At 44.0% G+C, this 275,694-nt stretch overlaps 7 protein-coding genes and 1 pseudogene across 29 annotated transcripts; 7 read left to right on the plus strand and 1 right to left on the minus strand.

Annotated features, from left to right (window-relative positions):
• The first annotated feature begins 331 nt into the window (after nt 1-331).
• Nucleotides 332-153,177, plus strand: DNAAF9 (dynein axonemal assembly factor 9). Of its 3 annotated transcripts, none has more exons than XM_036924631.2 (37): nt 333-527; nt 16,487-16,566; nt 19,783-19,902; nt 29,027-29,151; nt 30,302-30,398; nt 31,282-31,388; nt 38,592-38,669; nt 43,844-43,942; nt 47,977-48,032; nt 51,862-51,997; nt 61,773-61,854; nt 62,836-62,872; nt 66,246-66,333; nt 67,520-67,593; nt 70,815-70,859; nt 71,241-71,286; nt 73,239-73,350; nt 74,046-74,116; nt 74,685-74,735; nt 75,302-75,389; nt 84,860-84,963; nt 88,336-88,482; nt 89,531-89,619; nt 90,034-90,135; nt 90,408-90,525; nt 92,166-92,254; nt 93,577-93,735; nt 110,891-111,016; nt 131,281-131,318; nt 139,262-139,397; nt 141,432-141,518; nt 144,594-144,700; nt 145,031-145,105; nt 146,811-147,016; nt 148,080-148,145; nt 149,168-149,261; nt 149,837-153,177. In XM_036924631.2, the coding sequence occupies exons 1-37, from the start codon at nt 445-447 to the stop codon at nt 149,947-149,949; spliced, it is 3,531 nt and encodes a 1,176-aa protein (XP_036780526.1). In that variant the 5' UTR covers nt 333-444; the 3' UTR covers nt 149,950-153,177. The 3 variants fall into 3 exon arrangements, with proteins under 3 accessions (XP_036780528.1, XP_036780526.1, XP_036780527.1); XM_036924632.2 differs by having other exon boundaries at nt 66,249-66,333; XM_036924633.2 differs by lacking the exons at nt 149,168-149,261; nt 149,837-153,177 and having other exon boundaries at nt 332-527; nt 148,041-148,142.
• On the plus strand, nt 57,061-59,299 carry LOC130683870 (ferritin heavy chain-like; annotated as a pseudogene).
• Nucleotides 153,178-160,492: 7,315 nt separating the features above from the next.
• SLC4A11 (solute carrier family 4 member 11) lies at nt 160,493-171,627 on the plus strand. 9 transcript variants are annotated; one of them, XR_005032500.2, is made up of 21 exons: nt 160,493-161,402; nt 162,139-162,247; nt 162,903-162,944; nt 164,875-165,027; nt 165,151-165,200; nt 165,492-165,723; nt 165,808-165,889; nt 166,130-166,253; nt 167,648-167,863; nt 167,942-168,035; nt 168,148-168,273; nt 168,352-168,465; nt 168,554-168,686; nt 168,959-169,032; nt 169,455-169,707; nt 169,786-169,892; nt 169,975-170,143; nt 170,237-170,410; nt 170,713-170,817; nt 170,901-171,070; nt 171,195-171,627. XR_005032500.2 is itself a non-coding variant. In XM_036924634.2 (21 exons), exons 3-21 carry the CDS (start codon nt 162,914-162,916, stop codon nt 171,256-171,258), a joined length of 2,562 nt encoding a protein of 853 aa, XP_036780529.1. In that variant the 5' UTR covers nt 160,493-161,402; nt 162,139-162,247; nt 162,903-162,913; the 3' UTR covers nt 171,259-171,627. The 9 variants fall into 9 exon arrangements, 8 of the variants coding, with proteins under 8 accessions (XP_036780529.1, XP_036780534.1, XP_036780533.1 ...); XM_036924634.2 differs by having other exon boundaries at nt 170,622-170,817; XM_036924639.2 differs by having other exon boundaries at nt 170,044-170,143; nt 170,622-170,817.
• A 1,647-nt stretch (nt 171,628-173,274) lies between these two features.
• Nucleotides 173,275-184,853, minus strand: ITPA (inosine triphosphatase). 4 transcript variants are annotated; one of them, XM_057502811.1, is made up of 9 exons: nt 184,698-184,848; nt 183,827-183,861; nt 182,648-182,705; nt 182,494-182,558; nt 179,064-179,137; nt 178,201-178,232; nt 177,584-177,699; nt 174,928-175,004; nt 173,275-173,735 (listed from the first exon to the last, which is right to left on the minus strand). In XM_057502811.1, the coding sequence occupies exons 2-9, from the start codon at nt 183,836-183,838 to the stop codon at nt 173,594-173,596; spliced, it is 576 nt and encodes a 191-aa protein (XP_057358794.1). In that variant the 5' UTR covers nt 183,839-183,861; nt 184,698-184,848; the 3' UTR covers nt 173,275-173,593. The 4 variants fall into 4 exon arrangements, with proteins under 4 accessions (XP_057358794.1, XP_057358793.1, XP_057358792.1 ...); XM_057502810.1 differs by having other exon boundaries at nt 183,827-183,909; XM_057502809.1 differs by having other exon boundaries at nt 183,827-183,914; nt 184,666-184,834.
• A 3,422-nt stretch (nt 184,854-188,275) lies between these two features.
• DDRGK1 (DDRGK domain containing 1) lies at nt 188,276-198,639 on the plus strand. The gene is made up of 9 exons (XM_036924642.2): nt 188,276-188,439; nt 189,955-190,161; nt 191,380-191,492; nt 191,742-191,843; nt 194,417-194,539; nt 194,831-194,869; nt 197,354-197,410; nt 197,929-197,977; nt 198,344-198,639. Exons 1-9 carry the CDS (start codon nt 188,349-188,351, stop codon nt 198,508-198,510), a joined length of 948 nt encoding a protein of 315 aa, XP_036780537.1. The 5' UTR covers nt 188,276-188,348; the 3' UTR covers nt 198,511-198,639.
• Nucleotides 198,640-214,409: 15,770 nt separating this feature from the next.
• LZTS3 (leucine zipper tumor suppressor family member 3) lies at nt 214,410-219,873 on the plus strand. 3 transcript variants are annotated; one of them, XM_036924650.2, is made up of 4 exons: nt 214,410-214,841; nt 215,393-215,866; nt 216,194-216,985; nt 217,385-219,873. In XM_036924650.2, exons 1-4 carry the CDS (start codon nt 214,737-214,739, stop codon nt 218,081-218,083), a joined length of 2,070 nt encoding a protein of 689 aa, XP_036780545.2. In that variant the 5' UTR covers nt 214,410-214,736; the 3' UTR covers nt 218,084-219,873. The 3 variants fall into 3 exon arrangements, with proteins under 3 accessions (XP_036780545.2, XP_036780543.2, XP_036780544.2); XM_036924648.2 differs by having other exon boundaries at nt 214,412-214,841; nt 216,194-217,048; nt 217,385-219,872; XM_036924649.2 differs by having other exon boundaries at nt 214,413-214,838; nt 216,194-217,048; nt 217,385-219,872.
• Nucleotides 219,874-221,601: 1,728 nt separating this feature from the next.
• On the plus strand, nt 221,602-268,617 carry UBOX5 (U-box domain containing 5). 6 transcript variants are annotated; one of them, XM_057502812.1, is made up of 6 exons: nt 223,907-223,944; nt 224,349-224,443; nt 260,590-260,684; nt 262,071-263,271; nt 265,398-265,562; nt 267,903-268,617. In XM_057502812.1, exons 3-6 carry the CDS (start codon nt 260,631-260,633, stop codon nt 268,109-268,111), a joined length of 1,629 nt encoding a protein of 542 aa, XP_057358795.1. In that variant the 5' UTR covers nt 223,907-223,944; nt 224,349-224,443; nt 260,590-260,630; the 3' UTR covers nt 268,112-268,617. The 6 variants fall into 6 exon arrangements, with proteins under 6 accessions (XP_036780552.1, XP_036780551.1, XP_036780555.2 ...); XM_036924657.2 differs by lacking the exons at nt 223,907-223,944; nt 224,349-224,443 and adding an exon at nt 221,602-221,717; XM_036924656.2 differs by lacking the exon at nt 224,349-224,443 and having other exon boundaries at nt 223,838-223,944.
• On the plus strand, nt 221,612-231,069 carry FASTKD5 (FAST kinase domains 5). 3 transcript variants are annotated; one of them, XM_036924654.2, is made up of 3 exons: nt 223,906-223,944; nt 224,349-224,443; nt 228,335-231,069. In XM_036924654.2, exon 3 carries the CDS (start codon nt 228,372-228,374, stop codon nt 230,832-230,834), a length of 2,463 nt encoding a protein of 820 aa, XP_036780549.2. In that variant the 5' UTR covers nt 223,906-223,944; nt 224,349-224,443; nt 228,335-228,371; the 3' UTR covers nt 230,835-231,069. The 3 variants fall into 3 exon arrangements, with proteins under 3 accessions (XP_036780550.2, XP_036780547.2, XP_036780549.2); XM_036924655.2 differs by lacking the exons at nt 223,906-223,944; nt 224,349-224,443 and adding an exon at nt 221,612-221,717; XM_036924652.2 differs by lacking the exon at nt 224,349-224,443 and having other exon boundaries at nt 223,833-223,944.
• Nucleotides 268,618-275,694: the final 7,077 nt, after the last annotated feature.

Genomic DNA, 275,694 nt, shown 5'->3' on the forward strand with positions numbered 1-275,694 from the left:
GAAGGATTTGCTGGGAGCGCAAGGCGGCTGAGAGGGGCGGGGCGAGCTAGCTCCCGCCCCTGGCCGCGTCCTTGAGCGTGGCTCAGGGCGCCGCAGAGAGCCCCACTCCACGATGCGGAGCCTGAGGACGGGACAGAGTGGCGGCGTGGTAGCCCGCCCCCTGCGGACCCGAGCTCCTAACGTGCCGCCCAACCGCCTAGCGGCTTAAGGAGGGCCCCACCCTACGGCCGTGCGCCCGCCCCCCAACCCAGCCCCTCCCGACGCCCCCTTCCGAGATCCTTGCGCCGCTCCGACTCCGCCCCCGCCCCAACGTGCCCCCGCGCGCCGCGCCCCCCGCCCACCCGGCACGCCCAGTCGCCCCGCCTGGCCGCAGCGGGCCTGCAGCTGGCCGGCGGGCCTGAGCGACCCTAGCAGCGGCGCTGTCCTCCTCCTCCGCCCGCCGCCATGGATGTGTACCCCCCGCACCGGCTGGGGCTGCCCCGCGCGCGGTTCCCTGGCGGCCCGGGCCGTGGGTCGCCCTCCGTCAGGTACGCGGGGCCGAAGCCGCAGAGGGGCGGCTGGGCCCGGGGTTACGGGTTGTTGGGGTCCCGCGACGCCTTTCGCCCCAGGGCGTGGTCCGACATGGCTTCCTTGCGGATGGTTTTTCCCTAAACGGCTCCCTGAGGAACGTTTCCCCAGGAACAGTGCTCTGTGTAGAGGCTCTCTCAATGGCTCCTTTATAGACAGCCCCACAACGGCTTACCCGTGAAGACCCCTTACTGTGACATCCCCACCCCTATGGTACGTTTCCCCCTGGAAAGATTCCGCTATAAAGAACTTCCACGGTGGCTTTTCTGTGGATAACTCACTTGCCTCTTCCTCATTATGCTTATCCCAGAAATGGCTATCTATTGAGACCCACACACACAATAGCCAGCCCCCTGTAAAGAACCCTCAAATGGATGTCCCTAGAAACGGCTTACCTATAATGCCCCACCACAGTAGGTCTCTAGAGCCTTTCCCCTTGACAGCGGCTTCCCTAAAGAGTACCCCTCCTCCCGCACCCTACATTACACACACTGACAGCATCTTCTCTCTTGCGCGTTTCCCCACCTCCTCCCGCCCCAGCTTCGCGTCGCTCCTTTACTCCGCAATGGGGAGCTCACTGGGGGGCAGTGGAGGTCATTAGGGACGCGGGAGAGAAAACTTACAGGATGGATAGGGAAAAGAGGCCCACCCCATGCCCTCCAAAGCGGCGCACCCCAACCCCCAGAGCCTAGAGACAGAGCCCCCCCCCCCCGGGTGCCTCGGTATGGGAAACTGATATTGGGGAGGGTCACCGCCCCTTTTCGACTTGGGAAGATCCGTATCTGGTTTCTGTTCCCTGTGCCTTTGGGGCTGACCTTGATAGTCTGGGCATTGTTTGTGATTGTTATCGGGCCGCCACCGGAGTGTGGAGGTTGCAGTGTTGGAGGGGTTGCAGCAGAGACCGTTGAGAGAGAGAAAATGGGCCCTGGTACTGCGAAACTGTTATTATACCAGAAGAGGGGGTTTTTGTGTACTGTTTCTTTATTCTAGCTACTTGGCAAAGCAAGTATGGTATTGTTCCCTTGAAAGGAGGCTGTTAAGTTATATGTTAAAACGGCTTTTCCTATATCTTTGTTAATGGCACTTAGGACATTGTGTTTTAACTTTTTGCTCGCTAATTTTTTTTTTTTTAACTAGACCAAATTCTTGAAGAACTAGATCTTAGAATCCTGTTCCTCTCTCAACTCCCTGGCATTTCTTCCCCTACCCCAGCAACTAATGCATGTTTGTTGAATAAATAAAGGATGGGAGTTGGTGAGGCTAGATATCCTTGGTTGCATTTGGAAGTCCTAATTTGCTTTTAAGCTGGCAGGTGATATTGTTTGAACTCCTGCTTTGCCCTTCAATGGAATTCCTTGTAGGCTTTACAGTTCCAAGTGTTTAGCTGCTTATGGTAACCATCTCCAGGCTGTCCTAATGTTTCAAGCCACCAGTTTCCCAGAAAGTATTTGAACTTTGTATAGAATAGAAACTGCACAAAATATTCTAGAACTTCGAGCAGCCATCCATTAAATCCAAGCTCTTTGTAGACTTGGGGTTCATCCCAGATCATCTTGAGCTTTGGAAACTTGGGTCTTTGAGACTTTTAGGGAAAATGAACTTGCCAGTAAAATCCATGTCTAAAATTACTGCTGCCTTCCTTGTTTCTAGTAGCATGGCAGTGTGCAGTTGTTTTCTGTTTTAAGTAGTGTTTCTACGTTAAAAAGATGAATGTTGGCTAACTTTACTAATCATAAATTCTGACTCTTCCGTCAAGTGATTTGAGTGAAATTTGATAGTCTTCAGACAAGGAGTAGTGCAGTGCAAGGACCCCAAGCAAGGCCTGGCTGCTCTTTATCTTCGGTTAAAGAAATTTAGTGCAGGTTCCCCTCCTTTTCTCATCTCTACATATGTGAACTTGCTTTTCTTGCCCATTCAAGCCTTTCCCAGACTTTTGACATTGAACTTTTCTAGCAAGTTTGGGCTCAGCACTTCCAGTCACCCATATTTGGCTTCTTTGCTGCACTCTGACTCCTGAGTGATGAAAGAGGCAGGCCTAACTGGTGAAGTTACATTCCTGAAGACCCATAGATAGTACTTTGCGAGTGTGTGATTCTCTTCCCATAGTGGAGTTCATTTTCACAGATAGGAAATAGAGATCAGGAGTTACAATACTGTTGCTTTGAACTGGAAGCTTCTTTTGAAGGATGTGGTGGTAGTCATCAGTGCTGTCCATCAAGGATTTTTGGTTTCTTCTTTCTGGGCATGTGGTACAGTCATATTTGCCTGCCATTTTTAAAGTTGGGAATAACCTTGTGAGTTGCTTTTGGTCAGTAAAATGTGTGTAGGAATGATGTGTATCCTTTCAGGGTAAAAGCTTCTGGTGTGTAATTTTCTCTTTTTATTTCCCGGGGTGTGGGTGAAACTGTAACATTTCCAGAGTTATCTAGCCTGGCTTTAGTGCATTTGCATATCCTCAGGGGTGGAGAGAAGTTCATCTTCATGTCAGTAGGTAATTTACCTGGGCAACCGGGGGTGTGTCTGAACCTGAGAACTTAAAGGGAGGGGCTGGCTTGCTTGCTGGCTTGCTTGCTGGCTTGCTTCTTCAGGAGCAGAGGAGAGAGCCGGCTCTGGACTGCAGTTTGTAAGCAATAAACGAGTTTTAAACTTTATTACTCCCTTTGACTGATTTTGGTTTTTAGAGGTATTTTGCTCCGGAATTTCCTCTCCCCGGACTTACACTGGGTTATGATGACTCATGGTGCTGTGACTCATGGTGCTCTAGATGATGGCTAAATCCATTAGTCTGGGATCAACCCAGATAACCTATGTTTGACAGAATGAGCAAGAAGTAAACCTGTCTTGTTTTAAGGCACTAAGATTTTGGATTTATTACCAAGTAACCATTCTTGAGTTGTATTAAGGAACCAGTGGAAATAGCTTAAATATGCTTCCTTACTTAAAAATCTTTTCCTGCAGAGAGATCTGATTCTGCTCAGGAGTTATGTATCGGTTAAATATCACTGCCTCTTTATACAAATAATCCAGCATACACTGTGCTGAGTGTTGTGGATTCAGACAAATAAGGCAGGTTCCTGCCCTCAGAGAGCCCCTTTGTATGTGGAAAGTCACAAAAACAGTAAAAATCATAATACAGAGGGAAGAGAAGTAAGTAACTAAGGAAGAAATAGGGCTAAAGGAATAATAATGGGGAAGGCAAGTAAATTGATTTGGGGCTCACCTGTTGGAAGAGTGGAGTTACCATTTACTGATATTAGGAATACTGGAATAAGAGCAGGTTTGTGGAGAAAATTTGGAGTTGCCTAATAGATATCCAAGTGGAGATGTTGATTTGTGGTTGGGTATATTAATCTGGAGTTCGGAGAGAGATTGGACTGGAGATACCACCCATACACTGATGACTCCCAGGTTTTTATTTAAACTATGAGACTAGGTAGGAATCGAAGTACTAATGTAGATACAGAAGAGGACCAATATCAAAGCCCTGTGGTATCCCATGTGAAAAAGACAGCGTAGTAATATCTTTCAAATTCTGAGGGAAGATGATTTCCCACCTCTGAGATAGAAGAATCAAGGACAGTCATGGAAGGGCAAGTGATAAGTACTGTTGATAGGCTGATGAGGACTAAGAATAGACCATTAGATTTGGTACTGTGGAGGTCATTGGTGGCCTTAACAAGAACAGGTTTTTTAGTGCAGTGGATTCAAGAGAAAATAGGAGAGCACTTGAAAATGATAATAGAGATAGTTATAATCATGTTGTTGCAGAGATTTTTTAAGGGAGAGCAGAGTAATAGGGCTGTGGCTGGAAGAGTGTGAAGTGTTTGAAGTATTTTTGTTTTTAGTTGGGTGGATATATAACCTGTTTGAAGTCGATGGGAATTATGGAGTACAGATTAAAACAAGAGAAGGGACAGTTGCAGGTATGAAGTCTTTTGAGTAGGTGAAAGGGCATGGGATCTGGCCATAAATACGGATTATAAATGGATATATTGGCCTCATCTTGGGTAGGTGTTTGGGCAGTTTATCTGTGGCAATTATATGGACCCAAATACTGGTGTGTTGGTAAATAGGAGAAAGTGGAAGTTCTTTTCTGATTATTCACTTAATAAGAAGAAACGTCTGCAGCAAAAAATGAAGGGTGGGGAAGGTGTTGGTAGTTGAGGAGAAAGAAGATTCATCAAGGAGAATGGAGAAAAATAAGTGGAATGAGGAAATGTTTGAGGAGTGCTAAGCAGCACCAGTGCCCATGTGGTATTTGTTGTCATAAATTTAAGTTATAACAGTTACAGTTACAACCAGTTAGCATAGTTGTGTGCTTTTCCTGTAGCTCTGTTGAGCTGCTTGGTTGTGGGCACTGCCAAAGGGCATGGCTGGGGTAAACAGAGGACCTTAGTGGAAGACAGGAATAAAGGAGCTGAGAGGTAAGGAAAGGGAAGGATTATCTCACTGCATATTGCGATTATTATGAGTTAAGTTTGGAGTTGTAACAGCAAAAGAGACAGTGATCCAGAAGCTAAAATCTTTAGGGAATGTGGAAGACTGAGTGACGTAGAGGTACAGAGATGTCTGTAACAAGGAGGAATAGTGGGTGGTTATTGTTTGAGGGTATCCAAAATGAAATTAAATATCTAAAAACCAAAGAACATGAGTTTCCAGCTTAAAGGACTCTCCAAGAATCCAGCACAATTAATTAAAAAATATCCATGTTAAGGCACAGCATCATGAAATTTTTGAGAACTATAAGACAAAAGAATATCTACAGATCACATAGATTGGGTCAGAAATCATAGGATTGTAGCCAGACTGGAAATGAGAAGATAATGGAACAACCATTTCCTTCTGAAGGAAAATGGATTCCCACCCAGAATTCTGTATCCAGCCAAACTCTCAAGCAGGCATGAGGGAAAAATAAAGACATTTCACACATACAAGATCTCAAAGCTTGACCTTCCATGTACTTTTTATTAAAAGCCACTGGAGGATGTGCTGTAACAGAAAAGTCTGATTAAGGAGCTCCTTTACTAGGGCTCCTCTATATCATGTACTGGTGGGATTCTTCCTTGTTAAGAGACTCATGAGGAAGGACGTCCTTTGTTGCTTCTGGCAATTACCAAAGGGCTGGGACCATTTTTCATTGCCATGTCCCACATTTCTTGCCCCAGTGCTTAGATCAGTGTCTGGCACATAGCATTCGCTAAGTATGAACTGCTGTTGTTAGCTATTATGAAACATTGCTTGCATTAATTAATTATTAAATGAATAGAGAATAAGTACAGGGTAAGCTGTGAACTGTGTTAGATTTCATGGGTGTTCAGAGAATGAAGAATCACAGTTGTGAGCTAGATGGTAAGAAGGTAGTTCGGGATAATGATGTTCAGTAAAGCACTTCAGTAAAGCCTCACAGGAGCCGGTTATCTTATCAGGTGATGTTTATTGGCCAACTGCCAAAACCCATGGTTCTCTTTTGGATTTATAGATCTACAGAAGTAGTAATTACTTTTGTAGTGCAGATGGTCCCTGCCTTATATGTAAAGTTAAAACGCAAAGCCAGACTATAACTTTGTATATCTGAAAATGTGAAGTTTCACCTCCAGTGTACTTGCTTAGATGCTGGCCAGAAAGGCTTGGTGTGGTGTAGAAGCAAAAAAAGTTTTGCTTAGTAGACTGTATGGCTTTATTTCTGGGCCAGGGTAAAGGTCTAAGTATCTGTCTTTTCCCTTGTATATGGAATGACCATGTACTGAGTACTCTTACAGTGAGCACTGTGGCATTAATAGTGCACAATATCTTGACAGTGTTTCCTAGCTCTTGGGCTCTTCTGTGATGCTTTAATTTTTGGAGAGGGGGAAATGAATTACACACCTCAATTTATTTGATGTTTTTGCCTTGAAATTTAGAAAAAGAAAGAGTCTACAACTTGGGTATTTAATTAAAACTGTTAGCTGTGATTTTGAGCCTTGGTTTGAGGTAAAGTCAGCCATTTGGCATGCTTTTTGTTTTTCACATCTTCTTTTGAAATAATTTTAGGGTTGGAAATACGGCACAGAGTATATGTGTGCATATATATAGCCTTCACCCAGCTTTTCTAAAATTAGTATCTTACACAACCATGGTGCATTTATCAAAACTAAGAAACTAATATTGGCACAATACATTATTTAGTTAACTTTTATTTCCTTAGAAAATTTTTGTTTACTTGGAGTTTAGTACTTCATACATTATTTGGATTTCTTGTTTTACACTAATGTTGTTCTTCTATTCCAATATCTAATCCAGAATTCCACATTGCATTTAGATTTGACATGCTTTTAGTAGTCAGAGAAGTGAGGGAAAGTAATTGTGGATGCTTTTTGAATAAAGACTTGTGAAGCTCACTTTACAAAAAGTGGATTGTGTGAAGAAGTTCTCAAAGAAAGCTGGAGAAAAGGAACAAAATGGAAAATAAGATGTTAACATAGAATATAACTAGACTTCCAGATAATATTTTCCATTTGTGGTAAATTTTATTTTCCAAAGTTCTTGAATTTAGTTTGTACAATGTCTTAAATACTCCAGTTTTAAAATATGTGTAGACATGGATTGCAGTTGGGATTTTTAACCATTTTAGATAAGGTGGCCTATCAGCTACTAACTGCATTTGACAGCTGGTATATGACACTTAACAATAATAACTTCACTTTGGGGTTTATTTTCTTTTGCAAAAGATGTCTGCCTAGAGGGGAGGGTAGGCTAGTCTTGGTATAAGGTCATAAGCGAACCAGGCCTCTTCTGTGTCTGTATTTTGCTATCCTTAGCAAGTGGATTCCATTTTCTCCATAGCTTCATGGTTACAGAATGGCTGCAGGAACTCTATCATGTCTGCCAGGCAAGAAGGGAAAAGGAAAGGGACAGCTCTTCCTAGTTGAGTCAATCCCTTCCCTTCAGGGAGCTTCCCAAGAAACTTCCATTTGATGGCATCTGCATGTTTCATTGGTCAGCTATAGAAGCAAAAGAGCTGGGCCTATTGCTCCCTGAAATAAAATTGGTGTACTATTTAGTAAAAAGGAGAGTGGATATGGATTAGAAAATATTTCTATAAAAATAGTCCATATACTAGAAAGTTCAAGTAATAACATACCTTAAAGCTCTGATTATTTTTTTAAGTGTACTATTTCTGTGAGAATAGATAAATGGATCAAATAAAAATAAAAAAAATGGTTCCAGATATATATGGCAATTTAGTATATGCTAAAAGTGGCATTCCATATCAGAGGATTAAAAGGATATGGTCTTGGGACAATCACTTACACTTTGGGGAAGAAAAGCAATTAGATTCTTGCTTTATGAGAGTAAATTCCAGAGGAGTAAAGAGCTAAATGTTTAACACGCATGTGTAATTAAAATGAAATAATTGGTGTTTTACTGTTTTTTAAAATAATAGTTGGGAAGACACAAAAGGAAGCCATAAAACCCCTAAGTTTAAAGATAAAGATAGATTTACTTACATAAAACTTTGAAACTTCTGTATGAAAAAGATACCATAAACAAACTCTAAGTTTGAAGGCAATACTTGCAAATGGCCAAAACACAACTTTTAAAATATGATAGAATGTATAAATTTTTAAGAGAAAAAAATCCCAAGGGACTGAATAGAAAATGGGCAAAGAGCATGACTATGCATTCATTGAAAACGAAATACAGATGATCAGTAAACATTTGACAACCTGCCTAGTGATGAAGGAAAATATAAATTTAACAATAAAAATTCTAACCATTAGGTTAACATTAGTTGAACATGGCTTAGAAAGTTGTGTGGAAACAGGTACTCTGATATATGATAGGTAAATGTTTTAAGAAAACAATTTGGCAAGATCTGTCATCATTTTAAATGCAGATATCTTTTACCCTGGCAGTGCCACATTTAGGTCTCTACCTTGCAGAAACTTTTGCACTTGTATCAAAGATGGATGTATAAGGTTGCTCATTGAAGCATTGTTTGCTATTGCAAAAATAATAAAAATTCTGAATGTTAATCATAGTGGCTGGTTAAATAAAAACAAAAGAATACAGTGCAACAGTTTAAAAAATGAGGTTGAGTCCTGTGTACTAACTTGGAAAGATTTTAAGGTATAATGTTAAGTGAAAACATGTTGCAGAGCACCTACGTATCTCATGATTAGAACTTTATTGAACCCCTCCCCCTTCCCAAAAACCCCTTAAAGTATATATTACTGAGAGATTCACACCACATTGTTTACAGCAGTTTTCTATAATGAAGCAAATCAGATTGGTATGGGGATTCACTTTGTAAAATATTCAAAACAAAGTATACAGAATATAAAAATATATTCATGTTTTGTTTAATTTTTAAAATCGGAAGATTAGCATAAATTATGGAGGAAAATGGGCAAAAATAGCATTCTTAATTTTTTTTCTTTATTTTAGGGAACCAGAATACTGAAATACAAACAAGCAAGAAAATATACCTGGTTGGGTATACAGTAATTGTATACGATTAAAATTACAATTTATATGTAATCACTAATTACATGTAAAATGGAAGATGGGAAGAATGTAGAGATGACTGCCTAGAATTCAAAAATACTATATCTGTGGCTAACTTTTTTATCAGGAAACCAGTGAGGTATAGCAGAAAGGAAGAGTTCAGAGTCAGGGTATCTGGTCACTCAGGTTCTGGTGCAGTTAATCTTTACTCAGCCCTGTAATCTTGGGCAAACTGCTTCTGTTCAGGTCTTAATTTCTTCATCCTATCATTCTTTCATGTCCAGATTCTGAGTCTGAATCCAAGGAAAGTAAAAAATACAGTGTACATGTAGCATATTTGACATAAACTGCATTATTGGGTCTGCTGAGTCTGCAGGTATTCTAAAGGAGGAACTTCGTAAAGTTGTCGAGTGACCACAGGCAGGATGTGCCAGCTGTGCTCAGGCAGACCTAGAAGCTGTAGGGAAGCACTATTGCTGGGCTTGGTACATGTTTGAAGATATCTATTAGGGAAGAAAATAAAGATTGGATGGATATACAATAAATTCATTGGTGACCTCTGGGGATGAATAACAGTGAAGACTTTAGTTTTATGTAATATTCCTTTTTTTTCATTAAAAAACTAAAATTCATATTTTACATTCATAATTAAAAAGGCACTAATGAAGATAAAAGCAAGTCTGCCAAAATGCTAATAGTTGTTAATTCTGGGTGTTAGGAATACGGGTGATTGTGGTTTTCTAATTATACTTACTAGATTTTTTTTTAATAGGTAAATATTTCAGTTAGTGACAAGTTTAATGCTTCAGTGACAAGTGAAAGGCTATGTTCTGGTTAAAAATTAAATTACGGGAAGGGAGTGGGGGAATGGGTGAAATAGATAAAGGGAGAAGAATTAGTGAGCGTATTTGCTATCTTGATCTAGGCAATGGTTACACGAGTGTATACACACGTCAAAATTCATCAAGCTGTACACTGAGATTTGTGCATTTGATTGTATGTACCTCAATATAAAAATTCTTTTAAAAAACTGAATTTGGGAAGCAAGAAAATTTACAAAGGGAAAAAGGAGTGAATTTACTTTTACCCATTTGACAAAATAAGAGCTCCTACTAATTTAGGATAATTGTTTTACTCTGGGAAGAGGAAGATCTTCCTGCGTTTTATGTGCTTCCATTTATTTGGCCAAGATATTTGTGGAAAAGAAACTCTGCTCCTGTTCTCAAGACAACCACTAAACTTGTCTTGCCTTTCCATAGAAGTAGTCGGGGAGCTGTTTGTTTCTTAGTCACATGACCTATTCATACTTTTGTCACTGACTGGTTTTAAGTTTGAAAAACAAAGAGCTCTTAGTAACTTTGGCAGTCAGACAGCCTATGCCCAGATGGTTTGGGAAATAGGCCAAAGGAGTAACTTGATAAATTATTTCTGGTATAGAATTTAATATTTCTATTATATCTAGTATCTCTAGTATAGCGTAGAGAATGATTACAAGACCAATCATCTGGTAAACTGGAAAAAATAGGGAGGGGCAGGCTACCATTTCCCTGGGGAAAGAAGTTTTCTTACTTCAAGCTTGATCATCTTGCAGTTTCTTCTGTTTTGCCATTTCTAAAACCCTACATTATCCCATGCCCCCCCATACCTCCAGCCCCAGATTTTATGAAAATGTTCAAACAATACAGAAAAGGTGAAGGACTAGTACAATGAATACTTGTTATACCCACCACTTGGATTCAGCAGTTTTTAACATTTTGCCATATGAACAGTTATCTTTGTTTTTTCTTTTCTTTTCCTCATTCTTCTTTTGTGTTAAAACTTTTTGAAGTGACTTGTAGACATCATGGTGCTTCACTTCTAAATACTTCCTTCCTCTTGCATCTGCTAACAAAAAGGACATTGTATGACCACAACATTATCTCACCTAAGAAAATTAACAGTGATTCCCTACTATCATCAAATACTCAAATCCAGTCCATAATCAAGTTTTCCCAGATGTCTTATGAATTCCTTTTCTTAAAAATCAAATTCAGGTCTGTACATTGCATTGTATTATTATTCTTTAATCTCTTTTGTGTTAGAAGAGTTCTCCCTCTCTGTTATTTTTGTTTTACATGACACTGACTCTTTTTAACTTAATAAAAAAAATTCTGGTAAAATACACAACAAAATTTACCATCTTAACCACTTTTAAGTGTATGGTTTAGTGGCATTAAATACATTCACATTGTTTTGCAGCCATTACCACTATACTATTCATCCACAGAACTGTTTTCATCATCTAAAACTGTACCTATTAATAACTCTCCATTCCTTTTCCCCAGCCCCTGGCAACCACCATTCTATTTTCTGTCTCTTAGGAATTTGACTAATATAGATACCTCATAAAATGGAATCATACAGTATTTGTCCTTTTGTGACTGGCTTATTTCACTTACTATAATGTCCTCAAGGTTCATCCATGTTTTAGCATGTGTCAGAATTTCTTTCCTTAAGATTGAATACCATTCCATTCTATGTATACAGCCCAGTTTCTTTACTCCTCTGGTGATAGACGCTTGGGTTGCTTCTACCTTTTTAAAAAAATTATAGTTGATGTACAGTATTGTATTAGTTTCAGATATACAACATAGTGATTGGACATTTTATACATATGAAATGATCACCCCGATTGGTCCAGTTATCATCTGTCACCATACAAAGTTATTACAATATTATTGACTATATTCCCTATGCTGTACTTTTTATGTCATGACTTAAATTTATAACTGGACATTTGTACCTCTTAATCCCCTTCCCCTAGTTTGCTGATACCCACTTCACCCCCGGCAACCACCAGGTTGTTTTCTGTATGAGTCTGTTTCTGTTTTGTTTCTTTGTGAGGTTTGTTTTTTAGATTCCACATGTAAGTGAAATCATATGGTATTTGTCTTTCTCTGACTGACTTCCTTTAGGATTGCTTTTAAAACCTTTTGACTAGTGTGAATAATGTTATGAACATGGGTATACAAATATCTCTTCAAGTTCTTGCTTTCAGTTATTTTGGGTGTATACCCAGAAGTGAAATTGCTAGATTATATATGGTCATTCTCTTTTTAATTTTTAGAGACATTGCCATTCTGTTTTCCACAGTAGCTATACTATTTTACATTCCCATTAACAGTGCACACAGGTCCCAATTTCTACCCATCATTTTTCATTTTTGTTTCTTTTTATAGTAGTGGTCTTGATTTGTGTGGGCATAGTATTTCTGTGGTTTTGATTTTCATTTCCCTAATGGCTAATGAGGTTGTGCATCTTTTCATGTGCTTATTGGCCATTCATATATCTTTTCTGGAGAATTATTCAAATCCTTTGCCCACTCTGAATTGCTTTTTTGTTGTTGTTGAATTGTAGGAGTTCCTTGTATATACTGGGTAGTAGCCTTTTGTCAGATACATGATTTGCAAATATTTTCTCCCATTCTGAGTGTTGCCTTTTCACTCTGTTAATCACTGTTATAATAAGTAATATAATTAATTTCACTCTGTACATGTCCTTTGATGAAATAAGTTTTAAAATTTGATGAAGTCTCATTTATATATTTTTCTTTTGTTGTCTGTGCTTTTGTTGTCATAGCAAGAAATCCTTGCCAAATCCAATGTCATGAAGCTTTCCCATATATTTTCTTCTAAAAGTTTTATAGTTTTAGGCTTATATTTAGGTCTTTATTATATTGAGTTAAATTTTGTGTATGATGTAATGTAAGGTAAAGGTCTGAATTCATTCTTTTGCATGTGGATATAGTTTCCTCAAAACCATTTGTTGAAAAAAAATCTTTCTCATTGAATGGTCTCAGTAGCATTGTCAAAAATAATTTGACCATGAGGACGTAATAAATGACATAAGCCAGTCACAGAGGAGTTTATTTCTAGGCTCTCTATTCTGTTCTGTTGTTCTGTTTGTCTTTCTTTATGCCAGTACCACAGTGTTTTGATTACCATAGCTTTGTAGTAACTTTTGAAATCAGGCAGTGTATCCTCCAGCTTTGTCCTTTTTCAATAATGTTATGGTTATTCTAGGTCTCTTGAGATTTCATATGAATTTTAGGTTGGATTTTATTATTTTTGCAAAAAAATATCATTGGAATTTTGGTGTGGAATTGCATTGAATCTGTAGATCATTTTGTGTGATGTGACAGCTTAGCAGTATTAAATCTTCCAATGCATGAACAAATGTATTTCCATTATTGGTGGCTTTAATTTCTTTTAGAAATTGTTTCTCTGAATCCCCACCAGCATTTTGGTATTGTCATTTTTTTATTTTAGCTTTTCTAATAGATTTGTAGTAATATCTCATTGTGGTTTTAATTTGCATTTCCCTAGTGGATAATGATTTTGAGCATGTTTTCATGTGCTTATCTGTATCCTTTTTGAGGAAATGTTTCATTATGCCTTTTGCTTGTTTTCTAATTGTTTTTTACTGTTGAGTTTTGAGAGTTCCTTATGTATTCTTCTTTGCAAATATGTTATCCCAATCTGTAGCTTGTCTTTTCATTCCCTTTACAAAGTCTTTCACAAAGCAAAAATTTTTTATTTTGATTAAGTCCCATTTATCAGTTTTTTTATATGGATCATACTTTTGGTATCAAGTCCAAGAACTTCATCAAATCTTAAGTCCAGAATATTTTCTTCTAGGATTTATAGTTTCACATTTGAATATTTAAATCTGTGATCTATTTTGAGCTAATTTTTGCATAAGGTATAGGGTTTAGGGTGAGGTTCATGGTTTTGTCTATGGGTATTCAGTTGCTCTAACATTATTTATCGAAAAGACTATCCTTCCTCCATTGAATTGCTTTTGAACCTTTATCAAAAATAAATTAGCTATATTAGTGTGGGTCTATTACTTACTACTCTTTTCTGTTCCATTGACCTATTGTCTTTCTCTCAGCCAACACCACTCAGTCTTGATTACTTTAGCTATATAAGTCTTGGCATTAGGTAGAATAATTCCTCCCACTTTATTCTTTTTTTCAAAACATTTTTTATTCTAGTTCCTTTGCATTTCCATATAAGTTTTAGAGTAATCTACAAAAAATCTTGATGAGATTGTGTTAAACCTGTACATTAACTTGGGGAGAATTGACATCAACATTATGTTGAGTCTTCCAATCCATGAACACACAATGTCCATTTACTTAGATCTTCTTTGATCTCCTTTATCAGTGTTTTGTGGTTTTTAGCTTTTAAGTCCTATGCATGCTTTGTTAGATTTCTATTTAAATTTAGATTTTGTTTACCAGGCGTTTGTTGCCTTTATACAGAAGTACCATTGATTTCTTTTTTTCTGTTAGTCTTTTTTTTTTTTTATCATTAATCTACAATTACATGAAGAACATTATGTTTACTAGGAGTACCATTGATTTTTATCTGTTGATCTTATGACCTTGTTAAACTCATTTATTAGTTCTATGATTTTTTGGTAGATTCTGTGAGATTCCCTACATAGGCCTTATGTCATCTGCAAATAGGGATAGTTTTATTTCTCCCTTTTTAATCTCTGTGTCTTTTATTTCCTTTTCTTGCCTTATTGCATAGGATAGAACTTCCAGTATTATGTCAAATAAAGTGGTAAAAGCAGACATCCTTTCCTTACTCCTCCTTTTAAAAGAAAAACATTTAGTCTTTCATCATTAAGTACAATCCCAAACTTTGCTTTGAAGGCTTTTTGTAGATACTCTCTATCAAGTTGAGGAAACTCATTTATTTCTAATTTTCTGAGTTTTTAAAAATTGTGAATGGGTGTTGAATTTTGTCAGGTGATTTTTTTCTGTATTAATATGATTGTATGATTTTTTTTTCTTAGCCTGTTAATGTGATAGATTACTTTGATTTACCAATAATGAAACAACCTTGCATTCCAGGGATAAACCCCTCTTGGTCATGCTGTATAATTCTTTTGATATGTTGTTGAATTCTATTTGCTAATTTTGTTGACCCTTGAACAACACAAGGGTAGGGGTGCCAACCCCCTGTGCAGTCAAAAATCCACAATGACTTTTGACTCCCCGAAACCTTAACTACTAATAGCCTGCTGTTAACTGCAAGCCTTATTGGTAATGTAAACAGTTGATTAACACATATTTTGTATATTACATGTGTTATATACCCTATTCTTACAATAAAGAAAGGTAAAGAAAAGAAAATGCCTTTTCAACTTGTTACAATTCTCAAAAAAATGTTTCCAATATGTTTATTGAAAAAAAGCCATGTATATTTAGACCCATATAGTTCAAACCTGTTTTGCCCAAAAGTGAACTGTATTTTATTAGGGATTTTTACATTTATATTCATGACAAATGGTTATTGGTCTGTAGGTTTCTTTTCCTTTTCTTTCTTTTTTTGGTACTGTCTTTGTCTGGTTTTGGTATTAGGTGGAAGATTGTGAACATCTTGAAGGAAAAAGTGGTGATGACCACTAAGTCATGGAGTGGATGACTTGGGGCATGGGGACATCAGAAAGAATCCAGGGGGAAAAAAGAAATCCAAGGAAGGGAAATAGTGTTGTTTGGCTGGAAATACTATTGCTTGGGTGAGTACAGGGAATGTACCAGAGCAGATTCAGTGAGGGGTGGGGATGAAGTCTGATTGTCAAGGATGCAGCAGTTAGTGTAGTTGGTTTGTGGAGGATTTTAGTTAATGATGGAGTAGGGCAGGGAATATGTTGACTTTAGAGAAAAACTGAAATATTAAAGTGTTAGGGAGCGAATAGTGGAGGCAGATCCTGGACCTGGAGGTGACAGGGAGAAACCCAGTGGAAGGATCAGTCTTGAGCAGGAAATTGAGCACCTTGCTGTGAGACTGCCAGGAAGGAGAACGGGTTCTTATAGAAAGCATGGGGTCCTTAGAAGTGATACTAATGTCTGGGAGTACCTTTCCTTGTGCTTTGTTGGGGAGGAGGGGGCTATCCCTAAGACCAAAGGAATAATCTGTACGAAATGGGAGCAAGTACCCTTCGCTGACAATCTGTCGGGGTAGTTGTGATGACGAGTCAGTCTCATGTAGGTCCTTAGATCAGTTTTTGGTTTTTATCTGTTTTTTTTTTTTTGCTTTGCTTTTAACAGATTGATGAGTACCACAAGGCAAACCAATGTGTAAACTCTTTAATAATCCTCAAAAATGAGAAGTCACTGGAGGTCCTTCTGGTCAGCTGCTGGGTCTCAGTCCTGCCCAGCATTGACATGAGAGGGCCTTTAGCTCTATCCCTCTGTTGAGCCAAGAGAGCCACTGACCATCCCATTTGTAAGCAGCAGTTCTGCCTTAGTCTTCAGATCAGTTTTGTATAATCTCTTCCAGAAAATAGCAGCATAGTATCCATCCTAGCAGTCATTCCTTTTCCTCACGTGTTCATGTGCTGGCACTCGGGGAGCTGATTTCTGTTCTTCTTGCAGTTGCAGCCGACTCCGCCAGGTTCAGAGCATCCTGACGCAGTGCAGCAAGTCTCAACCTGATGGAATTCTCTGCATCCTAGGTCAGTCTTTTGATAAGGTGGGACTCAGGGTTGGGGCAACCTTATTAAAGTTCACAGGAAGATATTAATAGTTTCATTGTGAGATAAACTGTGAAACAAATGGACTCAGGGCCATTGAGAGGCAGAATTGAGCATTTATTTCTTCTTTAGATTTTTTTTATTATGAAGATACATCATATAATTTAAAAATTAAAACAATATATAGATAATAATGAACAGAGCTTCCTAACCATCCCAGATTTCCAGTCCCACTCCCCAGAAATAACACTGTCGAATGGGAACATTTTACACATATTGTTGTTAACCTGACTTAAAAATTTTCATTTGATAATATATCGTGGAGATTTTTCTCTATCAGATTGATCTCCTTCCTTATCTCATTTTCATTTATATCCATAGTATTGAGTCATAGAAGTGAAATCGTTAGGTCAGGTGGTTTGTTCATAAACCACACTTTCCTTTCCAGAAGCAAACTGCAGCAGTTTGTGGTTTGTCCTTCCTTAGATATTCTATGCATAATTTTGTTTTTTCTCTTAACAGCACTTTTGTTTAACCTTATGAGAGGCAGTGTGCAGAGTGGTTAAAAACATGCACCCTGGGGCCAGGCATGTTTTGGGTTTGAATCCTGGATCCACCACTCAGTCCCAGTGTGGTGGACCTGGAATTCCAGCCAGTTTCAAATGCTTAAGCAACAGTTACTGGATTCTCTTCCCAGCTGCATCCATCAGGAGTATGGGGGCTTTCTTTGCCATGAATTTACCTATAAATAAAGCCACCTATTTGTTACTGTACTTATGCTGTTATTTCTATTATACTCAACCTAGTGAAAATAGGCAGCATAAAATTGATTCCGTGGGCTATTTGAATATAGAATACTGAAGGATTGAGAAAAGGCTCAATTATAAGAATATCCTGAGACAGATAAGTATCTGTTTTAATAAAAACCAAGTGTTGTGGAAATTGGTGTGTTTAAGGTTATATGTGAAGATGAAGGTAAAACATTAATAAACCTCCAGGACAAAGAACTTTATGTGAAAGTCAAGCAAGAAATCAGTGAGGGACTTTGTATACTTTGAAACAGATTCTGAGGTTTAGTGAATTCTACTTTTCTGCATAATTAGAATTGTCATAGCATCTCATTGTTTGTTGGTTAATTGGTTTAACTGGCCTTCTAACTGCTGGAACACCCTTCCAAGCAACTCTGATTCAACTCATCTTCATTTTAGCATTTGTCATTTAGTTATTATGGTGTAGGAAATGTTCTTAATTTCTGCTAACCTTTTTTTTTTAACAGCTCTATGGTGGTATAATTGACATATAGTAAACCACACATAAAGTGTACAATATGGTAAGTTTTGACATATGTACACATATGTGAAACTACCACCGCAGTCAAGATGGTGCAAGTATCTATTACCTCCAAGTTCCCTTGTGCCCTTTTGTAAGGACTCTGTTCTGCCCCTTCCCCACTCCCAGACAACTACTGATATGCCTTCTGTCACTATACATTAGTGTATATTTCCTAGAGTTTTATATAAATGGAACCATACAGTATACACTCTTTTTGTTTGACTTCTTTCACTTAGCATATATATTTTGAGATTCATCCATATTGTAGCATGTATCGCTAGTTCATCCTTTCTTATCGGTGGTGAGTATTTTACTGTGTATATTGTATATGCCCATTTGCTTATCTGTTCAACTGTCAATGGATATTTGGGTTTCTGTTTTTTTCCTATTACAAATAAAACTGGTATAAACGTTTGCATACAAAGTGATTATACCATTTTATTTTCTTACCAGCAGCTTCCAAGAGTTCCATTTCTCACCAACACTTGGTATGGCCAATCTTGTTTTTTTTCCTTTTTAATAAATTTTATTTAAAAAAAACAATTTTGGGTTTACAGGAAAATAGCAAAGGTTGTACAGAGTTCCCATGTACCCATTACCCAGTTTCTGCTATTATTTGCATTTTAAATTAATAATGGTACATTTGTCACAATTAATGAATCAATATTAATACATTATTAACTAAAGCACACCTTCATCAGATTTCCTTAGTTCTTACCTGATGTCCTTTTCCTGTTCCAGGATCCCATCCTGGATACCACATTACATTTATATTAGTTGTTGTGTCTCCTGAGGCTCCTCTTGATTATGGTAGTTTGTCAAACTTCCCTTGTTTTTGATGATGACCTTGACAGTTTTGAGTAGTAGTAGTCAAGTATTTTGTAGAATGTCCCTCTTTTGGGATTTGTCTTATGTTCTTCTCATGATTAGACCTGGGTTATGGGTATTGGGTAGACAGAAGACTGGTGAAGTAACATGCCATTTTCATCATATGATTTAAAGGATACATACTATCAGTATGACTTTTCACTGTTTATATTGCCCTTGATCACCTGGCTGAAATAGTGTTTGTCAGGTTCTTCACTGTAAGGTTATTTTGCCCACCCCTCTTCTGTATTCCCCTCTTTGGAAGGAAGTCACTATGCCCTCCACACTTAAGGAGTGGGGAGTTATGCTCTTTGAGGAAGGGAATATCTACATAAATTATTTGAAATTCTGAATTCTCTCCCATTTATTTATGTATTCAGTCATTTATTTGTCTCAGTCTGGACTCATGAATATTTATTTTATACTTTGAGTTAAAACCCAGTATACTTTATTTACATGTTGGGTTATGTTCTGCTACTTCAAATTGTTCCAGCTTTGCCCACTTAGAGCTCTTTCAGTTGACTCCTATGTCCCTCCCTTTGATGTACTCCACATCAGTTTTTGTTTGTTTAACACTTCTGTACTTTCTAGAACTGTAAGATACTCCAGGCTTTTGTATATTTTCTGCTCCAGTCCTAGAATCAGCTATTTTTCCAAGGAACCTTGGTCCTTTTTATGGGAGAATATTAGAAACCAAGATCTGGGCACTTGGACCATATTTTCTGGTTCCTTCTATCCTCAAGAATTGCTTTTTGGAAATCAATAGCTTTAGTAATCTATGCTATTTGTCTCAATTACATAAATCTTGAATCCTAGTAAGGATACTTAATGCTGAGGCCTGTTTCTTTCACAGAGTTGCTTAGCTTCGTTTCAGGCTCAGGTGTGATCTGCTGCCATTAACCTAACCATCAGGATTTTACTGAGCAGGGGCAAATTTTGGGGGCTTATTGGCTCCCCATTGTACAGTACAGCTGATCAGAGCCTCCTTTTGCCTTTCAGGAATCGATAGCAGGTACAATGAAGGCTGCAGAGAGCTGGCAAATTATCTTCTGTTTGGTTTGTACAATCAGAATACCAGTGATTTTGAGAAAACAGGGTTTTCAGAAGAAGTTCTAGATGGTAAGTATATATTGGTAAATTCTGTGTGAAAGAGGAGTAGGAATTTATTTCTTTTGATCTGTATTTCATGGTCTTTTTATGGGAAAGTACCAAATTTAAAGTGAACCTGAAGCCCCAGCAAATGTTTGCCTTTTTATTAATGAACAGCATTTCTACTTTGCTGACATCTTAAATACTGCACTGCAGTTGGTTACCTGCTGGATGGTAAGAGACTAGATACAAGCACTTTTCGGAATATGCCTACTGGATAAATCAGCTTTAGGGAAAAAAAGTAAACATCAGCATTTGGCTTTGCATCTTCTTGGCAAGATTCTTATTTTCCTCTGAATTGCCCACTGCCTCTACATGCTGGGAGGTTGAGATTATGTGTGTAGTACTGTGAAAGCACTTTTCGGTTTTGAGTCAAGGATGAGCCTGCCGGCTCCTCCTACAAGGAAGACTTCATGTGGCTCTTCAGCTTAGGAGCAAAGGCTCTTTGTCCTGCTTTATCTTTGGGAATTGTTTTTTGTGTGACTTTCATTTGTGATGATGCCCATAATTACAATGCAGGCTTTCTGCTTGCATTCCCTCTCTCAGCTCTGAGACACTCATCCTGTGTTTCTGCTGCTGTGGGCTGATGACCAGAAGCTCTCTCTGATATCATGTACTTAGCATCATGACTTATCTGCCAGATGGGTCAGGAGACACAGGAATAGACAAATCAAACTGGATAAAAGACAGACAGCTCTCGTGAAGCAGCTAGGTGACGCATGAAAGCAAATATCTGATGTGAAGTAATCTTGCTGTGGACCCAGGTGCAGTGGTTTTTAACTGGGGGCACTTTTATTCCCCAAGGGACATTTGGCACTATCTGAAGATGTTTTTGATTGTCACAACTGGGCAGAATGGATAGAGGCTAGAGATGATACTAAATAAACATCTTATAATACCTAGGACAGCTCCCCACAACAAAGAATGATCTGGTCTAAACTGTCATAGTGCTGAGGCTGAAGTGCCTGGTCCAGTGTGTGAAAATCCTTCTAGGGTAACGCTCTTAATAACGTTTATCCTTAAAGATTGGTTAAAGGTTTCCTTTTTATTAATAAGTACAGAAAGAGCAAGCTGAAATTATTCCTTCATTAAATTTCTTTCAGTTCAAATTTAATTTCAGAGTTTGAATTAAAAACATGTTTCCTTATACTGCACTATATCTACTTGTTTGGAAAGAATTCATCTTGGCAGCTCATTTATAGAGTTTTAAAAAGACAGATGCTTGTACCAGCCACACATTTCACTGCAGCCAAGTCTGATAAGGATATCACAGTACTGAAATTAAGGAAGTAGTTTAAATCCTCAAAGGTATGCTTTTTTTGCTTATTTTTCTCTTTATCCTGTCACCTGGCACAGTGCTTGCTTATGAAATGAACATTTTCTTCCAAATTAATACATTCATTTTTTAAATCCAAGTAGTTGGAGAGCTGAGATCACCAGTTTTATGTTTCTGCATTTCAGTCTCTAATTGTATCAGAGGAAAAGAGGCCAACAAGAGGATGAGGATTTATTTATTTTTATTTTGTTATTATTAATCTACAACTACATGAAGAACATTATGTTTACTAGGCTTCCCCCTTCACCATGTCCCCCCCACCACACCCCATTAGTCACTGTCCATCAGCGTAGTAAGATGCTGTAGAATCACTACTTGTCTTTTCTGTGTTGTAGAGCCCTCCCTGTGCGCCCCCCCCACATTATACATGCTAATTGTAATGCCCCCTTTCTTTTTCCCCGCCCTTATCCCTCCCTTCCCACCCATCCTCCCCAGTCCCTTTCCCTTTCGTAACTGTTAGTCCTTTCTTGGGTTCTGTGATTCTACTGCTGTTTTGTTCCTACAGTTTTTCTTTGGTCTTATACTTCACATATGAGTGAAATCATTTGGTACTTGTCTTTCTCCACTTGGCTTATTTCACTGAGCTAATACCCTCTAGCTCCATCCATGTTGTTTCTTCTTATGGCTGAATAATATTCCATTGTGTATATGTACCACATCTTCTTTATCCATTCAACTTAGGTTGCTTCCATTTCTTGGCTATTGTAAATAGCGCTGTGATAAACATAGGGGTGCATCTGTCTTTTTCAAACTGGGCTGCTGCATTCTTAGGGTAAATTCCTAGAAGTGGAATTCCTGGGTCAAATGGTATTTCTATTTTGAACATTCTGAGGAACCTCCATACTGCTTTCCACAATGGTTGAACTAGTTTACATTCCCACCAGCAGTGTAGGAGGGTTCCCCTTTCTCCACAACCTTGCCAACATCTGTTGTTGTTTGTCTTTTGTATGGTGGCGATCCTTACTGGTGTGAGGTGATATTTCATTGTGGTTTTAATTTGCATTTCTCTGATGACTAGCGATGTGGAGCATCTTTTCATGTGTCTGTTGGCCATCTGAATTTCTTCTTTGGAGAAGTGTCTGTTCAGCTCCTCTGCCCATTTTTTAATTGGATTATTTGCTTTTTGTTTGTTGAGGTACGTGAGCTCTTTATATATTTTGGATGTCAGCTCTTTATCGGATCTGTCATTTATGAATATATTCTCCCATACTGTAGGGTACCTTTTTGTTCTATTGATGGTGTCCTTTGCTGTACAGAAGCTTTTCAGCGTGATATAGTCCCACTTGTTCATTTTTGCTTTTGTTTCCCTTGCCTGGGGAGATATGTCCATGAAGAAGTCGCTCATGTTTATGTCCAAGAGGTTTTTGCCTATGTTTTTTTCTAAGAGTTTTATGGTTTCATGACTTACATTCAGGTCTTTGATCCATTTCGAATTTACTCTTGTGTATGGGGTTAGACAGTAATCCAGTTTCATTCTCTTACATGTAGCTGTCCAGTTTTGCCAGCACCATCTGTTGAAGAGACTGTCATTTCCCCATTGTATGTCCATGGCTCCTTTATCATATATTAATTGACCATATATGTTTGGGTTAATGTCTGGAGTCTCTATTCTGTTCCACTGGTCTGTGGCTCTGTTCTTGTGCCAGTACCAAACTGTCTTGATTACTATGGCTTTGTAGTAGAGCTCGAAGTTGGGGAGCGAGATCACCCCCACTTTATTCTTTCTTCTTAGGATTGCTTTGGCTATTCGGGGTCTTTGGTGTTTCCATATGAATTTTTGAACTATTTGTTCCAGTTTGTTGAAGAATGTTATTGGTAATTTGGTAGGGATTGCATCAAATCTGTATATTGCCTTGGGCAGGATGGCCATTTTGACAATATTAATTCTTCCTAGCCAAGAGCATGGGATGAGTTTCCATTTGCTAGTGTCCTCTTTAAATTCTCTTAAGAGTGTCTTACAGTTTTCAGGGTATAGATCTTTCACTTCCTTGGTTAGGTTTATTTCTAGGTATTTTATTCTTTTTGATGCAATTGGGAATGGAATTGTTTTCCTGATTTCTCTTTCTATTGGCTCATTGTTAGTGTATAGGAAAGCCTCAGATTTCAGTGTATTAGTTTTGTATCCTGCAATTTTGCTGTATTCCGATATCGTTCTGGTAGTTTTGGAGTGGAGTCTTTAGGGTTTTTTATGTACAATATCATATCATCTGCAAATAGTGACAGTTTAACTTTTTCCTTGCCAATAGGATGCCTTTTATTTCTTTGTGTTGTCTGATTGCCATGGCTAGGACCTCCAGTACTGTGTTGAATAGAAGTGGGGAAAGTGGGCATCCTTGTCTTGTTCCCTATCTTAAAGGAAAAGCTTTCAGCTTCTCACTGTTAAGTATAATGTTGGCTGTGGGTTTGTCATATATGGCCTTTATTATGTTGAGGTACTTGCCCTCTATACCCATTTTGTTCAGAGTTTTTATTATGAATGGATGTTGAATTTTGTTGAATGCTTTTTCAGCATCTATGGAGACGATCATGTGATTTTTGTCCTTCTATTTTGTTGATGTGGTGGATGATGTTGATGGATTTTCGAATGTTGTACCATCCTTGCATCCCTGGGATGAGTCCCACTTGGTCATAGTGTATGATCCATTTGATGTATTTTTGAATTCAGTTTGCTAATATTTTGTTGAGTATTTTTGCATCTATGTTCATCAGGGATTTTGGTGTGTAATTTTCTTTTTTGGTGGGGTCTTTGCCTGGTTTTGGTATTAGGATGATGTTGGCTTTGTAGAATGAGTTTGGGTGTATTCCCTCCTCTTCTATTTTTTGGAAAACTTTAAGGAGAATGGGTATTATGTCTTCTCTATACGTCTGATAAAATTCTGAGGTAAATCCATCTGGCCCGGAGGTTTTGTTCCTGGGTAGTTTTTTGATTAGCACTTCAATTTCTTTGCTGGTAATTGGTTTGTTTAGATTTTGTGTCTCTTCCTTGGTCAGTCTTGGAAGGTTGTATTTTTCTAGGACGTTGTCCATTTCTTCTAGGTTTTTCAGCTTGTTAGCATGTAGGTTTTCATAGTATTCTCTGATAATTCTTTGTATTTCTGTGGGGTCCGTCGTGATTTTTTCTTTCTTGTTTCTGATTCTGTTGATGTGTGTTGATTCTCTTTTTCTCTTAATAAGTCTGGCTAGAGGCTTATCTATTTTGTTTATTTTCTCAAAGAACCAGCTCTTGATTTCATTGATTTTTTTCAATTGTTTTATTCTTCTCAATTTTATTTATTTCTTCTCTGATCTTTATTATGTCCCTCCTTCTGCTGACTTGAGGCCTCATTTGTTCTTCTTTTTCCAATTTCGATAATTGTGACGTTAGACTATTCATTTGGGATTGTTCTTCCTTCTTTAAATATGCCTGGATTGCTATATACTTTCCTCTTAGAACTGCTTTTGCTGCATCCCACAGAAGTTGGGGCTTTGTGTTGTTGTTGTCATTTGTTTCCATATGTTGCTTGATCTCTTTTAATTTGGTCGTTGATCCATTGATTATTTAGGAGCATGTTGTTAAGCCTCCATGTATTTGTGGGCCTTTTGCTTTCTTTGTAGAATTTAGTTCTAGTTTTATACATTTGTGATCTGAAAAGTTGGTTGGTAGAATTTCAATCTTTTGAAATTTACTGAGGCTCTTTTTGTGGCCTAGTATGTGGTCTATTCTGGAGAATGTTCCATGTGCACTTGAGAAGAATGTGTATGCTGTTGCTTTTGGATTTAGAGTTCTATAGATGTCTATTAGGTCCATCTATTCTAGTGGGTTGTTCAGTGCCTCTGTGCCTTGCTTATTTTCTGTCTGGTGGATCTGTCCTTTGGAGTGAGTGGCGTGTTGAAGTCTCCTAAAATGAATGCATTGCATTCTATTTCCTCCTTTAGTTCTGTTAGTATTTGTTTCACATATGCTGGTGCTCCTCTGTTGGGTGCATATATATTTTAATGGTTATATCCTCTTGTTGGACTGAGCCCTGTATCATTATGTAATGTCCTTCTTTATCTCTTGTGACTTTCTTTGTTTTGAAGTCTATTTTGTCTGATACTAGTACTGCCACACCTGCTTTTTTCTCCCTGTTGTTTGCATGAAATATCTTTTTCCATCCCTTGACTTTTAGTGTGTGTATGTCATTGGGTTTGAGGTGAGTCTCTTGTATGCAGCATATAGATGGGTCTTGCTTTTTTATCCATTTCTTACTCTGTGTCTTTTGATTGGTGCATTCAGTCCATTTACATTTAGGGTGATTATTGAAAGATATGTACTTATTGCCATTGTAGGCTTTAGATTCGTGGTTACCAAAGGTTCAAGGTTAACTTCTTTAGTATGTTACTGTCTAACTTAACTCGCTTATTGAGCTATTATAAATACTGTCTGGTGATTCTTTATTTCTCTCCCTTCTTATTCCTCCTCCTCCATTCTTTATATGTTGGATGTTTTATTCTGTGCTCTTTTGTGTTTCCTTATCTGCTTTTGTGGGTAGTTGATTTTATTTTTTGCCTTTAGTTAGTATTTGGTTGGTCTGCTTTCTTTGCTGTGATTTTATTTTCTCTCGTGACATCTATTTAGTCTTAGGAGTGCTTCCATCTAGAGCAGTCCCTCTTAAATACCCTGTAGAGGCGGTTTGTGGGAGACAAATTCCTTTAACTTTTGCTTGTCAGGAAATTGTTTAATCCCTCCTTCATATTTAAATGATAATTGTGCTGGATACAGTATTCTTGGTTCAAGGCCCTTCTGTTTCAGTGCATTAAATATATCATGCCATTCTCTTCTGGCCTGTAAGGTTTCTGTTGAGAAGTCTGATGATAGTCTGATGGGTTTTCCTTCGTAGGTGACCTTTTTTTTCTCTCTCGCTGCCTTTAAAACTCTGTCCTTGTTCTTGATCTTTGCCATTTTAATTGTTATGTGTCTTGGTGTTGTCCTCCTTGGGTCCCTTCTGTTCGGAGTTCTGTGTACTTCCGTGGTCTGAGCTATTATTTCCTCCCCCTGTTTGGGGAAGTTTTCAGCAAGTATTTCTTCAAATACACTTTCTATTCCTTTTTCTCTCTCTTCTTCTGGTACCCCTATAATGTGGATATTGTTCCTTTTGGATTGGTCACACAGTTCTCTTAATATTGTTTCATTGTTGGAGATCCTTTTATCTCACTCTGCATCAGCTTCTATGCATTCTTGTTCTCTGGTTTCTATTCCATCAATGGCCTCTTGCATCTCATCCATTCTGCTTTTAAATCGTTCTGGAGATTGTTTTATTTCTGTAGTCTCCCTCCCTACTTTGTTCATAATGTCTTGTGTTTTTCTCTGAAGCTCCATCCACATGGTTATGACCTTTATTTTGAATTCTTTTTCAGGGAGATTGGTTCGGTCTATCTCTCCAAGCTCCTTTTCAGAGGTTGTCTCTGTGATTTTGTTCTGGATCAAATTCTTCTGCCTTTTCATGGTGATAGAGGTAGTTGTGGGGACTGGCACATGTGTCAGCTGAGAGAACATCCCTTCTGGCTAGTTTGTGGCCTTCCTCTTCTGGGAGAACAGCAACCCCTAGTGGCTTGTGCTGGGCAGCTGCACGCAGACCGGATCTCTGTTTCTTGCCCAGCCACTGTGAAAGAAGCTCTGCCCTACTGCTGTGGGCGTGGCCACTGCCACTGTGGCAGAGCCATGCCGGAGAGGGAATGGGCGGGAAGCTGTTTATCGCCGTGAGGGGCCTCAGAGCTGCACTGCTGCCCAGGGCGTTAGGGAGCCGGGAGTTTCCCGGCATTTCCAGCTGGTGAGCTTAGTGTGCAGTGGCGCTTCTGTCCAGCTGTGGGGTCCCTGTCCCTTTAAGACTTTCAAAGGATACTCGCTTTTCTTTTGTCCCAGGGGCGCCGGCTGCGGGGACCTGCTCGCAGGTTTTACTGTCCCGTTTCCCTAGTATCCAGTACCCCATGCACTGTGTGTCTGCACTTCCAGTGCAGATGGCTGGGGCTGGTATTTAGCAGTCCTGGGCTCCCTCTCTGTCCCCGCTCCAACACTTCTCCTCCCACCTGGAGCTGGGATGAGGGCCGCGACACGGGCAGCAGCTTGTATCTTACCCCTTTGGGAGGCGCTGTGTTCTCACAGGTGTAGATGTAGTCTGGCTGTTGTCCTGTGTCTTCTGTTCTCTCTTTTAGGAATAGTTGTATTTGTTGTATTTTCAAAAATATATATGGTTTTGGGAGATTTCCGCTGCTCAACTCACGCCGCCATCTTGGCTCCTCCTCGAGGATTTATTTTTAAAAGAAACATTTAAAATAGTTTTCATTTCCCCTATTTGTCTTATGCTTTCTTCTTTTACTATTAAAGAAGAAAAGAATCTCTTGTGCTTTTCTTTCTTGTGCAGTCTGTTAAACTTCACTCAGTGGTGACATCAGAATCCCATGAGATCCAGAGAATGCTTAATTAGGTTTAGTAGCTTTTGTGTTGTTTCTTGTATTGGATCCTATGTCTTTGTCATGTGTTACATGTTAGTGTAGAGTACCATCTGCATAGGAAGCCCTCAGACTCTCCAAGTGACATCAAATTCTCCTCAGCAGGTGATCTGCAGGTGATTCAGATCAAGGCTCTTCAAGGGCCTGTGTGAAGACCAGCGGTATGAGAGGGGACCCCTTTCCCACCCCTTGCCACCTTTTCACTCTGGTGCTTACTGAGAGTCAGCAGTGAAGAGGTTGCTCCATATTGTGTTCCCTTGAACACCTTGTGTCTGACCGTGAGTGGAGCACAGAGTGGCTTAAAAGGCCAGCATTATGGATCTTTATTTCAAGAGGCCACCCAGCTGTATGGTCAGTTGCAGTCAGTATTCATGGGGCTTATGTTTTCACAGAGTAGGATCTGTTAAAGTGTATTACTGTACTGGCATTGCGCTAAACCTGCATCAGAGGCTCCCTGCCCTGTGCTGCTCTCTCACCTCCAGCAGCTTCCCCCATGTCATCTTGTTCAAGAGAGGCCTGATAGCTGGTTTCTGAGGAGCTGTGGAATGAAACCTCTGTCTTTTTGAAGTATGGCTGTATTCCATGACTAGTTTCTTAGTTTACCTAGGTTTATTTGCTCCCTTGGGACTGCTTTATTTATTTGACTCGCCATCAATGGTTATTCCTTAAGTCTGTGAGCTGCTATCTATTTATAGAAGCCTTGTTGACTTGCCTCTGCTTCCTTCCTCCAAGCCTTTCCTGTATACAAGTTGACCCCCATACACAGTAACCCTTCCCAAAGCTGAAAGGTGACATTCTCAGGCCCATGATGGCCTTGAGCCAGATGAGCCAACAGCCAAGAGTTTGAGACACTGATGTCTGTGGTAGAACCAGTCACTAGCTGTATTCTGTACTGTTTTCCTGCCTCAGTGGCTTTAGGCAGTGGTGTTTCCATTTGGCATTTATCTCTGCAGAGAAGTACATAGCTGAGTTTGGCATCACAAATTTGTCCCTGTTAAACTTTGCAAAACACCCTGAAGGCTGTTGTTTTGATTATTCTGTGCCTGCATTGTCATAACTAGAAGGCCACAGTGGTGGGAGGATTGCATGGGGACTAAAAAATCCTTGCTGTTCACACTTGAATGTTCTACAAGTCATTTTGAGGCACATTGCTTAATTAAAGAATTTCCAGTTTATAGTTTTATTACTTTGTCTCTGAAGTAGTTTTAATGGTTTTACTAATGAGGTGAGCAGAAAATGTCCAAAGGAAATGCCTTTGATAACCTTGTTTTAATTTTGTTTTTCTTACAGATATAATTATATTGATTAAATCAGATAGTATCCATCTGTACTGTAATCCCATAAACTATCGCTATCTCTTACCCTATGTGGCATATTGGAGAAATCTTCATTTCCACTGCATGACCGAAAATGAGGTGAGGAGAAAAGATAGAATAAGCACTTAGAGACACTCTAAGGGTGCTCTCTCAGGAAGGTGTAGGTCTGGAACAGGAGGACCCTAAAAAAATCAAATTGCCTAATGTGGTTCACACAGAAGGTTGTTTGTTTTAGTGGAACTTTTCATATTTATTATGAGGCTATCTTATATATAAATTATAGGGACAAAATGGACTCCTTATAAGAAAGACAAATGCCAAATGATTTCCCTCATTTGTGGAGTATAACAATGAAGCAAAACTGAAGGAACAAAATGGCAGTAGACTCAGAGACTCCAAGAATGAACTAGTGGTTACCAAAGGGGAGGGGTGTGGGAGGGCAGGTGGGGAGGGAGGGAGAAGGGGTCTGAGGGGTATTATGTTTAGTACACATGGTGTGGGGGGGATCACGGGGAGAACAGTGTAGCACAGAGAAGGCACATAGTGAATCTGTGGCATCTTGCTGCACTGATGGACAGTGACTGCATTGGGGTATGGGTGGGGACTTGATAATTTGGGTAAATGTAGTAACCACATTGTTTTTTCATGTGAAACCTTCGTAAGAGTGTATATCAATTATACCTTAATAAAAAAAATTTTTTTAAATGGATTCCTTATATTGGAACCTAGTAGGGGACTTGTGAACCTGCCCTCCTGCCCTGCTTCTTGATCACCAGCCTATACCCGTTGTCTCAGGGGACTAGTGCCTAGGAGACTATCTCAGGAGTATTTGATAAGCTTTGTGACATTTCCATGTTTGGATTTCTTGGCATCTATTTCTATCTGCCTTTGGGCCCTTTTCAACAGCTGGCTGGAAATCAAATTAGGATTTCATGGAAAGTGTGACCTGATAGGGATCAAGAACCCTTCTTTCTATGTGAGCACTTGGGAGAGTTTTTGAGAACAGGTTTTCTCTTTCATTTAGGTTTCTGATCCATTTTGACTTAATTTTTGTGTGTGCTGTTAGATAAGGGAATGACAAGTATTTTTGACTAGAAAACATAAAAAGTTGGCTTTGGAAACACCCTCTTGGGTGCAGTCCTCTATAAATATAATTTGGAGCAATTCTGTATGATGAAATACAGAGGAAATATGGAATTCTGTGTGATATTTCATCAGAGCCTGTTTTCTTTTCAATTTCCCTCTTTAGTATGAAGATGAGGAAGCTGCAGAAGAATTTAAAATTGCCAGCTTTGTGGACATGGTTCGAGACTGTAGTAGAATTGGCATTCCTTACAGCTCCCAGGGTGAGTATGCTACAGCAAGCCATATTAGAACCTTGCTTGGATGCTATGTGAATGCAGTGGCTCTACTTCTCCTTTTTCAGTGGAGGCATTCAGCTGGGAAACCCACTGATCTATTTTCACTAAAGACAGAGGATCAAGCAGAATGAAATTTGGGGACTTCCCTATCCAAGCTTATGTTCATAACTGAAGTTTTTGCAGCAATGCAGCAGGTCACTGACAGTCGGATAGAAGAACTGATAAGAGATTTACCACAAGTTGCTATCTAGTCTGTACCAATTTTTATGTAGAGAATGTAGATGGGGGGGCCTCTTGGTAAGAAGAAGTAATAAGAAATAGTAATTCAGGTAGCTGTGAAAAATGTGCTAGCAGCAAGGCTCGAAAATGATGTGTAAAGCTACAGGAAGAAATCAGCAAGTTTAGCAGTGCTTGTATCTTTTTTTAAAAAACCTCGCACATTGAAGCTATTGTTATAAGAAAGGAAAGTTTTTGATTTGGTAATGTTCCCTTGAGGAAGTTAGTTGGCTATGTTTCTTAAGGGAGAGGAGCCAAATTTGGGTCTGTTAATAATTATATCCACTAAGTGATGCAAGTCAGATGTAACAGGCCACTATTTATTTGCTTACTTAGGAAATCAAAATGTGAAAAATACAGTATAGAGAAAAATGAATTTATGTAACTTGCTTATGGTTTGAATTTTCTTTGGCTTTTATTTTGTATTTCTAGTTTTAATATCTAATAATTTTATCTGTTTCAGTTTTATTTTACTAAGTGAGGCCATCGTGAACTTGTGAGAAATGTTGCCTGTCCAACCACATTAGATCAGGTTTACACTGCTATATCCAGGACGGTACTTGATACATGTTGTTGTACTTGATTCTTCTAGGTCACTTGCAGATATTTGATATGTTTGTAGTGGAGAAATGGCCAATTGTACAGGCCTTTGCACTTGAGGGCATCGGAGGAGATGGATTTTTTACCATGAAATATGAGGTATGTATGAAAAGCAGTGTGTCTGGTTTTTGCCTGCTGCTGAGCTGTTTGTACAGAGGGCCCAGTGTAAGTGTGCATCCTTATAACACTCTTAAAAGCTGGCTGTCACATGATGCTTTTGTGATTAAAATCCAAGTTGTCCTGTGCATGAAGAGCATGCTCTGTTTTATCCATTCCATCATAGGGCTGCACTAGTTTGCTTTAGCCATTCGCCTGTTGAAGGACATTTGAGTTGTTGTCTGAGTTTTGAGGGTCTTGTATTTGTTGTGGTTCATTTTGTTTTTGTTTTTTGCAAATTAAAAAAAATTGTGATAAAATACACATAACATAAAATGTACCATTTTGAAGTTAAAAAAAAAAAAAAAAAGCTGGCTGTCAGTGACCTCCCAAGAATATGGAACAAGTTAAAAGACTTGAAATGGAAAATAATTGCTGTTTAAAGCTAGTCCCTAAACAGAGCTCCTGTGTCCTTTCTTCTTGGAGTTCTTCTCTGTCCTCCTTCCTTTCATTTCCCCATTTAGCACTGTTCTTCCAGTCTACTCCTGTAGCTCCCTAGGCTGACTCCTCTTATAGATTTTATCATCTTGTGTTGCTATACATATGTCACCCATTCATTGTGGTCTCTGGACTATAAGCTCCTTGAGAACCAAAACAGAGTCTTCTTGTTGTCGTCATCATTAGTCTCAGAATTCATCTAATGTGAGAACTATTCAAGAGCAATGAAAAGGACTGCAGAATTTTGTATAAGTACAGCATACTAGAGGAATAAAAGGGTTAATTTTTGTGGTAAGAACAGTATCATGGATTTCAGTATTCCTTGCATCTAGGAGATGACCCATAAATATTTGTTAAGTGAATTAATGAATGAGTCTGGGAGAGGGGAATCATACAGAGCATTTGTTAGGGAGGTTGGCCTTGCAGGTTAGCACCACCCCAGGCTCCCCACTGAGATGACTGCCCCCAGCACAGGAAACCAGGGAGAGTGTGCACTGACATGCTCGAAATGGGGTCACACTATTAGGGATAGAATAAGTAGGACCTTTGGAAGAAGACCCAAGGATAATTCCTGCTCTCCCTCTGAGAATTAGCAGCATTCACAGGAAATGAGCACAGGCTTGGCTGGCAGGCCCTGTGATGATGAACATAGCTGTAGGCCGGTGAAGAGAAACACACCACTTGGACTTTGAGTATTCTCACACTGACTACAGGTAGCAGAATGGAAGCATCAAAAAGGCTGTGGGAGCTGTCCCTGCTATGAAGTAATGCTTACTAATTTAGAAGAGCAGGGGCCTGAAGAGAGGAAGCCTAAGAAGGTTAAGAGGAGCTTAAAAGTTTTTAGCAATAATGGTAATATTTATTTTAATTAATTATATCAACTAAGCATTTATAGAGTGCCTCCTACATGCCAGACACCATTCTAAGTGCTTTATATGAACTGACTTTAATTCTTACAGTAACCCTCTGAAGTAGGTACTTTTACTGCCTACCCCCACCCCCCACCCTCCACATTTTACAGAGGTTAAATGAGTTCCCCAAAGTCACAGAGCTGGCATCTACTAAGGGGCAGGATCGGGGCCAAGTCCAGATCCTCCGGCTTCAGAGCCTGTGCTCCTAAACCCCTGGGCTACAGTGAGATTAACTTTGGAAAGCAGTATGCCAGGAGGCTGCGCAATTCATGCAGCCCAGATGACACAGGCCTTTTTGGCTCCTGCCTTAAGATGCATCACACTGTGAAGTCACATCCAAAAGGAACAAAGTCCCTTTTGAAAAAACCTTTGTAAGGTCATGTAGATCTTTACTGTGTGGTGGTGGTTTATGGGATGAGATGGGCAGTGAGGAAGAAACATCACATACCATAAAGTGAGAGTTACTGTAAGTCTCTCTCAAGACCCTTTTCTCCAGATCCTGCCCTTCTCTGTAACTGCTAATTTTCATTCTCTTAAACACTTTCTTTTTGTGTCTGTTCCATTCTCCCCCACATCAGTTTTCTTCCCTACCTTGGCCTTCCCAGTCCTTTAAAGGTATGGAGCAGTATTCCACCCTGATTCACATATCAAAGGCCTGATAACTACCTGAGCTTGAGACTCTTGCCTCCTTTGAGGACTGAGAGAACTACAGATACTTATGACTTAATTTTTTAAACTTCTGTTTTATTTCATGACCATACCCAGAAGAAAGTCATTAATGATAATGACTCTCTGATGTAGTAGGTGCCAGCATGAGAACGGAAGCCAGAGCCACATAGCTTTTACTTGGCACTTATAGGCTAGGCCAAACTGAGTTAAGGATATAAAGACCTACTTCCTCCTGGGAAGCAGTACAGGGCAGTTCCTGTGCTAGGGCTTTCCCTGCCTCTAGCTTCCTTCCCCTTAACTTGCCAGCTGCTGAAACTGTGACCTAGTAATGTAAATTTACATCAACTCATTCCCCAAGGGGAGGATTCTAAACTTCTGAATAGTGACAGTAACCGTAGGGTGAGCAATCATTCACCTTTAATGGACAAACTTAAGATCTTCATACTGCAGGCAGAGAAAGGCAAGTGCCAAATGATTTCCCTCATTTATGGAGTATAACAGTGAAGAAAAACTGAAGGAATAAAATAGCAGCAGACTCAGAGACTCCAAGAAGGAACTAGTGGTTACCAAAGGGGAGGGGTGTGGGAGGGCGGGTGGGGAGGGAGGGAGAAGGGGACTGAGGAGCATTATGTTTAGTACACATGGTGTAGGGGGATCACGGGGAGAACAGTGTAGCACAGAGAAGCGACATAGTGGATCTCTGGCATCTTGCTGCCCTGATGGACAGTAACTGCATTGGGGTATGGGTGGGGGCTTGACAAGATGGGTAAATGTAGTAACATTGTTTTTTCATGTGAAACCTTCGTAAGGGTGTATATCAATAATACCTTAATAAAAAAAAGATATTCATATTGAAAGAATAAGACTTAGGAAAAGATTCAACAGACTATAAAGAAGGAGGCCATATTAGATACAGAGATAGATTAGTGTGCTTGTAAAAAAGATTTTCACCAGGAAATAAAGTAAAAATTGGGGAAAATTCTTACTTTGTACTTTTTAAGAATAGAGTTTGTAGAAAGAGAAATGAGATGTAGAAGGTAGAGCAAGCAGAGGGGAGATGGATTACATAAGGAAAGATTGTAATAAGTCTCAAAATTTATAAGTGGAATTAAGACTTGCATTTAAAAATAGAAATCAAATTCAGTACCAAAAAGTGTAATCAGTAGACATGCTTGAAAAGCTGTTGCAGAATATAGAGGAAGGGGCCAAACAGATTATATCAATAAAGGGAAAGAAGATAAAATGGAGGAAAAATAATAGAAATTGGTGATATTAAAAATGAAGGAATTAATTGAAGGTTGTTATGTAATAGTTTGTGTCTCCACCCACATCCCCGAGTGACAGGCAACCAGGCATTTACCATCTGCTACCCCCACCCTGGGAAAAACAAGGAACATGGGTGAGTGGGTGGGAGTTCTCTAAAGAAATTGCAAAACAAGACAAAGATAATTCATTGACTGGTATAGCTTTTGTTGCCTGGAAGCACAGCTATCTCCACATTTTTGCATTTAGAGTATAAGGGGTTAGGAATTTGGAATAACTGCCTCCTGTCTGTCCACCCTAAAAAAACTTCCTGGTAGTTGACAAGCTCTGCTGAGAGCATAAAATTTCCAGTCAGCCTTTGCACTTGAAAATATAAACAGACAATCAAAGATCACCAGACATTTGATTAAATACATATTACTTGAAAGAAAAAGATAAAGATTTTTTAAAAAGATTGAATAAGAGCCGAAGATAATATACAGAGGAAAACTTAAGACCCAACTCTCCTTAGGGGGCCCAGACAGATGTAAGATTTGGCAACAATGGAACAAGTGTTATGCTGTGGTAAATGAGTGTGAGGAAAATAAGAGCTCTGGAAGATTATGACTGACAAACTAAATAGAGGAGTTAGGAGATAAAGTTAGGAAAATCTCTACAAATGTAAAATTTTTAAATCAAGGAGATAGAAAATATATGAGAAAAAAGTTACAGGAAATAAAGAACTGATCCAAGAAATCTGATATCTAACAAGTAGGAGTTCCAGAAAGATAGAGATAACAGGAAGGAGGGAATTAAAAATAAACATGTCCAGTGATAAAAAGAAATAAAAGCTTTTAAACTAAATCACTTAGCCAGTGTGAATGGGAAGAAAAAACCTTAAACTATCTATGCCTTTTTTGAATGGTAAAGATAAAAGAATATTATAAAAAGCTTCCAGGAAGAAAAAAAAAATCACATACAATAAGAGAACAGGAACTAGATTTCTCTCCTTCCAAACAACCAAAATAAAGAAAACAGAAAATATCAAGCAAAATGTATGAAGCAAGGGTTTTCAAGATACGAGACATTAGACAGCGAGGAATATTGATTCCCTGAGAAACAGAAATAAGGTGAGCCCCATGATTTTACTACCTTGAGAAGAGTTCGAGGCTGTGGTACAGGGAGGGGGTACCCAGGTGAATCCCAGTGCATTTCCGAGTTAAAGAGATACAGCTGAGAGTCTGATGACATCAAGGCAGCTAGAGTACTAGAGAGGAAAGAACTGCCCAGAGAGCGAACTCCCAAGATATGCCAAGATTCCCCTACCCTCCCTCAATCCCAACTGTTTAACAAAGTATTGATCAGTGCATTCCCATGTGAGGTAACTGCCAGAGGTGGAAGAAAAAAGAAATCTGAAAGTATTTGAGAATAGTGTGTGATGCATCCTTAGGACTGGGAACTGTACTTGTTCCCACCAGTTAGACTGGGAAAACACACATAATTCACAGAACATTGGATAGGGTTCTCAGGAAGGTTCTGTCTCTGTAGCAGGGAATAGTTAGCTCTAGACTGAGCACAACAATTCATAAAAGCAAGACCTAAAAGGATCAAACTGTTTCTAAGTAACTGCATTATAGAATAAAGCACAGGAATGCTTATAAGGACACAAAAGTATTTTGCACCCAAAAAAAAAATTAACAATGTCTGACATCCAGAGATGATCAGGTTTACCTGTAAGCAGGAAAACATGACTGATAATGAGATACTCAATCAAAAATGACCTAGAACTGCATTACGATTAGCAGACATAATGTAGGGGGTCACATAGGGAGGGCTGTACAACACAGAGAAGACAAGTAGTGATTCTATAGCATCTTACTATGCTGATGGACAGTGGCTGTAATGGGGTATGTGGAGGGGACTTGATGATGGGGGGAGTCTAGTAACCATAATGTTGCTCATGTAATTATAGATTAACGATACCAAATAATAATAATAATAATTATGCACTGAAGAAAAACCACTCAAAAATGATACATACATTTTAAACTTTAATTCACCCTAGAGAATATTCACCTTCTATGTGCAATAAACTATAAAGAAGATGGTATGAAAGGTTAAGATATGGTTCCTTCTCTTGTATACTAACATTTGTGCATTTTATTACATGTACCTCAATAAAATAAAAATAAAAAAGATATGAAAAAAAAATTGACCTAGAACTGACAGAAATGTTAGAATTAACAGACAAGGACATTAAAACAGTTACTCTAGCTGTATTACATATGTTAAAGAAGCTAAAGGAAAATTTGAACATGTTAAACAGAGACAAAAAATATTTTAAAAGACCCAAATTGAACTCCTAGAGATGAAAAATACACTGGATGGGATTAAAGCAGATAAAAACTGCAAAAGAAAAGATTAGTGAATTTGAAGCCATATCTGTAGAAACTAAGATGAAGCACAGAGAGAATAAAAAATCCAAAAAAATGGAAAGTGCATCAGTGAGTGAGCTGTCAGGCATGAGAACAGAATTAAGACATTTTAAAACTCAAAAAATGTTTGCTTCCCATTAATCCTTTCTTAGAAAGCTATTGGAGGATGTGCTCCATTAAACAAGTGAGTTAACCAAGAAAGAGGAGGCAAGTAAACTGTGGAACCATATCAATCATCTGAGAGCTTCAGGATGATAGCAAAGAAAAGTCTAAAAGTCAGAGTTGTAGCTGTGCAGCAAGCTTACCTAACAGCCAGACCAGAATGAAGCAAGAAGACAAAGAATTGATAAATTATCTGATATGTTTAAGTTAATCGTTCTCAATCCAGATGATTATGCTGCCACCTCCCCAACCCAAAGGCATTTGTCCATGTTTGGAAATACTTTTGGATTGCATGGACAATGGGCAAAATGGGGGAATTTATAAGCATCTAATGAGTAGAGGTCAGGGATATTGCTAAGCCTCCTAAAATGCACAGGGCAGTCCCTCACAGCAAAGAAATATCTAACCCAAAATGACAATAGTTGTTGCCTTTGAGAAACCCAAGTGTAAGCCTACTAGAAAACTGGGTGGGGCAGCTAGAAAAAACGTTAGGATGATTTTTTAAAATTACATGAGTGAAAAAATGAAGTTGTTAGTAGCTGTAGGTAGAATGAACTTTAAGAAAGCAAATAGGAATATGGTATATACTTAGGCTGTAATAAATAATATGTATATATGGTCTTAATATTATAAACAGTAATTACTGGTATAATAAAAGTCATTTTATGATGTTAGATGATGTTAGGGTGTATACATAGAAAAAGTGTGGGAATGGGAATGGATATAGAAGACCTACATTTTTCCGTAAGTCAAGATTTAATTTCTAAATTGATAGGTCAAAAAATAGTGTTATACTCATAGTATATCAAAATATGGAAGTAACTACCAGAACAAAAATATTAAAGACTTCTAAGTGGTTGTCTCTGAGAAATGAGACTAGTGAAATTTTGTGAAAGTTTTGGGGAATTAAACATTTTTTTAATAAGTCCTTAGTACCATTTCATTTTTTTAAAACCACGGACATGTATTATTTAAATTTAAATTTTATTTCAAACAAAGGCAAATTGTGTGTGTGTATGTGTGTGTGTGTGTGTGTGTGTGTGTGTATAAATAAATATATGTGCCCTTCATTCAGGATATCAAGATGTACGAAAGGTTCTGAAAAGATTGTTTCCTGAATGGGACAGCATTTATTCATATGTATAGGTTCAAATATAATTGATAAAAATTTTATTTATTATTCTAATTACTGAGTTTTCACCAAGATAGTAATTTCTGAATGTCTGAAAATAATTCTGTCTTAGTGATACTGACTCAGTTATTTCAGTGTTTTTGCCCTTGTTTTGCAGTTGCAGGATGTGAGTTTAAGTCTATGGAATGTCTACAGCAAGATGGATCCTATGTCTCTGGAGAGTTTGCTTTCAGAAGTAAGGAACCATCCTGTTTAACTTATAAATATTACAGCCAGCTCAATTATCCAGTAATGGTATTTAACTTGAAGAAATGCAAGATATATTTTAGTTTGAGTAATTTCTTCTCTGATTGTTGTTTTGAACTCCTCAGAGGTGGAAGGGGGCCTAGAAAAGTGATGCTACCCCTTCCACTCTGAGGAAACCTCACCTGAGACCAGAGCAAGGCCTTCTGCCTGGCTCAGGGTTTAGGTTTTCACCTACAGACATTCTTTATGCTGGTCTTAACTTTAGAAAAACAATACAGAGGGTGTCTTTTTGCATTCTTTCTTTGGCATAAAAAGATAAAAAAAGATGAAGTATGGCTTAAAGGAATCGAGGATTAGAACAAGGGTCAGCAAACTTTTCTGTAAAAAGCTAGATAGTAATACTTTAGGCTTTGTGTGTCCTGTGTCTTTTGGAAATAAACAATGCCATTGTAGCCTGAGAGCAGCTGTGGACAATGCTTAAATGATTGGGTGTGTCTGTGTCCAAGGAAACTTTATTTACAAAAATATGTGTCCATATGTCCTGCCCATAGACCATAATTTGCTGATCCTGGATTAAAGGGTCTGCATTAATTGTACATCTGAACTTTGAAGAAAAATTAAGGTAGGTGAAGCAATTTGCAATAAGGAGCAACAAACAAAACTAAAACTACAGGAATAGTTACTTTCATTAGGCAGCTCAGCAGTGTCTCTCAGTGGTCATGGATAGATATGCACAGGAAAAGAACAGCTTGTAGCCTTTTAATGAATTTAGTTATATCAAAACCCAACAAAAATAACTCAAAAAAAGAAAAACTACAGACCAGTCTCACTTGTAAATGTTAATGCCTGTGTTTTAAGCAAAATATTAGCAACCTAGTATCATGTTAAAAGAATATTCTCTAATGAAATAGAGCTTACTAAAGGTTCAGTATTTAGTTTAATATCAGGAAATCTGATGTAATCACTATAGTGATTTTTCTCCTTTGAACCATTTATGATGCTTCCATAGATGCCTAAAAGGCATTTGATAAAATTGAACATCCATGGTTAAATTTATCCCTTTCTCCATGTTTTGATGAGTGGGAGTTGGGAGGAAAGAAAGAGAAGAACAAGGATGTAGTACAGGGAAATAAAAAAAAAAAAAGAACATCCATTCTGTTTAAACATTTCTAATTAAATATGAATATAAAAGAAAAATAAAACCTGAACTTTTTGTTCTTTGAAAAGACCTAATCATCATCATTCCCATGGCTAGCCTAATTATGGGGAAAAAAATGAAAATGCAAAAATTTACAATATGAAAACACAAGAATGACAAAGAAAGTTTAACCACAGATAAAGAAGATAAGTAATTCAGGAGTTTCTCCAAGTGTCTTGAGACCCAAGCCCTACTAGCATGAAATCTCAGTGTGAGGATGCAACAGGTCACACATGCAGGCTGGGCAAAGCAGTGTAGTTTTGAGAACATTGCAAACATTTCTGCAGTCAGTAGAGAGGAACCACTCAAGAGAGCATCTTTAATTGCACCTGGACCAACAATGTTATCATGCAGCTGAAAGAGTAACAGTGGTAATCACCATGGGTGTGTAATAGGCCCTTTCCTGGTTTCCGACTTCCCATGCATTGGTATTCCTAGGTGATATCATGAGGAAGAGGAAGTGTTACTGGACTTCTCATCTATCCTGAAGAATGAAAGCTTAGAGCCAGATATAATTTACTTAGAAATAATAAATTAATAAGGTATTTCTTATATCAAAATGTGGTTGAGCACATTTATACCCACTACACTATGGAGAGCTCTTTCAAATCAGTAAGAAAAATAACAACAGTGGAGAATTGAGGGACAGCAGAAATTGTTCACAAAATAAGAAATAAAATGACCATAGATTTCCTTTCCTAGTTAGAGATATACAAAGTTGAAAAAGATCATTCCTTTCACCATAACAACCAAAACAATCTGGATAAGCAACAAAATGATAGTTTAAATTGAAAAAAGGAAAACATCAGGAGCTGCAGATGGAAAGAAACTAGAAGAACTCAGTTCCAGAAAAATAGTGCCCTTTGTAGGATGGTGCTCTCATTTCTGGTGGAGGGTGAGGAATCAGGAATAAGAGGAATTCAGCTGACCTTTTGAAAGTTGTGTGAGGATGAGTCAGCACCTTCCTATCAACTCTGTCTCCTAGGTCTTCGTAAGTGCTCAGAGTGTAGTACTCCAAAGGCTAAGAGCTAGGCAGGAAAGCTAAGAACTGTTCGCCTCTTTTCTCTCCTGAGGAAATTAACCACTCAGCCATCTCCTGGATTAGAGCGGAAAAGCTGAGTACAACCCTTTGGAGGCATTCCAGGTTTGTACAGACTGTAAGCAGCTGCCTCTTAAGGCTGAGGACAAGACAGCAGAACAGATCACTCCCTATGAAGGCAGAGCTAAGGGTGCTAGAAAGCAAAGAGAATGTCTTAGCAACCTATAAGGCTGGTAGTCCGCTTGTAATGCAGGGAGAGCTCATCCATGATCCAGAAAGCTAGTGGCTCAGCTGTAAAACACAGAGATTTCAAGAACCTTGCCAGTGCTCTGAGCAAAATCTCTACTGAAGTTCAGACTGTATCCAAAATATTTTATTGATGAACTAAATCAACTCCAAATGTAATAAGACCCAGACCCAGATCAATTATAGATCAAATTGACTAAGATCCCTATGTTAGCCTGACAAAAGAAAGAATGTACCTTTCTAGAGGTAAAAATATCAGTTTTTACTGTTCTTTTATACAGAATGTCTGGCATATGGTTTTAAAAAATTGCAAGACATGAAGCAAGAAAATTTGATCTGTGGTAAAGGAAACAGTCAACGGAAGTCTCCCAGATAGTGGAATTAACCAATGAGGAATTTAAAATAACTAATAAAAATGCTAAAGAATCTGGTAGAAAATGGGACATCATGCAAAAAAGATGAGAAAATTCAACAAGAGACCTGAAGACTATAAAAAGAACCACATGGAAATGCTAGACATGAAAAATACTCTTTACCAGAAATTAAGAATTCATTAGATTGGCTTAACAGCCACCTAAACACAAATGAAGAAGAATTTGCTGAACTTGAAAATAGGTCAATAGTTTCTAAACTGAAGGACAAAGAGGAAAAGAACAAGGGAGTAGAACAGAGCACCCGGTATCTGTCAAACGGTGTCAAATGATTTAACGGTATAATTGGAGTCCTAGGAGGGTAGAGAAAATGGAAACAGGAAGTTTCAGTTGCTAATGTCCAAGAACTTTCCAAATTAATGAAATACATCAATCCACAGATCCATGAAGCTTAGTAAACTCCAAGTAGGATAAAAATTACTTTAAGTATATATAAAAACGACCATAAATTTGTTCAAGGATCTCTTGTGATGAGTCTACAAATGTTCTTAATTACCTTTGAATCCAATAATCAAAAGTAATTAAAATACAATTCCAGTCATTTACTTGTGTCTCTAGAAAATTATTAAAAAGGAAGCAATACAAAACCATATGACTTCTTAAAATCTACTGTATTTTCTTTTGGCTTCACTCACACAGGTACTTCATAATCTCTAAACGTTTCTAAACCCCCCTTTTCCCTCTACTGTCCAGATATTTTTTCTGCATACTTCTATTTCCCCTTTGCCCAGACTTGAATCTTGCAGCCAGAATTGGTGTCTAGGCTTTAATTCCTACAGGGAACTGCTGGCAGCTCTTTGATGTCCAAAGAACCTATAGCTCCATACTTCCTGGTCAGATCCTACAGTGGGAAATGCATACTCCTCTGAGAAATATATTTTTTCTTTTATTAACTACTTTTCCTTCTTTACAGATAAACTGTACCAGTACTCATAGACATACTAATTAAACTACAGTGAGGTGCTAGTTTTCCATCTATTAAAGTGTTAGACATTTTTTAAAGGATAGAAGGAGTGTTGTCAGTTGCCTGAGAGTAAAAGTAAGGCCTTCTATGGAATACATAAATGCCTGTTGGGAGTGAACATTTGGATCCCTAACCAGCAATTTCAATCTAATAATATATCTCAAGAAAATAATTAAAGATGCCAGTGAAGGTTGTTAAGTGAAGCATTGTTTATAAAAACTGAAAAACTGAAGATAAAGTCAATGTCCAACAATAGGAATTTGATTAAATAAATCCAGTCAGTGTGCCATTGTACTGTCATTGAAGATATGTTAGAATTGGATTTGATTTAGAAAGTTGTTTAAAGTATGTTTGTTGGGAAAAGTAAAGCAAAGTATATTTCCAACTTTGTAAAAACAGTTTGTATTTCTGTGTCTTAGATACCTCAGGTGGTAGTCTTAATTGGTTTTATTATTTTCATTTTCTCATTTTTGTTACATTATATAGTTACTTTTAAATATTGAAATTTATCTTCTTTTCCCCTTGGACCAGTCAGTGTCATGCCTTTGGGTTTTTTTGTGGGATTTTTTGCTTATTGGCTTATTAAACAAATGCCATTTTTGAATCCCTGCCATTTCTCAGGTACAGTGCTTACACTAAAGTCACAAAAATAGGTAGACCTTGCCCCCACTTATACTCTTTAATGGGCTTTTAGACCAGTAACTGCTGTAACTGCAGTGGGAGCATAGAGGATAAGGAAAGTAACTGTCTGGAATTGCCCAAGATGGCTTCCCAAAGGAGTTACTTGTGGTGATCAGGAATTTTCCAGACAGCAGAGAAGGTGGTATGAGCATTCTAGGCATGGGGATGGAACCTGTCTGAAAGTCCCAGAATCGTCTCCTTTTGAACATTGAGAGAAGCTGTTCAAACATGGCTGCTTTTCCCTTGCCTTGTCCTTAAGCCAGCCCTTCCTTGGCTTCGGCGTGGTGCTGTGGATATGGATGTTGAGCCACTAGAGAGCAGCCTCTGGCGGGTGCCAGCCTAGGACCAAGAGTTCTGTCTGGCTATTTCACATAGACCTATTTCAAAAGACCACTATACACCAGGTGGTCTTTTATATCTGGCCTGTTTCACTTGGCATAATATTTTTGAGGTTCATCCATGTGATAATATAGCAGTAGTGTGCTATTACCTTTTAAAACAATGTATTTAAATGGTCTGGTATGTTGAGATAAGATACAATTTCATGATTCTGGTTTTTAAAAGTACCTCCTTTACGTATATATGTTTTTTATTTTATTCCTAGGATTTGGTGGCTTTTGAACATCAGTGGACTAGCTTCTTTGCTAATTTTGACACAGAAATTCCTTTCCTGATGGAACTTTCTGAGTCTCAGGCGGGCGAGGTATGTAAGAGAAGGGTCAAAAAGAAAGAAAGAAGAAATTGGCTAATGTATTTATTGTTTCAATTTTTCTTTTTTTAAGAATACCATGCTACCATTCCTAATTTGTTTCAGTTACCAGCTCCTTAAGCTTTGCTGCACACTGTAAAGAAGTTTTTAAACCCTGTGCCAACCTGCCAACCCATTGTATAAGAAGTTGGGTTTTTTATAAGAAGAATACTCATTTTTCTGTGGGGTGATGCCTCTGTCAGCCAGGAATTCCACTGGGCACTAGTTAATAAGCCTGGGACTAATTTGCCACATGTGAGTAGCACACTTCCTCAGTTGAACCTCTAGGAAATGCCAAGCTTTCTTTCCAGGCAAACAATAGTGAAGGTTCAGGCATAAGACTCACTCCATGAGTAAACTAAGATATCTAAACCAAAACCAAGGCACAGGACAGTTCCCAAAACTAGTCAACAGGAAAGATCAGAAGAGCCATCTTGAGCTTGCACTTGAGTCTACATTGGGCTTGTACCATCAGCCAGCCCTCAGTTCTTCTGGGCTCCACTGTGGCGCAGAACAAGCCCTACTCCTGGTCTTTTGAGCTGGAGTTGATCTTTGTACGTATTTTACTTTCACAAGCCCTACTCCTGTCATGCATTTTACTTCTGCATATATGATAAATCCCACAGTGCATTGCTGTTATTTAAACAGTCCATTCTCTTTTTTAATTTTTTAAATTTTGTTTTATCTTTTAAAAAATATTTTTAAAAGATTTAAATAATAAAAAGTCTTATATACTTGCCCCTGTAGTTACTGTTTCTGGTGTTCTTCATTTCTTTGTGTAGATCCAGACTTCCATTTGGTGTAATTTCCTTCTTCCTGAAGGAAATTTTTAAAATATTTTTTTGTGGTGCAAATCTGATGATGAATTCTTCCAGCTTTTGTATGTCTGAAAAACAATATTTCACCTTCATTTTTGAAAGACATTTTTGCCATGTATAGAATTCTGGATTGACAGTTTTTTCCAGTTCTTGAAAGATGTACTGTTTTCTCATTTGCATAATTTCTGATGAGAAGTCTTTCATCTTTATCTTTATTACTCTATACATAACAGGTCTTTTTACCACTAACAACTTTTAATATTTTTTATTACTGGTTTTGAATAATTTAATTATAATGTCTCTTGCTATAATTGTCTTAATATTTCTTTGCTTGGGTTTTATTGAGCTGTGAATTTATAGTTTTCATCATTTTGGAAAGTTTTTGGCTATTATTTGTTAAAATATTTTTTCTGTCTTCCTTTCCTTCAGAGACTCTAATTACCTCTATATTAGGCCACTTGAAGTTGTATCACATCTCATTGATGCTCTTTTCATTTTCTGGATTTTTTCTTCTCTCATTACTATGGTTGTAAGAGGGAAAGATATTCAAAAAAGTATACTCAGTGATGTGTCACTTCTTGTTTCCCCCCCTTCTCTCCACCATTTTCCCACCCACTCCTCTACTAATAGGTAACAAATCTCTTCAATTTCTGTTTTATCTATTCTTTTCCACAAATGAGCAGATACATGTGTCTTTTCTTTTGTCTTTTTTCTTTAATTGAATGGCGGCATACTATTTGTAGTCATTTCCACTTTGCCTTTTTCTCTTCCTATACCCTGAAACTCTGTCTAAGGAAGTTCACTGAGATCTTCCTCATTCTTTGATATAATTCATAGTACTCCATTATGTGGACTTACCTTATGCAACCACTCCCTTAGTATGAATATTTAGGTTGTTTTCAGTATTTTGCCATCATAAATAGTGCCATAGTAAATAACTGTGTGTTTATGTATTCTCATATCAGAGGTTTGTTTACCTAGTAATGGGATTGCTGGGTCAAAAGGTAAGTGCATATCTAGTTGTGTTAGCCATCACCAAATTTCCCTTCAGCAGGGTTTACCAATTTGCATTCCCCCTGCAAACAGTATATGAGAGTGCCTTTTTCACCAGTCTCACCCACAGAATGTGTTGTCATACTTTTTAATTTTTGATAGTCTCATAGATGAAAACTGGTGTCTTGGTATTATTTAATTTCTGTTTTTTAAATTATGAGATAACTGAACATTTTTTCATGTTGAAGTTCATTTAAAATTTTATTTTCATGTCTTTTTCTTATTTTAATATTGGTACAATATTATTAATTGAACTATAGAGCATAGGTTTTAGGTCTTTTGTCCTTTAGTTTTAAGAGCTCTTTATATACTTAGGCTATTATCTTTTTGTCTGTGGTATACATTCTGAATATTTCTACTGTGTTTGTCAGGTTTTTTTTTTTTACCATGCAAACTTCTTTTTATCTTTATGTAAATTTATCAACATTTCTTTTATTGCCTCTGAAGTAAGTCATTGTATAGGGAAAGTATATAAGATTAAAGAGAAACTTACCCTTTTGGTACTTGTATGGTTTAATTTTTTAATTTTGGATTCCCGATTCGTTTGAGGTCTTTTTGTGTGTCTGATATGAGACAGAGATATAAATTTATCTTTTTTACCCAAATAACTACCCAATTAGAATCCCAGCTATGAGTTTACTAGCTCTGTGAACTGGCACAAGTTAGTTAACTTTTGTGTCTTAGCCAACTCATTTGTAGAACGTGGATAATGATAGAACCACATAGGTTGTTACTAGGATTACTTGAGATAATACATATAAGTGCCTATGGCACTTCACATGGTAAACACTCAGTAAATTTTAGCTAGTATCATTTTAATAAACAGTTTTTACAAATCAGGAAGATAAACACCAGAACTCTGATTGCTAAACATCCAGAAGATATAAATATAGTTATTTACCAAAGGGAAGTCCAAATGGCCACTAAACATACCTAAAATATGCTACTTCATAAAAATCAAAGGGATATAAGATAAAACAAAAGTGAGGTACCATTTTTCATTTGCAAACTTGGCAGATACATCCTTAAATGGACATTTAATGGAAAGTGTTTATGATAAACTGAGATAGTACACTCATATATTAGAAGTGAAAGAGTACATTGATAAAACTTCTTTGAAAAACAATTTGGCAATGCAGTTCTGCCTTTTAACCCCTCTAGTTTAATTTCCAGATCTGCCTTAAGGAAATAATCAGAGCTACAGATAAAATTTATGAAAACTTGTTGATTACAGTATTATTTGTGATAGAGGAGAGTAGCAATATAAATTTCCAAGAATAGAGAACTATTTAATGAACTTCGCTGCAATCATATGTATTCTATGGGTGTACCATAGAAAAAACATTTGAAGAAAATGTACCAGAACGTTTAACAGTTCTTAGAGATTGTATGTAGTTTTTATTGTATTCTAAAATAAACATATATTACATATATAATCAGGAAAAACAGTAGATGTTGCTTAAAATTAAAGTATTATTAAATTATCTTTTGAAATTATCTTTTGAAAATTTTGAACCCTTTTGGCATAGACCCTGTCTATCAATTTTTGGTTAGTGTTTGTCCAAGCACTGTGCATAACAAAGGTGAGAAATACTTCTGTGGTTTCCTGGGAAACTTCTGTCAGTGTACTTCTAAGTTCTTTGGATTCTTTCTGGTTGCTGATTTTTAATTAGTATATTAGAATAATATGTATTCCTTTATTGGAAATGTAGAAAAAAAATGTTTAATACAAGAAAATATTCCCACATGGTTAGTGACTTGTACCATAGATGGTGGTTGGTCCATTTTCCTTTTAGTAGTTTAAACTCTATAAAATTTGACAAGAATTTCTTTTCCCACCTTTCTTTTCTACTAGATAAGTCCTTCCATGTTCTTATAATAATCTGTAAATATACATATCTCTCTCACTCTCACTCACTTTCACTCTCTTGAACACACACACACACACTCTCTCTCTCTCTCTCTGTCTCTCTCTCTCTATATATATACATACATACCTACACATTTACATATATATATATATATATATATATATATATATATATATAAATGAGGGTTTCTGTGATTGGTTTATAAAATTGTGGATCTTAATATATACAATGTTGGCTTCATTTTTAGCCATTCAGAAGTTACTTCAGTCATGGCATGATCTCCAGCCACATAACTGAAAACAGGTAAAGTTCTTAGGGGGAAAAGCTGAATGGTAATAGAGAAAATACTGTGGACAAGGTACATGGATGTGGGGGAGCATCTAAGTCAAGAAGCTAGACTCAGGAAAATATGGGTGGGCTTCAGTCATCACAGGGTAAGACATCCATACTCTGTAAAATTTACTGTTTCACTGCTTTTATATTTTTGTATTTTTAAATACAGCTTTATAGTAAACTAACTTTTAAACCTTTTGGTTGCTGAAATCTAAACAAGGGAATTTTTTATTCCATCCCTAGGCCAGGAAAGTGAGAGGAAGCAGTGTGTCCAAGGGCTGGGCAGGGATCAACAGTGGTGGCTTGTGGGAAGTAAAAAGGTTGGGGCATAAAGATTCAGCCCCAGGAAGAGGGAACAGTGAGGTTTGCTACATTTGTGCCTCCTCACGTCGTGTTGATCAGGAGGGCCCAGCAGGGGAGAGTTCCTCTTGTAGCCAGATGAGAAGAGATACTTCGTCTCTCTTCCCCAGTCCCAGTCCCTTCTGACCCGGAGACAAACTACCGTGTCTGGGACTCAGAATCATCTTTTTCTGCCCAAAGTGTTACTCAGCTTAAATTAAACTTAAGAAGATAAATCAGTCATGTTTACTTGTAAGAACACTTGTTTGCCTGAAGCTTAATGAGTATTTTTTAGAAGTAATGAAAAGAAATGCAAAGGATTTTCCACATACACACACTAAAGGCAATTTAAGGAAAGGATTGGGGGGTAAAGGAAACTATCTTAGTCTCTTTTAGTTGCTGTGACAAAAATCCGTAAACTGAGTGGCTTGTAAATAAAAACATTTATTTCTCACAGTTCTGGAGGCTGGGAATCCAAGATCATAGTGCTGCTAGATTCTGGGTCTGGTGAGGGCCTGCTTCCTCATAGATGGCTGTTACTTTGTTGTCCAGCAGCTGCATCTGGGGAGGTCTCTCCCTGTGCACTAGGTGAAACCTCAGCCTGGACGGGGGAGGGTTCTTGGCTCTGATCAAGAATTCTTGAACAGGTTGGATGAGTATAGGTTAGAAAGGAATTCATTAAAGCGAGAGTAGCATGAAATGGCAGCAGCTGTCAAGGCAGTAGAGAGCAAGGGGGACTAGAGGGAGGAAAGGGAAGTTCATTGAACTCCTGCTCGGCATAGGCAGATCCCTTGCCAATTCCTGAAGCCAGAGTCACCTGGCATCTAGTGTCCACTTGATCTGCAGGGCATGGGAGCTAAGCCCCTACCACCCCAGGATTTGGGGGAGCCACAGAGTACTGGATGGAGTGAGATTATGTTCTGAGAACTTCCCAAAGGCAAATAAAGGAGATTTTTGGGCAGGCTACTAAAGGGCATGATTGTATAGCTGCAATATCATCCAGGTCATCCAGGCATCAGGAACTTACAAGCCCAAATCAGAGATCTTAGTAGCCCTTCCCTATTTGTCTGGAGGAGAACAGGGGGGAGAGAAGACTAGTGCTTAAGTCAAGAAAATTGAATGAAATAGTGAAGTAATAAAGACACCACTGGAAGAGTACAGAGACAAAATTCAATTAAGTTGAGCAGCAAGAAGTCCTTAAGGCAAAGTACACATTCAAAGAAAGGAGCACGGGCAGCCTCAGAGAGGAGGTGCACTTAAAAGGCTTAGGATTCGTGTCTTCTAACGATTTCAAGAATGGGGTAAAGGGCCTGGGGAACATAGGCTTGACATGTGGTCTCATGGTGTCTATCTCCAGTGAGAGGCATTATGTTATCATCCATAGTCCTCTACATATTCCGTAAGATAAACTTGAGGAATTTATTTATCTGCTCTTCTCCAAGATAATGGTTACCCTCAAGCAGTGGGAACATTCCATTTAGGACTGCTTGCTCTGCCTTAAGACAGGGTCAGTTGTTGGCTAATCACCATAAAGTATGTTAGGAATATTACCTCCTAACTCCCTGGCTTTTAAAATGGAATCTTAGCTTTAAGATGGAGTCCTTCCTGTTCTTACTATACTATTTATATCTTAGCATTTTTCATCATAAGCAGGAAAAATTAATCATGATGCTTGTCCCATGTCCCTGCTCTACCTCAATTTCAATATAACTTCACATGGCAGAAGTGGGGAGGGATCTCTCTGGAGTCCTTTCATGAGGGAATCACCCTTATGTCCCCAATCACCACCCAAAGCCCTATTTCCTAATACCATCACTTTGGGGGTTAGAATTTTAACATGGATTTTGTGGGGACACAACATTCAGTCCCTAGCAGAAGGTATCTTTTAAAAATATCCTTTAGTCTTTGTTGAGAACATATGACATGCTAAACAAAGATACATGGTTAAAAAAATAAACCAGAGGCTGAGTATATAGTACAACAGGGAAATAAGGCATTAATCAAGCAACTTCACTAAAGAAAAATAATTACAAATTGATTGGTGCTATGAAGGAAAAAAGAACATTGTACTGTGAAGACCAAACTGAAAGGCATGACCTCCTCTGAGGGAATATTTGAATGATGAGTAAAGATAATTAAGAAAAGGGAGAAAGCAACAGTCCCGAGATGAGTACACAGGGAACATAAATTGAACTTGGCTGTAGATGGGAGTTGGGGGAGAGGGACCTTGCATGGAGCTGAAGAAGTTGGCCAGGCCAGACTGTGCAAGTCTTTGTTTGCCATATGAAAGGTTTTGGCCTTTCTCCTGAAAACAGCATAAAGGCTTTAAAGGCTTCGCATATTTGATTGTCTCTGCACTGTAGAGAATAGAAAATAGAAGAGCAAGAGTGAAAGCAGGGAAACCACAAGGAAACATTGCCATTGTTCAGGGAAGAAATGATAGCAGCGTGGACTAGGCTAGTGACCATGTGGGTGGAGGGAACGGACAAATAGGAGTGAAATTTGGGTGGCTGGTTAGATTTAGAGAGTGAGGGAGCTGAGAAGTCAAGGAGGCGTCTCAGGTCTGGTTTAGTCCCTGGATGGTTGGTGATACCATATATTTATTGGAAGAACTTGGAGGGGAACAGGTTTAAGGGATAGATCACGGGAGGGGAGAGTAGTGAATAGGCAGATGAAAGTAAAACCCTACGACTCTTCAGAGGCCAGGTAGGGAGAAGCCTCCAGGCCCAGTGAGACTGAGAAGCAACAGCTCTTGCAGGGGGAGGGTGTCAGGTGCTTCTGAGAGACCAAGGAAGGGCGGGCCAAAGACTGCCCGTTGGATTTGCTGAATGTATGCTACATGAAAGGCACTTGGTTTTGCAAGAGCAGTTTGAGTGAAATGACTTAGGGAGAGGGGCCAATTGAAGCAGGCTGAGGAGTGAGCAGAAATAAAAACAAAAAAGTAAAAAGACAAGTCCAGTCAAGAAAGGAGAGGGAAAGGGGAACAGTTGCAGAGGCCGGTAGATGTGGTGAGAACATTTGCAACCCGACTGCCCTCCTTGCCTCACGAAAACTAGTCAGGAGTGGTAATGGCTATGTTGTCTGTCTGCAGTCTGAGTATCACAACTGTTGTCTTCCTTTAAAATTTATGTTTCTATAAAGATGGTATTGTATAAAACTGCAGTTGCTCCGTCTTTGCATCATGGGCAACAAACTTATGAAATGTTCTCCTTAACAAGCTGAAAATATAAACCTGACATGGGTTTAGTTATGTCCCTAAATGATGATCCCTATGGGTCAGTAAGAGAAGTCAGAGACATCTGGCATCCCTTCCCAGTAGGCAAAGAGCATTAGGTGGACTATACTGATCACTTTGTTCAGACTGCAGGATGCCATCAGAAAAGCCCAAGAACTCCCTCACTGGGAAGCTGCCCTGTCCAGGAATCTCTTTTCTAATCACGTTTTTGCTTTGCCACTCTAGCCCTAATAGGCAGCCATTTGTTCTCTTTGGTAATCACTCCACACGAGAAAACATGAATGCTGGGAATTTTAACTTCCCTTCTGAAGGGCACCTGGTACGCAACACTGGTCCCAATGGGAGCTTTGCAAAACACATGGTAAGTGATTTGACTGGTGCTTTACCATCAGTTAGTGTATTGATTTAACTTAGAATTTGAAATTGTTTTGGAGTAAAGAGAAATGATTGGAAAGTGAATGTATTTTTATGTAGTAGGTATGATTTGAAAACATATTTTTAACTTTTAAATATTTGAAAGAAAAAGGTTAAAAAATACTTTCACAAACCAAACTCTTCAAGTTATCAGAGTATTATTGTCAGTAGAATAAGAATTTTAAATTAACTTGAAAATACAGTCATTCCAAATCTAAGTTTGCTGTGTCTTGAATGTTACATTTTTAGAGCACCAACCTTAAGGATCACTGTTCTTTTATTGAAGGTGCCAGGGGGAAGATCTTTGCATTTGATGGTAGATTATCTGCTACATTCTTGTAAGGGAAATGTTAGACTGAAATATAAGACTCTAAAAATTTTAAGAGTCTATGGAATTATAATTATTTTCAAAACATTTTGACAATCAGGAAAGCTGGGGATATAGATACTATTATTTTGTGGTTTGGATCTGGAGAACACGAGACCCAAGTCTCTCTAGACTGAGACTCCAAATCTGCCTCTAAGCCAATTGGGGATAAAAGGCTACTTGAATGGACATGCTGTCAGCATCTTGCTGTCCTGAAAAGAGAGGGCTCAGGCCCAATTTTAACCCCCCAGAGCACTTTTGGAATACATAGATAATACTAAATGGCATAGGCTTCTCTGTGTAATCTTACTTGTTGACCATACATATTAAATCAGAATTAAAGGAGACAATCTGATTGTTGTGCTTCTGGAAAGATGGAGTAGGCATCCTTTTCCCTATTTCTCCCACAGAGTACAACTAAAACCCTGCACATTATATAGAAAGACTGAAAGATAGAAGACATACTAGCTATGGACCTCAGAACCAAAGGAACAAAATGACATCGAGTTTTCTGGGATTTCTTCTTTTCTTTTTCCAAGAACATTTAAAATATGGTAGAATCTTTGCTATAGTTTTATTATTATTATTAAGGTATCATTGATATACACTCTTAGAAAGTTTTCACATGAAAAACAATGTGGTTACTACATTCACTCATATTATCAAGTTCCCTCCACACCCCATTGCAGTCACTGTCCATCAGTGTAGTAAGGTGCCACAGAGTCACTACTTGCCTTCTCTGTGCTGCACTGTCTTCTGGGGTTTCTTCTTGCCTATATATCCCAGACGGGATACTAGAGAAGCTGGACAACCTGAAAATGCCAACAGGCACAGACATAAAAAGCCACAGAAAAGCCTGCTTTTTCTGTCAAAGGACCAGGAAGGGGGTAACCTAGCAAGACTGAAAATTTTTAGATAGCATCAGAGAACTCCCGCCACACCAGAAAAAACTGCATCTCCACCCCTACACCTGCCAACAAGGGCTGAGTTTTGAGAGCCTAGGTGTCCACGCTTGTTGGGCTAATGGGGTGCCATTCCCTCACACCCACCCATGTCAAGATAGTGTCAGAGAAGGCCCAGTGAGGGGCTACAACCCATCACCATCAGATAGTCATAATCCCTCCCCCTCCACAGCATCAGTGGAGATAATAAGAAAGCCTGGACTTCTACCCCTACCCAACATGATGAGGTGTCCCTCCTTGGAGTAGTATCACCGGAGGCCAGTGGAGAGTGAGGACTTTAACCACCAGTCAGCGATAACAAGGCCACCCTTTACCCATGCTGTCTGTCACACCTGGTTGGTGTCAGCAGAGGCATACTGGGGAACCTGAACTCCCACACACATTTCACATTCATACATTCGCACTCACACACATACTCACCCCAGGTGTTGATGAAATCTTAATGGAAAACCTGGATTCTCCTGTGGCAGTAATACAGCAGCAGACTTTATTGAAACACTATCAGAAGAGGTCTACTAGGACACAAGATTTAAATAAGATCCAAAGAAGACTTCTGATTTCAACTCTAACATGTAAAGAGTTTGGAAGCTATCCCACCCATCCTTAAAAAAGCTAAAAAACTGGAAACCAACAATGAGTTGTTGGACTCATCAGAGAATTGAAGCCTCAAGGCAGATCACCACTCTGAAATCTGTAAAGCTAGGTGAATCCAGAGAGTCATAGCTAATATCTGCTTACCTGGAGCAGAAGCCACAGTTAAATAAGTCTGATGAATTCCTGGAGTCTGAATATGGACTAGGGTGGGAGTGAGAAACTCCTGGTCGACACTGTCCCCACACATCTGTGGGTTTAACTTCCAAGAACCACATCAGGTTCTCATGGTGAAAAGCCAAGAAAAATCCCCTCATGACTGTCAAGGGAAGGAGAATAGTAACCATTTTGAAATATTACAAAGGCCTTCATAATAAAGACCTACTCTCCATGAGAAGGATTTTACCCAAGCCTTACCTTATCTGGGAGAAAAACCTTTACCTGACTTAGCAGCACACTCTAGCCTTCCTATCACCTAAGGGAGTGGGGGGGAAAAGCTAAGAAATACTCATGTGGGTCATAGCCAGGGATACAGGCCCACTGAGAGTCTAACATTTAGTTGTAAGATTGTAGAACATTCCCCCCCCCATTACCTTACCACCCCAGCAGCAGGTCTCCAATATAATAAGAGAGGATTACTGCTAAAAAAGCTTCAAGGTACAGACAATCTAAGAAAGAGTTCTTAGAGAAAGCCAAAGACAACAGGGGACAAATACAAAGACATTAGAGGAATTTGAAGCCCCTGGCACCTGCAGCTACGGAAAGCATTAAACACATCCCAACTCCCTGCCAGATTAACATAAACCTCACATGAAAGCCTGTTTATTTCGGTTCCTAATACCTGATACATCATGTCTGGCTTTCAACAAAAATTGTAAGGCATACTAAAAAACAAACAAAAAAAAGTTTGAAGACACAACACAACCATCAGAACTAGACTCAGATATGACTCATATTGGGATCTTCAAACAGTGAATTTAATAATTATGATTAATATGTTACAAGCTCTAATGGAAGAAATAGACAACGTGTAAGAACAGATGGATAGTTGTAAGCACAGAGGTGGAAACTCTTAAAAAAAAAAAAAAAGAATCCAAAGGAAATCCTTGAAGTCAAAAATGAAGAGAACATCTTAAAAACAGACAGTTTCAAAGAATGAAACATGCATAATGGAAATACCAGAAGGAGAAGAAAGAGCGAAAGGAACACAAGAAATATCTGAAGTAATAATAGCTGATAATTTTCCAAAATTAATGACAGACACAAACCACAGATGTAGGAATCTCAGAGAACACTAAGCTGAATAAACACTTAAATATCTATGTCAAGGCCTATCATATTCAAGTTTCAGAAGACCAAAGCCAAAGAGAAGATCTTGAAAGAAGCCAGAGGAAAAAACACCTTACCTGTAAGGGAGCAAGAATAAAAATTACAGTGGACTTCTTATCAAAAACCCTGCAAACAATAAGAGTGGAATCATATATTTAAAGTGTTGAAAAAATAAAACCCCCATCAACCTGAATTCTATATCCAGCAAAATTAGCATTCAAAACAAAAGGGGAGAAACTAAGGAAGAAAATAAAGACTTCCTCAGACAAACAAAAAACAGAGAATTCCTCACCAACAGACCTGTCCTGAAAGAAATGTTAAAATAAGTTCCTCAAGCATTAAAAAAAATATGTAGATCAGAAACTTGGATCTGCATAAAGAAAGGAAGAGCATGAAAGCGAAATAAAAGAAGGTAAATAATAGTCTTTCATTTTATTTTTAATTTATTTAAAAGATAACTTTTACTAATTGTGACAATGTATTAGGTGATTATAACATGAATAAGTGAAATGAATGACAGCAATTTCATAAGGGATGAGAGGGAAGAGAAGGTATTCTTTTAATACAAGGTACCCACAGTATGCATGAAGTGATACTGTATAATTTAGAAGTGGATTTATATTAGTTATAAATGTATATTGCAAATTCTAGGGAAACTACTAAATACCTGTGTTTCAGTTAAAAAATCACTACAGATCTAAAACTGAATGAGGAAAGACAGTCATACGCCAACACTGAGGTAACACAGATGCGAGAATTAAGTGACAGGAACTTAGAGCAGCCATAATGAAATGCTTCATTGAACAGTTACAAAAACCCTGAAATAAATGTGAAAATTGTGAGTTTCAGCCAAGAAATAGATAGTAAGAACTATCATACGGAAATTTTAGAACTAAAGATACAATAATCAAAATTTTAAATTTAATGAATGGACTCAACAACAAAATGGAAAAGAGAGAGTAAAGAAATCAGAGAACTTAAAGATAGAACAATAGAAATTACCCAATCTGAACAACAGAAAAATGGACTGAAAAAATTGAACAGAGCCTCAGAGTTCCGTGGGACTATCTGCTTGGGAACTTCTTGAGAAGATGTGATCAGCAGTTGACCTGTGAGTAGACCCAAGCAATCGGAGTCTCCTCACCCCCTCCTCTCCCCTTAGAATGTGGGTTTTGCCAGTCTTCCCCAAACCCACAGGCTGCCTCAGAGACATAGCCTTGAGATAGTGAAGAGGTGTTGAGACCATCTGAACAGTATATGTGATCCAACCAGTTAAGGCCTCTGTATAACTTTTTAAGAGTTTGGTGGGCAGATGCGGATATCTAGTTCTCTTGCAGCTGCCCAAGACAAGCTTCTTATGTACACGTTTATTTATGTAAGCTTGCTTATTAAACTTGCCACCTACCAATGTGGAGTGTCTGCCTCTTTCTTTAGTCTCTCCCTGTCCATCACTTATGGGGGACAATTTCGTGTTACACCTGGGAAGCTCCCAAAGACCCTGTACCAACACTATCAGGAAAGATCTTAACATTCCTGTTAATTGGGATATCAGGAAAAAAGAAAGAGGATGGGGCTGAAAAAATATTTTTTAAAAAAGGCTGAAAATTTCCCAAGTTTGGCAAAAAGCAAACAAATAAATAACCCATGAGCTGAGTCTTCACCCAGAGTTGCCACAGATTCCTGCATCAGCAGTGCCTGGATGGAACCCAGTGCTAGTCTCCCAAGCCAGCCCTCTACCACCTCTTCACAGTGCCCTCAGATCACCCCCTAGGCCCCCCCAACTCCAGTGCTACGCAGCCTCCACCTCTGCCTGTCCTCAGCCAGCTGCCATGACGACCGCATCCCCCGAGCAGGTGCTCCAGAACAACCACCGGGATGCGGGGGCTACTACCAACCACCTCAACCTGGACCTTGGTCCTCCTACATCTATCTACCTGTCCATGTCTTACTACTTTGACTATGATGATATGGCTTTGAAGAACTTTGCCAAATATTTCCTTCACCAATCTCAGGAGAGTGAACATGCAGAGAAACTGATGAACCTGTAGAACCAGTGAGGGGGTTGAATGTTCATTCAGGATATGAAGAAACCAGACCATGACAAGTGGGAGAATAGGCTGAATGCAATGGAATGTGCATTACATTTGGAAAAAAGCATGAAAACAGTCATTATTGGAACTACACAAACTGTCCACTGATAAAAATGACCCTCATTTTTGTGACCTCATTGAGACTCATTGCCTAAATGAGCAGGTGAAATCTGTCAAAGAATTGGGTGACCACATAACCAACTTAGCAAGACAGGGGTCCCCAAATCTGGGATGGCAGAGTATCTCTTTGAAAAGCACACTCTGGGAGACAGTGATAACAAGAGCTAAACCTTAGCCTGGCTTCCCAGAGCCAGAGGTGACTTCCCTGGTCACCAGGGTAGTGCGTGCATGCTGGGTTTACCTGTACTTTTTCTGTCAGTTGTACCAAAGCATCTATATAAGTCCTTTCATTTGTACCATTCCTTCAAATTAAAAAATTTGGTACCCAGTTAAAAAAACAAAAAGAAAAACATGAGCCTATAAATTCTAGAAGCCTAAGAATTCCAAAGTTCTTTGGATTAAACATAAAGATATCCACATCAGTACACATCAGGTTCAAACTTCTGAAAAGTACAGAAGTATAGACAAAGGAAAAATTTTGAAAGCAGCAGAAACACCTTACCCATAGGGGAAAAAGTGATCCTGATGAAAGTACATTTCTCTTCAGAAACCATGAAAAACAAGGAAGTCGCACATTTTTCAAGTGCTAAAAAAAGAACTGTCACCTAGAAATCTGTATCCAGCAAAAATCTCTTTCAGGAATGAAGGGGGCATCAGATGAAGGAAAAAAAGAATTTGTTGCCAGCAAACCTACCTTTAAGAAGGGCTAAAGGAAGTTTGGTTCAAACAGAGGAAATGATAAAATGAGGAATTTTGGAACATTAAGAAAGACAGTAGAACACTGATAAAACCAGTACACCACTAAACTGTCGGCTTTAAAATAGTGAATTTTACCTCACGATAATTGAGAAAAAAACCCAACCTTAGTGCACATCTACATTGTGGACAGCATATCCAGTTTCTGTTCTTAGATCTGTATTACTCCAAAGCCAGAGGGCTTTCACCCATTAATTCAGTAAACCTTATTAAGTGTCTGCTACACAATAGTCAGCCATGCTCAGTGTAGGGCATGTACAGTCGTGGTCTTTGCTATTACAAATCTCACAGACTGGCAGAAGAGTCAGTGAGGATGGTGCTCTGAAGTGTCTGGAGCAATAATTTAGTCATCTATTTATTACACATCTACTAGAATGGTAAAAATCCACAATACTGACAGTAACAAATGCTGGAGAGAATGTAGAACAACAGGGGCTCTCATTCATTTCTGGTGAGAATGAAAAATGTTACAGCCACTTTGGAAGACAGTTTGGCAGTTTCTTGCAAAACTAAACATACTCTTAGCACATGATCTGTTAATCTTGTTCCTTGGTATTTAACCCAAGTGAGTTGAAAACTTATATCTACACAAAAACCTACACAAGGAATTTTTTGTAACAGCTTTATTCATAATTGCCAAAACTTGGAAGCAACCAAGATGTGCTTTATTAGGTAAATGGATAAACTGTGGTACATCCATATGATGGAATATTTCACAGTGATAAAAAGAAAAGAGCTGTCAAGCCACAAAAAGACATGGAGGAACCCTAAGAATGCAGCAGCCCAGTTTGAAAAAGACAGATGCACCCCTATGTTTATAGCAGCACTGTTTACAATAGCCAAGAAATGGAAGCAACCTAAGTATCCATCAGTAGATGACTGGATAAAGAAGATGTGGTACATATACACAATGGAATATTATTTGGCTGAAGTGTCTGGAGCAATAATTTAGTCATCTATTTATTACACATCTATTAGAATGGTAAAAATCCACAATACTGACAGTAACAAATGCTGGAGAAAATGTAGAACAACAGGGGCTCTCATTCATTTCTGGGGAGATATGAATGATGTTACATATCTCATTCTCACCATGAAATGCTACAGCCACTTTGGAAGAGAGTTTGGCAGTTTCTTGCAAAACTAAACATACTCTTAGCACATGATTTGTTAATCTTGTTCCTTGGTATTTACACAAGTGAGTTGAAAACTTATATCTACACAAAAACCTACATAAGAAGAAGACAAATCCTATCATTTGCAACAACATGGATGGAGCTAGAGGGTATTATGCTCAGTGAAATAAGCCAGGCGGAGAGAGACAAGTACCAAATGATTTCACTCATATGTGGAGTATAAGAAAGAAGAAAAACTGAAGGAACAAAACAGCAGCAGAATCACAGAACCCAAGAATGGACTAACAGTTACCAAAGGGAAAGAGACTGAGATGGGTGGGTGGGAAGGGAGGAATAAGGGCGGGAAAAAGAAAGGGGGTATTATGATTAGCATGTGTAGTGGAGGGGGGGCACGGGGAGGGCTGTGCAACACAGAGAAGACGAGTAGGGATTCTGCAGCATCTTACTACGCTGATGGACAGTGACTGTAATGAGGTTTGTGGGGGGATCTTGGTGAAGGGGGGAGCCTAGTAAACATAATGTTCTTCATGTAATTGTAGATTATTGATACCAAAATAAAATAAAAATAAAAATAAAAAAGACATGGAGGAACCTAAAGTGCACATTGCTCAGTGAAAGAAGCCAACTTGAAAAGGCAACATACTGCATGGTTCCAGTTACATGACGTTCTGGAAAAGGCACAGCAGTGTAGACAGGTAGAAGTTTTTATAAGTGGTTGCCAGGAATTGAGGAGGGAAGGAGAATAGGTGGAGCAGAAGGGATTTTTAGGGCAGTGAAACTATTCTGTATCATATAGTCATGATGGACATGTGTCATTATACATTTGCCAAAGCCCATAAAATGTGCACGAGGAGTGAGTCCTAATGTAAACAATGGACTTTAGTTAATAATAATGGATTAATATTGTCTCATCAATGTAACAGTATTATAAGACATAAATAATAGGGGGGTTAGGAGATATGAGAACTCTGTACTTTTGATCAATCTATCTGTAAACCTAAAATTGCTAAAATAGTCTATTAAATAGTCTATAAATAATAAACCAAAAAAAATAGTCTATAAATAAAAAACATTAAGCAGGTTCTTTACATAACTTTTGTAATAATTGGGGGTCTTTATTTTATAAATATGGAAACCTAATAAAGCCAAGGAACTTACTTGAGAACAGGTCCTGGGGTTGGCGAGCCCCTAGATTATGACCTTTCATCTTAATTGAGCTCTATTTCAATGTAACATACTTACCCTTTCCATTTCTGTGCCATTTGTGAATACTTTACAGACTAATAGGTGACATCTAAAACATGCAAATCCAGATGATCTGAGCAGTTTTACATTGCATACACTGATTCTGTTGTACCAATTTCTTTTTTAATGTAAATGTCAATAAATTTGATGTTCATGTGTGCTTACAGATTTATATGATCTAAGGAAGCAGGTTTGAAACACATGGAACCTTTAAAAAAAACTTCAGGGAAAATTTGGAAATCTAAGGAACATGTTTTAATTGGGGAAATATGCCTATTAACTAACAATTGGAAATATGTACTTGTGTTTTTATTTAGGGTCATAGCAATATTGATCATATTCACTATGGTGATTATAGGTTAGTCAGAATAAGTCCTTATTTAAACCTCTAACTTGGATTTACAATGTTCACAATCTTACAGAAAATGCCACATGTTCTTTTGACTTCCTTAAACAATGGAGTAAAATAGAATGAATATTTGTGTCACATTTATTATTTTTCAATTTATTATGCTAATTTCCTTTCCTTTAGTTCTTGTGGTAGCATTTTTGCATTTTATACCTGCTATCCTAGGAAACCTGGTGAGGTGTTGGATTTTCAAAAGAAAAAAAGACATCCATTTTCATCTTTCTATAAATGAACAACTAAACAGGGAAGAAAAAGAATTTTAAAATCTAGAGAACTTATTTTGTCTTCTTCAAGTCCTGTGTATGGAGGTGAAATACAGATGAAGGTGGGACCTGGGCAGCACTCTCCTATCTTGACTTTGTAGCTGCCCTCCCCACATCTGCCTGTTGTCAACCAAGGTCCACAGTGTGACATTTCTGGACTGAGTATTAATGACAATCTAAACCCAAGCACATTTCCTTCTAAGTTATAAATTCATTAGCCTCCTGGGCTGACCCAGCAGCAACCTTACAATGTAGCCAAGGTTAAAAACACATACACAAGACACCTTTGGAAAAACAGCTAAAGGTGCTCTTTTTCCCCTGTGCCTTTAAAAAATAATAAAGTAGCTGTTGTAAAATAAAATTGATTCCTATTAATTGTACTTTTTGTTTCTCTAATAGTACACACCTAAGTCCCTGCTCCTTTTCTACTTTTATTTTTTCTGACATTGTCCAGGTAGTACAGTGCATCTCACCAAAGGGACCCCTTGCTTGTTCAAGAACATACTTTTTTGGAGCTACTCATGTTCCTTACTTGGGTAAGTCCCTATAAGTCATCATCTCATCATCTTGCCTAATGAACAGTTTCTCCCATGAACTAGAAATGAACTCACGTTTACTACTTTCCTCACAAGCTCTTGATACACAATTTGTAGGCCTCTAACTCCCTCTTTGGTTCCAGATGGAGAGTTCATGTGCCTAACACATTCTGTGTTATTTCAGGAGGAATAATCATCAGCTCAACATGTATTAAGGCTAACCATGTGTGTGCTTAGTGTCAGAGGGAAAGTAAAGATGAACAGATCCTAGTTGAAGATGGCAGGACATACATGTGGGCTACAGTGCGAGTGTGGTTGACTCAGCCAGGTTCCTGCTGTTCTTGGGAGAAAGGTGAACAGAGGCCATGGCAGAAGGGAACCCATGAGCTGGGAACATTCACAGGAGCGAGTGCTCTATCCCACAGGGCCATCAGAAAGGTTAGACTGCCCAGGACTGCCCTTGTGGGATAGCCAGAAGCTGCAGGCATCCAAAGAGGCATAGGGAGGGACCTCTAGAATGAACAAGGATCTCAGTACTGCTCCCCAGAGGAGGGTACATTGGAAACCAGTTTCTCCTCAATACTGTTACATAGGCCAGGAAACTAAAAGAAGCGTGACTTGGGAGGATAGTTAAGGAAATGAAAAAAGAGGCAGAACTGAGCCTGGTTACTTATACCTCATAATTTAAAAATTTTTTGAGAAGGCAAAAACATTCCAGAGTCTGAGATTCCATGTCTTCTCTGGTGCTCAGTGGTGATCCTAAGTGAGTTACCAAAGTCCATGTTGGGGTGAAGGCCCAGGAGGTACTGGGAGAAGCAAGGTTTCACTGTTGCTTGTGTTTGTACTGTCTTTAACTCAAAGGGGGAAAAATGGGGTTCCCGACATCTCCTTCAAATTAAATTAGGAAATTTAGCTGCCTTACAAAATGTTTACATCTCCTGTGATCTTGTCACATTCAAAATCCATGGTCCTCTTTCCCAGGTGATGACAATAAGCTGCCTAAGAAAACTGAACAAATGTAAGTCTTCATTTTTATTTTGCTTTTTCAAAGTTGAGTTACTCAGAGTTGTTGCTATCCCATCTACCTCTTTTTGAGATCAACTGTGGGTAGGATATCAGATTTAAGAGGAAGGCAGAGCAATGTAGTTTCCCAGGAGGTCTCAGCCCCTGTATCAGCTTGGAGTTGAGGCCAAAGACCCTGCCAGCCATGCCATCTAGTCTTCTCTCCAAACTTCAGAGACTTCCTACCTGCATACCCATGCATTTAAAGGACACAAATCTTAATATGTTTTCTACATGGTGCATTTTTTATTAGGTGCTTTCCTAGAATTAAAATGTCCTAAAGCCCATTGGGAGAATCTGTGTGAAAGCCCATCTGGTCAGAGGAGTATTTACTCTGGATCTGACATGGCAGGCTTATGGAACAGAGCTAAGATCTGGACTTACACTGTGTAAGTTTACAAGGGTCCTAGTATTGACTTCTTTCCCCTCACATATATCAGGAAACCACAAAGACAGGAAATGAACTCATTACTGCTGTATTAATGAGGTTGGACTGCCATAAAAAATAGTAGAGTGGATGGCTTAAAGAACAGAAATTAATTTTCTCAGAATTCTGGAGGCTCCAAGTCCAAGATTTAGTTTCTGGTGAGACCTTTCTCCTTGAGTGGCAGACCACCGCCTTCTCTCTGTCCTCACATGGCCTTTCCTCTGTGGTCACATGGAAAGAGAAAGGAATCTCTGGTGTCTCTTCCTCTTCCTATAAGGACACCAATCCTATTGGATTAGGGCCCCACCCTTAATGACCGACCACATTTAACTTTAATTAGCCTTCCTTAAAGGCCCTCCAAATACAGTCACCACTGGGGTTTAGAGCTTCAAAATGAATTTTGAGAGGATATAATTCAGTCCATAACAATGGCAGACCTAGTGAATTCCAAAAAGGAATTTTCTTTCAGAAATATGAACATAATAAAGTTCTGTTATTACCTACTTAAAATCCCAGCATAAACTAGTGGGGTCTAGGCCCCACTAGTATTCCCAAGGCCATTGATGACAAACCACGAAGAATCATCCAAGGATCTTTTAAAAAAATGTATGTTCCCCAGGCTGTAGTACTTCCCAGAACTACTGAGTCATTATCTCTAGGGTAGGGCCCACAAGCTATCTTGGAACAAATATACTGTAGGTAATATAATCGCACTCCAGAAAATTTGGAAAATAGAGAAAAGAAGTAAGGTCAGCCATAATTCCTTCTCTTTGACACACTACCCATCACTGTCTTAATTAGTGTATCCTTCCAGATGTTGTTTTTTTTTCATTATACATTTAGGTTTTGTGTAGCTGTAATTATAGTGTGTGTACAGTTTTTTTAGCGGATTTTCTTTATGGCTGTTTTCTTTGGCAATAAGTCAGCATATTCTCGCATGTTGGTGGGGACATGTACTTGCTTGTGCTTCCCATGCCAGCTGTGCTTAGCCGTTGCCCTGGATCCTCGTCTGGAGCCTTAGACACTTTACATAAGCCAGACTCATTTGTGCTCTGCTTCAGGGGTTGGTTCTGAGGGGTGCTTGTGCCCCCATGAGGAGACTTGATGCACCACAGAGTTTGTGCAACTTGGGCCTTGTAGGGTCCTCATGAAGGCAGCAGCAGTGTCATCCAGGCAAAGAGCAGGCCCTTCCCTTGTCGTGGGTCTCAGGCTTCCCTTCCAGGCCATTTTAAGTGGCCAGATAGCTCTTATTTGAGAGTCTGTATAGGGGAAGGCCTGACCAGTGTTGCTACTGAATGATGTTTGGATCAAGCTGGGTGGATATCTTTACGTGTCTCTGGAGTTGGCCTCTATAAGCTTCACCCTTATTGTCATGGGATGGATTCTGATCTTACCTGGACATGGCCAAGCTCATTGGCAGTGTCCCTGCCAGGCCTCTTCCTCACCAGGACATACTCCTCTGCCATAGCCTGGGCCAAAACCATCAGGATATTTTGATCCTTGGAGCTGTCATTTTGTTGTATGTACTTTTTCTGTGCCTTTTTGTCCTACCCAAGTCAAATTCCTTACTAAAGATGTGGATGTGTGGTGCAGGAGCCAAGGAGGAAATCAAAGGAATTCAACAGTGTGATGTGGCATGATGGAAAAGCATCAGGCTGAGAGCAGACCTGAATTCAAGTCTTCCGTTAATTTTGTGTGTCCTCAGACAACTTATTCCACCTCCAGAGGCCCTGCTTGCTTTTTCTGTGAGATAAAAGGGTTAGACCAGATCATTTATGTGTACCTTTTTGCTTTCAAACTCCTGTCATCTTCTTTTACCCAGGTTTAAAAACAGACATACTCTTCCTTAGGTGAGGCTGTATCTGTTCCTTGCTAGCACCTCCCTTGTCTTTCAGGGCCTTGTGGATGAGGCTTTTCTCTCTATAATCATCTTAAAATCTTGGGTCTCCTTCCTCTAAAACAGTGACACTCAACCAGGGTAATTGTACCACACCATTTCCACCAGTCCCCCACCTCAGGACATTGCAAATATCTGGAGACATTTTTGGTTGTCACAACTGGGCATGCTACTGGCATGCAGTGGGTTCCGGTCAGGGGTGCTGAACATCCTGTAATGCCCAGGACAGACTCACAACAAGCAATTAAATTATCTGGCCCAAAATGCTGAGACCAAGAAACTCTGTCCTAAAGGGAAGCAGACTTGAATTTTCTAGGGACCTTTGTAGCAGCCTCAGTCTGGCAAAGGAAAAAAACCCTTCTTATAATGACTTTGAGAAGTGAGAAGTCAGAAAGAAAGAAGAAGGTTGGTGAGGCAGGGGGCATAGGAGGGGAATGTTTCCCCTTAGAAGCATTCTTTATTCTCTAGATCAGGTAAGCTGCTTAGAAAGCCCTCTGCAGCTGGTAATTTGAATTTAAGCAGAGGCCTTCTTTTCAGAGCAATCTCTTTTGCCCCTGAGGTCTACCACCCTGTGATTCCAGTAGCAGCCAGTCTTTATTTAGCAAGTCTGGGGAGGAGAAAGGTGAAGGTATGGTGTACTTGGTCCCTGGAAAAGCAGCAAGTTTGGATCATGACACAGAAGGGACTCGAGGTCCTTGGGTAGCTGCTCCTGCACATAGAGGGGTCAGGGAGCCCACATTGTTTTCTTCTGTTGCATCAAAAATAGAAGGTTGGTCTTTTGAGCAGAATTAAGAGCTGGCTTTTCTTACCATGGTTAAACAAGAGCAAAGTATAAATCAGATGGGGCACATGGCTTTTAAAAGTTCCAGAAATCAAAGAGTTTCATTTTTGTACTTCTCTCATTCTGTTTAAAAATCAGTTCCTTAGAGAATGTCATTTGTGTGCATGCAGCTTTTCATGAAACCTTGTAATGCAGTAGTTAATGCGTATCTTTGGTTTTTGAAGTAGGCTCTTGTCCCAGGTATATGCTGCTGTTGTTGAGGCTGTTTTGGCTGGCATCGCATGTTACACTAAAACTTCCAGTCTAACAAAGGTAACTTAAATACACGTTTCTCTTTCCTTAGTAGTTATTTTAATGTAAAACTTCCTATCCATTTGTTTTTCCTCTGGACACCTTGTAGCACTCAGTTTTGTGGGAGCTTGGGCTTCAGTGGTGCTGGCACCAGACAAAGTGATGTCTTCCAAATGCTAAGCCTGCTGCTGGTGACCCAGCCGCTGTTGTCTTATGAATGACAGCTCATCAGCACTCTTTTGTAGATCTGGTTGTGTTAAAGAAAATCCATTCTGTAGCATATTGTTTTACCAAATAGTTTTTTTTAAAGACTTTTAAATGTTAAAAAATAAAAAGATTATTCTGCTGTGGGTTTTAGTAAATTTAGGTAAGTTTGTTTTGAGCTTCATAATGTGATTTCATATAATTCAGTGTTTAGAAAAAGCAGCTAAAGATTAGAAAATCTGACTTGCCTTTCCTAGACAAGCACATGTGTTCTCGCTCTCTGACTGGTATCTTCCTTGCTGTTTTGCGGTTAACCTGCCCTGCTGAGTTGGATTCCTATATCTGACCCAGTAAGGAGATGAGAAGAGTCGGCTTGATGCCCCCCAATGCCAATAGGATCTTTCCTGAAGGAAGCCATTTGACATTGGAAAGGTTGTGTATGATGTAGATATCAAAGACACTGTAGTGGTAGTCACCAGCTCCTTGCCATCTTCCCTCCTCACTGAATTTGAATTCCTGGTACTGACTTGGGGTTTCTCAGCCCTTCAGTTGAAAGCATATACAGAATAAAGGTTCAATCAGTTCTTGCACCTTTGTTTTTTGACTTACCTTTTATAACTCTAGGTATTTGAATATTCATAGCATCGGGCAAAAACTGTGAGGCCAGTAGTCCCTCCCACAGGGCCAGGGGGAGGGGGATGAGAAAACAATTTCCTAGACCTGGCAATAGCACCATCCCAGCTGGTCATAGCTCAGATCAGGTTCCAGTGCCCACCTGCCTGATTGAAGTGTTTCATGTGAACCCAGCCTGAAGAAAGCAGGCACCTGTTTCCCTTAACAATGTTTTTTCATTTTAACCCATTGATGTATACAAACTAGTCACATAGAGGGGTGGGTCACAGTGTTCTCCTGGCCACATGTTAGAAGGGCTCTTCCAATCTGTGATGTGTACTCTTTCCTGCTGAGAAGGCTAACTGTCTCTGTTTTATCATTGGTTTTACAGGCCAGGGAGGTAGCTGGGCAGACCCTAGGATCTGGGTTAGATTCCTTTGAGTTGCAGTTTAAGGCAGTCCTACGGTAAGCAATGCCTAATATTTTCTATACGGAATTTTTTCTTATTTGTTTTTTACAGACCCTTTTCTCCCTTGTATTTGCTATTACTTCATCCCCCTTTTGAGAAATGTTCCAGTAAAATAATGGGATGTGTGACAGGGAATCATTCACAATCAGGGCTTTGAAAGGCTAAGAAGCCAAAGATGGAGGAAATGTGTGAGAAAAAGTCAGACACATGTCCTGATGCAGGAATGAGAGGCAGATCAGGATCAGAACGGTTGGAGACCTGACAAACCCAGGCTCAGAGGTTAGGAAGATGATGCTGGAGAAGTGTGGTGAGGTTTGTCATGGTCAGGGCCCTGGGCACGTGAAGGTGGTCACTGCTTCGAAGAGATTTGCTGTGTGCCTCCTCTGCTTCTCAGGTGTTAGAGACCCTGAGCCTAGCTGTGTCTCATGGGCTAGATGCTCTGGGAATTTGGCTTGCTGGTAGTTTAGCCACCACACAGCTCCTGGCCCAACATAGTGGATTTCTGTGTGGTGTTGATCCCTGGCTAAACCACCATGAACTCATTCCACTTAACCCACTGTCCCATATGCAGACCACCAGATGCATTTTTTTGCAAAGGATAACAGAAGACACTAATAATGGGAAGTTTCTTTAAGAACACTTCTGGGATGTGCCCTGTGGTGCCTCAGCTCCATGCACCACATTTTTCTTATATTTACAGCCTTGAGTGGTGAGAAGGAGCAATTAGAAAGATAACTCAGTCAATGGATTTAACAAGAATTCTATTGCTGCAGCTCTAAGACTGGAGGAAAGAGCCAGATCTCTTTGGTGTAAGGCTTTAGGCTTGCTTCAGGTCTCCTTTCCTCTAGGTCTTCTGGATCTTGTAGCTCTGGCTATGAGAGGGGAGGGATAGAGGAAATTTGTTCCTTTAAGGCCTTGCATTGGCCTAGCCTGTTGCTGGCAGACCTGAGTTCGAGGAATCTGCTTTATTCCAACTGTGTGACCTTGGGCAAGATAGCTCTCTCTAGTATGGTACTGGCACATGAACAGACACATCAGAATAAAGAGCCCAGATTCAAACCCACGCATGTGTGTCAATTAATAAGGGAACCATGGATATACAATGGGGAAAAGACAGCCTCTTCAACAACTGGTATTCAGAAACTGGACAAATACATTCAAGAGAATGAAACTCAAAATAGATCAAAGACTTAAATGTAAGACATGAAACCATAAAACTCTTAGAAAAAAACAGCCAAAAATCTCTTGAACGTAAGCATGAGCAGCTCTTTCTTGGACACATCTCTTTGGGCAAGGGCAACAAAATAATAAATGTTCCAAGTGGGACTACATCAAAATGAAAAGATTCTGTACAACAAAGGACACCATCCACAGAACACAAAGGTAAACTATAGTATGGGAGAATATATTCATAAACAGGTTATGTGATAAGGTGTTAACATCAAAAATATATAAAAAACTCATGTACCTCAACACCAGATAAACTAAATAACCCAATTAAAAAATGGGCAGAGGACCTGAACAGACAATTCTCTAAAGAAGAGATACAATTGGCCAACAGGCACATGAAAAGATGCTTCACATCACCGATCATCAGGAACATGCCATACCAGTTAGAATGGCCACTATCCAAAAGACAAGAAATAACACGTGTTGGCAAGGATGTTGAGAAAAGGGAACCTTTCCTCTGTTGGTGGAAAGGTAAATTGGCAGCAACTATGGAAAGCAGTATGGAGGTTCCTCAAAAAACTAAAAAAATAAATATTTGACCTAGTAATTTCACTCCTAGGAATTTACCCAAAGAAACAAAATCCCTGATTCGAAAAGATATATGCACCCCTAAGTATATTGCCACAGTATTTACAATAGCCAATATGGAAGCAACCTAAGTTGTCCATCAGTAAATGAATGGATAAAGAAGAGGTGGTACACTAGAATTATCATGTATATAAATGTTGAATCACTGTGTTGTACACCTGAAACTAATGTAATACTGTGTGTCAACTACCCTTCAGTAAAAAATAATTATCTAACAAAAAAAAAAAAAGAGGTGGTACATATACACAATAGAATACTACTAAGCCATAAAAAGAAAATAAATCCTGCCATTTGCAACAACATGGATGAATCTAGAGGGTATTATGCTTGGTGAAATAAACAGGGCAGAGAAAGACAAGTACCATATGATTTCACTTATTTGTGAAATGTAAAAACAAAGCAAAACAGAAGGAACAAAACAGCAGTAGACTCAGACACTGAGAAGTGACTAGTGGTTACCAAGGGGGAGGAGTTGGGATGGGTGCAGGTGGGAGAGTGAGGGAGATAAAGGGACACACTAATTCACAATCACAGTATAAGTTGATCACGGGGACTGTTGAATCACTGTGATATACATTTGAAAGCAACATAAGATTGTATATTAACAATACTTTAATAAGAAAGAAAAGATTATATATCAAAGATACTTCAGTAAAAAAAAGAGAGCTCTCTGTACATCCCTTTCCTCATCTTCCCACCTTGTAGAGTGATTGGGCATGTAAATGTTAGCTACTGTGCAGTGGGGTCTCTTCTGTTACCATTGACACAGCTGACATTCATTCCATTCCTCCTTTCATCAAGGCCTTGCCTAGGCCATTCAGCTTTTTCCAAGGCAGCCTCTCAATCCCAAGACCTCCTAGGCCTGGACACACCACCCCAGCAGGAGAAGGAACAAGGAGAGAACACCGGGGAGGAATCTCCCAGCGCTGGTCCTCCATCTAGAGCTCCACTTCCTTCTCTCCACAAGGTCACTTTGCTGACTACTCTTGAACTGCATCAGATTAGCAAATCAGATTAGAGTAACATGTAATCTGGCCTCTGTGCAAGCAGCATACAGGGATGGCAGCTTGATCCTGAGGTGGTGAAGTGGAGGAGGATCAGGACCATATGTCAAGGCTTTGGTGTAGGAGGCTGCAGGCCAGGAGAGGGTTGCTTCTGGTCTGCAGTGGACAGTCCTGTCACATGGTTTTCTCTTGTTGTGACCCAGAGTCAAGACAGCCCTGTGAATCTGGAGGGACAGGGCCATGCCTGGTATCAGATGCTGGCCTCACACTTGGCAAGTGTGCTGAGGGCATAGCACAGACACGCCTGCAGCAGCAGGTGTCTGGGGCGGGCACAAACCCTGTGGTCAGCAGAGCAAACTGACTTTTGTTCTGCTTTGTTTTATTTTGGGTCTTAGCTCCAAGATGACTTTTCATATACACTCTGTGAATAATCAGGGAAGGTAAGTGTATGTTTGTGGTACATCCTCATTTCGGGCATTTTTTTAGGAGCCGAAACAGAAGAGAGGCTACCTTGTTGCCACTAATATGGCTATTTTCACAGTTCCCACCTGGCAGGGGTACCACTCCAGGGTTAAGCCCTGGGCTGGCTGCGCTCAGCTGAGACCCTGTACCCTGAATGCTTCCCACTGTAAATATGAGGGGTGGGCGGAGGGGGCAGTCCTAATTCCCTTCAGGTGGTCTGCATGCCAATTCTACATATGTTTAACTAAAGGGTTTTAAAAAATCCCTGAGAGAAATCTGGGTCTTTGGGTTGCTGCCAACTTGAATAAGAGAACATTGTAAATGCAACATAGGTCTCTCCCATCTCTTTCCTCTTGTAGAATCGTGCCTCTGGACAGTGAAGATAGTTTATACTTTGTGAAGACGGTAAGCAGAGCTGTTACAGGTCAGATGTCAGGGAATGACCTGTAGAGGAACTTCTACAAGAGGCAAGGTGGGAGTGGGTGGGAGCCCTGGCAGCCCACTCATTCTCTGGAGAAACTGGTCTCAGGACTGTTCCAGCTGCAGCCGTGGTGAGCCTGGGTTTCCGAGGGTGCCCAGGCAGCTGCACCAGTCCTGCCACGTCACACTCCTGTGCCTGGGCTCCCCCAGGCCCAGAGTCTTCGTTGGGTCCTGGAGGAGAAACACCTCTTCCTAAGCTTAGGAAGGCTTCTTCCAAGTGGCTGAGATTGCTCTGACCTCATGTGGAAATGTGAGCTGAGGCCAAGCCTGTCACTACACAGACTGTTGAGCTTTCAGTGGCTTCTGTGTGTTCCAGGGCCGGATGGGAGCCTGTGAATGCCACACGGGTTTATACCCTCGCCATGTGGTAGGAAGTACATAATAAGTAGCTAACAAATGTATTCCTTCTAAGCTAACATGTATTCCTTCTAATGTTCTCTCTCCCCTTCCTCAACATCAGAAGCCAAACATGAAGGTAACAGGTTAGGAACCCACAGGATCGTCTTCCTGATTGATCGGGAGCCAAAGAAGTGAGGTTCCCACAGTCACACAAGAAGGACCATGTAGTCAGGGAAAATTCTGTGTCTTCAGATGTTCAAAATTCTTTGTAACAGATTGAGATTGAAACAGATCAAAACATTGAGACGTCCTTCCAGTTGTCAAGCCTAATTGAAAAGTTAAATAGAAAAGCCTCCTTGTCACTTTTGTGCATTCTTTTATCATGACAACATGGAAAACTAAGGACTTTGGCTTTAACTGTGGTTTTTTCTTTTCAACTCTTCTCCCGTCTTTCCTATTTGATAATCTAGCGGGAGCCCAAGGTCTTTTTCTCTGTCCTGAGGGTGAAACAGGTGTCCCGGGCTAGGACAGCAGTACATGAACATGGCCTCCAGCTGTGGGAGCTCTGCACTTGGCCACTGTGCAGCACTTGGGCAGGGGGCACTCGTCATGCTGCTCATCTGCGTCCCTCACCAGAGCTGCTTTAATTCCAGACCCTGGCTCTGGCTCATGCCATTTTCTACATTTCTTCTGCAGATTTGCTCCATTTTTCACTAGTTTTAACTGATAAATTAGGACTTTTTTTTTTTTTTTAACCAGCCATTTAGGGGCTGTCTCTGAGTTGCTACAATTTTTTTTCTAGCCTACTGAATCCTCTATTTTTATTTGCCTCACCGTAAATGCTTGAATAGCTTTCTTTTAATTTTCTTGGTACTGAAAGGAGACTGACAGCTGGCCTGTGTTTTCTCATTTGATACAGGCTTGTATGATTGTTTATGACATTCCTGACTTACTGGGAGGAAGGGAATGCCTAGGATCTGTGGTCTTCTCCAAGTCCTTTTTGACATCTCAGATATTGGTTTGCAGATTTTGACATGTAACCAGAAATATCCATGAGAACATGTGTACGAAATGAATACCCACATTTCCAGACTGGTTCAGAACTCAAGCCCAAATGAAACAAGGACTTGGTGAGAGTGTGGATATGCCAGGATGTGAAGAGTACATGAGTGTATGCAAGGCTAGGAAAAACACCTCCAACCCTAAGAGACTGAGAGTTGGTCACAGTTTAGGAGGAAGGCTGTTGCATTGCCTGTCAGGGAGGATAGCAATTTATAAGGGAATTTATAGAAATAAGATAGTCTTCTTGTAGTCCAGCTGTGTCTCTGATCAATAAGCAAATTTTAGGGAAGCCTGAGTGATCCTGAAGTCTTGTACCAGTTCTGAGATGTATTTCAATATAAAGTGAATTTCCCTTAGAAATTCTTCAGTGTTCTTCTGACATGTGCCTTAAGCAGTATTTTGTGGTCTGCTTTTTACGGGTCTCTCCCTGAAGATTTAAGACTGACAGCTGGCCTGTGTTTTCTCATGTGATACAGGCTTGTATGACTGTTTATGACATTCCTGACTTGCTGGGAGGAAGGGGATGCCTGGGATCTGTGGTCTTCTCCGAGTCCTTTTTGACATCTCAGATATTGGTTAAAGAAAAGGGTAAGCATATACACTTTATGGTCTTTGGAAAGCAAAACGGTAACTTTTCTTTTTTTGCAAAATAAACCATAAACTAAATCAAAAGACTGGCAATAAACCAGTAAAATATTAGAACACTTATGATAAACAAAGGGTATATATCCGTAAAAGACAAGCTACCCAATAATGGCAAAAAAAAAATGAACATACAGTGCACAGAAGTGGAAAACAAAACATTTATATACATGATATGTATATATAAATATGTACAGCCTTACTTGCAGTCAGGAAGAAGCAATTTGAAACAATAACTAGGCCCATTTTTACTCATTATGTTGGCAGAAAACTTCTAGAGTATTCAAATGTCCAGTGCTAATAGGATGAGCCTACTTACATTCTGTTTGGTTTTTAATATGTATGCCTGTACTACCTTGATAAAATTTAAATTATTAGAGACTAATTTCCAGGATGCTTTATATAAATGTGTTTCTCTTTTCTGTGAAAAATAATAGAATTAAGCACATAGGCAGACCTTTCTCCATCCCCTCATTATTCTCCCTGTCACCAGATGAAGAAGGTTTCATTTTCTGAGGACATCAGATCCCCTGAGAAGAGGAGCCTTTGCTCCTGAGAAGGGGAAAGGCGCTAGCCGCCTGGGGCCTGCGTGGTGGGCACAGGTGGTGGGCAGTAACTGGATGCCTGTGTTCTTCCTGCAGATGGCGCTGTTACCACAGAAACCAGCTCCATCGTCCTCACAGCTGCCATACCTAGATACAGCTCTTGGCTGGTTAGTGTCATTTATCAGGGGGGAGTTGATGTAAACATGGGGAAATTGGGGAGAGCATTTGAGGAAGAACCTCTTCATTAGTTCCCCGGTGGGATGTCAGATCCTGAACTAGCTGCTGTTCAGGAATGAAGTTTTTATCTCAGCTCTTTCTCTTTATACAAATGAATCTTCTTTTACTCTCATAATCTTGGAAAACTTCCAAAAGAAAGGGACTAAGTGTTATCTGGGTCTCTGTTAAACTGTGAAGGGAAGAAATTAACACCCTCATTTTACAGATGAGGAGACTGATGCTTGGAAATTGACTAACCTATCCAAGGTCGCATAGATAGTGAGAAGTGGACGGTGTAGCTCGTTTTGCTGGACCTCAGGTCCCAGTGAAAGAACCCACCGTGTTCCTGGGTCTGAGCCTTAATAACCAGTGACACCTGCCAGCCATCAGGGTCTAAGAGTACTGAATTTGGTGGAGGGACTGCCTAGTTAGTCTCCTGGAAATATTTGAACATGGGGAGACCCAGCAGTTTTGCCCTTGAAGCAGTAAACTGAAAATCTGTACTCCTTTTGGATATAGGTAGAAGATAATGAAGTAAAACTGTCTGAGAAAACCCAGCAAGTGGTGAAGGTAAGTAAGCAGCCTTCTTATTCATAATGTTATATCTTAATGAAATATAAACAGTTTATAAAGATAATTTAAAATATGTCATCTAAAAGATCTGTACCTTTTTGTCTCAGTTCTTGTTTGCATTATTCTCCTTTCTGGAGACTCTAGAAATAACCATTTATGGGTATTATTATTAACACAATTAGAGGAGTTTTTTCTGCCACATAGACATTTTGGTGTTTTCTTTTAAAATCTCCCAGTAATACTAAAAGCAGATCAGATTGGCTTAGGCATATAGAGCTGCAAAATCAAGGCTTTAGGCCAAGGAGAGATGCCTCCAGCTGGAACATGAACAAGCACTGTAGGCTTTGGTGCCTGGATTGCAGAGGGCCTTGCATTCTTTTTCTCAGCACAAGTCAGGGATGCCAGTAACATGGCAAAGAGCCAGACAGTGCCAGAGGTCATGGAAGAAGTTGGGCATATTTGGGGCTGATTCAGCAGCTGCTATAGACAAACTTGGTCAGGACTTTTGGTTTTGTGAATGTTCATGCTGTAAATAACCTGCTCATTGTGTTTGTTCTATAAAGGGAGATGAGTGTTTCCTAGGCACTTTCCTAACAGGAGGAGAAGGAGCATATCTTTACTCCAGCAACCCACAGTCCTGGCCTGAGGAAGGTAAACAGCTTTTACTTTTCTATTCTTGACTGTGTCTGGCTCCCTCCTTTGCAGGTATTGGCATGGGTGTTATGATTAGTAATGCATCCAATATTTGAAAAGACTTGTTGGTGTAGAAGTGTTTTCTTATTAGCTTTTCTCCTTTGATCCACCCATTTTGCAGATGGAGGAGCTTGTGGTAGGAAGGGAGACCCCAGGACTGCACCTGGTCCTCTTGTTGCTGCCTGAGAATTACTCTCAGAATAGACTAGAGCAGCAACATGTCCAGAAACAGATCTGTGGACCTTGACAAAATCTGGACTCATTTTCTATTGCTATGTAACAAATTACCACAAATATAGTAGCTTAAAACAACATTCATGTATTATCTGACAGGTCTGTAGGTCAGAAATTCAAGCCCGAATTCTCGTAAGGCCTCATAACGCCTAGAATCTCATAAGGCCAAAGTCAGGGCATCAGCCAGACTTAAAAGAAGGCTCTGGGGAATAACCTGCTCCTAAGCTCATCCAGATTATTAGCAGAGTTCCATTCCTTTGGGTTGTAGGACTGAGGTCCCCGTTTTGCTGCTGGCTATCAGTGGGACCACTCTTAACATCTCCTCCCGGAGGCCCTTGCCCTGTGACTCCTCTACCTCAGCAACAGAGAACCTCCCTTGTGTTGTTGAATGTCTCTGAATTCCTCTTCTGCTACCAGCCAGAGAAAACTGCTAATAAAGGGCTCCTATGATTCAAGGAGGCCCACCCAGATAATCCCCCTTTTGCCATAAAACATTACATGAACACAGGAGTAACTTCAGGGGATAGGTCATGGGGCCCATCTTAAGTTTCTGCCTACCACAGTCTACCTCTGACCACCACAATTCATGCCCCTCCCACATGCAAAATACAGTCACCCCTCTCAGGGGCCACAGCCCATTATGATAACAGTTCAAAGTACTACATCTCATCAGCCCAAAAATCTACAATGTCATCATCAGGATCATCTAAATCAGGTATAGATGAGGCTCTGGAGTGTAATCCATTCAGTAGAGCTCCTGAACACAGTTCCTCTCCATCTGTGGAGCTGTGAAACAAAGTGACAAGTTATCTGCCCCAGCCCTTCCAATACAGAAGGTGGGACGCGTGGGATACTAGTTATAGACATTCAGGTTCCAAAAGGGGGAAAATGGAAGATAAAAAGGAGTTACCAGCCAAGGTAACTTTAAAATCCAGCTGTGCAAAACTCCAATTGCTGGATTAAGTTTGAGGCCTGGAGTAGTGCTCCCTGGCTCTTTGCTCTGCCCCCTGGGCTCTTGGTTCCACCTTGTAAACCCATTAGTTTTGCCCTTCCTCTGGGCTTTTGACTATACCTCTGCCCTTCCTCCTTTTTCGTGAAGGTAGAGCTGTGTGGTTGAGTGTTTTTATCAGCCTGTTTCTTGTGAGTAGGATTTTGGGGTCTAACAGTCACCTTTCATTTCATACTCTCTGTCCTTTTCAGTCCAAGTTGGCAGTATTTCTGCTGATATAAAATTGTCAAGAACCTTGTTGGTCTTGCATGGATTTTATGGGGGTTCAATCCATGCTATTTTTCCTGAAAATAACATTTTATGAGTCTTATTCTTTCCCATTGGATAGAGCCATTTTGCAGAGAAGGAGTTGTGACTCACTCCACAAAATCTTCTACCTCTACTTAGCAAACCCCCTCTCTGGATAATTTGTTCTTCTTGAAAATACTCTGTCCAGTGGCGAACTCCTCTCCCAGTTCTCACATCACTAGTTCAGCCTCTGCCCTGCCATTTACATAGGAGACAAAGCACAGGAGTTCTGGTGCTCCACAAAATGCTGGGGTAGTAACAGCATTTGTCATCATGCCTCTTCTGCAGCACCTGCCTGCATTTTGGCCTTTCCAGATCCTGGTTCAGAAGACCAGAGAGTTAGGAACATTTGTTAAAGGCAGGGAGCATGTGATAGTGCTACCAGCCTTGGAGCAAGATTGCAGTGTTTTAAAAACAGGTTGAAGACACAACACAGAGGTAGTTGTACTCTTTCATAGCTGAGCCAGTTTACAATATTTAGCAAGGATGTTTGCCAAAAGTAGTTTGCACCTTCTTAGCAAAGGGTCTTGTTAAAAAATAATCTTACCTTGTACTGCATTATCCAGCAAGAATCAGCGTATCCTGAGGTCTCTACCCAAGAATGAAGGGCACAGCCAGAGATTTCTGGAGCCTCATTAGTCATACTCTTTTGAGAGCTTAGATTTCAGACTGAGTTCCTGAGGGAAATGTAGTTTGAATTAGGAGATGGTTTTCTGAGGCAGGAAAATTTAGCAGGAGCAGAGAATTTAAATAGGGGTTTCCTCTGGCTGTGTGCTAAGCACTTTACCATTTTGGAGCTCAGATCAATTTTGTGGAGCTTGAAGTTTACACAATTTGGGGGCTCTCTTAAGGAAAAAGAATGCAAAATGGTTAGGGCTCTTCTCAGAGGACTTGGGTGGTTGAGGGGTCCTGAAGCTTAAACATCATTAGTGTTTTGGTAAATCTGCCTCTACTCGAGACTGTGACAGGCTTGAAATTTTCTGTTCCCATCCCCCAAAGGCATTTAAAAGGCTCTTCAGCATGCATTTTCTTAATTGATCTTCATATCCTAAGCCCCACAAAAGGTGAAAACTTGCTTAAGGTTATAGTGTAAGTTAATGGTAGCATCTGGAGGGTGGTCCAGGTCTTCTGATTTTCAGTCCAGAGGCGGCCCAGCAAATGTATGGATAAGAATAGTATTTCCTTTACCTTGAAATGCTTCTATCTCTGGAATCTTTTCCCTTCCCCAGTAAGTGACTTCTGCTATCATGAGACTTACTGTTGTGCAGCTTCCTGTTCGTTCATGTCCTTCTTGTGCCCTTCTCTTCCCCACCCTGCTGACCTTGGTCAGGCAGGTTGCCCAGTGCCTAATCCTCAGGAGTCTGCTTCAGAGTTTTACTGCATATGCCTATATCCCTAAACAATGTCTTGTTTTTGAATGTAATACAGAGTTATGCTCTCTGTGTTCTTCTGGGACTTGCATTATTGCTTAATACTCTGTTCTAGGATTTGTTCAGATTGTTGTGTGTAGCCATATAGTTCGTTCACTTTCATGGCTCTGTAGGATTCCTTTGTATGAAAATGTGCTATTTATCCTTTTGACTTTTGATGGACATTTGGGTTGTTCAGATTTGTTTGCTATGATAGACAGCACTGTCATGGATTCTAGTATGTCTCCTTGCACACATGGCACCAGGAAGCTGCCTTACAACATATCTTTCTTACTGCATGTAAAAATCTAATTGCCATCTGTGGTCTTTGTGCCCAGATTTTCCTGTTAGATTTCTGGTTAGTTGCACCAACCAGCATTGAGGTGTCTGCTTGGTATGTTGGCCTTTGCTGAATATTTGCCATTTTGCTGTTATTTTTTGGCATTCCTAGGTATAGAATTCTCTGTTCTTTGCCCCACATAAAGTCAGCCCCTCCAGCAGTCTTGCCTGTCCCTGGTAAGACTTCTTCTGCACCACAGAGCTGGAGGGGAGGTCATGTGAATAGCCCTGGACTAAAACACCACAGATTTCTACTGTTCTTACCAAGCCTCGGTAGACTTTCTCAAATAAAATGCTTCTCAGTGTTGTTGTACAACTTTGGTCCATTTCCAGAGTCTTTAGATAGTTGTTTTTGACATGTAGTCCAATTTTTTGCTGCTTTCTGGGGGGAGGATTTGCCAGAGTCCACAGACATTTCAGAAGTCCCACCCCTCAGGACTTTTGTAAGATATTTCCACTCAGTACCAAATTCTAGGTTGACAGTTTCTTTCTTTCTGTACTGTAAAGATGTTCTGTATTGTAAAGATGTTCTTGTACTCTAATGCAGTCTTCTCACTACATTATTTCTGAGTAGAAATCCACTGACATCCTTATCTTTGTTCCTTTCTGTGTAAGGTATCTTTTTTTCACTCCAGCTACTTTTAAGATTTTCTTTTTTTAATACAGATTTCAAGCAATTTACTTTTTGTGTGACTTGGTATGGTTTTCTTCTTGTTGCTTGTGCTTGGGATTCATTTAGCTTTGTGGATTGATGGATTTATAGTTTCCTCAAATTTCAAAAATTTTTGGCTATTATTTCTTTAGTTTTTCCCTCCCTTTCAGGGGTTCTAGTTACATATATTTGGCTGCCTGAAGTTGTCCCACAGCTCCCTGATGCTCTATACAATTACTTTCAGTCTTTTTTCTCTGTGTTTTATTTTGCATAGTTTGTATTTTTATGCATTCTTATTTACTAACCTTTTCTTCTGCGTTGTTATGAGTTTATTAAATTAACATTTTTCAAGTGGAACACAAGGTGCTGGATGGTGAGTCAAGTACAACAAAAGAAATAGAAATAGAGAAGTTTATTACTCACAGGTCCTGGACAGAGTACACAGCATGCCTTGAGGGGCAGCACTGGGAGGTCAAGGCAGGGTGCACCCAGAGTGGCAGAACCTGGGGCACATGCCTTTCTTAGGGTTCATGGGTGGAATGCTTGGGGATTCCCAGGCTAAGACTAGATTGATCAATTCAAGCCAAAGAGTGGATTTTTAGTAAGCTCTATGGGGTCTTACTGAGGGGCCTTTAAGGGAAGGCCCTAGGAGGCAGGGGAGACTGTTGATCACAAGAGCTGTTCACAAAGTTGTATCAGAAACTTACATTTGCTTGTGACTCTACAGGCTGTTATCTAGGGCATGTGCATTTTGAGAGGACTTGTGTTGGTCTAAGGCCCCTGCAGGCCACTTGGACTGGATGTACCATGGACTAGTTTAGCTAAACTCTCAACAATTGTCTAATGTCATTAATATCATGCAACATATTTTTTTTTACTTTTTAAAAAAATTTTGTTATCATTAATCTACAATTACATGAAGAACATTATGTTTTCTAGGCTCTCCCCTAACCCAAGTCCCCCCCACAAACCCCATTACAGTCACTGTCCATCAGCATAGTAAGATGTTGTAGAATCACTATTTGTCTTCTCTGTGTTTCATGCAACATATTTTTCTTCTTGCACATTATATTTTTCATCTCTGGAAGTTTGACTTAGGTATTTTTTCCATCTTTCATGTCAAGTCAACGTGGTTCAGTCTTTCTTCTAGCTTCTTGAACATATGGGATACAGTTCTAATAATTGATTCAATATATTTTTCTTTTAGTCCTATCACCAGGCCCTTGTTTTAAGCTTTGTTAGGCAAGAGGCAGAGCAGCATTTAATTTAGGGCTAATTTATTGAGGCAGAATGTTTCTGAGTACTGTGCTTGATGTCCTGTGAAGTAAGAGGCCTTCCACTGTGGCTAGTGGGAATGGGCAGCAAGTCTGATAGAAGGTATAGGTTGACATTCATTGTTTTACATAGGAATATCCAGTTTTTCCAGCGCCATTTGTTGAAGACTCTCCTTTCTCCTTTGAATTGTCTTTGCACTTTTGTTGAATATCAATTGGCTGTATATTTATTATTTCCTACAGGTCTCAATGAATGGTTGGGATTCAGGCAGCTCCTTCATTCTGCCTGTAGTGATATCAAATTCCAAAGTGGTTTTTTCCATCGGGCACTGGTCCTGTTGACACATGGGGCAGTGGACACATCCTGAGAACTCTGGTGACCAACCAGAGCTTCACCTTCCTGTGATGGGAAGGCCCAGGCAGTGGTTACCTGCTGTCTGCTGCCTTCATTCTGCATCCTCTCATGCGTTCCCATGTGCCCACACAAAGGCACTGAGGGACACTGTAACAGAGAAAGTTCTCTGCAGCACTGAACATGAGTGAATTATATGGTTGCATATTACCTACAGCCCAGCCGACTCAAGATCAGGATGTTGAGAAAAGTAAGCCAGTCACAGGACACATGTATTAAGATTACATTTTTATGAAAGCAAAACAGACAAGACTAAATAATAGTTTATAGATATACTGAAGTATGGTAAAACTATGTGGAATTCAGGATATTCGTTCCCTTTGGGTAGAAGAGAGGGCCATTGAGGGAAGACATTCAGGAGACTTCAAAGGTGCTAGTAATGCTTGATTTCTGGGGCTAAGCGGTGAGTGTACAGGCTTCAGTGTTTTGTTGTTTTAGCGATTTTCTTTAAACCATATGTGTATATTTCAAACACACACACAGTAAAAATTATCCAACCACTGCATTATATTGCCCCAGCAGTGATAAATGTTTCTTCTTCCTACCTTCGCACAGACTGGACCATTGGAGAATTTTTATTTGTACAGCCAATTGTCTGGAGGAGGAAAAGCCAAGTATTTCATTAGCACTTGGTGTCTTATTTTGCCCTGAGGGCTCACCCCTCTCCTGTTGGAACTCCCAGGGATGCAGAGGCCAGTCTAAGACAGAACCATGCTGCAGTCCCTGCTGCTTCCTGAGTAGTGAAAGAGAATGTCCTCTTGCCTTGGGTGTTCAGACTCTGCATGAAGAAGAAATGACAGAGCCCATTCAGTAAGGCCTCCAGGGATGAGGCCAACAGCTAGGGAGACCTCATCAGGAGTCAGCTACCCTGGTCACTAAGGAACCTCCACAAAGGCATGGACCACCATCTATCAGTCATGAGTGTCCAGAGCAGATACCAAAAGTGTTACCCCTTCTAGCAGATTAGGATCTAAGAGACCAGGGTTATGGCACTAAGCCACCCAGTGAGTCACTTCAATTATTTCATGTGTGCTCTGAGAATAATGACAAACTTACTGCCCCTGGAGCCAAGCTGAGGGGTAGCTGCAACACAGGACATTCTCTCTGCACCAGTACTAAAATCAGCTCCTGTCTACTGAATCCCTGTCCTGGGCCAGGCCCCATAGTGAGTGCTTTCCCACACACTATGTGAATTTCTGTCTTCCTCGTTTCCATTTTGTTCTGAAGCTTCAGAGTCTAGAAAGAGATGAAGTCTTAAAGGTGACCTCCTTGACCTCTCTGTCTTCATCTTCCCTGTGGGTATTTAGAATATGCCAACTCTAAGATCTCTGCTTTTTTCTGGAAGCTTTGGAAGGATTTTGAAGTTTGTCCAGGAGGCCTTTGAGTGGTACTGGACTTGTTTCTGAGAGGCTTTGGATTAGAGGTACATAGGTGGAAGGTGAGGCCAGGACCTGGAAGGGTACGGATGCTAAGCAGGAGCTAACAGAGCAGTTGCTATCTCCTGGCACCTGTTGACCCCTCTTTTCTCTGTAAACAGTAAGTAGAGTCATCTTGTGGCTGGGATTGATGAGGTAGTGGTGTTAGGAGAGCTTTGAAGGGCTTGGGGTGTTCCTGTGGCAGTCGGTGGAAGGAGTTGGGAAAGTAGTGGAAGGGCTGGTGGGCAGCACCTGGGCTTGTTGAGATTGAGAAAGCAGAGAAGGCACATCGTCAGATTTATCACCATCAGCTTTGGAGAGAGCAAAAGGAAGAAAAAAGGGGTGAAGGGGTGAGAGAACCAAAGGGGTCCAGCATGGTACTATGCCTTGGCATCAGAGAAATCTGTGTTCCATACTGGGCTCCACTACCATGTAGTTCTGTGACTTTAGGGGAAATCTCTAAGCCTGAGTTTCACCATCAGTCCTATAAGAAGAATATTGCCTCTTAAAATTGTTGTGAAATGAGAAACTAAAATGTATATGACATGCTTGGGGAGGAAAGTCAGAAATTTCTGAGCAGTAGGGGAAATGGCACTGAGGGCTTTGAGGGCTCAGCGTCACCCTCAGAAGGTGAGGTTTGGGGAGTGAGATAGTTAAAAGTATGGTGGAATGCTGTAGTCCAAAGTAGCTGGAGATTTCAGAGGTTAAGACGTTCTGGGTGCTGCTTTACTGTTGTGGAGTTGAGATTGAGGATCAGTGAGGCCAGAACATAGCATGGGTCTTCCCCCTGATCTCAGAAGAAGTGAAAGTGTTGGCTTTGGAAGAGATAACTGAGCACATTCAGAAGCTGTTCTTGAGCTGTTGTGTCTTGATTAGGAGGGCAGTAGATGTGAGCAGTGAAGGAAAGGAGTTGTCTGAGTCTCTAAGGGAATGAAAATATTGTGCCAGCATGGAGGGGAATGAATGGTCTGGGAGCAGCAGTGGGGATCCTTGGCGTTAGTACAGGATGAAGCTGGGGCATGAGTAGCCACTACGCAAGAGGGCCAGACAGCAAGGCTCTGTACAAGGGAGGCCAGGCTTTGAAGTTAGAGGTTGGGAGGCTTACAGGGCTTGAATCGGGGTGTCTTGAATGGGGCTGGCTGGTTGAGGCTGCTGCTGCCCCGGATGATAAGGTTGGCTTTAGTTCTCTCTGTCAGATCATCTAGTTCTTCTATTGATATTCAGGCTCCAAATCTTCCTCTTGTACCTATTAAACTGCCTCCACCTCCCTACTCCTCCCCACCCTTCATTAACATGCACACACGAGCCCCGAGACTCACTAGGCCTGTCTTTGACTCAAAAGTTGAAGTCTCCAAAATCCCTCACCTTGGCCTTTGCTCTTCTTGTCATTACACATCCAGAGCTTTGGGGCTACTTCCTAGAGCAACAGCCCAAGGAATCAGTCCTGCGTGTTTGTTTCCTGTCTTCTGCCTTAGCATAAAGATGTTAATGACAGTATTCCCAAGCCTGTGCCTTGAGCTCCAAGAACTACTTTCTTCTTTATATGTGAAAACAGGGAAAGAGTCTGTTACAGGAACAGAAAGGATCCAGCTCCATGAGCAGCTTCACTCAGGGGTTTTATGAGTTCTCTGCATGCTTCATTTGGGTCTCCAAAGAAAACCCAGGCCCACCTAAGCCCTTATAATCTTAGCTGTTCATCTTTTCTGTGTTCTGTCCCCTACAACCCATACTGAGATATTCTGTATGACTTTGGTCATGGAAATACTAGGTCTCCTTATACCTGAATCCTTGTCCCAAGGAGCTCACACCCACAGTCCACATCCCACCCATCTTGTTTTGTGAACTACAAAACAGCAGGCCTCCAGTGTCTATAGAACCCAGTTACTGCCTAACTCATGTTATTTTGCCAGGCACAGGGACCCTTAAGCTCCCTTCACTAGTCCTTCAGCTAAGACTGTAGTGCTCCTTCTTGGGCCTTAAGTGAAGGAAGTGGACTCTTTAGAGCTGAGCCAGCTTCTGCTAAAATAGGAGAAATGAGCATCTATAAACGCAATATGGAGCAGACATACCCAAAGTCTTTACTATGTGTCCATAGAAGATACCCATAAGTGAATGAGAATTTTGTCTCTCCCCATCAGATGATAACGAATTCATTTGTTTTTTATAATTCTTATGCAAAGACTGTGACTGATGCCTCATTTCTCTCTGAGGGTCTAGGAGGATACATTGGCTTCCCCAGAGCACAGGGCTTAGCATAAAAATCATGTAACTGAAGTGCTACAGATTCTGGTCTCTAGTTATCCCTCTGGTGTGCTCTGGTATCTACAAGAAGGACATTGGGATCTGGCCCCCAGGATCCAGTCCTCCAACTCTGATCAGCATTCTTTTCCTTCCAGGGAAAGTGCATTTCTTCTCTGGTGGCCTTCTGTTTTCTCACCGTCATCACAGAAGTGTCGTCATTTCCAAGGATCACATGAATTCCATTTCATTCTATGATGGGGTAGGTGTTTTACCAGTCCATGGCTTTGGTGTTCAGAAAGACATTCACACTTCTGACAGGGAAGCCCTGTTCTCTGCTCCACCACCACAGGGCAGGATGTCAAAAACCAGCACTACCCTTAAGGCATAAGCAAGCAAGGGAGTTCATGAAGAGGTTGCCTACTCTCAGGGCTCTTGTGAGCTTTGTCAGCCTCGCTGCTCTATAAAAGACAGAAAGGGATCTGGGTCAGGAGGACCAGCAGCTACCTATGCCAATTAACTCACCCCAAAGATGACCAGAAAGTAGGCTGAAGATGTCCTCCAATGGCCCCTGACAGATGGCCTTCTGCTTAGGGACACAAAGTCTCACCTACTCAAGAACTGGAAAGAAGCTACTTCCTGTGACATTGATAAGGCTCTACTCACACATTAGCCTGGGAAATAATTATAATCGAGCAAAAGGAGGAGAGAAATGGCTAACTTTCAGCAAGAGGGCTTAACCCCACCTTGTGCACTCAGATTAACCTTCACCTCCATGAAGGTTCTACCCCAGAACCATCCTTTAACTTCACCAGGCAGTTCAAAAATGCAGGCAGCCCAACAGGATAGAACAGATAACCCTATTAGATGAAAGCTTTGATGTTAGATTAAATAGTCTTCTAACATTAGGGAAGAAAAAATGAATCATTCAAGTGATGGGACAATAATTTAGCTAATTTCGGGGGGAAATGGAGTCTTACCTCATATCAAAAATCAAAATAAACTGATAGATTAAAATTAAATATTTTTAAATATCACAAGTAGAAGAATATAAAAATGAGTATCTATTAAGCTTGTTAGGGACAAGAAGACTTTCTAAGCTTAGAAACAATACAAGAAATTCTAAAGGGAAAGTTTGTCAAATTTGACTGCATACAGATTTAAAAATTTTTTGCTGATAACTTATTGAAGTATATGTTAAATATAATTAAGTGTATCCACCTAAAGTTTTGATGGATGTATACCGTCATGAAACCACTAGCCCAAACAAGATACAGAAGACTTCCATCACCCACAAAAAGTTTTCTAATGCCCTTTTGCAGTTCATCTTTCCTTTCACTTCTGGCTTTAGGCAACCACTGATTAGCTTTTTGTCACTATAGATTAATTAGCATTTTCTAAAATGTAATATAAATGGACATCGTACATTCTGTAGCCTTTTGAGTCTGGCATTTTTATCTCAGCATCATGATTTTTAGATTTATCCGTGTTGTGCATATCTGTGTCTATTCCTTGTTATTGCTGAATAATGTCCCATTATATGGATATAGCATAAAATTTATCAGACTAGTTAATAACTTAAAACCCTAAAAGTCTCTCACAAAGAGAATTAAAAAGCAAAAAATGAAAAAACTTAGAAAAACATTTTTGATGATTAAAACAAATGAGTTAATATTTCTTTTTTATAAAGAGTTCTGTCTTTACTAATATGAAAACTAATACAAAAACACTGAGTCCCAGGTCAGGGGTATTCAGAGGATATGAGGGTAGTTAGCAAATTTATGGAAGCACATTAAAAAGAGCCTCACACTACCATGTAGAGCAATAAGTTAGCAGAGAGTAAATAAAAGTTACTATTGGCAGAGAAGGAGTGGAATAAACAATGTAAATGTCTAGCCATAAGTGTAGTCTTAGAGGGGAATGGGATGCAATCTGTCAAAGTGATTACAGATAGTTTGTAACTAGAGGGCAGATGCAAATGGTAAATTATGTTACAAAAGCAAGATGTGAAACTGTAAAAATAAATCTGATTTATTAGAATGACCACTTAGAAAAGGCGAATCAATGAATGAATAGGAAAAAAACACTTGGAAAGAATAGGGCTTAATGTTAACTGTAGTTGGGTTTAGGTGATAGGACTGTAGATTAATTTTTCTAACCTCCTCTATTCTATTTTTTTTCAATTTTTAAATTAATGAGCATATTACTTTTATAATGAAAAATTAAATCTTAAACCTTTTCCCCTAAGATCAGGAATAAGACAAGGATGCTTGCTTTTGTCACTTCTGTTCAACATAGTATTAGAAGTTGTAGCCAGAGCAATTAGACAAGAAAAAGAAATAAAAGTCATCTAAATTGGAAAGGAAGGAAAATTATCTCTGTTCACAGATGACATGATCTTATATGTAGAAAACCCTAAATATTCCACACAAAAAACTCTTAGAATTAATGAAGAAATTCACCAGAATTGCAGAATACAAACTCAACACACAAAAATCAGTTGCACTTCTATACCCTAGCAATGAACAATCCAAAAAAGATATTAAAACATTTGCTTTTATGATAGCATCAAAAAGAATAAAATACTTAGGAATAAATTCCACAAAGGAGTTGAAAGACTTGTGCATTGAAAACTGCAAAACATTGCTGAAAGAATTAAAGAACTAAATAAATGGTAAGACATCCTATGTTCATGGATTGGAAAACTTAATATTGTTAAGATGACAGTATTACTCAAAGCAATCTACAGATTCAGTGCAATTCCTATCAATCCCAAAGGCATTTTCTTGCAGAAACTGAAAAACCCACCCTGAATATCATAGAGAATCTCAGGGGACCCCAAATAACCAAAGTAATATTGAAAAGAGCATAGTTGGAGGACTCACACTTCCTGATTTCAAAACTTTCTACAAAGCTACCAAAATCAGACAACAGTGTAGTACTGGCATAAGGTCAGACACAGGGGCTGATGGAATAAAATAGAGAGCCCAGAAATAAATCCTCACAGATATGGTCAAATGATTTTCAACAAAGGTGCAAAAACCATTCAGTGAGTAAAGGACAGTCTTTTCAACAAGTGGTGCTGGGGAAATTGGATATCCACAAGCAAAAGAATGAAGATAGACCCTTATACCACATACCAAAAATTAACTCAAAATGGAACAGAGGCCTAAATGTAAGAACCAAAACTATTAAACTCTCAGAAGAAAACATAAAGGAATAAATCCTCATGACCTTGGATTAGGCAACATCAAAAGCACAGACAACAACAACAAAATACATAAATTGAACTTCATCAAAATTAAAAACTGTGCATCAAATAACATTATCAGGAAAGTGAAAACAACCCACAGAATGGGAGAAAATACTTATAAGCCATACATATATCTGGTAAGGGATTAACATCATAGGAAACATTTTGAGATGACATTTTCAGTTTAGGAGAAAAGACCCTTGTACTTCCTATATAGCCTGTAACTGGGTATTAGAAAGCACATCTATAATTGAGTCCCAGTAAATCACATAATGTGAAAATAATTGCACCAAAATTCATTGCATGTTTCTGACAGCAGTTGGGAAGGCTGATACTATGCACACGGCTTTTCTCACTGATAGTCCCTCTTTTTCTCTTTAGGATTCTACCAGTATTGTTGCTGCCCTTCTGATAGACTTCAGAAGCTCATTGCTTCCTCATCTCCCAGTTCATTTCCATGGATCAAGCAATTTTCTAATGATTGCCCTTTTCCCCAAATCAAAGATATACCAAGCATTTTACTCAGAGGTAACATCAATCATTAGTTAGCAAAACAGCTACTACTTATTTCCCTTGCGATTTAGATGATAAGGCAGCATCTCAGGGCTGACAGCGAGGTGACATGAGGGAGAGTTGGGAGGACCAGTGGGGGGTGCTCTTGCTGTTGAGAGGTAAGAACCTAAAGGAACAGAACAAAAGGCTTTCAGCTACTAAGAAAAATCTTCTTTGTCCCCCTTAAATGCTAATTAGACTCATTTTCTGTAGCTACTTTATTAAATTGTCGGGCCCTGCCTACTGGATATGAGCTCTCTGCCCTACCCAGCTGTCTCCCTCCCCTGGTTCTCAGGGTTCACAGGCCTTGCCCTTGTGAATGGTCTCCTACCTGGCAGACTGCATATTACAGGCACTCGTCATAGATTGCATGAGTGAAGGAGCTTACCGACAATTACACAGCCTACTTAGAGAACAAGCAATAGCCAAACTCAAACGGATGGCCAGCTTCATGACTGGTGGAAATGTCTGGAAAGGTATGATTGCAGCAGTTTGCGAGGGGCAGTGTCCCTCCCTCAGGACAGATTCGTAGCCCATGAAGGAGATGAGAGCTGTCCTTGGCTGCAGTGTAGTGTCTCAGGCCAGTCTGTGTCTCCCTCTTACTGCCTGCTGGTCCTTCCTACCTCCCAGTGCTTGTCCTTTCAATCCCAGAACATGGAGACAGCCCTGTGGATTCTCTTCAGCCTCTAGGCAGAAGTTTGAACTGCTCCTTCTGTCTGGCCCTATCATCAGGGAAGAACATGTCCTTGCTGCTATAACAGTGTTACCTGACACCTTCCTCCGTGCTTCCTGGCCTCTGAAAGAGCAGAATCCCTGGGAGAGGAACCCAGAAAGAAATTCTAGAAAATGAAAAACACAGAACAAAATTTCTTCAGGCCTCTATTTTTGAAACAAACTTGTTTGTTATGATGGTTTTTCTCTGTACTGACAGTCTAGATTTTCAACAACTATCAAATCCCCATGTGGGTTCCATATCCTGTTGTTGGGTTTAAAGTGTTCTTTGCTCAAATTCTGTTTTGTTTAGGTCTTTTCCCCCTGGCAACAGCAGGCTAAGTCAGGGCTGTCTTTAAAAGTGATCCAAGAAGATGGATTATCTGTGGAACAAAAGAGATTGTAAGTGACTGCCTTCGGTGTTTTTGCTTGCTTCCCTAGCAGTGTGTGTCTGCTGTCTCTGCGGGATGATTTGCATTATGTAACGCAGGGATCTTGGCTTCTGGAAGAGCCGACACAGTCATTGCAGTGCTGCTAGCTTGCAGGTAGCCAGTGCCCTTGGGGAAATAGAAGTCAAGAGAGATGAAATCTACCAAGAATCAGACAACAAGTATAACCAAGGGTTCAGGCCAGCCTTCCTAAGTGGGCACACCAGTTGTCTGCACTGACACTGCATTTTGTTTAAGTCAGTGAGATGCTTGTTTTGGGAGCCTTGACTGTCGTGGTACTCTGGCTTGAAAGCATCCAAACAAGTTATGGAAGGTACGTGTGCTGTAGGGAGGCAGAGTTCTAATCTGTGAGCCTTTGACATTCTAGACACGCCAGTGCCCAGAAGCTCTTCAATGTCCTGAGTCCGGCTGCTGGGGAGAAACGGAGTCCTCTGAAGCTACTCCCAGCCAGACTCCCAGAGCTGGACCAGTAAGCTCTAGTTTTGTTTATGGGTGTTTAGTGTTCTGGCTTTTGAAATGTCTGAAACCTCAGTATTAGTCCTTTCTAAGCTCCTTATTTTTAAAGCTTCTTAGGGATTACTGTAAAAAGTAGTAGTGACATGCCATATGCAGTTTGATTCTCTAGAGAGCATCTCCTAAGATTTATTTTTTGATGGTCAAAGAAGGAGTTTCTCATGTGAATAGGCACCCTCAGGCCAGGCTGGTAGTGGTAACAGAATAGCATTGTCTTTGTGTCTCTAGGTTTCTCCAGCATTTTGCCATTGGCAGCATCAGTCGGGAGCCTGTGAGAAGGACCCATCTCCCTGTCCTGCTGCAGCAAGCTGAAATCACCCCCACTCACCGGGTAGAACATGACAAGGTACAGTGGCTCACCAGATACACTGGGAATTCATGGGAAGGTAACCCTGATAGGCTGCCCTTGGGTCTTCTGCGTCAGCTAACAAAAGCTCAGGCAGAGTCCCTTTATAAAGCTCTCTCCACCTGCTTGGGTTCCATTGTAATGCTGCACACGAAACCTGCTCTAGACAATGAGTGCACAAGCATCCACATTAACCCCAGCCAAGCTCCATGGTAGAAGTGAAACCCTGGCACTTTGCCATGCCCTCCTCTTGCTTTTTTCCAGGTCTTCCAAACCCTTACTCAGTGCTCTCATTCCGTCAGCTCTTTTGTGGTTGTAATAAGGACTTTCCTGGCAGTGAGTGACACATTGAGCTTAATAAGGAGAAAGGCGTGGTTAGTCAGGCTTTGCTAACATCACCAGGGAAGGTGATAGTTTATAAACTTGTCTTTCCAAGAGTGAATTTAAATCTGCTCCCACCTCACACTCCCTCCTTTTGATTCCTCCCATCATTTCTTTGGAACCATGTTGTAATAGGCTCAAAAAAGGCATTTATTTCTGTGCAAATGTAGAAGACTGCTGCAAAAGAAAATAGAAGGACTAAGCAATTAGAAGCCTCATTTTTCCCTTATGTAGGAGTTTAAAAATGAAAATGCATATTTGTTGTATTTTATTAAAAAGGTGCTATAGGACTAGCCTTAAAGTAAGGTGTCTGGCTTCTATGATCTGAGAGGCTGAGGAATGGGAAACAAGAGGGGGAAATTTGGATGGGAGGAGAAGAATCAAGGTCAGTTACAAGGAGTACTGCCCACAGGGGCAGAAAGGGATACAGAGTAGGATCCTGCTTAGGCCCACAGGGAGAACTCTGGTTCCCACAAAAGAAGAGGAGTCCATAGCCATCTCTGTACTTAGGTGACCAGCTCAAGTGATGAGTGGCACCATGCTGTGCTTTAGTCTAAGTTACCTTTGGCCAGGCCTATCCCAGTGAATCTGTGCTGTGAAATAAAACATGCTCTGTCATTTCCATCCATATCCTTCAGCAGTTACATGGTTCATTTCCTCCCCTGCATGAGCCCTTCTTTGTCAGCGAATTTCTTCAAGGTGCTCTGGAATATCTACCTGCAGAGCACCCTGTTTTCACATGGTTGTGTACTGAGGTTCAGACAGTCCAACCTGGCTCCTCTTCTCCCCATTAGGACTCAGAATTGAGTCTATATCCAGTTTGTTTCCTTAGCTCAGACCCTGAGCTTGGAGGGCATGGGCAGCCAGACAGAAGCATCTCCAATACCACTCCTCTCCCCCGAGTTTACCACACCAATTAAGCCCATGGCATTTTTGTCCAGACCTCCGTTCTGCCCAGTATTTCCCATTGTATTTTAACTGATCTAGTCAAACTTACTCCATGGAAAATACATTAGTAAGACATTTTATATGGTATTTATGTTCTGTGTTCTAAGACCTTTACATATATTAACTCAGTTCATCATCACATGCAGCCTGCATAGTAGGTTCTGTTGTTAGCCTAAGGTCACATAGCTTGTGAGTGCTTGTGCCGAGGTTCAGACCCACAGAACCTGGCTCTAGAAGTCACTTCTCTTAACCTCTTACACAGCGCTGCCCCCAGTTGAATCACAAACTCACATGACTTTTCTTTCATGTAGGTAATTATCAGCATTGTAACCGGCCTCCCAGGCTGTCATGCTAGCGAGCTCTGTGCTTTTCTGGTCACTCTGCATAAGGAATATGGCAGGTTAGTATGTCTGCTGCCTTTGCTTTGGGGAAGGGGATTCTATGTCTGGGCCTGCCTGAGCACTGGGAAACTTCTGACATGTTCTGGCCTTTGGTGTGATTGGTATCAGCATAGAAGTCATCCATCCATTCAGTCATGTAATACATTTGTACTGAGCACTTCCTGTGTGCCAGGCACTGTTCTAAGTGTGGGAGACAAATGAACAAAACAAACCAGAAAATCTCTGCCCTCCAGGAACTTAACATTCTAGTTTTGGAACACAGACAACTAACCAGATAAAGAAAATAATATATTAGCTAGTGAAAAGTGCTATCAAGAAAATAAAGCAGAGAACTATAGAGAGTGCTGGGCTTAGGGGAGGGAATCCAGCTTGAGATTGGGTGCTAAGGGAAAACCTCACTCAGAAGGTCATGTTTGAACAAAGGCCTGAGGAGAGGCTGAACCCTCAGATATTTGGGGAGGAGTGCTATCGTTGCAGGACCAGCACAGGCAAAGGCCTGGGCGTGTGCCGGGTCAGCAGTCCAGTTCAGGCTTGAGTGGTTATAACTTGGGATCTGGTAGATGTGATCCTTCCCCGCCCACAAGGGGACAGCAAGAGTTCAGGTGCAGCTGGGATGTGTTGGTCCTGACGAAATTGTGTAAACCATTCGTCCATCGCTTCCATCTAACTGGCAGATTTCTGAACAACCCTGGCTAACTGAACAGAGCATTTAGTATCTAGTCAGTCTTCCTCAAAGTAAGGCATCTTGCAGGAGGCTTCACAGGAATTAAAAAGATTGAAATTGCCTTGAAGTTGGAAAGTTCAAGGTGGGAAATTATGGGGGGTAAGGAAGCAAGTTTTGGAGAGATGGTAGGGAAATAATTGGCTTTGCTTTATAAGTACTATATAGCTAGCCAGTTCCTCATTTCCATTGCTTTTATTCTATAAAGTCTGAATTCTTCACCCTGTCCATATCTTACTCTTGGCAAGAGTCTTACTGAGCACCAGACTGAAGCCATTTTATTGAACAGTGCTTCAGGAAGTGACTGCCTGCTCAGAAGGAGTCTTTCTTAACTCTGAAGTCTGTTGGCCATCTTCTTACCTGACCTTTTTGCCCAGTTTCAAGGTGTTGCCTGTCAAAAGCTTCAGTGGTAGTGATTCCAGGGTACAGAGCTCCCCACCCAGCCCGTGCCCTCCACCTATGTATGTGGTGCCAGGATTGCTGTGTGGGTTCACTAGGCAGATGCCTATGGGAGAGCTAGTCACATTGGATCTACTGGCTGAGCCTACAGAGCCAGGCCATCAGGTGTGGCCCCACACTGATTATACTTGCCATTTCCAGGTGGATGGTGTACCGCCAAATCATGGACAGCTCCGAGTGTTTTCATGCCGCCCACTTCCAGAGATACCTTTCCAGTGCTCTGGAGGCTCAACAGAACCGCTCTGCCCGCCAGTCTGCCTACATTCGCAAGAAGACCAGACTGCTGGTGGTGTTGCAAGGGTGAGCAGTGCAAGTCTTCTGGGGACATATGGTTAGGGTGGTGACCTTGCCATTACTGTTACTTCACATGTGGCTAACCTGGGATACAAAACAAACTCCATATGTGCATGAGCAGTATCTGCACAACACAGAGAGGCTTTAAACAGCCAGGACTCCGTGGCCTCAAGTGGCTGGTGTAGCTTGCGCACAAGTTTCAAGTTTGCCTTCAATACACTAATATCCCCAAAAGGTAGGGAATTAGGGAGGAGGTTTTCCTGGGCAAGTTCATTGATAATTCCTTTTTTTAATTTAATTTTTTATTAACATATTATTGATATACACTCTTAGAAAGGTTTCACCGGGAAAAACAATGTAGTTACTACATTTATCCATATTATCAAGTCCCCACCCATACCCCATCAGGGGGCACTGTCCATAATTGTAGTAAGATGCCACAGATTCACTATTTTCCTTCTCTGTGCAACACTGTTTTCCCCGTGATCCCCCACACCATGTACTAAACATAATACCCCTCAGTCCCCTTCTCCCTCCCTCCTCACCCGCCCTCACACATCCCTCCCCTTTGGTAACCACTAGTTCCTTCTTGGAGTCTCTGAGTCTGCTGCTATTTTGTTCCTTCAGTTTGCTTCACTATTACACTCCACAAATGAGGGAAATCATTTGGCACTTGTCTTTTTCCGCCTGGCTTATTTCACTGAGCATAATATCCTCCAGCTCCATCCATGTTGTTGCAAATGGTAGGATTTGTATCTTTCTTATTGCTGAATAGTATTCCATTGTGTATATGTACCACATCTTCTTTATCCATTCATCTACAGATGGACACTTAGGCTATTGTCAAAAATGCTGCGATAAACACAGGGGTGCATATGTCTTTTTGAATCTGAAAAGTTGTGTTCTTTCGGTAAATTCCAAAGAGTGGAATTCCCAGGTCAAATAATATTTCTATTTTTAGTCTTTTGAGGAACCTCCATATTACTTTCCACAATGGTTGAATTAGTTTACATCACACCAGCAGTGTAGGAGGGTTCCCCTTTCTCCGCTTCCTCACCAGCATTTGTTGTTCTTAGTCTTTTCAATGTTGGCCATCTTTACTGGTGTGAGGTGATATCTCATTGTGGTTTTAATTTGCATTTCCCTGATGATTAGTGATGTGGAGCATCTTTTCGTGTGTCAGTTGGCCATCTGAATTTCTTCTTTGGAGAACTGTCTCTTCATATCCTATGCCCATTAATTGGGTTATTTGGTTTTTGGGTGTTGAGGTGTGTTAGTTCTTTATATATTTTGGATGTTAACCCCTTGTCGGATATGTCGTTTACAAATATGTTCTCCCATACTGTAGGATGCCTGTTTGTTCTGTTGATGGTGTCCTTTGCCGTACAGAAACTTTTTAGTTTGATGTAGTCCCATTTGTTCATTTTTGCTTTTGTTTCCATTGCTCAAGGAGATGGGTTCAGGAAGAAGTTGCTCATGCTTATATTCAGGAGATGTTTGCCTATGTTGTCTTCTAAGAGTTTTATGGTTTCACAACTTACATTCACATCTTTAATCCATTTTGAGTTTACTTTTGTGTATGGGGTAAAACAATAATCCAGTTTCATTCTCTTACATGTAGCTGTCCAGTTTTGCCAACACCAGCTGTTGAAGAGGCTGTCATTTCCCCATTGTATGTCCATATCACCTTTATCATGTATAAATTGATCATATATGGTTGGGTTTATATCAGGGCTCTCTAGTCTGTTCCATTGGTCTATGGGTCTGTTCTTGTGCCAGTACCAAATTGTCTTGATTACTGTGGCTTTGTAGTAGAACTTGAAGTTGGGGAGCATAATGCCCCCAGCTTTATTCTTCCTTCTCAGAATTGCTTTGTCTATTCGAGGTCTTTTGTGGTTCCATATGAATTTTGGAACAATTTTCTCTAGTTCATTGAAGAATGCTATTGGTATTTTGATAGGAATTGCATTGAATCTGTAGATTGCTTCAGGCAGAATGGCCATTTTGACAATACTAATTCTTCCTATCCATGAGCACAGGATGTGTTTCCATTTATTGGTATCTTCTTTAATTTCTCTCATGAGTGTCTTGTACTTTTCAGAGTATAGTTCTTTCACTTCTTTGGTTAGGTTTATTCCGACGTATTTTATTCTTTTTGATGCAATTGTGAATGTAATTGTTCTCCTGGTTTCTCTCTCTGCTAGTTCATTGTGAGTGTATAGGAATGCTACAGATTTCTGTGTATTAATTTTGTATCCTGCAGCTTTGCTGAATTCACATATTAGATCTAGTACTTTTGGAGTGGAATTTGGTTTGCTAATATTTTATATACAATATCATGTCATCTGCAAACAGGGAGAGTTTAACTTCTTCCTTGCCAATCTGGATTCCTTTTATTTCTTTGTGTTGTCTGATTGCTGTAGCTAGGAATTCCAGTACTATGTTGAATAGAAGTGGGGAGAGTGGGCATCCTCTCCTCTCCCCAGTCTTAAAGAAGAAGCTTTCAGCTTCTCGCTGTTAAGTATAATGTTGGCGGTGGGTTTATCATATATGGCCTTTATTATGTTGAGGTATTTGCCCTCTATACCCATTTTGTTGAGAGTTTTTATCATGAATGGATGTTCAATTTTGTCAAATGCTTTTTCAGCATCTATGGAGATGATCATGTGGTTTTTGTCCTTCTTTTTGTTGATGTGGTGGATGATGTTGATGAATTTTCTAATGTTGTACCATCCTTGCATCCCTGGAATAAATCCTACTTGATCATGATGGATGATCTTTTGGATGTATTTTTGAATTTGGTTTGCTAATATTTTGTTGAGTATTTTTGCATCTATGTTCATCAGGGATATTGGTCTGTAGTTTTGTTTTTTTGTGGTGTCTTTGCCTGGTTTTGGTATTAGTGTGATGCTGGCCTCATAGAATGAGTTTGGGAGTATTCCCTCTTCTTCTACTCTTTGGAAAACTTTAAGGAGGATGGGTATTAGGTCTTCACTAAATGTTTGATAAAATTCAGTGGTGAAGCCATCTGGTCCAGGAGTTTTGTTCTTAGGTAGGTTTTTTTTTTTATATCATTGATCTACACTTACATGAGGAACATTATGTTTACTAGACTCCCCCCTTCACCAAGTCTCCCCTACATACCCCATTAGTTACTGTCCATCCATGTAGTTAGATGCTGTAAAATCACTACTTGTCTTCTCTGTGTTGCACAGCCCTCCCCGTGCCCCACACACACATTATACATGCTAATTGTAAGGCCCCCTTTCTTCTTCCTACCCCTTATCTCTCCTGTCCCACCCATCCTCCCCTGTCCCTTTCCTTTTGGTAACTGTTAGTTCATTCTTCGGTTCTGTAATTCTGCTGCTGTTTTTTCCTTCAATTTTCCTTTGTTCTTATATTCCACATAGGAGTGAAATCATTTGGTACTTGTCTTTCTCCGCCTGGCTTATTTCACTGAGCATAATACCCTCTAGCTCCATCCATGTTGCAAATGGTAGGATTTGTTTTCTTCTTATGGCTGAATAATACTCCATTTTGTATATGTACCACATCTTCTTTATCCCTTTATCCATTCATCTACTGATGGACGCTTAAATTGTTTCCATTTCTTGGCTATTGTGAATAGTGCTGCAATAAACACATGGGTACATCTGTCTTTTTCAAGCTGGGCTTCTGCATTCTTAGGGTAAATTCCTAGAAGTGGGATTCCTGGGTCAAATGGTATTTCTATTTTGAGCTTTTTAAGGAACCTCCATACTGCTTTCCACAATGGTTGAACTAATTTACATCCCCACCAGCAGTGTAGGAGGGTTCCCCTTTCCCCACAACCTTACCAACATTTGTTGTTGTTTGTCTTTTGATGGTGCGATCCTTACTGGTGTGAGGTGATATCTCATTGTGGTTTTAATTTGCATTTCTCTGGTGATTAGGGATGTGGAGCATCTTTTCATGTGTCTGTTGGCCTTCTGATTTTCTTCTTTGGAGAACTGTCTATTCAGCTCCTCTGCCCATTTTTTAATTGGAGTGTTCACTTTTTGTTTGTTGAGGTGCGTGAGCTCTTTTTATATTTTGGATGTCAGCCCTTTATCGGATCTGTCATTTATGAATATATTCTCCCATACTATAAGATACCTTTTTCTTCTATTAATGGTGTACTTTGCTGTACAGAAGCTTTTCAGCTTGATATAGTCCCACTTGTTCATTTTTGCTTTTGTTTTCCTTGCCTGGGGAGATATGTCCATGAAGAAGTCACTCATGTTTATGTCCAAGAGATTTTTGCCTATGTTTTTTTCTAAGAGTTTTATGGTTTCATGACTTACATTCAGGTCTTTGATCCATTACTTTTGTGTATGGTGTTAGACAGTGATCCAGTTTCATTCTCTTACATGTAGCTGTCCAGTTTTGCCAACACCAGCTGTTGAAGAGGCTGTCATTTCCCCATTGTATGTCCATGGCTCCTTTATCGTATATTAATTGGCCATATATGTTTGGGTTAATGTCTGGAGACTCTATTCTGTTCCACTGGTCTGTGGCTCTGTTCTTGTGCCACTACCAAATTGTCTTGATTACTGTGGCTTTGTAGTAGAGCTTGAAGTTGGGAAGTGAGATCCCTCTCACTTTATTCTTCCTTCTCAGGATTGTTTTGGCTATTCAGGGTCTTTGGTGGCTCCATATGAATTTTAAAACTATTTGTTCCAGTCAATGAAGAATGCTGTTGGTAATTTGATAGGGATTGCATTGAATCTGTATATTGCTTTGGGCAGGATGGCCATTTTGACAATATTAATTCTTCCTAACCAGGAGCATGGGATGAGTTTCCATTTGTTAGCATCCTCTTTAATTTCTCTTAAGAGTGTCTTGTAGTTTTCAGGGTATAGGTCTTTCACTTCCTTGGTTAGATTTATTCCTATGTATTTTATTCTTTTTGATGCAATTGTGAATGGAATTGTTTTCCTGATTTCTCTTTCTATTAGTTCATTGTTAGTGTATAGGAAAGCATCAGATTTCTGTGTATTAATTTTGTATCCTGCAACTTTGCTGTATTCTGATATTAGTTCTAGTAGTTTTGGAGTGGAGTCTTTAGGGTTTTTTATGTACAATATCGTGTCTTCTGCAAATAGTGGCAGTTTGACTTCTTCTTTACCGATTTGGATTCCTTGTATTTCTTTGTGTTGTCTAATTACCATGGCTAGGACCTCCAGTACTATGTTGAATAACAGTGGGGAGAGTGGGCATCCCTGTCTTGTTCCCAATCTTAGAGGAAATGCTTTCAGCTTCTCGCTATTCAGTATGATGTTAGCTGTGGGTTTATCATATATGGCCTTTATTATGTTGAGGTACTTACCCTCTATATCCATTTTGTTGAGAGTTTTTATCATGAATGGATCTTGAGTTTTGTTGAATCCTTTTTCAGTGTCTATGGAGATGATCATGTGATTTTTGTCCTTCTTTTTGTTTATGTGGTGGATGATGTTGATGGATTCTCAAATGTTGTACCATCCTTGCATCCCTGAGAAGAATCCCACTTGGTCATGGTGTTTGATCTTCTTGATGTATTTTTGAAATCAGTTTGCTAATATTTTGTTGAGTATTTTTGCATCTATGTTCATCAGGGATATTGGTCTGTAATTTTCTTTTTTGGTGGGATCATTGCCTGGTTTTGGTATTAGGGTGATGCTGGCTTCATAGAATGAGTTTCAGTGTATTCCCTCCTCTTTTATTTTTTGGACAACTTTAAGGAGAATGGGTATTATGTCTTCTCTGTATGTCTGATAAAACTCCAGTAAATCCATCTGGCCTGGAAGTTTTGCTCTTGGGTAGTTTTTTGATTACCACTTCAATTTCGTTGCTGGTAATTGGTCTGTTTAAATTTTCTGTTTCTTCCTTGGTCAGTCTTGGAAGGTTGTATTTTTCTAGGAAGTTGTCCATTTCTTCTAGGTTTTCCAGCTTGTTAGCATACAGTTTTTTGTAGTATTCTTTAATAATTTTTTGTATTTCTGTGGGGTCTGTTGTGATTTTTCTTTTCTCATTTCTGATTCTGTTGATGTGTGTTGATTCTCTTTTTCTCTTAATAAGTCTGCCTAGGAGCTTATCTATTTTGTTTATTTTCTCAAAAACCAGCTCTTGGTTTCATTGATTTTTTTCTATTGTTTTATTCTTCTCAATTTTATTTATTTCTTCCCTGATCTTTATTATGTCCCTCCTTCTGCTGACTTGAGGCCTCATTTGTTCTTCTTTTTCCAATTTTGATAATTGTGTCTTTAGACTATTCATTTGGGATTGTTCTTCCTTCTTTAAAGTTGCCTGGATTGCTATATACTTTCCTATTAAAACTGCTATCGCTGCATCCCACAGAAGTTGGGGCTTTGTGTTGTTGTTGTTATTTGTTTCCATATATTGCTTGATCTCATTTTGATTTGGTCATTGATCCACTGATTATTTAGGAGCATGTTGTGAAGCCTCGATGTGTTTCTGAGCCTTTTTGCTTTCTTTGTACAATCTATTTCTAGTTTTATACCTTTGTGGTCTGAGAAGTTGGTTGGTAGAATTTCAATCTTTTGGAATTTACTGAGGCTCTTTTTGTGGCCTAGTATGTGGTCTATTCTGGAGAATGTTCCATGTGCACTTGAGAAGAATGTGTATCCTGTTGCTTTTAGGTGTAGAGTTCTGTAGAAGTCTCTTAGGTCCATCTGTTCTAGTGTGTTGTTCAGTGCCTCTGTGTCCTTACGTATTTTCTGTCTGGTGGATCTGTCTTTTGGTGTGAGTGGTATGTTGAAGTCCCCTAGAACGAATGCATTGCATTCTATTTCCTCCTTTAATTCTGTTAGTATTTGTTTCACATATGTTCCTGCTCCTGTATTGGGTTCATATATATTTATAATGGTTAAATCCTCTTGTTGGATTGTCCCCTTTATCATTGTATAAGGTCCTTCTTTATCTCTTGTGACTTTCTTTGTTTTGAAGTCTATTTTGTCTGATACTGTACAGCAATACTTGCTTTTTTCTCCTTGTTGTTTGCATGAAATATCTTTTGCCATCCCATGACTTCTGGTCTGTGCATGTCTTTGGGTTTGAGGTGAGTCTCTTGTAAGCAGCATATAGATGGGTCTTGCTTTTTTATCCTTTCTCTTCCTCTGTGTCTTTTGATTGGTACATTCAGTCCATTTACATTTATGGTGATTATTGAAAGATAGGTACTCATTGCCATTGCAGGCTTTAGGTTTGTGGTTACCAAAGGTTCAAAGTTAGCTTCTTTACTATCTTACTTTCTAACTTAACTCACTTATTGAGCTATTATAAACACAGTCTGATGATTCTTTATTTCTCTCCCTTCTTGTTCCTCCTCGTCCATTCTTTGTATGTTAGGTGTTTTATTTTTTGCTTTTTTGTGTTTCCTTTGACTGCTTTTGTGGGTAGTTGATTTTATTTTTTGCCTTTAGTTAGTATTTGGTTGGTCTGCTTTCTTTGCTGTGATTTTATTTTCTCTGGTGACATATGTTTAAGCCTTAGGAGTGCTTTCATCTAGAGCAGTCCCTCTTAAATACCCTGTAGAGGTGGTTTGTGGGAGGCAAATTCCCTCAACTTTTGCTTGTCTGGGAATTGTTTAATCCCTCTTTCATATTTAAATGATAGTCGTCCTGGATACAGTATCCTTGGTTCAAGGCCCTTCTGTTTCATTGCATTAAATATATCATGCCATTCTCTTCTGGCCTGTAAGGTTTCTGTTGAGAAGTCTGATGATAGCCTGATGGGTTTTCCTTTGTAGGTGACCTTTTTTCTCTCCCTGGCTGCCTTTAATACTCTGTCCTTGTCCTTGATCTTTGCCATTTTAATTATTATGTGTGTTGGTATTGTCCTCCTTGGGTCTCTTGTGTTGGGATTTCTGTGTGCTTCCATGGTCTGAGAGACTATTTCCTCCCCCAGTTTGGGGAAGTTTTCAGCAATTATTTCTTCAAAGACACTTTCTATCCCTTTTTCTCTCTCTTCTTCTTCTGGTACTCCTATAATACGGGTATTGTTCTGTTTTGATTGGTCACACAGTTCTCTTAATATTCTTTCATTCATGGAGATCCTTTTATCTCTCTCTGTATCAGTTTCTCTGCATTCCTGTTCTCTGATTTCTATTCCATTAATTCCCTCTTGCATCTTGTCCATTCTACTTTAAGTTCTTCCGGAGATTGTTTTATTTCCTTATTCTCCCTCCTTAGCTCTTGCATATTTCTCTGCAAGTTCATCAGCATGGTTATGACTATTTTGAATTCTTTTTCAGGAAGATTGGTTAATTCTCTCTCCTCAGATTCCCTCTCAGGAGAGAATGTCTGTTTGACTCTGGTCTGGATCAAATTCTTCTGCCTTTTCATTGTGATAGAGGTAGTTGTGGACCGTTGGTGCACATGTCATCTGGGAGAACAAAGTCCCTTTCCACTTGCTCTGGGCCTTCCTTTCCTGGGAGAACGGAGACCTCTAGCGGCTTGTGCTGGGCAGCTGTGCGCCGATGGGGTCTCTCGGTGTGGCTGGGCGGCTGCAGAGTAGGCTCCGTGTGGCTGCTGTGGGTGTGGCCTGTCTCACGCTGCTACTCTGCTATGGCGGGGCCGTGCTGGAGGCGGAATAGGCAGGAGACTGTTTATCCCCGTGAGCGGCCTCAGAGCTGTGCTGCCGCCCAGGGGATTAGGATGCCTGGAGTTCCCTGGGCTTCCCAGCTTCTGGGCTCAGTGTACTGGGATGCTTCCTTCCAGCTGTGAGGCTCCTGTCCCTTTAAGACTTTCAAAAAGCACTCACTTTTCTTTTGTCCCAGCGGTGCAGGCTGTGGGAACCTGCTCACAGGTTTTACTGTTCCGTTTCCCAGGTGTCCAGCACACCACACACTGTGTGTCTGCAGTCCCAGTGCGGATGAGTAGGGCTGGGTATTTAGCAGTCCTGGGCTCCCTCTCCCTCCCCGCTCTCTGACTCCTCTCCTCCCGCTGGGGAACTGGGGTGAGGGGTGCTTGGGTCCCCCCGGGCCACAGCTTGAATCTTACCCCCTTCGTGAGGTGCTGGGTCCTCGCAGATGTAGATGTAGCCTGGCTGTTGTCCTGTATCTTCTGGTCTCTCTTTTAGGAATAGTTGTATTTGTTGTATTTTCAAAAATATGTATGTTTTTCGGATGAGATTTCTGCTGTCCTATTCACGCCGCCATCTTGGCTACTTTCTCTTAGGTAGTTTTTTGATTACCAGTTCTGTTTCGTTGCTGGTAATTGGTCTGTTCAGATTTTCTGTTTCTTCCTGGGTCAGCCTTGGAAGGTTGTATTTTTCTAGAAAGTTGTCCATTTCTTCTAGATTATCCAGTTTGTTAGCATATAATTTTTCATAGTATTCTCTAATAATTCTTTGTATTTCTGTGGTGTCTGTAGTGATTTTCCCTTTCTCATTTCTGATTCCATTTATGTGAGTAGACTCTCTTTTTTTCTTGATAAGTCTGGCTAGGGATTTATCTATTTTGTTTATTCTCTCAAAGAACCAGCTCTTGCTTTCATTGATTGTTTCTATTGTTTTATTCTTCTCGATTTTATTTATTTCTGCTCTAGTCTTTATTGTGTCCCTCCTACTGACTTTGGGCCTCATTTGTTCTTCTTTTTCTAGCTTCATTAATTGTGAGTTTAGACTGCTTATATGGGATTGTTCTTCTTTCCTTAGGTAGGCCTGTATCGTAATATACTTTCCTCTCAGCTTGGCCTTTGCTGCGTCCCACAGATTTTGCGGTGTTGAATTATTGTTGTCATTTTCTCCATATATTGCTTGATCTCTGTTTTTATTTGATCATTGATCCATTGATTATTTAGGAGCATGTTGTGAAGCCTCCATGTGTTTGTGGGATTTTTCATTTTTTGTGTGTAATTTATTTCTAGTTTCATACCTTTGTGGTCTGAGAAGCTGGTTGGTACAATTTCAATCTTTTCGAATTTGCCAAGGCTCTTTTTGTGGCCTAGTATATGATCTATTCTTGAAAATGTTCCGTGTGCACTTGAGAAGAATGTGTGTTCTGCTGCTTTAGGGTGTAGAGTTCTGTAGATGTCTGTTAAGTCCATCTTTTCTAGTGTGTTGTTCAGTGCCTCTGTGTCCTTATTTATTTTCTGTCTGGTTGATCTGTCCTTTGGAGTGAGTGGTGTGTTGAAATCTCCTAAAATGAATGCATTGCGTTCTATTTCCCCTTTTAATTCTGTTAGCATTTGTTTCACATACGTAGTTGCTCCTGTGTTGGGCACATAGATATTTATAATGGTTATATCTCCTTGTTGGATTGACCCCTTTTATCATTATGTAATGTCCTTCTTTGTCTCTTGTGAATTTCTTTGTTTTGAAGTCTATTTTGTCTGATACAAGTACTGCAACTCCTGCTTTTTTCTCCCTATTAGTTGCATGAAATACCTTTTTCCATCCCTTCACTTTTAGTCTGTGTATGTCTTTGGATTTAAAGTGTGTTTCTTGTAGGCAGCATATAGATGGGTCTTGTTTTTGACTCTATGTCTTTTGATTGGTGCATTCAGTCCATTTACATTTAGGGTGTTATCAATAGGTATGTACTTATTGCCATTGTAGGCTTTAGATTCGTGGTACCAAATGTTCAAGGTTAACTTCCTTACTATCTAAGAATCTAACTTAACTCACTCAATATGCTATTACAAACACAATCTAAAGGTTCTTTTTTTTTTTCGTCCTCCTTTTTCTTCCTCCCCTATTCTTTATATATTAGGTATCATATTCTGTACTCTTTGTCTGTCCCTTGATTGACTTTGGGGATAGTTGATTTAATTTTGCATTTGCTTAGTAATTAGCTGTTTTACTTTCTTTACTGTGGTTTTATTACCTCTGGTGACAGCTATTCAACCTTAGGAACACTTCTATCTATAGCAGTCCCTCCAAATTGACTGTAGAGATGATTTGTGGGAGGTAAATTCTCTCAGCTTTTGCCTATCTGGAAATTGTTTAATCCCTCCTTCAAATTTAAATGATAATCTTGCCGGATAAAGTAATCTTGGATTCACGTCCTTCTGCTTCATTGCATTAAATAAATCATGCCACTCCCTTCTGGCCTGTAAGGTTTCTGCTGAGAAGTCTGATGTTAGCCTGATGGGCTTTCCTTTGTATGTGATCTTATTTCTCTCTCTGGCTGCTTTTAGTAGTCTGTCCTTATCCTTGATCTTTTCCATTTTAATTACTATATGTCTTGGTGTTGTCGTCCTTGGGTCCCTTGTGTTGGGAGATGTGTGCATCTCCATAGCCTGAGAGACTATCTCCTTCCCCAGATTGGGGAAATTCTCAGCAGTTACCTCCTCAAAGATACTTTCTGTCCATTTCTCTCTCTTCTTCTTCTTCTGGTACCCCTATAATGAGAATATTGTTCCGTTTGGATTGGTCACACAGTTCCCTCAATATTCTTTCATTCTTAGAGATCCTTTTTTCTCTCTGTGCCTCAGCTTCTTTGTATTCCTCTTCTCTAGTTTCTGTTTCATTTATCGTCTCCTCCACTGTATCTGATCTGCTTTTAATACCCTCCATTGTGCTCTTCAACGATTGGATCTCTGACCGGAATTCATTCCTGAGTTCTTGAATATCTTTCTGTACCTCCATGAGCATGTTAATGATTTTTATTTTGAACTCCCTTTCAGGAAGATTCATGAGGTCGATGTCATTTAAATCTTTCTCAGGAGTTGTATTAATAATTTTACTTTGAACCAGGTTCCTTTGGTGTTTCATATTTGTATACGGTGCCCTCTCGTGTCCAGAACGTCTACTCTCTGGAGCTGCTGAGCCCCTGAAGCAATGTTGGGGATCACAGGGGAGTGGTATTGGTGCCTAGGGGGAGGAAAGAGCTGTTTCCTGCTTCCTAGCTGCTATGCTTGTCTCCACTGCCTGAACCAGTGGACCAAGCACAGAGGTATAAGCCTGTGTGCTTTGCGTTTGTAGTTGCTGTAGACAGATCTTCCCTCTGGCTGGCCTACCACCAGGGTAGGGTTTGCCGGTTTGCAAGCCAGGTGGGGCTGGCTCCGAGAAAGGTGCAGTAGGCTGCATATCATGGAGGGGTTCCTTGGAGCTGTGTAGCCAGCCAGGGAGCTGGAGCACCTGAAGACCATGAAAGCTCCCAACCTGCTGGGCAGAGTGCACCCGGACAATTTTGTCTACCTGTCCTTTCTCCTGAGCAGTAAGCTCTATGCAGTCCTTGCCCCTTTAGCAGCCCTCTTGCTAAGGGCTTCCTTTTTTAGGAAATCTGTCAGACTGACCACCTTTATTTTGTCCCAGAGCAGCGGATATGGATCCCTGCTTTCTACAAGTGGCTGGAATCTCAGTCTCTCCAGGAATTCTGCCTGTCTTAGCTTTCTAACCCCCTAATCACGAGAGTACCATGCAAGCACCATGAAATGTAGGTTTGTGCTCCCAGAGCAGATCTCTGCAGTTAGATATTCAGCAGTCCCAGGCCTCCACTCCCTCCCTGCTCCGTTTCTCTTCCTCCCTCCCGTGAGCTGGGGTGGGGGAAGGGCTTGGGTCCCGCTGGGCCACAGCTTTGTTACATTATCCTGTTCTATGAGGTCTTCTCTTTTCTCCAGGTGTATACAGTCTGGCACAGTCCTCTTTCCTGTTGCTCTTTCAGGATTAGTTGTATTAATTATATTTTTGTATTATATGTGGTTTTAGGAGGAAGCCTCTGTCTCACCTCTCATGCCGCCATCTTTAATCCTCTCCAGTTCCCAGTTATAATTCTTATAACACTTAACAGTGGTGCTCCCTGAGCCCCTTCCTTTGCCATCAAGGCAGGGGATTTTCATCTGTTTCTCCCATGGAGTTGCTGAGATTGCCCCCACACTTTGCAGTCTTGAGTTCCACCCTCCCCAGTATGACTGGTCCGGGAGGGTTTCTTGGGACCCTCAGCAAGGAGTGTGAATAGTCCAGTTGGGCAAGGAGCTCCCTGTGAGGACAGGTTTGACAAGAATGTATGCTGCTGCTCCAGGGACCCTGACCACAAGGAGCATACCTTGACCCTGTTCTATGGCCTTCCAAGGAGGGGCGTCATGCAGGCCTATCATCCCCCAGGCCCAGAGAAGAACATGCCCATCTCTTCACTGTCATTATAGTTGGTAATAAAGAAGCTTTTGTCAGTTCTCACAGAGTGCTTTTGTGCTATGCTACGTTTTTTGTGCTTGTAATAATTAGTATTTGTAGTTAGCTAATTGTTTCCAGTAAAGAAAAATTCTAGATTCAAAGCCCTGTTTGGTCTCCTGGGTGTGCTGGGGAGAACTGGAAGAAAGTCAGGCCAGTGGTCCTCAAGTAGGAGATGGGCAAGACTGTGCCCCACTGCTAGGCCATTGCTCCTCTTCTTCAGGCTTCATTCTCACACCTGCCCTGTGCTTCCCTGTGCTTATCCTACTCATAGGCTGAGGTCATGGAAGCCACAGAGCAAGAGTGTAGGCTTGAAACTACTTGTTTCCTTCTCGTTTTCCATTGCTTCTAATGGTCAAAGGAATAGATTGACACTGCCCCACCTCCACCCCCAGCACCAAACAGTTAAGAGTCTTTGTGGAGTGTGGACCTGGGGTCAAATTTGGCTACTTGACATTGTGTGGCTGAGGTCACTTCCATCTTCCATCACTTCAGAGAGCATCGTTGACTCCTTGTCTCTTTATACATCTGCCAAAGTGTCAGCTGTCTTGCCTGCCCTGGACTGCACTGATGGTGTATGGCCCACTGTCGTACTCTCCAACCCAGCCTTTGCCCAGTTGCAGCCCTGGGACACTGGGGACCTCAGCTTCCTGAGGGACTGAAGTCGGAACGTCAGCTAAGTGCTGTGGCTCTCACCACGCTCTTCTCAGAGGCGGGCCCATTCTCTGGAGGCTCAGCAGGGAACACACGGCAGCCTCCTTTTTTGCATGGCCATCTCTTTGGGGCTGGATGTTCAAGCCCAACAGAGAGGTTGCTGGTAAAGGGATATCCCAGAGGGTTCTCAAACCGAGAATGTTATTCCTTGAATGTGGCTTTTATCTTCATTTATAGGATTCTTAAGGGGAAACCTGTGGTATAGGGCAGAGTTTTCTTTTGACCCTAGAGTGATCTGGTTCCATTTGACTTACTACAGCAGTAGGGCAGTAGTGCTAAGCTTTGACATCAAATGGAGCCATTAGTTGTAAAAATCAGGGGGGGAGTCAGGGCAGGAAGGTGGTGGGCATGGCTGTGAAAGGGTAACACCAGGGGTCCTGTGGTGGTGGAACTGTTCAGTGTCTTGACTGTCGTGGTGAATATAGGAACTGACACAGGTGACAAAACTGTATAGGACTGAAGTCATACACACACATATACATAAATAAAACTGGGGTGATCTGAATTTAAAAAAAAATAATTTTAAGGGATTTGAGAGGCTGTGTTTGCTTTTACTCTGAAATGTTGTGAAATCATTCTTTAAATTATCTATACTTAAAACAAAGTATCTCTCAAAATAAACATGGAGTAAATGTAAAACATATGCCCAAATTTTAGGCTTAAATTGCAAACATGAAACAGCCCAAAGGACGCTTGAATGGAATATCTGTTGTTTCAGAGGAAAGAAATGTAAAGTCCAGCTGGGCTTTTGTATTGTTGTTATTTTTAGTAAGGAGAGTACTGACAAAAAAAGAGGCAAACATGGAGAGCCAGTTTTTTGCCTTCATCTTGCTTTCAGGGCAGTTTAGCCAGAGTGCCTGCTGGTACAGGCCTGGAATGGGCTGCTGTCTATGATGAGGGCTGCCTCCTTCTGTTTGGAGGCCACACCCAGGATGATTGTAGGGTTGGAGAGGGAAGTTCTAGCGGGGCCCCTGTGACAAGTAGAGTGAGTAACACCAAGGGCCTTCTCTCTTGCCACAGTGGTTCCAGGCTGCAGTGCTCCGAAGCATCACCTAGATTCACTGGCCTCACCAAGGAGCGTGAGGCCTGTTGCATGCTAACCTTATCCCATTAACATCAATGAAGATTAATGGAATGTTCTGAAAACCTGGGAATGCCCCAGTCACCCTCTCTAAGGAAAAATCTAATATATTAAAATGACCAAAATCTGTAGGTTGGCTTGTAAATCTTTCAGCTCTCTTCTACCCTAAGAAATGAGAGTCTCTAGGGCTCATAGCAGACATGGAAAATAAAAAGGCCCCAGACACTTATTTTAGAAGAGGAGGAAATTGGATGCCAAGGAGCAAGGCTGGTGCACTTAACCATGAGAGTTAAATCCATTAAACAGGACCACAGATAGATTTGGGGCAGTGTGCGAACATCAGCCCTGCTTACCAAGTGTGCAGTACTGGCAGTGGGGGGAATCCCCTGGCCTCCAGGTCCACCAGATGCTGCAGAACCAATGGGAGGAACCCCATGTGGTCATCCACACATGCTCAGGCAGCGGGAGCAGGCAACAGAAGCCAGTAAGCAGAGGGCTCGCTCCAGAGGCTCTCTAGCTGCCAGGCCCTGATGGGGGAGCTCTAGAACCTAGCATACCCGTTTCTTTACTGAAGCACTGCTGATTGGGCAACCCTGAGGCAGAGGGGGTAGAAGTGCTGATTTTGTAGTCTGGAATAAAGCCGAGTGCTGTTTCACAGGTGAGTTGTTTGTGGAACTCAGGAAATGGCTCAGGCAGGCTGTATCTAGCACTGGCCTCCCAAGGCCCATGCTCAGACCAAGACCCTTATGATCAGTAAGGCTACCCATCAGATTTGCCCTCCCTCCATAGGAACTGACCTTTTGGTGATTGGCTGGGTAACTTGGGAAAATATTCTCCACAACGTGAAGAGAACAGGTCTCCTTTTGGAAGGGCCATGGGTCTACCTGGAGTTGAACATCAGTTCATTCGTCTACTTTGCTTTCAGCACCGTAGATTACAACATTCAGCATTCTTAACATTATTATTGCAGGAGTAGACTATAAACAAATATATGAGAAAATATAACATGTGTAGCATATGTTCAGTGCTTCAGAAGAATTGGAGCAGAGGCAGGCTGTGCCAGAGGGAGAGTTGCTGCATCATACAGGCTATGTGAAGTCAGAGGACACCTACCTCATAAGATGCCACTTGAGCAGAGACCTGAAGGGAATGACGGTACAAGCCTTGCTGACACCTGAGGAAGAACTCATCACAGGGGCAGGGACAGAGAGTGCAAGGGTGGAAGTAGCCCTGGCATGTTCAGAGCGGAGCCAGCAGGCCAGAGTGGCTGGATTCAGGTGAGGGAAGGACTTGTTGGAGATGAAACTCGTCCTGTGGTGTGAGGGTCAGATCACAGGGCCATTGTGTGGGCTACTGTAAGGACTTCAGCTTTCACACTGAGCGGGATGGAAGCTGCTCCCTCAGTGACTTAGCACCATGGGATTAGCACAGTCCCTCTGGCTTCTGTGTTGAAAACAGATTGAGGAGAAACAGAGAGGCCAGTAAGGAGGTTGTGGGGGTTATCTAGGCAAGAGATGGTAGCAGTTTGGACCCAGTAGTAACGTGGGAGTGTGAGCAGTAATCTAATTCTAGTTTTATTTAGAAGACTGAGAAAAATGGAGACAATGACAACTCCAAACAAATTTTTTGCCTTGCAGCTCAGAGTGGCTTCCCCTCTCAGGCCTTGAGAGGAGCAGGTATGGGAGAGTTGGGTCATGATTTATTGAATTCTAACTGAAAATACCAAATTGGCTTTGAAAGTCTGGAGCTCAGAGGGAGTTCCAGGCAGGAGATACAAATGCAGGTGGTATTTGACATGTGTCTGATGACCTGGAGAGGCACCTAATGATCCTCCTTTCTCTTGTCTGCATGTTCTGTGAGGCAGAAGGAGAGGAAAGAGCTATTAAGGAAAAGAGACCAATGCAAGGGCTCCTAACTTGATTAGAAAACAGGCTTAAGGACATAAGACCCACCAACGGAGCTCCAGGGTCATCCTCAGGCTTCCCTTTACTCCCAGAGGCGGGGGTGGGGGTTCCACTCTTGCACAGTTATGAGGACAAAGGAAACTCAAGAATGCAGAAACACTGTGGGATGCAGAGGCTCTCAGTCGTGAAGTGGGGTCACCCAAGGAACCCATCACAAGCTCTTCCTTTTGGCTTTCCTTCTTTTGCTTGCTCAGCCACTCAGCATTCCCCTCTTCCCCTACTCGGCAGATCCAGTCAGTAAACTTACCATTCCCTTTTCTTCCCCCAGCTACACAGATGTTATTGATGTTGTCCAGGCCCTGGAGACCCATCCAGACTCAAACGTCAAGTCCTCCTTCACCATCGGTGCCATCACAGTGTGTGTGGAGCCCCTGAGTTGCTACATGGAGCACAGGTACATACTTAGGACCCACAGGATGTGGTGTGTTTAAGTGTACAGAAAGCAATTTTCTCCCACCCTCCAGGAGATACATCCTTGTGTGTTTGTCTCTTGAACACTTCAGCCTACCTTATATGTATGAATGCTCTGTTATTAATTAGTGCTAGGTTCTCAGAGACCCCTTCTGACTGGCAGCCTCTCACCACTTTTCTTTGTGCACTGAAAAATTGCCCACCCAGGGCAGTAGGACGTGAAACAGCTTCTCTCAGAAAGAACGTGCATGGCAGCCTTTTCTCTCCCTCTGTACTGCAGGGTAGGCACTCTGTGTCCCAGAGTGCCCAGAGCGTCTCAGAGAGACGTTTTCCTATGGTCAAGCCATCTTACCTCAGCTAATGACCCATCCTTACTACTAACAGGTCAACTTTTTTTCTTTTGGAAGTAATGTAACAACAGTAATTTGCCCATAAACTTGCTAACTCAGCCTAACGATTGCAACTTCTGTGAGTTCCTTCCTGGCCTTTTATGTGCATGTTTTTTTGCAGCTGTGGTGTACATATGGTTTTATAGCCTTCATAGCCTTCTTCTTAGGTTAACATATAAACATTATGTAAATTAATGTGTATATGTGATCATTACATTTTGATTAATTATATAATCATTATGTGTATGGAAGGATATAATTGTCTTGACCATTTACCCACTGTTAGTCACATAGGATGTCTCCAACTTTTTGCTATTATAAAAAATAATTTATAAATAATGTTATATATATATTAAAAATAAATGCATCTTTAGTCATATAAATTTCTCTAATTTCCTTAGATTCCTCAGAGATATTATTAACATATGATAAGTTTTATTTCTCTATTCACATTTCCAAATTGCTTTTTTGAGTGGGTCTCACAGTTTACTCTGCCTCACCTGTGTCTGAAAGTACCTGCTTCATTGTCAGAACACTCTGTACTGGGGAGAGCTTCAAGCACTACATTGTCCCTTCACAGTTATTTGACTTCCTCTCCCTTTAGTTTAATGGGCTGTGTCCTCAGGTGTGTAATCATGGGATCTTTCTTTCTGGTGTACATTAGTGTTATTTCCTGGGAACCGATCTATCCTTAGACCTTCATCTGAAAAGGCTCCCTTCCTACTTGAGTCCCAAGGTGGTATCTTTAGATTTCTCATAGAAATTACTTTAGAGGTTTCTTCCCTAATCACCTTGACAGATCCAATAAATGTTTTTACCATTTTCTCTTTTTAGCTATGACCTAGGTTTTGCTCTCCCATAAAAAATGCCAAGGTGATCTGTCTTCTCTTCTTCTAGGTTAAGTTATTGTAGTGAATGCTGATCACCACCATTGTACTATGGACTGACATACATTGACTCTTACATGCCACTCTTTGTACCATTTGTGTTTCTTCTTTTTCTTAGCTCTCTATTCAAAGACAAATTAAAGCAGAAGGGGGTCTAACATGGGACTAGATATTACCGTAAATACTACCAAGAAAAGATAGGAAAAAATAGTAATCAAACAACAAATGAAAGCTACACTTCAGAAGAATTAGCCAGGCAAGTATTTCCCTGTACTGTTAAAAAAAAAATAGAAATTTTAAGGAGAAGAGCCAACAGAGTAGGGTAGGGAGAGCTCAAAGAAGAGGTATAGAAGGTCTGGAGAAATGGGCAGGAAGGATCTTACTGGGTGCTGTAAATGTTCTAAAATTGAATTGTGGTGATGGTTACACAACTCTCTAAATTTACTTTAAAAATCATTGAACTGTTTAGTTAAAATGAGGGGATATTATGATATGCAATTGTACCTCAATAAAGTTGTTAAATAGAAAAGATCAAGGAAAAAACTTTAGCTAACAAAAGGAGATGGGAAATGCACTGTTAGAGCCCTACAAAGAAAGCAAAGCTAATATAAAATCAGTATGGAAATGAAAATCTCAGTCTAAGCAATGAGAAGACAGACGTATCTAAAACTTAAGTCTCTGTCAAAGAGCCTCAAGCTTGAGATGAGGAAATAGACAAAGAAATTTGAAAAAAGAGAGGAACTGAAGAACACAGACTTAGCTTTTAAGGACAGAAACCATTTCTGTTAAATGCTTAGTATATAGTAAGTGCTCATAAAATATCTGTTGAATAAATGAGCATGTCAACATGTGAGGAATAAGGGTCCTTGAGAAAATGTAAATAAAAAACATAAAATGACTGAAGCTGAACATTTAAATAGAAAAATAAGGCTAAAATTGTGTGAATTTTGACTATGAATATAACAATATAAGTACCAAGATGAGGCATAAGTATTAGGAACTATGAGTATATGAATTTTCTCATTTTTCTCATTAGAAGATCAAAAATACTAATAAATGAAAATGACTGATTTTGCTCATTGTTTAGATATTAATGAGAAATTTCCAAATTTACTTTTGAATGCCTTCTGGAAAGTAATTTACTATAGTGGTTTACTAGTGCTCTGTTGGAAACTAATGATTAGCCCATGCCCATGGGTTATAGAGCTATTCTATTCCATGTGCATGGAGTTTTAAACGTGGAGTAGAAGAAAATTGTAGGGTCCATAAGAATAGAAAGCTATTAAGCCCATTCTATTTTTAAAAATTGTGGTTTATATTAAGCCCATAAGTTTTAAAAAAGAAAAAAAATCCTTATGTGACCAACTGTTGTAGATTAAAAATATTGGCCACAGCAAAAGCAGCCCCTGCCATCAAGAGCCAAAAATCTGAATCTACCTCACACTTAGAATTTGGGCTTGGTCATGTGACTTGCTTTAGCCAATTGGACATCAAGAAACAAGAAACAAATAGAGGCTTGAAAAGCCTTATGCTTTGGGGATTTCCCTGTCTTGTTCCTGGGAACTGAGACCACCATATGAAGAAGCCTGGGCAGGGCTCCTGGAGGATGAGAGACCATGTAGTGAGAAAGTCCCAGCCATCCCATTCTTACCATCTGAGCTGAGATCCCACTGGGCCTGTGAGTGAGACCATCTTTATTTTAAACAGTCAGCACCAGATGAGCTGTCCCAGGCCAAAACACTGCCCATCCAACCTACAGGATCATGAGAAATAACAAATCATGGTTATTTTAAGCCACTTAGATTTGGGGTAGTTTATCACACAGCAACAGTATAGGAAGATAGGTACATACATTCATACACTGTTGATAGGAATGCAAAAATGGTATGATCTCTTTGAAAACAAATTTGGCGATTCTTTTGCTAAAATTTTATAGTTATATTTGTACAAATGTGCAAAGATAGGTAGATAGACACACACACACACACACACACAAACATACATTTGGTTCAGGTGGAATTTTTAATTTTGGTTCAGGGCACCAATTTTCCAAACAGTTGTACTCTAGCACATTTAAATGGAAAGAGATTAACTAAAGGATATTGTAGTTTACAGAGTTTCCAGGAGGGAAAGGCCATCTTGGCTAGGCAGGCCAGGAGCAACACTCAAACCTTGTGGGGCTGCCCTAGTAAGGGGATATCACACCCTTTCCTTCACCAGACTCTATAAGAGTCTGCTTGCCATACATTCCCTTGCTCACCTTGTTTACTCACTGCCAGTGGGAGTCTGATGGTCCATCTCATTGTAGAATATAGGTCACATGCTTGCACCAGACTACAACAAAGGCTGCAAAAGTAATTTTCTGCTTTTAATAAGAGGGATAGGCTTCCTAAGTCCAAGCCTAGGAAAGGTGTTTAGAAGGTACTGGGCTGTCTGAACATGACAGATGTGCTCTACAGTGTTCAAAATAACACTGTAATATCAGAGAACTGGAAATAATCCAAATGCTCATTGGTAAGAGACTGGTTAAATTTTAAGATACCATATAAAGAATCCACTCCAAAACTACTAGATCTAATACCTGAATACAGCAAAGTTGCAGGATACAAAATAAATACACAGGTATCTGTGGCATTCCTATACACTAACAATGAACTAGCAGAGAGAGAAATCAGGAAAACAATTCCATTCACAATTGCATCAAAAAGAATAAAATACCTAGAAATAAACCTAACCAAGGAAGTGAAAGACCTATACCCTGAAAATAAGACACTCATGAGAGAAATTAAAGAAGATACCAATAAATGGAAACACATCCTGTGCTCATGGATAGGAAGAATTAATATTGTCAAAATGGCCATCCTGCCTAAAACAATCTACAGATTCAATGCAATTCCTATCAAAATACCAACAGCATTTTTCAACGAACTAGAGAAAATTGTCCTAAAATTCATATGGAACCACAAAAGACCTCAAACAGCCAAAGCAATCCTGAGAAGGAAGAATAAAGCAGGGGGAATTATGCTCCCCAACTTCAAGCTCTACTACAAAGCCACAGTAATCAAGACAATTTGGTACTGACACAAGAACAGACCCAAGACAAATGGAACAGACTAGAAAGCCCTGATATAAACCCAACCATATATGGTCAATTAATATATGATAAAGGAGCATGGACATACAATGGGGAAATGACAGCCTCTTCAACAGCTGTTGTTGGCAAAACTGGACAGCTACATGTAAGAGAATGAAACTGGATTACTGTTTAACCCCATATACAGAAGTAAACTCAAAATGGATTAAAGATGTGAATGTAAGTCGTGAAACCATAAAACTCTTAGAAGGCAACATAGGCAAACATCTCCTGAATATAAGCATGAGCAACTTCTTCCTGAACCCATCTCCTTGAGAAACGGAAACAAAAGCAAAAATGAACTCATGGGATTACATCAAGCTAAAAAGTTTTTGTACGGCAAAGGACATCATCAACAAAACAAAAGGGCATCCTACAGTATGGGAGAATATATTTGTAAATGACATATCCGACAAGGGGTTAACATCCAAAATATATAAAGAACTTACACACCTCAACACCCAAAAAGCAAATAACCCGATTAACAAATGGGCAGAGGATATGAAGAGACAATTCTCCAAAGAAGAAATTCAGATGGCCAACAGACACACGAAAAAATGCTCCACATCACTAATCATCAGGGAAATGCAAATTAAAACCACAATGAGATATCACCTCACACCAGTAAGGATGGCCAGCATTGAAAAGACTAAGAATGACAAATGTTGGCAAGGATGCAGAGAAAGGAGAACCTTCCTACACTGCTGGTGGGAATGTAAGCTAGTTCAACCATTGTAGAAAGCAATATGGAGGTTCCTCAAAAACCTCAAAATAGAAATACCATTTGACCCCGGAATCCCACTCCTTGGAATATACCCAAAGAATACAACTTCTCAGATTCAAAAAGACATATGCACCCCTATGTTTATTGCAGCACTTTTTACAATAGCCAAGATATGGAAGCAACCTAAGTGTCCATCTGTAGATGAATGGATAAAGTTGTGGAACATATATACAATGGAATACTATTCAGCCATAAGAAAGAAACAAATCCTACCATTTGCAACAACATGGATGGAGCTGGAGGACATTATGCTCAGTGAAATAAGCCAGGTGGAGAAAGACAAGTGCCAAATGATTTCCCTCATTTGTGGAGTATAACAATGAGGCAAAACTGAAGGAACAAAATGGCAACAGACTCAGAGACTCCAAGAATGAACTAGTGGTTACCAAAGGGGAGGAGTGTGGGAGGGCGGATGGTGGGGAGGGAGGGAGAAGGGGACTGAGGGGTATTATGTTTAGTACACATGGTGTGGGGGATCACAGGAAGAACAGTGTATCACAGAGAAGCGACATAGTGGATCTCTGGCAACTTGCTGCACTGATGGCCAGTGACTGCATTGGGGTGTGGGTGGGGACTTGATAGTATGGGTAAATGTAGTAACCACATTGTTTTTTCATGTGAAACCTTCATAAGAGTGTATATCAATCATACCTTAATAAAAAAATGTAAAAGAAAAATTTTTTAACACCATAGAATGGAATACCATGCAGGCATTTAAAGAAACAAGTAGATTTTTGTGTACTAATCTGGAAAAATGTCCACAATATTTTGTGAAGTGAGAAAAGCAGATTACCAAAACAGTGTGTATTTGTTAAATGTTTATTTGCATATGAGTAGAATATACTTAAAAGAATACGTACCAAACTGTTAATAGTGGTTCCTTCTGGGAAATGATCACTTCCTTGGGAGACAGGTGTTGGATGATGTGGAAACCATTTGATGTTTTACAGTATGTGTGTACATTGCTTTTTTTAATATAACACTTTATTGAAATATATTTCATATACCAGAAAATTCACTCTTTTAAAGAGTATATAATTCAGTCACTCCCCATTCCTTCCTCCTCCCAACCCCTGGCAGTTCTATTTCTGTGGACTGACTTACTCTGGACATTTCATATAAATGGAATCATGCCATATATGGCTCCTTGTGTCTGGCTTCTTTCACTTAGAGTAATGTGATTTTCAAGGTTCACCCATGTTTTAGCATGTATCAGTACTTCATTCCTTTTTATGGCCAAATAATCCATTGTGAGGGAATACTACATCTTATCCATTCATCAGCTGAGGGAGATTTGAGTTGTTTAACCTTTGGGCTATTATAAGTAATACTGCTGTGGACATTTGTGTACATGTTTTCCTGTGGTCCTGTGTTTACTGTACTCTTGAGTATATAACTAGGAGTAGAATTGTTGGGTCATATGGTAACTATACACTTAACTTTTTTTTTGGCTTTTTTTCTTTTATTAAGGTATGATTGATATATACTCTTATGAAGGTTTCACATGAAAAAACAGTGTGGTTACTACATTTACCATATTATCAAGTCCCCACGCTACCCCAATGCAGTCACTGGCCATCAGTGCAGCAAGTTGCCAGAGATCCACTATGTCGCTTCTCTGTGATACACTGTTCTTCCTGTGATCCCCCACACCATGTGTACTAAACATAATACCCCTCAGTCCCCTTCTCCCTCCCTCCCCACCATCCGCCCTCCCACACTCCTCCCCTTTGGTAACCACTAGTTCATTCTTGGAGTCTCTGAGTCTGTTGCCATTTTGTTCCTTCAGTTTTGCCTCATTGTTATACTCCACAAATGAGGGAAATCATTTGGCACTTGTCTTTCTCCACCTGGCTTATTTCACTGAGCATAATGTCCTCCAGCTCCATCCATGTTGTTGCAAATGGTAGGATTTGTTTCTTTCTTATGGCTGAATAGTATTCCATTGTGTATATGTACCACATCTTCTTTATCCATTCATCTACTGCTGGACACTTAGATTGCTTCCATATCTTGGCTATTGTAAAAAGTGCTGCAATAAACACAGGGGTGCATATGTCTTTTTGAATCTGAGAAGTTGTATTCTTTGGGTATATTCCAAGGAGTGGAATTCCGGGGTCAAATGGTATTTCTATTTTGAGGTTTTTGAGGAACCTCCATATTGCTTTCCACAATGGTTGAACTAATTTACATTCCCACCAGCAGTGTAGGAGGGTTCCCCTTTCTCCATATCCTCACCAGCATTTGTTGTTCCTAGTCTTTTCAATGTTGGCCATCCTTACTGGTGTGAGGTGCTATCTCATTGTGGTTTTAATTTGCATTTCCCTGATGATTAGTGATGTGAAGCATCTTTTCATGTGTCAGTTGACCATCTGAATTTCTTTTTAGGAGAACTGTCTCTTCATATCCTCTGCCCAGTTGTTTACTGGGTTATTTGCTTTTTGGGTGTTAAGGCATGTTAGTTCTTTATATATTTTGGATGGTAACCCCTTGTCGGATTTGTCATTTACAAATATATTCTCCCATACTGTAGGATGCCTTTTTGTTCTGTTAATGGTGTCCTTTGCTGTACAGAAACTTTTTAGTTTGATGTAGTCCCATGAGTTCATTTTTGCTGTTGTTTCCATTGCTCGAGGAGATGCGTTCAGGAAGAAGTTGCTCAAGCCTATATTCAGGAGATGTTTGCCTATGTTGTCTTCTAAGAGTTTTATGGTTTCACAACTTACATTCACATCTTTGGTCCACTTCGTATTTACTTTCGTATATGGGGTTAAACAATAATCCAGTTTCATTCTCTTGCATATAGCTCTCCAGTTTTGCCAACATCAGCTGTTGAAGAGGCTGTCATTTCCCCATTGTATGTTCATAGCTCCTTTATCATGTATAAGTTGACCATATATGGTTGGTTTATATCAGGACTCTCTACTCTGTTCCATTTGTCTATTGTCTGTTCTTCTGCCACTACCAAATTGTCTTGATTACTGTGGCTTTGTAGTAGAACTTGAAGTTGGGGAGCATAATGCCCCCAGCTTTATTCTTCCTTCTCAGAATTGCTTTGGTTATTCGAGGTCTTTTGTGGTTCCATATTAATTTTAGAACGATTTTCTCTAGTTCATTGAAGAATGCTGTTGGTATTTTGATAGGAAATGGATTTAATCTGTAGATTGCTTTAGGCAGGATGGCCATTTTGACAGTATTAATTCTTCCTATCCATGAGCATGGAATGAGTTTCCATTTATTGGTATCTTCTTTAATTTCTCTCATGAGTGTCTTGTAGTTTTCAGGGTATAGGTCTTTCACTTCCTTGGTTAGGTTTATTCCGAGGTATTTTATTCTTTTTTGATGCAACTGTGAATGGAATTGTTTTCCTGATTTCTGTTTCTGCCAATTCATTGTTAATGTATAGGAATACTATAGATTTCTGTGTATTAATTTTGTGTCCTGCAACTTTGCTGAATTCAGATGTTAGATCTAGTAGTTTTGGAGTGGATTCTTTAGGGTTTTTTATGTACAATATCATGTCATCTGCAAATAGTGACAGTTTAACTTCTATTATTTCTTTGTGTTGTCTGATTGCCATGGCTAGGACCTCCAGTACTGTGTTGAATAGAAGTGGGGAAAGTGGGCATCCTTGTCTTGTTCCCGATCTTAAAGGAAAAGCTTTCACCTTCTCACTGTTAAGTATAATGTTGGCTGTGGGTTTGTCATATATGGCCTTTATTATGTTGAGGTACTTGCCCTCTATACCCATTTTGTTGAGAGTTTTTATCATGAATGGATGTTGAATTTTGTCAAATGCTTTTTCAGCATCTATGGAGATAATTATGTGGTTTTTGTCCTTCTTTTTGTTGTTGTGGTGGATGATGATGATGGATTTTCTAATGTTGTACCATCCTTGCATCCCTGGAATAAATCCTACTTGATCATGATGGATGATCTTTTTTTAAAATTTTTAAAAATTTTCGTATCATTAATCTACAATTACATGAAGAATATTATGTTTACTAGGCTCCCCCCTTCACCAAGTCCCCCCCACATACCCCTTCACAGTCCACTGTCCATCAGCATAATATGATGCTGTAAAATCACTACTTGTCTTCTCTGTGTTGTAGAGCCCGCACCATACCCCGCCACACATTATACATGCTGATCATAATGCCCCCTTTCTTTTTCCCCGTGCTTATCCCTCCCTTCCCACCCATCCTGCCCAGTCCTTTTCCCTTTGGTAACTGTTAGTCCATTCTTGGGTTCTGTGATTCTGCTGCCTGTTTTGTTCCTTCAGTTTTTCCTTTGTTCTTATACTCCACAGATGAGTGAAATCATTTGATACTTGTCTTTCTCCGCCTACCTTATGTCACTGAGCATAATACCCTCTAGCTCCATCCATGTTGTTGCAAATGGTAGGATTTGTTTTCTTATGGCTGAATAATATTCCATTGTGTATATATACCACATCTTCTTTATCCACTCATCTACTGATGGACATTTAGGTTGCTTCCATTTCTTGGCTATTGTGTTAGTGCTGCGATAAACATAAGGATGCATCTTTCTTTTTGAAACTGGGATGCTGCATTCTTAGGGTAAATTCCTAGAAGTGGAATTTCTGAGTCAAATGGTATTTCTATTTTAAGCATTTTGAGGAACCTCCATACTGCCTTCCACAATGGTTGAACTAATTTACATTCCCACCAACAGTGTAGGAGGGTTCCCCTTTCTCCACAACCTCGCCAACATTTGTTGTTGTTTGTCTTTTGGATGGTGGCGATCCTTACTGGTGTGAGGTGATATCTCATTGTGGTTTTAATTTGCATTTCTCTGATGACAAGTGATGTGGAGCGTCTTTTCATGTGTCTGTTGGCCATCTGAATTTCTTCTTTAGAGAACCGTCTATTCAGCTCCTCTGCCCATTTTTTAATTGGAGTGTTCGCTTTTTGTTTGTTGAGGTGCGTGAGATCTTTTTATATTTTGGATGTCAGCCCTTTATCGGATCTGTCATTTATGAATATATTCTCCCATACTATAAGATACCTTTTTGTTCTATTGATGGTGTCCTTTGCTGTACAGAAGCTTTTCAGCTTGATATAGTCACACTTGTTAATTTTTGCTTTTGTTTCCCTTGCCTGGGGAGATATGTTCATGAAGAAGTCGCTCATGTTTATGTCCAAGAGATTTTTGCTATGTTTTTTTCTAAGAGTTTTATGGTTTCATGACTTACATTCAGGTCTTTGATCTATTTCGAATTTACTTTTGTGTATGGGGTTAGACAGTGATCAATTTTCATTCTCTTACATGTAGCTGTCCAGTTTTGCCAGCACCATCTGTTGAAGAGACTGTCATTTCCCCCATTTTATGTCCATGGCTCCTTTATCGTATATTAATTCACCATATAAGTTTGGGTTAATGTTTGGAGTCTCTATTCTGTTCCACTGGTCTCTGGGTCTGTTCTTGTGCCAGTACCAAATTGTCTTGATTACTGTGGCTTTGTCGTAGAGCTTAAAGTTGGGGAGCGAGATCCCCCCCACTTTATTCTTCCTTCTCAGGATTGCTTTGGCTATTCTTGGTCTTTGGTGGTTCCATATGAATTTTTTAACTATTTGTTCCAGTTCATTGAAGAATGCTGATGGTAATTTGATAGGGATTGCATCGAATCTGTATATTGCTTTGGGCAGGATGGCCATTTTGACAATATTAATTCTTCCTAGCCTGGAGCATGGGATGAGTTTCCATTTGCTAATGTCCTCTTTAATTTCTCTTAAGAGTGTCTTGTAGTTTTCAGGGTATAGGTCTTTCACTGCCTTAGTTAGGTTTATTCCTAGGTATTTTATTCTTTTTGATGCAATTGGGAATGGAATTGTTTTCCTGATTTCTCTTTCTATTAGTTTATTGTTAGTGTATAGGAAAGCCACAGATTTCTGTGTGTTAATTTTATATCCTGCAACTTTGCTGAATTCCGATATTAGTTCTAGTCGTTTTGGAGTGGAGTCTTTAGGGTTTTTTATGTACATTATCATGTCATCTGCAAATAGTGACAGTTTAACTTCTTCTTTACCAATCTGGATGCCTTGTATTTCTTTGTTTTGTCTGATTGCCATGGCTAGGACCTCCAGTACTATGTTGAATTACAGTGGGGAGAGTGGGCATCCCTGTCTTGTTCCCGGTCTCAGAGGAAAAGCTTTCAGCTTCTCGCTGTTCAGTATGATGTTAGCTGTGGGTTTATCATATATGGCCTTTATTATGTTGAGGTATTTGCCCTCTATACCCATTTTGTTGAGAATTTTTATCATGAATGGATGTTGAATTTTGTCTAATGCTTTTTCAGCATCTATGGAGATGATCATGTGGTTTTTGTCCTTCTTTTTGTTGATGTGGTGGATGACGTTGATGGATTTTCTAATGTTGTTCCATCCTTGCATCCCTGGAATGAATCCCACTTGTTCATGGCATATGATCCTCTTGATGTATTTTTGAATTCGGTTTGCTAATACTTTGTTGAGTATTTTTGCATCTGCGTTCATCAGGGATATTGGTCTGTAGTTTTCTTTTTTGGTGGGGTCTTTGCCTGGTTTTGGTATTAGGGTGATGTTGGCTTCATAGAATGAGTTTGGGAGTATTCACTCCTCTTCTATTTTCTGGAAAACTTTAAGGAGAATGGGTAGTATGTCTTCCCTGTATGTCTGATGAAATTCCGAGGTAAATCCATCTGGCCCGAGGGTTTTGTTCTTGGGTAGTTTTTTGATTACCGCTTCAATTTCATGGCTGGTGATTGGTCTGTTTAGATTTTCTGTTTCTTTCTGGGTCAGTCTTGGAAGGTTGTATTTTTCTAGGAAGTTGTCCGTTTCTCCTAGGTTTTCCAGCTTGTTAGCATATAGGTTTTCATAGTATTCTCTAATAATTCTTTGTATTTCTGTGGGGTCCATCATGATTGTTCCTTTCCGTTTCTGATTCTGTTGATGTGTGTTGATTCTCTTTTTCTCTTAATAAGTCTGGCTAGAGGCTTATCTATTTTGTTTATTTTCTCAAAGAACCAGCTGTTGGTTTCATTGATTTTTTTCTATTGTTTTATTCTTCTCAATTTTATTTATTTCTTCTCAGTTCTTTATTATGTCCCTCCTTCTGCTGACCTTAGGCCTCATTTGTTCTTCTTTTTCCAATTTCGATAATTGTGACATTAGACTGTTCATTTGGGATTGTTCTTTCTTCTTTAAATATGCCTGGATTGCTATATACTTTCCTCTTAAGACTGCTTTCGCTGCGTCCCACAGAAGTTGGGGCTTTGTGTTGTTGTTGTCATTTGTTTCCATATATTGCTGGATCTCCATTTTAATTTGGTCATTGATCCATTGATTATTTAGCAGCATGTTGTGAAGCCTCCATGTGTTTGTGAGCATTTTTGCTTTCTTTGTACAATTTATTTCTAGTTTTATACCTTTGTGGTCTGAAAAAAGTTGGTTGGTAGGATTTCAGTCTTTTTGAATTTACTGAGGCTCTTTTTGTGGCCTAGTATGTGTTCTGTTCTGGAGAATGTTCCATGTGCACTTGAGAAGAATGTGTATCCTGTTGCTTTTGGATGTAGCGTTCTATAGATGTGTATAGGTCCATCTGTTCTAGTGTGTTGTTCAGTGCCTCTGTGTCCTTACTTCTTTTCTGTCTGGTGGATCTGTCCTTTGGAGTGAGTGGTGTGTTAAAGTCTCCCAAAATGAATGCATTGCATTCTGTTTCCTCCTTTAATTCTGTTAGTATTTGTTTCACATATGTTGGTGCTCCTGTATTGGGTTCATGTATATTTATAATGGTTATGTCCTCTTGTTGGACTGAGCCCTTTATCATTATGTAATGTCCTTCTTTATCTCTTGTTACTTTCTTTGTTTTGAAGTCTATTTTGTCTGATACTAGTACTGCAACACCTGTTTTTTTCTCTCTCTTGTTTGCATGAAATATCTTTTTCCATCCCTTGACTTTTAATCTGTGCATGTCTTTGGGTTTGAGATGAGTCTCTTGTAGGCAGCATATAGATGGGTCTTGCTTTTTTATCCATTCTATTACGCTGTCTTTTAATTGGTGCATTCAGTCCATTTACATTTAGGGTGATTATTGAAAGATAGGTACTTATTGCCATTGCAGGCTTTAAGTTTGTGGTTACCAAAGGTTCACGGTTAGCTTCTTTACTGTCTTACTGTCTAACTTAACTTGCTTACTGAGCTATTATAAACACTGTCCAATGATTCTTTATTTGTCTCCCTTCTTATTCCTCCTCCATTCTTCAAATGATGGGCATTTTGTTCTGTGCTCTTCTTAGGAGTGCTCCCATCTAGAGCAGTCCCTCTAAAATACCCTGTAGAGGTGGTTTGTGGGAGGCAAATTCCCTCAACTTTTGCTTGTCTAGGAATTGTTTAATCCCTCCTTCATATTTAAATGATAATCGTGCTGGATACAGTATTCTTGGTTCAAGGCCCTTCTGTTTCATTGCATTAAACATATCATGCCATTCTCTTCTGGCCTGTAAGGTTTCTGTTGAGAAGTCTGATGATAGCCTGATGGGTTTTCCTTTGTAGGTGACCTTTTTTCTCTCCCTGGCTGCCTTTAATACTCTGTCCTTGTCCTTGATCTTTGTCATTTTAATTATTATGTGTCTTGGTGTTGTCCTCTTTGGGTCCCTTCTGTTGGGAGTTCTGTGTGCTTCTGTTGTCTGAGCAACTATTTCCTCCCCCAGTTTGGGGAAGTTTTCAGGCAGTATTTTGTCAAAGACACTTTCTATCTCTTTTTCTCTCTCTTCTTCTGGTACCCCTATAATGTGGATATTGTTCCTTTTGGATTGGTCACACAGTTCTCTTAATATTGTTTCATTTCTGGAGATCCTTTTATCTCTCTCTGCATCAGCTTCTATGCGTTCCTGTTCTCTGGTTTCTGTTCCATTAATGGCCTCTTGCATCCTGTCCATCCTGCTTTTAAGTCCTTCTGGAGATTGTTTTATTTCTGTAGTCTCCCTCTGTACTTGCTCCTTTAGCTCTTGCATATTTCTCTGCAGATCTATCAGCATGTTTATGATTTTTATTTTGAATTCTTTTTCTGGGAGACTGGTTAGGTCTTTCTCCACAGGTCGTCATTCAGGGGTTGTCTGGCCTATTTTCAACTGGACTAAATTCTTCTGCCTTTTCATGGTGATATCAACGGCTGTAGGCAGGTTGCGGGTATGTCAGCTGGGAGAAGAAAGGCCTTTCTTGCTTGCTGGATGCCTTGCACTTCTCCGCTGCATGTGTTTGTTACCTGCACTCCTGGAGCAGCCACCGGTTAATCGCCTAAGCTGCTGTGGGCGGGGTCTCTGTCAGAGCAGCGCAGAGCCCTGCGGGGAGTGGCAGGCATGCCGGGTGCACTCCCCCGCAAAAGCGGCACCCCTTCCGGGCAGCTGTGTGCCAGCAGCAGCCTTTGGGTCTGGCCCGGGCCGCTGTGCATCAGGCAGGGATTCTGGGCAGCTGCTGGGGAAGAGGCTGCTCCTGGGCCGCTCCTCTGCCACCGCCGCCAGCCCCTGTGGGTGCTCCCAGGCCCCTCTGGCGCTGCTGCCACTGGCACTCTCGGGCTGCACTCTCGCGCCTCTGGTGCTGCTGCAGGTGCTTGCGGACCTCTCCTGTGCCCCTCTGGCGCCGCCAGCAGCGGCGCAGGCAGGCTTCTCCCAGGCCGCTTGGTCGCCACCGCCACTGGCTTGCGCAAGCCTCTTCCGGGCCCCTCTGGCACCACAGCCTCCTGCATGCGTGGGCTGCTCCCAGGCCACTCAGTCGCTGCTGCCGTGGGCTCGCACGGACTGCTCCTGGTCCCCTCTGGTGCCGCCAGCACGCACAGGCTACTCCCAGGCCCCTCTGGTGCTGCCTCCCCCAGCGCATGCTGCCGCTCTCCCACTAGTGGGCCAGTGTGTCGGGGTCTGCGCCAGTTGGGGAAACTACTGGCAGGCTGCTTATTGCCGTGAGGGGCTTCAGAGCTGCGCTGCCGCCCAGGGGGTTAGGGCACTTAAAGTTCCCCGGGATTCCCAGCTGCTCACTAAGTGTGCCAGGACGACTTCATCTAGCTGTGTGGTCCCTGTCTCCTTAAGACTTTCAAAAAGCACTTGCTTTTCTTTTGTCTCAGGGGCATCATTTGCGGGGACCTGCCCGCAGGTTTTACTTTTCTGTTTCTCTAATATCCAGCACCCCGTGCACTGTGTGTCTGCGCTCCGGGTGCGGATTTCTAGAGCTGGTTGTTTAGCAGTCCTGTGCTTTCACTCCCTCCCTGTTCTGACTCCTTTCTTCCCACCAGGTTCTGGGGTGGGGGGGCATTCGGGTCCCACCAGGCCACGGCTTGTGTATCTTACCCCCTTCGTGTGATGTTGAGTTCTCGCAGATGTAGATGTATCCTGGCTGTTGTACTGTATCCACTGGTGTCTCTTTTAGGAAGAGTTGTATTTATTGTATTTTCATAAATATATATGTTTTTGGGAGGAGATTTCCACTGAACTACTCACACCGCCATCTTGACTCCGCCCCTGGGTGATCTTTTTGATGTATTTTTGAGTTCTGTTTGCTAATATTTTGTTGAGTATTTTTGCATCTGTGTTCATCAGGGATATTGGTCTGTAATTTTCTTTTTTTGTGGTGTCTTTGCCTGGTTTTATTATTAGAGTGATGCTGGCCTCATAGAATGAGGTTGGAAGTATTCCCTCTTCTTCTACTCTTTGGAAAACTAAGGAGGATGGATATTAGGTCTTCACTAAATGTTTGATTTTAAAATTCAGCGGTGAAGCCATCTGGTCCCAGAGTTTTGTTCTTAGGTAGTTTTTTGATTACCAGTTCGATTTTGTTGCTGGCAATTGCTCTGTTCAGATTTTCTGTTTCTTCCTTGGTCAGCCATGGAAGGTTGTATTTTTCTTACATTTAACCTTTTGGGGAACTGCATTATCCAAAGCTACTGCACCATTTATGTACATCCCCACTAGCAATGTAGGAGGGCTCCAATTTTCTACACCCTCCCTAATACTTACTGTCTTTAATTTTAGCCTCTTGGTGTGGTGCAGTATTTCCTTGTAGTTGTGATTTGCATTTCCCTATACTAATGATATTGATCATCTTTTCATTTCCTTATTGACCATTTGTGTATCTTCTTTGGAGAAATGTCTATTCATATGCTTTGCCCATTTTTAAATTGGGTTTTTTTAATTGAGTTAGAAGAGCTCTTCATACATTGAGTCAAAGTCCTTTATCAGATATTTGATTTGCAGAAATTTTCTCTTACCTGTGGGTTGTCTTTTTAGATTGTATCCCTTGAATCACAAAAGTTTTTAATTTTAATAAAGTCAAGTTTTTTTCCTTTTGTTGCTTGTGCTTTTGGTGTCATATCTAAGAAACCATTGCCTAATCCAAGGTCACAAAATCTATTCATGTGTTTTCTTACAAGTGTTTTATACTATTAGCTCTTAAATTTAGGCATATGCTCCATTTTGAGTTAATCTTTGTATATGGTATGAAATATGGGTGCAACTTCGTTATTTTGCATGTTAATATCTAATTGTCAAATCACCATTTGTTGAAAATACTTAATTCTTTCCCTGTTGAATTGGCTTGGCACCCTTTTCAAAAAACAATTGACTATAAATGTAAATGTCAATTTCTGACTCTCACTTATATTCCATTGATATATATGTCTATCCTTATGCCTCTCCTACACTGTTTTGATTACCATAGCTTTGTACTAAGTTGTGAAATTGAAAAGTGAGAGTCCTTCAACTTTGTTCCTCTTTTTCAAGATTGTTTTAGCTATTCCTGAGTCCCTTGCATTTCCATATGAATTTTAGGATCAGCTTGTCTAGTTTCTGCAAAAAAAAACTGGGATTTTATTAGGGATTACACTGAAATTATCTATCTGTTTGGGGGAGTGTTGCCATCTTAAAAATATTAGGTCTACCAATCCATGGATGTCTTTCCATTTCTTTATATTTTATATTTCTTCCAACAATATTTTATAGTTTTCACTGTGTAAGTCTTATGCTTCCTTTAATTTGTCCTGAATTTTTAAATTCTTTTTGACATTATTATAAGTGGACTTGTTTACTTAATTTCATTTTTGGATTGTTCATTGCTACTGTATACACCTGCAATTGATTTTTACATGTTTCTCTTATAACCTGCAACCTTGCTGAACTCATTTAGTAGTTCTATTAGGTTTTTGTGTGTAATTGGATGCCTTAGGATTTTCTATTTACAAGAACATGTCATGAGTGAATAGAGAAAGTTTAACTTTTTCCTTTCCAATCTGGATGACTTTTTTTTCTTTTTCTTGCCTTATTGCCCTAACTAGAACATCCAGTATAACGTTGAGTAGAAGTCACAAGAGTAGACATTTCTGTCTTGTTCCTGATCTGAAGGGGAAAGCATTCAGTCTTTAACCATTAATTACAATGTTAGCTATGGATTGTATACTACTTTGATAATAAAAGATTATTTGAGAATGAAGTTTATAAAACTCTGAATTCAGTGTTTTTGGTATTTTTTTTTCTAAAGTGGCTACCTTAGCAAAAATAAAACTTGTGTCACTGCTTCTAAATCATGTTTAAAAAAATACAGGTGAGGGTAGAGCATATGGGGCTTGTTTTTCCTTTCTGTGAGGTGGGGGTTGGTGTGGCTTCTTTATTCTGGGAGGTGGGCTCAGTTTGTTTGGTTCAGTATGGGTCTATATGAGGTTTGCCTAATATCTTTATTCTAGTGGGTTTTGTTCAGTGAGTGTCTGTTGAGTGTCTACTGTGTGCCAGGGCCATTCTAATCATTGAGGGAACAGCAAGGGACAATTCATCCCATGTATCTGTTTTTGTGGATGTACATTTAGCAATTGTGAGACCCATGTTTTGGGACAGATTGGATCAGTAGCATCATATATTATTTATTGACTAGAATTTTATATAAATCAGATACTTGGTTGGCACACTATATAGTGCACAATACCATACTTATGTGAAGCTTAGGAACATATTATAATCATAGCTATTTTGTTATCCAGAGGAAGTCAGTAACCAGTACTTTTCAATGTTTGTTAGTGCAGAGCCTATTAAGACTCCTATGCCAGACACTTCTCAGCTATATTACAGTTTAGTAGGGAGGGTGATATGTAGAGAAGAAAAGAAGTGAGCTGACGTGTATTTTGCTCTGTTCGTCTTTGCACTTGAGGCTTTACTCCTCTTAGTCCTCAAAATCCGCCTCTAAGGTGGGCATCATGATCATGTTCTACCGTGAGGGAGCTAATGCTCCAAAAAGTTAAATTTTCCAAATGCCACATCAATGGCATGTGCACAATTAATCATGATACAGGGTAGGAAGAACCATAATAAAAGATTAATGCAGTTTTATAAGAATTATAAAGAAGCAATGATAACTCCTGGTTGGATTAGGAAGGAAAGCTAGCATATGAATTTGAAGGCCAGAGATGCCAAAGATGCCAAGAGATGAGAAATTGCATTCCAGTTTCAGGTGCAGGTCCATGTGTTCTGAATATTTTCTTCGCAGCTGCTTAAAGTGAGCAGCTTAATGATCCCTTCCCATCAGAGGTTTAAAGCAAAGCATGAGCATCCAACCTGTGATTGGATAAGATGCCTAGAGGGAGAACTTTGCTCAACCTTCTCGAAGATGCCTCAGGTGTGAATTGTTGTGGGCTGCTGCAAGAAAGCAAGCAGGGTGCCAAGAAAGGCATGTCGTCTAAAGTCTCAGACACTTAATGGGGACAAACACTTTCTAAATGTATTTTCTGTGTGGCAAGCCATTTGGTGGACTATGAGTGCAGTGCAGTCAGTCAGTGAGGTCTGTTCCTGGGAGACTCCAGTGTGGAGTCTTCCCTTGCTCCAGGACTCAGAGCGCAGGGGGCTCCTCCTTTGGAACTCTTCAGAAACCACGAGGGAGTCAGGCAGAAGAACTAGAGTCAGCCCACAGAGTTACTCATCCAGCTCACTCACCCACCAAATTTGGTTCCAAAAGATGTATGTCTTGCTGCTTGCAGAAATCAAATAAAGGGATGAAACCTGGCCACAACCAAGAAAATTTGCAGGAGAAAAACTCCCCCAGTATTTAGAACAGCATTAATCCCTGCCACCTAGACCAGCAATGATTCAAAGTATGGCCTCAGGGAGGATCTCACTTGCAGGGGAAGAAAACACAGGGGCTCTCTGGTGTCAAACAGACCTGGGTCTCTGCATAAGCCCTTCTGCCCACTAGCTTCATGTAAGGCCTTGGGCAAAGTGCTTAGACTGCTTAGCCATCCTCCTTAGCCACACTCTTCTCAGCTTTTAAGTACCCAGGGCACAGGGTGGATTTGAGGACGAAACAAGATCATGTATGTGAACTGCTTGCACGGTGCCCAGACCACAGCAAGAACTCAGTTAAGGCAGCTTTTCTCATTAGTGTTAGCTTTCTTCCCTGAGGAGAGCATTGTGATATCTTAGGAATTTTAAAGCACTGAGAATATGAGTTCTTCTCTAGAGCTTGCTGTGGAGCTACAGTTGTCAACTCACTCTTTGAATCAGTTGCCCTCACCGGCTTCAGCTGTGGTCCAGTGAGTTTCCTGCTTTTCATTCACCATTATAGCTCTGAATGGGATGAAAGGGGAACTGGGAGCCTCTCCTGCACATGAGGGGAGCAGGGCGGCTTTGGTGCTGAAGGCCCCTGGCAGTTAGGTGAATGTAATTCTCATTTTACCTTGAAATTTCCTCCTTTCCTGTCAGAACAATATCTCTTTCAAAACAACTGACAGTCTCTCTTTCTCTATTTCCTCTAGTCTAGAGAACTGGCCCTTCCCCCAAGACCCCCTGTCCCACACTGAACCAAGAGTTGGCCATGTAGGGACCTCTGTAGGGTTCCTGGCTTAGGGAGCTTTGGTTCAAAACTGTGAAAACCTTTTGCATAACCATGGTTCTCCTTAATGCTCAGTGCCACCTGCCACCTCCCATTGATGAGTAAGTCATCTTGGATATCAATGATACTCACATTTTTGGGGGAAATAATGACAACTCTGACATTAATGTTTTTTAAATATTTCTCTTTTCCCCCCTAGATTTCTCTTTCCTAAATGTCTTGACCAGTGTTCACAAGGTAAGCAGTATTTTTTATGTCCTGCTTGCATGCCTTTCAAATTCTGTTTAGATGCAGATTCTTCATGCTCCTACCTATCACTTCAAAATCTAAAACAAAATTGGTTCAGGGAAAGCTTTAACATCTTTTACCTTTATCAGATTTGATAGGTTTCTTTCAGAGTTTGTCTCTTAATGATGATAAGTTGTTGTGGTAACACCTCTCCTAAGGTGGGTTTAAGCCTGCCCTGGCCTTCCAACTCATATCAGTGGACAAAATAAGTATTCCTAACCTCTGAATCACAAAGATCTTGATGCATTTCTCCTGTCTCAGGAGTACAGAGTATGGCCCAGTGGAACCTTCTCCCTTAATTCCCCCACTACATACACTGGAATTTTCCATACCTCCTTGATAACATTTAGACAAATCTACCCATCCTGTAGGTTACATTGCATTTTCCTATCATCTGGCATCCCAAGAACCAGCACTGTTTAGTCACACTAACTATGGTGCCTAGAGCCCCAGAGTAAATCCTGAATTTCCTGCGGTGGTGATAAAATGCTCATTGTTGTCAGAAGAGCTGGAGTCTGGGCTTCCTGAGCCAGCCCAGCAAGTAGAAATCAGACAGGAGAAAATAACTCTATGTCCCCAGCACAGTTGTGCTCTGCTGATCCCACTGCCAGTCCGCAGGGAGCGGAGACAACAGAGCATACCAGAGCTGTTGTCTTGGGAAACAGCTGAGCTGGGTGCTGCGTGGGGCAGGAGGCCAGGTGACTGGGGGAGGAATGTGTGTGTTGGACTGCTGCACTAGGAAGTCTCAAGTGCAGCTTTTAGAGGCCCCTGTTGGCTTTCCAGGCACTGTACCCCAGAAGCAGGGTGGAATAGAAGTTGGCTCAGTCCACCTGCAGTATCCACCCCATGTAGATTCAGGAGATTTTATGGATGTTGGGTCAATATCTGGAGACAGACTGGAAGTTGAGTTGGAAAAGGAGGCATCTAGGATGACTTCTAGGTTTCTAGCTCAGGAGACTGGGAACGTTGGTGGTACCTATCCTTGAAACAGAAAGCATAGGAGAAAATACAGGTTTAGAGATAACTAAAGAGAGCTGTTGGTCCTCAGATACATGTTTGGAAGTCATGGTCAAAACCAAGGGTGTGGGCTATAGTCACATGATAATTGCTACCCCATGGCACTTGCTCCCTCAGTGCTCCTCGGGTTTTTTTCCCCTTGGCAAAGAGGGAATTGGGTGAGAATTTAATAATGTGGGTAACTTGAAACCAGTCTAATATTGTATATCAACTCTACTTCAATCAATCAATTAGTGAAAGATTGTGAGAATGTGATCAGATGTAGACAGATGACTTGGAGGCCATATGTGCTGTTTTCTGAACTCCAAGGGGCTTGTGGAATGATAGTGACTTGGTTAATATCTTACCTTGCATCTGGGCCCAAGGGACCCTATGGACTGGTCTGAGCTGGCTCCCCATGGGCATGGGCTGTCTTCTCTGGTGAGGAAGGAGGTAAAAAACAAGTATTTATTTTTTCCTCAGAGATTTGGTGGCTCTCTTGGAAGTGGAATCCGCCACCAGCAGACAAACACTTCATGTCGCAAGGGAACATATTACCGCCCTTTACTCCTTCATGAGTCAGGCTCCCTGATCCATTGCTTTTAAAACAAAGGATTGTTTTACAATGAGAAAAGGACATTATTGCCACCCCCAAGATGATGTGTATTACAGAAATCCAAGGATTAGGAAATAATCTCAGTGCATAAACAGTAAGCAAGGCTCCATATAATGCTGGCTTGAAAGCAGAACAGAGATATTTAACTACCATGTCCTAATATTAGAAGTATCCATAGATAGATAAAGGGAGTAAACTTGGTTTCCTCCTGGGCTGCTGGAAGCCTTTAGTCCCAAGTGGGATGATCAGAGACCTCAGAGATGTTTCTGCACTCTTGGGAATGGGCCAGCCCAGGCTGCCTGCTCTCTCATAGCCCAGATTGGAGAGACCTTGGCCAAACCTGGGTATCCATTCCTTGATACAGAGCAGAAAAAAGTTCCTGGCCCGAGCAAGATGAACCCAGCCACCATGGCCTCTTCACCCTGTGCTCCAGATAACTGCTGTACCTGCCTTGCAGATGGCATTTCCTCTTGGCAGGTGGCGGTTTGCATAGCTGGCCAGAGGAATGCTGCAGTTAATCCTTTTGCTTGTTTCCCTATCAAGCAAAGCTCTTTTCTATGTTCAATTCCTGACCTGGAATCCCAAGCCCACAGGGTTTGTCTACATATACTCATGAGGCAGACAGGACTTTGGGCTACATGACTCTCAGAGACTCAGACCCCAGCCTTTTCCTGGACAGGACAGGCCTACACTTATGACCTTGTTGTACACCACTCAGAATGGTACATTTACACTAGTCTGACTTCACAGTTTCTTTTCCCCAAGGAGACACTAAACAGATTCTTAGAGCCTTTATAGGTCTTTACTCAGCCTTTTTGAGCTCCTCACTGTAAAATCCACCACACCTATTCTTGTCCTGCCCCCATGGAAATCTCATGGGCCTCTTGCAGGATCTGGCTTCTGTATCCGCCATCTCCAGACTGTGCTGAGCCTTCTGGACCCTGCCTGCTCCCCCACTGTGCCACATTCTGGCTCTGGCCTCCTGACCTTGCCTCACTGAGTTTCCAGAGGTCCCAATCACTTCCTGTGGTTGCACCAGAGCATGGGGTTCCGGCATTAGGTTCCAGGCTGTCCCTGCTGCCTCCGCTCCCCCCATCTTCCAGGGTGATCTTTCTAAATGGGAATGAGAACACAGGGCACCGCATGTCACCTCCCGCAGGAGGCTTCTCTGACACCCTGGCTGAGCATGGTCCATTGTAATATTAAAGCTTCTGAACGGAAAAGGCATGTGAGGAACCTTTTAAATACAGAAGAAACAAAATGCTGACTTTGACTCCATTGAATTCCTAAAGTCATGTGCAGTTACCACAGCTAGGCCACACTTAGGGACCTTGAGGATAGAGGTTTTGAGTGTGGGAGAAGCTCTTGAAAAATGGGATTCTGTATATTCTTATGTACTTAGAGATGTGCAGACTGTCTGACGAAGCATCCCCTAAATCTGGTTGTCTCTGGTTGCCTCTCAGGAAGAGAACTAAGGCTCAAGGTGCCAGAGGAAGAGGGGCGAAGAAACTTTGCACTGAATACCTTTTTGTACTTTATGAGTTTTGTACCAGAAATACATATATACCAATAAGTCTTAGAAACTTTTCCAGATGGCTGTCTGATGAATAGGATTTTCTCACACTTATAAATGGGAAAAATTGGCATGTGGGTGCCCACAGCTTAGATTCTTATGCAGCTGCCTCAGTGTTCAGGTTGCATGTACCTTTTATTACACTTGATTCATTTGTTCATTTATTCAGCAAATCTTTAACCAGTGCTGCTTTAACCCAGTTCTGGGGGACTAGGAAAGGCTTCTAGAAGAGGTGCTATTCAAATTGTCTACAGCCTGATGGAGGAATTGGGCCAGCAAAAAGGAGGGAAAAGGTGGTTCAGGCAGAGAAACAGCAAGAATGAAGGCTTGATGGTGACCAGAGCTCACCCAGGGCCCTGAGAAGGTGCAGCTTGGCAGATAGGTCAGGAAGGCCAAGTTTAGAGGAATTGAAGTGCATTGAAATACTTTAAGTAGGGAAGTGATATAATCAGATCTATGTTTTTGAAAGATTACTCTGACTACAGAAGAAGGAATGAATTGTAGTAAAGGTCACTGGAAGTAGAGAGAATGAGCTGTGGTCTAGGGAAGAGAGGGGTGGTCTGACATAGGCAGATGATAGCAGGGATTGAGAGTGATTACAGCTGTTAGCACTCACTGGCCCAGGGGAGGACTCAGCGCCTCCAGGGTCCAGCCTTGGGGAACGGGGCTGTCAGGTTGCCTTTCATTAAGTGACTGGAAGAAGAGGCAGAGCTGCACTCACTACTTGATTTCAAGAAAAGCCACTGAGGAAACCCTGAGTCCTTTGAGGTCTTTCAAACCCTATGCAGAGGCTGATGGGCTTTATCTGCTTAAGGCTGGCTTACTAGCTAAGCATTAGCAGAAAAATGAGAAGAATAGAACCTGCGCCTCAGACCCAAGGAACCAACAGATCCCAGAATGAGCCATAAACACTTAGGAAGCAGACTCTGCTCAGCAGGAGCTCCAACTCCTGCCGGCTGCGATCCCGGGTACATTGCATAGCCTTTGTATGCGCCCTTTCCCCCTGTAACGTGACCATTGGTGCGACGCTCCTAATCCCTGCTCTCTGTTCACGAACGGCCACTCATCTAAACCATGGATTGAGCAGTTTAGGCTGCTGGGAGCTCCATGATTTAGCTTTCAGCTGGTTGCTGTAACTAAGGCCTGTGTGCCACAGCCCCCTCTGTTGGTCTGAGGAACGGATGGGTCCAGGCACCCCACTGCACAGGTAGAAGTCCTGTTCTCAGGCTGTTGCTCAACCCACAATGATGGTGGTAGTCTGGTGGTGATAGGTTACATTTAGTGGTTCTTACTATCTGTAGGCCCTGTGATAAGCATTTTACTGGTAACCTGGAGGTATGTGTTACTCTTCTGTCTAACAGAGGAGGAAATTTGGGCTCAGAGAAAAAGTTGAGCAATTTGCCTGATGTCACTTATTAGTAATTAGTGTCCCAAATTCAAACTCAGGTTTGCCTACCTCTAAAACACATGCTTTAATCTTTACGTTACTTCATCTTTTTGCTTACGTAAAGGAGATTAGTAAGAATATAAGTCCTATATTTTAAATGTTGCCCGTGTTATTCAAAGGAGCTTTTGTAGTTTAGAGAAGGGGAAAGAGCAGGGCGGCATGAGGGAAGGATTGAGAAGGTAAGGCATTAAGAGTTTTAAGGAAGAAGTAATCTTTACCAAAATAAAAAGGTAAAGAGCTCAAGAAAAAAAAATAAGGTGTAGAGCAGTGTAGTATTCCACTACTTGGGGGAAAAAATTTATACACACATACATTTACTTGTATATATTCCGCACACCTCTGGAAGAAGACAGAAGAATCTGATAACTGCAGTTGCCTCCTGGGAAGGGAACCAAGTAGCTGGGGAGGAAGGGAATTTATTTTCTCTGTGAACCCTTCTATACGTTGTTTGAGTTTTGCCCTCAAAAACTAAGTACAGCTTAGTAAACATAATGTTCTTCATGTAATTGTAGATTAATGATACCAAAATAAAAAAAAAGAAAACATAAGAGGACATCTTAGCCGCCCTACTGACGTTGATACTCACACATGACACAAAAAAGTATAATGTATAATCAAAGAAAATAATAAATTGGATTTAGTCAAAAAAAAAAACAACTAAGTACAGCTTATTTCTTTTTTAACTAAACACCTGACTGAAATTAATAGTATTATTAGCACAGAGTCCTCTGTACTGAACTGAATATTCATTATTCAGCCTCCTACAATTGCAGGGTCACTTAGGAAACCTGAACTCTCCATGATTTAGAGATAGTCACTTATAAACTAATCATTTATAAAGCTAGTCTCTCCTAGAAAAAGTTGAGGATGAACACTGACACTTTTAGGCATAGAATTAATGATAATACCAGTGAGAATTCTGTTACAAAATAGAATATAAATGTGGAAAATCTTGGAAACCTATAAATGAAATTCCATTTTACAAAATATTAGGAGGGAGCAAGAGAAAGATACTATCACCACAACTTCGAAAGTGGGATATCAATAAGTTTAAAGCTGTTAAATGAAGTTATAGTTAGTTTTACTCTGTAAAGATTTTAAAGTATCTACTAGAGAAACTAAAATTATTGATGTAACCAACCACAATGTGATGGTAGAAAAGTGGGAAGAATTTAGTGGTATATACCAACTTCTCTCTCTCTGTCCTGTTAAAAAGTCAATAAGCATTGTTCAAAGATGGTATTATAAAACACAGTGATTCTGATCTATTATAAAAAGAAACTATAAGGGTAACTATCATAAGAATTAAAAACAGACTGTTAAGCCCACTCCATATCAAAACAGAAAACAAAGAATGCAGATATCATACTGCTAAAGATTTTTTAAAGATTAACAGAATCCAAGATAGACAAGGTGACAGAACCAAAGTGTCAGTAAATATAAGTGGGGTAAACACATATTAAAAGGAAAAGTTTCTCATATTAAACCAGAAACCAAAACTTAATTATACAATTCTCTATACAAGAGAAGCATCTAAAACTAAGTAAAGATGGTGGTAAAAGAATGGTCAAAGGCATAACACAAAAATAGAAACAAAAAGAAAAGAGGCAATATTATTAACAGCTAGGTTGAATTTAAGGCAAAAAATTGAAAAGTCTAAAAAGGGCAATTTTTAATGATAAAGGGTGCTCTCTACACAACCTGTCATCAGTATTTTTATACCAAATAAGTCAAAAGAAAGTATATACTCTTAAGTTACTACATTAGTAAATAAGAAATAACTTTTTTAAAGAATGAATTAAGCATTCAATTTAAGAAGTTAGGGGAAAAAATTTTTTTGACTAGTTTATCATAAATTTTGAATCTATAAAAGAGATCTGACTAGTTTAAGCAATACTATGGGGCTGCAATCAGCAAAATCCAGACTGGGAGAAATTTACAGGATACAGTTTTTTGACAAATAAATTACAAAGAAATAAGGAGAAAACTGGAGATTGAAAGGGAATTATGAGATGCATCAGTGAAATATAGACTTTGGTTCCTGGTTCAAAAAATTAAAAATAAGTCATGAGAAAAATTTGAACACAGACTATACTTTTTTATATTGAAGATTTTATTATTAATTACTTTAAAAAGTCCTTATCCTGAGGAGATATATACTAAAATATTTCTGAATAAAATAATAGAAGTCTGGGATTGGCTTCAAAAGTCATGCAGTGGGGGAGGAGGGGAAAGGGGAAAAGACTGGGGTATGGTAAGGAAAAAGGACCTTTAGCCAAATGTTAATTCTTGAAGCCAAGTGATGGGCTCATGTGAGTTCATTATACTACTTTTTCTATTTTTGTATATGTTTGAAATTTTCACAGTATTAAAAAGTGAATAAAAATGGTTGAATAATAGAAATGCAAATTATCTTATAGCAGAAATGGTGTATATTCTAAATCACAGCAATGTAAAAATAGGAAGGAGTATGGAAGAGGTATTATAATTATGTGGGCATGGTAGGATGTGATAACATCCCTGATTTCCAAATTCTCTGTAGTGCTTTGGTAAGTTTTACTTCTTAATTTTCACAGAAAGGTTGGGAGTGATCATGAGCTGCTCTTCCTTACTGTATCCCTATGTGAATAGCTGTGTCAGCACTTATCTTGGAATTGTAGGGCCGTGTATGTGACTCCTTGGCTGTGCACTCTTTGAGAGTCTAATTGTCAGGTTAGCACCTGACAGTGGTTAGTGCTTGGTAAATGTCTGCACTGGTGAAGGTCAGTGGCACTAGTTCCCAGTGAGGTTAAGTACGGGGGATATGGAAGGGGCCCTTTGGTGAACAAGCTCTGGGTATGAACTGAAAAACAGAATTCAGAAGGTAACAAGAAGTTAGTAGCTCATCCAGGAGGCTGGGCCTGCAATACAAGGCGGAGTTACTGCAGGTCCTGAAGCGCAGGCTCCAGCAGGGCAAATGATGTGAGGATTGGTACATTGGTGGGAGAAGACAAATAACACAAACAAACAAACAGAAACAAGACAAATAACAGAAACTGAAGACAGCAAGCAGTTGTTTGGCTGTCAGGAACAGGTTATATGTACTACTGAATGAATGGCAAGAGCACATACTGGGATGTGGATGGAAGCATGGTGTCTACCCAAGGGGGCTACTAGAAGGGACCATCAGGGGAGGGAGGGAGGGCTCGTTTGTGTTTGTGTGAGCCCTCAGCCCCAGTCAGGACTCCGAAGGCTGAACAGTTCTTCATTTTATTTCCCAGGCCTGGTGAGTAATGTGGTATTCACCAGTCATACCATGGAGCAGAGGCACCCCCTTCTTGTCCAGCTGCAAAGCCTCATCAGGGCTGCCAGTCCTACAGCAGCCTTCATTCTTGCAGAAAATGGGATTGTCACCAGGTAACCTTACCACGTTCACTTCGCCCATGGGACCAGCCACTTTCTCAGATCAGCAGTCCGTCTTCCCCTGTATCTAGACCTGAGCGTTTGTAGATGCTGTGTAAAAATCACCAAATGGCCCATGTGGCAGCACTCTGTACTCTTTTGAGATACTTTGTTTTGATATAGTCATATTTTCATCTATCAAAGCATAGAAGTCAAGACTCTCTCAATGTTCCTTGTGTTAATGTGAGAAAAATGACATAGAGAACAGAGAAATGATCTTTTTGCTTCTTGGACTTGGGTCCAAACTACAAACTGAAAATAGAGAATTGGTGAGTTTGTATGTATGTATATGTATGAAAAGAAAACATCTGGTCATATAGCAATTTTATTTGCTAAGTAAACATACTAAAAGGTGTATACTTTATATATAATTTTTACTTTTGAATAATACAAATATTTTACATATTCAAAAATTCAATCAACAGGAGGGAAAATAAATACAAACCCAAAAGGGGATCCATCTATATATATCAAAGTAATAACCACACACACACAAAATACTTAATTCAGGTAACTTCTTAACATAATCCCCTGTTAAGACCCTGATTCCAAACATCATTGCTGGTTAGAGAAAGAGATTATAAATATGAAATGAGAAAGATCAAGTAAAACTCTGTAAATTTTGGATTTGAATTGTGGGGCTCAGTAAAAATACATTATTTCCCAAAAAAAAAGTCTATTTCCTAGCACTTCCCATTGAAAGGGACCAGAAATACTAATATTGCAGTAGCAATAAACACGCCTCCCTACAGATCTTGGTTTCTAAGTACCAGTCCCCACTACAAGGTATCAGAACTCTTTAGAGAATTGGCTGATTGCAGGTGTAAGGCAGGAAAATACAAGGTGATCCTGCTACATTTTATGCCAAAAAAGCAAGGAAGGATTCCCAAGATTAGTGGAGATATGTCAAAAGGATGCAGAAGCTAGCTTAAAAAGTCCCCACTAGCCAAATTTGGGACAACCTGAGCATAAGACAGAACAATGATAATGGATTACAGCACATGGAATAAAATGAGTCAATAATGATACTTTAAAAAATGGGGAGGGACAAGACAGTAAATCTGTTTTAACACTAATAAGTAAAATAAGATGTATGGAACTAGAAAAGTCACCATTTTGTAACCTTCAGAATAATACTTGATTTAGGCAAGAATCATCAATGGGTGCTAAAAGTAGTGGTGACAGATTGTTAAGGAAAAGGACATTCACTCATCTCAAAGTCACTCCACTGACTACTTACTACTCATGAAGAGAGAAAGGTACCTTCACAGTAGAGAGGTCTGGTATACATGACATTGATTTGATTAAACTGAGCAAGACCATTGAGACAGCCGAACACCATGTGCCTACTCCACGTGGTGATGTGGGAAAGATACATCACTGAGTATTACATCTTGCCAAAAATGTTTAACTGAATCTAATCATGAAGAAACAACCAGACAAAACAGGTTGTGGGACACAAGGCAGATGGCATGTACTCTTCAAAATTGTCAACACCTGGGAAACAAAAAAAAGTTGGAGGAATTGTTCCAGGTTAAAGGAAAATAAAGATTGTAAATCCAGTGCATGATCTATGATTGGATTGTGGGTCTCCTCTCCCCAAGAAAAGGGAAAATTTGAGAATGGCTGTATTTTAGAGAAGTGGTTCTCCAAGCTGAATGTGCATTTGACTCCCTTGAGCATCTTACTAAAAGGAGGATTCTGATTTAGTGGGTCGGGAGTGGGGCTTGAGATTCTGCATTTTAACAAGCTCCCAGGTAACAGTGCTGCTGGTCCACAGTGTTAAATACTGTGCTAACAGTATTGTGTTCTGTAAGAGGATGTCCTTGTTCTTAGGAGATACATATTGAAGTATTTAGGGGTGAATTAACAGAAAAAACTGTGTGCACATGTGCTTATATGGGGGTGGTGGTTGGTGGGAGGAAAAAGAACATGCACATTAAGATTGATGGTCCTAATTAACCTGGGTTTTTCTGTATGTTTTCAAAGGAATGAAGACATTGAGCTGATTCTCTCAGAAAATAGTTTTTCAAGTCCTCAGATGCTACGATCTCGATACTTAATGTACCCTGGCTGGCAAGTATCAGCGAAAAGCAGCTAAGATTTATTTATTTACAGAAAATTTTTTGAAAAAGCAAAAATACCAGGTGTGCTCTATAAGGGTGACAATGGCAGCTGGAACAGCCTGCCATGTCCCAGCAGCTCTGGCCTTCCCAGGAGCCCATGCACCATGTCTTGGGCTCTGGATTGGGAGCCTCACTGGATGTTGAGACTTAGGAAGTGATCCTGTAGGCACCAAGCACTATGGTATCCTGTGTCCTCCAGCCAGTAGTGAGGGTGAGGTGGCTGGCATAGAACCAAGGAGTTGTAACCTTCCGTGAGAGAGTCGCTCCTGAAAATAAGGTCAGTCCCCTAGGCTTCTCACCCGACAGGTAGGTTTCCTGCAGAGGTGGCCCAGGGGATGTTCCTTCCCTGCTGGCAGCCCCCCAGCCTTCAGAGGAGAGAGGAGGAGAGGGAGTGCACTGTGACCGCCCTAAGGCCAGCATCACCTGAGCATTTACTGTGCTCTCCACTCATCCTAAGGCTGCACTCTTCAGGACGGTAGCCACTAGCCACATTTGGCTGTTTAATAAAATGTGAATGTAAATTAATAAGAAATAAAAACTTAAATTCAGTCTGTCAGCCACAGCAGCCACATTGCAGGGGCTCAGTAGGTTGCTGTGGCTGGCAGTGCTGATCCAGAACAGCGCCACCACAGTCTGCTGGACTGCGCTGCTCTGTGAGCACTGCCGGCATTCTCCCGTTCGTTCTCAAGTAAGCCTGTGAGGTGTCCATTATTTTCCTCATTGTAGGGATAAGATAACTGAGGCAGCACAGCGTTAAATGACCTGTCCAAAGTCACACCACCTGTAGAATTTCAAAGGAACTGTACCCCAGAGCCTGTACTCTTTATTTGTTGCTCTTGTCCCTGTGTAGAATGGGTAACTGGTTTCTGCTCTGTTGAAGGTTCCAGGGAAGACAATTGTTAAAGCTTGGCCAAAATTCATCTCATGTCCATTTGGATTATCTTTGTTACCCTTACTCACTTTTCCCAGGCACCTCTCTACATCCCCCACATCACCCCTTTTATCACCAGTATTTTGTATCAGCAAAAACCTGATTGTACTATGCTGTTTAAAAACAAACACAAGGTCAGTATGTAAGATTGGAAGTTTTCAGGCATATTCTCAGATTTGAGTCACATCATATTTACTTAAAACAGGGGGTAAGTGGATCATTCCTTATACCTGAACAAGACAATTATCTCTTAGCTAAAAAGAAACAGATAGAGCTTCTGAGGTGAAACCCTCCTCTCCAGTGGCTGAAGCTACTGACCTTTTGCTGCCCCCACTTTTGGGCCTGGGCCTGCAACTCCTGCAGTCTCCTCCTGGTGCCTGGGAAAGCACCCATTTTCCAGTCCATACTGACTCATTCTGGGTATGGTGCATGTTAACCTAGCGCAGGGCACAGACTTTCCTGGAGGCAGACTGATCAAGGCGAGAGCCAGGCACGAGGGGTTCCTTACAAGGCTCTGTGAATCTAGAGTCTAAAACCTTCCCTTTATCAGAAAGATCGGTCCTTGTAGAAAATCATAGATGGAGGGGCCTCAGAATCACATTTCAGGTACTCCCTTCTGAGTCCCTTCCTAGGAATCAGATAACAATATTTTAACAAGAAGACAGCCATTAAACATCTTCTCATCCATATACATTACTTCTCTCCCTCCTTGCAGGGCCACCACCTCAGAGTGAACAAGCTTTAGCTCCAGGATGTACTCAGTGCAGCTCTTGAGCTGCGCAGATTCTCAGCCATACTCCTCCCACAACCCTCTCCTTCCTCATCAACCCCACCCCCATCTCCCGGGGTAGAAGGGTTTGTTTCTTGTCTGGGAAGAAACCTTGCACTCTTCCCCTGAGGATTTGGGCTCTGAACAAAGAAGCCAGAGGAAGCCCATGGTCTCCAAATGATTTGTTTAAAGGGGAAGAGGGCCAAAAAAAGCATGTCATTCTTGTAAAATTGTTACTCTACTGCCTTACTTTAAGGAAATCACAAGGAATAATGTATTTCCAACAGTATAAAATTCAAAACCACAGTGCTATTTTAAAACAAAGGAAACTAATGAGAATGCAATAGACTGGAGAAAAATGTTTGCAACAAATGTGGGAAAGGTTAATATAATACTTGGGAAGCTTGTTTAAGTATTTAAGAAAAGCAGCCCCATTCATATAGATGTGGACAGCTTTTTTAAGAGCACGTATAAATGGCAACCATGGTAACAATTCCATGTCAGTAATACTCAGAAATTTAAAGTGATGCCTCACTGTTATTTTGATTGACACCTATTACATTCAACCAAAAATATCTGTAATAGTCATTGCTGGGGGAATTGTTGTGAAACGAGAACATTTACCAGCTGCTGGGGGTAGTGTAAATTATTACCAATGAGACGGTTACGTGCTTCCCTGGACTGATTCCAATCATGGGGCTTTGTCACAAGGAAATAATTTCAAAGCAGGAATGAGAGTTCCGTAACTTTGGATGCTGGGTGAGGGGGTTCATTACATTACCTTTCTATCTTTGCATATGTTTGAAAATTTTTGTTAATAAAAAGTTAAAAATTTTAAGTGTTCTGAATATGGCCATGTTCCACTGAGTCAGTCTGGTGGAACTGAGAAGCTGAAGCAGAGATGCCCCAGCCCTGGAGTCCTTGTGGAGAAAGTGTACACATCCAAAGGCCCTGCTGGTGAAGGTGGGGCAGGCTTTGAGCCCTGAAGGAAGGGGAGGGAGTCCTGAAGAAGAGCCGCTGAGTACCAGGAAGGACCTTCAGTCTCAGGTGGACACTGGCAGGCTCCAAAGTTAAATGGGGTCTTTATTACTTCAAGGAACTAGTCTAAAGGAGGCGGGACTTCCCTGCTCTAATGGGGCAACCATGCTTCCCAGTCTCAAGGTGAAAAAGACATATGTACATTTAAACAAGTTTTGTACACAAAATGACATGCAAGTAAAAGAAAAGATATTACAGGATAAATAAAAATAGTTCATCCCAAAGTAGTGTATAGTAACACTCAAAGCCCCAGTTACTTGTACTTACAATTTTTTAAACTTTTTAAGGTATGAAGGTAAATTTGATGCTGGATCAGTCTTTCCATTAATGGTTCAAATCTGCGTATGGTTTGGTCGTCCCTTGGAGAAGACTCGCTTTGTGGCCAAGTGCAAAGGTGAGCCCTGGCTGAGACATGTCCCAGGCCCTGGTAAAAGAGTACCCCAGAGTTGTCCCTGCTTCCTGGCACCATTTTAGTATTCTGTGTTCTGTCTCTTCTCACTATTTGGGTCTGAAAATAGGCAGAGGGATTTGAGGACCCAGGAGGCCCCCACCCCTGGGAACAGTGGCAGAGCCCCCGGGGAGGACCTGGACCTGGTGGGTGTAGAACCTGGGAACCCTAGACCTGGAATCAGGTTCCTTCACAGTACCTACTGCCCCAGCTTGCCACCCTGAACTTGGCCTCTGCCCCCAGGCAGGTGACAGCCCTGTCCTTTTCCTCCACCAGCAATTCAGTCCTCCATCAAGCCAAGTCCCTTCTCTGGAAACATCTACCACATCCTGGGCAAAGTGAAGTTTACAGGTAACTGGGGGTTGGATTTGGGAGCCTTATGCTATGGGGTGCTCTGCAGACCACTGATGCCTGTCAGCCTCTCAGAAACTCCCTCTGGTGTAACATCTGGCTCTTCCAGTCACCCCTCTTGGCCAAGAGCCCTTTCTCCAGGTCCCTGTGCTCCAGTGTAGGACCTATCCTCCTTCCCCAGTGGCCTGCCCAGGACCTCTCCTCACAGCTCCCTGACTTCCTTATTCCAGACTCACACCCCAGCCCCCCTGAGCCGTCCACTGCCTCCTCCTAGACCTGTCACCGGAGCTACGCTGCTCTCTCCAGCTCAGATCCATTCCTGCTGGTCTTGAAGGCTTCCGCTTATCTTCTCCCTTCTGTCCACTAGGCCTGCTTATCAGCCTTAGACCTCTGGAGCCCTTATGACCTGAAGTCTATCCTGGGCTGCTGAGGGTCAAGGAAAGCCTCAAAACTAGGAGGAGTTAACACTGAGAAAGGAGAGAATATTCCAGGGAAAAGGCACAGTGTGTGCTGTGGACCCAAAGCAAAAAAACAGCACATTTCAGGAACCAAAAAGGGTTTACTGTAGGTCTAACTTAGGAGGGAGGCCAGGTGTCTGTCACAGTGTTTTCAGCTCTTTTAAAGAAAACCCCAACTCATCCAGCAGCTGTTAGCTATGTAACAAGAAGGCAGGAGGTCAGGCAGCGTAACAAGGTCGCTGAGGACCCAGACACTGTGTCTGTTCTTCCATTCTTGGAGTGTCAGCTTGTCTTCAGGTTCCCACCCCTCGTGGTTACCAGGCTGTGCCACAGGCAAGGGTGTCATATCCAGACAAGAGCCAGCAGGAGAGGCTGGCTCTTCCTGCGGGGTCTTTATCCTCTCCTTGGTCAGGAGTGAGTGGCCATGCCTCCCAGGACCCTCACCCATGGGGCCCTGGTGTTGGAGGAAGATGGGGACGTTGGCCAGGCAACACCGGCATCTGCTCTAGGAGCCACTGAAGGCGTAAGCCTGGGACCTCTGGGTTCAGATGGAAGAAGTACATGATGGAGCCTATATAAAAGAACCTCTCACAGTCCTTAAACCCATACCTTTGGGATAATATATGTTATTGAATCTGAAACTTGGGCCCCTGTCCTGAAGCCCTTTACTCAAGCCCACTTCCCTCAGGCTCTGACAGACCACTTTCCACCTGCTTCAGAGGTCTCCCCCATTACCACCTTCTTTTCTTCCTTATTTAGACCTATTCTTGACCCCTTTCTTCTTAACCTCCCTCTGTTCTGGATCCCTTTCTCATCCTGCCTTGGAGAAGACCTTGCCCTTTTCTTGTGTCTCCAGTCAGTCCTAGCCCCAGCCCCTCAGCCTATGAACCCGGTCACATTGCTCCTGTTCCCATCTATGTGACCCTCCTGCAGTACTTGCACTGTTCACATGCCTCCTCTCTTGGTCTCTCAGGCCTCTGCTGAAACCCACCCCCTCCACCTCTGCCAAGGGGGCTTTCCTCTTCTAGTCCCCTTCGGTCAGTGGTGTCCACCTGATCACTGAATCAGCCAAGCTAGAAACGTACACTGCTTCTCCTCCCTCTCTTGCTTTATTCTGTCCTGCTTGGCACCCATACCTCCCACATGTCTCATCAGTCTGTCCTGGACCACCTGTACTGTTCCACTCTTGGTAGCCTTTATCCCTTCAGGGTCAGGGTCTCTGGGACTAACATGTGCCCTCTTTGCAGACTCTGAGAGGACCATGGAGGTCTGCCACAACACTTTGGCCAATTCCTTGAGCATTGTACCGGTTTTGGAGGGACCCACACCACCACCTGACTCCCGAAACACGCCCCAAGATAGCAGCGGACAGCAGGAGTGCTACCTCGTGTTCATCGGCTGCTCCCTGAAGGAAGAAAGCGTCAAGGACTGGCTGCGACAGTCAGCTAAGCAGGTGGTCTGTAAAGCCAGGCACAGATATGACCAGCATAGCTTGGGGGCCCTCCCCTGCCTCCCCTACTGGCCTGGCCCTCACATGCTCAGCCAGTACTTTCAGGGATGCTCTGAGAGTGGGAAGAAGCCACTCAAGGCAGACTTGTTCTCATAGACATTTCCATCTCTTCTTTCCAAGGCAGAATATAGTTATTAGGTGACTTAACTAGGATCTGGGTGAAAACTAGTAGTTCCACATAGACACCGACTCTACCTGGTATTCTAAACTCGAAGTGTCTTTTGACCTAGCTGACCTTAGTCAAAGGCTCTCCTGTGTTCTGAGCCCAGAATCTTCTATTCTTGGGTTCTCTCTAGAAAGGAGAAGCAACAAAGATATGCTTAGAAGCTGTTTGCAAACCAATACTCCAGACCTGGACAGCAGTGAGCCTGGGGGCCTCAGAGACAGGCACAGGAGAAGAAGTGGCCTGTATGTAGATGCACACAAGCATCTTTAGCCCAATACTACAAAGAAAAATAAAACTCAGACTGGAGTCGAAATTCTCCAGTACGCTGAATTCTTTGGGTGCTAAATAAGCCTCTTGGCACAGCCTTGGGGGTTTAGCATATGCTGGAACTCTGGACATAGACTTGGCTGGGGCCTGGGGCCTCTGCAGACACTCAGTTGAGACCTGTCTTTTATAGTGAGGAATAGCTGCCAGCAGGCTCTTTCTCCAACTCACCTGAGAATAAACTCCTAAACGAATAGGGGACTTCATGTTGTTCCTTTATCTGCATGGCTGTCACTGGTAGTGCTCAGGGTTGAGAATGCCTATTTGCAAAAGCACCAATCTGTCCTCTGTCACATGGTCCCCCGTGGCACACAGGGCTCTGTGGTGGGAAAGTGGTCTTCTCGAGCGGCAGATAGGTAGGATATTGTGTCCAAGCCATGGCAGAACTTAACGCTTTCTCCTCTGCTGGGATCTTAGTAATGTCACTAGCCACCAGAACCCTGAACCCTCCCCCCCTCCCCCCATGTACTCCATCAGCTCTGTTGAGACCTGACCCCTCCCTCCATCTCTGCACAGAAGCCTCAGAGGAAAGCCCTGAAGACCCGGGGGATGCTTACCCAGCAGGAGATCAGGAACATCCACGTGAGTCTCCCGCTCTGGGGGCCTAATCCCCACAGACCCAAGTCTGTCCTTCTAGGCTTGCACGGCTCCATCCTTCAGGATGTCCTGAGTGAGGGGGCTGTCAGCACGGCGTGCTGGAGGCCTTGCTTCTTTCGAGTCACAGCGGGAAGCTGGTAAAGAGAGGCCTCAGCCCATCTTGTCTTGCAGCCTCCGTGAGGAGAACGGGGTGAGCTTTGTGTGACCTGGGCATGTGACCCTGCCCGTGGGAGCAGCAGGGATATGGAGCCCTGTTTTGTCACACTATTCAAACAGCTGCAGAAGTCGTTTTCTCCTCCCACCCCTCTGTCCTAGGCAAACCAGAAGCTCCTCATGGGCAGTTTGTGGAATCCTGAGGCCAGCCCTCAATGAGCCCTCCCAGCCGCCAGGCTGGCTCCCAGCCTCTGCCCCAGTCCCCACTCCCACTGGGGCCTTTCCCTGGGGGGCTTGAGGGCAAAGGCTAAAGGGACAGAGAGTCCAGGGTTGCCGATCCTGATGATGAGCAGATGGAGCAGGACTCTAGGGCTCCAGGAGCCCCTGCTTTGGACTAGAGGAGGGCCCCTCCCTATCCAGCTCCTGCAGGGCCTGAGCAACCCTTGGGGGCTCCTGGGAGAACGCTGTGGGCACCTCAGAAAGCAGTCCTTGTAGTGTGTGTTCCCCCACAAGGAGACCTTGAACAGGGATTTGAGTGCAGGTAGTTTATTTTGGAAGTGATTCTAGGAGGCACTAGTAGGGAAATGGGAAAGTAAGAGAAGCCAACAAAGGTGTGTTACCAATCCAGTACCACGTGGACAACTGGAGCCACAGAGTTCCTCCCTGAGAGGCGGGAGATGCCCCATCAGTCATTGCGTTGAAGGCTGCTGGTGGGAGCTGTTAACTCCCTGGCACATCTACTTTCCAAGGGGCAGAGTGGGCCATCTTGCTAAGTTACAGGCTTGTTTGTTTTGAATGGTGAATGAATGATAGAAAGCGGACAGGTAGTTCTAACATTACTCTTTTCCCTACAGGTGAAACGCCACCTGGACCCCCTCCCTGCAGGCTACTTTTATAACGGCACCCAGTTTGTCAACTTTTTTGGTGACAAGACTGATTTTCACCCACGTATCCTTGGCATCTGGGGCAGTGAGGTTGGGAGCTTGGGGGGGAGCCTGGCTGTGAAGAGGGTTTGTGCCAGAGCAGCCACAGCCCAACCCTGGAGCAGGCGAGGTCTGGGTACACCCAGCAAGCCCGAGGCAGACTTTTCATTTTAGCCTTTTAATATCAGTAGTATTAATTTCAACTTCACTCCATGATTGCCGATGTCACTCTGTAGTTTGAGTTTAAATGCAGCTGTGGTGACACCCTGAGTTCTGTGGTCATTGGGAGCAGTTTACAAGTTGGAGACTGGGTGTGATTATGGTAGTTGACCTGTGAAAAGCTGGATGGGAGGCTGCAGTGTACTCATGAAAGTGGAGTGCTCACCTCTGGGGCCTTGTGAAGGAACCTGGGCCAATCGCCATCAATTGTTTGTAGCTGTGGTGCTGTCAGTATATAGAAGGAGCCCACAGGTACCCTCTGTGTGGGCAGGGCACCCACACCTCTGTGTCCTCCGCCTCACCCACCCACAGATTCCCTCTGGACCTAGGCAGCCCTCCTTGTCCTCCAGACCCAGGTGCTCTTCCTTAATGAGATGCCAGTCATGGACCAATTCATGAATGACTATGTGGAAGAAGCCAACCGGGAAATCGAGAAGTATAATCGTGAGCTGGAGCAGCAGGAGTATCATGACCTCTTTGAGCAGAAGCCCTAGAGGACAGCTGCAGAATGTCCACTGTGGTGATGGGCATTTGGACATGGGGTGTCTCAACCTCAGCTCTCCCAGAGCCCCTCTCTGGAGGGGCTGTCCCGTTCTCCTTAGCCTTTGTGTGCTGGCCTGAGTGCATGTTGTCTTTATTCTCTGTGCGGCGCTGAAGAGCATCATCTGCACCACAAACTTGGGGGAAGGCCCCTTCTGGAGGAGGAGTAGACAGCGGCTGCCCTGTACACCATGGCCATCCAGGACCTCTAGGTCTCTGGTGACAGTATCTCCTTTGGGCTGTTGAGGCACAATGTGAGGGTGGGGAGAAACATTGAGATTGCACAGAGGAGCTGCTGGGACACACAAAGACCTCTGGCTGCCTAAAATGTGGCCATGCCTGGGTGCCAGGCTACCACAGACCTAAAACATGTCCCAAGAGACCCTACCCCTGTCTCCCTGCTGAGGCCCCTCCCATTGAAGGAGCTGGACTGCTGGCCCTGGGCCCAGTCTGGGGGGAGCAGCATAAGCCCTGCCCAAGCCCAGCCCCCAGAGCCAGCAGCCTGGGCTGAGATCAACAGCTGTTCTAAAATGAGAGGATTTCCCTCATGGCCTGAAAGGAAAGGCATGTTGCTTTTCAGAAGCCTGTGACTTTTGAACTAACCCAAGCAGTGCCCCGGATTTGGTTGTGTGCTTCCCTCACAGCATCCCTCTGGTTTAATTCAGGACAGGAACAGACCTGCTGCTCAAGCCTTCCAGCGATGCTTTGCCTCACTGTTGAAGGGAGCATCCTGCAACTGTGTAGTCTTCGGCCCAGGCTATGATCCCCTGTGGGGCGGCCTTGAACCGGGTGCAGTCCCCAGCACCCAGCCCGCCCCTCAGCCTTGCCAGGGAAGGCCTAGTTTTCAACCACAAACTTAAGGAAACTCATGTCCCCAAGCATTGTTGCCAGCCCTGGACTTGTTTGGCTCCTGAGGACCAAGAATCTCAAGGAATTACCATATCATAGAATTTCATAGAATTCCTTCCAGTGGCTTTGTTTTTAGATGGGCCATGAAGCAGAAGGGTGCATCCCATGCATGACCTCCATAGTCAGTGTGGGGAGAGGGAGGTCAAGGCACTGGTATTAAGGTGATGTCTGTTAGGACTTCAGCGCCTTAGCTCCTAGATTGTAAATGCTTTCTGAATTTCATGTTTGTCTTGCATGTCTTAGGAAGAAGCACATAGGTGAAATCAGCAAAGTTTCCAGTAATGTAGAGGGGTTTTTGAGAAAGGCCTCTGGTGCAGAGGAGAGACAAAGGATGAAGCACATGTGCCTGGTCACTCAGAGGTCTGCATGCAAGTAGCAAAGCAGCTATTCAGGGGTTGTCAGTAAAATGTATTAGAAAAAATAATTTTATTTGAAGCCAAATGAACAAACTCCAGATATCATTGAATTTAAAATCTTGCATGAAGAAAGGCATCTGGGAACGGCCATGTGCTCCAGTCTCATCTCCCAAAGCTCATAGTGACAAGGGCTCAGGTGTGGAACCCAAGTCTGGGAGCCCCTCACTTCTGGCTGGCCAGAGGCTGGGGTCCACATGGGCCTGCCTCTGCTTCAGAATCAATAACATAGATTTTAAGTGCAATTGATGAAATAAGCAATGAGTTACTATAGCTTCCTTTAGCTCTACCGAGCTCTTTTTAAAAACTCAAACTTGAGCAGCCTTAGAAAAGGGAGAGGTGGGGTGGGTGGTTGGGGTGGGGGGAAACATAGGCCATATCCTCCAGGTGGGTTGCTGTGAAATTTTAAATGAAAGCTCTAGGTGGAGGAGCTCGAGCCATTTCCTGGCTGTTGCACAAAAGAGTTTTTAGAAAGGGGTCGGAGCCCATCCATAAAAGCGGGTCTTCCCACTGCGTGGGGCTGTACTACGTAGTAGTCTTGGTTTTCTGATATTGACCATAGAAATGCTCTCTCACCAACTTGCCCCACTGTCCCAATTCCTCTACTGTAAGAGGGAAAACTGATTACCTCAACTTGAATATGAAACTGTGATTGAAAAAAGTCAAAATGTTAAGAAGTTTCAAAGCCAAAAAGGCAAAGCTGGCTGAGGCCTCTGTGGATGCTGCTCAGCCTGCTCGGGGTTGTGAAGGGGCACACTGGCGAAAGGGCATTCCTTGGGGGGTACTTGCTGTGCCCCTGATGAAGAGGCACACTGGCAGTGTGAGCTCCTTGAGGACTGAGGCTGGGAGATGGCTCCTCCCTGCTGCACTGCCCCTTCTGGAACCAGCAGGGCCTCGGGGTTCTGACTGTGAAGTTTAATGTCTGCTTGATTCCTCCTGGCTCTCCAGGTGGAGGGGCAGGGTCGTAGGCTGTCTCCAGAGGAAGGGCCTTCCTTGACACTGTGTTTTAGATTTTGACCTTAAAAGTGGATACCAGAAACCCAGCAAAGACATCAGGTGTGGGTTCCTTAGGGACAGGAAGAAGTCCTCCAGGGGCTTACATGCTTTTTGCCAACTTTCCTATTAGCAGCTTCAGTTTTATATCACCCAGAGTGAGTGTGATGACTTTGAAGTTGCTGAAGTTATGGGCTATTTTACATTTTGATGTGGGATCTTTTTTCTTTTTTTAATTGGAAGGAGGCAGAAATTGGAGAAAAGGGATCACTAGGAAGGCACCAATGGCAAGGAGTTGGGCTGGCCTTACTGAGGCCTGGACACTGAGTCCTGCCGGTTGGAAGAAAAAGTTCCTTCCTAAATTCTGTCAGGAGTTTGGAGAATTTTTGCACAGTAATAAGCTCTGGGTTGCTCTTTGGGCTTCTCAAAAGGGAAAAAGTTAACTCAAAGATTGTGAACTATTAAGTATTCCAGCATGTTGCTGACCTAGTTGAATAGTTGTACCTCAAAAAGTAGGTGAGAAATGGCTTCCTCATTGCCCCAGGTTGTCAAATACTAATGACAGAAGAGCTCACTTACGTGCCAAAATTCACTTTTATACTAGTTTTTCAGTGCTTTAATATTTGTAATTTAACAAACACTACTGTAACTTCAGTGAAACTGAATTGTGTGATTGAAGCTTTTTGCTTATTATAGTATTTATTACACTAAATCCAGTAAATATATAAAGGTAGCCTTCAATTTATTTTTATATTATTTTACATGTTTTTACCTGCAGTTGTGTATGTGAATTTACCTTAGTAACTGAGATGTAATGCTAAGGACCAATAAACTATCACTGAACAAGCAATGCCTCCAAGGCGGCGGGTGGTGTAGACTCGGCCCTGAGGTGGCCCTGGGGCCGGGTTGGGGGTGATGGGAAGGCCCGCCGCCTGGGCCTGGGCACATCTCCTCGGCCTCCCCCATGACGCCTCTGCTGGGGCTGCTAGGGAGGGGTCTTTGTGGCGCACGCTCCCCTGCCCAGACCCCAGAACAGCTGGCCGAGAATAGAATTTTTATGAGGAGACTGTCCAGGAAGTCGCAGAACCCGAGGAGGGGAAGCCGACTGTGGGCGCGGCGGTCTCCCGGGCTGGCAAAGAAGCCCATCCGCACCCGCAGGGCCGCTGAGATGCCATGGACGGCGGGACACCACGCTTCGGCCAGGCCGCAGCGGGAGCCATTGCTTTACAGGCTGGTCAGCTCGTTTAATTCGGCCAGAGCTCGGCGAAGTGGCCGCTCGGCCCCACTTTATAAGCGGGCATGACCGATACACGAAGGGTCCAGGAACTGCCCTGTGGCGGGGCACTGCCTCGGACCCGCGCCTTCTAAGGGGGCGACCGGCCGGAGCCGCGAGCGCCAGGGGAGCGTCCACAGTGCACCTCGCCCGTGCAGGCGCTGGGCTGCGGAAGGCCGCGGGGTCCTGCTTCCCTGGCCGGCTTCGCGTCCGCATCCGCGTCCGCTGCGTCCAGGGCGGCCGCGGGTGCCGCCCACAGCCCCCACCGGGTTGGGAGGAGGGGCCCCTGGCGCTTCGGGAGAAGGGCTGCTTGGGGAAGGCACCGACTGAAGCCTGCGCGTCCACGGAGCCCCTGCTTCCTGCCCCACCCTCAGCGCAGGGGCCCCCCCGACAAGGGCAGTGCCCTACTGGGAAGATTTGGGCGCAGGCCCAGGAAGGAGGAGGCAGCCTACCTGTGATGACTGGGAAGGTGCTCTTGGGTTTGGAGCTTCTGTGCAATCATGTACAAACCAAATGCAAAACTGCGTGTGTGGCGCCAGAGGGACCCAGAGAATTGGGGGAGGGGTTGGCAGTAGTATTACCCACCTCACAGCCCCTTTCCCCAGAGCCTCCCACCGTCCCATTCGGCAGGGCCAGGTTTAGACAGAGTTCCTGTGCTTGCACTTTCCAGAAACGGCCAGGGTTTAGGGTTACCCTTAAAGAATTGTCAGGGAGGTGGAGGACACAATAAATGGGAAAGAGCTCCCCAGCTGGACGGTCTTTGCAGGCCAGAGGACCTAAAGGCCAGGAAGCCTGGGAACTGGGAAGGAGGCCCAAGCCCCACCCGAGTCCACGAAGGGGCAAGGCACTACTGAAACTTGAGAGCAAGCTCGAACCCCGAAATCAGGGACTCCTGAAGGAGTAGACATGTGAAAAGTGATTTGGAACAGACGGCCTCTGGTAGAGCTGCTGAAAATCACGACTGAGGAGCATGAAGAAATACTGATGGGTTAATTTCTATCATGCAATCTAGGAGTGGCCATGCCCAAAGAAAACATGACAATATGCCCTACTTCCAGCCCATGGTGGAAAGGGAGTGGCTTGGTTGCTATAAGAGTATAGGGTGGTGCCAGCTTCAAGCTCAGCTGGACCCAGGCACTCAGTTGCCATCAGAGCCCTCTCTTCATCCTTGGTGGCTTCCCTCTCCCACAGCAATAAGCTTCCTTTATGCCACCAGCAGCCCCAACATCCCAAACGCAAGTCCCAACCTCCTTCTCCAGATGCAGCCCCAAAGTCTGGGGTCACATTCCCATCCCTGAACCAGTCACAATGGTCACGAGTATTCTGACTGGCCTGGTCAAGGGTCACTATGTACTTCCAAGGGCCTCTCAACACCAAGCCAATTGGGGAGCTGCATCCCCCAAAGAAGGTCTTGCTCCTCTAGAACAACTTTGCACATCCCCCTGGCAGGCTGTTCGTGAACTTCTCTGTTAAAATCAGGTAACTACTGACTTTCTAAATTTTGCTTTCTGCTAGTCTTTCCTAGTACAAGTGATAGCAAGCACAAAGAGTTGTTCTGTTGCAGTTGTGATTTTTAATGAAGAAAAGAAAAATTTTTAATTGGAAGCATTCTGTCCGCTTAGATCATTTCCCCCCTGCAGATGGAGAACAGGCCACCATTAATGTGGCTCTATAGTGCCTCAGTGCACCCATGGCCACCAGTGTTCGATGGGAGCCCGTTTGAGAATTGTCTTTTTCCTTAATAAAAGATCACGTAGACTGTGACGTGGGAGTCGAGGATGTGGTGGGCTCCTGCTCCACACTGGTAGGGACAAGAGAGGCACCAACTAGAGTGTGTTTTGAAGGAACAATTGGCAAAACAAGTAATTAGACAAGAGCAAAGGGGGTGACCTCAAGGTAGAAGTGGAAAAAGCCAAAGTGGAAAAAAACCCAACATTTTGAAACAATTCCAAAAACTTTCTTGTTTCAGTCTCCAAAAATTTGAAGAAAAATAAATTTGTTTATCCAGAAATTATTCCTGTCTTTCCCAGGCTTCTGCACTGCTAAATTGACCAGCCAAAATAATTTGGTGGAAAAAAAAAAGTGTCATGGTCAATATATCAAACTAATAAATGAACAATTCTGTATTAAAAAAAAGAAGCTAACAAAACTAAGTGAATATATTTCCACTTAATCCTACAATTACTACTGCTTTCCCCATGGCAGTAAAGAAGTTTAACTTTTCCTCTCATGGATTCAAATGTTTAAGAAACTTTACACCTTTACTCTGAAATTTTATGCCTGAATGAATGTCCAAATAATAGCAAAATAAGGACAACAGGAAGAAGAAAGATGGTTTGATAACCAAAAAATTCATGGAATTTTCTAGCTGAAAAGACTCCATTTCAACCTCCTTGGGTTGTTTTGTTTTTTAATTGAAGTATCATTGATATATAAATACAATCTTAAATTAGTTTCAAGTATAATACACAGTTACCCACATTATTAAATCCTTACTCTAACATAGTGCAGTTACTATCTGTCAACACAGAAAGATGTTACAAATCCATTGGCTATATTCTTCATACTGTACTACCATCCCCGTGGCCAACTGACGTTATGATTAAGAACTTTTGTGCCCTTTTATCCCCTCAACTTCTTTGTTTTATAGATAAAATATATTAGACCCAAAGAAGCTGGAAGTCTTGCCTGAGGGCATTGCCCTGCACCTTTCTTTGGCTCACTCTCTGTACCTAAAGCATCCAGCTTCCTACAAGAGGCTGGGAGGAGCTGGAGCCCAGGGAAAGGGCGGTCTGAAATAGCACCGCAGGCAGAGTCAGTGAACTCCTGGCAGGACCTTGGTCAGCCCCATGGACACAAGAACCAGTGAGAATTGAGAACCGTGGTTGGGGAGGATGTGGGGTACACAGAATAGCTGAGGGGGGCAAGGATGGCCAGGAGAGTGACAGGCTGCCCAGACTCTTGGAAGACCTCAGGTGGCCAGTGATGGGTCTCAAAGGGCCTGGGGGTAGACAAGGGTGGGGAAGTTTGGCACCAGACCTGCAGCATTTGTCTCAAGACTTGCTGCACCCTCTGCATGCCCTGGAGAACTTGTTGGGGGTGAAGATTCCCAGCCTCATCATAGGTCCTACTCAATGAGAATCCCTGGGTCTGGCCCGGGCATAGGTCCTACTCAATGAGAATCCCTGGGTCTGGCCTGGGGATCTGCATTTCAGCAAGCTCTTGAGGGGTTTTGACATGCTGGGCATCTGCCTTGGAGGGTCCTGCTAGAGGAAGCCATTGGGCACTGCCACACACAGTGTGTGTGATGGGGGGGCAGCGGGGCAGGGACTGAGCATCTCTCGTGGCCCCTGGAGTGGGGTGGGCAAAAGTTGGTCAGTGTTTGATGGTGTCTGTCTGCCAGGGGGTTCTTGGCTGAGAAGCTGGGCTGTGAAACTGGAGCCCAGGTCAGTGGGCAGTGGGGGCAGCCCTGGAACCTTCCTGTTCAACAGCCTGCTGGCCAGATAGGATCACTGAGCAGAGAGCCATTACAGGTCCGTCCAGTGCTAGATGCTGACTGAATATGGATGGGGACACAGAGGGATGTTGTTCTGAGTGGGGCAGGTCCTTGTCGGCCTTCTACAGCGCTCCTTGCCCTCCTGGCTGCACTAATAGGAGCCTGGATCTTTCTCTCAGTGGGGGTAGGTGGCAACTGGGACAAGGCTTAATGCTGTGTTAGTTGGGCACCAAACTCCTACCCACCTATGGGGTCTGGAGATGTCCTGGGTGGGGCGGGAAGGTGGTGCCCGTGGAGGCCACATCCCTCCCCCAACCCCCACCAGCATCACCAAATAGCCCTGGGAGCAGCTTCTTCCAGGAACCACAAGGGGGCGGTACAGCTGCACCTAGAGAAAGGCTGGGAAGGGCTGGGACCTGGTCAAGGCTGCCTGCCCAGGGCAACAGGAACCCCAAGCAGCTTGTAAAACCCAGGTGACTCGAGGAGAAGCTGACTGTTGTACAGTGCAGGAAGCCACTCTTACCGAGGCTCCAAGGGAAGTAGAAATAAAAGGACTCAGTGATTTCTGAGTATGGAATAAGGACAAGTAGGCAAAGGGAGTCAGGCATATCTGGCTGGAAAACCTGAGCGGGAGTGGAGGGTGGAGGATGAAGAGGCCATCTGGGGGGCTTCATGACCCAAAAGCCTCTGGGAGCTCTACATGCAGGTGTGGGTCATGCATTCCCCATGTCCCAGGTTTACTGAGCACCTCCTACCCTGTACTGGTGAAGGATGCACACCCAGCCTTGCTCTCAGGAGCTCCAGGTCTAGCCAGAAGAGTAGGAGCTCAGAGTTAGGGGCCATGAGGGTCTGTGATGGAAGGAAACAGGAACCTACTGCAGACAGTGTGACCAGGGAAAGCCTCTCTGAAAGCTGAATGAAATGAGCCGTGCGGAGCTACAGAAATAGCTTCCAGGCACCCAGACTGTCAAGGCCTTAAGGCAGGTGGGGGCTGGCGGCCATGGTGGCTGGAGCAATGCTCCCCTGGGAACAGAAGCCATAGAATGGAGGTGGAAAGTAAGCAGGGGCCAGGTTGCACAGCACCACTACCCCACACCCCTCCCTGGTCTGTGAGCTTGCTTTTATTTTCCTAAATGCCATGAGAAGCCACTGGAGTGGAGATGGATAGGGGGAGGTGTGGGGGGCAAGTCAGAAGGCCAGATGAACCAGGTTTGGGGTCCAAATAGGCAGAACTGAGCTGTTTTGAAGATGAACCCAACAGACTTGCTGGTGGATCAGATGTCAGTGAGTCAGGGTGACTCCCCGGTCCAGGGCAGCCAGCCGGTTGGAAGTGGGTTAGGGAGCTCTATTTTACCTGAATTTCATTTGAATTGCCAGTTAGCCACCCAGGTTGTGGGGAGCGGAGAAGGTAGACTGCAGCAAGTTGAAGTCAGGAGCTCAAAGTCAGGAGTCATGAACTCTGGTCAGCCATGGCAGGTAGAGAGCCATAGGTCCAGGGAAAGTTATGGGACCACCAACACCGAGCTAGGTCAGAAGAGCAAGTATGAGGAAGGGAAGAAAATGTGGCAAGAAAAAGGAGGGGGCAATCTGTATTGGGAGCTGCTGGGGGAAGGGAACAGGGCTGGCAAGAAAGCTGAGGCAGGGTGACCTTGACCAGAACAGTTTCAGTGGAGTGGTGGAGACAAAAGGTAGGTGTGAGTGTGTTGAAAAGAAGTAGGGCAGGCGTGAAGACAGGAATAGAGGTAACTCATTGGGGAAATGTGCTCTGAAGCACAGCTGAGGAATTGGATGGGACCTGGAAGGGGAAGGGAGTTCAAGGGAGTGTTTGGGGTTTTGTTCTGCATTTTTTAATGAGATACTATAGAATTACTTCGTGCTCCAGACTCTAAAACCTACTGGTTTAAGTAGCACACAGAGAAAGCTGAGCTGAAAGCTCTTTGAAAGCCATTAAGTGCCCTTTGGAACCCAGTGCTCAAGGCTTTGTGTCCATAGCCCAGCGAAATCTGAGACCCCCAATGGAGGGAATGAGAGGAAATGGGTGTGCCTGGGTCCCTAAACTGCCGGTGTTAAGGACCCAGGGGGGGAACACAGGCGGGGAGCCCTGGGGCACCCGCATTTGCCCTCAGCCTCTGACCCACAGAGGCAGGGGTGGGTGGGAGGAAACAGCTTCTCACTTTGCAGCAGGGCCCTGGGGCTAAGGGAGCTCTCAGGGCAACCAGGGGAATGGAACCTGCAGGGGCAGAGCCCTGGAGGCTGAGGCAGGGACCCAGCCAGGGTCACTTCCTCTGAGAGCCAGGTCCAAAGACCGACCCCTTGGAGGAAGCTTGGCCCTAGGCTCCTGCTTCCTCAGTGAGCTACTTGGTGAGGTGGTCGGATGAGGGAGGAGGAAGCTGCAGTAACGGGAATGGACAGCTGCCCCTCCAGTTCAGGGACATCCTTGGAAGGTCCAGGTGTTGGGAACTGCTGGTGACACAGGGAGGCAGTTGCAGAAGCCTAGGTATTTCCAGATGGGAGAGGCTGGGGTCAAAACAGGTGGCTTTTCAGGGGTCCAGCCCCCGCACCGCTACCTGTGCAGTCTGTTCTTCAGTTCTCCAAAACCTCCAGCCCTCACCCATGGGACTCCAGGAGTGTGCCACTGGCTGGGGATCCCTAGCGAGAGGGCATCTAGAGAAGGTACCAAGGGCAGAGTGGAGGGAATGGCCAGGATGACCCTGTGTCTCTCCTCTCAGGCCCTGCTCACCCTCCACAAAAGCAGCATGTAGCCAGCCCTCAGTCAGTTGTCAGAGTTGAGTAGGTATCCTCCCAAGCTGCTCCTGGAGCAGTCAGGAGCAGGATGCTCAAGGCCCTCCCGACTACCAGGTCATTTATCTACCAGAGAGGTACCCCATGGCTTCCTGCCCCAACGGCGTCTCTTCTAGCAAGGCTGTTGCTGGGAGGGAAACCCGGCAGCCCAACTCACCTGATTGTGCATAGGGTCCCCTCCCAATGCATCAGGAGTTCTGTAGAGAAGTCCCTCCACAGAGGTGGGCTCACCTTCCTCTTGCCTCGGGCCCCTCTATCATGCCTGGGGTACAGTGGCTGAGACTCTTGTCCCAAAAGGGGGTTGGGTGGTGGAGGAGGATCGCGGCTAGTCCTCGAGCTGGCAGCCAGGGGTGGAGGGGATGGGGAGAATTCTTGGGTTAATTCTGGGCCCAAGGGCTGTGGAATCATTTGCTGAGAGGCCACCGACAGTCAGACCAGGGGTTCAACGCACAGGTCAGATTTGCCGGACCCCATCGCAGCGCGCGCCCGCCTGCCCACGAGCACCACACCTCCCTACACAAGCGCGCGCGCGCGCACACACACACACACACACACACACACACACTCCTCTCTCCCTCTCTCTCTCTCCTCTCAGAAGACAAGACGCCGGAGAAGGCGCGTCCCCAGACCCCGTGTCCGGGAAGGAAAACCGGGCGGCGGGGCCACCTTGGGAAGGAAAGGAGTCGCGAGCCAAGACCTTGACCCAAGAGAAGACGGAGGGCGCGGAACGACCAGACCAGGATTGACACCGAGAGGAGTGCTGCTAGCAAACCCGACGCAGCGGAGCAGGCCGGGGCGTAGCCCCGGGAATGCGCGCCGGCCCGTCTAGTTTGCCAGTGCGCGCTTCCTGGAGGAGGAATAGGAGGGTTTACCGCGGGAGCAACCAGGACCAGGGGAGAGGGCGGGGCAGCCGGCGGGCAGGGCCTGGCGGAGGCCCCCTACCGAGAGGAGGGGGCGGGGGCCGGCCGCGAGCTTAAAGCCGACGCCGGGGAAGCCCTCCCCCGCCCTGCTGCAGTGCCACCACTCCACCGGTTCCCGGGCCCGTCAAGCTTCTCCCCAGACCGCCCGGCCCCTAATGCTGAGACGTCTGGGCTTGCGCCCGGACCCGAAGGATCCTGGTCTACACACTCTGCCTAACTCGCCGCGGGCTCCCGGGAGCAGCCCGCCCGGGGCTGAGGAGCGCGGGTGAGAGCGCAGGGCGGTATTCCGCCCTTGGTGACACGGCCTCCTGCGCGGGGGCGAGGCCTCTGAGCGGCATTAGGACCCAGGTGCGGCGCGGGGGTGTGTCGCCGGATCCCGCCGCCCGCACGCCTAGTTTGGGGGTCCCCCAGCCTGAGGCAAGGAGCCCGGGCGTGCGCGCGCGTCGGCAGCGGTCCGGTGGCCGATCGCCTAGGCCACGGCCGCGGCCTCCAGGTGTGTGTTCCACCTCCAGCCGTGCGGTGGGTGCCTGCGGCGGGAAGGCCGCCCGGTCTCCGCGGCAAAGTCGTGCGAGGGCCGGGACGCGAAGCCGTCGGAGCACTGGTGAGAATGCCAGTGCCGCCGGCCCCGGGGCATGGTGGGAGAGAGGGTCGTGGGGGATCCGGTTGTGGTTCGACCTAGACCGAGTGGAAGTGAGCACGAGTACGCGGGGGACGGAGGCAGGCTCGGGGACGGCTTGGTGGTCACCGTAGGCTTGCTTTAATGCTGAATCGCCAACTTGAAATGCTTAAGTTTTTGAACCAATGAGGTAGCCGGTGGAGGGGCGGGGGAGCTTGGAAGTGGGTGGGGCGGAGCTTTGGGTTCGCTAGCACCCCGAATGCCGGACTCTTAAGAGCGGGGCACGCTGACGCCTCGGAAAACCTCATTTTGCAACCCCCCAACCCTCGACCCCGACACCTTCCTGCCTCGGCGCTGCGGGAAAGCCTGCCCATCCTTTTGGGTGCCCGGCCCTCTGTTCTCTGCGCGGCCACAGGGGACTTTCCCTCGCGGCTCTGACACCCTAGGGCGAGCCCGGAGTTTGTGTGAGCATTTTACCTGCACGTGAGGCGCCTGGGATGGGAGCAGATTATGCACCATCTCCACCCCTCTAGACCCTCTTCCTCTGTCAACCCCTGCGGCCTCGGATGCTACCGGCCCCGCCCCTCCCTTCTGGATGCGGCCCTGCCTCCCGCCCCGCGCGTCCGTCCGCATCCTGCCCCCAGACACCCAGGGTCTCCGAGTCTGGAGGCGCTTTCCTCTCGTGCACGCGGCACCTCCTGGCGTTTCCTTCCTCGCACAGCACCGCATAAACAGCCAGGACCATCCGGGGCCCCGCACGCGGCGCGAGGAGAGTGCACTTGCCCCCACCCCATCCCGTCTTCCTTGAGGACCAACGGCTCCGCCTCTCAGTAGGCCCGGGACACGGTGACGCCCTGGGGAGGAAGGGGAGGAGGAGGAGGAGGCCGTTGCTGAGTCGGCTCTCCCCCACCCCGCACCACGATCCCGACCCCAGTGGGACCTCGGGCGACTGCCCGTGTGATGGGTGTTGATGGCCCCAGAGACCTACGTGAGAGGGAGAGTCGCAGTGTCCTGGGAGGAGGGTCCCAGCCCAGGTTCTGGGCTTGGCAGCGAAGCCTCGAGAGGAGGCCGTCTGTTGCAGGGAAGGTGGAGAGACAGAGCTCCTCCCGGCAGCTGAATTCTGCAGCCAGGGGTCCTGCCTTACTTCTCTGGGTACTATTAATAAGTCCTGGAGAAAACATGCTGAGAACCTCTCCCATCTTCCACCCTTTCCCATCTCGGCGACCCCTACCAAGTGGGCTGAAGAATAATAATAGTCTTGGCTTCCTCTGGCTCCTCCAGGGGCCTCTCGCTAGTACTGCCTACTGTTCCTTTATCTCCCCAGGTTGGCCTGGGTTGGGTCTCTGGGAAGGATAAGAAGGAATCAGCAGGGTTGGTGTGGGGTGGGAAGCAAATGGGCCCTGGCTGCAGTATGTACTATGCATACTGGGTTTCATCCAGGGCTGTACTACGGAGCTGGTGACAATTCCTTGGCTTCCCTTGCAGCAAACTCTGTCATGTCGCAGAACGGATACCTTGAAGATTCAGGTGAGTGCCTTTCAAGTGTGGGTATGTGTAGAGAGAAATTGCTGGTCAAAAGTCTCTAGGGGTTCTAGTCCATCCACCCGGATAGCCATGGCCTTGGCACCTGTCTGTGGTCCTGTGTTAGTGCTGGGATGCTTTTAGATCATCCCCTGCAGGAGGCTGTGGTGTGTGACTGGAGAGGCAGCTGACACTGCTCTCGACTCTGGCAGGTCTCTGGTCATCCTGTGGTCCTAGGAGGGCATGCTGTTCCCTCTCCTGGGCAGGTTAGGTGTGTGGCTAGGCTGCAGGATGGAAGTGGGGACATGGCATCCCAGGGGCCTTCAGGGACTTGGTAGTGTCAGCTGGGCAGGTCTAAGTAGAGCCAAGGGTAGGGGAGAAGTGGGGAGTGTGAGGGGCAGTGCCAAGGAATAGTGGATTCTGGGCGGGTAACAGAAAGGAGGTTGGGGCAAGTTGGGGCTGGTGGTCTATGCAAAGCAGGCCTGGAATTGGGGAGGAAGGAGTTTTTCATGGACAGAGCTCTGGAACAAAAGCAGGAAGGACATCTTTTGACTTAATAGTTCTTCTCTGGGCTCTGGGTGCAGTGTAGACCTGGAGTAGGGATCACCAGTCCCTGGGGGCCTTGGTGGGGAGGTCTAGTGCCTGCTGCCCAGAAAGAGCCCAGGCTGAGTACAGGACATGGGGGGAACAGGGCCTGGGATGTGCAGAGGAAACTGGCAGGCAGGAGTGGAAGTGAGTCAGGGTGAGTCACTGCCCGGCAGGTGTAGGCATGCTGCTGACCCTTCCTTGTCCCTGTGCAGGTGTTTGTCAGGCATTAGTGGGGTCTGGGCTGCAAAGGCCCCTTTCCTGGGAGTACTCACAAGTGATAAACCATAGGGGACCCACAGGATAGTCAGGAAGGGGTGCTGGCTGGGCCAAGTGTGAGACAGGGCATTAGGAGGCCTTGCAAGAGCAGGAGGGGTTCCATCAAGCCTTGAAGAAGGCCTTCCAGGAGGGGAGCCCTTGGTTTAGAGGACAGGAGCTGGCATGCCTGGGGCGTTGGCCTACTGGCCTGAGGAGTAAGAGTCTGAGGTCCCAGGTGGGACTGGTCCTGAGGGGCCAGGGGTCAGGATAAGGAGCAAGGCTGTCTCAGACTGTCATCTCAGAGGCTGCAGGGAGCCCCAGCAAGACTTGGCAAGATGGGAACATTTGCATGTCACCAGGAAGCCTTCCTGTATGATAGGCAGTTGCAGGAACCGAGATGCAGACCAAGAGCAAGTGGGCAGCCGGCTCTGTGCTCTGGAGTCCCATGGCGCCGCAGCGCTCCTTACCCATCATGGGGGTGGTGCTGAGATGAGGTCTTCTGGGGGTCCCAGCCCCTGTCAGCCCCTGTCTGTTTTTCTGGCTTTCCTGCTACTGAGTCTAGTGTGATATCTGCACCAGGTTTCCCAGTCTTGATGCTTCACCGCACACACCCTCCCCAGGAGGAGGACCTCTAAGACCCTGTGCCAGTGAGGTAGAGGGGAGCTGGTCCAGATACTGCAGGGGCTCTGACTTCCTTTGGGTTTCATCTGGCGAGCCGGGCAGTCTGGGTCCTGTAACCTCGGGGTTCTGGGAGGGCAGGGGCTGGGCAGGCATCACCGTATCATTGCTTCATGTGCCTGGCCCAAGTTTGTGGTGTGAACTGATTTTCCTCTAACTAACCAGTTCGTGTGGGTCTGAACAGTGCAGGGCTGAGCTTTTGTACTCTGAGGGGCACGGGGCCAGGACTAAATATTCTGCCTGCTGGGCCGGAGGCTCCCTTCCTGGCCTACAAGAGAGCCACCATGCACTAAGGGTGCACCCAGAGGACAGCCTGCTGCCTTTGCTTCCTGGGCTCAGAGACTCTCCATCCAGCATGGAGCACTGACGGCCAGGCCCTCTTGGGGGTCTCTCCCGATGGTGGTTGGGTCTCTAGGCTACCTCAAGTGTGACACAGATGATGCCTCTGAAACCCGTGAGGAGAGCCTGGGGGATGAGGCCTTCGACACGGTCAACTCCTCCATTGTGTCTGGCGAGAGCATCCGTGTTTTTGTCAACGTCAACCTCGAGGTGCAGCCCGCCCAGGCTGGTATGGGGATTGTAGCAGGGACAGGCTGGGGGGTGGGCAGGGGACTGGATAGACATGGCCCCACTCCACCAAGAGAGACTTGAAGAGGTGGGGTGGCACCCTGAGCCCCCCACTTTTTTCTAGCGGAAAGTGAGTCATCAGGTGGCTGCGGGCTCCTACATACCTCCCGAAAGGTGAGTGGCCTGTCGGCAGGATGGGAGACTTTTGGTCCTGGGCCACTAGTTGGGGGTGGAGGTGGCTGCTCCCTGGGAAAGCTCGCACTGCTCCCCTCTCACACTAAGCAGAGATGTCGCACTAGCCCAAGCCCTGGCTATTGGGACCAGCCATGCTGGACCTTCCCTCCTGGAGGGGGCGTTGGTCCTGGTTAGCGCGGCAGCCAACGACCACCGTGGATGAGGGGCCCAGGCAGTGACAGTGGGTCTTCTTCATGGGCCTGTGTCATTCTGTGCGTGGGGTCTTCATAGTACCTGAAGTTAAAGAATTTTGAGGAAGAGATCCGAGCACACAGGGACCTAGATGGCTTCCTGGCACGGGCCAGAATCATCCTGAATGAGACGGCCCCCTCCCTGGATGACGTGCTGCGGGCCATGCTGTGCCGCTTAGCCCATGACCCCTACAACATTGAGCCAGACTGCAACCTAGACCTGCTCATGGCCATGCTCTTCACTGATGCCGGGGCCCCCAAGGAAGGTAAAGGTAAGGCCTGTCTGCCCACTTGGGCAGGGAAGGTTAGGGAGGTGGGCCAGCTGACCCTCCTCCTCCCCCCCACTCTATCCTCAGTCCACCTGCTGTCAGATACCATCCAAGGGGTCACTGCCACGGCCACAGGGGTGCAATACCAGCAGTCGTGGCTCTGTATCATGTGAGTTGCCAGGCCACCGTATTTGGCTTCCCCATGTCACACTGGAACTAGGCATCCCATGTCCCTGCAGAGACTCCACCCAGTTTGGGGCAGAGGGCATGAGCACTCCATCCCATTTGGTCTTTTTTTTTCTCCCTAACAGGGGTCGCCAAGGGGCACACTTGGGGGCTTTGGGTTGGGGGAGCTCCAGCTTCCGAGGGTGACAGCTGTGTGCTGTGTGCCCTGCCCTGTCCCTGCTAGCTGTACCTCCAAGGCCTTGCTGAAGCGGCACGTGTGCATCAGCCGCCTGGTGCGCCCACAGAACTGGGGGGAGAATTCCTGTGAGGTGCGGTTCGTCATCCTGGTGCTCACCCCCCCCAAGATGGTAAGGGTCTTGGGGCAGGTCTTTCTTGGGGAGGAGGGCTCTAGGTTGCTCTGTCCCCTTCCCAGGGGCATCCCTCCATGTGCTGGAGGGTCCCATAGTCTGGTCTCTGAAGGCCTCATGCTCACCCCAGCCATCCATCTCTGCCCTGCTGGGTTATCTGAAGCGTCCTTGCTAGGTCCTCATCCAACCCTAATCATTCCAGAGATTGCCAAAAAGGTAGTATTTCCTTTTTGACTAAAAAGAGATGCTTTTTAAAATTGTTATTCAAACATAGGGCCTTTCTTTGGCCTGCCCTGACCCTAATCCTTCCAGTTGGCTGGCTTTGTGATTTGCTGACCAAGGATCCCTACTCCTTCCTGGGCTATAACCTCCTGGTCAGGGGCATCTCGTATTTGTGGGGGCTGAAGCTGATAGAATTTCGGGGGTCTTTTAAGGAAAAGGATTTAAAAATCACGACAAGAGAATGGCCAGGGTCCCTCCACAGGCCTAGGAGGGGACTTAACGCTTAAGCTTCCATTAGTTTCTTGATGATTCTGCCCTTGCCTCTCATGTAGACTCAGAATTTGGCATGACCCCCTCCCCAGACTTTTCTTTAGACAAGGGGTCTAAAGGGGATTTCATAGACATGCTATGGTCCTCCCCAAGCATTCCAGAGCTGGTGACAGAGGGAGGGCATTTAGTTTAGGGCAGTGGGCACTCATGGGTCAGAGAGAGCAACAGCTGGCAAGGTGGCCAGAACAGTGGAAGAAGCAGGATCCTAAGAGTGGTGCGGGTGACCAGTGCCTTGGGACAGGCCAACCGCCTGACACGTGATTCCTCCTGGGAGAACAAGCCTGTTCTAAGATCTCGCAGAAGAGGATATGCAGTCCAGCCCTGGCACTGTTGCTTTGGATGGCACAAAGGGTTGGACACGGCTCCCAGGGGACCTTGGTCGGGGAGGTGAGACATGCTGCTGGGGTGGAGGCTGGACACTGAGTTTATGGTGAGGATTGACCCTGGCCAGGCAAGAATCCCTCTGAAAATCAGATAAACCACAGACAGTACAAACACCACTGGTCAAATGCAGCTGGAAGGATATATTTTCCTCCATCACTGATTTCATCATCCACGATGTCACCAATTTGTGTTCTCAGGGCAAGACCAACCCCTGAGTTACTAAGAATGCATGAGTTCATAAGGAAAACACTGATTTGATGGCGGTTCTAGTAATCTCACCTGGTGGGAATTGTGGCAGGGTTCACTAATGCTTGAGCTTTGGGGGACAGAACCTGCTGCCAGTTCACAAGGAGAGTACCTGCTACATGCTGGGAACATCCTTGTATGGCAAGGGCAGGGCAGGGCACCCTCTGCTCTGCAGGGCCTACAGACATGATTCTTCTTTCCTCTACCCCCAGAAAAGCACCAAGACTGCAACAGAGGTAGCGCGTACATTCGCCACCATGTTCTTGGACATCACCTTCCGCCAGAAGCTTCTGAAGACTCGCACAGAGGAAGAATTCAAGGAGGCCCTGGTACATCAGAGACAACTGCTCACCATGGTGAGCCATCATCTGACCCCCAGCATGAAGGGCTACGCCATGAGCTCCGTCTGCATCCACAGACACCTGCAGGTACGGAGTGGAGGTGGGCCTGGGTGGCAGTGCAGGGCACAGGCCACAGGGCTAACAGACATCTGTCCTCCTCCCCAGCCCCTGCGACACAAGGACTTTCTCCCTGTGGGGAAGGGCATCCGGGAGGACATTGCCCGCAGGTTCCCCGTGTATGCGTTGGACTTCACTGATGGTACGTGGCCCTCTGGTCCCCCCGGAGATAGGCCTGTGGCTCAGGTCCCAGGACAACCTGTGTGCCTGTCCTGCATCCCCAATACACTCTCCATCCCGTCCCCCATTCCTAGGCATTATTGGGAAAAACAAGGCTGTGGGCAAATATATCACCACCACTCTGTTCCTCTACTTCGCCTGCCTCCTGCCCACAATCGCTTTTGGGTCCCTCAACGATGAGAACACGAACGGGGCCATCGGTGAGGGGCTGAGGGCTGGTAGGGATGTGCGGGTAGGGTAGAGGCCATGGTGCCTGCCTGACTGCCCCACTCCCTCAGATGTGCAGAAGACCATAGCGGGGCAGAGCATCGGAGGCCTCCTGTACGCGCTCTTCTCTGGGCAGCCGCTGGTGGTGCTGCTGACAACGGCGCCTCTGGCCCTCTACATCCACGGTGCCATGGGGGCGGCAGTGGGGAGGTGGTTCCCGAGGTCCCTGGCCCTGGCCTGGCCCTGACTGCCCACCCGTCCTGTTGCTTGCAGTGATCCGTGGCATCTGTGATGACTATGATCTCGACTTCAACACCTTCTATGCGTGGACGGGCCTATGGAACAGTTTCTTCCTTGCGCTTTATGCCCTCTTCAATCTCAGCCTGGTCATGAGTGTCTTCAAGAGGTGACAGGGCCTTCCCTGAGCTGCTGGGTCCCTCAAGCAGGAGGGAAACCAGTGCAGGGATCTGGGTCTGCCTCTATGCCAGCCTCTGAAGTCCTGTAACCCTAGAGCGGATGGGTTACCCCCACATCACTACCTCACGGGGAAAGCCTGGGACCTTGGTTGGTCTTTGTGGCAGGAGGAGGTGGGGGGACCGTACAGAAGCTCAGGGAAGCCTCCCCCTTGGCCCCTTACAGCTCACCCTCATCTTAAGAGGCATTATCACCCCCTGGCAGGTCAACAGAGGAAATCATTGCCCTGTTCATTTCCATCACATTCGTGCTGGATGCTGTCAAGGGCATGGTCAAAAGTGAGTGTCCAGCTGGTGGCCACCAGCTGCAGGGAGAGCTGACTTGAGATGGGGACAACGGGCTGTGGCCTGGGCAGCCAAGAAGCTAGCAGGCTGACGTTGCTGCCATGGTCCAGGGGGCTCTGGGGAGCTGTGACTGGCAGAGAGCAGTAGGCCCATGAGCTGGAGGGGCCAGTGCTGCCCAGGCAGGATCAGAAGCACTGGCCGGGTGCTGTCAGATGGAGCAAAGGGACAACAGCCGGGGGCAGGGCAGGGGTCATGGCACGTCAGTGGTTCATGGCTGACAGAGAAGGCCAGATCCCCCACCTCCTCCCAGAAGCCTTTTCTCCCCTTGGAGCCCCTCTACCTCACATCCAGGAGGCAGCTGGGCTCCCATCTCCCAGAGCCCAGAATGGCTGAGGCCGGCTGGCCTCTATCCACAGTATTCCAGAAGTACTACTATGGCCACAACTTTGGGAAACTCTACATGGACAGCACTTCCATGGTGAGCCAGCTGGGCCTGAACACCAGCCTCCACACTGCCCTCAACACCAGCTTCCTGACCAGCACACCAGAGCTGACCTCTGTGGGCAGCCGTGCCTCTGAGCACCCAGGCCGGGAGACTGCCGTGCTCAGCCTCCTCATCATGCTGGGCACACTCTGGCTGAGCTACACCCTCTACCAGTTCAAGAAGAGGTGAGGGGGGGTCCAGGGTGAGGAGAAGGGGGCAGAGTCCCCAGGCCATGCAAACACACCTGCGGCCTGTGTCCCCAGCCCCTACCTGCACCCCCACATGCGTGAGATCCTGTCAGACTGTGCCTTGCCCATCTCGGTGCTCACCTTCTCTCTCATCTGCTCCTATGGCTTCCAGGAAATTAAGAGTAAGTTGGGACCAGGCTGGGCTGGGGTGCGGTTGCTGCCTGGGGCCTGCAGGCTTGAGCAGGGGCCTGTATCCTGCTGCAGTGAGCAAGTTCAGCTACAACCCCAGCGAGAGCCTGTTTGAGCTAGCCGAGATGCACTCGCTGTCCCTAGCGGCCATCGGCGGTGCCATGGGCCTTGGCTTCCTGCTATCCATGCTCTTCTTCATCGAGCAGAACCTGGTGGCTGCCTTGACCAATGCTCCGGAGAACAGGTTTGCAGGGCTGTGCAGGGAGGGGCGAGCATGTGCCCAGCCCTCCAAAGAGCCAGCGGCTATCTGTCCACATGTGGCCCCTGTCTGTCACAGGCTGGTGAAGGGCACTGCCTACCATTGGGACCTCCTGCTCATTGCCATCATCAACACAGGGCTGTCTCTGTTTGGGCTGCCCTGGATCCATGCTGCCTACCCCCACTCTCCGTTGCACGTACGGGCTCTGGCTTTGGTGGAGGAGCGAGTGGAGAACGGGCACATTTATGAGACGTGAGTGTGACAACAGCCCCTTGAGACCTGAAGCAAGGGTCACGTGGACCATGAGGTAGGCGGGACCCTGGGCCACATGACCTAGGGAGGTCTGTGGCCCAGGAGTAAGGGCCCAGAAATGATGTAGCCCAGAACCACGTGTGACCAGAGATTGGCTGTGGCCCCATGACCAGAGCAGGAGATGACCAGTGGGTGCCCTGGGACCACACAGGATCGTGAATGTGAAGGAGACGCGGCTGACCACACTGGGTGCCAGCGTCCTGGTGGGGTTCTCCCTCCTGCTGCTGCCCTTCCCACTGCAGTGGATCCCCAAGCCTGTGCTGTACGGCCTCTTCCTCTACATCGCACTCACCTCCATTGACAGCAACCAGCTCTTCGAGCGCATGGTTCTGCTGCTCAAGGACCAGGTGGGTGTGTGGCCCTGTGTGGGAGGGGTGTGGGTAGGGGTTCAGCCCCCCACCTGCCTAAGCCTGGTTCCTGCTGCCTGCAGACCTCATACCCACCCACCCACTACGTCCGGAGGGTGCCGCAGAGGAAGATCCACTACTTCACAGGCCTGCAGGTCCTGCAGCTGCTGCTGCTCTGTGCCTTTGGCATGAGTACCCTGCCCTACATGAAGATGATCTTTCCTCTCATCATGATCGCCATGATCCCCATCCGGTACTGGAGCTGGGTCGCACAGTGGCGGGCTGCGGTGGGCAGCCTGGCCCTGTGGGTGGGCTGGAGTGGTGCCCTCTGCCTTGTCTGACCCAGTGCTCACCCTCTACCCTCCACCCCACCCCAGCTACAACCTGCTGCCCCGAATCATTGAAGCCAAATACTTGGACGTCATGGATGCTGAGCACTGAGGCCTTGACTGGATGGCCCTGGCCATACCCCATTAGCCCGACCCTCCTGGTCTTCCCAGTCTGGCTCTATGGCAGTGTGGGGAAGTATCTTTTGGGGTGTCACTCTGTGCTACACCCCCTAACAGCTGTCCCCACAAGCCTAGGGCATCTGGGCATTTGGTGGTGTGTACGCCTTCCCATCTCCCCGTTAGCCTTTTACTTGAGGTTAAGAACACTGCTCAGGGCAGCTTCTGCCCAGAGTGGGACTAAGCTGACGGATTTTCTTTTGATAAAAGAGTCAGATGCCTGAAAGAGAAACCATTTCCTTGATTGTGTAAGGAACTCGCTGTATGCACATTAGAGAATAAAGCTCCTGTTTCTATGCTTCTACGTGCTGCCTCCATCCCTGCTGTCTGGCCCACCCCAGCCTCTGAAGGCTACATGAAGGCCCTGCAGAGTGGGGAAACCTACCCAGGGGAAGTGGAATGGAAGGGACGGAAGTTTGTTGAGTGCCACTTGTGTGCTGTCACCTCCAACCCCACTCAGTGGACGTCAGCTCAGCAGGGAAATCTAGAAGATGGGGAGGCCTCTGCGCTGCTATGTTGCCAGGAACCTGTAGGGAAAGTGTTCTGGGAACAGCATGTGCTAGGGCCCTGAGGAGAGGGCTTAGGCCAGTGACGAGCCATGGCTGGTGGGAGAGATAGGCAGGGCTGACAGCAGAGGGTCCTGACTCCCAAAGGCAGCTGCAGAGCAGCCTGAAAGGAGACTGACTGGGAGACTGAAAACAGGCACGTGTAGGTCCGAACAGCAGTTCTGACCTCTCCGGTGTGTTGGGTGGCTCCTAGCTTTTATATTCAGAGGGCTTCGGGTGGAGCAGGGGCTGCGTCCGCACTGAGGGTGGTGGGGTGGGTGCGAGCATGTTCAGAGTTGTTTGTGGAGATGGGTAGCTGAAGGCTTAAAGGGGAACAGTGTACAGTGGGCCCAGGACAGAACGAGGAAGCTGAGCAGAAAATGCAAAGGGCTGTCCCACCCATGTGGCAAGTGACCCTTCTTTGGGGCCCCCTGCCCAGTGGCCTGAGTGTTTTCTGCAAGGGAGCCATGTCCAGAATCACCAGGCGGGAAGCAGGCAGGCCCCTAGCACCCCACATCTGAGCCCAGCCAGACACCACCCACCACCAGGGAGACAACTCAGGAGGCTGGGCCTGGCCATTGGCATTCACTAGGGAAACAACGGCTGGCAGATGAACTCCCTCATGGGCCACGGGGAACCAAAGAATTATACTCTCTCCTCACCCATACATGCTGTGCAGTGTAGGTGGGAAAACTGGCGAGACCCAGACCCCTGGGCCATGCTGCCAGCACTGGGGAACAGTAACCGGGGGGGACGTCCTCCAGAGCTGCCTGTGAGCACACAAGCCAGCCCGGGAGTGACTGGCAGCACTAAGCACCCCCCGCATCCCATCCCACACAACAGGTCTTTCTGAGCATCTTTGGGGTCGGGCACCTCTTACCAGAGAAACACCTGCAGGAAAGGCAAAGGAACCACCCCTAGCCCCTGAGGTGCCTCCCAGGGAATGGTGTCACCAGGACACAGTGAGGGTCTGGGGTAGCTGAGGCAGGCCTCCTGAGGGGCCTAGAGGCCCCAGGCTGAATGCGGCACATCAACCCAACTGGGGTCAAGGACTCCATCCCACCCCCCCACTATGAAAATGAACTTGACATTGCAATCATAGACCAGGATCTTAGCTGCTCTAAGGTGTATGGAACAAGTGTGCACTGCCTGCCACCTAACCCAGCAAACACCATGGAGGCCAGCTGGGCGGCAGTATCACTCAGTGAGTGGATGGCCAGCATGGATCTCACGTGTAAAAGGTCAGCGCATGACCTGAACAACAAAAGGAAAGATACAACACTCCTTCTAGCAAAGGCTCCCAAGCGCCCCTGGCACAGCGCCGCCCCTGTCCAGTAGTCCCACCCCCACCCGGGGGGTTCCTGCTCCTGCCAAAGGGGGCAAGTTTCAAGGCAGACATACCTAGCTTATTTTGGAAGCAAGTGTCTTCCCGTACTTTTATTTTGCTGCATTTCAAAAACATGAACAGCTATAGTTTGGTTCTTCCCCAAACCCTCAATCCTGCCATGGCTAGTTTAACTCCCAAAGACCTTTTTAAATCCCAGGCCTGGAGACTGCAGGGGAGACCACTGAAACCCCAAGGGCAAGAGAATGGTGTTCCTGCCCAGCGCTTCTCCAGGCAGAGCCAGCTGCCCTCCAGAGGGCCAGTGAGGCTGTCTCCACATCTCCAGGAAGTAGTAAGGGAAACATTTGGAGGGGTGTCTGCTCCGTGGGTGAGGTTCCAGGCTAGCCCTCCCCAGACCCCCGGCCAGAGTGGTCGTCACTAGCCCCAGGAGGGGTCAGGCTGCGGAAGTGTTCTTGCAGCTCTCGCAGAGCCCGGAAGCGATGGGAGATGGCATTCTTCTCAGCCTTGGGCATCTCGGCGTACCTAAGGGGCGGCAGCAGCACCTCAGAGGAGCCTGGACTCAGGGAAGGTGTGCATTCCTCACACCACCCTGCAGTCCCAGGAAAGGGCAGAGGAGCCACCAGCAAATTACAGTCAGTGTTAATTTTTAAAAAAATAGGATAATTTTAAATTCCCCTGTAGGTGAAACCCATATTAATGAGTACGGAAGGATGTTAAACTTGCGCTAGTGTGTCCAAAAGTCATTAAGGGAAACCGGGGACAGGGGGATGAGCTGCATGTTTGATCAGCTTTGTCATCTGTTGACAGGAAGCAGTGGGGCCTGACAGAGCAAACAGCAGTCTCCTCTAATGTGCTATGGGTGGGGAGGAGCGGGGGACAGAAGGCCAGTGGCCTGTCCTCCGTGTCAGGACTCCAGGGGGGTGAGAATCCCACATCCCTGTCATGGGCTTCCGATCTGTGCTGTCCAATAGGTGACCACTAGGCAGCCATATGTGGCCATTTAAATTTAAATCAATGGCAACTGAATAAAAATAATTTCTGTTCCTCAGCAGGCCTAACCATATTTTAAATGCTCCACAGCCACATGTGGCTAGTGGCTACTGGATTAGACAGAGAGAGAACATTTCTCTCACCAAAGACATCGTTGGACAGCGCCGCTTCACACGGCCCTCAGTCCTGCCTGCCTATAACAGCACCTCAGGGCACACTCCCCAACAGCCCCTCTAGTCTGGAAAATCTGATTCCAATAATGGCCAATGGGACTTGTCCCATGTAAACAAGGGGGGTTAGTGTGAAATACTGACAACGCTTGGCATTGGGAAGATTTAATGTGGTGCCGACCAAAGACCGCAGAAGTGTTAATGTTTATTCAAACTAGACAAGGGAGTCAGGAGATCATCCCACAAAACTATCTGGTTTATAGCTGACAAGCTAAGGGCAGAGAGGGGAAGCCACTGAAGTTACAGAGCTACCCTGCAGTGAGGTGGAGCCCGAGAGCCCAGGACTCCCAGCTCTGCCCGGCTGCCTCCCCCACTGTGGGCTGGGCCACCCAGATTCCTTTCACCCACCCCAGCAGAGCTGCCTTCAGCTGGAACAGCACGCTCAGAGCCTGGCCCCACCCATCTATGCATGCCTGCACCTGGGCGGGGTGCCCACCCAACCCAGACCGCTGCGCTCCTGACCCCACACCCCGAGAGAAACTGGAGCTCCTTACGTCTGCTCATATCCATCAGGCTGAAAGCAGGGGTCCCAGCCAAAGTCCCGGCAGCCTCGGGGTACAACAATCCGGCCCTGCCAGAGAATGGAGGGACAGGTATGTCACTGCATGTGGAGGGGATGTACTAGGAGGAAGGCAGCAGCCAGTTTGTGTTTGGTTAATGAATCTGGTTAAATCCTATTTACTCAAAATATGTGGTTTCAAGGGGTCCAAGATGCCTGCAAATGTTTGCCAAATGCATAAATAAAATGCAGAGTGGGACAGCTCTCCCCAAACATACATGAACCACATCCTTGACCAGCCCACCAGTGCCTCTGGAGCTACCCTCCCCCTCCACAGCTTTAACCAACTGTGACTTCATTGAGGAAGAGAGTCAACTTTGAGTAACTGATAGAAAACATTTTCTCCTAATAGGAAGTTGAGGGCCCTTAACTTAGCAGACAAGCCCTATGTCCACTACTATTATCGTATTTCTCAAAGTACAAAGGAGGCTCTAATAATTAAGTGAAATAACACAATTAGAAATTACTTAGCACAGTGTCCAATGCATAATGACCTTAATAAATACTTATAATGGGCACATTCCAACAGAAAAATGTTAACAGAGACAACCAAATTAGTCCAGTGTCACGAAATAGCATGTTGCCATGAAAGATTAAAAAAGAAAAAAGAAAAAAAAAGCTAATAAAAAAAAATACAAGGAAGTGGTAGAAGATGGGAGATTGGCCACATAAAAGTCAAGTTGTTCAGACCAAAGGCAAATTCTGCCTCTGCTAGAAGGGAGCTGTGTGACCAAGGTCAGTTACCAAAGCACTTGCAACCTCCCACACAACAAATGGTTTCTGAACATCTACAGTGGTGCAGGTAGTATTCTCAGCACTGGGGTCATAGCAGGCCTAGCCCTGCCCTCAAAGAATGGATCTCTTGAGTAAAACAGGCATTAAGTACACCAGTAAACAAATGAGTGGTTACCCAAGGCAAGTGCTTTAAAGGGAACAAACAGGGAACTGGGCCCAAGAAAGCAGGATGGAGTGACTTAGATGGGGAGCTCAGGGAAGGCCTCAGTGAGGAGGGAACACTGGCCCCAGAGAGGGCCAGGTAAGAACATTCTAAGTGGAGGACATAGCTGATGCCAAGGTCCTGAGATGGGGAAGATCTTGACACAGGCATTGCTGAAAGGATGACATAGTTGGGTTTAGAGAGCTCAGGTGGGAACAGAAGGAGAAACAGGGCTATTTCAGGTAAAGTGGGGGCTGGCAGGCAACAAAGTATGTAAAGCAGCCAAGGCTGGGGAGACAGTAAGGCATGGTGGGGACTGCGTTAACCAGGTCCTGTTATCAGGGACTATGGTTATTCAAACTTCTGAGTTTTGAGAGATCATTTTCAGTGAAAGTAGCAGACAACTGCAACCACATTTAAAACATTTAGCCAAGCAATTATGACCCAGCAATCCCACTTCTGGGTATATATCCCAGAGAACTAAAATCAGCATTACAAAGAGGAATTTGTAAACCCATGTTCATACTCTTCACATGCCTAGTCACAATAGCCAAAATGTGGAAGCAACCTAAATGTCCATTGACAGATGAATAAAGAAAATGTGGTACGTGTGTATGAACACACACACACACACACACATATACACACACACAACCAAATATTATTCAGCTTTAAAAAAGGAAATTCCATCATATGCTACAACATGAATGATCCTTGAGGAAATTATGCTAAGTGCAATAAGCCAGCCACAAAAATTAAGGACAAATACTGTATGATCCCACTTATATGAGGTGCCTAGAATGGTCAAGTCCACAGAGACAGAAAGTAGAACAGTGGTTGCCGGGATCTGGGGGCTGGTGGAAGGCAAGGGGAACTGTTCAATGGCACAGTTTCAATTATGCAAGATGAAATAGTTCTAGACATCTGTTATACAACAGTATACATATAGTTAACACTACTGTACTGTACAATTAAAAATGGTGAAGATGGTAACTTTTATATTATGTGTTTTACAGTAATAAAAAATTTTTTAGCCAAACAGGGCAACATGAAACATCTGTGTACAGCCCCCAATGGAGCCTCTGGTGAAGGGCTTTGTGGGCCATGGTGGGGCTCTGGATTTTATCCTGGGCAGAAGGGACTAATCACAGGAGTGATGTGCACTCCAGACAAGGAGGGAACGGATGGGCTGCGGGGGAGCAGGCCAGCCCAAAGGTTAGTTTGTACCCTCTTAGAAGCAGCTAAACCTAAGGATCTGATACGTAGGCATGGGGGTGTGGAAGGGCAGCTGGGGGAAGAATGAGTTGGGAGAAGTAAGATTCTATATGACCAGGAAAAGCTGGAAAGGCCGTGAAATATTCAAGGGAAGTTTGGAGAAGTTGGCTGAAATGGAGCCTGAAGAGCTGTCACCCTGTTTCCACATCTGCTTTGCTTCACAGGAGGGCACACAGTGCAGAGCTCTGGGTATACCAGGCCTTAGCAGCTGTGACCCATTTTGCGCTTCCCAGAAACACCAGCCTCAGGGGTCAAATACATTCCGGATTGACAGTGCTTCTAGCTGTGGTGCCAGGGGCACGTCTAGGCAAGCCTGGGTGACAAGCTCACACTGCAGTGCCCTCTGGCGGCGCGTGGGAGAACCAGCATGGGTACGCACCGAGGTCCGGCCCCGGAACAGACGCACTGGTGCGCCCGGGTCCCCGGTGCTGAGCGCGAACGTGCAGAGTGCATAGGCGGACTTGTCCTCAAATCCGGCCAGGAGCTGGTGGAGACCTGCGGGTGGGCGCAGTGAAGGCTCAGCGCAGTCTTGCTGCTCAGCCCCCACCCCCACCACTGAGGCCTGGGATGGTGGGGAGAAGGCCCCAATTTGGAGGGCTTACATGCCCCATCAGACAGGCTTTGTGGTGATAACCCTAGAAGCGGGTGACGGGGACATGGGGTTCATCATTCAACTCTATTTTATGAGGCCAGGAGAAGCAGGCAGCCCCCCATTTCCCAGGCCCTGGACAAGGCACAGAGAAGCAAACAGTCAACAGAGCCAGTCTTCTCAGCAGAGTTCAAACTACCTTTGTCTCAAACCCACAACTCCCAACAGCCCTTCCCCACCACTCTTTCCATATCTCAGCTCTCTCTGGGGCCCAGGGTGGGGAAACTGAGGTGAACCGAGGCTCCATGGTGGGGGCACAACCTGAGATTCTGACTACAAGTTGGACCCTTCCCCTAGACCATCTTTGGATCCTCAATTCCCAACAGATCTAAAGGGGAAATAAATACCTTCAGGCTTTAATTTCTCCAGAAACCACTTGCTGCAAGAGAAATAAAAGTTGAGTCAGACACCAGAAGTGGATGGACCTTCCTACCACCTTCTTCTCTGTCCTGCACCCCCCAGGATTAGAGCCCCAGGTCAGCCAAGGGGACATAATAAATAACGTGTCAGCTCAAAATGAAGAGAAATAACCCAATAGGAAAAAGAAAATGGGGCCAATAGGCAATGCACAGATGAATAAAACCAATGAGGGCCTCAACCTCACTGTTAATTAGAAAAATGTGAATTAAAACTGAACATTTCATACTCTCCACACTGAAAAATATTAAAAAGTCATAATACTCAATGCTGGTAAGGGTATGGAGCAATGTATAGGGTAAATAAAAATGTGTAAGAGTTCTACTGTCTTGGCAAACGTGTTTGGCAATCCAAATGTGAAAGACCCACAGCTCTAACAGCACTTCTGTGCATGTGGCCTCCGACCCTCCAGAGGGCAATTCATATTGGGGTATCTGTACCCTAGAGACACACTAAGACTTTCTGAGGGGCTCCAGGGCACTGCATACTTTTAAGCAAATCTATTTTCAGATCTCAACTTCCTTATTTCCTCTTTCCTGAAACTGATCTGCCTATGAATGTACTTCTCCAATGGGTGGGTTACCCTTGCCCATCTCCACTTACACAATCACATTCTCACACTTCACAAAAGAAAGGCATGCCTCTCCCCCATCCCTAATCCTTCCTCAGGACACTCTGAAATATTGCTGTTGATGCCAAGACAGTGACTGACCCACAATATCATGTAACCAATCATTTCAAAGTTCAGGTGGCTTTGTAGCCAAAGCCCTGTAAGGGGATGGGGAGCACTCACATGTAAGGACCAGGGAGGCCTCCGAGGGCATTGAAGCACAGACAGGTGTCCTCTACTAGAACGGGCCCCTGTACCTGCCACACAAGGAAATGCAGCCCTGAGACGTGTGATCAGCAACAGGCTCTCCCCTGCCCACAGCTATTTGGGACCTGCCTGCTGTCCAATAGCCTTTGGCTAATCTCTTATCTTTATTTTAGAGATAAGGACACCTTGGCTGATCTCTTATCTTCATTTTAGGGATAAGGATACCATAGTTAATCTCCTATCTTCATTTCAGAGATAGGGACACCTAACTTTGGCAGGTTTCACAGCTTGCTCCAGGCACAGCAACAGGGGAGCTGGGATTCATACTCAGGCTGCCTGACTCTTCATAAGGTGTCCTTCTCAGTTTCACTGACGTGTGTGAGTGCAGGAGTCAATGGGTGTGGGGATAATGTAGGGGCTGAAATGTATGTATCTGAAAACTGGGGAGAGACAATTATTTCTATGTGTTGGTCTGGAAGGACACCATGCAGTCAAGGTTGAGAAAAGTATATTAGACATACAGAGAAGACATAAGACGCATTCTCCTTAAAGTTTTCCAAAAAATAGAAGAGGGGGGAATACTTCCAAACTCATTCTATGAAGCCAGCATCACCCTAATACCAAAACCAGGCAATGACACCACCCAAAAAGAAAATTATAGACCAATATTCCTGATGAACATAGATGCAAAAATACTCAAGAAAATATTAGCAAACTGAATTAAAAAATACATCAAGAGGATCATACACCATGACCAAGTGGGATTCATCTCAGGGATGCAAGGATGGTACAACATTCGAAAATCCATCAACATCATCCACCACAGCAACAAAAAGGACAAAAACCACATGATCATCTCCATAGACACTGAAAAAGCATTCGACAAAATTCAACATCCATTCATGATAAAAACTTTCAATAAAATGGGGATAGAGGGCAAGTACCTCAACATAATAAAGGCCATATATGACAAACCCACAGCCAACATCACCAACATCATACTGAACAGCGAGAAGCTGAAAGCTCTTCCTCTAAGATCAGGAACAAGACAGGATGCCCACTCTCCCCCCTGTTATTCAACATAGTACTGGAGGTCCTAGCCACGGCAATCAGACAAAACAAAGAAATACAAGGCATCCAGATTGGTAAAGAAGAAGTCAAACTGTCACTATTTGTGGATGGCATGATAGTGTACATAAAACACCCTAAAGATTCCACTCCCAAACTACTAGAACTAATATCTGAATTCAGCCAAGTTGCAGGATACAAAATTAATACACAGAAATCTGTTGTATTCCTTTACACTAATGATGAACTAGCAGAAAGAGAAATCAGGAAAACAATTCCATTCACAATTGCATCAAAAATAATAAAATTCCTAGGAATAAACCTAATCAAGGAAGTTAAAGACCTATACCCTGAAAACTACAAGACACTCTTAAGAGAAATTAAAGAGGACACTAACAAATGGAAACTCATCCCATGCTCTTGGCTAGGAAGAATTAATATCATCAAAATGGCCATCCTGCCCAAAGCAATCTACAGATTCAATGCAATACCTATCAAATTACCAACAGCATTCTAAAACAAACTGGGACAAATAGTTTTAAAAATCATATGGAACCGCAGAAGACTCCAAATAGCCAAAGCAATCTGAGAAGGAAGAATAAAGCAGGGGGGATCTCGCTTCCCAACTTCAAGCTCTACTACAAAGCCACAGTAATTAAGACAATTTGGTACTGGCACAAGAACAGACCCACAGACCAGTGGAGCAGAATAGAGAGTCCAGATATTAACCCAAACATATATGGTCAATTAATATAGGATAAAAGAGCCATGGACACACAATGGGGAAATGACAGTCTCTTCAACAGCTGGTGTTGGCAAAACTGGACAGCTACGTGTAAGAGAATGAAACTGGATCACTGTCTAACCCCATACACAAAAGTAAATTCGAAATGGATCAAAGACCTGAATGTAAGTCATGAAAACATAAAACTCTTAAAAAAATATATAGGCAAAAATCTCTTGGACATAAACATGGGCAACTTCTTCATGAACATATCTCCCCACACAAGGAAAACAAAAGCAAAAATGAACAAGTGGGACTATATCAAGCTGAAAAGCTTCTGTACAGCAAAGGACATCATCAACAAAACAAAAAGGCATCCTACAGTATGGGAGAATATATTCATAAATGACAGATCTGATAAAGGGTTGACATCCAAAATATATAAAGAGCTCACACACCTCAACGAACAAAAAGCAAATAATCCAATTAAAAAATGGTCAGAGGAGCTGAACAGACAGTTCTCCAAAGAAGAAATTCAGATGGCCAACAGACACATGAAAAGATGCTCCACATCGCTAGTCATCAGAGAAATGCAAATTAAAACTACAATGAGATATCACCTCACACCAGTAAGGATCGCCACCATCCAAAAGACAAACAACAACAAATGTTGGTGAGGATGTGGAGAAAGGGGAACCCTCCTACACTGCTGGTGGGAATGTAAACTAGTTCAACCATTGTGGAAAGCAGTATGGAGGTTCCTCAAAAAACTAAAAATAGAAATACCATTTGACCCAGGAATCCCACTCCTAGGAATTTATCCTAAGAATGCAGAAGCCCAGTTTGAAAAAGACAGATGCACCCCTATGTTTATCACAGCCCTGTTTACAATAGCCAAGAAATGGAAGCAACCTAAGGGTCCAACAGTAGATGAATGGATAAAAAAGATGTGGTACATATACACAATGGAATACTACTCAGCCATACGAAGAAAACAAATCCTACCATTTGCAACAACATGGATGGAGCTAGAGGGTATTATGCTCAGTGAAATAAGCCATGCGGAGAAAGACAAGTATCAAATGATTTCCCTCATCTGTGGAGTATAACAGCAAAGAAAAAACTGAAGGAGCAAAACAGCAGCAGACTCATAGAACCCAAGAATGGACTAACAGTGACCAAAGGGAGAGGGACTGGGGAGGATGGGTGGGAAGGGAGGGAAAAGGGGGCATTACTATTAGCAGAGATAATATGGGGTGGGGCACAGGGAAGGCTGTACAACACAGAGAAGGCAAGTAGTGATTCTATAGCATCTTACTATGCTGATGGACAGTAACTGTAATAGGGTAGGTGGGGAGGACTTGGTGATGGGGGGAGTCTAGTAAACATAATGTTCCTCATGTAATTGTAGATTAATGATACCAAAAAAAAAAAGAAAGAAAGTAAAAAAGAAAAGAACGCATTACAGGGTCAACTTTAACTGACTCCAATCTAGCTCAGCCTGGGCAGGTCCTCGGACAAACTGTGCCCTATTGTTCCCCACCCATCCCCAGTATGCAGAGGCCCCAGGAGCCACCAGGACAAGGGAGCGAGGGACATGCATGGAGCAAGCACCTGGCGAGCTGCCTCCTGACACTTCTGTATGGAAATCTCATCAGGCTCTCCCTGGTACTCCGGCACTTATTGGAGAAACAGACACACAGAGAGAGTCAGGTCATGGGGAGACAGAGAACTCAAATCATTTTTCAAAAGTAAAACAGGGACATACAGTCAATTTTCTGTGCCACCAAAGTGCATGGAAACTTCTCTCCTAGAATCTGAATGACCTGTTCCAAAATGAAAGAACATTTATCACCATTTGTTAACAATTCCCCATTACTATAAAACTGACATCTGCCTTTCTCTTCAGGTAACTCTCTTGCCAGTCCCCTAAAGCTTACCAAATCAGGCCCAGGAACCTCACCCCTGCCTTCAGGGTTCCACTCCAGCAGATCAACTCCCCCATCTCCTCATCCTCCTAGTCCTCCTACCTCAGGTCTGTGTCCATGCTAAAACCCCATCCAGAAACGCTCTTCCCCTTCCCAATGTTCCCAGAAATCCTACCTATCCTCCTAGGCCAGGAATTCCCCATCAGGAGTTACCCAGAATTCAGGAGGCCTGCAAACTTTGATGGGAAAAAATACCTATTTCCACTAATCCCTAGCTGAAATTCAGCATCTCTTTCAATTGTGAATATAGAAAACAAACTGAAATAGCATTAGCAGCTCCTGTGACCTTTAAACCTATTAAAATCAGAGGTCGTCATATCCCATTACAGTCATAGCAGGTATCACAAGATACTGTTTATAATCCTCAGTATTTTTAAATTACAGTAACAAACAATGCTAGAATGAACCTTTCACTGCATTTATAAAATATATGTGACCAGTCACAAATATTTGTGATATGTTGAAAACTGTACTCCAGTAGAATTGGTTTCCTTTGCAATCCTACGTATTTTATTTTGTCCATTTAAAAATATTTTCCTGAAAAAGGGTTCATAGGCATCACCAGTCTACTAATGGGTACCAAGGGATGAAGAGTTAAGATTCCCTGTTCTAGACCAACCTCAAGTCCATCTTCTCCAATGAGCCTCGTCTAGCCACTGCAGCCTTTTCTTTAAATGTGGGAGGGCCATAGTCTCAAGCAAAGGCAGAGATGGGCTTGGGAGTTGGCACCCACCATCCTGCATGGGGCTCTGTTCAGGATGGCACTGACTGCTCGACTGGTCTGGCCTGAGGATACCAAACCTTTTATCAGCACAGGGCTCTGGCTCCTGTACTGGCATAGAAGTGCCATCTGTCCCAATACTTATGCATAAATGAAGGGTTCCCTAATAACTGCACCCCACTCGTCTGCCTCAGACACATCTAGTGGATGTGGTCTTGATCCGTCCCACAAGACCTACCTCCTTGGCCATGGATCTCTGAGCAGGAACAAACCCTTGACACAAGCAAGATCGGTCAAAGGTGATGTCCAGCAGAAGCCTCACTGCCCTCTCCACCAGGAGGGAAGGAAGCAGAAAACCCCAACAGGAGAAGGGATAAGCATTCAGAGAGAACTACAAGGACAAGCCAGCCCCTGGAGAAACTTCTCAAGTCCTGTGGGACACCATAACATTGTATTCCCACAAGTCACCTAGTAGTTTACATGAGCTACCTGTGTACCTTTTATTTGCAGCCAAAGATGTTCCATCAACCTCTAGAATCCTCAGAGCTAGCCACAAAGTCCCTGTAGGCAGGAACTTTGGATCCACTGCCTCCTTCACTCCTCCTCTCCATTGCGCTGTGAAGCGGACCTCGCACATTAGCCCCCTTTCACAGATGCGGAAAGAGGCCAGGAGAGGTTGAGGGCCACATTTCTGGACAGGTGTGGCGTGAACGGCTCTGCCTGCTTGCCTGTCCCATGCCCTGTCCAAACCCCCAGACCAGCAGAGTGGTCTGGATCAGATCAAAAGGGTTGTCGGAGTCAGGGTTTGAGGTCTCGCTTAACATGTGATTAGGACAGGTGCGAAGGACCCCGCCAATCCTTCCACTCTTGCGGCCCCTGGGCTCACAAGTCCTGTGCCCGGGTCTGTCAAGGCCCTCATTCTATCAAGCCCAACCCCGGCCCGCCCCCACTCCACACACGCAGCCATTCGACTCCGCTGCCCCATCCTGTACCACACACCCAGTTCCGCCTCTCTGTTTCCCCTCCTCCACCCTATACCCAGCCGGCCTTGCCACACGCTACGCTACCCCCAGCCACCTCCTGGCCAGACTTCCACACCCTCTCGGCACCTCCTCCAGCTTTTTGGCGTTCCCTGTGACAAACACGATTTTTTTCCCGGCCAAGGAGGCCGCCATGGTGATGCCCGGTGAGCAGGCCGACCTGCCGGAAGCCCTTCTGCCTGGAGTCTCGGCACTTCCGGCTGTCCCGGAAGGGGGCGGATCAGCTTTCGGCCGAGGGTCTTGGGAGGTGCAGCCTCGGGACCCGATTACGCTCCCTGGGCCCCGGCGACAGCCTCCCTGCTTTCGGGACGGAAAGGTCGCCGCGCTGAGCACTCAGATTCCTTGCTCAGTCTCCCCGGGAGCATAACGCCCCTTTCCTGGATAAGCAGCCCGGGGCGTCGGGACGCTAGAAGAGAGGAAAGTGGCTCAGCCCCCTTCCACCCACCAAATTGCGAGGCCTTCCAGAGACTGAAGGTTGAGTGTGTCAGATCTCCCAAGAGATGCCGTCTTCCAGCACCAGAAGAAATAGTTAAGACCCCCGCCTCACCCCTGTTCTCTCCCCTCTTTAGGACTGGGGCACCGAAGGAAGCAAAAACTCCCTCGTCCCTACCCCGAGGTCGGTGATGAGCTGCGTGCAGTCCTGTGTTCTGTCTGGACCTTGGAAGTGCCAGCTCTGATCTACTTGATTGATTTAATTTTACGATTATTGAAGCGTAATTGACATATTAGTTTTAGGTGTACGTGATTCGGTATTTGTGTACATTGAAGAATGATGACCACAGTAAATCTAGTTAACATCTGTTACCATACGGAGTTACAAAAAAACTTGAGGCAAGACCTCTAAATTACTGTTAGCAACTTTCAAATATTTTTTGTTTTTTTATTTTATTTTTTTCCACAGGAGAAAAGACAAGATTTATTTTTGTTTTTGTTTTTTTAGATTCCAGTACTTGAATGTGAATTTAAACTTGGCATAGTCTAAAGCAAGCCCAGTCTTTTCACACATCTCTCAGGTTTGTGACCTCAGTATTTTGGCTCCCTTCTCCCTCCAGCCTCTCAAATCCATCATCCCTTCGTCTTGCCCCTACCCCCAACACAGCAAAAAGTAAAAAGGCCCCCAACAGGGTCTACCTATGCAACAGACCTGGACCCACTGCTGATAGTCCCATTGGACAAATCTTTGTCACCCTCATCAGCAGCCACAGGTCGACAGCAAGGGCAGATTCAGGATGGGCTATGCTCCTAAAAAGGCTACACTTGTTACAGGAGCATTGGAAGCTTGAAAGTCTATCAGTGCCCAGATTAATTATTTTGCTGAATGTCATTGCCTGCTGATAATCTCAAATATTTTTTTGGCCCTAGAATTTGTCCTTGGGAAATATCCAGAAATTCTGTGCTGTCTAAAACCTTTGCTCAGTGACCTTAGGATAGCAGGACTATTACACAGACCCAAAGGTGTTACTGTGACCTGGGGCAGGTCTTGATGTTTCTTGTCAGTGCCCTTTCCATGGTGTGATTTGTGATGCTCTTGGAGTTGATCTGGGAAGCAGTGGTTAGTTCAGGGAATGGGTCCCTGCTGTCCCCAACCCCATGTCATTTGGCTTCTATCTTCATGACATCATGGAGAATCTCCAGGAGGTGGAAAGGCAGAGGAGGTTCCCCCCACAAAGCTGTCTTCCTGGCTGTTGAGAGTTTCAACTACAGCCTCAGGCTAGGAGGAGCTTGCCGGGGATGTACACCCAGTGTACCACCCAGACAAGCACCACATGTTATGGTCAGTACAACGATCCTGTGAGCACTGGGTGCTGGGGGAACCACCAAGGTTGCGGAGGCCTGGACAATCACCCAGCAAGCTACAGGAGTGCATGAAGAGTTATTAAGGAGGGAGTATTGTGAGTGGGTATTCATTTTAGATAGACCTCACTCTAAGTCTGAAAGCTTGGAGTCTAAGAGCTTGGGGGTGGGAGGGTGGTGGGGGAGATATATGAATACCCAAAATTGTATGCAAAAGTTTGTGTATGTGTGATATTTGGTCAGGACTCTTGGTAGCAGTAACAGAAGTCCTAGGGAACAACAAAACAAAAAAGAAATGTCTTGATTGATTGGCTTAAATGATAAACGCAGATATAAAAAGATAGTCAAGTTCTTAGTTGCTCTGAACATAAAAGGGGATTACATGAGTCTTTCATGCATTAAACATGCATTAAACAGTGTGCTAGAGTTAAAATACATGAATTTTTACCACCTTTAGAAGGAATATGACAGGAAATCTCTGCCAACTTTGAGGGGAACCCAGTTAAGCAAAGAAGGATGATTCTTGCTGTCATTTGGAGGGCAAGGGCTTGTTAGGTCCTGTCAATCCTTCCTGTGAAGTAGTCCTTGAATCAGTCCCCTCCTCTCCAACTACACTGCTACTGTCGTAAATCCAGCTCTATTCTGTTCTTACAGCATAGTAGCAGCTTTCTCACTGTTAGTCTCATTGCCATCTCCCACCCCGTCCAAAAACCTGAAGTGCCATGCTTGGGGGCCAGGACTCTGGGAACTTCAAATGAAAGTTATAAAAGTGGTATCTCTATTGACAATTTGTTAGTTTGACCTTCCACAAAACTTTCTGTGCACTTGCAAATTACACACAAAAATGTATATAAAGCCTTGATTTTTACTAATAAAACTTTTTATTATGGAAAATTTCAAACTTACACAAGAATGGCAAACTTAAAATAGAAAACAGCATATAATGACCTTTTATATACCCATCACCTAACTAACAATTACCAATATTTGCTATTTTTATTTCACCTATCCTGGGCTTTTTGCTTGCTTGTTTAAAATTTAGCTTAAAATGCAAAATATGAAACATTCCAAATTTAGAATAAAATAGATGCTTAAATTCCCACCATTCCAATGTGGTGTATGTTGTTAACGTGTTGCTCTATATTCCCAAATCTAACCCTTATTCGATCTTCATTTGTTATCACTCACACAAAAAGCTTCATACTACTGTAATAGCAAATTCCCGACACTTGTTATTTGCTTTTTAAAAAATCTTGAGACTACGTCCTGCTCCCAGCTTTGTTTTAAACAGCTTTATCGAGGTATAATTCGTCCTGATTTTTGGGAGATTCTCTGGAATTAAAGGGAAAGCTAAATTCCCAATGGATATTCAAACTCAAGTGCTTACTATGGAATCTGGATTATTAATTCTCATACAGCTAACTTTGTTAGCTTTAGGTCTGAATATAAAAATATATCACAGTTTAAATAGATTAAGTCCCTCCTTCTCGCCTTTTAACGAAATCAACGTCACTGATGCAGATTAAGTTGTGCCCTTAATTCATCATCTTCCTTCTTCAAAGGTAACCTTTATCCTGAAGTTGGTGTGTACCATTCCCAAGCATCTTTTTGTACTTTTTCCACATGTGTATGTCGCAAAAACACTATGTGTTATTGTTTAGTGTTTTAAAAACATATATAAATGTTGTCGCACTGCATATAACCTTTTGCAATAACTCCCACCCAACGTTATATTTCTTCTACGTCCCCCAAATTAATTTTAAAGTAAAAAATTAAGGATCCTGCGCTGCCTGCGACCTGCGGAGGGACCCGAGTGGTGGGCGGAGCCGAGAAGGGCTATGGGAGGGGTCACATGGGCGTTGGGCGGGGACTGGGAGATCCCGGGCTTCTGGGTGGACGTGCTGGTTCTGCTGGGAAGCCGTCGTCATGGTGGCCCCCGTGGTGTACTTGGTGGCGGCGGCTCTGCTTATCTGCCTTATCCTCTTCCTAACTCGCTTCAGGGCCCGGGCAGCAGCAGGTAAGAAAGGCCGCCGCGCAGGGACCTGTACGGCCGCGTCCCCGGGCCTCCTGAACCTTTGTAGGCTGTCGAGCCACTGCTCCTGCGCATGCGCCGGCCTGCCCGTTGAGCTGACCACCATCTCCACGCTGGTTTGCGCTTGCGGGGCGTCTGACGGGCTGCGCGCATGCGCATACGCGCGCGTCGGAGGACGGACGTATCCCAGCTCGCACCACTAGACTTTCCTCCCCGCTCCCAAAAACCCATCCCTGTCCTTGCCACTTGGCACTGCAGACCTCCGGACGCAGAGGGGTCAGGCCCTGGTAGACACACTCCAATCCTTCACAGGGGCTAGCCCGTCTGTGTCCATGGGAGAGGTCTCGGGTTTCCCATCCCTCCCCGGCTGGCTGCAGAGCAGGTGCCAAGGAGGCACCAGAGTGTTTTGTTCCTACCTACGAGCTGGACTGAGCATGAGGCAGCTCCAAGGAACTCCTGAGGCTCTCTCCTTCCCCGTCAAGGAGAGCACCCATGCACCCTCCTCCCAGTTCTGCACCCCGACCAGAAGTCCATGTCGTTCATTGGCCAGAACACAGAATAGTTACCCTCATCACACTTCCCCCCACCCCCAATTTCTCATCAGCATATGAGTTTGTGTATATGTCCCTCCCCCTCCCTGGGCCCACAAGCTGCTTCACGGTACCTGCATGCTTCAAGGGCAGGGTAAGAGAAGCTGAGGTAAGGCGGATATTCAACAAATATTCCTGGAAGGGAAGACTCAGCTCGCCATGTGAGCTCTCTATCTGGGATGCCAGATAAAACCATGGCAGGTTGTGTTAGGCAAGAAATAAAAGCCGTCCTGCAGTGGACATTAAGATGAGGTCTGGACTGTAAGATAAATTCTAGCCAGAATAAGCAGGCAAAGAGAGGCAACAAAGGGCCAGGTACTTTATTTAAATACCCCCGGGTGACTTCTCCCGGTATTTAAATAAAGTACCTGGCCCTTTGTTGCCTCTCTTTGCCTGCTTATTCCGGCTAGAATTTATCTTACATGGACAAGTAGTGATTCTACAGCATCTTACTACGCTGATGGACAGTGACTGTAATGGGGTTTGTGGGGGGGACTTGGTGATGGGGGGAGTCTAGTAAACATAATGTTCCTCATGTAATTGTAGATTAACGATACCAAAAAAAAAAGATGAGGTCTGGAGAGGTAAAGGTGGGCTTCCTGGATGAAGTAGGGCTTCAGCTCCATCTTTCAGGGTGGAACTCTTCTGACAGGCCAGCTGGAAAGGTGGGGCTTTGAGGGAAGAGAAAGATATCAACACAGATAGGAGGAAAGGGGTGAACTTGCTGCATAGAACCAACGTATGGGTCTGGGTTGTAAAGGTCTTAGCTTAAGAAGTTGAGGCTTTATGCTATGGGCAGAAGGAGCCTGGAGGAAGTTGAGTGGAGGAGGATGTGGCTTCTGGATGCTGCTCCTCTGCCATCAGGTGGGTTGGCTGCTGAACAGTGTTGTGGTTCCTCTCTTCCCTACAGCCAGCCAAGAGCCATTACACAATGAGGAGGAGCCAGTAGTAGCAGGCTCAGTGGTCCAGCCTCGGACCGTGGAACCTGAGGAGCAGAGAGCAGCAGGCAGACCCCGGCGTCGGAGGGACCTGGGCAGCCGTCTGCAGGCACAGCATCGAGCCCAGCGGGTGGCCTGGGCAGAGGTGGATGAGAACGAGGAGGAGGCCATTGTCCCAGGTAAGAGGGGCCCAGCCTGGGAGGAGCAAGGTACTGGATTAAAGGGTGAGGAGATCCCCAAAGCTGGGTAGAAGTGTGGGGTATGAAACCACAGTGTGGGAGGGATGTCTGGGAGCCACAAGATGGGGTTGAAAGAGACTTAGAACCTGACCTTTGGTTCTGAGAACCAACAGACTCTGACCCCTATTCCATTGGGCTGGGCCTTTCTTCCTTCATCGTGGCTCTCAGTGTCCAAGTAGGAGGGCAGGTGTCTTCAGATTGTCCAGAAAGTTCCTCAATCTGCTCCTTATATCCCAGCACTCTTTCTGAGGGCCTCACTTTTCTCTAAGGCCCGCACCCTAGGGCTAGAGTGCCCGGCCAAGAGCTTCTGCAGTTCCTGGAAGGGCCACCCCTGACCCTAGAAGGGTTGGGAGATAGAAATGTACTGTTGGCAAAGGCCTTCATATCCTTCATGCTGGGAGACCCAACAGAGCCCTTAGGCTTATGGGAAAGAAAATCTCTTCTCCGGTGCTCAACAACTGGCTTGAGCCTGAGGAGGGGGCATCTGGGCTTTTGCCCTCAAATCCTTGGGAATTAGCCCCTTTGGCTCAAAAAGAATTCTTCATTTTTACCATCTCCTTGTCTCAGACTTGAGGTCAGACATCCTTGCTGCTCAGGCATCAGTGGGTCTTTAGCTTTTAGCTGGCCCTGCCTTTAGGTAGTCCTGGGGTTAGGGCTGTTTTTGGCCTGGGTCTGGTGGGACAAAGGGATAACCCTGGCGAGGGGCTGAACCCCAAACCCTCAGCAGTTCCTGAACACAGTGAGGATGATTTCAGATTTGAGGTGAGCATAAATTTCTCTATGGAGCCATCGTTCCCTGAGGTTTGGCTCCGAGACAGAAACAGAGAACTCTTTAAGGCCAAACAGCCCTGTGTGTCATTTTCAGATACCCACTCTGTGACTATCAGCATGAAAAGGAACCCCATGGTTCCCTCACTACCCCCAACACACACTCACACACAGACATACGCACACACATGCACATATCCATACTCTTCTCTCTCACCACACATACACACTGAGAGTGTGAATTTCTGGCAGAATTTCTGGTGAGCAGAGCTGCAAGTGACATTTGCAGGTGGGCGGGAGGGGATCCCCCATGAAGAGAGGAACAGAGGGATCCACCAGCATCTGTCCTTTTGGCCAGGACCTGAAGTGTCTTTCTCTGACCATGCTCAGCCCAGGAGGAAGCAGGCACTGAGAAGCCAGTGGAAACTTACTCATCAGGGAAAATTGGAGCCAAGAAACTACGGAAGCTGGAGGAGAAACAAGCACGAAAAGCCCAGCGTGAGGCAAGCAGGAGGGGTGGGGTGCAGCTCTGGAAAATGGGAAGAGGCCCTGCCTTCCCTGTCCTCTATGGCAGATGCCCCCTCAGGGTTTTTCGCGCACTAGGCTGGTGTTTGCTGCTTGCCTCACTCTGTCTCCTGCAGCCCCTCCTGGTCAGTGGTGTGACCCAGGCATTTCCTGCCCTGGCCTGTGTGGGACGTGGGCACGCTCTAGCTGTGGGTGAGGATGTGCCCCCAATGAAGTCCTCTCTCTAGGCAGAGGAGGCTGAGCGTGAAGAGCGGAAACGTCTCGAGTCCCAGCGTGAGGCAGAATGGAAGAAAGAGGAGGAGCGGCTTCGCCTGGCAGAGGAACAGAAGGTGAGGCAGACCCCCATCCTGACTTCTGATTCCTGGCCAAGCAGCCTTGCTTCCCATGTGGCTCCCCAGCACTGTCAGCCTAGAAGATGGGCCATGCACCATGTACAGGGGTTGGGCCTGGTTTATTAGGTTCCTGGGTTCTAAATGTAGCTTGCATAAAGCTGCTGCTGAAAACCAGAGCCTAAAGGGGATGTCTGTGCATGTGATTCATTGAACATACCCGGAGCATCTGATGAAAATTGAGTCTGTGACAATGGCTGGAACAGAGTAAGCAAGGAGAGGGGTCAGAGAGGTAAGGGGGGAGTTGGATCCTGCGGGTTTGAAGTTTTTAAAGATCATGTAAGAGATGGTGGACCTTTCCTGAGCCAGGGCCTGGCATAGAAGAGTTGCTCAGGGAAGGGAGGCCACTGCAGTGAAGGTAGTTAATAAGCATTTGTTTGCCAGAAACTTCTTTCCTTCTCAGAACCAGTGTCCCAAGAAAGGAAAATCACAAAGATGTGATGTGTATATAGGGTGAGAGCCAAGGCTGCTCCAGCTGGGAGAACCCCACAGTGCCTTTGACCTCTGGCTGGCCCTGTTGTCCAGGGACACTGGGTGATAGAAAGCCTGGCTGTGGAAACTATAGCAAATGGGCCAGGACACAGCAGAAGGGAGGCATTAGCCCAGGGAGTTTTTCACCTTTCAGAATATCAGTCCTGCCTAATATGCCTTAAATATCCCAGGGCTCTTCTCCCCGCACAGTTTCCCTTTTATTAATGTTCTACCTTACTGTGGTGTATTTCTCAAAATTAATATTGATACTAAACCCCAGAGATTATTCAGATTTCAATTGTTTTCCCCCAGTATCCTTTTTCTTTTCCAGGGTCCCATCTAGGATACCACGTTATACTTAGTTCTCATATCTCAAGTCTCCTCTCGGTTGTGACATTTTTTCAGATTTTTCTTGCTCTCGATGATCTTGACAGTCTTGAGGAGTACTGGGCAAGTATTTTGTAGAATGTCTTTCAGTTTGCATTTAGCTGGTGTTTCTTTCCTTCTGGTTAGACCGAGGTTATGGAGTTCTGAGAGGAAGACCATAGGTGAAGTGTCATCCTCAATGCAACACATCCAATGTACATGTTATCAGCTTGGCTTACCATTTTTGATGTTAACCTTCCTCGCCTGGCTGAGGTGGTACTTGCCACATTTCCCCACTGTAATGTTACTCCCCACTCTCATACTTGAGAAACAAGTCACTGCACAGTCCATTATAAGGGCTGGGAGTTAGGGTCCACCTCCTCAAGAGGAGAGTATCTACATAAAGTATTTGAGATTGTTTTGTATAAGACTTAGTTTTTCTATTTATATATTCAGTCAGTCATTTATATCTATGTGGGCATACAGATACTTATTTTGTACTTTGTGTTCTTATCCAGTACTGTCTTATTTATTTTCTTGCTTAGATTATTCCAATTTTGGTCATTGGGAGTTCTCTGTGTACTTTTGACAGACCCTATTATTTTGTTTTTTGAGTACTTTCTTACTTTTTGGCACTATAAGATGCTCCAGAGTAATCTTGTATGTTCACTCTCCCAGATTTAGCTTCATGTTTTAAAAAGATCTTTCTTAGAGCTCTGAGTGGTGGGTTGGATTTGGGGGAGGCTAGCGCACTAAGTGGTGGTGGTAATCGAGCAGCATGGATGGACTGAGATGTTTTCCAGAACTTAAAGGAAGAAGTCAGAGATCGGACCTCACTTCTGCCCAAGACATCTGGCCGGGTGCTGTGGCTTCCTGAGCTGGGGACCCAGGAGGAGGACCAGATGGGTGGGGAGTAGACTGTAGGGTCTTTCTGGGACTAACTCAACTAAGGGACCTGTGAGGTGGCCCATAGGTGTGTCACATGGGCATTCATGGTTGGGACGGAGCGTTTGGGCAGAGGCACCAGGAAGGAGATGGTTGTTGATGTTGTGGGCACCACAAGGCAGCCTGAGAAAGAGGAGAGGAGAAGGGTCTGCGCTGAGTGGTGGAGGAGGCGGGAGGAGTAGCGCAGGGAGCAGGAGGAGAGCCAGGAGAGGGTGGGGTCTGGAAGCTAAAGGAGGGAAGAGGGGCTGTTCAGCTCTGCCCAGCGCCCTGAGAGCACAGGGCTGGGGGCTGAGGTCATGCCTCAGGCTTGGTGGGATAGAGGGTGTGGGCAATACTACCCATTGTTTCAGTGGAGCCAAGTTTCAGAAGCCAAATTGGAGTGGGCCAGAGGGGTGAGTGACAGCGAAGAAGTGGAGCCTGGTGTTTGTTCACGGGGTTTGGGCATGCCACGGTGAGAGGGAGACTGGAGGATATTGTGGGTAGGGGTCACGGCAGGGTTTGCCAAGAGAGGGCTGAGCAGCATTTGTCTGGGTGGGGATGGAACTGATAAGACAGGCCTCTGCTCACGTTTAGTTTGGGGGCCAAGGAGGTCAGGCTCTTAAAGGAGCTCTGCTTCTGAGAAACAGCTGAACTGTATGCCCCGGTGCTCTTCTGGAGCAGCAAAGACAAGAACAGCATTGGGTGGGCACCCACCCCAGAGTACCTGACCCTTGCCTCCTCTGTGTCCACAGGAGGAGGAGGAGAGGAAGGCCCGGGAGGAGCAGGCCCAGCGGGAGCATGAGGAGTACCTGAAACTGAAGGAGACCTTCGTGGTAGAAGAGGAGGGTGTGGGCGAGACCATGACTGAAGAACAGGTGGGACCCCCTCCCCTGGCAAGCCCCTCTCTGTGTCCACCAAGGCTGGCCGCCCCATCCCAGACAACCCCTGCTCCTCCCCTGCCTCCCTGGTCCAGCAGTGAGGCAGAGGGGCAGCTGGAGGCCTGGTCCGTAGGGGAGGTGGCACCTCTGACCCCCTCACAGCGGGAGGCTCTGCTGCTCATAAAGGTGGTTGGGGAGGCACACAGGCAGGCACGGGCAGGCGGGTGGGCACTGACCTGCATGGCCCCTGCAAGGTGGACTCTCACCCTGATTTCTCTGCTCCTCTAGTCCCACAGCTTCCTGACAGAGTTTATCAGCTACATTAAGGTGAGAAGCTGCAGAGCAAAACCTGGGCATCAGCTCCCTGCCTTGCCTGTGCGCCGTGTGTGTGGCTGTGCATTCTCAGGGCCTAGAGGCAACGAGTTGTAGGTGTTCCACTCCGGCTCATGCAGGAGTGGGCAGGGGAATTGACAGGCTGAGCTGCCAGGGTCCCAGCGAGGAGAGGCCCTTCTTCTCTGACCCTGAAGGTGAAGGACCTGTCTGTGTGGGAGGCACGAGCCTTTGATTGCTTCCTCATGCTCAAGATTTGACAGTTTCCCTGCTCTTCAGACCCCACGCTCAGTGAGTCACTGTGTTTTCAAGTTTCTTCACATGTGTTTCTGTCAGTGCTGTCACACTGAGGCTCTGCTGAGTTGAAACAAGCGTCCCCTGCCATGAGAACTTGGGGCTTCTGGGGAAACAGGACAATGTTTCCTTTGGAACCTAGGGTGGGGCGGCATGTTCCCCTTCTGTCTGTGCTGCAGTACAGGCCGCCCGGATGCTGCTCCAGGCTGCGTAAGCACGTCCTGCTCTGCTTTGCTGCTAAGCAACTTCTCTCCCACGAAGGATGCGATGAGGGGAGAGGTTTTTAAGTGCAGCTCAGAGGTGCAGAGGCGGCCTAGGAAAGGAGTACAGAGGGAGCGGGGGCGGTGGTGGGGGTGGTACCAGGGGGTGCCAAGGAGCCAGGGCTTGCATAATCCTCCCCCCACCTCTCCCGAAGAGAGCAGCGTTTAGACTCCTCCCAGCAGTGAGGGGGGTGCTCACAGACTGAGGCCAGGGTTCCAGAGAGGGAGGAAGCTCCCTCAGGCTGTGACCATTCCCCTCTGGTGGAGCCCATTCTCCACCCTGGCACAGTTGATTGAGGGCTGCAGCCCTTGGCAGGACATCTCCCACACTTCCCTGCTGCTGTTTGGAACTCACCCTGCCATCCAGTGGGCAGCAACGTGGTCCTGTGTCCTTCTCCAGGAACCCTCCTGCATCAGCTTCAGCTCCCCTTCTCTCTGCAGAGACCTGAGAAAAGGCCCCCAGGCAGGTCCATCTCTCTGGAGAGACCATTTTCTGGGGTTTCTGCAGATTCTTCTGGACCTTCCAGGTCCTTTAAGCCTGTGCTGGTTGATTATACTGGAGCTGTTATCTGTAGGGAGAGGGAGAACTTCCCAATTCAGCCCTTCTGCTTTCCTCCTGGCTTCAAGGGAAAGAGCCTTCTCATCTTAGGGTTTCAGAACAGGAGGCACATTCTGTGCCCAGCATAGTTTATCTGAGGTGTAGGCCTAGCTTGCTCTTGTCAGTCCACTATCTTTTCTGACCAGAGCTGGGTTTACTTGTTTATTTTTCCAAGCACACTTTTGCTCCGCAGCCCCTCAAGCCAGGTCTTCAGGGACCCCCTGGGGTGACTCTGTGTTCCCACTCTGAGCTGTCACTGAGAGCCCAGCGTCCACTCCCTGCTTTGTAGGTAGAGGCTGGCTGGCCAGGCCATCTTGGGCTTGCCCACCCCCTGGCCCCACTGCCACTTACTTGCCTCCCTGCTTGCACGTTGGGTTTGGCATTTTAAGCAGTCACATGCCATCTGCAGCCGGGAGGTGTCACTGTGTCACTCCTCCTCCAGCTCATTTTCTAAGGAAGATTCACAGAAACACAAAAGAGTACTTTCTCTTGTGTCATACGCTGTCTATGGGAGAAGCAGGGGCAGATGCATGTGTAGGACCCCGCAGTGGACCCTCGGCTGCACCCCTGGGAACTGAAGTTTCTACTGAGGAAACACAGAAAACGTGGCCATGCGCGGAAAGCACTGAGCAGTGTTACCCACAGTTATTTGAAGGGTGGGCTCAGTGCCTCAGATGGTACGAAGTGGATGGTGAAGAGAAGTGTGGGTGTATCAGGGTTGTGGGGAGCTCCACGCTGAGGGGTAGTGAGCAAAGGCGAGGAAGGAATGAGCTGTACTGCCTCTATGGAGACCCTGGCTCATTGGGCCTTTTATTGGCTCCTTGTCCACATCCTCGCCTGTCTCCCTGGCTGGGCTGTGAGCATAAGGGCAGGAGCTATATCTTGTTAACCATTGCATCCCCACACCTTCTGGACTTGTCCTCGCAGGTCCTAGCAAACACAAGTCACGGTGACAGTTTTTTAAAATAGCTTTCGGTGACTGTCACCTCCTGCCTTCATGTCCATGGTGCTTTCCTTTCCAACCTGTCCCTGATGTTAAAAAGATATGGCTGGATGCAGAGGAGATAGTGGCAGCTGTGCTTAGCTGTCCATGTGTTTCTGTCTCCAGGTAGTCCTCAGGTCAGGTGGTGGTTTGGGGCAGACCCCTCCCTGCAAGCAGAGAAACAAGAATGTGTGTGTCTGTGGGAAGGAGGGAGTGTGTGAGGGGAGCAAGGCTCTCCTATAGGAATCTGCCCTGTGTCTATCCAACAGAGCAGGTTGGCATGTAAACCTGAGGCTTCTGGTGCTGAGGAGGTTTTCCACCACTCCCTCTTCCCCCTCTCTTTGTAGCAGTCCAAGGTTGTCCTTTTGGAAGATCTGGCTTCCCAGGTGGGCCTGCGGACTCAGGTAAGCCCTGGAAGGTGGCCTGCTATGTGGAGTGTGGCCATGGGGTCTGTGTGACTCTCCAAGAGTGGGCCTGCCCTAAAGGTGGAGAGTTTTCGTGCCCCCAGCCAAGAGTGAATAGAGTGTGGGAATCTCTTGGCACCTCAGGGAGCCTTTCTACTACTTGGAAGAACGGACAGGGAGGAAAAAGAAAAGTACAAACCACATCACTCCAGCAGGCCCTGGAACCAAAGCAGCTCAAATCCAGTTACTTTGACAACTCTCTTACAAACAGACTGTACCAGCCTTTGCAGCCAGATGTCACACCGCTTCTCTCCTGGCCAGGAGAGAACCTTCGTTGGGGGTCTTGCAGGGTCCCGGGACCATTGCCCCTTCTCCCCAGGGCCCTCCGAAGGAAAAGCGTGGAGTCCTGTTGTGGGATGGCCATGAGAGGGAGAGAGGAGATTGGCTGTGGTGGGAGGGCTGAGCCTGCAGGTGCCTTTTCTGGGGATGGCAGCGCCTGAGAATCACTCTCCTCATAGGACACCATAAACCGCATCCAGGACCTGCTTGCTGAGGGGACTCTGACAGGTGAGAGTAGGAGAATCCACCCCTACAGGCCCTGCCTCAGGGAGTGCCGAGCCACAGGGGCCTGTAGGGACTTGTTACAGGTTGGGTGCCCCGGTGGTGGGGGAGGGGCAGTATGCAGGGAGGGGCACTGAGCAGCGGGATCCAGTTACAAGGAGGACGTGCTGAGGCCTGGGGATGGTTCTGGGGGCCAAGGACAGGCACATTGCCTGATTTGACTCACCTAGCCAGGTCTGGATGCAGCCAGAAGAGGCCAGGTGAGCGGGCCTGGAGGGCTCTCATGCAGCTGTGGAGGAATGAGAGGGCCTTCTCAGGCCATGTGGGGAGAGCCCAGGAGGCCCCAGCCTCACAGCCTGCATGTCCCTACAGGTGTGATTGACGACCGGGGCAAGTTCATCTACATAACCCCAGAGGAACTGGCTGCTGTGGCTAACTTCATCCGACAGCGAGGCCGAGTATCCATCGCCGAGCTTGCCCAGGCCAGCAACTCCCTCGTTGCCTGGGGCCAGGAACCCACTGCCCAGGCCCCAGCCTGACCTAGCCTTTCCCTCTTGGACTCAGAGCTGGCAGGGCCTACCTGGCCATACCTCTTTATACTTTCCCATCATCCTGAGGAAGGGATGAACTGTGGCCAGGCAGCTATAGATTAAAGGCCTGTGAGCATTGCTGAGCTTGGTGTGGCTTGTGTGGCAGAAGGCCTGGCCTGGGATCCCAGATGAACAGGTAAAATCTAGTCCTCAGAATATGTGTGAGAGTTGGGGGAGAAGAGCCCTATGGAGGCAGATGGAAGTTCCATTCTTATCATGCATGCATTCACTCAAAAAAAAAAAAAAAAAAGAAATTGAGCATTTACTCTGTTCCTTTGTGCCCTGCAAGCCCAGCCTCCAAAGCCTGGATGAGGTCTTTCTATCCTTACCTCCCCTTCTCAGAGTAAAAATGGGAAACCTCTTGGGTCACATGTCCCCACCTTGGGGAAGGAAGTCTCACTGTTTTCTATATGGATTTAGGAGCCCTAAGGAGACTGGAGAGCCACTAGGAAAGTTTAAGAGAAGTGCCAAGGATAGAGTCCTAGGGAACATCATTCTTTAAGAGGGCAGAAGGGAAGTCTGGGAGGGAGGGAGGCTGAGCCAGCCGCTTGTGGGGCAGGTAGAAGGAGGGGGAGGACCTGCTTGAGCTGGGTAGAATTGCATGCTGGAGAGACATGCTCCTTAAAGTACATCACATGAATTCAGCTCTGCATCCTTGACAAAAAGTTTAAGTGGTGTGGGTGATTCCACCCACTGGTGGATGTAAGGGCCATATGCTCAGGAGTGGGTGTGAGATGGGAGATGTGTATCTCCTGCGGGGTCAGTCACTCCACTGACTGTGGGCTGTGCATGGTGCGAGCAGCCTGCTGTGCTGAGGGTGAGGCATGTGTTTAAGTGTGGGGTTTTTTTAATGCAAGATGGCCCCTAAACATAAACCACCTACTTTCCTCTGCTGCCTGGTGGAGGAGTTGCCTTTCTGTTGCCACCCTGGAGGAAACTGTCTGTTGTGGATGGTGATGGGGAGACAGGACATCGGGCTCCAGGGTGGAGTCTTTCTGAGGTATTGTCGGGTGATTTGGAATCATTTGGTGCCATAAGCATTAACTATAGAACCTAAATTCCAAGTAAGGTGTGACTGCTGTTTCTGTCAGCAACAGGCACTTGTCACCCAGACTGGGAAGGGCCACATACATTTTTTGGAAAGCTATCTGAGAACCCACAGTCTAGTAGGAGAGGGAAGAAACAGAATGTGACAGAAACAAAAATGACAAAGGCGGAAGAAGAGATGGCTTAGAGTTAAAGCAGCCTTTCTCAGCCCTGGTTGCTCTTAGAAATAACCTGAGGAGTTTTTGACAGTCTCATGCCAGGCTGCATCCTAGGTCATTTGAATCAGAATCTCTAAAGGTGGGACCCAGGGGGCATCAGTGGGAGATTGCAATGTGCAGCCAAGGTGGAGAGCCAGTGAAGGAGGTGGGAGTGAAGTGGAGAGGCAGGCCATAAAATTGTAAATAATTTAAGTCCCCACTGAAATGGGCTTCTCGATGAGCAAGACAGCAGCTCCAGGTCTCTCCCATCCTTTCCTCAACTGTCTTCAGCCACTGCCATCCGCATGCCAGCAGGATGGCTGTAGCAGCCCCAGCCCCTCATTCCACCCTTAGGACACTGCCAACAGCCGGGAGTGGGGAAAAGGCACATCCCTTTCTCATGTCCTAGAAGCTGCCTAAGATTGTTTATATCCCAAGGGCTTAGTGTGGAAGAAAAAAAACTATGACCCTTTGTACATTATTTAGTGATTGATCTCCTAATCTAATAATGTATCAAATGAACAGATCTTGTGATAGTAAGCAGTTAACATTTTTCTAAAGATGTACAAACCGCTTTCACAAATAAAAAAAAAAAGTAAACTTTCAGGTTTAACCACCTACAATTTTTCAGGTATTTAAACATTACTTAAATGCTTCTAAACATTTAAATCCCCCAAATGTAATACATGAAATTATTTTAAATGCTTTTACACCTTAAAAAATAGACCAGACACACATAGTACTATAAAGATTATACTCCTGTTCTGTACATGTAACACTGAAACTGATTATAAACATTTCAGTACCATGGATTTACCTTGGCTTATTTATTAGCTCTATTTTTGTTTTCATTTCTCTCTGAGGGTACAGTTTTCAATTATTCTGGAATGCTAGGGCAATTATCTCAGGTGGCTGAAGATAGAGATACATGACTTAGAGTCAGGGGCCCAGGACTTCATTGTGATCCCATCTGAGTCCTTCCCCATTGTGTGGCCCCTTTCTCATGGTTAGGTTTTTCTCCCTAGAAACTAGGCTGTTGGCTCCAAACAATCAGATAAGTTTTTATTTTTGTAACTCTCAAAATGCTTGTTGTCTTGTTCTCTTCAACATGAAAACCTTATCTCTTCAGCCCAGCCCAGCAGGTCTATTGTGATACCACTTGCTCCCAGTGGAGTCCATTCTGGTTCAGTTTGGTTCTATAACAACTTCTCTTTTTTATGGACCTTCCAGGCCTATTATTGACATGCCCATGGTTGAGAGCCATACAGTACAACTTGTTATTTCAAAATGGTTATTTACAAGATTGGTCATGAGTTGATAAATTACTAAAACTGGGTAATGGGTACATGGAGGTTATACTCGTCTAGTATCATGTTAAAAATTTCCCATAGCAAAAAGCTTACAATTAAATACAGGGAGCCCCAGATGACCTCAGGGAACACTGGCTCATGCTAAACCTAAGAAGAGGGGCTAAAAAGTGAGCCACTTGAGGCTGCCAGTAGTCACTTCACGTGGCAGCTGAGTGACTCCCCCAAGCCAACAGAGTGGCACCGGCGCAGGATGCACGTTGGATCTCTAACACAGAAATTATTTAACATATCCTTAGTGTGTTTTAAAAAACAAGACACTAACGTGATCTATGGGGAGGCAGGACGCTAAGCATACCAGGAAACTACAGTGAGCAAATCATGGCCCCATGCACAAGCAGAGGCAGAGGAAGTGATGTTAATCTACATAATATACAAAAGGGACTGAGGCTCAGGATGAGAGGCCTTCCAGGCTGAGGGGAGGACAGGTGTGGAGAATGTAAAGGCCTTTGGTTCACAGAGGGCATGTGGAGTGTTGGGTAGTAGAAGGAAAGGCTGCAGCACAGGGAGATGGGGTGGAAAGGAAGGTCGGGGCTTAGCTGGGAGGGCAGTGTCTTCTGATCCCGGCGATTTGGGCTATATTTGGTGAAGCTGGGGTGGGGGGGAATGTTTACTTAATTAGTTTTGAATCAGTAACTGATTTATTAAACTGTGGCAGTCATATCTGCAGATCACCATTACTCCATGAGCTTCTCCCTCCACACCCAGTGTACTGTTCAAGGGCACCAACTTCAAGCCTTCATGAGTGTATGCCCCTACTCATCCAGTCCAAACCCTAGCCCCAAAATTGGCAAAGACTGTTCCACTAAGGCTGTGTTTTTCACAAACTTTTTTGACAGCATCTCTTCGTAAGAAATCAGTTATACACTAGAGACTGGGTACATATATGCATGTGGGCATAATATTCAGAGATAACTAAAGCAAGAATTTCACAGCATCCTTCTTCCCCTTTCCTGATTTGATGTATGTTGATAGTTGCTTTTCTATTCTGTTTCATTGCTGGTGGTGCCTAAATTGATTTTATAGCTTACTGACAGATCTCAACATACACTTTGAAAAACAGGGATCTAAAGAGCTTGTTCCTTTGCATTAAGGAACAAGAAACAGTATCTAGATGAAGAGTTGTGTATCATACATAACTTTTGATAACCACAAAGTTGTACCAAGAGCTGTTGCGATTACAGTAGTGCCACTGAAAAAATTGCTTCAGTTTGGACTAACAGTTACCAAAGGGGAAGGGACTGAGGAGGATGGGTGGGAAGGGAGGGATAAGGGGAGGGGAAGAAAGGGGGCATTACGAATAGCATGTATAATGTGGGGGCGGGGGCACAGGGAGGGTTGTGCAACACAGAGAAGACAAGTAATGATTCTACAGCATCTTACTACACTGATGGGCAGTGACTGTAATGGGGTTTGTGGGGGGGACTTGGTGATGGGGGGACTCTAGTAAACATAATGTTCCTCATGTAACTGTAGATTAATTATACCAAAAAAAATAGCTTTACTTGATTTATTTTGACCCCATACATAATTTTGGGCAGGTTAATTTTTTGATTACTCATTACAACAAAATGTTCCAGGGAACCTTGTGAGAGAACCTACCAAATATTCATGCTATAACATTAAACTTATTTAAATATAACCTTTTGCGTATAACCTGCTGGATTTACTTGAATTGGTCTTAGTCATTTTAGCTTTCTTACATGCTTTTACAATTTGGCTTACATTTCTAACATAGGATACAAAAAAATACCCATAATAACAATACCAGAACTAAAGCTAGTAATGTTCCAACTATGTCGTAACTGAATAATAGATTTAACACTTCTCTTGCTTTACTTTCTTTTAATTGTTTCTCACCCGTGGGGTCTAAGTCAAGGTGCTTTGCTGTCCAGTGAGATCTAAGTCAAGGTGCTTTGCTGTTGAGCTAAACCTCACAGTTCACAGAACAGTGCAGCTGTGTGGACACATGCTTGATGTCTAGTTTGGCAGTTATCGTGATATCTTTTTAATTTGTACATGTTGCCTCATATCAAAACAGATTATAGTAACAAATATGAATATGTGAGAAATTATTGAACATATATCCATCACTGTCAGGAAATTTTCATTCTTCCACATCTCAGTTACTGTCCCTGCTGGCTAGTAGCAACTCAAGAAAGGAGAAGCTGGCAAATGGTTTTAACTGAAAGACACATGGGAAGTTTGGGCCCCTAAGGCAGGTAACAGAAGTTTCATTTAGCCACGAACATTTCTATCAGCAATGATAATGTACTAAGTTTGCAAAGAAGGCTTTCTGCCAGACAGATTTATCCTGACTTGTGTAAAAATTAAATCTGGTAACATTTTTGGAGTCTGCATATTTCCATAAAGTTGAGTAAAGATTAGGGCATAACTGTAATTCCATGATGCAATAATCATTTTATTATTATTCTGCTTAGGGCTTTAAGAACGAAGGACCATTGTGCTTCACAAATAGATGTGAATAAATAAAACTCACTTGGGATAGTGGGTGAGATAGTGACTTATATTCCAAAGTATTTTGTTTCTAAATACCTTGCAATGAAGTTTAAACTGTAGGTACAAATAAGTCTCTTTGTTAGTATTATATAAACAAAGCATGAATTATGTAAAAACAGAAAAGAAGAATGTTACAGAGGTATCCTGGGGGACATAAAAGCATAAACCAATCTTCTGTTTTAAGTAAAGTGTGCAATTAGTAAAAAATAGTGGTAAAAAGAATACAGTGCAATAATTTTTTGTATTTTTTCCTTTAACTTTCACTTTCCATGGGCCCAGTGTGTGTGTGTAAACATCAGCTCATCAGCTTACAAAACAGCTTGTGAAAGACCCCAGCATGCTTGGATCATAAACGTGTAGTTACAGTTTTATGTAGGTCTAGATAACCCCTAAGACCTTTCGTGGTCATTCCCAGGAATTTTTTGGCTCAATTTCAGAGGTTTTTATTTCCTCATAAAGCAAACACAGGTATAAAAAACTTTAGTGCAAACATCCAAATTGTAGCATGGATTAAAGTGCCTTGTCTGCCCCCCACCCCCTGCCCTGCTATTTGGGGTTCAGAGGACACTGCCCAGTCATCCCAGGGAAGCCCCAAATCCCTATCTGGATAATTTGGTGGGTAGGACCCCAAAGGAGCACAACAGTCTGCTATTCTGATGGGTTTTCATTTGCATCTCTTCAATATCAGCAGGGTTGAAGATGTTTACAACTGCTTATTAGCCATTTGTATTCTGTGAATGATCTGTTTCTGTCTTTTACCCATGTATCTATCTATAGATCCAGGGTTTTTGTGGTCTCAGTCATCATTCAACAAATGTATGTTTAGTGTCATTATTATGTGCTTGCATTAGTTTTCTAGTGCGCTGTAACAAATTACCACAAACTTAGTGAGGTAAAATGACACAAATTTACTATATAGTTCTGTAGAATTCCAAAACGGGTCTTACTGAGCTGAGATCAAGATAGGACTATGCTTTTTTCCGGATACTCTTTTCCACATTCCTTGGCTCTGACCCCCTTCCTCCTATAAAGCCAGCTAACCTCTAACCATTCTTCCACAGGCACATTTCCCCATCCCCCATCGGGAGGCTGCATCCGGAACTCTCTACTGCCTTCCCCTTCCATTTTTAAGGACTCTTGTGATTGCATTGGGCCCACCTGAATAATCCAGGATAATCTTATTTTAAGGTTAGCTGATTAGAAACCTTAATTCTGTCTACAACCTTCATTCTCCTTTGCCATGTAACCTAACATGTTTACAGGTTCAGGAAATTAAAACTTGGACATCTTTGGGGGGGGCCATTATTCTGCTTACCAGAGTTTTAAAATAGGATATGAAGTTTTTCAAAACGGTCCTGTCTACATAAATGGTACAAGCTAGTGGGAAAGAGATAATCACACAATTTCTTTTCTGTTATTTATCAGATGTTGGCATTAAGATTATTCTCTTTTTATAAAATGAATTAGGGAGCTTTTTTGTCTTTTCCCTGTGATTTAGAATTATCTTTGTAGGTTGGGTAGAACTCAGAAGTAAAATAAGAGGGTAAATCTTTAAAAATGTTAACTCCTTTTGTAGTTACTGATCTTATTAAAAATTAAAGTAATGTTTAGGTAGCATTTTCTATTTGGAAACTTGAATGCAACAAAACAAGAAAATATTGAAAAAGGACTCTGTCTTGCCAATGGATTTCAGCCCCGGGCAAGTTCACTATGGATTCAACGTGACCAAAGAAATGACAGTGGAACGTTCTTGGGGTGAAAGGGTTATACCCAACTTTATTTCCATGGTGGCAGGTCAGTCACTAAAATCCCATTCACTCAGAGTGAGTCTGCGTGCAGCAAGCCAGTCTCTGCCTCTGGGCCTCTCTGCCCGCACAGCCGTCCCAGTCTCTGCCTCGGTCCTGCCACCACTCCGGCCTCCGCTCTCCTGCAGCCTTGCAGCCCTGCCAATGTATCACCCAGAGGACTGGGCAGGGCTCTCTATATAGAGTCACTAACGGCGCATTGCCGTCACGTGTGTAGTGAGCTAGCCAACCAGGGTCAGGTGAGAATCCTGGCCACAGGAACTTTCATTTTATCCACAACTCATTATAGATAAAATGATTGCATCCTAGAATCTTCAGATTCACACTTGGCTTGCTCCCCCTCCAAATCTTTAACTTGAATGTCACTTCCTCAGTGAGCCTCTTCTGTATTCAGCTTTGCGATCCTTCAGCAGTCTCAACTTCTTAGTACTTACCACTTTCTAATCAACTGCATATTTTACTTGTCTCCTCTTACTAGAATGCAAACTGCATTGTAGCAGGAATTTTTGAGCAAATACTTAAAATCTTAATAGTCTGCTCTTCCTGAATTTTCAGCTTACCTGTTCATTCTTCCAAACTTATTTGTATTTTTAAAGTTTTTTGACAAAAGTAATACATATTTTGAAAAATGCAAACATTACAGAAGTGCCTTGTCCTCATTTCTGCCGTACACCCTGCAATCCCACCATCTCAAGGTAGCCACTGTTAAGTGTGATGTGTATCTTTCCAGACTTTTCTATGCTTGTACACATATATTCTTTTAAAAAGAGAAAAGGTAGAGTATGAATTCATGATTCTGCCACTTGCTTTTTTCACTTAACATAGTCTTTATAAATCAATACATAGGCACCCATGTTATTCTTTTAAATAGCTTTTTATCATATTGATGGATGCATTATGATTCATTTAATCAGTCTTCTATTAATAGATGTATTTAGGTTTAATTTTTTAATTTTGGCTATTACAATCAGTGCAACTGTGACTCTCTTTGTACATCTACTGTATTACTTGCGATGGTGTGGATAAAATCAGAGTTCCTGTGGCCAGGATTCTCACCTGGCTGTGGTTGACTAGCTCACTGCACACCTGTGGGCAATATACGGCTGTAGACTCTATAAAAGCTCCGCCTAGTGCTCTGGGCGTGACACGGTGGCAGGGCTGCAAGGCTGCAGGAGAGCAGAGCAGAGGCTGGAGTGGTGGCAGCGCCGAGGACAGAGGCCCAGAGGACGGCTGTGCGGGACAACTGTGCAGAGAGGCCCAGAGGCAGAGACCGGCTCGCTGCATGCAGACTCGCTCTGAGTGAACGGGATTTTAGTGACTGACCTGCCACCTGGAAATAAAGTTGGGTATAACCCTTTCACCCCAAGAACGTTTTGCTGTCATTTTCTTTAGTCACACTGAATCCATAGCGAACTTGCCTGGGGCTGAAACCCATTGGCAAGACAGATGGCATTTCTTCCCAGAGATGGAATTGCTGGGTCCAAGGATAGTCACTTTTCACATTTTTGTATATTACCCAGCCAGTTGTCTTCCCAAAAGGTTGTATCAGTTTATACTCCCCCAAACCATGTGAGTTCCTGTTTCCCTATGGCTCACTAACATGGGATATCATCAGTCTTTTGAATTTTTGTCAGTCTGATAGACTCTTATTTTTTAATTTTCCCAGATTTATTGAGATGATAGACTCTTGTTTTAATCACTTCCTCTTTACCCCTTGGTGAGGAAGGGATTCTCACCCTAGAGTTATGGGGATGGCCAAACATAACACCTGACACTGGACAGGTGAGATTGACAGCAGTTGATTTAGTCACAAATACTCACAGCATAGGGGAGGACACCACTGGCCACCCAGGGCCACACAGGTGTTGCATTCAAGAATTTAATGAACAACGAGAGCCAACCAGAGGGGGACAGGCTTTGTAACAGCAAGAGGATGAAGTGTGCTGCTTGGTTCCTTGCAGGGGGTGTGATTGGCTTGTTTGAATAATTCCACAGGCTGGCAAAGAACTAAAGACTACTCAGAGATAAGCAGGAACTGCACCTGGTCCATTTGATAAGGATTGGTCAGGGCAACTTTCAGTTAGACAGTTCGACACCCTCCTGATTGTACCAGATGTCAAGATAGCACAGAACATTATATCTTATTTTCAACTGTTCCTGGTTAATTATGAGGATTCCTTTTGAGTATTGATTTTTAATGATTTTCTGCCATTTGTTTTTTTCTCATTTAATAAACTCATGGATAATTAATTTCATCTGTAATATTTATTTTTATTTTCTTGAGTTGTCATTAGGAATTTCCCCCCCTAACTGATAAGAACGACTGGTTTGCAGTTTGCCATTCTATGCTGTCTTTATTGGGAATTGGTGTAAGGGGAACTGTGGCTTCATAAAGTGAAATAGCATTTCAACTTTTCTGATCTCTGATACAGATTTACAGGGTGAGGATTATCTATTCACTAAAAGTTTGAGATAATTCTCCCATTAAACCATCTGAGCCCAGAGATTTTTTGGATATATTTCTTGAATAATGTTTTCAACATCTTTCTTAATTTTTTAATTTCAGATCCCAGAAAATGGTCTACTTTATCCAGGTTATCATATGCATTAGAACAGAGTCAGATAAGATATTCTCTTATTATCCTGGTGTTTTTAAGATGCAAAACCACATATTCTATGAAATAGGAACAGAATGCTACAATGAGGATTAAGTTGAGTTCAAGACAGGTGGAATGGAAATTGGCTAAAATGAATGGAAAACAAAACAAGCAGAATTAAATATCTATTGGAGAAAACAAAGAGAACCCTTGACTCTGAAGAAAATTAAATCTGTGATGGTGAAGAAAAATGAGATACTCTCCCAGAATGCAGAGAAAAAGAACAAATGGTGATCTAACGTGCTAATTTTAGGAGAGGGGAAAAAAAAAGAGATCTATTCACAGAATGGACAGTAACATATTAGGAAGAAAGTTTTCTAAGCTGAAAAGAACACCTCTTTTATTTCTGGAAAATTAATAGGAAAGTGCTCACACTGAGATTAATACTGGCAAAATGACTTGAGAGTAAAGAAAAATCTCAACAAGCACCCTGCAAATTGCTCACCTAATAGACTAGCCCAGCTTTGCTACCATCTTTCTTATTGTTATTTTTTGAGATGTTAATGATATAGAACATATAAGTGTCTGGTGTATTTGCTACCATTTTAAGAGCCAAAAGACAATGGGATAAGGAGAGCGTCTAGGGAAAAGTTTGAGACTTTTCTCAGAATTCTATATAGTCAAGATGTCATTTGCATGTAAAGACAGTAGAAAGGCATTCTCACCAAGAGAAAAAGCTTAGAAAAACATAACATTCAGGAGTCCTACCTGAAATCACCAGTCAAGTGAGAGATGGGTTCCAATGAGGAAGAGAAAAATCAGAGCACAAAAAACTGGCAGTGACATTGATACTAATTAAACAAAGGGTTGGCAAAAGCCAAAAACACTGATTGAAAAAGGAATTTGTGTAAACAAAATTGTGTAAAAATTGTGTAAAAGTGTAAACAAAAGCTGGGTTAATCATCCTGTATTAAATGGGCAAATATAAATAGGTGTGAGGGCAGCAGGCCAGGAGATGGAAAGACACATTAACATTTTTCATTACACAAAGAGGAATATAAAAATGATTTGTTATTAATAATTTGTGAAATATAAATTGCATTTTTATTTGATAAAGGCAATCGCCAGAATTAGAAACAGGCTTTCTGCCTTGCAAATCACTGTAAAAGATAAAAGCAAATATGTAAAACTTAAGAGAACAGGAAAAAGCAAAAAACTATAGAACAGGATGGCAGATGACCAAATAAACCAGCTATAATAGCTGATGGATTAAATCCCAGCCAGAGTGGAGGCGCAGCAGCTTTTAGGACAGATCCTTTGTGCCTCCAGGCTTTTATTAATGCTGAACCCAAGGCCTGACTTGCTTTCCCTCCCTGTATAAGGCTAAGGCCTCAGTTCCAGGCAGACTTCTTCCTCCCGGCAGTCCTCCCGGGCCACCCGCGGCAGAATGAGCACTCGGCACAGAGCGCGGCTCGAGCACGCGAAATTGAGGCTCCGGGTCTGGCACAAAATACCCACTTTCCCTCTCACCCGCGGATGCAGCGTTGGGGCCGTCACCCGGCCTCCAGCCAGGTGCGGGGCACAGGATAAGAGCACTAAAACCCTGCCCGACTGTTATTTATATCGTTTTCCTCGTTGCTCGCCTTTTCTCCCCCGGACAGTGAACACTGGCGAGCAGCAAGTTTCAAACCGGCTGGGTTTGCTGACAGTCACAGCCGAGTGAAGCGTCCCACATCGTCGCCTGCGGTCCCCGCGTCCGGGAGCGCCTCCCCTCGGAGGTGTCGGATCCACCTGCGCCGACTCGCCCCCACCGCACAGTGCAGACTTGTTGAGTTTCACTGCCCGCGTTGGGAGGCTGCGTCCGGAAAGAGCTGAAGCGGGAGAGGGCTGGGGCTAAGCGTCGGGAGCAAGTCAGAAGGGCTCTTCCCTATCGCCAAAGATGTGGCGGAGGGCGCGGTCCCAATGAATTTACTGGAGAGGAGAGACTGGGGGCTGAGCCCAAGGGTCTTCGGGTAACAGATAACGAGCTGAGGGTATTGGAACAGACTCGCCTCTCCCTGGAGTGGGTGAGATGAGTAAGTCCCGCGCGCGTCCGGAATGCAGCAACGAAGGGGTTAAGATGCTGCGCCCCGCCCCAGCCTGGGGATTGGCGGGCCTCGTGGGCGTGGCAGGAGGGCGGGGCCGCGTTTGCCGCAGCCGCGGGTGGGCGGGGCCCGGGCGGGAGCGGGAGGGGCTCGGAGCGAGCCGGGCCCGCACCGCGCGCCCCGCCGGGCGGGCTTCGGGCTGCGCCAGTGACCCGGGCCGGTGGCGCCCGCGCGGAAGACCCTGCGCCGGACCCTGAGGCAGCGAGTAAGTGCGGCAGGCCCCCCGCGGCGCCCCTCCTGGCTCCGAGTTGTTGCCGTGTCCCCTGCACCGCGAGGCTTGTCCGGTCGGACCCGGAGCTGGGGATGGGGTGCGTCCAGCTGCTGGGGTTCCGGGGGTTAGGTGAGTGGAGATGAGGCCGATGATGTCATGGATGCTTCGCCGGGCCTTGGGAGAAGTGGCGGCCGGAGGGGGTGCGGCCCGGATTATGTCACCTCTTCCCTCTGCGCCCCGCCCCCCGGGGCCACACGCGATGCTGAGAACACGGGGAGGTGCGGGAGGGATTTCCCCCACAGCAGAGACCCCTGGGCACCCTCCTGCGGACGGCCTCTGGCCAGTCTCTTACCTATTGGCGTTGTGGGCCATGGACTGCTGGTGAATGGCGAACCTCCCCCCGACCCCCTGCAAGGATGCTCGTGTGCGCGCCTGTGTGTGATGGGGGGGCGCTGTCAGCCCCCTCAGTCTTGAAACATCGGTTTCATCAGAGCCAGAATCTGGTGGATGGGGCCCTTCTCTCGTTGCCAAGGGAAGATGGATCTCCCCTCACACATCCTAACCAAGAAGTTCTGAAGACCTCTGCACCCTCAAAAGCCCTACAGTGCCCCCATCCCTATTCTCCCTTAGTCCTTCTTCCATGAAGCCCTTTCTGATCTACCTGTCCTAATTCACTGCCCCTTTGCATTGCTCATAACTAGCATTCCCATATACATTCTCTCTGCATCTCTTCCGTGCCAGGGACCAGAGACTCTCCCCAGGACTCTGTCATCTGTGCCCTCAGGGCACGCACAGGCCATTCCTGGGGAAGGCTCAGAATGAAATCTCCCTGGAGTAGCCCAAACCAAGTGCTGGCTCCAAGACTCCTCCCTACCAGGGGAGATCAGGTATGCTGTCCTGGAAGGCAGTATTTGGATTGGTCCTTGAAGGATGCAGGATGGGCACAGATTGCTGGGAAGTGTGGAGTGGAGAAGGGCTCAGGTCAGAGGACACAAGATGGGCATCAGGAGAGGCCTTGGGGGCCCTGCTGCAAGCTCTGCTCTGATTCTGGGGGCTGAGAGGAATGTCAGGCATTTTACCCATAATACATTTACTTCTTAAGATTCCTGTAAGGTAGGTGTGAGAACCCAAGGTGAAATAACCTGCGTGCATTTCCAGCCCTAATCAGTTGAGCTGGGATTTACACTTGGAGCTGATGCCTCCAGAACTCTGTCTACTGCACTTGGCGCCACTCCTGGAAGAATTTGGGCAGAGCAGGGACAAGATCAGCTTTGCCCTTTAGAAAGAGTCCCCTGGCAGCTGCATGGGGGAGGGAGTACAGGGGAAGAAAGGCCAGTGAGGAGCCCCCAGCAAGGGTGCTGGCAGGAGGGGCTGCTGAGCTTTTTAGGGGGTGAATGGGCTGGGCTAAGGACTTCTGAGACCACAAGAGAAGAATGGAGACCCTCCTAGCTTTGGGAGGGAAACAGGGAGGGGCTGGGTGGTCACTGTGGATTGGAAAGACCTACCTGTAACCCTCAGGTAGAGTCCATTTGACCCCTTGTGACCATTAATACTGTGTATAATTTTCCAGGCAGTTGATGGGACAGAGGTAGAGGCAGAGTCAGGCAACAGGCTGTCATTCCAGATTGTTGAGCTGATGCCATGAGGCTGCATATGCAGACCACACTCAGAGCTACCTGGGCCAGTTCAGGACCCAGACCCATAGACAAAGCTCAAACCCTTCCCTTGGGCTCAGTTTCTGCCCATCAGGGAAACATACATCCCTTTCTGTCCTGGCAGGTCCCTGCTGGGGTTTTGAGGAAAAAATCTGCAGTAGTCCAAGCTTGGGAGAGGCAAGGAGCAGGAAATGCTTGCCTGGGGCTGACCATGACAGGTTGGAATCATGGCAAGATACTGGGGAGCAGGGCTCTGGGGAGAGTTGCTGGGGTTGGCAGTTAAGAATATCTCAGAACATGAGGATAGGAGGCTCAGGAGACAGTCCTGGGACCTCATTTCCATCTAGGACTCTAGGTATCTGAGCCTTGCTGGGGACCACACACACACTCTAGGAAACAATGGGGCGAGTGGAACCTGACAGGCCCAAACTATTGTCAGATTCTTCTATCCTGGATTTCAGAGAAGGTAGTATTGCTCATGTGTACTGGACCTTACCATTTACAAAGCACCTTCCCAAGCATTATTCCCTGTCACTCTCATGATCCACATGCTCACTCTGAGGTTTGCTCCCACCCACATCCAGGCCTCCTTACCTAGATCTCTAATCTCACTGTTGGCATCTTCTTTTGGCTCATCAACACTCAGGTTTCCCATGCTTAATTTTAAAATTAGAAAAAAGCCCTGGGTCCCAAACCACCTTAAATTACCGCCTTCTCTGGCCTTCTCTTTGAGCAGGGAACTCTCCCACTTCCCCCGTAGACCCCTCTACTCCTGTAGTTTGCTTTGCCTTGTGCCTCTTCTGAAATCCTTCTCTCGGAGACACCAGTAATGTTTCCACTTGCCGAATCCAGGGCACACTCTCCAATCCCAATTTTACCTGGCCCCTTTTTAACATGGGGGTCTGTTCCCACATTCTTGAAGCCCCCATCTTGGTCTGCAGGGTCCTCCCACCCACGCCACTCATGAATGCTAATGATGCCAGGCCCTTCCCATTTGGGATGTGAGAGATGTTCTCTGGTCTTCCCAAAAGCACCTATTTTCCCCAAATATTCTCCCCCTGTCATGTTAAGAGTGTCACACCCACTCTTGGTGCTCCAGTCCTGACTCCTCTTTTGTCCGCCACCCCCTGAACCCCATCTCTATGAAGTTTTGTCCGTTCTTCCTCCCAACCCTTCCCAGGCCTTCCCCAGGCCACTCAGCCTCTATCCTCCCAGTCCCCAGTGCTTCCTACACTGCAGCCACCCTTTCGGGAGCAGGGGTCATACTCATGGTGTGGGGGGCAGATTTCTGGGCTGAAGGGCAGGTAGCAGGGCTGGAGTATGCTGGGGAGCAAAGGCAGAGCAGGGACTAGGGTGAGGCATGAGGAACACCCAGGGCATCAAATGTAAGGAGGCGCTCGCTCTCCGGGTCCTGCACTTACACTGCACCCTGGGTGCCTCCCTTGCCTCACTCTAGTCCCAGCCCTGCCTGTGAGGACAGATTGGTTGCAGGGAGGAAGGTGGTAAAGTGCTGTTCTCCACACCTGGGGGTACGGCAGCAGAGGGAATGGAATTTTACAAAGGCAGTGTGGACTGGCTTGGTGATGAACTTCCCAACCATCTGTGGCTGCAGTTCCAGGTGTGATGGCCAGAAGACTTCTGAAGAGCCAGAGTTTTGTCAGGCTCCCCTGGTCTGGGGCCTGATAGGGACACAGCATTAGAAGTGGGCATCTGGGTAGAAGACATCGGAGAAGCACTCCTAGGGCCCATGGTGCCATCTGGACCCCTTCACCTTGGTAGAGGAGGGCTTCCTCTGTAGTTTCTGATGGGAGTAGCAGGTAAGGCTTGAAGGAAGCCCCCACCATCTCTGGTACACTTATTTGAGCGTCCACACCAGCGGCAGGCACTGCCTGGTGGATTATGCAGATCTCCGGGGTAGGTGTTCCCAGGTGTGGATTTGAGACAAAGGAACCAGGAAGTCGGGCCTCCCTGAGCGCAGGTAACCCGAGGCCCTGCTCCCGCTGCTTCTGTGGGGGAGGGCGTGCACGCCCACAGAGGGCTCAGAGGACTTCACCGTGAACTGAGCGGGGTCAAGGTCCACAGGGAGTGAGGGAGGGGAGAAATCCAGGAAGTCTTCCCGGTGGCAGTGAATTCTTAGAGGGTTCACGCGGCTCGGAATCTTCGCCGGCGCCGCTGGGGGCGGAGGCCCCGCCCCTCCCGCGCGCACCTGTGGGAAAGGCAGGCCCCAGGGAAGGGACTGCCAGAGCCCGCAGCTGGCAGCACTGCGTCCTCTGCCCCTGCCCCGCCATTGTACTGGCCGCAGGCCGTGGGTCCTCGAAATTGGGAAGATCTCGGGAAGACCCCTTTGCCTAGCGCTGCAGCCGCAGTCCCTGGCCGTCCGCGGGGAACGGGGCGTGCCTGCGGTGATATCCGCAGGCGACTGCGATGCGCACCGCAACGGCTGCTCCCGCCCACCCCCACCAAGACCTCCATCCCCTCCTTCGCCCGCCGCCCCGGGGCGCCTGGCACGTGGCAGCTCCGCGAGGTAGGTCCTTCATTCCTCCCCTTTCGCAGAGAACACCGCAGCCCGGGATGGCTCAGTCGGTCGGTCCAAAGCCGCGCAGCTGGTTCGGGCCGAACCTCGACTGCGAGAATGAGGCACATGGCCCCTGCAGACCTGGTCTCGGAGGGTCCCAGGCTTGAGGACCCATCGGCCCCGATCCTCTTGGAAAAGCAAGGAGAGGACCCTGCGCTGGTAGTGAGCCTCCACTTCTGCCCTTGACTGCAACCCTAGGTTAGGGGCCTGGGAAGAACCCACACACAGTTCTTGCATAGGGGTGGGTTTCTCTCCCCCCATTAACTTCTGAGGTTCCTTGCTGGATTCAAATACTGCTGTCTCCTTCCAACCACACTCTCCAGCTCTTAAGGTTGCATTACAGGGGCTCAGACCCAGGGTAAAGAATGCCTAAGTTCTGGGGGTTGCAGTGAAGAATTGAGGCTCATGGAGGAGGTGGGGTTGAGGTGGGAGCTGAGTGGAATGCTGAGCTGAACAAAGCTGGGCAGGTATGTGCGCGATGCCTTGGGGCTTGGGCTTTGTCGGATGGGCTTGTCAGATGAGCAACAGACAGCCCCCATTACCAGGCTATCACCCTTACCCCAACCCTGTCCCTTCACCTTGGGTGTCTGGGAACTCTTGTACCCATTGTCAGGAAGGGGACACTGAGGGGCAGGGGGCTGGGCTGACTTAGCTGGGGTGGTGGGAGTGGGGGTAGGGCTGACCTGTCTCTACCTTCCCACCTGTGCCCACAGTGCCCCCCTGGCTTAGTCATGGCGAAGCTGGAGACACTGCCTGTGCGTGCTGACCCGGGGCGGGATCCCCTCATGGCCTTTGCCCCTCGGCCCTCTGAGCTTGGCCCCCCAGACCCTCGCCTGGCCATGGGCAGTGTGGGCAGTGGGGTTGCTCATGCCCAGGAGTTTGCCATGAAGAGCGTGGGCACCCGCACAGGGGGTGGGGGCAGCCAGGGCAGTTTCCCTGGCCCCCGCAGCAGTGGCAGTGGGGCCAGCAGGGAGAGGCCAAGCCGCTATCCCTCAGAGGACAAGGCTCTCGCCAACTCCCTCTACCTCAACGGTGAGCTGCGGGGCAGTGACCACACGGATGTCTGTGGCAACGTGGTGGGCAGCAGTGGGGGCAGCAGCAGTGGGGGCAGCGACAAGGCCCCCCCCCAGTACCGCGAACCTAGCCACCCACCTAAGCTTCTGGCCACCTCTGGCAAGCTAGACCAGGTCAGTCCCCAGGGCCCTGTGCTGAGGATGGGGGTGGGAGGCAGTGGAGAGAGGATGGCAATGTGCCTTCTTAGAGGTTGGATTGTAGGGCCTGGATGGAGGGTGGGCTGGGGAGCCACAGAGTGGAGCTCTGGGGGCCAAGTCCAGCTGGTGGGGTCAGGGCAGAGATTTGACTTGGGGGTGCCATGAGGTGGAGACCCAGCGGGAGGGACTCTGGAAATCAATGGGGTTGGGAGGTGGGGCTGAACAAGCCTTAGCCAGAAGAAACAGGCTGGGGCCAAATCTTAAGGCTCCATCCTCATGCCCACACCCATTCCTTTTACGCAGTGCTCAGAGCCACTAGTTCGGCCTTCAGCCTTCAAGCCCGTTGTACCCAAGAACTTCCACTCCATGCAGAACTTGTGCCCCCCACAGACCAACGGGACCCCTGAGGGACGACAGGGCCCTACTGGCCTCAAGGGTGGACTGGACAAGTCTCGAACCATGACCCCAGCAGGAAGCGGGAGTGGGGGTGGCCTCTCAGACTCAGGCCGGAACTCACTCACAAGCCTGCCTACCTACAGCTCCAGCTATAGCCAGCACCTGGCACCCCTCAGTGCCTCCACCAGTCATATCAACCGCATTGGCACTGCCAGTTACAGTGGTGGTGGTGGCAGTGGGGCAGGCTACCAAGACCTGGCTACCTCCGACAGTGGGCGGGCCTCCAGCAAGAGCGGGTCATCCTCATCCATGGGCCGGCCAGGCCACCTGGGATCGGGGGAGGGGGCAGGTGGAGGCCTGCCGTTTACAGCCTGCTCGCCACCCTCACCCAGTGCCCTGATCCAGGAGCTAGAGGAGCGGCTGTGGGAGAAGGAGCAGGAGGTGGCAGCTCTGCGGCGCAGCCTGGAGCAAAGTGAGGCTGCGGTGGCCCAGGTGCTGGAGGAGCGTCAGAAGGCCTGGGAGCGCGAGCTGGCTGAGCTGCGGCAGAGCTGCAGCGGGAAGCTGCAGCAGGTGGCCCGCCGCGCCCAGCGTGCCCAGCAGGGCCTCCAGCTGCAGGTGCTGCGGCTGCAGCAGGACAAAAAGCAGCTGCAGGAGGAGGCAGCCCGGCTGATTCGGCAACGGGAAGAGCTTGAGGACAAGGTGGCTGCCTGCCAGAAGGAGCAGGCTGACTTCCTGCCCCGGATGGAGGAAACTAAGTGGGAGGTGCGGGCTGGGGGCATGGGCCTTCTCTCTCTGTGTCCCCTTCCTTCTGCCCCTCTGGAGAAACCTAGAGCAGTAGCCCACCACTGTCACAAGGAGATTGAAGGGTGGAGGAGGGTAAACATTGACTGGGAGTGTCAGTGAGGACCAGAGCTGCCCCTGGGCAATGTGTACTAGCCATGTCTGGCCTGAGTCTGAGGAGGGGACCCAGTGTTTCATTTCTGCCCAGTCTGTTGAGGAGCTGACCCTGACGGGGAGCTTGGTGTCTCTGGGGCTGGGGTGTTGATGAGCAGAGCTCTGCCTTCACCCCGGCTTCTCCTCTCACCTGACCCTGTCCAGGTGTGCCAGAAGGCTGGGGAGATTTCCCTCCTGAAGCAGCAGCTGAAGGACTCGCAGGCGGACGTGTCCCAGAAGCTGAGTGAGATAGTGGGGCTGCGCTCGCAACTGCGGGAGGGCCGCGCCTCACTGCGGGAGAAGGAGGAGCAGCTGCTCAGCCTGAGGGACTCCTTCGGCAGCAAACAGGCCAGCCTGGAGCTGGCGGAGGGCGAGCTGCCCGGGGCCTGCCTCAAGCCGGCGCTGACCCCCGTGGACCCTGCCGAGCCCCAGGATGTCCTGGCCACTTGCGAAAGCGACGAGGCCAAGATGCGCCGCCAGGCGGGGGTGGCCGCGGCCGCCTCCCTGGTTTCCTTGGACGGGGAGGTGGATGCCGGCGGGGAGGGCGGGACGCGGGCCCTGCGGCGGGAGGTGGGGCGGCTGCAGGCTGAGCTGGCGGCCGAGCGGCGGGCCCGGGAGCGCCAGGGCGCCAGCTTCGCGGAGGAGCGCCGCGTGTGGCTGGAGGAGAAGGAGAAGGTCATCGAGTACCAGAAGCAGCTGCAGCTGAGTTATGTGGAGATGTACCAGCGCAACCAGCAGCTAGAGCGGCGGCTGAGGGAGCGCGGGGCCGCGGGGGGAGCCAGCACACCCACTCCCCAGCACGGGGAGGAGAAGAAAGCCTGGACCCCCTCCCGCCTCGAGCGCATTGAGTCCACAGAAATCTGATCCCCCGCCTGGGCACGTGGCCTTTTGACAAGTGCCCAGTCAAAGGCCCGAGTCCCCAGTGTCCCCTCCCTGACATTTCTCTTCCCTCTGTCCACCATATCCCCAGACCAAAGACATTCCCAAAGCAGCTGTGCCCAGGTTCCTCCCCTGTCCCCACTGGGTGCCCTCCCAGCCCTGCCACTGGCTCTCTGGGCAGCCACTTGGGCCCTCCTCCCAGGGAGGGAATAGGGGGAGGCAGGGTGAGTGGGATTGAGGGACCCAGGTAGCAGGGAGCCATGCTCCCTTTGGCGCTCGCTGGTGGGAGATGGAGGTGGCAGGCCCAGAGTGCCATGAGGTGCTGCAGTCCCTCGGTGGGTCTAGGTTGCTACATCAGCTCCCCCGTGCCCAGTGATGCTCTCTGTGTTTGCCTCCTGGGCCATGTAGCTTGAGGGGCCTGCATGGACTCCGCCAAAGCTGACAGACCTTGGGCTCCCAGCCCCTTTCCTGCCTGTGCTATCTCCCTCCCTGGGCAGATGGGCAGGACAAGTGGGAGCAGATGGCCTGCCTGCTGTTGAGGGGGCTACCTGCCCAGCTCCTCCCCACAAGGTCTCTTAGGCTCAGGCCTCAGAGCTGGGCCTGGTCCTGAGTGTGTGTCCATATGTGTGTGTCATGGGGTGGAAGAGCTGAGGTTGGATACTCAGTGCCCAGGGAAGATCTGTCTGCCCTCCTGTTCTTGGCAAGGGCCACCTGGAGGCTTCTCAGCTTAACTCCACTCTTCTGGCCAGGATCCCACAGGGTAACAGCCCCATCTGCTTGGCGGACCCCACACCCAGGGCCATTGTCCAGCTCTAACTACAGCTATTAAGAGCTACCTGCCTCTCAGGCACTTCCCTACCCCAGTTTCTGAGGTCATATGAGTGTCTGTGATGTCTTCCTGTGTCTTCTCCCACTCGATTCTCCTGGTCTCCTGCTTTCATGCTCAGAACATCATTGTCCCAGGCTGCCTCGTCCCCAAAACTTCACCTTTTTTTCCAGTAGAAAGTTCTGTTTGATCTTTGGTGCACTGCCCACTTCCAAGCTCCACTGGGCTCAAGCCTGAGCCTGAGGTCCTTGTTTTGAGGGGGCAGAGGGATGGTTGTGATTGCCCTTGACGAACAAGGCTGACCTGAGAGGAACGCTGATCCCTGAGTTCCCAGGGCCCTGAGGTAGCCCAGCATTCACCCAGGGTAGGCAAATTTCTAATTCACCAGCAATAAAAATTAGAGGAAGGCTTTATCCTTAGCCCTCATATTTCTCTCTTTTCACTCTCTTCCTCCCATTCCCAAAACTCGTTTTGGGGGGTTATGGTGGAGAGCAGGCAACTACTGTGAGCAAGTCCCCCAACCCCTGACCAGCCTCCTCCCACGACTGGTGACTGTTTAATAAGCTGTGCATCCCCCACAAAAACAGGAGTGCCCCTCTGTGTGGCCTCCATCCCTCTGCACAGCCCCTTCCCAGTGGCCCTCACCAGATCTCTGAGCTGGGTTAGGAGCCATCCTGGCAATCACTGCCCATTCCACTCACCCTTCACTGCACCTGCTCCAGAGCCTAGGCCTGGGCCAGGGGCAGGGGGAGGAAAATACATTAGTAGGAAAAATATATAGAAAAAACTATTAACAGATTCAGCTTTGGGACTTCTAACCACAAAATAAATGATATATAAATATATATAAATATATATCTCTACCATATGTGATGGAAAGACTTTGTTTTCTTTTCCCAAAGAAATAAAATGGAGAAAGCCTCTTGAATGGCATTCTTTGGCTTGCTTGTGTCTTTGCAGGTATCGGAGGTAAAGTCTGGGTGAGGGGGCTGTGGAGGGCAAAACCAGAGTAAACATTTCCCAGAGGAGGCATGAGACCAGAGGTGTTCACTGGGCCATGTTAGGAGGTTGGCCCAAAGCCCAGGCTCCTCCACGTTGCCAGGGAGGAGTCATGGTTCCACGTTTCTGCTGGATAGATCTAGCTCAGAATTTGGACACCAGGCTGCCGGCCACAAGGCAGGTGATGCAGGACAGCCTGCAGCATCCTGAGCCACCTTACAACAATTGGCCCCTTTGAGGGCAGAGTCCATAGACACTAAGGCTGAGAACACCTTTGTAATTAGTGGAGAGGCCCCAAAGGCAGAAGAGACACAAGTGTGTGAGCAGGGAGCTATCCTTTGTGGTTAACTGCTATCCATTAAGACAATTCCTTCTGTCATTCTCACAAAGCGCCCTAGTCAAGAATGCTTTCCACTACAAGTAACACAACCTAATTTAAGGGCCACAAAGAATGGTTTATTTTTCCTCACCTTACAAGTCTGGTTGTAGACATAGGTGTCACAGAGTGTTGGATCATCAAGGACCTAGACTTTTCATCTTCCTACTCTCCCATCGTTAGCATGTTGTTCCCTTCATGCCACAAGGTGGCTGCCACAGCACCGTGAAGGGATTGAGGCAGAATTACTTATCATGAAAGTAAAGCTTTTCCAGAACCCTGACATCACATGTCCCTTTAAATTCTGCCGTCCAGAAATAAGTCACATGCTCCTCCCACTTCAAGGAAGGCTGGGAAATGGAGGGTTTGGCCACTGAGGAACAGAATTGTCATTGCTGCCTAGGAGCAATCAAGGTTTTTCCTATGGGGATGGGTGCTCCGTCTCTCTGGGTTCTTCTGACAAGGATAGTCATAATCAACAATGAACAGTTTTTTGCCCTGGTCTGGCCAGAGTAAGAGAACACTCCCCGAGCAAGTGATGTCAGGAGTCTGAGGCCCCAAAACGCTCACACTCAGCCAAACAGTGACCACTACAGAGCTCGGGAGTTGGAATGCCAGGTTTGCCCCCGCCTTTCAGTGAAGTGTCCTCCCTACACTTGCTTTGTCTCCCAGACAAAATGGTACCCTGAAGAGAGGACCATTTCTCAGGTCTCCTTCACAGTCCTTAGGATGAGTGGACCAGCAGGCAAGATATGAAGACCCTGATCAGCAGTACTCAAGTGCCTCCAGGAATGGCAGTCTGGGGCTAGCCCTCCCGGAAGGTCTCAGTAGAGGCTCTTCCTTGCCTAGTTGCCTTTATCGATCAGGTTTGAGTCCCACTGCTTGGGGAGGTGGAGGATCACCCTGACTCATCTGCCATAGCGTAGGCGTCCTCAAGCAACTCACAACCATTTTACCTAAAGGGCTCGTCTATCCATCACTAACTCTTCTCCTGAGAGCACTTTATAGATCCATCTCTATTACAAATGCATGATTACCCTCATTGTACAGATGAGAAACTAGGCTTAGAGAGTGTAAGTGACTTCCTCAAGGCCATAAAAGCCTGAATGACGGTCTGGGATTCGAACCTATGTTTAAACTATTTAGTAACTTCCAGAGCGGTCGGTCCGCGGCGGTGTTTTCCTGCAGACCCCCGGTGTCCTCTCAGCAACGTTCTCCAGTGGAAAACGTCCTAGGAAAACGCTGATAAAGTCTTTTGAACCTCGGCGGCACCCGTAATCCGAGCTGCACACGGAAGTAGTGTGCAGTTAGCCGGAAGTGGGCTGTTGGGCTGTTGTGTTGCTGAGCGAGTCGTGGTGGCGCGGCAGCCCGCGCAGTCTGGAGTCTGGTGCCGGGGCGCTCGTGCTTGCCAGGCTCAGGTGAGTGGCGGCAGCCGTGGGGGCTCTCCTTGCCGACCAGGGCTTGGCCTGCTTGGCCTGCGCCTCCGGTCCTGTCCACGGCAGATGAGCGCGGAGGCCCGGCTCCGCACTTCCTGGCCCAGCTGCGGCCTCCTCTCGCCGGCCCGGCCCTGGGAGAATATCGGCGACCCCGTCACTCGGGAGTTCTGTGACCTTGGGCAAGAACCTTACCTGAACTTTGATTTCTTTCCTCTGTGAGACGGAGATAATAACAGTCTTGTCTCACGGGGCTGTTGTGAGAACGTAGTGAGATATTCTGCCGTACCTTTTATCTACACTTTAATGTGTGTGCGAGTCACTTGGGGATCTGGTGATTCTGATTCTGTAGGTCTTGGGTGGGACCGTGAATTTCTTCGTTCGTAACCAGCTTCCGGGTGAGGCTGATGCCGCTGATTTGCAGGCCACGCTCTGAGCAGCAAAGCCCTACACTGTATTTTCCTTAGTACCTGGAAGTGGTTGAGTCTTCAGTAAATATCAATACAATATGTACCTTCTGCCCATTTTTAATACGGTTTCTGGTTGCACAAACTTAAGAGTATTATTGATGTCCTTTCGTTTTTCTCTCCAAGGACATGAAAAATAATTGCCCTTTCTTTTTCTGTACAAATCATGACACAGCTCTTCTGTCCTGACTCAGGAAGCTTTGAGCTTTCTTTATACCACTTAGGTTCATCGACCTCTTCAGGTGACGCTTCACTGCCACTCACTGCAGACCCTTGGACAGTGCTTCATCCTGTGGAGCTGGTAGTCAAGTACTTTAATGCCACCTTGGTTGGTGTTTTATGCTTTAGTCATTTGTTACAGCTGGAATCTGAATTCATGTTTGCAGCCCTTTGCTTACATTTTATGTATAGTTAACACAGATCTTTCCAGAACTAGATTTTGCAACCCACTGCTCAGGATGGCCATGGACAAGCTCCGGGATGAATTCGCTATTACCTCATAGACCAAAGTAAAATCTGAAGACTAAGTGCTGCGTAATACAACTGAGAAAGGGAGGTCTTTGGGAGTTAGGCCCCTCTAGCTTATTTTTCAGTATGGTTTTCTTCCCCGTTCATTGGTTTATTTTTCTGGCTACCAAGAAGGCATTGTCATTCACTGTGCAATGAGTCAACTTTTATTTCAAAGAATTCTGAAGTCCCCACTTCCCTTGTCTGAAGTACTGTACTCTGCAACCTTGCAAACCTAGGAAAATGGATAAAACCAAGTGTTCAGTTGAGTTGACAGTGATAGTACCTGCACGATTATTGGGGAGTTTTTTCACATGACTGTGGATGTGGCTATTTCTCTTAACTTGCCTGGATTTTGTCAGTCCTCTAATCATCCCATTTAGGTGGGCTGATAGGACATAATTGCTCTCTGTTGTTACACCCAGAGACTTCCCAAAGACCAAGTTTTATGAAACCCTTTAAGAGCAGTGGCTCTAACAGAATTGTCTATGGGGCCTGTCAGACTGTGTCAACCCAGACCTTTGCCCTTCTGGTAGAGGGACAGAGTCTTAGAAGAGAAGGAGAGGTCTTTCCAAGCTAACAGGTTTCACAGATGATGGTGATGGGCTGTTCTCTCCCATAAGCACAGAGACTAGAACGAAGTAGAGGGAATGGACTGTTCGATTTGATTTGGGTTTGGCTTTGTGGGTGACACTTAACCTTAACCTAAACACCTTTGCACTCATGCTCTACCTTCACAACGGGAGCAGAGCCCTCTCTTGTCGGCCCTGCTCCTATATGCAAACAAGCACAGAAGAGAAGAATCTAGCCCAGTTGGCATCTGCATAAACAGCCAAAGGTCCTCAGTGTCCATCTCTAAGCACTCCCCAGGGCTTTAAAGTTTTGTAGACTCTCAGCAGGAGACTCCAGCACCTAAAGAAAGTTAGTGTTTTGTATTTTTATTGTCAGCATTGCTCAACAAATTGCTAAGATAAGATTGGGACTTCAAGTATCCATTTATTTGTGGTAGTTTTATCAGGACAAAAGAGGGTAAACCTTTCTATCAAAAAGATCAGGAATCAGAATTAAGGGATGAGATCTGCTAACTGGTAAATTGAATATGCTGAGGATGTTATATACTTAATCTACAGTTAGCATGGCTGCCCTCCTCCATCTGGCTTCCTTCCTCTAACTTCTGGACGGTAGTTTAACACGAAGCTATTCGACCTTGCTCAGACCTGCACCTGGAAGGTGGAAAGGTAAGATTCCTCGCTTCTGTGAAATCACATCATTCAGGGTGGTTTGGGCAGTGCTAAGAGTCTCTGAGGCTCCACTCTGATTTGTTAGGACCCCGAAAGAGGAGACGGGTGTAGGTTACATGTGGAGCACTTAAACTAGGAAAGGAGTTTTGTGAAATGTCTCATGTCTTTGAATCTTCAGAGAAGGTGTCAGGAATTATTGATTCGGCATCTCAGTGTTCTCTTTCTAGTTCTCTCATGATTTCTCTGGGCATATCCTCTGGGAGGAGCTAGCTTTCAGCTGTGTGTCCACTATCTGGGCAACATATCCTGATGGCCCCTCCTTTGCAGTGCCTTTTCTCCACACTGTTCAGCTTTATTAGCTCTGTATCTTCCTTGTGTTTCTTTTTATTTCTTCTACACAGTACTCAAGACCCAACTGCTGAAGTGGTTATATATCAGACCTGAATACGTAGATATGGTGTCTATACAGTTATTCTAAAAATTACACGGTGAAAAAGTAAGTGGCTACTGTTGCCCTTTGTACTTTGGCTCTGCATGCCTCTATGATTCTTGATTTTGTCGTCATTTTTGTTCCTGGGCATCCATAAAGAAGTTGCATAGACTGTAGGAAGTGCTTGCACTAGAAAGAACTTGTCAGCATTTTCCTGGAATATGAAGGCTACTTTCTCTATTCACCGTGTTCTTGAAAAAAATGTTAATTTTCCATTAGTACATGTATTTTGTAAACAATTTTTGTCAAAGTTATACGTGGTTTACACAAATAGTTTGACAGAGCCTATAACACTAAACATGAGTTCCCTCTTTCCTCTCTTTGTGTTCCCCAGAGACACTTCCAACTATTTGTTTCTTTTGGCATATGTATTTCTAAATAATATATTTGTGTTGCTCTTTCTTGATTTCTAGAAGTTTGTGTATCTGTAAAATTTTCTGACTTCATTACGGACTTTGAGGCTTTAGATCTCTTGTGTCACTATCCACTTTCCACTGCCCCTTGTCTCCCTTCATCCACGAAATAGTTTGCTTGTAATTTTTGGTTAGTCTGATATTCAGAGTTTATATTAATAAGATGATGTAAAATTATACATAGCTGAGTAGGGAGTATAATATAACATATTCTGTCTTGTTCAACTTTATTCTTCTCCCTGGAGTTAATAATTTTTGTTACTGTGTTATCAGATTGGTTTCTGTCTACCTATTACTACCAGATTTTCTGTTAGAAGTGTAAATCTCTCCTAGATAATGTCCATTTCCTCCAGCATGAACTGGTTGCTCTTTATGTTTGCTCCCAGCTGTAGTCTTTTGATCTACTTTCATCATTATCCTGGGGTTTTCCTTTGCTTCTCTCTTATGTTGAACCCTAAATTCTGGATCTCATACCTCTTCTGCCAGCTTTCAGGTCTTTAGTTGTAATTCTCTTGACCTTGGTATGAGGGTAAGTTGTAACCCATTCCTTCATGTAGATTTCAGTCTCTGAGGTCTTCCCCTTGTTCTTCTTGTAAATAGTATAAACTAACCATAGTGACAGCTAAAGTTCTAGGATGGGATGAGCTTTTGATCTTCCCCAGTTCTAACCCTCCAACTCCAGGGCACCTGGAAGCCCTATAGATTGTACAGGGTCCTCCCTACCGCCCTGTCCAGAATCTGACTCCCCTTGTCTTTCTAATACACCAGCAATATGGGTGCTGGAATCAGGTAATCTTTGATGTCAAACCCCATTCCTTCCTTTGGCTGTGTAATCTTCAGTACGTTTCTTAATCCTGTGATGTCTCCTTTCTTCATCAGCAATATAGAGATAATAAAACCTACCTCGCAGAAAGGTTGAAAAGATTGGAACTAATGCAGATAAAACAGTTCAACCAAGGCCTGGCACAGATGAGGCCCTAAGACAGTCGTGGCTCTTGTTATTTCCATCTTGGGACTTAGTTTTTTAAATAAAGAGCTGTGTTAATTCACAATATAGGCTCTATACCAGTCAAACACTGATGTTCTAGGAAATGGTCTTTTGTTCATTTCAGGACTGTGCACAGTAATTTCATTAAGTACTCTAAGGTAGTATTAATTGAAGTAATTTAAATTAGTTAATGTACTTTTAAAATTGTGTCATTTATAAAGGTATTTGTTAAGTTAATCCACATATTCTTCTGTATTAATAGTTTTAACTCCAGTGAAAAGGGGAAAAAGTTAATTTATCAAAGATATGACAGAAAATCTCCCCACAAAAAGCTATGTAGTTACTTTCCTTTTATGTAAGTTTACTTTAGGTAATGGCATTCACTTGTGTTCTTGTTCCACTGAGTATTTGTTTGTACTTTTCCTTGTGTTGATGCCTGCCACATACTTACCCTGTAAACCAGCTTTCTCTTTCTGGATGGACATTTGAGTTGTTTTCAGTTTTTTGCTTTTAGCATAACAATTTTGTAAAAAAAGTTGTTTTTTTTTTTTCCTTTAAGTTAGTTCTTCAGATCTAGTTCCCAAGAGGAGATGAATGACTACAGATTTGAACAGTTTATGGCTTTAGATGCACATTGTATTGAATTAAATTTAGATTCCGGGCCCTAAGGAGGTTGTCTTAAAAGCTTTGTTCTATTAACTGGGGAGTTCATTACTTGCTCCCTCTTTTGTTCCTATTCCTGTGCTGCAGTATTAATGGATATTCCTAGTGACTCTTGAGGCACAAATCTTTAATTAGCATCTAAATATTAAAGAAAAAATTATTTCAGTTCTATTTTCTCAGTGTTTTCTAATTTTTAAAAAGTTGGCCATCTGCATTCATAGGCGTAAACTACTGATCTATTTAGCACACCTTTTTCTTTAAAGGGCCAGACACTAAATATTTAATGCTTTGCAGGCCATATGTTTTCTTCAGTTCTGCTCTTGTAGCGAGGAAGCAGCCACAAGCAGTATGTAATGAATGGTCCAGCTATGTTCAGGTAAAATTCACTTAGAAAAACAGGTGGGAGACTAGATTTGGGCCCTCTGGGCCATAGTTTGCTGACACCTGGTCTATAACATCTGGAACCATAGATTGAAACTTAGTGTGCAGAATGGCCCACAGGCCACAGTGAAGAACCAAGTGTATAAATTTAATGTGGAAGAATTCTGCTCTGGTTCACAAAGGAATTAGAGAATATATTCCTGCCATCCAGAGAAGCCTGTATAGCTGGGCTACCTGAACAAACCACTGACCTGCCCTGTGGTCCCTGGTTCTTAGGCTGTGGGCTCTGGAAGGAAGGGGTTGGCAGAGGTGTTGGGCAGGTATTTCAGAAAGTCATTTTGGCACCCTCAGAATCCTTGAGGGATTTTCTGCAGCAGTAGCCCTGTCTGGTCCATATCTTGGTATCTCAGGGCTCCCTTGAGCTTGTCAGGCTTTGGCATTTCTTAAGTGGAAGGAAAGATAAGATAATAAGCCTCTAGAGAAAACGAGAGGACAATGGAGTCCATTTTTCATAGCCTCTCATGGTTTCTACTATGGAAGGAAATGGGTCTTGTGCTGCTCATAGACAGGATAATCAACATCTAACTCCCCGGAAGCATTGCCAGCCCACCGCCTCCAGAGAAAAGCTGTGCTGCTCCCCTTGCTTGTCAGGGCAGCATGAAAATTGGTGTTCCCTGAACCCTGTGCCAAGCTGTGAGATGATTTTTGCTTCACACCCCTGAACTGATAGTGACCAGGGCCTTGACCTTCTGCCCTTCCCTCAAAATGAGTGAGTTTTTAAGTATACTTCCCAGTTGCATGACTAGTTTGCGACAGTGATTCAGACTCTGTTAGAAGCCTCCTGAAGAGGAGGTAGGCATCTTCTAACAGGTATTGGGGCAACATTAAAACAACAGAATTCTGTAATCACAAGCTTTGTACCTTAGGAACAGGGAGGGTTATTGTTGGTGTGATTAATTAAACTTTATATCAAACCCTGCTTTATAGTTTTGGTGTTAGCATGGCAGCTTTTACCAACTTTCTTATTCTCCAGATGGGCCCTTTATGCATCATCAGAGAGATGGAATATGTTGCTCACTTTTGTTCCCAGCTTTCTTTTTAGAAATCTGCCTTTACCTTCCTTTTGGATGTTAGCAGAGCAAATGTCTTCTCTGACCATCACTGCTTTCCTTCTACAGTAAAGGAATTCTGTCCAGAGGACAGGGAAAGTCCAGAAGGAAGTCTCAGCAGAGTCCAGGGAACTGCCAGTAGTACACTGGGTGTAGGGTTTTCCTGTGTCTTTATATGAAGCACACGGAGTTTATCCTTGATGTATGCTGTCTTGTGATTTGGGCATTCATAGCACTGAACTTAAGTGGACAGCAGAGAAGTTTTAATCCATTTCTTATAATATGTAAGTTTTGGTATTGTGAGAGGTGGAAGCCACTTACTCTTCATCTACCCTTTTTTCAGTATCTGGCACCAATTCTGGCCCAGTCATTTGTGATCCATGGCTCTTGTGATATGCCGAAGATTTCCAGGCAGTTTCTGTGGAACGCCTCCCCGTCCAGCTCTAATCAAGCACCAGATAAACAAGAAATTGTCTGGTCAAACCTGTGAGGACTGTGTTCTGACTGCTAAAACGATCCATTCTGACATCAGAATGGCAGCCACTCTCAAGTTGTTAAAACCTTTAGGATATCGAGCGTTTTGCAGTCCTTTTGTCTACGGTTTAACCCAAAGTGTGACATATTGGAATGTAGGAAGCTGCACACAGCACAGGGAACAGGACCCTCCACACCACAGTAGGCTCCGCCAACCCGCTAAAAAAGTTGAAAACATTCATAGCATTTCCTCTTCTCGGAGGATCCTCACAACCAGCAGTGCCCTCCTGGGTTTGGAATTCAGCAGGGATTCTGCCTCTGAGGCCAGCAACTTGACACCAGACTCACCCAAGGCCATGAGAGATGATGAAGAGGATGTAGAAGTTTTTGATACCTTTGGAAACCCCCGAGTTTTCCTACAGCTAAGATCAGAGTACCAACTTCACAGCTATAACAAATCTGAGACTTGTCAGCCCCTGTCTGTTTCAGAAGGTGAACTGATACTGCATAAAGTCACAGTTTATCAAGATAATCTCCAGCCTCAAACCATTGCTGATTATTTCTGTAAGCTGAGCACTTTGCCTGCTGAGCAGCATCCTCTTTTGCTCTCCAGGGCCAGCTTTGCTTTGCTCTGCCAGCTGAGTGTGAAAAACATACAGCTCTTTGATGCCCCTCAACTGATCAGTATTTTGAAAGCCTTTATCAATTTAGGCGTCCCTCCTTCCCATTCAATGCTAGATGTGTATGAAACCAGATTTTGCCGTAATGTGTGGGAGATGAATCTGGATCAGCTTCTCTTGGTGGCTGACCTCTGGCGGTACTTGGGCCGCAAAGTACCTCAGTTTTTAAAAATATTCTATAGTTATCTTAATTTGCACTGGAAAGATCTATCCTTTACCCAGCTGATTCACTTAATTTACATTATAGGTGAAAGTCGTCAGGTACCCCAGGACCTAATGCAAAAACTAGAATCGTTGATTCTCAAGTATATAGATTTGATCAATTTAGAGGAGATTGGTACAGTCTGTTTGGGGTTCTTTAAATCAAGTAGTAATCTTTCTGAGTATGTCATGTGGAAAATTGGAGACTTGGCTTGTGCTGACATGCAGCATCTGAGTAGTTATGCCTTAGTGAATATTCTCAAAATGTTCCGTTTCACTCATGTGAATCATGTAAATTTCATGAAGCAATTTGGACAGATTGCTCCTCAGCGAATTCCTTCCCTGGGAGTTCAAGGTGTCATGCATCTGACTCTTGCATGCTCGTCATTACGCTTCTTGGATGAAGGGGTAATGAATGCTGTGGCTGCTTCTTTGCCTCCTAGGGTAGCATATTGTCGAAGTAAAGATGTTGCCAAGATTCTCTGGTCATTTGGAACCCTAAATTATAAGCCACCCAATACAGAAGAGTTTTATTCTAGCCTGATAAATGAGATTCACAGAAAAATGCCTGAGTTTGACCACTTCCCAGAACACCTGCTCACCTCCCTGCTGGGCCTGGCATTTTCTGAGTACTTTCCAATAGAGCTCATCAATTTAGCTTTGAGTCCAGGGTTCATCAGGTTAGCTCAGGAGAGAACTAAGTTTGAACTCACTAAGGAGCTGTATACTCTTGATGGTACAGTTGGCATCGAGTGTCCAGATTACAGAGGCAATCGTCTTAGTTCTCACCTTCAACAAGAGGCGGCAAAAACAATGTGGAAACTAGCAAGCAAGGATATGTGCTCAAAGCCTGAATTTCTAGAAGCTCTCTTTCTGCTCGAGACCATGTTGGGTGGGCCCCAGTACATTAAACACCATATGATTTTGCCTCATACCCGATCTTCTGACTTAGAAGTCCAGCTTGATGTTAACATGAAGCCATTACCATTTAACAGAGAAGCTTTATCAATGAAAGATATGGCCAAATTAAGGCTTAAACATGTGGGAGTCACTCTTACAGATGATTTGATGAGTCAGCTACTCAAAGGGAAATCGAGAAGGCATTTCCAGGGGGAAATTGAGTCAGAAACTGGGCAGCAGCCGACAGAATTAGAGAAGGCAGCCATACCCTTAGGAGACTCCCTTTGCAATGTGGCAGATAGACTGGAGGCCACAGGGATGGCTGGCCTGTGTCCCCCAGCCTGTGTCCCCCAGCCTGTCCCCCAGGCCCCATGTGTGAAGCTGGCTATTCAGTTAACAAACAAGAACCAGTATTGCTATGGTTCCAGGGATCTGCTTGGACTGCACCAGATGAAGAGACGGCAGTTGAATAAGGTTGGGTACCACGTGGTAGAGTTACCCTACTGGGAATGGCTCCCACTACTGAAACGAGCTCATGTAGAAAAGCTGGCATTCCTCCACGAGAAAGTGTTCACCTCTCTTCTCTGAAGGACCTTCAGGGACATTTCTATTCATAAATGCTGTAACCTGTACCAGATGTTGTGAAACAGTTATAAAAGCTAGAGTACAGGTTTACTAATAAAATCATTTGTAGAGACTTCAGTCTTGTCTGTGGCAGATCAAAGCTAGTGTGTGTTACTGTGAATTGTAACCTGGTCCATTTGTACAAGTTACTGCTAATTGGTGCAGGTAAATAATAAACATCTTAATATCCTATTTTCAAGTAATTCCTCTCTCTTTTTTCTGTTTACTGGCCTTATGATTATTTTGAGTTTTTAAGAAAAAAGTGTGGTCAGACATTATGTAAAGCCAATTTTTTAACAGTGATTTTCATATACTTTGTTTTAAAAAAAGAATCTTTTACAGCTTCACTTACATTTCAGGAAATTCCCTCTATGCATGTTTTCTTCACACCCTTCAAAATTAAAGTGTTTTTCATTCTTGTTTAGATTTGGGTGGTTGTCCTTAGTTGCTGGTTCTTCCTGCTTTAAAGAGCCATTTCAGAATTAGTCAGCCTAATATCATCCTCTTAGACCTCCCCCACCTCCTACTCCTGCATTTCTAATTTTCTTAAACTACCCCCAACCCCTGGGATATTTTCTCCCTGAGACTGGCCCTAGAAGAGTATAATTATGTAAGTGCCTTTGGGGCCAGTGGTTCCCAAATCTTGACTAAGCAGAACAATTTTCAGGCTGATGTACTACCTTTTGTAATAGGAAGTCTAGTGGGCTTCAGGTTTGGTTGTATTAGATCTACAAGCATAAGGAGATTGTATATGTGTAAGTAACAATACAAATAACTTTTGTAAACAGTTGGAGTCTGTGAGAATTTTAAGAAGGATCCTTCCCACCATTATTTAGTTCTCATCTCAAAGTTCACTTACCTGTCCATTCTAAAACAGTACCCCATTGTCCTTTGATCATGCTCTGTGTTAGCACCTCCAGCTTCATTTTCCTCACTGCACACGGCAGCATTAGCAAGTATTCTGTATTTGTTTACTTAACTGGTTTCCCCGTTAGAAGGTGGCCCTTTTGAGTTACATTTGTCTGTGTAATTTATCTCCGGTGCCTAGAATGGGTCCTGGCATACAGATGATAATGTTTAGTGAGGGATCTGGGAATTTAGCGTTTGGGCATTGCTGGAGACTTGGGGGAGGAAAGAAGGCAGATGGGAGAGCTAGAGAAGTAGAGTATATCTGGGTGACAAAGGCCTATAGTGTGGCTAAAGAGCCCAAGTCTTTAGGTGCTGGGTGCCTCTAAAGGTCTCTAAGGGAATAATTGGGCAGATTCATATTTTAGAAATGTTAGGTACAAAGCAGGTTAGAACTAGATTGAGGGGTGGGGTGTGAGAGAGAAATCAGGGAGAGTATTCGCAAATGTGTACAAAAGCTCAGTTGAGAGAATGGCCAGAACTATGGAAGTGGAAAGTTTGAATTTCAGAGATGTTTGGAAGGGGAAAAAGACAGGACTTGCTAATTAATTGGCTTGGGAAATAATGATTTTGGTGCCTAGATTAATATGAAGTCAGCAACTAAAATTGGGACCAAAGCAGGAAGGGAGTTTAGGTCATGTTGACATGGACCTCCAGGCAGAAATGTCCACACTGGGGTTTCAAATAGGGATGAATAGAGGTGGCATTCAGAACCACAAGTGAGTGAAATTGTCTGGGACAGGTGGGAAGGAGGTTATTGCAGGTAGGGAGGGGAGAAGATGACCAAGAGTAGAGTATCAGTTTTTTGTTTTTTTTTGAGAGGGCATCTCTCATATTTATTAATCAAATGGTTGTTAACAACAATAAAATTCTGTATAGGGGACTCAATGCACAATCATTAATCAACCCCAAGCCTAATTCTCAACAGTCTCCAGTCTTCTGAAGCATAACGAACAAGTTCTTACATAGTGAATAAGTTCTTAAATGGTGAACAGTGCAAGGGCAGTCATATCACAGAAACTTTCGGTTTTGATCACACATCATGAACTATAAACAATCAGGTCAAATATGATTATTCGTTTGATTTTTATACTTGATTTATATGTGAATCCCACATTTCTCCCTTATTATTATTATTATTATTTTTAAATAAAATGCTGAAGTGGTAGGTAGATGCAAGATAAAGGTAGAAAACATAATTTAGTGCTGTAAGAGGGCAAATGTAGATGATCAGGTCTGTGCCTATAGACTAAGTATTAATCCAAGCTAGACAAGGGCAACAAAACATGGACGGATGCAGAAGATTTCTCTCAAAACAGGGGTGAGGTTCTAAGCCTCACCTCTGTTGATCCCCAATTTCTCACCTGATGGCCCCCCTGCGACTGTGCCTGTCTTAGGTTGTTCCTCCCTTGAGGAATCTTATCCGTCTCTGGCTAACCAGTCATCTTCCGGGGCCATACAGGGAAATGTAAAGTTGGTAAGTGAGAGAGAAGAAATATTCTTTTAAAAAGGTTAGCTTTTAACTTCTTTGCAGATTTATGCCCTGTGGCTTCTATGCCCTGCATTTGTCTTGAGGTATCTTTACCACTTGGAAGAATTATGATACTGGGTAATTTCGATATGAGGTATGAATTCTACTAAAGGGTTGTAATTAGGAAGGAAGAAGAAAAGCTATAGAAGTAGCAGACGGAAGAAAACATGGGAAGATTGATTATTTCTTTGACGTATCTTCTTGTAGAGTAACATAAGCATGTATAGGTTTTAAACTACTAATTAAATTGCGTACACACATTGACATAATAGGAATACAGCTACATAACAAAAGCAGACCTACAGTTACCAGCCATAACCAGTGAAACCAAGAAAACCAGTTAGGCACCCTAGGCATTTGTGAAAACTTATCAATGATATGATGGATATTGTCTAACTGAATTTGAATAGTTTGAGAAAAATCAGACAAATTAAAACAACACATTCCTGGGAACTGTTCACATCCCATATGTTCTTTTAGCAGTAGATAGTTTATAGTCACACGATTTTGGAGCCCTGCAACTTGCACTTCTCCTAATTCTTGGTTGAGTTCCGACAGTATAGATCCAGTCAAATTTGTTGTTTTACTGTATGCACAGGCCAGCTTAGATATCTCCTTCTTCATTCCAATGGCAAGTCCAGGAACCTGCGGGATGAATGCAGCTACAACTGCAACAGCACCAGGATCTTTGTTGAAGTTTTTTGATGATCATCTTCTGGAATGACTCTTCCAGAGGATGTTGATGTTGGAAGTTCTTCTTCATATCTTAATTCATTTTCTGGGTAGCCAAATTAGGCTTTGATCTAGAGTATCAGGTTTTTTTTTTTTTTTTTGTAGATAATTATTTTTTATTGAAGGGTAGTTGACACACAGTATTACATTACATTAGTTTCAGGTGTACAACATAGTGATTCAACATTTATATACATGACAATTCTAGGTACCAGCTATCACCATACCAAGCTGTTACAATATCTTGACTATATTCATTACATCCCGGTTACTTATTATTTTACCATTGGAAGTGTATACTTTTTTTTTTTTTTTTTGTGAGGACATCTCTCATATTTATAGATCAAATGGTTGTTAACAACAATAAAATTCTGTATAGGGGAGTCAATGCTCAATGCACAATCATTAATCCACCCCAAGCCTAATTTTTGTCAGTCTCCAATCTTCTGAGGCATAACAAACAAGTTCTTACATGGAGAACAAATTCTTACATAGTGAATAAGTTCTTACATGGTGAACAGTACAAGGGCAGCCATCACAGAAACCTTCGGTTTTGCTCATGCATTATGAACTATAAACAGTCAGTTCAAATATGAATACTCATTTGATTTTTGTACTTGATTTATATGTGGATACCACATTTCTCTCTTTATTATTGTTAGTTTTAATAAAATGCTGAAGTGGTAGGTAGATACAAGATAAAGGTAGAAAACATAGTTTAGTGTTGTAAGAGAGCAAATGTAGATGATCAGGTGTGTGCCTGTAGACTATGTGTTAATCCAAGCTAGACGGGCAATAAAACATACACGTATGCAGAAGATTTAGAGTATCAGTTTTTATAGGGAGGGCAAGGCAAAAGGGACCCAGTGATAAAGATAGAAGAAAAGCAGTTAGATAATCAGACTTAGGAGGAAAAGGTGGCATAGAAGTATCAGAGACCACCCATACTAGGATTCATGGAGCTCAGAAAAGCTGTTAACGCTCACAGCTATGGTTTATTACAGTGAAAGAATACAGATTAAGATCATCAAAGGAAAGGCATCAGGCACAAGCTTTCAGTTGAGTCATGCAGATGGTCCTTAATTTATCCAGCCTGGTGTTTGCCAGCATGTGTAGATACTGCCAGTTAGCGTAGCCCACCTGAGACTTGATGTGCAGGTTTTTGTTGGGGGTCAGTCATGTAGGCTTGGAGTACCCACATAGCTGACCTTAGTTACTCAGTCCCCAGCCTCTCCAGAGGTCCAGCTCATACAGTGTGGCCCAAGGCTCCCACCATAAATCACACTCTAAGCATAAACTCTCTGGTGTGACCCAAGGTCTCAGGTATATAAAGATAGTCTTAGAAGGCAGGATGTCCCAAGGGCTTAGAGATTATCTCCCAAGAGCTAGTGAAGGACCAGTTTCCTTGAAATGTGCGGGATTTGAACATTCTAAACACTGAGTTAACCTTTCACTGCACAGAAGCCAAAGAGAAAGGAGAGTATTTCAACAAGGAGAGGGTTTCGCACCATGTCAGTTGCTGGGGAGAGAGCAGTTAAGGGAAGAACTGAAAAGTTTCCAATGAGTTTGGCAATTTGAATGTGATTGATGACGACAACACAGTTTGAATTGTCAGGGCAAAAGGCAGATCACACACCTATTGAATGAGAATTAAGGAATGAATTGCAAATGTTGAAGCAGTTCCCTCCGAACCTTTGAAGAGAAGGGGGACCTGAGTAGGATTTAGAGTGGGATTAGGATTGCCAGATAAAATACAGAATGCCCAGTTAAATTTGGATTTCAGATGAGCAATGAATAATGCTTTGTGGTAGAACACACATAAACTTGGCCATTGTAAACAAAATGTACAATTCAGTTATATTTAGTACATGGCTAGTTTCATGCAACCAATTACCACTGTCTGGTTGCAGTACATTTTCTTCATCCCCTAAAGAAAACTTCATACCTGTTAAGCAGTCACTCTCTATTTCCTTCTCCCTAGACCCTGGCAACTGCTTTCTGTCTTTAGGGATTTGGCTATTCTGGATGTTTCCCCAAAGTGGAATTACACTATCTAGTCTTTTGTATCTGGTTTCTTTTACTTTGCGTAGTATTATCAAGTTTCATCCACATTACATCATATACCAGTACTTCATTCATTTTATGGCTAAATAATAGTTCATTGTGTGGATATACCATATCTTGTTTATCCATGCCTCAGCTGAGGGACTTTCCCACTTTTTAGCTGTTGGGGGTAGTGCTGCTGTTAACATTTGTGTTTTGTTTGAAAACCTGTTTTCAGTACCTTTGGGTCTTTACCTTGGTGTGGAATTGCTGGGACTTACGTTAATATGCACATCACGCCATTTTACATTCCTAAGGTTCCACTTTCTTCACATCTTTGCTAACACCTGTTATTTTGTTTTGTTTAAATACTAGTGGGTGTGGAGTGGTAGCTTAGGGTTTTGATTTGTACTTCCCTCATGACTAACAGTATTTAGCATTTTTCAGTCTTTCTTTTTTATTAAGATATGATTTATACACACTCTTATGAAGGTTTCACATGAAAAAACAATGTGGTTACTGCATTTACCCATATTATCAAGTCCCCACCCATACCCCAATGCAGTCACTGTCCATCAGTGTAGCAAGATGCCACAGATCCACTATGTGCCTTCTCTGTGCTACACTGTTCTCCCCGTGATCCCCCAAACCATGTGTACTAAACATAATACCCCTCAATCCCCTTCTCCCTCCCTCCCCACCCACCCTCCCACGCCCCTCCCACGCCCCTCCCCTTTGGTAACCACTAGTTCATTCTTTGAGTCTCTGAGTCTGCTGCCATTTTGTTCCTTCAGTTTTGCTTCATTGTTATACTCCACAAATGAGGGAAATCATTTGGCATTTGTCTTTCTCCGCCTGGCTTATTTCACTGAGCATAATGTCCTCCAGCTCCATCCATGTTGTTGCAAATGGTAGGATTTGTTTCTTATGGCTGAATAGTAGTCCATTGTGGATATGTACCACATCTTCTTTATCCATTCTTCTACTGATGGACACTTAGGTTGCTTCCATATCTTGGCTATTGTAAAAAGTGCTGTGATAAACATAGTGGTGCATATGTCTTTTTGAATCTGAGAACTTGTATTCTTTGGGTAAATTCCAAGGAGTGGGATTCCCAGGTCAAATGGTATTTCTATTTTGAGTTTTTAGAGGAACCTCCATATTGCCTTCCACAATGATTGAACTGGCTTACATTCCCACCAGCAGTGTAGGAGGGTTCCCCTTTCTCTGCATCCTTGCCAGCATTTGTTGTTCTTAGTCTTTTCGATGCTGGCCATCCTTACTGGTGTGAGGTGATATCTCACTGTAGTTTTAATTTGCATTTCCCTGATGATTAGTGATGTGGAGCATCTTTTCATATGTCTGTTGGCCATCTGAATTTCTTCTTTGGAGAACTGTCTCTTCATATCCTCTGCCCATTTGTTAATCGTGTTATTTGCTTTTTGGGTGTTGAGGTGTGTAAGTTCTTTATATATTTTAGATGTTAACCCCTTGTCAGATTTGTCATTTACAAATATATTCTCCCATACTGCAGGATGCCTTTTTGTTCTGTTGATGGTGTCCTTTGCCGTACAGAAACTTTTTAGTTTGATGTAGTCCCCATGAGTTCATTTTTGCTTTTGTTTCCCTTTCTCCAGGAGATGCGTTCAGGAAGAAGTTGCTCATGCTTATATTTAGGAGATGTTTGCCTGTGTTGTCTTCTAAGAGTTTTATGATTTCATGACTTATTTTCAAGTCTTTAATCCATTTTGAGTTTCCTTTTGTGTATGGGGTTAAGCCACAGTAATCCAGTTTCATTCTCTTGCATGTAGTTGTCCAGTTTTGCCAACACCAACTCTTGAAGAGGCTGTCATTTGCCCATTGTATGTCCATGGCTCCTTTATCATATATTAATTGACCATATATGGTTGGGTTTATATCAGGGCTCTCTAGTTTGTTCCATTTGTCTATGGGTCTGTTCTTGTGTCAGTACCAAATTGTCTTGATTACTGTGGCTTTGTAGTAGAGGTTGAAGTTGGGGAGCATAATTCCCCCTGCTTTATTCTTCCTTCTCAGGATTGCTTTGGCTGTTCAGGGTCTTTTGTGGTTCCATATGAATTTTAGAACGATTTTCTCTAGTTCGTTGAAGAATGCTGTTGGTATTTTGATAGGAATTGGATTGAATCTATAGATTGCTTTAGGCAGGATGGCCATTTTGACAATATTAATTCTTCCTATCCATGAGCATGGGATGTGTTTCCATTTATTGGTATCTTCTTTAATTTCTGTCATGAGTGTCTTGTAGTTTTCAGAGTATAGGTCTTTCACTTCCTTGGTTAGATTTATTTATAGGTATTTTATTCTTTTTGATGCAACTGTGAATGGAATTGTTTTCCTGATTTCTGTTTCTGCCAATTCATTGTTAATATATAGGAATGCTACAGATTACTGTGTATTAATTTTGTATCCTGCAACTTTGCTGAATTCAGATGTTAGATCTAGTAGTTTTGGAGTGGATTCTTTAGGGTTTTTTATGTACAATATCATGTCATCTGCAAATAGTGACAGTTTAACTTCTTCCTTGCCAATAGGATGCCTTTTATTTCTTTGTGTTGTCTGATTGCCACGGCTAGGACCTCCAGTACTGTGTTGAGTAGAAGTGGGGAAAGTGGGCATCCTTGTCTTGTTGCCAGTCTTAAAGGAAAAGCTTTCAGCTTCTCACTGTTAAGTATAATGTTGGCTGTGGGTTTGTTATATATGGCCTTTATTATGTTGAGGTACTTGCCCTCTATACCCATTTTGTTGAGTTTTTATCATGAATGGATGTTGAATTTTATCAAATTCTTTTTCAGCATCTATGGAGATGATCATGTGTTATTTGTCCTTCTTTTTGTTGATGTGGTGGATGATGTTGATGCATTTTTAAATGTACCATCCTTGCATCCCTGGAATAAATCCTCCTTGGTCATGATGGATGATCTTTTTGATGTATTTTTGAATTTGATTTGCTAATATTTTGTTGAGTATTTTTGCATCTATGTTCATCAGGGATATTGGTCTATAATTTTCTTTTTTTGTGGTGTCTTTGTCTGGTTTTGTTATTCGAGTGATGCTGGCCTCATAGAATGAGTTTGGAAGTATTCCCTCCTCTTCTATTTTTTGGAAAACTTTAAGGAGAATGAGTATTAGGTTTTCACTAAATGTTTGATAAAATTCGGTGGTGAAGCCATCTGGTCCAGGGGTTTGTTCTTAGGTAGTTTTTTGTTTACCAGTTCAATTTCATTGCTGGTAATTGGTCTGTTCAGATTTTCTGCTTCTTCCTTGGTCAGCCTTGGAAGGTTGTATTTTTCTAGGAAGTTGTCCATTTCTTCTAGGTTATCCAGTTTGTTGCCATATAATTTTTCATAGTATTCTCTAATAATTCTTTGTATTTCTGTGGTGTCCCTAGTGATTTTTCCTTTCTCATTTCTGATTCTGCTTGTGTGTGTAGACTCTCTATTTTTCTTGATAAATCTGGCTAGGGGTTTATCTATTTTGTTTATTTTCTCAAAGAACCAACTCTTGCTTTCATTCATTCTTTCTGTTGTTTTATTCTTCTCAATTTTATTTATTTATGCTCTTATCTTTATTATATCCCTCCAACTAACTTTGGGCTTCATTTGTTCTTTTTCTAGTTTCATTAATTGTGAGTTTAGACTGCTTATATGGTATTGTTCTTCTTTCCTGAGGTAGGCCTATACTGCAATATACTTTCCTCTTAGCACAGCCTTGGCTGCATCCCACAGATTTTGTGGTGTTGAATTATTGTTCTCATTTGTCTCCATATATTGCTTGATCTCTGTTTTTATTTGGTCATTGATCCACTGGTTATTTAGGAGCATGTTGTGAAGCCTCCATGTGTTTGTGGGATTTTTCATTTTCTTCACGTAATTTATTTCTAGTTGCAGGTCTGAGAAGCTGGTTGGTACAATTTCAATCTTTTTTAATTTACTGAGGCTCTTTTTGTGGCCTAGTATATGATCTATTCTTGAAAATGTTCCATGTGCACTTGAGAAGAATGTGTATTCTGCTGCTTTTGGGTGTAGAGTTCTATAGATGTCTGTTAGGTCCATCTGTTCTAACGGGTTGTTCAGTGCCTCTGAGTCCTTACTTATTTTCTGTCTGGTTGATCTGTCCTTCAGAGTGAGTGGAGTGTTGAAGTCTCCTAGAATGAATGCTGTTAGTATTTGTTTCACATATGTAGGTGCTCTTGTGTTGGGAGCATATATGTTTATAATGGTTGTATCTTCTTGTTGGATTGACCCCTTTATCATTATGTAATGTCCTTCTTTGTCTCATGACTTTTTTTGTTTTGAAGTCTATTTTGTCTGATACAAGTTCTGCAACTCCTGCTTTTATCCCTCTGTTAGTTACATTAAATATCTTTTTCCATCCCTTCACTTTTAGTCTGTGTATGTCTTTGGGTTTAATGTGAGTGTCTTGTAGGTAGCATATAGATGGGTCTTGTTTTTTTATCCATTCAGTGACTCTGTGTCTTTTGATTGGTGCATTCAGTCCACTTACATTTAGGGTGATTATCAATAGGTATATGTACTTATTGCCATTGCAGACTAGATTTGTGGTACCAAAGGTTCAAGGTTAACTTCCTTACTATCTAAGAGTCTAACTTAACTCACTTCATATGCTGTTACAAACACAATGTAAGGTTTCTTTTCTTTTTCTCCTCCTTTTTCTTCCTCCTCCATTCTTTATATATTAGGTATCATATTCTGTACTCTTTGTCTATTGCTTGATTGACTTTGGGGATAGTTAATTTAATTTTGCATTTGCTTAGTAATTAGCTGTTTTACTTTCTTTACTGTGGTTTTATTACCTCTGGTGACAGCTATTCAACCTTAGGAACACTTCTATCTATAGCAGTCCCTCCAAATTGACTGTAGAGATGATTTGTGGGAGGTAAATTCTCTCAGCTTTTGCCTATCTGGAAATTGTTTAATCCCTCCTTCAAATTTAAATAATAATCTTGCCGGATAAAGTAATCTTGGATTCACGTCCTTCTGCTTCATTGCATTAAATAAATCATGCCACTCCCTTCTGGCCTGTAAGGTTTCTGCTGAGAAGTCTGATGTTAGCCTGATGGGCTTTCCTTTGTATGTGATCTTATTTCTCTCTCTGGCTGCTTTTAGTAGTCTGTCCTTATCCTTGATCTTTGCCATTTTAATTACTATATGTCTTGGTGTTGTCATCCTTGGGTCCCTTATGTTGGGAGATCCATGGATCTCCATAGCCTGAGAGACTATCTCCTTCCCCAGATTGGGGAAATTCTCAGTTACCTCCTCAAAGACACTTTCTGTCTATTTCTCTCTCTCTTCTTCTTCTGGTACCCCTATAATGAGAATATTGTTCCGTTTGGATTGGTCACACAGTTCCCTCAATATTCTTTCATTCTTAGAGATCCTTTTTTCTCTCTGTGCCTCAGCTTCTTTGTATTCCTCTTCTCTAGTTTCTATTTCATGTATCGTCTCTTCCACTGTATCCAATCTGCTTTTAATACCCTTCATTGTGCTCTTCAACGATTGGATCTCTGACCGGAATTCATTCCTGAGTTCTTGAATATCTTTCCGTACCTCCATGTGCATGTTAATGATTTTTATTTTATTATTATTATTATTTTTAATAATTATTTTTTATTGAAGGATAGTTGACACACAGTATTACATTACATGAGTTTCAAGTGTACAACACGGTGGTAGAACATTTATATACATAATTCTAGGTTCCAGCTATCACCCTACCAAGCTGTTACAATATCTTGACTATATTCCTTATGCTATACATTACATCCCGGTTACTTATTTATTTTACCATTGGAAGTCTGTCCTTTTTTTTTTTTTTTTTTTTTTTTTTTTTTGTGAGGGCATCTCTCATATTTATTGATCAAATGGTTGTTAACGACAATAAAATTCTGTATAGGGGAGTCAGTGCTCAATGCACAATCATTATTCCACCCCAAGCCTAATTTTTGTCAGTCTCCAATCTTCTGAGGCATAACAAACAAGTTTTTACATGTAGAACAAATTCTTACATAATGAATAAGTTACATAGTGAACAGTACAAGGGCAGTCATCACAGAAACTTTCGGTTTTGCTCATGCATTATGAACTATAAACAGTCAGTTCAAATATGAATACTCATTTGGTTTTTATACTTGATTTATATGTGGATACCACATTTCTCTCTTTATTATTATTATTTTTAATAAAATGCTGAAGTGGTAGGTAGATACAAGATAAAGGTAGAAAACATAGTTTAGTGTTGTAAGAGAGCACATGTAGATGATCAGGTGTGTGCCTGTAGACTATGTGTTAATCCAAGCTAGACCAGGGCAATAAAACATCCACGTATGCAGAAGATTTCTCTCAGAACGGGGGGGTGAGGTTCTAAGCCTCACCTCTGTTGATCCCCAATTTCTCACCTGATGGCCCCCCTGCGACTGTGCCTGTCTTAGGTTGTTCCTCCCTTGAGGAATCTTACCCGTCTCTGGCTAACCAGTCATCTTCCGGGGCCATACAGGGAAATGTGAAGTTGGTAAGTGAGAGAGAAGCCTTATTGTTTGAAAAAGTTAGCTTTTTACTTCTTTGCATATTTATGCCCTGTGGCTTCTATGCCCAGCATTTGTCTTGAGGTATCTTTACCACTTGGAAGAATTATGATACTCGGTAAATTTGATATGAGGCACGAATTCTATTTAAGGGTTGTAATTAGGAAGGAAGAAGAAAAGCTATAGAAGTAGCAGGCGGAAGAAAACATGGGAAGATTGATTATTTCTTTGATATATCTTCTTGTAGAGTAACTTCAGCATGTATAGGTTTTAAGCTACTACTTAAATTGCACACACACATTAACATAATAGGAGTATAGTTACATAACCAAAGCATATCTGTAATTACCAGCCATCTGCAGTGAAACCAAGAAAACCAGTTAGGCACCTTAGGCATTTGTGAAAACTTATCTATGATATGATGGATATTGTCCAAATGAACTTGAACAGTCTGAGAGAAATCAGACAAATTAAAACAACCCATTCCTGGGGACTGTTCACATGCCATATGTTCTTTTAACAATAAATAGTTTGTAGTTGTAAGACTTTGGAGCGCTACAATTTGCACTTCTCCAAATTCTTGGTTGAGTTCCAACAGTATAGATCCAGTCCAATTTTGTTGTTTTACTGTATGCACAGGCCAGCTTAGATATCTCCTTCCTCATTCCCATGGCAAGTCCAGGAACTGGTGGGATGAGTGCATCTACAGCTGTAGCAGTGCGTGGATCTTTGTTGGGGTTTTTTGATGATCATCTTCTGGCATGAGTCTTCCAGAGAGTGCAGATGTTGGAAGTTCTTTTTCATATTGTATCTTAGTTCATTTTCGGGGTAGCCCAATTAGGCTTTGATCCTCTGTGTAAACACAAACAGACCCTTTGCCTACACTTTTATATGCCCTTTATACCCTTGTGTAGAACTCGTTGGAGGTTACCACACAGGAACTGCCCTTTTTTTTTTTTTTTTTTTTGCTATCACTAATCTACACTTACATGACGAATATTATGTTTACTAGGCTCTCCCCTATACCAGGTCTCCCCTATAAACCCCTTTACAGTCACTGTCCATCAGCATAGCAAAATGTTGTAGAATCACTACTTGCCTTCTCTGTGTTGTACAGCCCTCCCTTTTCTCCTACCCCCCCATGCATGTTAATCTTAATACCCCCCTACTTCTCCCCCCCTTATCCCTCCCTACCCACCCATCCTCCCCAGTCCCTTTCCCTTTGGTACCTGTTAGTCCATTCTTGAGTTCTGTGATTCTGCTGCTGTTTTGTTCCTTCAGTTTTTCCTTTGTTCTTATATTCCACAGATAAGTGAAATCATTTGGTATTTCTCTTTCTCCGCTTGGCTTGTTTCACTGAGCATAATACCCTCCAGCTCCATCCATGTTGCTGCAAATGATTGGATTTGCCCTTTTCTTATAGCTGAGTAGTATTCCATTGTGTATATGTACCACATCTTCTTTATCCATTCATCTATTGATGGACATTTAGGTTGCTTCCAATTCTTGGCTATTGTAAATAGTGCTGCAATAAACATAGGGGTGCATCTGTCTTTCTCAAACTTGATTGCATTCTTAGGGTAAATTCCTAGGAGTGGAATTCCTGGGTCAAATGGTAAGTCTGTTTTGAGCATTTTGATGTACCTCCATACTGCTTTCCACAATGGTTGAACTAACTTACATTCCCACCAGCAGTGTAGGAGGGTTCCCCTTTCTCCACAGCCTCGCCAACATTTGTTGTTGTTTGTCTTTTGGATGGCAGCCATCCTTACTGGTGTGAGGTGATACCTCATTGTAGTTTTAATTTGCATTTCTCTGATAATTAGCGATGTGGAGCATCTTTTCATGTGTCTGTTGGCCATCTGTATTTCTTTTTTGGAGAACTGTCTGTTCAGTTCCTCTGCCCATTTTTTAATTGGGTTATTTGTTTTTTGTTTGTTGAGGCGTGAGAGCTCCTTATATATTCTGGACGTCAAGCCTTTATCGGATGTGTCATTTTCAAATATATTCTCCCATACTGTAGGGATCCTTCTTGTTCTATTGATGGTGTCTTTTGCTGTACAGAAGCTTTTCAGCTTAATATAGTCCCACTTACTCATTTTTGCTGTTGTTTTCCTTGCCCGGGGAGATATGTTCAAGAAGAGGTCACTCATGTTTATGTCTAAGAGGTTTTCGCCTATGTTTTCTTCCAAGAGTTTAATGGTTTCATGGCTTACATTCAGGTCTTTGATCCATTTTGAGTTTACTTTTGTATATGGGGTTAGACAATGGTCCAGTTTCATTCTCCTACATGTAGCTGTCCAGTTTTGCCAGCACCACCTGTTGAAGAGACTGTCATTTCGCCATTGTATGTCCATGGCTCCTTTATCAAATATTAATTGACCATATATGTCTGGGTTAATGTCTGGATTCTCTAGTCTGTTCCATTGGTCTGTGGCTCTGTTCTTGTGCCAGTACCAAATTGTCTTGATTACTATGGCTTTATAGTAGAGCTTGAAGTTGGGGAGTGAGATCCCCCCTACTTTATTCTTCTTTCTCAGGATTGCTTTGGCTATTCGGGGTCTTTGGTGTTTCCATATGAATTTTTGAATTATTTGTTCCAGTTCATTGAAGAATGTTGCTGGTAGTTTCATAGGGATTGCATCAAATCTGTATATTGCTTTGGGCAGGATGGCCATTTTAACGATATTAATTCTTCCTAGCCACGAGCATGGGATGAGTTTCCATCTGTTAGTGTCCCCTTTAATTTCTCTTAAGAGTGACTTGTGGTTTTCAGAGTATAAGTCTTTCACTTCTTTGGTTAGGTTTATTCCTAGGTATTTTATTTTTTTTGATGCAATTGTGAATGGAGTTGTTTTCCTGATTTCTCTTTCTGTTGGTTCATTGTTAGTATATAGGAAAGCCACAGATTTCTGTGTGTTGATTTTGTATCCTGCAACTTTGCTGTATTCCGATATCAGTTCTAGTAGTTTTGGGGTGGAGTCTTTAGGGTTTTTTATGTACAGTATCATGTCATCTGCAAATAGTGACAGTTTAACTTCTTCTTTACCAATCTGGATTCCTTGTATTTCTTTATTTTGTCTGATTGCCGTGGCTAGGACCTCCAGTACTATGTTAAATAACAGTGGAGAGAGTGGGCATCCCTGTCTAGTTCCCGATCTCAGAGGAAATGCTTTCAGCTTCTCGCTGTTCAATATAATGTTGGCTGTGGGTTTATCATAGATGGCCTTTATTATGTTGAGGTACTTGCCCTCTATTCCCATTTTGCTGAGAGTTTTTAACATGAATGGATGTTGAACTTTGTCAAATGCTTTTTCAGCATCTATGGAGATGATCATGTGGTTTTTGTCTTTCTTTTTGTTGATGTGGTGGATGATGTTGATGGACTTTCGAATGTTGTACCATCCTTGCATCCCTGGGATGAATCCCACTTGGTCATGGTGTATGATCCTTTTGATGTATTTTTGAATTCGGTTTGCTAATATTTTGTTGAGTATTTTTGCATCTACGTTCATCAGGGATATTGGTCTGTAGTTTTCTTTTTTGGTGGGGTCTTTGCCTGGTTTTGGTATTAGGGTGATGTTAGCTTCATAGAATGAGTTTGGGAGTATCCCCTCCTCCTCTATTTTTTGGAAAACTTTAAGGAGAATGGGTATTATGTCTTCCCTGTATGTCTGATAAAATTCCGAGGTAAATCCATCTGGCCCGGGGGTTTTGTTCTTTGGTAGTTTTTTGATTACCTCTTCAATTTCGTTGCTGGTAATTGGTCTGTTTAGATTTTCTGTTTCTTCCTGGGTCAATCTTGGAAGGTTATATTTTTCTAGGAAGTTGTCCATTTCTCCTAGGTTTCCCAGCTTGTTAGCATATAGGTTTTCATAGTATTCTCCAATAATTCTTTGCATTTCCGTGGGGTCCGTCGTGATTTTTCCTTTCTCGTTTCTGATACTGTTGATTTGTGTTGATTCTCTTTTCTTCTTAATAAGTCTGGCTAGAGGCTTATCTATTTTGTTTATTTTCTCGAAGAACCAGCTCTTGGTTTCATTGATTTTTGCTATTGTTTTATTCTTCTCAATTTTATTTATTTCTTCTCTGATCTTTATTATGTCCCTCCTTCTGCTGACCTTAGGCCTCATCTGTTCTTCTTTTTCCAATTTCGATAATTGTGACATTAGACCATTCATTTGGGATTGCTCTTCCTTTTTTAAATATGCTTGGATTGCTATATACTTTCCTCTTAAGACTGCTTTTGCTGTGTCCCACAGAAGTTGGGGCTTAGTGTTGTTGTTGTCATTTGTTTCCATATATTGCTGGATCTCCATTTTGATTTGGTCATTGATCCATTGATTATTTAGGAGCGTGTTGTTAAGCCTCCATGTGTTTGTGAGCCTCTTTGCTTTCTTTGTACAGTTTATTTCTAGTTTTATGCCTTTGTGGTCTGAAAAGTTGGTTGGTAGGATTTCAATCTTTTGGAATTTTCTGAGGCTCTTTTTGTGGCCTAGTATGTGGTCTATTCTGGAGAATGTTCCATGTGCACTTGAGAAGAATGTATATCCCGCTGCTTTTGGATGTAGAGTTCTATAGATGTCTATTAGGTCCATCTGCTCTACTGTGTTGTTCAGTGCTTCCGTGTCCTTACTTATTTTCTGCCCAGTGGATCTATCCTTTGGGGTGAGTGGTGTGTTGAAGTCTCCTAGAATGAATGCATTGCAGTCTATATCCCCCTTTAGTTCTGTTAGTATTTGTTTCACATATGCTGGTGCTCCTGTGTTGGGTGCATATATATTTAGAATGGTTATATCCTCTTGTTTGACTGAGCCCTTTATCATTATGTAGTGTCCTTCTTTATCTCTTGTTACTTTCTTTGTTTTGAAGTCTATTTTGTCTGATATTAGTACTGCAACCCCTGCTTTCTTCTCACTGTTGTTTGCTTGAAATATGTTTTTCCATCCCTTGACTTTTAGTCTGTACATGTCTTTGGGTTTGAGGTGAGTTTCTTGTAAGCAGCATATAGATGGGTCTTGCTTTTTTATCCATTCTTTTACTCTGTGTCTTTTGATTGGTGCATTCAACCCATTAACATTTAGGGTGACTATTGAAAGATATGTACTTATTGCCATTGCAGGCTTTAAATTCGTGGTTACCAAAGGTTCAAGGTTAGCCTCTTTAGTATCTTACTGCCTAACTTAGCTCGCTTATTGAGCTGTTATATACACTGTCTGGAGATTCTTTTCTTCTCTCCCTTCTTGTTCCTCCTCCTCGATTCTTCATATGTTGGGTGTTTTGTGCTGTGCTCTTTCTAGGAGTGCTCCCATCTAGAGCAGTCCCTGTAAGATGTTCTGTAGAGGTGGTTTGTGGAAAGCAAATTCCCTCAGCTTTTGTTTGTCTGGGAATTGTTTAATCCCACCGTCATATTTGAATGATAGTCGTGCTGGATACAGTATCCTTGGTTCAAGGCCCTTCTGTTTCATTGTATTAAATATATCATGCCATTCTCTTCTGGCCTGTAGGGTTTCTGTTGAGAAATCTGACGTTAGCCTGATGGGTTTCCCTTTATAGGTGACCTTTTTCTCTCTAGCTGCCTTTAACACTCTTTCCTTGTCCTTGATCTTTGCCATTTTAATTATTATGTGTCTTGGTGTTGCCCTTCTTGGATCCTTTCTGTTGGGGGTTCTGTGTATTTCCGTGGTCTGTTTGATTACTTCCTCCCCCAGTGTGGGGAAGTTTTCAGCAATTATTTCTTCTAAGATACTTTCCATCTCTTTGCCTCTCTCTTCTTCTTCTGGGACCCCTATAATACGGATATTGCTCCTTTTAGATTGGTCACACAGTTCTCTTAATATTGTTTCATTCCTGGAGATCCTTTTGTCTCTCTCTATGTCAGCTTCTATGCGTTCCTGTTCTCTGATTTCAATTCCATCAATGGCCTCTTGCATCCTATCCATTCTGCTTATAAACCCTTCCAGAGTTTGTTTCATTTCTGCGATCTCCTTTCTGGCATCTGTGATCTCTTTCCGGACTTCATCCCATTTTTCTTGCGTATTTCTCTGCATCTCTGTCAGCATGTTTATGATTCTTATTTTGAATTCTTTGTCAGGAAGACTGGTTAGGTCTGTCTCCTTCTCTGGTGTTGTCTCTGTGATCTTTGTCTGCCTGTAGCTTTGCCTTTTCATGGTGATAGGAATAGTCTGCAGAACTGGGACGAGTGACGGCTGGAAGGACTTCCTTTCTTGTTGGTTTGTGGCCCTCCTCTCCTGGGAGAACAGCGGCCTCTAGTGGCTTGTGCTGCGCAGCTGCGCGCAGACAGGGTTTCTGCTTCCTGCCCGGCTGCTATGGAGTTAATCTCCGCTGTTGCTGTGGGCGTGGCCTGGCTCGGGCAGCTACTCCAAAATGGTGGAGTCGCGTTGGAGCAGGAGCTGCTGGGAGGCTATTTATCTCCGTAAGGGGCCTCCCTGCTCCCTGCAGCCCAGGGGTTAGGGTGCCCAGAGATCCCGGATTCCCTACCTCTGGATTAAGTGACCCGCCCTGCCCCTTTAAGACTTCCAAAAAGCACCCGCCAAAACAAAACAACGACCACAAAAAAAAACAAGAAAAAAAATTTTTTTAATTAAAAAAAAAAAAAAAAAATTTTAATTAAAAAAAAAAAGGTGGTCGTTCGTTTTTCTTTATTCTCCGGTGCCAGCCTCAGGCCTCTGCTCACCGGTCTTTCTGCCCTGTTTCCCTAATATTGGGGTCCCTGTCCCTTTAAGACTTCCAAAAAGCGCTCGCCAAAACAAAGCAGCAAAACAGCAAAAAAAAAAAAATGGTCGCGCGCTTTTCTTATGTCCTCTGTCGCCCAGCCTTCAGTGCCTGCTCACTGTTCTTGCTGCCCTGTTTTCCCAGTATCGAGGGCCCTGCACTCTGGCCCGGATGGCTGGGGCTGGGTGTTTGGCAGCCCTGGGCTCCGTCTCCCTCCCGCTCTGCCTGCTCTTCTCCCGCCGGGAGCTGGGGGGAGGGGCGCTCGGCTCCCGCGGGGCCGGGGCTTGTATCTTACCCCCTTCACGAGGCGCTGGGTTCTCTCAGGTGTGGATGTGGTCTGGATATTGTCCTGTGTCCTCTGGTCTTTATTCTAGGAAGGGTTGTCTTTGTTATATTTTCATAGATATATGTTGTTTTGGGAGGAGATTTCCGCTGCTCTACTCACGCCGCCATCTTCCGCCCCCTCCTGTGATTTTTATTTTGAACTCCCTTTCAGGAAGAGTCATGAGGTCCATGTCATCTTTCTCAGGAGTTGTATTAATTTTACTCTGTATCAGTTTCCTTTGGCGTTTTATATTTGTATATGGCACCCTCTAGTGTCCGGAAGTTCTACTCTCTGGAGCTGCTCAGCCCCTGAAGCAATGTCGGGGGTCGCAGGGGAGTGGTATTGCTGCCTGGGGGGAGGAAAGAGCTGTTTCCTGCTTCCCAGCTGCTATGCCTGTCTCCACTGCCTGAACCAGTGGGCCGAGCACACAGGTATAAGCCTGTGTGCTTTGCGTTTGTAGTTGCTGTAGACAGATCTTCCCTCTGGCTGGCCTAATGCCAGGGTAGGGTTTGCTGGTTTGCGAGCCAGGTGGGGCTGCCGGGAGAAAGGCGCAGTAGGCTGCCTATCACAGAGGGGTTCTTTGGAGCTGTGTAGCCAGCCAGGGAGCTGAAGCACCTGGAAATCGTGAAAGCTCCCAACCTGCTGGGGAGCATGCACCCGGACAATTTTGCCTACCTGTCCTTTCTCCTGAGCAGTAAGCTCTATGCAGTCCTTGCCTCTTTAGCAGCCCTCTTGCTAAGGGCTTCCTTTTTAGGAAGTCCCTCAGACTGCCCACCTTTCTTTTGTCCCAGAGCAGCTGGATATGGATCCCTGCTTTCCACAAGTGGCTGGAATCTCAGTGTCTCCAGGAATTCTGCCTGTCTTAGCTTTCCAATCCCCTAATCACAAGTATCATGAAAGCACCATGAAATGTAGATTTGTGCTCCCAGAGCAGATCTCTGGAGTTAGGTATTCAGCAGTCCCAGGCCTCCACTCCTTCCCTGCTTGTTTCTCTTCCTGCCTCCCGTGAGCTGGGGTGGGGGAAGGGCTTGGGTCCCACTGGGCCACAGCTTTGGCACGTTACCATGTTCCGTGAAGTCTGGTCTTTTCTCCAGGTGTATACAGTCTGGCACAGTCCTCTTTCCTGTTGCTCTTTCAGGATTAGTTGTATTAATTATATTTTCGTATTATATGCGGTTTTAGGAGGAAGCCTTTGTCTCACCTCTCACGCCGCAATCCCTAATCTCGTATTTTTCAATCTTAGCAATATTAAGTCTAATCCATGAGCCCAGGATGTTTTTCCATTTATTTAGGCCTTCTTTAATTTCTTTCACCAACATTTTGTAGTTTTCGGTGTACAAGTTCTGAGGAAATGGTTCAGTAGTCAGATATAAATTGGAAGATTCAGGAAAGAGACAAGAACAGATGGAATAAGGCTTGAGAAGAAGGATGCAGTTAGGGTCACGTATGTGTATGAAGAGCCTTGCTGCCTCACCTGGGTTCCCATGGAATTTTGTTGACACTGCTTTTAAGGCACTGAGTAAATAGTATTCAAACCCTTTGTCCATCTCCTTGTTTTGAGACTGCGAGTCTCTTAAAAGTAAGAACTATACCCATTGGGTGCCTTGTTTTGAGCCTGTAAGTTTCCTGAAAGTAAAAATTGTGTTCACCTGTGCTTTTCAGAGTGCCTTCCTTGTACATATTAAGTCCTTGAAGAGTCAGTTGGCTCCAAGTGTGTAAGATTGTAGGCTTCTGGCCCACACCTGTGCTCTGGCCTTTTTGCGTACCTCTCACTAGTGGGTAACTACAATAGGCTGGGACAGCTGACTTTCATTTTAACTAGCTCTAAGAAGAATGCACACAAGTCAATTTTTATTTCATGGATGGACAAGTATCTCAATTTAGAAATTACAAGAAGTATTGTACTTCTTTAAAAGCCATCGTGCCCAATTTATAAAATTGCTTAGTGCATTGGTGTTCCACCCACTCTCTGAGGTTAAGTGCTTTTCTCTTACTTGACAGGTAATCTTCTCTTCTTCTTTTGATTCTGTAACCTGTTTGAGCCTTATGTTTAAAATATGTGTAGCTGCCAGAATTAACTTTCCATTACATTTTCGTGAGACTCAAAAACCAGGTTGCATACCTCAGCTTCTTTGTAGGCCAAAGGAAGGTGGATGCCGAGGTGTTCAAAAAGTGTCATGGTCACCTTATTCTCTTCCAAATTATCCCTCCACACTTACCCACCCTCAGGTTTTTAGTCTTCAACAACAAAAAGGTTTGCATGGCTGCTTTAAGTTCCAAGGAAGCACAGACAGAACCTTCCAGATAGAAAGACCAGTTTGTCCCAGTTTGCCCGGGGCTTTTCTGGTTTTAACACTGAAAACACCTCAGTCCTTGGTAACTTGGTTGGTCACCTCACCTCTGGATTCCTTCTCAGTCCTTCCCTTGCACTTTCCCTTATTCAGTCTGAGTACAAGGAAGCAGAGGAGAAAGGTCTTTCTCCCTCTGGACATCCGGTCCCATAGGGGCTGTCAGTTGCAAGAAATACTCTGAGCATTGTATCTAGAGCTTCATTCCTCTCTCATACCATCCTTTGACCTCAGGAACCCAGTTCAATTGTTTAATTACTTATATCAACTTTAAACATATGAAAGGAAAAAAAAAACATATCCCACTACACTAATAATACACTGCATATTTAAAATTTCTGCATGTCCATTATTACATCCCAAACTATTCATGTGTATGTATTCCTAGGTGTAGATTTTTAATGAATCTGTGATCATAATACTTGTTTTGTGTTCTTTTTATTTTATATATCTTTGTATTTTTCTCTGTAGTCGTTTTTATCATTTAAGTGACAAGTACACCAAGAATTAACATGTGTCACTCACTCAAGTTTGTTTTTTACAGTGTGGGTAGTGGGATTAACTGAAGTCTTAAGGTAGATCTAACCCAGGGGCTTAGACCTGGGTGAAGAACTTTGAGACTTCTGTGGTAATAAGATTATTCAGATTTATAAAATAAAAGACTTCTTAAAGGGTGATATAAGGGCCTGTGATGAAACTGTTCCATATCTTGACTATGGTAATGATTACACAAATCTACATATAGAATAAAATTGTGTAAAACTATACAGGCACACACAAATGAGTGTATGTAAAGCTGGTGAATTCTAAATGAGGCCATGGATTGGATCATTGTCCACTTCACAGTTGTACATAAATGTACAGTAAGTTTAAAAATTAACAATTTCTCAGAAGAGAGCTTTGAAATCCTTGTGAGTTACTTAGTAATATGTTATACATACATAGTTAATTTTTCTCCTTAAAGAATTCCCCTCCCTCAAAGAAAAGGCGGAAAGAAAATGTCAAGGGAAAAACCGAGACTACTAGTTTATTTCTAAGTAGTTTGTACTTTAATACTCATCTTCGATGTCTTCAGGAAGTGATTTGCAAAGATAGTCCCTTGTGTAGTACAAGATAGTGGGAATCCCCTTGAAGGGTGAATTGCCTCTAAGTGGTTCAGAATTGCTTTTGTCATCTAAGAGGTTAATGGCAGACTTTTTATTAGTGTCATTTCTTTCCCTGATTATAAGCCTTTTATGACTTCCCTCTGACCAGAAGCTTTCAAACTTCTTTTACTACAGCCCTTAGTAAGAAATGTCTTTTAAAAGAGGGCATTACGATTAGCATGTATAGTGCGTGGGGGGCACGGGGAGGGCTGGTCTGTGCAACACAGAGAAGACAAGCAGTGATTTTACAGCATCTTACTACGCAGATGGACAGTGACTGTGAAGGGGTATGTGGGGGGACTTGGTGAAGGGGGGAGCCTAGTGAGCATAATGTTCTTCATGTAATTGTAGATTAATGATACCAAAATAATAATAAAAAAAAAAGAAATGTCTTTTACATCAAAACCCAGAATAATAGACAGACAGACATACACACAGCTAGAAATTCAGTTTTCATCAATATATCTGAAACAGAAGTTTCACAAAACACTGCTCATCCTCTTGTGTGGTGAACTCTGACATTTTCTTTCTCTCCTATTTAATTAAGAAAAATGCTTGTTATATCTCAGTTATGTGAGTTGTTGATTCTTGATCTTTCTGTCCTTTGGAAAACCTGCCTCAGCCCACCAGGTAGTCTGCACCTTGGCATAACATTCAAGGCCCTCCTCAACTGACTCCATCTGTCCTTCCAGACCTATCACCTCCTCCCCCTCTAGCTAAGTGATATATTCAGCATTTCCTGAACCTGTCTCACTGTCCCATCTCTACGCAGAGACTCTTACTTGGCCTTTATACCCTTTTGTCCTTCCCATTTTATTGTTCTTGCCTCCTGGCTCCTATAATCAAGCATATATGGGTTGATCATACCATTAGTATGTAGAATCTGTCTCTCTTCAGAGTTGCCCATGAGGTTAGGCATGTGTCTTAGTTGGCTCCAATTCAAATGTTGTTACTCTTGTGAATTCTTCCCTGACTTCTGGGTATACTTTTGGCTAAAGTTTTTCAATTTTTCTCATCAAGAGCAATAATAAATATATTTTATTGTGGACCTAGCATATATTTTTGTTACACATTTGTATAAAACTGAAGTTGCATGAAATAATGTCCATACTATATGCACATTGATATTTCATATTCTCTTTTAGTTAATATTTCTTGTCTTCAACTTGTAACTTGATTTCAGTACCACATATTGAAAAACATTGACTTTATCCTTTCCCACTCTGAATATCATCTGCAGAAAGCTCTGTTACAAACCTTTATATTCCATAATCACTGTTGGAAGGAAGTCTATAATGCATTAGAACTTGAGAACAGGACCATTCCAATTCTTTCTTCTTTTTCCCCTGTAGGAGGACTTGTAGAGAATATTTATTGTAGCATTTTTTTTCATAGTAAAAAATTACAAATAACAAGTAATAGGGCAATGGAGAAGTAAACTGTCTTTTAGTCATACAATTGAATACTGTGAAGTATTTCATATTCAAATGAATAAACCAGATATACACATTTAAACATGGAAAACCTTAAAATAATGCTTAATGGAAAAGCAAGTTACAAGATGGCATGCATGCTATATAATAATTAAGGTATTAAGATATATTAAAAATACATAAAGTTAGAAAAATACATAAAGCTACTGCATGTTGTCTGTGGATACATACGTACCACTACTAAACTGAATGAGAGACACCAGCTTCAGATAGAGCTTGCCTCTTGGTAAAAAAGAAGAAATAGGATTAGTAGTCGCCTTTGTTTATATCTTTAAATTTTGTTCTTAACACTGAAATGAGAAGTAAACATGGCAAAATGTTAGCATTTGCCAAAACTAGGTGGGGGGGGCGTATAAGAGTGTTTATTATATCACATTCTTCATCTTTTTATCTGAACTACTCTGAAAAAAAATCTCTATAATGAAAATAGCCTTATATGTTATCTGCTTATAAACCTCTATTATCCTGCTATCTCATAATTCCATTATCTGGCTCCAGGCTACTTCTTTGAACTGCAGGGCACTTTAGCCATGATCTATGGTCCCAGTTTATATTCAGACTTAGTCTTTCTTGTGCCTAGATAACAAATTTGGAGAAGGGGGCTCTAAGTTGTAAGTATTTAGTGGACAGTGTTTGCAAGAATGTAGGTAACGTGGCCATTTCCTTAGCTGGGCTGATGGGAAAGTTTTCCTGGACTGTTTGTATTTTCATATGTTGAGCCATTCTATTTTTCTGGATAAAACGTTGAGACAGAAGGCACTTGACCTTAAAAAATCAGGGGTATTAGAACTAGAGAGATGATAAGATCATACAAAGATTCTTCCTGAATGCATAATCACTTATTTTAATTTGCATATTTCAGTTTCATCTCCAGTCCTAATTTGTTTTTGGTCATCTTTCCCCTCACTCATTCTTTACCATTATTATTATTATTATTATTATTATTATTAGACTACATATATATATATATTTATTTATTTTTATTCATTTTGTTATCATTAATCTGCAAATACGTGAAGAACATTATGTTTACTAGACTCCCCCCATCACCAAGTCCCCCCAACAAACCCCATTACAGTCACTGTCCATCAGCGTAGTAAGATGCTATAGAATCACTACTTGTCTTTTCTGTTGCACATCCCTCTCCAAGCCCCCCCCACATTATACATGCTAATCGTAAGGCCCTGTTTCTTTTTTCCCACCCTTATCCCTCCCTTCCCACCCATCCTCCCCAGTCCCTTTCCCTTTGGTAACTGTTAATCCATTCTTGGGTTCTGTGATTTCTACTGCTGTTTTGTTCCTTCAGTTTTCCTTTGTTCTTATACTCCACATATGAGTGAAATCATTTGGTACTTGTCTTTCTCCGCCTGGCTCATTTCACTGAGCATAATACCCTCTAGCTCCATCCATGTTGTTGCGAATGGTAGGATCTGTTTTTTTCTTATGGCTGCGTAATATTCCATTGTGTATATGTACCACATCTTCTTTATCCATTCATCTACTGATGGACATTTAGGTTGCTTACATATTTTGGCTATTGTAAATAGTGCAGCGATAAACATAAGGGTGCATCTGTCTTTTTCAAATTGGAGTGCTGCATTCTGGGGGTAAATTCCTAGAAGTGGAATTCCTGGGTCAAATGGTATTTCTATTTTGAGCATTTTGAGGAACCTCCATACTGCTTTGCACAATGGTTGAACTAATTTACATTCCCACCAGCAGTGTAGGAGGGTTCCCCTTTCTCCACAACCTCGCCAATATTTGTTGTTGTTTGTCTTTTCGATGATGGCGATCCTTACTGGTGTGAGGTGATATCTCATTGTGGTTTTAATTTGCATTTCTCTGATGACAGGCAATGTGGAGCATCTTTTCATGTGTCTGTTGGCCATCTGGATTTCTTCTTTAGAGAACTGTCTGTTCAACTCCTCTGCCCATTTTTTAATTGGATTATTTGTTTTTTGTTTGTTGAGGCGTATGAGCTCTTTATATATTTTGGATATCAATCCTTTATCAGATCTGTCATTTATGAATATGTTCTCCCATACTGTAGGATACCTTTTTGTTCTATTGATGGTGTCCTTTGCTGTACAGAAGCTTTTTAGCTTGATGTAGTCCCACTTGTTCATTTTTGCCTTTGTTTCCCTTGCCCGGGGAGATATGTTCATGAAAAAGTCACTCATGTTTATGTCCATGAGATTTTTGGCTATGTTTTTTTCTAAGAGTTTTATGGTTTCATGACTTACATTCAGGTCTTTGATCCATTTGGAGTTTACTTTTGTGTATGGGGTTAGACAGTGATCCAGTTTCATTCTCTTACATGTAGCTGTCCAGTTTTGTCAGCACCATCTGTTGAAGAGACTGTCATTTCCCCATTGTATGTCCATATAGCCACATTAATTTTAAGTTTGGAAGAACTTACTCCTTAAAAATGAATGATATCAAACCTTGCCTAAGTAACAGAAAAAAAAAGAATAGTTGTCAGGTAACCATATAACTTTTTGGTAAATCCTTCAGGTTAAGTGGTGTCCAAATAGATAGTGACCAGAGTGGTTTATGAAAATTTAGAATCTGAGTCCCAGCTTAACCTCTCTCTGAGCCTCAGTTTCCTCACCTGCATAGTGAGGTTATTAGTGTCCACTTTAGGGCTAACCAGTTGATAAGGTTTAAACAGAATAAAGGACCTAGTGGCCTCGTCTCAGCTATTTTGTGTGTGTGCCTGCCTCCTTGGCCAGAGTTGTGTTTTTGCTACTAGAGTGTCCTTGTCTAAGGACTCACGAGAAGAGTGAGACTTGTGTTTGCTGAGACATAGTGTAGATAAAGCCCTTTAAGTCATTGTACTAATTGAAGGAGCAAGTCAAATTCTCTCAAGTATCTGAGGTGGAATTTTTTAAAGTTATGAGACAGCAAAAATTTGAAAGCCCTGAGGTCAGCCTTTGCCCTTCTCGTCCTGGTCATCTCTCAAACCCAATCACAGGAGCAGGTGTCTGGGAATAGCTGAGCCAGGGGCTAGAGGCAAAGGGCAGCTGTCCTGAGGGTGGTCACACATGGGCAACTTCATCTCATGCTGCCATTTACTGATGAGTTGGGTAATCACAAAAGTTTTGAAGAATTTTCCATTTGGCTTCATCTGCCAGGAAGTTCTTCATGGCTCCAAGAAGACCCCTGCCCAACTTGTTCTGGTCCTGGCATTTAAGTTCTTGGAGAAATTAATTTCATGATATGTAGAATAAATCAAAGTTAAAAGACCACAGAGTGAAATGTCCAAGAAGTTAGTAAAGATATAGGAAGAATGTAAATGTCAGTGAAATCAGTGCCTCCCACTAGGAAATCAAATCAATACTATAGGGAGTCAGCGCTGTTACCTCAGCCCCACTTCGTTTTTTGTCCCAGAAAGAGAGAAAAGTCCTAAGATGTGGGTGGTGGGGTACCTTTACCTTATAATATTAACCACCTCTCCGTCTGCTGATATAACAAAGTTTCTCTGTTTTTCTTACCAAAGCCCCCTGCCTATCAGGGCAATGATGGGAGGAGAGAACTGCCATTGCCAGTGGGAAAAAACCCCTCCCAAACCCCAGCTCTGGGGAACTTCACTGTTTTACCCACAGCCAGCTCACTTCTCTTGCTCATCTGTTATGTCACCCTCTGTGTCAGTATCATGTCTTTTTTCCTTTGATGTCTTAGGCTTGCTTTTCCAGGAGAAATGTTTTGTTTCCTTGGTCTGTCCTTGGTCTGGGACACATACACACAGACACATACACACCACACACACACATTCCCAGATATATATTCATTTTAATGCCTTCATATTTAATTAAAGGCAATGGCTTAATTTTACATTTAGAACAAAGCAAAACCTTAACAGGAAGCCACTGTCCTATTGGATAGGAGAACTGAAGGAAATGGTGCTCTAAATGTGGTTTGGTTTCTTGGTTGGAAGGAAGTACAAACCAGGGCCCTGAGAATGTTTGCAGGTGTAATTTCAGACACTATTGAATTAGCGAACTAGTCCATGTTGATCAGCCAGATCAAAGAGATGGCATGTATGCCTTAAAAAGTGAGAAGTACTAGGAGTTTCAACACAGGTTCACAATGAACAGGAGACTTTAAGCCAGAGGTTCTCTGCCCCAGCAGATTCATCTCCCTCTTTTAATAATAAATATTTTGTAATGTTCTTTATACTGTCTTGAACTTAAAGTCAAAGATAATATAACTTAGCTATATACATTATTTTTTAAAAAGCAATGTATTGTGTGTAGATATATGCGCACACACATAACATTCATACATGCATACATACACACATACATGCACATACAGTACAGATGCCCTAAGAGTATATATGGGAGAAATTATAAAGTGTGATAACTCGTGTAAATGTTTGGGTATGACCATATTGGAAGGCATAAAGAAGTAATTGGAAGCTTTTACTGACATGTAGAATCACCTAGAATATAGACTACTATAAATGCAAATTGTCAAGAGTTTTAGCATCACTGTTGGTGATGTGGTTTTCAGAACTAACAAACACATTTTCTTGAACATCTGAACCAAAGTACAATCTTCCTGTGATTTACATTCATGTTCCCTTCCTAGAAAATTCAGTGTAACATTAAAACCATGTTAAAAAATACTTTGTGTTTATATGTAAAACTGAGGAGCTAAGTTGAGGTAATGTGTGAAGGTTCCATGGCAGATCTTTAATGTGTAGAAAACTGCCCACTAAAATGTTGCTGGATGCCCAACATTCCTGGCCTCTCCAAGTGGCACCTATTGATCATAACCGTACATGCCCACTATTAGGGCATTTGATCATGACAACACAAAGACCCCAGCAGGTAGCCAGGCCCTTACTGGGCTAACAGAATTTTTCATGGCCTTGTCTGCCAGATGGAAAAGCAATAGCTGGTTGGCCTCACACAGGAGTTCAGCTCCATTGGAGAGGCCAGCCACTGGGAGGGATATTTCTTCTGTACTTCTCCAGAGAGTACCAAAGTCTGTTGTACATTGGTTTTTTTTTTTCTTCCAGTTTTATTGAGCTATAATTGACACATACACCATTGTAAAAGTTTAAGGTGTACAACATAATGATTTGATATTTGTATAATGGCAAAATGATTATAAGTTTTAATTTAACACCCACTGCCTTACATTGTTACATATTTTTTTATTGTAATGAGAACTTGTAAAATCTACTCTTTTAGCAGCTATCAAATATTTCAGTGTTTGTAACTATTGTCACCCTGATGTACATTATATCCCCAGAGCTTATATATCTTGTAACTGGAAGTTTGTACCCTTTGACCACCTTACCCATTTCTTCTATCTTGGGTATTGGCTATTAAAATGACTATTTGGATTAGATGTCCTTTGAAGGTGCTTTTCAACTCTAAGATTTTCTATTCCTCAATAATGATGTTTTTGATTCTTCTCATTGTTTTCATTTTAATAAGAACATGTAATTGCATTGATAATTGTTAAACAACAAATATGTCTGACACCCCTGTGATTATTTTCTGTGACCTTTTCCATTCTAAACTCTCTGGCTTAGTCTTGTTCTTTCTCTGAGCTCAGGCACCTTGACCCTCCTTGCCTGTGGGGAGGCCCTTGCAGAGCTGATAGGCTCTTGCTCCAGCTGTCAGCCAGAGAACCAGCAATCCTTGCCCACCTGTTCAGTCTGCAGTAGGAATTGCCTCTGTGACTTTTCAGTGACTCATTTTTTCCCAGCATCCCACTAGGATACAAAGACAGTGAGTGCAGACCATGAGAGTGTGTGTGGAAGTTTTTGTTACCCTGTTTGATTCTCTTCTCTTAGTAATCAACTCCTAAAAGTTTAGAATTGAATTTTAACTTGTCTAATACCAAGTTTTATTTTTTATTTAAGGTTATTTCTGATGCTTGGAAATTATCCTTTCAGCCACAAAGATGGTAATAAATCTTTGTCTCCCACAGTTCAGACCAAGAATTTACTGCAACAAGGTAATCAAAAGGAGTATATGCACATAAATAAATATATGATAACCATTTTTCATGTTTTTTCCCCATTTCCTGCCTTGTGTATGTGGACTTAATTCAGGCTTATTATGCTTTCCACCCTCACTGTTTAGATCCCACCAGGTGATATTTAGGTAAGCATGAGTGAGGCTGCAGCTTTAGAGTCATCCAGACCGTTACAAAGTGAGTCATGACTCCTTTTGTGGAGGGGCATATTTACTGTGCTCTCCCTGTGATGACAAAGTTTAATTCCTCTTGAAGTCATAATGAGGGTAGACATACTCTCCCCTGCTGTTCTTCTTGGTAACTTCTCATGATAGAGGTAATAGCTTATATGTATTTGGGTCCCTTGTTCTTTGTGATTTGAATTAAGCAGCTCCCCTTTCTGTGCAAAGCAGGGGTACCCCTACGCAGTCCAGAGGACAGAGTAAGGAAACTCCAAGGGTGAAATTGAACTCCTCTCCTAATTGGGAGTTTCTACACACAGTGCACTGTTTCAGCTTCACATATTGTTACACTGATTCCTTTGGACACAAATACAGGTTCCACCGCCCCCATCAGAAAGTAGAGCATCCCTACAAGGCATTTCATAAGCCGAAGTGGCGTAAAATGAAGAGCTGTATTGGTACCTGTCTTCACTACCTGAAAGAAATCTGAAGAGGATTTTCACTTTTACAAGCAAAGACACTACCATAATAGTGTGGGTCTTTTGTAAAGTGAAGTGGCATAACTCAAACTTTTGGAAAATGGGGGATGGCTCTCTTAAAATCTCCATTGGTTATAACAACTTAGAAGTATTAAGAGGAGGAACAGTTACTATGATCTTACCCCCCAGCATATGCATGGTTCTAAATTTCCTGTAGTCTTTTGTGGTCCTTGTTCCTGTGTGCACATTTTTTTTGCCGAGTTTCATCATTCATAGATTTACAAGATTGGCATACCGTGCTAAGGAAACTACTGTAATTGGTAGAGTCCAAATACAAAATTGAGAATTTGAACGAACATCTTTATTTCCCTCTAAATCTGCATATTTTCATCTTCTGATAAAAAAAAAAGCCACTAGTATATCTGCCCCCTTTTCACAGAGATGTTATTTTGAAGGGATTTTGGTTGAGTTGGGCAAAGTTTTGTTGTTCACATTTTTTAATGATGGGCAGTACTTGGGGACACAATTGCCCTCAGCCTTTGACCAGACCTTGAGTGCCTACAAAAAAACCCAGGAGAATTCAGTATAATAGAGGAAATTTTAAATGAGGAACTTCAGACTTTCTTTAGAGTTTTCTTAGAAATGGCAAGTTCTTGAAAACTAGTTATCTTCATTTGGATCTCATCAAATGAATGTGTCTCACTCATATTTGTCATTAAATCTAGATATCAGCTGATGGTTATGAAGTGGAAAATCTCATCTCTGAAGACCTCACAAAGAGAAGTCATGGTTTTAGGACAGAGTATTTCATTAAGCCACCAGTCTATGTGACAGTTTCCTTTCCCTTCAATGTGGAAATCTGTAGGATTAACATAGACCTCACAGGTGGGGGAGGCCAGAACGTCACTGGTCTGGAAATGTACACATCCGCCTCGTCCAGCAGAGCATCTTGGAATGCCTCTGAGTGCCGGACCCCAGGCCCAGCTGAGCCATCCATGCTGGACAGGGAGGCGTTCACTTTGGTGGGCAGAGTCTTGCTGAAAAACCAGAGCCAAGTTGTGTTTAGCCACAGGGGCTTCAAGGCTAGGCCACCTTTTAGCCCAATGGAAGCCACACTCCCTTCCCCTGCTGTTGTGGCCCAAGAACTCTGGAATAAAGGGGCTCTCTCCCTTAGCCACGTGGCCCATCTCAAGATCTGTATCACCCACGTGACAGGCAGTGGTATTCCTTGCATCAAGCGATTGGAAGTGTGGGGTCAACCGGCTAAAACCTGCTCTCAGGAGGTGATAGACAGTGTCCTGCTGGTTGCCTCAGAGAGCCTCCCTCAGGACTTGGCTCTGCAGGCCCCAGGCTTGCCCATGGAGAGTGACTGTGACCCCGGGGGCCAGTCTGAGGGCCAGCAGGCCCCCGCCAGCCTGCAGGAGCTGGCTGAGGTAATTCGGGATGTGCCTGAGGAGTTCCTGGATCCCATTACCCTGGAGATTATGCCTTGCCCCATGCTGCTGCCCTCAGGCAAGGTCATTGACCAGAGCACGCTGGAGAAGTGTAACCGCAGTGAAGCAACGTGGGGCCGAGTGCCCAGCGACCCTTTCACGGGGGTAGCCTTTACCCCACATTCCCAGCCCCTGCCTCACCCGTCTCTGAAGGCCCGGATCGACCATTTCTTGCTCCAGCGCTCCATCCCTGGCTGCCACCTGCTTGGGAGAGCACAGACTGCATTGGCAGTGACTCCTTCCTCCATTGCTCTGCCCTCTCGGAAAAGGAAGATGGAGCAGGCTGAACATGCCCCAGACAGTAGCCTTGGTATAAATGCTTCCTGTTCCTCTACCACAAGCCTTCTGGTCTCACCCACTACCTCAGAACACATGGCTAAGAAAATGAGAGCTGCCAGTGAGCTTGGTCTGACATACATGGACTGCTCAACAGGTAACCCATCATCCTCTGTCCATGCCCGTGGTCATCCCTCCTCCTCCGAGGGGACACTTGGCACTATTGCTCTTTGCTTTATGCTTTGCCAGCTTAAATTACTCCAGAACTTACTGGCTTAAAGCATGACGTGGTCATTAACTCATAGCTTTTCTGCTCGGAGATCCAGGCACAACTTGGCAGGGTCGTCTGCTTCAGGATCTTCCATGGCTACTGTCATGGCAGGTGCTGCAGCCATTTCAAGGCTTGACTCGGGGAGGTTTAACCTCCAAGCCCACTCATGTGGTTGTTGCAGGATTCAGCTTCTCGTCGAATCGTTGCACTGAGGGCCTCACTTCCTTGTTGGCTGGTGGCCAGAGGCTGCCCTCAATTCCTTGCCACGTGGGCCTCTCGAGGCCAGCATATGGTATCTGTGTACACCAGAGTGTGCAAACAAGATGGAAGTCACAGTCTTACATAACCCAGTTGTGGAAATGACTTCCCATCACTTCTGCTGTATTCTGTCAGAAGCAGGTCCCAAAGTCCAACCCACACTCAAGGGTAGGCAGTAATCCCAGGGCATGAGTATCCGAGGCAGGGTTCATCGGGAACCATTTCAAACTCTCCCAAACCACTGATTCCTATTTTATTCAGTATTTTTATCTAAGATTGGTGGTTGAATTTCTGTCTAACGCCTGTCAGGTTCAGTGGAAATGATGTTATGATTTTTCATTCTTAGATCTTTTAATGTGAGAAAGTACTTCAACAGGTGTCTTAATACTGAACTGTCATTACGTTCCTGGGAGACCCCGTTTGGTCAGGCTTCTTCCACTCTGCAGCTTGGTTCTGTTTGCTGGTATCTTACTTGGGGTTTTTGCACTCATTAGTGAGATTGGACTGGAGTGTGCATGTGCACGTGCGTGCCATCTTTGCTCAGGTTTTGGTATTGATGATTTATTTGTTTCATAAGAATAATTAGGAAATTTTTCTTTTCTTCACTCTGGAATATTTGAATAATAGAATCAGTTGCTCTTTACATGTTTGGTCAAGTTCCCCATGATTGTCAGTGTCTGCTGCCTTTAGAGAGAGCCCTTTGACACTTCTTCCTTATGAAAGCCTGTCATTTAGATTTGATGATTCTTTTAACTTCCTCTCTTATTCCAAAAAGCCAATAGTGTGCTTAAAAATTACATTTATGTCTTCTCTGCTTTTGAGTGTATATTTTAGTGAACATGACCCCCAGGAACTCCTGGAAGCGTCTGAGTTGCAGCGGGGCGAGGTAAGGAGAAAGGTCCTTAAACCCTGATGTCTGTGGAGGTCTCCTGTAGTACTGGCCTTGACAGATTTGTTGGTGCTCCTCCAGGGGCCTAAGCTGATGTCCTGTGTCCTACAAACTGTAGACAAGTCATTTCACTTCCTACTCTGGAGCAGTTTTGGGACTTCTGCTATCAGGGAGGTCTCTGTGTCCTTTCTCGGGCAGCTATCTCCTTTCCCCATTGCCTTTACCCTCAGCACACTGCTTGGCTTTCTGTGGGCCACACAGACAAGGCCCTCTAGACTGACAGAGAAGGTCCTCTAGACGGTGGAGTGGGTAGAGGGTGGTCTTTGTTATTCCACGTGATAATAACTGCTTTGATTTACCTAACAGGAGAGAGAGGACACAATGCCTAGAGAGGTCAGGCCATGGCCCTGCAGAGTTGTGGGGACCCAGAAGAGAGAAGAGAAGGAAAGAATAGACCGAGGCTGCTGGGGAGGGAATGGGGCAGGGAGCAAGGATACAAAGCCCCGCGTTGGCTTGCCCAGTCATTCTGTGGCAGCACACCTTCAGAACGCAGGGTGCAGTTCCGCAGCTGAGCCACGAGGTGTCTCAGGCTGTCCAGCCATTTGTCCAGGAGGAGGCAAGCTAGAGCAGAGCCCAGGAATCCTGAGAGTAGCGTGGGATGGTGGGACTTCCAGGATCCCAGGGCCCTAATGCCCAGTGTTCTGTCCTCACGATCTACTAGTAGACATTAGGGAGGAGTTTCTTTACATTAGTGTCTATTTGAAGTTGGAAGTGCTGTTATTATCGTCCTCAGAGGACTTGTGGCTTGGTCTTCTCTTCTGCTGAACCTTTCTCTGGATATTACAGTTTGTGCATCTCTCAACAGGTCCAGTGTCCCATGAGCAAAAGCTGTCACAAAGCTTGGAAATTGCCTTGACTTCAACCCTTGGCTCCATGCCCTCCTTCACAGCCCGGCTGACCAGGGGACAGCTCCAGCACCTCGGCTCAAGGGGGAGCAGCACTTCCTGGAGGCCAGGCACGGGCTGCTCGGGTAACGAGGGCCCGTCTGTCTCCTTGGCGCCCTTGTACGGCGCGGGGCCCTGTGTCTGAGGCTCTGTGGACCTCCATGCCTGGCCTCCGTGGCTCCAGCACCCAGGCCTGCGGGGAGAACCTGGTCTGCCTTTGCCAGAGGAAGTTGAAGGGCTGCCAGTGAAGTTTAGCTCTTCACAAGGAAGTCTCTCTTTAGTCAGCTATTAGTAGTTCTTGGACTTAGGGCTTGGCTGCCCTCTTCTGTGGTTTTTGGTGAGATCTAACATTAATTGTTCTGTCCTGAGGAGTTTTGTTTCTCCTTTTTTGTTAATTTTTCTCATCTAGTCTGTCACCCATGACACCTGGGGCACTTCATGTAAATATGGAGGGAGGTTTGGGGCTGAGTGTGTCATCTTCATCCCCTCCTAGTGAAGTTTTCCCTAGTCCTAGACAAGAACCCTGGTAGCTTAGAGCCAGTTTGCCTCGAATGAACCTGAGACCACAGTAGATGACAGAACCACTTGGGATTCAGAGTGAAGAACCTGCCTGGAGTGCCAAGGCATTTCTTACAAGATGAAGCACAGTGGGACTAATAAGGCCAGCACTCGGTTCCTCCTGCCTGTCCAGAGCCAGGCCGTCTTACCTCCTCTGCTGCTCTTCCTCACCTCACTGCCTCCCTGGTCATGTGTCCATCCTGACTGTCCCCAAGAACCTGTTGTGTCCAGGTGACCAGCCATTCCCATGACCCCAAATGTGACAGTCACTTACCCTTCCAGCAGTGCTGATGTGGCCAATCAGTCTTCCTGAAACACCTTTCTTGGCTTCCAGATACTACACTTTTCTCCGTGATCAACTGTCGCTCTTCAGTTTCTGTTGCCGGCTCTTCCTTCTCTCCCAGCTTCAGGTCCTTGGACCCTCTTCCTGGTGCTCTGCTGCCCACATGAGAGCCCACTTGGCCTGTGACTTCTCATGTTCACCTTTATTTAGCTCTTGTCTCTCCTTGGAATTTAGACCCTGGCCTCCCTGACATCTCCCTGGCCTCCCTGACATCTCCCTGGCACCTCCACGTGGGAAGCTTATGGATATTTTGAGCATAATTCTAACTCAGAACCACAGATGCGCTCCAGAGGTCCCCCAACCCTTGCATCATCCCATCATGGGCAAAAAGCAGCACATTCCACCCTTTGGACAGGCCTAGAACATGGAGATCACCCTTGGTTTCCATCAGCATTCCTGGCATTCTGTCCCTCATCAGGTCCTCTTCTCCTCCTCCAGAGTCGATCTCAGAGTGGCCCCTGCTCCCTTGCCCTTGCTGCCGCCCTGGCCCCAGCTCCTGTGCGTCTGCTCCCCACAGCCACCCTTGCCTTGCCATTGTAGCCCGTCATCCTTACAGGAGCCAGAGGGATGTTTTTATAATGGAAGCTGGATCATGGCCCTTCACTTCTTAGCATCCTTCCAGGGTGCCCCCTTGAACTTGGAACAAGGTCCAGGCACCTGCTGCCTGCTCAGCCCTCTACCCTCTGCTGCAGTTTCATCTGAAGCCACACTCACATCTCACCTCCGTGTCTTCTCTTTCTTTAGCAGGCCTGCCATTGGTACTTGCTGTCCCTCATCCTACGTGGCTGGCCCCTTTTCATCATTATGGCTCGTCCACCCAGAGGCCATCCTTGCCTTCTGCCGTGGATTTGGAGAGAAAGAGCCACCTCCTTAGGCCAGGGCCACAAGAGAAGGAAGAGTAGGGAGTATGGCCTGGGGAGGGGTGGAGGACCTGCCCACTGTGGCCCTCATTCAGGAAGGCCCTTCAGGAAGCAACACGGAAGGAGAGAGAGCCTGCAGCACAGGAGGAGAGCAGCCCAGCTTCAGGGCTGGAGAGAAGCAGGCTCCAAGTCCAACAGGCAGGCCTCAGCCCTGCCTCTCTGGTGACGTCCCACCCCCTGGACTTACGCAACCCCGGTGGACCAGACCATTTGGTGCTCTCTCCCCTCCTTATGGCATGTCACATTTCTTGTAGTTTATGTTGGCAGGGTGAGCTTTGGCAGCCTGTCCCAGGGAAAAGCAAATCTTGATGAGAGTTCAGCAGGAAGGGTCCAGTGGGGCCCAGCTGCCCTCAGAAGCCAGCTTCTCCTGAGCTTTCACGGGAGCACCAAGAATTGATGATTGAGGGGACTCCCAGGCTCCCCTGCTCCCTCTGCCCAGATCACCCACCTGGGCAGCCTGGGGAGGGATGAAGCCAGGCAGCTTCAAGGGTGTAGGATGGGTAAGCTTTCATCCCAATCCAGGCACATGAGAACCTCCAGGATGGAGCTTGGGGCCAGGGGTGGCTTTCCCTAACCCTGGCCTATTTTTCTCCCTGATTTACCAGAGCAGCCTGGGAGCATCCTGGGCCCCGAGTGCGCCTCCTGCAAAAGAGTGTTTTCTCCCTACTTCAAAAAGGAACCTGTGTACCAGCTTCCCTGTGGCCACCTCCTGTGCCGGCCCTGCCTGGGTGAGAAGCAGCGCTCCCCGCCCATGATGTGCACAGCCTGCCAGCAGCCAGTTGCCAGCCAGGATGTGCTGCGGGTCCACTTCTGAGTGACCAGCCTCAACCCAAGAAGACCCATCGCTGGGAGGAGCCAAGGGGCAGCACGAAGGGGGTCATAGCTTCCAGAGGCTGGGCCAGCTCCCAGGCACATCGGGGCCTCTTCCTGCCCAGGGGCTTTCCCCTTGCCTCCTCCCACAGCATAGCACAGGGTAGGGAGGGGCACCCTACTCCTGTTCAAGGGGCAATAGGATAACAAAGCCATAGTTTGGGCTGGGAGGAATGGGGGAGATAGCCCTGCCCTCCTGGCCACCCTGCCACCCCCCTGGCAGAGCCAGCCCTACCCTGCTGAGGGCCCCCAAGTGGTCTGCACACTGCCCCCCCCTCCTGCAGGCTGGCTGTGAGTGACATGTGATAGACTGGCTCTGGATCTCAAAGAGAGCCTCTGCCTTCAGGGCCACCCAAAAATGGACCATAGTGGGGGGTCTCCACAGTGACTGACTCAGCCCCATTCTGGCAGGTCTCTCAAGCCTTAATAAAGTGAAGGTTGAGTCTGCTGTGAGCTGCTTCCTGGTGGAGTGCCTGTCTGTCATCATACTCCTGCCCCCAGCCGGTGCCCCACAAAGTGGACTGTCAAAAGGCAGCTCTGTCACTGCTGGCTGCAGTTCGGGTCAGTGGTTTGAAGGGACTAGAAGTCTCATTTTCAGAGGTGGCTGAGATGGAAGGGTTTGCAGGGGCATGTGGTGGGTGGGGGGGACCCTGCGTGCTGGCTGTGCTGCCCCCTGAGGGACAAGGTTCCTCTGCTACAGGCAGCCCATTTCAGCAAAACTACTTGTTTATAGGCTGCATTTTTTTTTTCCCACTCAAAATTTGGTTTTGTGGAGTCTCAGAGGGGAGAATATGTATTCCTACAACTTTTTACTGCATGGAATAGATTCTAGTCCCTAGAGGGATGTCTATGAGAAAGTACATGAGGCTGTGCCCTGCTGAGCATGTTTGAGGAGCAGCCCAGCGGTGCTTCATGTTTCACCCTTGAGGTTCCATGGCAGGCACTGTGGATGGGCCTTGTGAGTCCCTCCAGCTGCCCAGGAATCTGAGCCACTTGCTCTCCCTCCCCTCCCGCAGGCCTGCTGCTCCCCCCAGGGAAGGAAGCCCTGTCCCCTCAGGCTGCCATGCTCTGCTTGGGAGCAGAGAACTACAGACCTTAGACTGAGATGCCTGGACTCCAGACCAGACCCAAGATCTCAGAGATCTGGGGGTGGGGCTAGACAATGAGAGAGTTCCTTGGGGATTTGTTCATCCCCAGAGGTAGTCACCTGTGCAGAGAGGCAATCGCAACCTTCCCCGTGCCTCCTGGTGGCACTTCCCCTTGACAGAGCCTCCGTGAGATTTCAGGGTCTGCCGTGGTGGGCTTTCCTCTTGACTGTGTGTGCTTTGACTTTAGTCAGGCTATTCCAGATTCTTGCCTTACCCTCTTCATGTGCTTGTGTAGCAGAAGCACTGCTGGTTGGGGGTCTGTCCCTCAGCCTGTCCGGGTCTCAGGGCAACAGCCTACGTCCGCACAAGAGGTTCACTCCCAGGAGTCCTTCTCTCTGGGGGACGTCCTGCCTGCCCCACCCCTGAGAACCCGAGGAAGCCACCAGGATGGGGTCAGCATACAGCTTACCTGCCTGAGGGCAGAGCTGCCTGCTTTCCTGAGGGCAGGCCCTGGTCTGCATTTCAAACGGGCTCCTGCTGCCCATGTAGCTCTGGTGGGAAACAAGGCACTGGAGCCATTGGGGTGGACAGTTCCTGTCCTGTGGCCCAGTGGAAACACACCCCCATCCTTGGAGTAGCACCTATTTTTATCTTAAGGAGGCCCACCAACCACCGCCCAAGAAAGGCTAAATAAATAATCCCCCAAAAGGAAGTGGGCTTTTTACAATCCTTGCCAGACATATACTAGGCACCACAGGGCTCAGTTTCTCTTCCCTAGAAAATGGGAATAACATTTTCTCTTGCTGCCAAGTCAGCTCAGAGAGCAGTTTATTTCTCACCAAAGCCTGGTCCAGACACAAAGCAGCTAACCAGTAAACCTGCAGAGCTGGACTCCACTGACTCTGAGAGGACTCAGGACCGCAAAACATTGTCCTGACCCGCTGCCCACTCGCCCACCTGCAGGCTCTGTGGAGCACGTGTTTTGGCTCCTCTCCTCTAACAGTCACTCAAGGCAAAGCCTGTTGGGGCCGTGCAGTCCTGGGCCCTCCAACAGCAGGAGGCTGGGCCGTGGCTCTGAGGCTTGAGGCAGGGCCCCTGCGCTCGCCTCCAAATCTCCATCCTTGGGGTGCAGAGTGAACCTGGCCCGTGTCCTGGCTGTCCTCCCTGTGGGGCCAAGGCCCCTGCCACGGCCACTCTCTGCTGTCACTTGCAGGAGCCTCTGTCGCCCTGAACTCGGCCTCCATCCCTGGGCGGAAGGGAGGGCCTCTCAGCAGTCCTTAAGGTAAAAGAAAGAAGTAGAAGAACCACACCGCCACATAGAAGAGCAGCTGCCCAGTGCTCACACCTTATCCCGCCTCCTGGCAGTTGGGCTGCTGGGCCCTGCAGCCCTGGGGGCCCAGGGCAAAGCCCTGTCTTGCCCCATCTCCACACCGACTCGACTTCCTCCTGTGGGTCTCCAGCTTGCCGTTCAGCAGCTGGGTGTTTTTCCATTCCGTAGGACACGATCCTCGCTGCCTGGGAGTCTGGAAGTAGGTCTGCAGACAAAGAGACCCACCCCAGGAGGAAACGCCCGCCAGTATCCAGGCTGGGCTCATCTCCCGCCTGTGGTATTGTAACGCAACTGGCTGCCATTGTGATGGTCAGGGCGGGTGGGGCTGCCTCAGCCTGGGCCCCTCCCACTTCCCCGAGCCTGCCAGGTCTCAGCGCCTGCACAGCCTTCCAGTCCAGGTTGGCAGGAGATGGCTTGGTTGGGAATTGGTCAAAGTTGCACTTCCCAGTGTAGAAGCCACAATATGTGACTGTTTGATTAAGTAAATCAAATTAGACACTCAGTTCCTTAGACACACCAGCTATATTTCAAGTCACATGAGCTAGTGGCTATCTTATTGGACAGCACAGATATGGAATGTTTCCACCATGGAAGGAAGTTCCACTGGACAGTGCTGGGCCCGGTGAGAACTTGGTGAGGCTGGGCCTTTGTGTTGCCCTTACCACTTAGAAACCTCTCCTGGGGATGTAGGGAAATGCTCCATGGGGTGGGGGTGGGGGAGCTTATAAGGGAAATCAGGATAATGGGGCCAAGAATCAGATGTGCTTGACCCTTGCCTGCCACCCCAGACAGAGCCGAGGCCATCACCCCAGGGTCCACCCTGCTGTAACACACTCCCCACTTAGAAAGAAGTGCCTTGCCCCAGAGGGACACAGGGATGGGGGAGGAGAAGAGGCAGCCTTGTGGTGGCTAGCAGGTTTTTCCATCAAAGTTGGTGTCAATGACAAGATGATGCTACCCATAGCCATACTGTCAAGAGATGACCACACAAAACATTTTGGTTTTATTCCTTCCAATATTTTTCTGTAAGCAAAAAATGTATGTGTATATACTGTGTGGTTCTGTTGTTTGCTGTTCCATGTAATATTACTTCATGGACATTTGCCCTTCACTAGACAATATTTTTTATTTTTTTAATTTTGGTATGGTTAATGTACAATTACTTGAACAACATTATGGTTATTAGACTCCCTCTATTATCAAGTCCCCCCCACATACCCCATTACAGTCACTGTTTATCAGTATAGTAAGATGCTATAGAATCATTACTTGTCTTCTTTGTATATACTGCCTTTCCCATGTCCCCCCCTACATTATGGGTGCTAGTCATAATGCCCCTTTTATCCCCCTTATCCCTCCCTTCCCACCCATCCTCCCCAGTCCCTTTCCCTTTGGTAACTTAGTCCATTATTGGGTTCTGTGAGTCTGCTGCTGTTTTGTTCCTTCAGTTTTTCCTTTGTTCTTATACTCCACAGATAAGTGAAGTCATTTGATTCTTGTCTCTCTCCACCTGGCTCATTTCACTGAGCATAGTACCCTCTAGCTCCATCCATGTTGTTACAAATGGTAGGATTTGTTTTCTTCTTATGGCTGAATAATATTCCATTGTGTATATGTACCACATCTTCTTTATCCATTCATCTACTGATGAACACTTAGGTTGCTTCCATTTCTTGGCTATTATGAATAGTGCTGCGATAAACATAGGGGTGCATATGTCTTTTTCAAACTGGGCTTCTGCATTCTTAGGGTAAATTCCTAGAAGTGGAATTCCTGGGTCAAATGGTATTTCTATTTGTAGTTTTTTGAGGAACCTCCATACTGCTTTCCACAATGGTTGAACTAGTTTACATTCCCACCAGCAGTGTAGGAGGGTTCCCCTTTCTCCACATCCTTGTCAACATTTGTTATTGTTTGTCTTTTGGATGTTGGCCATCCTAACTGGTGTGAGGTGATATCTCATTGTACTTTTAATTTGCATTTCTCTGATGACTAGCGATGTGGAGCATCTTTTCATGTGCCTGTTGGCCATCTGAATTTCTTCTTTGGAGAACTGGCTGTTCAGATCCTCTGCCCATTTTTTAATTGGCTTATTTGCTTTTTGTTTGTTGAGGAGTGTGAGCTCTTTATATAATTTGGATGTCAACCCCTTATCGGATCTGTCATTTATGAATATATTCTCCCATACTGTAGGATGTCTTTTTGTTCTACTGATGGTGTCCTTTGCTGTACAGAAGCTTTTCAGCTTGATATAGGCCCACTTTTCATTTTTGCTTTTGTTTCCCATGCCCGAGGAGATATGTTTATGAAGAAGTTGCTCATGTTTATGTCCAAGAGATTTTTGCCTATGTTTTTTTCTAAGAGTTTTATGTTTTCATGACTTACATTCAGGTCTTTGATCCATTTTGAGTTTACTTTTGTGTATGGGGTTAGACAATAATCCAGTTTCATTCTCTTACCTGTAGCTGTCCAGTTTTGCAAACACCAGCTGTTGAAGAGCCTGTCATTTCCCCATTGTATGTCCATGGCTCCTTTATCGTATATTAATTGACCATGTATGCTTGGGTTAATATCTGGACTCTCTATTCTGTTCCACTGGTCTATGGGTCTGTTCTTGTGCCAGTACCAAATTGTTTTGATTACTGTGGCTTTGTAGTAGAGCTTGAAGTCCTGGAACGTAATTACCCCTTCTTTATTCTTCCTTCTCAGGATTGCTTTGGCTATTCGTGGTCTTTTGTCATTCCATATGAATTTTAGAATTATTTGCTTTAGTTCATTGAAGAATGTTGTAGGTATTTTAATAGGGATTGCATTGAATCTGTAGATTGCTTTAGGCAGAATGGCCATTTTGACAATATTAATTCTTCCTAGCCAAGAGCATGGGATGAATTTCCATTTATTAGTGTCATCTTTAATTTCTCTTAGGAGTGTCTTGTAGTTTTCAGGGTATAGGTCTTTCACTTCCTTGGTTAGATTTATTCCTAGGTATTTTATCATATTGATGCAATTGTGAATGGAATTGTTTTCCTGATTTCTCTTTCTGCTAGTTCATTGTTAGTGTATAGGAATGCAACAAATTTCTGTGTATTAATTTTGTATCCCGCAACTTTGCTGAATCAGATATTAGATCTAGTAGTTTGGGAGTGGATTCTTTAGGGTTTTTTATGTACAATATCATGTCATCTGCAAACAGGGACAGTTTGACTTCTTCCTTGCCAATCTGGATGCCTTTTATTTCTTTGTGTTGTCTGATTGCCATGGCTAGGATAGACAATATTTTTATAAAGATTATTTGGAAGAACAAGCCAGAATAACCCTGAAAATGCAGAACAGTTTGGGTTGGGGGTGGGAGAACCAACCCATGCCTACATAGACCAGCAAAACAATTAAAAATTCAGAAAGAGGCCCAAGCATGAAAATTCAGTGTACTCTCACAGCATTGCACACAAATGAGGAAATCTGGACCTTTCAATAATGATGCTGGAGTCCCTGGAAGCATGGGACCATCTAAGACCTAAAGGTGGAAAATGAGGGAATTCTATAAACCTGGGAGTGAGGAAAATTTTCCTGATTCAAAATCTAGATAAATAAAGTTTTTATTGTTAAATTTGACTCCATAAAAAAAAAAAAACTGACAGCAAAACAACAAAAACAAATAAAACACCACTACCAAAGTAAAAACAAATTATAAATTACAAGTTTGGAAAACATATTTGTAACTTGTATTACAATGGCTAATATACAGCATCTAAAATCTGAGAGATTCACATTTCTTAAATGCAGTTGGCCTTAATAAGTATGTCCATAGATGCTCAGCCTTGCTTAGAATGTGATAAAATAAAAATGACTCTGAAATACAGTTTCTTATTTGGAACAGATCTCAAAGCTAGGCCACAATCTTCTGGTGAGTCTGCATTAACAGGTTCTGTCACACTGCTGGTGGGGATGTGAGGCGAAGCCCCTGTAGAGGGCTGTGCGGCAACACCTGGCAAAGCTACATGGGCACATGCCCTCCAACCCAGCCCTCCCACTTGTGGGATTCTAGTCCAGAAATGCCCTGGCAAAATGTGAAAAGAACAGTTCTGGCTGCTGGGACAAGCAGCCAGAGCAGCCAGGGTTTGGGGGCACCAAGAGGCCATGTCACCCCCCCTGTGGTGGGGCCAGTTGTGTCCAGAAGATGGGCCCAGAAACAAGTGGTTTACGCGTACATGCTCTTGCATATATTATCAAGGACATTATGGAGATCTTGAGGCCATCATCTGTGTTTAAAAAACCTTTGCATTCAAAAGTTTTTAAAAGTTTCTATGTATGGACACACTCCTGGGCATCACACGAGGTGCTGTGTATGTACCACCACACTTAGTCCTCCCAGAGCTGGGAGGAAGGAGGAAGCCGAGGCTCAGTTCTGTGAAGACTCATCTGACTCCAAGGCCGCCAACTCTAAAGCCCTGAGATGCTCTGTAGGCAGTCAAGGCTGGCAAAGGGCACTCAGGTCCCCTCCACAAGGATGCTGTCACCACAGGGCCTCTGAGGATCCCTTCGTTGAACCAGGCCCTGCTCCAGGCACAGGGGCACCTCTAGCCCTGATCTGGGGGGAGCCCACCCAACTCCATGACCTACAGGAACCTCTCCACTTGGGGCCACATCCCCCATGCAACCCAGATCCAGAGGCACAAACAATTATGTCTTGTTTTTAAAAAAGTCTGAATATGGAATAACAGCTCATAATCAAGCTACAGCACAGCTTTTGAAAATTCAAAAATATTATACCTCTAGGCACACAAATAAAAGATGTCCCCCGCATAAAGATTCAGTGAATTAACTTCATGTAAATGGATAAATCTCCTGGTTCACTGTGAATGGTAACATGCAGTTACTGGAAGAGGAGGGCTGGGGAAGGAGCAGGTGCAGAGGGGCTCCAGAGTGGTCTTTGGCAGGCTGCAGTCAAGGACAGTGTATGCTAGCATCCTGCTGAGATGTGGTTGCCACAGTGCATATCGCAACCGGGGAGAGTGGTGTGTGTGCAGCTGAGGGAGACCCTGTTTGAAAGAGAAACTGGGTTATTGGGAAACAGTAGCTAAATGAGTCCTGTGTGGTCCTGAGGGGCAG

The sequence above is a fragment of the Manis pentadactyla genome, chromosome 5, assembly GCF_030020395.1.
Source record: "Manis pentadactyla isolate mManPen7 chromosome 5, mManPen7.hap1, whole genome shotgun sequence".
NCBI lineage: Eukaryota > Metazoa > Chordata > Mammalia > Pholidota > Manidae > Manis > Manis pentadactyla.

What these genes read in the sequence shown, in the direction of transcription:
- DNAAF9 (XM_036924631.2), top strand. Translation starts at nt 445, where the DNA reads ATGGATGTGTACCCCCCGCACCGGCTGGGGCTGCCCCGCGCGCGGTTC. An exon ending in TGGAATTCTCTGCATCCTAG is followed by an intron (nt 16,567 to 19,782) that starts GTCAGTCTTTTG and finishes TTTGCCTTTCAG; the next exon opens with GAATCGATAGCAGGTACAAT. An exon ending in TTTTTACCATGAAATATGAG is followed by an intron (nt 31,389 to 38,591) that starts GTATGTATGAAA and finishes CTTGTTTTGCAG; the next exon opens with TTGCAGGATGTGAGTTTAAG.
- SLC4A11 (XM_036924634.2), top strand. Translation starts at nt 162,914, where the DNA reads ATGTCGCAGAACGGATACCTTGAAGATTCAG. An exon ending in CAGTCGTGGCTCTGTATCAT is followed by an intron (nt 165,890 to 166,129) that starts GTGAGTTGCCAG and finishes TGTCCCTGCTAG; the next exon opens with CTGTACCTCCAAGGCCTTGC. An exon ending in GTCATGAGTGTCTTCAAGAG is followed by an intron (nt 168,687 to 168,958) that starts GTGACAGGGCCT and finishes ACCCCCTGGCAG; the next exon opens with GTCAACAGAGGAAATCATTG.
- ITPA (XM_057502809.1), bottom strand. Translation starts at nt 184,763, where the DNA reads ATGGCGGCCTCCTTGGCCGGGAAAAAAATCGTGTTTGTCACAGGGAAC. An exon ending in TGTTCCGGGGCCGGACCTCG is followed by an intron (nt 175,005 to 177,583) that starts GTGCGTACCCAT and finishes ATTCTCTGGCAG; the next exon opens with GGCCGGATTGTTGTACCCCG. An exon ending in CCTGATGGATATGAGCAGAC is followed by an intron (nt 173,736 to 174,927) that starts GTAAGGAGCTCC and finishes GCCGCCCCTTAG; the next exon opens with GTACGCCGAGATGCCCAAGG.
- DDRGK1 (XM_036924642.2), top strand. Translation starts at nt 188,349, where the DNA reads ATGGTGGCCCCCGTGGTGTACTTGGTGGCGGCGGCTCTGCTTATCTGC. An exon ending in CAGGGCCCGGGCAGCAGCAG is followed by an intron (nt 188,440 to 189,954) that starts GTAAGAAAGGCC and finishes TCTTCCCTACAG; the next exon opens with CCAGCCAAGAGCCATTACAC. An exon ending in GCCTGGCAGAGGAACAGAAG is followed by an intron (nt 191,844 to 194,416) that starts GTGAGGCAGACC and finishes CTGTGTCCACAG; the next exon opens with GAGGAGGAGGAGAGGAAGGC.
- LZTS3 (XM_036924648.2), top strand. Translation starts at nt 214,737, where the DNA reads ATGAGGCACATGGCCCCTGCAGACCTGGTCTCGGAGGGTCCCAGGCTT. An exon ending in GAGAGGACCCTGCGCTGGTA is followed by an intron (nt 214,842 to 215,392) that starts GTGAGCCTCCAC and finishes CTGTGCCCACAG; the next exon opens with TGCCCCCCTGGCTTAGTCAT. An exon ending in TGGAGGAAACTAAGTGGGAG is followed by an intron (nt 217,049 to 217,384) that starts GTGCGGGCTGGG and finishes GACCCTGTCCAG; the next exon opens with GTGTGCCAGAAGGCTGGGGA.
- FASTKD5 (XM_036924655.2), top strand. Translation starts at nt 228,372, where the DNA reads ATGGCTCTTGTGATATGCCGAAGATTTCCAGGCAGTTTCTGTGGAACG.
- UBOX5 (XM_036924657.2), top strand. Translation starts at nt 260,631, where the DNA reads ATGGTAATAAATCTTTGTCTCCCACAGTTCAGACCAAGAATTTACTGC. An exon ending in CAAGAATTTACTGCAACAAG is followed by an intron (nt 260,685 to 262,070) that starts GTAATCAAAAGG and finishes CATTAAATCTAG; the next exon opens with ATATCAGCTGATGGTTATGA. An exon ending in ATACATGGACTGCTCAACAG is followed by an intron (nt 263,272 to 265,397) that starts GTAACCCATCAT and finishes ATCTCTCAACAG; the next exon opens with GTCCAGTGTCCCATGAGCAA.